The sequence below is a fragment of the Tinamus guttatus genome, unplaced genomic scaffold (genome assembly GCF_059628265.1).
Source record: "Tinamus guttatus ecotype Peru unplaced genomic scaffold, ASM5962826v1 Tinamus_guttatus_pri_ptg000078l, whole genome shotgun sequence".
In the NCBI taxonomy this organism is placed as follows: domain Eukaryota; kingdom Metazoa; phylum Chordata; class Aves; order Tinamiformes; family Tinamidae; genus Tinamus; species Tinamus guttatus.
In genome coordinates this window covers 379,414-590,977 of record NW_028288612.1, presented here as the reverse complement: position 1 = coordinate 590,977, position 211,564 = coordinate 379,414, and the positions used below count along the sequence as shown (strand labels likewise).

The following is a 211,564-nucleotide window of genomic DNA, read 5'->3' as shown; positions in this document are numbered from 1 at the left end:
AGGGCTGCACTTTGCTCTCACAGATGCTACTGGGCTGCCACGGGAGCTGGCTGCTCCATACCAAGGGAGAAGCGTTCCCCCAGCACACCTGAATTCCACACAAAGGTCCTCAGCACAGGCACAAGCACTGCTGTTTGCCCCCCAGGGCAAGGCCAACAACACAGACATTGCTCCTGCATAAGAAATGTTTGCTTGGAAGGACACAGCCACCACACATCCCTCTATGCCCTCTGATGGGCAGACAAGGGCAAATATTTGAGAGGGCCTATGCCCATTATGTGCCACTATGCATGGCATGTCACATGTCCAGACTGTATGAGGGGCAGCCTTCCAGGCAGGGCAGAAGCTGTTCTCTGGTAGATATAAACAGAGACCAGGTTTTATTCCAAATACCCTTGGTTACAAACTGTAAACACCTTCAGGAAGGCAGAATCCCAACAAATGTCCAGGGCCACAGAGCTGCTTGGATAAGGTCTGAGTTTGCAGATTTGGGCTAGAGCAATTTGGTATCCTGCAACTAGCACTGTGATCAATGAAGAATGTGCTCCTGGTCCCATGAAGTGCCCTAACCTCCCTCTCTTGTTTTTCCTAGTTTGACATAGATAATATAGGTAAACAGAGTGCTCCAAAATAGGTCCATGAGACAGGGCTGACATGGACTAGCAGACACGGACATGGTGGCAGGATTGGGGGCTGAATAGGAGGAGGATAACATGGACAGGTGGGAGATGGGGAAGGGAGACACCTGGGTTGGTGCAGGCTGCACTGGCAGGAACTGAACCCTGGCACAGGGACACAGTTGAGCCTCATCCCTTAGTAGAGAACATCTTCAAAGCCGAGCAGTAGGAACTGGTGCAAGGCACTCGGCAGGTGCAGCTGTGACAGGACCTGAAGCAACCGGCCCTCCAGGAGGGTCCTGAGTTTGCAGCGAGCCAGATGCTGCAAGGAGCGAGGACTTTGCTCTAGGGCGAAGAGTGACTGGTAGAAATCTGGATATTTCTACAGGAAGAGGAGAGAGAGAGGAACAGAGCTAGATAAAACTATAGACATCCTGGAAGCAGAGAGGGAGAGCCAGAGCTAGAGCACCTAAATTACTGCAGGGAATCCACTCCTGCTCTCCAGCTGCTCCTCTCCCTATCCCCCCACCACAGCCCAGGGCCCCCCCAGTGCCCTGCCCAGGGAGCCCAGGCTGCCCTGCATCCTCTCACCTCCACCACCTCCGCTGGAACGGCCTCCACCCAGTCCTCAGTCACACGCACGTGCTCATAACTGTTCATCAGGGCCTCGATGACACGTGGGCACTTGTGGCAGTACCGCAGCACCTGGAGCAGGGAAAGGGCAATGAACACAGCACATGGTCCAGGTCCTTCAAGCTCCACCACCTTCACATGCTACAAAAGCTGCACATATTCAGAAATGACCACAGACTATCTGCCCATCCCTGGTGCTGTCCTAGGAAATCACTCCACTGATGCCAGGCAGACTCTGATCACTGTCTCTGCTCTCAGGGCACCCCGCAAAGATGGGACTGAGCCAACACCCAGCACATGCTGCATGGCTGCATTCAGCACAGCCAGATCCCCTCTGCCTTGGTGTGAGGTCTCATGTATGAAGCTAGGACAGAGACCCCCTTCTCTGTCTCACCACCACCCAGGGCTTGTGAACTCTGCTTTGTGTCAGGCTCCTTTCCACACAGCTGTCTGGTTAGAACATGAGCGGCTTTGGGGCAAGAACTGGCAGATGATTTGTGTGCAGAGACACTAAAACATGCAGCACTAATGCCAAATGCCACACAGAAACATCAGGGATGCAGTGTGCCTGTACCAAGGGAGGTTGCAGAGACACCCTGTATCTGCGCTGGGTGCAATGTAGGGCCTATGAGACACCATGCCCTTGTTAGCTGCTACACAGAGGCTGCAGGAGATACTTCACCCATTCAGTGGTAGCCAGGCATGTCTGGCGGGTACCACGCCTGTGCTCACCACACACAGGTGCCTGTGCATCCAAGGCCTCCAGCGTGGCCTTCAGAGCAGAGCCCACCTACACAGAGCTGCACCCAGGTGGAGCCCCCAGCTCCCAGCTCACACTCCCCCCTCCTCAGGCCAGCAGTAGCTGTCAGAGCCTATTCCGGCTGTACCAGTGATCCTCATTATCTGGCGTTAATAGGAGATTAATTAGTGTTAATTGTTGATTTTCCTGTATTTTCCCAAAGGGGAGAGCAATCTGCTGATCTCCGGGCTGGGTAATTATTGCAGTACTCGGGAATTAAGACAAGCAATTAACCCTTTGTTTTCTGGTGTCTTGTAGAGCCAGTATGAGTTGGAGGGCAGGTCCCAGAGAGGAAACACGCCACCCAAGGGGAAAGGGGTGAGTATGTTCAGGGCCAAACAACTGGGGCTATGGGTAGAGACTGTTCACACAGCTTAGCAGACAGTGTTAACAGAAGCAGGAGAGTCCCACAGGAGAACATGGCCTAGGAGAAAGCTTCAGAGAATCCCCCAGCAACTCCCCTCTCCCAGATACTGGGAGGAGATAGGCAGGACAGAGAGCTGGCAAGGTGCAGAACAAACCCTGCTGCAGCACTGACATTCTTGCTCTCACAGGGGCCTTAGCATCCACTGCCTTCCTGCCCTGCTCCCAGGAAAGCGCTGGGTCCTGCACCTTGAGGAGGGAGCCAGGCCAGATGCGGATGGCACCGTAGTTGAGCAGGGCTCGGACCACAAGCTCTGGATGGTGCTCCAGCTTGTAGGCAGTCATTTGCAAGATATTGTGCAGTGCTGTGTTGCCACTGTAGTTCATGATGTTGACATGTGCACCCCGGGCCAGTAGTAATTCTACTACTTGAGCATTGGCGTTCTTGCAGGCCAAATGAAGCGGGTGCTGGCGGTCCCTGTCTGCAGCATTGACGTTAGCACCACTCTCCACCAGAAGCTGGCAGACCCTGTAGTAGCGTTCCATGTCCTGAGGCTGATGGGGCTGAGCACAGGCAGCATTCAGTGGCGTCTGTCCCTCTTCATTCTTTGCTTCCAGCTCTGCCCCATGGCACAGAAGCAGTCCGACGTGGTCTGCCAGGCCATGTCGTGCTGCCACATGCAGTGCTGTGTCGTCTTCCTCCTCTGTCCGGCTGTTCACACTGGCACCGTGCTGCAACAGCTGCTGGACACACCTGTGCAGCCCAAGATGACTTAGTGATAGACTCTCCTAACTCCTGTTTTACCTGTCCCTCTACCTTTTCCCAGCTGTGCAAACCCATGGCTTTCACTTTTCTAAACAATCCCAAAGCCCCACTCCCCATGCCCTGGAGCAGTGGCTTTAAGCCAGGAGGACTGATGAGCAGACATACTGTCACCCTGATTGCAGCCAGCTCCTCAGAGCCTTAGCGAGTGTCACCAAAGTGCCAGTCTGTGCCCACACACCTGGAGGTGTGTGTACCATGCACGGCTTGAGCGTTGCAGTGTGACCATAGGCCTGCACTGCTGACAGAGGGCTCACTGGCTCTGAGGACAGATCTTGCAGGCAGCTGTTGTGCTTCAGAAGTGGCAGCTGCTCCAGGAACACACCAGAAGGCCATTTCCTATTCCATATAAGGCCACCCTATTCCGCAGCCACAGCTGCAAGCACTACTCCACCTGTAGCTATGAGCAGCACCCCCTTCTGCATAGGGAAGACTTGTGGGGGAGGAGGTTCACCACAGCCCTCAGGCGCAACTCACTGGATAGAATCCGGACTCTTGCAGAAATGCAGAGGCTTGTAGCCATCCTCAGAGACAGCCTCGGGGTCAGCTCCGAAGCTGAGCAGCAGGCGCACGCAGTCCGTACTGGCTGCTGCACAAGCCTCATGCAGGGCAGTCTTGCCCCCTGGCGCGAAGTTAACGGAAGCGCCCCTGAGGAGCAGAAACTGCAGACAGTCGGCGTAGCCTCGGCCAGCCGTGATGTGCAGTGGCGTGGTGAGGTCCTGCTCATAGGTCAGAGACCACAGTCCTGCAGGGAAAGAGAGGTCAGGGATCCATGTCCAGACAGAGCGCACAAAAGCCTGGGGCCCAGACCTGCCCTTTCCCTCCTGCTCCTTGCCATACCTTCCCTCTTGAGTAGCAGGCTTCCCCTCAAGAGGCTGTTTCTTGCTGCCAGCCTCTGCCCCACAGGGCCCCTGGCCTGTGAAAGGATGACACTCTGTTGGAGGGCATCTCTCTAAGCTGCATGGTCACACTGCCAAGGAAGCCTCGGGGCAGAAACTGTTCTAGGAGTTGACTTTTCCCCTGCAGCTCAGTCATGCAGTACTGGGTTTCTTTTGGCAGAAACAGAGTAAATGAGGGACCCAAGCGGGCTGGGAAGCAGCATGGTGGTTGGGAAGAGCACCATGCATGCAGCACCACAAATACAAAGAACCAGGTAGTAAAACAAGGACACATAGGAGCAGGCTGCCAGGGCACGAACACAGGAGATTCAAGCCCTAAGCATAACATGGATAAGCAAGTTGGGGCAAGAGGCATCTGGGGCTTAAGAAGGAGCAGAGAGCTGAAACCCATCAATTCTCAAAGACTGACCCAGCTGAAACCATTGCTGCTGTGGTCTGCTGATAAACAACCTGCAGCTGTCACAGCCCAAATCATACTGACAGTCCCTCTATGGTGCTTCCCGCAGCTCCTCCTGGCTGGGCTGGAGGACTGTGTCTCTGACTGCACTCCACGCTGCACACCTCTCGCCTCTTCCTCTCAGCAGCTGTGTTTGGAAGGGCCAGATTCAAATGGAGATATCCCAAGGACCCCACAGAGCTTGACAATCCCTTGCCCAGTACTACTCACAACGAGAATCAGCAGTCCTGCAACCAGCACAGGATGCAGAGTCAGGCTACAGGAATGGTCACGGGAGCAGTATAACATGCAGCTTCAACCTCCTTTACCTGGCTGGGGAGCCTGGGCAGCTTCCCTGGCCAGAAGAGCAACATGTCCCAAGACACACCTTGCACTACAAGACTCGGTACAGCCTCCCACAAGCAGCACAGGCAGAGCTGGCCGTTCCCTAGCGCTCTTGCTCCTACTCCCACGGCTCACAAGTGCCCGCACACCCTGTCCAGCAGCAGGGACGCCCTGCGGCACAAACGACAGGTTCTGAGCCCCGGCCCGATGGACACGCTGCCAGCCCACTGCCCCCTGCATACTCAGCCGGCGAAGGTTGAACCGGTAATCTTTCCACTCTTCCAGGTTGCTGGTGTCAAACACGGAGCTGGGGCTCAGGCCATTCTGGGAGTCGCTGAGGATCTCTGCCATTGCCCCCTGGTCCCCTCTCAGCACGGCCTGCCAGTAGGCCTGGGCAGGGCCTTTCATCTTCTGTGTGCAAATGGGCTCCTCATTCTCATCCCCTGTGCCCATGATGCTGCCCATGATGCAGCAGCCAGAGCCCCAGCAGGAGCCAGGCTTGGGCCTGCAGTGGCCTCCTGGCCAGGCTTGGTTCTGAGGGGGCAGCCCCACCAGCGCCCTGTGCTCTGCACTCAAAGGCCACCCGTGCGCACTCTGCCTGGGACAGGGACGTGCCACTCCACCACTTGGCTGGCTACAGCTTAGGTCTCAGCCGATCTATTCTGGGGGACCTTGTGACCAAACGTGTGGCCAAGAGGCAGAAAAGGACACCTCTCAGGCCACATCTCTGCAGCAACTGACTGTGAAGGGAAAGGCCCCATACAAAGCAAGGCAGAAGAGAACAGGGCAACACAAAGAGGTCTCACATCCAACCACTCTATTGCTGTATGCATCTTGAATTTTGGCCCCTCATTTAACTCCTAGACTATCTTCACCCACCCAGGCAACAAGAGAATGACCCAGCTGCCTCCATATACCAGTGTGCACTGGTCAACCCTTGCCTCCTTTTTTATCTCCAGCTCTGCAACCCCCATCTGCTGGTTCAACCCAAGCCCATGGCACTAGACAGGTTTCTAAACAAATCAGAGGAAAGTTCTTTTTAATCAGGACTTAAAGTCACAGGACAGATAGAAATGAGTGCAAGGATAGGAAATGGTCCAATACAGGTAGTGTAAAAACATATAAGATAATTAAACTTTGGAACCCCTCCTATTACTCCTTGAAATTTAGACTTGCAGACTGCTCCTGAGCAGTTTTAATATTGCCCTTTCCCATCCTCTGACAATCCCCTCCATTAGAGTTCCTCACTGCAATTCCTTCACCATTAGATTGTGGGGGAACTATTTACACCATGGAGCTATAAGCCAAGGTAATTGACTCCAATAGACCACCAAACAATGATTATCTGGGGGAATCAATGAAGAGGATAAGAAATTCTACTCTCCGCAGGAGGGGAAACAAGTGACCAAGCTGTATATTTGCTCACAATCTCCAGTATCCTCTGTTTGTGCAGATTTTACCACCAACTAGTCCAGCTATAGTAAAGTGCATAAAAGGGTAGAGAGAGGGAAGCCTCTGCAGAGTACCTCACCTGCTGTGATTCTCAGTTTCCCCAAAGCTATAAATAGGTACCCAGCCAGAGCCAGAGTTCCCAGCTCACAAGAGCATTGCCAGAGAGACAAAGGGCTACACACTAGATAGTGTCAGTAACACGGTTCAACTTAGACCTCCTCTGGGCTCCTTCAAATATCAGTTGGGAAATTCAAATATCAGTTCCTGGTCTTAGGAAAGGTTGTCACTGGAATCTACCTTTATGGTTGATCACTGGGTAGATTTTGGGAAAGAGTCCCTACTGGTCAAGGACCAAAGCCTTAGGTATTAGGTAGGCTTGCGTTTGGTTTTGTGTTTTGTTGTTGTTTTCTTCTGTATCCTTACTTACAGGTCTTGCACCTGGGGAAGAATAATCGCAGACACCAGTACAGGCTGGGGATTGACCTTCAGGAGAGCAGCTCTGCAGAGAAGGACCTGGGCGTCCTGGTGGGTGACAAGTTGACCGTGAGGCAGCAGTTGCCCTTGCGGCCAAGAAGGCCAATGGCATCCTGGGGTGCGTTAAGAAGAGCGTCTCCAGCAGGTCGAGGGAGGTGATCCTGCCCCTCTACTCAGCCCTGGTGAGGCCACATCTGGAGTACTGTGTCCAGTTCTGGGACCCCCAGTACAAGAGGGATGTAGATCTAGTGGAGAGAGTCCAGTGGGGGGCTAAGAGGATGATCAGGGGCTTGGAACATCTGCCCTATGAGGAAAGACTGAGGGAGCTGGGCCTGTTCAGCCTGAAGAAGAGAAGGCTGAGAGGGGGCCTGGATCAGTGTATATAAGTACCTCAAGGGAGGGAGTGAAGAGGCTGGGGATGGCCCCTTTTCAGTGGTGGCCACTGACAGGACTAGAGGTAATGACCACAAACTGAAACACCAAAAGCTCCACAGGAACTTAAGGAAAAATTTCTTAACAGTGAGGGTGCCAGAGCACTGGAACAGGCTGCCCAGAGAGGTTGTGGAGTCTCCCTCTCTGGAGGTCTTCAAACCCGCTTGGACGCAGTCCTGTGCCACGTGCTCTAGGTGACGCTGCGTGTGCAGGGGGGTTGGACTAGATGACCTCTAGAGATCCCTTCCAACCTTAACGATTCTAGATTCTACTTCATAAAATTTGCAGTACATTCATGGTCTGTGATTGATGGATGCTTTTTTTTTTTTTTTTTTCCTCCTCTTTCACATCCTGTTACTTTAGTGATAAGAGCAACTCCCAGCTGAAGTTGTTTTACATAAGTTGTTCTGCTTTCTCTGGGGTTGGAATTTAAAGAGTATGTCAGCCCAGCACAAGACAGGAACACTTCAAATTTAAAGTACAATTAATATTTTTCTCACAAGTGATCTTTAGTTATACAAAAAGAGTCTTTTTTTTGTTTGTTTGTTTTCTTCCTAAAAAGTCCATAAAAATGAAAACCGTGGGTATACAGATCTTGGCACTCAGTAAACAACCTTTAGCATGCAAAAGCATGAGCCCTTGCATCTCCTAGCCTACTCTGTTTGTCACTTGCTATCAATATCCTTCATATCCTCATGCTGGGACACTACAAGGAACCTACAGCTCTGGGAGAGCAGTCTTCATCAACAGCTCTGCTACTCTGACATAGTGAGGCTTTTCACTACCCACATCATCTATGGAAAAAAAAGAGTAGGGCAAACGCTCACAGTAACTCCCCTTTCACACTTGATGCTCCTTGTCTTAATTCTGGCTGTCTGCAGCACACTACTAGCAGATGTGCAGCAATGTTCTTACACGGCCTTCCATATTCCTAAGCACATCTCTTCCCTTGACACCGCCTACATCAGGTCATCTTCTGCAAGGCTGAAAGTTCACAGATGACATTGGGAAGAACTTAATCGAAGGGATCAAAGGGCAGGGAGGCATGTGTAGTGCATGAGACATACCTAGGAGGGAGGCACAGGGAGGTGTAAGGATGGGAAGAAGCACCAAGGGTGATTAGCTTCTCTTTCCTATCATTCAGGACACACTTACTTCTATCTCGTGTCTTCTAGCATCTTCTATCCTGCTCCCCACCTCCCCAAGCTTGTCTCATGGAATAAAACAGCTTGCAGGCTACAAATCCCATTTGTGAAGGAAAGCAAAAGGAGGCAGGTGTGAAAGCTTCTGCTCTGGAGGACAGGCCTCTCAAGTAGTCACTGCTAATGCACCCACATCAACTCATCACACATATCCATCCCAGGACAGTCCTGATCCTCTTCCTTCCTGTGCCCCCTCCCAAACACCCTGTTCTCATCCCTTTCCAGTAGACCTGCTCCTGCTCACTTTCAACAACCTGGTACAGTTTGTTCTGCAGCTCTGTTCTCCAGCTCCTTCCTTATCCAAAAGCCTCTTTCCCGTCCTCCATCATCCTATCTCCATGACCAGGGCTTCCTCCAAACACTTTTTCCAGATGCTTCTGCTCTTTCTCTCATCCTCAACCCGGTGACTTTCCAGCCACAGATGTCTCATCCCACTCACCAAATTTCCTGCTAGTCCAGCGCAGCTCATCACCCTTGGCCTCAATGATGAGATTGATAGCTGCACCCTTGGTGAAGTACTTCTGAATCATCTTCAGGTCCCCTGTGAAGAGTGCATTCTGGACCAACAGGTCCCGACACTCCAGTGGCTCTGTGTGGCTGTTCTGGCATCCTTGGACCCCTGGGAATAGATGGTTCTCACTGTGTCTTGGCCTTGCACGCTGAAAATGCTTCCACTGATCCAGCTTCTCCTCGTCCAGCTGCAGTGAGCACACTGTGGCAGAACTGAAGGAAAAGGTACGGTCCGTCATTAGGAATACATGGGAAAAGCTTGAACCTTACAGTAAAAGAGTTGCTGCAGCCCAGAGCTTCTTGTTCAAGGCTGTGTCCTTTGTGGACTGCTTCTGGGCCCCAGCACTCCAGTATCTGGCTGGATTCAACACCAGCCTGACTCACATAGTATAAATAGTCCCACTTGGCAGCTCTCCTCCAGCACCTCCCCCCCCCCGCAACAGTTTACCATCAGCTGCCCAAGCTGATCTCCAGGGCAGGCTGGGCATGGGCAGGGGGAACAGGCAGCCCTGAAACCTGCCCCGCATGCTTGCTAGCTTGCTCAGCAAAGCCTCTGCTCTGCAGCACTGCAGTCTCCACTTAAGGAAGAAACAGAACAACACTGGGGGCTGGGGGGAGGGAGGTATACCTTGGTAGTGGCCTGTAGCAGGAGCAGCAGTGAAAGTCATAAGGGACTATATACATATAAAATATATATGCCTTCCCTCAGGATGACTCCAACTCTTGGAACCTAGCATTTCTGCTAGGTCACTGAGGTTGGCTCCCTACACGTAGTCCACCAGAGTAAGAGACATGCCAGCACATCCTGGGAAAAGTAACCTGAATTAAATGAAACAAGTTTCGCAGGGACAGAGAAGACACTCCTGCGAAAATACCAGGACACCAAGAGCTTGGCAAGTATCTTCAAATTCTGAGTAGGGGAGCATAACAACTTCTGTTATGCCACCTCCCACTCATAGCTGTATTAGGTCACATTAGAAGAGGTGAGAGATCCTGCTCAAGTCTCCTGTCCTGCCTCAGTCGTTATAACTGGGCTCTTTGGGATGTGGGATGGATCTCAATAAAAAGGATGTTGTGGCAATTGGACATAGGGCTGGAAGCGGTTAAGCTTTCTTTACCTTCAAATCACTCCCCTGTAACTAAGCCTTTAATTGTTGTGTCACTGCCAAGATGCAGGTGAACATTCCAGGTGGGCAGGCTGTGGGGACCAGCAGTCCAGCACCCCATCATCGAGTACCACAGGAATCTGAGCTTGTTAGAATCAGGTATTCCCTGCCCAGTCCCACAACTGATGGTGCTGGGGGTCACCGGGGAAACTTAACAGAGACCCCATGAGAGGCCGCAGGATTGCCTGAGAGCTAATGGTAGGGACCCCATGGCATTCCACCCAGACTTGCACCACACAGCTGGATCTGCCTTTCTCCTGAACCATGCTATCTTCTCTGTTCAACAGGGAGGTCATAATAGAAACCATTCCATTGACTTGCTTGGCATCTCTCCTGGGCTGCACCAACTATCTCATGGAACAGAGAAGTTGGGTTACTCATTGACATTATTATCCTGCAATTAAAAGCAGGTGAAACTTTCTACTTCCTTCCTTTTTTGTGCCTTGATCAGATCATACTGCTGCTTCAAAGTTCTGGATTCATTTTGACTTCCCCAAAGAGTTGCAAAGATGGAGGAGCTAGACTTGAGCATGTGGACCCCTCCAACTCCTTTTTGCACTCACTCATAACAGGCATCAGGACTTTAACCCAAAGTCTTTCCTATATCCACACCACATCCTTCAAAAGAGCATCTCAGCACATCTCTTATCACCTCATTCATCATGTCAAGCCCTTCCCCCTTGTGTTTCAGCCCACTGCCATCATCAGGGATGAACTGCTGCCTTTTCAGCAGCAGAACCCATCCTGTTCCCTACAGCACGTCCGAGCTATCTTCCAGCAGGATGGCTGCACAGGCAGCTCGTACAAACATGGGACAGCCTGGCTTGGATCAGCTGAACCAAGAGGCACATGAGGAATGAAGCTTGGCATACAGAGCAGACATGTGCTCTCTCCTGCCTTCCTGTCCTCCCCCAAGAGACATTAGACAACACTCAGGGTCTCAGTAAGGGAAGCCAAGCATCCAGCACATGTGCTAGTCTAAACACCTTTGTGTTTAGACTAGTTTGGCATTTGGGATTTCCCCTCATCCACACTGGAACATGCTGGTGAGCAAGGAGCTGGCAGCCCAAGAAGGGTTTACATGCTTTGCACCACAGCTGTAACTGGTCAGTGAGACAGGAAGCACCAAATGGAGAGTCACTGCCCAAAGCACGGTGTACTGAAAACAGTTTGATGCCCTGAAGAATAACCCACCACAGACAACTCTAGTCTCTGAAAGCAAGGCTAAGGTTTCAGCTGGAGCCTCCCTACTTGCATGCAGAGGGAGGCAACAGTCAGGGGGATATACCACATTAAACTGTCTGCAAACATACGCACATAAACCCTGCAAACCACCAACCATTAAGCATGACTTTCTGGCTTCTTAATCTGTGTTGCATTTAGCAGAACCAGTCTCTTCCCAAGCACAGTATGTAGTCCCCATTACTTGGGTGCTTTGTGAAAGCTTTACTGATTGCTGGCAGGATCTTTGATGAAGTCAGGATCAAACCTTCATCATCTTCCTGGGAAAAGACCCCAAACCCAGTGAGTAACTCTCATGAAATAAGACTGAGTAGGGCACGGCTCCAAAACACACAGGAAATGGGAGGTCCTACAGCCCATTTCTGCTTGCTACCTTCCCCTAGTTGCACCACCCTGCCTTCTTTCCTAGTCTTCTCCCTCATGCTCTTCTCAAGCCGTGGCCTTAACCTTGTCTGTCTGTATCTCTTACAATCCCTTTTCTGGTCTTCTTGGCAGCCAAGATCTCGCAATTTCATGCCCTGTTCTTTTTTTCCCTGCTATCTCACCTTTCCCCTTCTCTTTATTCTTTTTCTTCTTTTCTTCTTCTTATCTTCTAGCTGATTTACTTCATCTCTGACCTGCAAAAGCAGAAGGCTACTTCCCATACAATCCTAGCTGCTGTACACAACAGGGAGCAACCAGGAAAAAGAGCCCTAACACTCAAGTCTAGTAGGCCTGGTCCTGCCAGGCCCAGCATCATATTGAGGCTCTGTACAAAGCACCGCGTTGCCTCATTCCTTCAGACCTAGTGTTCTTTCAGCATGAGAATGAGACATTCTATCTGTCCAGCCTGAGACCATTCCACAATACATGTGTTTCCAGCACCCTAGAAATTCAAAATAAGCAGCCTCTGTGGGGGAAAGCTCATCTTGCCTCCTGAGACCATTTGTCATCTCAATGCCAAAAGGTCACATATTTGATAACCTGCCCTTCCTCTTCTATGATAACAGCCTCTGTCCCTGCTGCGGCTTTGCTTCTGCCCTTGTACCTGTTCAGAGGTTTCTTCTGGGAAGAAAATGCTACAGACACTTATTTCCTCATCAGGAAAGTCAAAGAAGAAGCCAGTGAGGTCATTGTGCAGAAGACATGGACATCAAAACACAGATTGTTCCTGGGTACAGCAGCAGGGCCCTAAACATAGATATGATCAGGAGGGAGAAGACATTGGGAGAAGAGTGAACATAGCTCATGCCTCCAGGACCCCAACAGTACAAGGCCAAGGTGATACTGGGAGACCTGTAGTACAGTGCAGGACTTTGATGTCTTACAGGATGTGTCCATGCAGCAATCAGAGAGGAATGGGGATGTTTGAATAGCAGCAGGGCCTCTCCATTCAGCTACTCAGCAACCCTCAGTGAGCCACTGCTGAAGCTGCTACTCCATCTGCTCCCGTATGCCTAGCCCCTCTAGCTCCTGCAGCTTCTCATGGACATTCACCAGAGCCTGCTGGTACGAAGCTTCATAGTTATCCTGGGTACAGATGCTGCAACTCTTTCCCCATCTGTGGGCAGAGCCCAGCAGCTGAGAGCCCCAGGGCTGTGGGGTCTGGAGTCTGCAAAAACGGAAGTGCAAGGGCTTGTCGGAAAGTAGCTACTGCTCTGCACTGACTGTGGAGCACAGGTGAAGGACAGGACACAAGAGGGCCCCATCAGAAAACATGGCCCCTAAGCATCCATTTCCAAGGCCAGCACCCTTCTGCCCATGGCAGGTTCCTTGCTTCCTTTGCTGCAGATAACACCAGTACTGCCTTATCAAGTAAGTTTCTCTCTCGTGTCAAACACAAGCAGCCATGGCAGGGAAGAGACGTTAGAACCATCAGAAAGAGGTTGTGTGGGAAGCGAGCAGCGTGCGTGTAAACGAGTCTGTAACGAGTTTGTAATATGCATGTGCGGCGCGCCCTGCGCAGCGTCATCACAATGGCACAGGCACTTTCCCGCCTCATTGCCTCCCAAATGGATTTTAAATATCATTCCGAGGACACAATTATTTAAAACGCTGAACTAAACACTCGCTAATGGGAAAACGGCGTGTGGCCTGCAGCAGCCATTCCTCTTGGGGCTACTCTGCCCATGTCATCCCCTTCTCCAACCCCACATCCTGCATGGAAGCATCCCCTCAGTCAGAGCCCCCAGAGGGTACCACCAGCATCTCTCCCGCACCCATCCCAGGACACGCTGCTTACGTAAGATGACCCTTTTTGCTCTCCCTCAGCCCAGAGAAGCACTTTGCCCTGTCCCCAGCTTCACAGCCTCAGGGGCGCAGAGGTGCAGGCTCATGGCAAGTTACTGAGGCTCTGCCCCTGTCTTTGGCAACAGGTATTGAGCAGGGAGAGGTCATCGGAGAAAGATGTTTCTGACACCCATGCTTATCTGGCAGTGGATATTACAGATATCAAGTAAGACTCATTTCTTTCACATGATTATTGATGAGTAGTGCTCCCCATCCTCATTTCACATCACCAAGCAGGAGGGAGGAGAGACACAGCATCATCACTGGCTGTACTGAAGGCTCCAGAGTGAACAGAGCCTGAAGAGAAAGAACAAACATGAAAAACTACTTGTGATGATCCTTGCTGGGTACAACATAGATGGAGAACAGCTCCAAGGACATCACAGACCCTCTCTCTCATCACAGTGCTAACAGGATCAAGGATACCAAATGCTCAGACAGGAAGGTGTTTGGTCATGAGGGAGCATGTGAGACTTCTGAGCATCATTCTAATGATCTCCAGACAGGGATTCCAGGCCACCACCAGTTAGGGAGCCACCAATATTTAAGAAGAGCAGCCTTCTCAGCCCAAACTGGAAAAGGGAAAAGACAAAGAGCAACATTGTCCCCTCACTCTGCCTCCAGCACCTGAGCACAGGGAGGATGGAAACATTCTCCCTCTTGCTACAGGCACTGGAACGCTGGCTGCACTTCATCAGAGGTTCATATTTTAATGACTTTGGCATCACCAGAGCTATCCATCACCAGCTCATTTTCCTCCGAGTGCTGAACCACTCCTGCCGGTGCTATTTGGAACAGTGGCTAATGATGCACCAGAGCAGCCACCTGGCAGCACTGCTATAAAGAGACCCAGCAACGTGGGGAGAGGGATGCACGCAGGTCTGCACACTGGTGCAAGCCTCTGTTGCCCCCAAAAGCTTCCTCTCTCCAAACCTGTACCATTCATCATAGTACAGAGATAATCTGTCCCATGATCCCCCACCTCAGGAGACAAAAAGAGCAGAGACATTTAAGTCATTGCTGACTTGCAGGGAAAAAAAAAAGTGGGGAATAGAGATATTGCTGGCATTTTCATGAACACTTCACTTAGTTTCTCACACCATAGTGTTCTTTCTGTGGGTTTGAAGAATGGACTAATGCAAAAGGGGTTGCTGCTGATCCATGAACATGTGTAGAGATTCATAAGAACAACACAGGTGGACACAGATGTGGAAGCCAAGCTGGGGAAGTGTCCTTGTAGAAAGTACCCATCAGGGCTAAACATGCAAAGTGGTCCCTCAGGAGATAGGGACAGCCTGTGGCAAGCAGGGCAGGTTGTCAGGATGGCTCCATGCAGATGGGAGAAACAAGTGTCATGATCCCCATGTAACGATGGGTGGCCCTGCCAACACAGAAAATGCAGAAAAGAACAACCTGGGCAGAAATCTGCACAAAATATCATCCCAGGAAAAACCATCTCCTCCTGCCTCTTCTGCTCAGTGCATCTCCAGGGCAGGCTGCCCTTTTCTGCAAGGGCACAGAAGGATGCATGGGGAGTATGGAGCCAACTCAATACTTCTCAGCCTTGGGGGAAGGCACGTAAAGTAGGAGTGGAATCCTCAGATGCCAGTATTGGACAATCTGTATCTGTACCACTAAAGCCTAACACCTTTTGGGTTCATCCAGGATGCAATGCTCTACAGCTGCTCCCCTCTCACAGCATGTCAGCATCTTACCTACACGAGGGGGCAGTTGCAACTGATCAGGGAGCCAGAGCACCACAGAACGAAGTTATGTGGTCCCCAAACAGCCTGCTCGGCACTGGGCAGCGCCGGGCTCTCAGTCATGCTGCACACTATAAGGGTGTATGTTTGACATCAGGTAGTCAGAGAGAACCATCTCCAGGGCAGCAGCAGAACTGCAGCTCCCAGCTATTTGCAAGCACTCGTCTTACACACGCCTAAGCCTGGGCCCGGGGAAGCGGGTGTGCCTGGCTGGGGTACAGGGATGCACCGCTCTGACCTAGGGAGCGGCACAGCAGCTTGGGCAGGCACATGAATGGCCAACCTGGCTGCAAAGCGCAGCCTGCTCACAGTGCAGCTCCTTGGCCCCGTTCTCTCAGGCTTGCTTTTGATGCTACGTTACACCCGATCTCCCCCATGAACTTGGCTTACAGGGAGCTCTGACACATCTGCTCCCCCACCTGCACAGCCTCTTCCTCAGCATAACTGGCCTCAGGGGCTATAGGGGAAGGAGAAAAGGAGAGCAGCCCTGTCAGATGTGATGCTGCTCTGACACCTGTACTCAGGACAAATTCTAGGTTGCGGACAGCACTCTAGGAAGAAAAGAGTATTCTTCAATGCTCTCCTAGTCAAAAGGAAACAGAGCACCCTGCACAGCCTCTTACCTCTCATCTTGCCCATCTCCTGCAGCCAGCCCCACAGCGCAACAGCAGGGCTGGAAGGAAGCATCACAGGCCCCATCTCACCTTTGCTGCCTTCTGAACCCCTTCTGGGAGCCGCACGTGCCTCGCCAGGCATCTCATCAGCACCACTGAGCCACATCAGTGAGGACAGGTGCCCAGCAGAGTTGCATAGCTCATGAGACCCATGACCACCTTGCAAGCCCTGAAAGGTCCAGTTTTCTCACATAGACTGTCACCTGGGCTCTAACACAAGAGATTTTGCTTTTTTAATTGATCAGACAAAATATCAACTCCTGCAGGACTCCATTTAAAAAAAAAAAAAAAACCCTCCACTGATGATCTCAACTTACTGAGAAGTAGGTAAGTCAGAGGCATCAACCTACTATAGGGTGCCCTTAGAGAAGCTATATTTTTTTTTTCTCCTGTCTTTTGTTAGTTCAAAGTGCATCTTTTTAATTTTTAAAAAGAACAAATCTGACATTGCCAAAAACCTCATTTTTGATCAAATAAGATCTACTCTCCAGAAACGATAATTATGTTCCAATCCTTTAATTTCTTATCAAAGTCTCAGAACAGTTTTTACATTATTTTCCTGGGATTAATAGCAGACTAACTGATCCACATCTGCCTATGGTATTCTCCTTTCCCAGGCTGGGAAACTGTTCACTCAGCCAGCCCGCACTTTCTCAATGTGCCTATGAGGATGTTATGGGAGACAATGTCAGAAGTCTTGCTGAAGTCAAGGGAAACATCCGCTGATCTCCCTTCATCTCCCCAGGCAGTCACTTCCTCAGAGAAGTCTCTCAGGTCAGTTAAGCACAGTGAATCCATGCTGACTACTCCTGATCAGATTCTCACCCACTACATGCTTAGAGACAGCATTTAGGATGACTTGCTCCATCACCTTTCCAGGAGGGGAGGGGAGGTTGACTGGCTTGTAGTAGACACAAGTCCTCCTTCCCACTCTTTTTGAATACTGAAGTGACAGTGGGTATTTTCCAGTTCTCAGGCATCCCTCTTGATCTCCAAGACCTTTCAAAGATGATGGAGTGTGGCCTAGCAACAAGATCAACATCACCCATCTCCCTTAGCACTCGTAAGGGCATCTTATGGGGGCCCATGGACTGGTGAATGTCAGGTTTGCCTCAGTGAGCTGTAACCCAACCCTCCTCAACCAAGGGTAAGTCTTCCTTTCTCCAGGCTTCTTCTCTTGTCTCCAGGGTCTGGGATCCCAGAGGGCTGGCCTTATTAAAGACTGAAGGAACCATAGACTGAAAGACTGAAGGAAGTTCCATAGGAACTTAAGGAAAAATTTCTTAACAGTGAGGGTGACAGAGCACTGGAACAGGCTGCCCAGAGAGGTTGTAGAGTCTCCTTCTCTGGAGATCTTCAAAACCCGCTTGGATGCAGTCCTGTGCCACGTGCTCTAGGTGACCCTGCGTGTGCAGGGGGGTTGGACTAGATGATCTCTAGAGGTCCCTTCCAACCCTAAGCATTCTATGATTCTATGAAGCAAAGAAGGCAGTAACTTGGCCTTCTCTGTATCGTTTGTCACCAGGGCACCCATCCCATTCAGCAGCAGGCCCATATTTTCCCTAGTCTTCCTTTTGCTACTGATATATTTGAAGTCTTTCTTGTTCTTGACAGATTTAATTCCAAACATGCCCTAATCTTCCTCACTACATCCCTGCATATCCTGAAAACATTCTTATGCTCCTCAGGGGGCCTGCTCTCTTTTCCACATTCTGTATACTTCCTTCTTCTGTTTGGAGTTTTGCAGGAGCTGCCTAGTCATCCACACAAGTCTGCCACCTCTTTTGCTTGATTCCTTGCTCCTGGCCATAAGTCCCATGGTCAATGAAAACTGTTTCAGGAGCCTGAAGAGCCACCAACTTCAAGTCAAGTGACTAGTTCATTCTTACCTTCTCTAAGAGAAAAATACAGATGACTGAGCTGGAAAAGGTTATGCTGTAGAACACTGCAGCGTATTTAGGCCCCACACCAACACTGTATTTGAATTAAGCTTCCAACCTGCACCCCCCAACCCAAGATGCCCCTGCAGCTTCCAGGCCATAGAGAGCAGCATGCAGAAGGTGATGTTTGTGCTTAATCCTCCTTTCAGATTTAGTGGCCAAAACAAATCCAACATACGCTTGGGTGTGCTAGGCTATAAGAGTGCTAGCAGCATTCCAAAGGGTGAGCAAGCTTTTTCTTCCTGAACACATTCATCCTTCTTGTGAGGGTCAGGACCAGCGATTTTCATGCTTACCCCCCTAAGAAAGCCAGTAGGTTCCTGAAGAAGCAGCACACTAAATTTACTCTCACTGCTGAGAGCCCACAGTTCCTCTTGCTCCTTATCCAGGCTCATGTATGGGGGGGGATGTACCACCAACAAAGAAGAAATAAGAAAAAAAGAAGTTTTCCTGCTCCTCTTGCTGGGCAGGCAGCAGCAGTTGCAGCAGGGCTCCACTCCAGCCAGGACAGCCTCTCCTGCCAGACCCGTGCAGGCAGCGCTGCCCTCAGCCCAACAGGTCACAGCAGGGAAAGGAGCCAGGCTCTGTGACGAGGCTGCTCCTGGGGCTCCCCAAGAGCCCCCTGCCCCTCCCAGGGCTCCAGACCTGACCTGTTGCCAGAAGGAAGCACCTGCCTGCAACCTTCTACCCTGGGGGGCAGCCCAAGGGGCCCACAGTCCAGCCACAGTTTGAGGAGGAGCCCCAGGCCAGGCCCTGCTCCCACAGAGCCACCCCGGCACCCAGCAATGCCCTACCCTGGCGGCGCCATGACAGAATGCAGCAGCAGGAGCAGCGCAGCTTTATTGCACCCCTTTCACTTGGCGCTCGTGTACTTGGTGACAGCCTTGGTGCCCTCCGAGACCGCATGCTTGGCCAGCTCCCCCGGCAGCAGGAGCCGCACCGCCGTCTGCACCTCACGGCTGGTGATGGTGGAGCGGTGGTTGTAGTGGGCCAGGCGGGAGGCCTCTGCTGCCAGGCGCTCAAAGATGTCATTGACAAAGGAGTTCATGATGCTCATGGCCTTGGAGGAGATGCCAGTGTCAGGATGCACCTGCCAACAGGAGCCAGAACTGCGTCAGCCCCTCCCCAGGTAGGGAGGCCTCTGGCCTCCACAGGACACAGCCCCCACTGCTATCACAGGGCAGCAGCACCTCCAAGGACCCACAGCCACCAGGGGCTCGAGCCACACACCCCTGCTTGGGCTAGCGAGCCCCACTGCCACCCTCCTCAGAGCTGCAAGGCCCTAGGGGAACCCCACTGCCAAGGGAGAAGTACCCCCTGCTCCAAGGCCCATACAGATGGCTGAGGCCTGGAGGACTCACAGCTGCCTCCATGAGCTCCTTTCTTATCTCCCCAGCACCACCCTGGGTGCTCATAACCTGCAGGTTGGGGAAGGTTTGTAACACTCAACTAATCAGGTCAAGAGCATCTGCTCCTGCCCCACAGATATCCCCCAGCTCTTTCCTGAGGACCATGCTGCTCTAGACATCCTTGGAGCCATCTCCTCCAGGGGCTGCTCTCTCCTGCTCCTCTCACCTCCCTTCTACCCAGTCACTCACTTTTCAAGTTAGTGAAAAGCAGGTGCTTCTCCCCTCTCATTGTAGCAAGAGCAAGTAAAAGCAATTCTACTGTTTCTTCTTGAAAGAAGAAACAGCCATAGGGAAGTGCAGCTATAGGGAAGTATTTCCTCACCTGCTTCAGTACTTTGTAGATGTAGACTGAATAGGTTTCCTTTCTCTTTGGCTTCCTTTTAGGCTTCTCGTCCCCAGAGACAGGAGCATGGCCATGCTTCTTTCCAGCCTCAGCACTCATCCCAGCTTCTCCTGGAGCCAGCTCTAGCAAGGCACCCCCTGCCTGGGGCCGAGGTGGTTATATAGCACAGGCGGCAGATCCCTCCCTGCCACAGGTGCAGCCTCTGAGCAGTGGGAGGGAAGGACATCTCTCCTTGGACCTGGTGACCCGATGCAGGGGGAGGTCAGAGCTGACAGACAGGCCAGGGTAGCAGGGCAAAGATGCAGGCTAGGGCAACAATGCCCTGTTCACATGGGTCAGGAGTGTCAGAGAAGAGCTGTTCTGAGGGCAAGCCCATCCAGGGCTTTAGGAGGAGCAGAGTTCTACTTTGGTGGAGCTGGAAACCAGAGCAGTGGGGGAGTTGTGCCCAGAATGAGATGGTAGGACCTCTTCTGTACTGTGGAGCAGGTAGCAAAGTCAGTGGCTGTTCAGCAGTGAGTGGGACCTTTAGGGATGGAGCAAGAGCAGTATGAATATCCTGCAGGGAGTTTCCCTCCCTGCCAACTGCTATTTGGCTGTCCTGGGCTCGAGAGTCCCACTCGTTCCATGCACAAGGGCTCTCTTGGAGGAAGATAGGAGCAAGGCAGTGGGGGAGAGAGCCTGGTGCCTTGAGTCGTGTTGGACATGTCTTGGAGAGTAGTGACCACGCTAGTGATGGTAACTACTATGCAGAAATTTACCTAAGCTGGGGGTGGGGGAGAGTGAGGGAATGGAGCAGAAAAGTGAACAGAGCAGAGAAGTGAACAAAACAGCAGCATTTTCTATTCCTTAGATGCAAGAGCACAGGAAGCCTTTATTTCAGCAAGCTCTACTGCTTTTCTTGTGAAGGGTTATATGCAATACCTGGCGGATGGGACACCGGCAGCATGTGCTGCTGTGCTCTGCCCCTGCTTGGGCCACACCTCATGCTGCTCGCACAGCCCATCCTCAGCAGGTCGCATCTTCCAAAGGACTCAGGTGAAAGACCTACTATGTGGGTTACGCTGCCAGCGCTCCTGCAGCCAGTACCATTCCCACAAATTCACCTTCATTCCAGGCTTGTCCTCATGGAGAGGCATATGAGTGCTTGCTGCAAGTGCAAATGAACATGACAGTGAAAAGCTGGGTCCAGGTGTTGTGGTGAGGCTGCTTCTTCCACCCAAGAACTCAACTATCAGTGACCATGCAGAGCAGGCTGGAACAGTTACGTTGGCTTGTTTAGGGGTCATTAGGGATGAATGTGCTTGGTCACAGAAGCTGGGCAGTAAGGACTGTTCTAGGAAAGGGAGCAGCTTATTAAGCAATGTCTATCAGCGTCAGGAGTTTTTGGGATTGATTCAAGCTGTGAGGAAGGAACCAACATTGTCCTCACTTCCGCTTTTTAAGGGACTGCACTGGTCAGGTATGGTGTGGGCTTCCCCTGGGGAGCTGGTTTACAGGGCTGTGATAGCCAAGATCGCTATGGTCTGGGGGGCTGCTCACTAACCCAGGAGGGAACGATCGATGCCTGGAAGTGTTCTGCCTTTTCCACTAGTCATCACACACAGAGGTGCTTGAGTGGTGAAGGAGCCGTTGGGTCTTACAAACAGTGTTTCTCCTTAGCTGCAGCAGTGACTGGCACTGCAGTTATAAACACAAGGCCTCTGTCTTTTCCTAACACTGTTCACTTTAGGAGGTACTAACAATGTGTCTAGTTACAAGGAAGCGCTGAGCAGTGATCGGGTAACCAGCACTAAATGCAGGTGGTCATCATACAGCAAGGAGAAAGGTTCATCCACTGAGCAGCATAGTCAAACCTCGTCCCAGATTTGGAGAATTACCACTCTGTTCATACTTTTACACACAGCTGTTTTAATGGATTGCAGGAACTGGAGGCTGTCCATTCTGGAAGCTGGATGCTTGGCTTAACTTGTTGCTCTTTTCACAGTATATGGGTGAACTCTCAACACAACAAAGGCTGAGAGTCCCACAGCCCTGTGCAGACAACAGCATACGTCACTTTTGGCTGTAGCTCACTTCTGGACTATGAAGAACAGTAGCAGAGTAGAGGCTCTAACCTCTAATCTCTTTCACAGAGCTCACCCTCCGAGGAGCTAAGGAACACTTTTCATCACCATTTGTCTAGCTCTAAGTCTGTTTTTGTGTACAACTAGATAAGTCCTAGCTGAGACAGTGTAAGATGCAGCTGCTCTGGCTGATGGTTGCCTTTTCCACAGCAATCAGTAATGCAGGACACACATCTGCCATAGCTGCTTCAGTGCAGTCTAACAAACTGTCACCACAGATCAAGTTTAAATCAAGGCTGAAACTCTCCCTGCTTAAGCATGCAGGCATGTGCATTACCATGTACTGACCTGCCCTCCTAACCACTCTCTCTGGTGTAGGGAACTAACACCTTAAGCAGTAACAGCCATGTTTAATTTGAAGGGGAACAGAAAACTCCTACTGTGGTATCTGTCAAAGCAGTCCACAACTTGAATGGTTCCTTTGGAAAAAAAAAAACAAGGAAGTATTCTGCTGAAAGTCAGAGCCACAAATAATTGGCACTCAAGTACTCCAAGAAAGTACAGCTGCATTTTGTCCTGTGCTTCTATAAATGCTTTGCGCTTTGTCTTGCTTTTCTATATACATGTACTGTTGGAACATGGCAGCGGCTTATATGAACTTTTCAGGTGACCAGTGTAACCATTCTCATATGCTAAAAGTAATTAAAATGAAAAACTGTGATCATAAGTATTTTGGTCTTGCTACTTTTTTTTTGAAGTAACTTTCATTTAAAAATACAGGAAAAATGTATTTTATTCAAGAAATTACTTAAGTTTCAAGCTTCTGTGGCACAAGGTGAGGTTTAAGCACCAACTTTTATAAAAATTTGGTATTAAGAGCAAAAATAAATATTAAAATAACTTTGTTTAGTTTTGCTCAAACGTGCAAGGATCAATTAACTAATTTATAGTCCAAACATCCAAACACCATATTAGACCCATATAAACAGAAGTGAAGAGTATATACCTCAGCTGCCCTGTTGCAGAGAACATACCCTTTCACTCCCTATTTCTACTTTTGAATCCTCAGAACCATTTAGAGATGTATCTGATAAATAAATAAGAGTGGCTTGGTCCCTTTTTTCACCAGTTGGAAAAAAAACACCCTAAGGGAGCGCCCTACCTCCTTACACACACACACACACACACACACACACACACACACACACACACACACACTCAACACTCGCTAATTTGCCCCACCATGCCCCGAAAACTAGTACAGCTCACAAAACAAGAGGAGACTGTTCTTCCCTCTTTATTGACTGGATTCTCAGGCAGATCTGTTAATTACACTGTTAAATAATAGTTAAAAACAAACCAAGGCCAGAGAAGTTTGAAGTGAAGTATCTAAACGGAAGCAGAAATTGGGAAGGAGAAGGTGAGAAAAGCTGGGCTGGGGTCTCCACTACAGCATCACTGCAATCCAGACAGCCAATGGCCACTGCAAAGACCCCAGGCCATTAGATTCCAAGGCCTGGCTCTAGATGGGACATCATCTAAATATGGAAGTGTTGCCCAAATGTAGCCAGATTAGGAGAGGAGATCCGTCCAGATGTACAGCGCAAGGCAAGTCAGGGGGAAGCAGTATTGCAGCAATCCTAGAACATAGCCACAGAGATAGCAGCAGAGTCCCATTCCAGTCGGCAGGTGGGAGGTCACATTGGCCACTGTCAGTCTCCACAGAGAACACCTCGCCGACTGCTCTAGAGCTCACACATTGTGGGTCTTTTTGGTGAGCTGCGGATCCTCATCCACCAGCTTTGACTTGAGATGTTCCTTGTAGGCGAGAATGTCTCCTTGCCACTTTGTGATTGTCTGCTTCTCACAGACCCAGATCTCCTGTGCAACCTGAAAACACACAAGGAGAGGAGGGAGGAGAGGTCTATAGTACAGTATTTCATAACATTATCAAAGTGATAAAATTAATCAACATCTACCCTCTACCAGCTGGTAATGAAGTAGTTTAACAATTTTCACGCATTAAACTGTCAAATAGAAGTATCTTACACAGTGTTTTCTAAACAATTTACACTTCAAGATTTTAGAACCAACAATCTTTGACCCCTCAACATTTCCTTTTCATTCATGAACTAAGAGAAAAAACAATCCTTTCTTTCCAGATTGGGAATTGAAAAGGTAGTTCTTGAGCTGAACTGCTTGCACAGAAAAATAAAATTCTCTCTGAATTTGCAGAAAAAAACACAGTTGGAAAACCAGTATCTGACATTTCCATGTATGTGGAACCAAGAACAAATTTCCTTACCTCGGCAGACTCAGTCACAGAAAATTCTGGTAGAACTAATCCAGCACCATTTAAAAAAATCTAATTAAAAGCTCCACAGTGTGTCACGATTTGTACTAAACTTATTCTTAGCTTTTTAGTTTATATTAAAGTGATTTTTTTCTAGACTACATAACCACTCAGCACGAACACAGCAGAGAAACCATATCCAACGATTTTTGCTTCACACACTGTTTGGGAGTCAGTTAGAGCAAATCAGTTGAAAACAGCTCATTTCAGTGTCTCTGTTCAGAAGGGGCTAGAAGTGTTTTGCCAAAATTCACTACCCTCCTTACCTGCTGGATGAGCCTGAAGTCATGGCTGACAAGCATCATTCCTCCTTCAAATTCATTGATAGCATCTGCCAGAGCATCTATTGTTTCTATGTCCAAATGGTTGGTGGGTTCATCCAGGAAAAGCATGTGAGGATTCTGCCAGGCCAGCCATGCAAAGCACACACGACACTTCTGCCCATCTGAGAGGTTCCGAATGGGGCTCACCTGGGAAGCACAGACACTGTTCACAGCCCTGCAGGTATCCGTATAGTACCAGTCCCTACATTACAGCACTGACCACAAAATACTCAAGATTTCCACCTGTTTGCAGCAGCTACAAGACACAAGGGACCAATTCTGAAGGTACCAATGGAGAAGAACAGTACAAAAATCAAGGTTGAATCGCAGAATGTATATGTGTATGTGTGATGCATGGGAGCATGTCACATCTTGACATACAGCATCACTGGAGAACCTGTCCTCTTGTCTGAGCCAGGTAGTCCCCTCTCCTAGTTAAAAATCTATTCTGGCAATTCTGCCTGGCATTTATCACAGAAAGAGAGACAAGCAAAAGTTGAAGTTTCTGGAAGTCACTCATTCCAACACACACATTGGCGCAACACAAGAAAAGGTCCTACAAACAATGTTTTATACCCAATTTTAAATGAGGAGATGAAGAAAGCGTTTAGAAGCTGCACTGTGCAGTGCACTGTGCAGTGCCACATGTTGTGTCACATTGTCAGACATCAGTAGAGCAATAGAAAACGTGGCAGCTTCCCGAATGAGCAAAAAGCTAACTCCAATAGGTCATGCTCACCTGCTGCTTCCCTGTTAGACCGTATCTGCCAATGATTTTTCTCATCTCCTCTTTTTCCTTGATCTCTGGGTAGCATTTCATCATGTACTCCAAGGGTGAGAGGTCCAAGTCCAACTGCTCTTGCAAGTGCTGACAGAGAAGAAAAGCAAGCTTCAGGCTATGCAGGCCACCTGCCCCATGACTGAGAGCACCTCCCTACTTACATCTCTGATACCAGCTGAACAGCCAAAAAGAAGAGATGGCAATTCCACCCCCAGTAAATCCACTGTGCTGAGCTATGAGGTAAGGAGTCTCCATTTCAGGGTGCTGCTTCACAATAGCAAGCTCATTCAGCACTAATCACAGGGTACTCTCTCCCACAAAAGGCAAGAGGCTAAACAGAAAGGACATAGCAAACCTCTTTTCAAGGGAGGGGCTTTGGCCAGACAGAGAACAGTTGTTTCTCTTGACTCTGGGAACAGCGACAGCAGTGAGAGAAGCTTAAGCGGAAATGGAAGGGCAGGGTTCCTCTTGGCAGCTTTTTGCTCAGTATTTCATGTGCCTAGTGTCAACTGCATAGAGTACCTGGTGGTATCTGCCGATCTTCACATGTGAGTGCTTGCGAATCATCCCATCTGTGGGCAGCAGCTAGAAGGGGGAAGATAAAAGCATTTCACCATGAAACTGCTCCTTCTGTGGTACACAAGAACAAACTGACACCAGCCATTCTTCCCCAGCACAGAAGTAGTAATCTGAAAAGCTGATGTGAGAGAAAAGTCCTGTACTGCAGTGAGACCTTAGATTTCCAAGGCCTGATTGGGGTGCTTTGGCAAATTAGCACAGCCTCCCTGGAGGCTGCCCCAACACTAAAAGCACAGAACAGTTAGAAAGCGCAAGGAGCATACTTCTCCTGTGAGCAGTTTGAGCAGTGTTGACTTTCCAGCTCCATTGGGTCCAACGAGAGCTACACGGGTGTCCAAGTCGATCCCAAACTCCAGGTTATTATAAATCCACGCCTGCAAAATACAAAGATTATGACACATATTATGTCTTTCCACTATGACCCAGAATATCCATGCTGTACCTGAAAAGCTCTGTCCCAGCTGACTCAGTATGAACACTATCAAAAAGTTTAATTTACTAGTAATATGCTGCAACCTGATCAAATTGCTTAGTCAAAAGCATCTGAAAACAAGACAGAGACAGAAGTAATCTCCATACAGTCCATGCAAGAGTGAGGCATTGCTGCACATGCCACGTACTCACCCCATCCTTGGTGTATTTAAAGCTGACATTCTGCACCATAATGACAGGAGGGGGGATTTTCCCACATGGCGGGAAATAGAATGACAAAGTCTGTAACACAGAATATCCACTTGTTAGACAACCTGTGGTACAAAACAGCCCTGTTACACCAGGATAACTGTGCTGCACTACAGTCATCTGTAGACCAAAGCTCCAGCCTGACAATTTAAGAGGCCCTCCAGCAACTCATTCAGATTTACTCTGAGTAGTTGTTTGCAAACCTGTTTACTGCCTAATGATCCCATATTTCTCTCCCCTTGATGCATATGCAGATTTATCCTCTTCAAACAAGGAGTGGTTCTTCTCTGAGCATCTTCCCCATATTCTCCCATTTTTAAACGTTCACTTCCGTGTCTGCAAAATGCCCCTATTTGTGTGACAAATCTCCTTCTCTTCCTTGGAAGATTAAGACTCTTCTTTCTATTCTTCAACCTTTCGCTATCCTCACTGCAGTCACCCTTCTAGCATTACGAAGGGCATCCCATTCTTGCTTCTGCATCTATCAATCATTCTTGCTGTCAGCTAAAGCTTATGTTACTCATTCAGCCCATGTTTACAATTCTGATCTCCAAACACAATATCATGTCTCATCTTACCTTATCATTGACCACTCTCTCCGTTAGGCCAGAAGCCATCATTTTTTGAAGGGTTTTCTCTTTGCTCTGGGCTTGCCGGGCCAGTTTGGCACTGCCGTGACCAAATCGTGCAATGTAGTTCTGCAACAAAACACGAGTTAGCCTGAAAGTCACAGTGACAAGGTTGAGGAGGTACAGGGTCGCTCACATGTATGGTCAGAAAGATGTTCAGGCAGCTACGCAGATACCTTCATGTGGGCAATCTGATCTTGCTCCCAGTGGAAACGCTTCATTTGATTTTCCTCTAGCTCCAAGCGGGTCTTTACATACTGATCATAATTTCCCTAGAGAAAGAGACCATAGAAACATCAGATATGTCTGAGAGTTCACCTCCTCTGTTTTTGCTGGTTGTCCGTGTGCCATTCACTCACTGTGTAGTACTTCAGTTTGCGGTTGTGCATATGGATGATGTTGGTACAGACACCATTCAAGAAATCCTGGGAGTGGGATATCAGCACAAGGATCCGCTTGAACCTGTGGCACCATATAAGCTGTTAGAGACAAAGCCAGGTAAAGGCTTCTTGCTTGGCCTCCCTGACAGTGGCAAAGGATTGACATTTACAAGAATTGTCTTGTCTACAGCCAGATTAGGAACAAAGATAACAGTCTTGGAGATACTGTGGGAAGTCTGGAGTAAAGAAGCTATACACAGCTGCAGAGGACAATCATGATTTGGCCATGACAGTCTTCACCATATAGGGGTCCCAGTCTTCATAAACACTCAAGACCTGGCTATCTGTGCAATGGTTTACAACTGCTGTTGACACAGGACTCACGCTGATGTCACACTCATTAGAAGTTCCAACCTCTGCTGCTTACCTTCACCTCACTAGACCCTATTGGTCTCTTAGGCACAATATGCATAGCCCTACTCCAAATCTGTAAAATGACTGTTTAATGTCTCACCAGAAGAGAGAGGTTCAAATTACTTTCCCAAAACACCTGACCGAGAAAACAAGCATGCAAAAGTTTAAGCTGATGCAGCTAGTGGAATAGGCTTTTCATTTGCAGAGGTTTTCTCAAATGCTTGCATCCAGCCCTTTTAACCGCCAACCCAGAAAACCTAAACTTCATAACAATTCCTGAACCTTTGGCCCAAAGTATTACTACTTTAACATTATTTACTAAAATGCTTTTCTGACATAGTAGAAACAGATGAAGCTAACAGACTCACATACTCCAGTTCTGCAAAAATTGAGGAACAATATGCAGAAAAGTGAGCAGGCAGTCTGGTCTTCTGTAAAGTTCACACTGCTGGTACAGCATGCAGGGCTGCTACTGGGGCTGCTGGGTCCCCTCCAGCTTTCAGAAGGAGTTTCTCCAGTGAATACAGACCAGTATTTCTCCTTTCTTCACTAAAAGAGTGTCAGGAGCTTATTTTCTATTTGATACCCTTGCATCAAAAACCCTTCTGTAGAAACATGTAGTGGTCAGCACAGGAAGACATCACTGGCACAGCAACATAGTCATGCAGCCACCAGCACAACAGACAGTTATTCCCATGGTGCTTGCTTGCTGACGAGCTCCTCCTGCAGGGACGCACAACCCGCGGAACCCATGAACTCCTTCATGCTTACGTTTTCAGCTCTTCCTCCAACCACACACAGGCATCCAAGTCAAGGTGGTTTGTGGGCTCATCTAGCAGCAGCATGAATGGCCGAATGAACAGGGCTCTGTGAGGCGAGAAGAGATGACAGGGTACAGTAAATGCAGGCACTCAGAGTCTCCCTGCTCTTCTCCAAGTTCCTGGAAAGAGTCAGGAGCAGACAGGCATTCTCCCAGGAGGAAGTCGGCAGTACACTACTCACCTAGCAAGTGCCACCCTCATTCGCCAGCCACCACTAAAGTCCTTCAGCTTCTTCCTCTGCATGGCTGGAGTGAACCCCAAGCCATGCAGGATACGGGAGGCCCGTGCTTCTGCCTTGTCAGCATCCAATTCCTCCAGACGTTCATACAACTCCATGAGCTTTTCACACTCCGCTGAAAGATAGCCTGCCTGTCAGTACTTCTACCAATAAAGGGCTCTCAACTGCAGGCCCCAGCTGGGAAAACTCATGGTCTGTCTGCTTCACTACTCAGCCTCCTCTACTCCCAGGTCTAAGAGACTCCCTAAGTTGTTGCATGGGATAATTTCACCTAAAGAGGAGATGGAATCCTACAGGACTCTTCAACTAGTACAGGGCAGCTGGGAGAAAGAGGTACTGTGACATGCAAAACCTCTGCCAGGGAACCCAAATGAGGCTTTTTCTTGACTGAGATGGGAAAGTAGAGGAAATGTCCCTTGCCCACAGGGAATCTCAGGAGCTTTACCGTCTTCATGAGCCAGACGCTCTGCTTCTCGTTCTAACATGGCCCTCTCCGTATCCACCTCCATCACACATTGTAGAGGGGTCTTGTCACTGGGCGGCATCTCTCGGGTCAGGTGGTAGATGTCAATGTGCTCTGGGATGGGGACTTCTCGTTTCCCAATAGCTGACAAGAGCATGGATTTCCCTGTGTGCAGACAGATGCTCCAAAATTATTCACTGGGTTCAAGAAGATTCAAGGTAACAAAGCAACGCATGAATACAGACAGGTCTCACAGATTCACTCCCTCACCAAAGAAAACCTTGGAAGGTTCTTGGAAGCCAGAAGAACTAGAACCTACTGCCTCATTGCAATAGGCTGCCCTCCCAGCTCAAGATCACCAAGGACAGGACTGAGACATGAAGAAGCTCCTGAAAAGCAGTGAATTTCAGTTCCTACTCAGCTTTGGGGAGTTTTATCTCTGTTGTACATTTCCTACTGCCTAATACCTCCTACAGGAAGATATAATGTCAGGCTCTAAAAACTCCTCCTAATGCAAGAGGAAGCAATGTGTTCACCACTAGAGAACTTAAGTATTTGTCTTAAAGTTAAGTTAGCTGATCCGTCTTACTAGCTCCTCTTCAAATACACCCATATTCTGCAACTCTCCAGGTACAACAGTGTCGCCTTCTCCAAGGATTGGGATCGATGAAGTTGTTTTCCCATTCAGGCAAAACTACGTATTCCATATTTCTCTGCAAGCTTTTTTTTTTTTTTTTTTCTTCCCCCAACCGGTAGCATTTGCATTAGTGACACTGCTAAAAAAAAAAAAAAAAAAAAAAAAAAGTAAAAAAATAATAAAAACCCTGCAAACAGGTATCAGATGCCAGGCCTTTTTTCCTGCTCTCCACAGGAACAAATCAAAAATATTTAGAGCTACAAAGATGATCAGGGAACTGGAATGTATTTCCTATGAGGAGAAGCTGAGAGAGCTGGGCCTGTTCAGCCTAAAGAAGAGAAGGCTGAGAGGGGATCTTATCAGTGTGTATAAATATTGTGAAGGTGTCAAAAGGATGGGGCCAGGCTCTCCTCAGCAGTGCCTAGCGACAGGAGACAAGAGGCAACGGCACAAACTGAAGCACAAGAAGCTCCGCCTGAATTTTGAGGAAAGGCCTAGTTCAAAGCCAGACTGCAATATCATACTCCTCATAGCAACCCCTCTTTCTGTGTGGGGAGGCAGGCAGGGCAGTCATCATGCCCCAGGCCTGTCTATCAACCTTTTCTCTGTTTTCTAGCATTTACCATCTCCACCTACCCAGCTTTTCAGCACCACCGAGGCTTCTCTGAGCTCCAAAACACCCATTCCACCAGGCCCTGCAGCTCACCAATGCCGTTGAGGCCGATGAGGCCGTAGCGCCTCCCTGAGTTCAGCTCCAGCTTTGTATCGCTCAGCAGCTCCTGGCCGTGGAAGGTCAGCGAGAGATTAATGATGTGCACATCAGTGCTGTTGGGATGGGAGGCCAGAACTCCTGTCACCGCACGGGCAGCAGCTTTCTTCAACTCAAAGTCCTCCAGTTCCTTTGTAAGAGCATCCACCTCTGCATGCAGGGACAAACCAAAATGTTACTAATTTACAGTCACAAGCGAAGCCAGAGCCCCTATCTTGATATTCTGACAGGCCCAGGACCCCTGGAAACAAACTCTACTTTCCCACTTCTACAGAAACATTAAGGAAGCCCAAAAGTTTTTAGGATGCTTTTCCTTCTTTTTTCTTCAGCTCAGCAGATGGTTATATATGGTCTAAGAGCAGTTTTCACCTAATCTATAAATAAAGGCTGACCATTAGAAGCAGCTGCCAGAAGAGTTTGCCTGTTGCCAGAGCACAAGAGGACTACCACTCTCCGCAGGAAGGCCTGGCATGGGGGAGCTAAGCAGTGCTGCTTCTTAAGGAAAAGCACTGGCATAAGGTGAATTTAGCTAGGAAACAAGTGACAGGAAAGAACAGAGAAGCGGCACTCGGAAAACCCTTGTCAATTATCAAGAAGCAACTGGCTCCCTCTTCATCTCCTCCTACAGCTTGAGCAGACATTTCCTGCCCTGCTGATCTTCTTCTGTCCTGAAACTCTGAGTTATAATCTGACTTTCATTCTTTGGGGAGATCCTGCCATTTAAAGAGAGAAATGCCCTTGGGCATCTTAGCCAGCTCCAGCTTCTCAGAGCAGAGACTTGTTCACATCTTGGGGTTCAGATCAGTGGGTGATACCAGCCTGGCTGTAAAAACCTAATTCCTAACAAAACCAGCCAAACAGTAAAGTTACTATCACCTTGTGGGAAGGCAAGGAGGAGCTGCAGACCATGCTGACACGGGCCCCCTTTAACAGATCTTGCAATGTACACAGAGCACTTGCATAAACAAGAAACCAGATGAGCGACAAGAGAGGCACGGAAGTTTTCTGTGATGTCCAGCTATTTCTCAAGGAGCTGCCAGGGCAGAGTATGCATTTAGTGACCCACTTACCCTGCCGTCCAATTCCCACAGCGGTGTAGCAGCCTCATCGAGCATGCCCAACGACCCTGCAGCCAGGCCAAGGCCAAGCAGTGGCCCTGGGCCCAGCGCCTGCTGCGGCAACCTGAGCCACCTGCACCTGCTCTATTGCGTTAGCCCATAGCAATGCGCCCGCCGCTGCAGAGAGCGCTGCCGGCCTCGCCAGGCTGGGCCAGACTGGGAGCAGGACCTCGGCGGGCCGGGCCGGGCCGGGCTCGGCGGCCCCAGCCCCGACCCCACGTGGCGACCGCGGCGCACCGGGCCCGGCCCAGCCCCAACCCCGCCCACCCGGGCTGCGTCTTCCAGGCTCTACCAATAAGAGGACAGCATGCAAAATGGCGGGGAGAGCGCGCGGCGATTGGCTGCGACGCGCGGAGGCGCCGGGCCGGAGCGGGAGGCCCTGGGGCCGGCGGGCAGCCCGGCCTAGCTGAGTCCCGCTCGGCCCGGCCGAGTCCCGCTCAGCCCCGCCACACGGCAGAACTGCGCTCAATCCCGCCGCAGCCGGGAGTCCCCAGAGCGCAGAGGCTGCAGAGGTCGGGGAGCTCCGGTGGGAGGACCCGGCACTTCCCATCCCGAGCACTCACGGCCTCTTAGAGACAAATAACACAACGAGGAGAGACCTGGGGTCTTTGCTGCTGGGAAATGAACTCCTGGGCAAGCAGCTCAGGAGCAATAGGGACTAAAAATGAACTCTCTCCCCTGAACCTTTCCCTTGCCGGTTTCTTTTGGGACGACCAAAATCTGTTGACAAAGTTTCTCTCATTAAGCTTTCCAGGCTCCGAGGCTTGGCAAGCCAGAGCTGCCACAGAAAAGCAGCTGCACAGGGATCCACAGTGGTATCAGGCTGACAACGAGAGCGGAGCGCTGAGGCACTGTGGTGGCTCCTGCAGCAGAGTCGTGGCAGGGCATCAAGCGCCAGTAAGTCAGGGCAGTATCTGCAAGGGGAATGGCTCCACTGGCACTGCCTACTCTTATTCCACAGGCTTCAGGGAGGACAGCGGGCACCTTGATCACCAGCTAGTGAACACCATCTCGCAGGGCACAGGGTCCTGCCAGCTGCCAGGAGGTAGCACCCTAATGGGAGAGGCAGCAGCTGGACCAGCCCAGCACGGCCCTGTGCCCACCTGTAACTTTATCCAAGGAGCAATGAACGTCCTAGTCTTCTAACCAGGCACCCCCGAGGCTGCCCAGCCAAGCCAGACAAGGACGCGCTGCCACATGGCTTCCGAGGGGAGCGAGCGCTGCCACCGCCGGCGCCCGGCCCAGCGCGGCAGTCCTGGCCCGGCGCCGCGGGCCACGCTCACCTGGCGCCGTCGTTCCGTTGGCCTCCGGGGACCGCACGTCCTGCGGCTCCGGGCCCGCATCGCCGTTCTCCTCCGCGGCTCGACGGGGCCGCTGTCGGGCCTTGGCCGCCTCCTTCTTCTTGGCCGCCTTTTTCTTGGCCAGGTCCGAGGGCATGGCGGGACGGCGGCTGCGGGACGAGAAGGGCCGTTAGGCCGCGCCGCCCGCCGCTCCCCGCCCCGGCAGCGCTGCGCTGAGCGGCCCAGAGCACGCGGCGCCCCGGACCCGGACGCAGTCCCGGCTGAGACCGACACCCGACACCTTCCCCCCTCCCGGCCCGGCGCGCACGGCCCCTCACCGGCGGCTCCGCGCCTTCCTTCTGTCGCAACAGGACAGCTGCTACCGCGTGCGCACGCTCCACCCCCTCCGCAGCGGTGGCCAATAGCGGCGCGGAACGTCACCCACGCCGGGGCCCTGACGTCATTCTGGGAAACAGAGTCCCGGCTCACTCCCTGCTCTCAGCGGGCAGCGAGCGCGTGCGGCCAGGGCACTGCAAGTCCCGGCGTGCACCGCGTCGCGCGCGGGGGGCGCGGCCTACTTGCGTCACGGGCGAGCGCGCGCAGGGTTGGGGGGGGAGGGGGCCCTTGCACCATAGAGGTGATGGGCGCCAGGGGGTAGAGCGGCGGTACCATCGAGCCGCAGGGGAAGCGGAAGCGCGCGCGGGCGGCGATGAGGCGCCTGATGTGGCAGCGGCGGCAGCGCGGCCGGGCGGGAGGCGCAGTCCCCTCCCGCGGCGCCGGCACGGAGCCTGCGTCCGCCGCCCGCGTCCGCCGCTCGCTGCCCGCCCCACCGCGGCGGCCCTGAGGCGCCGCTGCCTCGCACCGGCCATGCACCCCTGGCACCGGCTGCCCGCGCCTCGCCGCGGTGCTGCGGGCAGTCCCCGGCCGTAGCGGGCCTGGCCCAGCTCCGCCATGCGGCTGGCCGCGCTGCTGGCCGCACTGCGGCCCGCGTTGCCTCTGCTGCTGGGCCTGTCGCTGGGCTGCAGCCTGAGCCTGCTGCGCGCTGCCTGGGGCCGGGCCGACGGCCAGGGCGGCTGCCCCGGCGCGGGCCGCGAGGGGCTGCCCGGCGGCGGAGCGCGGCCCGAGGTGCAGCGTGAGGCACCAGGCCCGGAGCGCGAGGAGTTCAGGCCGCGGATCGTGCCCTATGCCCGGGACCCCAGCAAACCGCACAGGAAGGTACTCAGGTGAGAACGCGTTCCTGCCCTAGGGCCCCGGCAGGCAGGGGATGGGCAGGGAATGACCGTTTGGAGCATCCCTGGCTGCCCTGAAGGAAATCCTGGAAGCAGGATATGCCGAAGAGGATGTGGTAAACACTGTACATGGGCATGACAGAAGTTATCACAACCAATCCCTTACAGGCAAGGAAACTTACTCCTTCTTTTATTGCCTGTGTGCAACAAGCTTTGAAGAAGGATTTGATATGTTCCAATTAATCTATTGATTAGCGAAATTCTGAATGGTTAATAAAAATGTGTATAACTTAATAGTGGTTTGCTCCAAATTATTATTTTAAGGCTTACACTTGCACAGATTTCTATCTTGGATGGATTATGTGAATATTCTTGAAGGTAGCAAGTAATTTTATCAAATGGAATTTTTACAAATGAGGCTCATTCTAAGGCTCTAGACTTAGGTTTAACTGTTTTAACCATTGGCGAACTTAGGAGGAGTTTTTGTTTGCTGGAGTCACCATGAGCCTGGAAAGCAATCCTGGTTTTTGTCATCCAGCTGTTTACGATGTAGGCCTATCCTTCCATTACAGAACTCGCTACATCCAGACAGAACTGGGATTTCATGAGAGACTCTTTGTGGCCGTGCTGACCTCCAAAGCCACCCTGAACACCTTGGCAGTGGCCGTGAACAAGACGGTGGCCCATCACTTCCCCCGCCTGCTCTACTTCACGGGGCTGCGCAGTGCCAAGGTGCCCCATGGGATGGTGCTCGTGGCCCATGGGGACGAGCGTCCTATCTGGCTGATGTATGAGACCATGCATTACATCCACCAACATTTCGGTTCTGACTATGACTGGTTCTACATCATGCAGGATGACACTTACACGCAGGCAGAACAGGTCAAGGCTCTGGTGATGCACCTGAGTATTAACCAAGACGTCTACCTGGGCCGAGCAGAGGAGTTCATTGGTGGAGATGAGCAGGCCCGCTACTGCCATGGTGGCTTTGGCTACCTGCTTTCCCGTAGCCTGCTGCTTAAGCTCCATCAGCACTTGGACAGTTGCCGCAATGAGATCCTCAGTGTGCGCCCAGATGAGTGGCTGGGACGTTGCATTATTGATTTCCTTGGCATCACTTGTATTTCTCAGCTCCAGGTACTAACCCCCTTTCCAGGGTTTTGTGTTTGCTACGTGTGACAAAGCATATGTCCTTATAGTCCCTGCTGCTCCATAGATGGGCTTTCTGTGAACCTCTACTGTGATGCACAGGGTGGGGAGTGGCCACATGGGGTGACAGTGTGGTGCAGGACTGTAACCTAAGTGGAGAGGTTGGTGTCCATTTCTCTTGCAGCCTACTGGCAAATGATCATCCTGGGTGTTAGGAGACAGTTGGCATAAAGAGCATGTTGGTACCAAGATGCAGAAAAACCATGTAGCGGTTGCACATGCAGTGGGTGGGCAGCCCACTGTATGTTAGACCCTGGATGTTGCAGCCGGCAGAGAGGGGTGGATGCATGCCTGACATGAAGAAAGGCTTCACTGTGAAATCTACAGTTCCAGGCCAGTTTTGTGACTCTTGTCCACTGCAGGGCCAGCACTATCACACCTATGAATTGGCCCAAAATGCCAAGCCAGAAAAGGAGGATGAAGAGGAGTTCCAAGCAGCTCTTGCTGTGCACCCTGTTTCCGACGTGACTCTCATGTATCGGCTGCACAAGCACTTCAGCAGGATCCAGCTGGACAGAGCCTACCAGGAGATTCAGGAGCTCCAGGTATGTGGGTGAGGGATATCAATGGATGCTCTTGGGCCAGACAGGATTTCCTTATGTTCAGCTTTGTGAGAGGGCATTGCTGCTTCTGTTGCATGTGTTACTGTGAGCCAGGGAGAAGCAGCATGTCTGACACAACTGTATCCAAAGCTGCTGATGTGCTGCTCTTGGGACACAGTTCTAGGTGGTGAGGCAGGTCTGTGTCAGACATGGACTAGGCCTCTGGAGAAAGTGGCAGTGATCTGTACGGGTTCTCTCTTGGTGCAGATGCAGATCAGGAACCTGACATCACTGACCCCTGCAGGCGAGGCAGGCCTGACGTGGCCTGTGGGTATTAATGCCCCATTTCTTCCCACGTCCCGTTTTGAGGTAATCAGCTGGGACTACTTCACTGAGCAGCACCTCTTCTCCTGTCCTGACGGTTCCCCAAAGTGTGAGCTCTCTGGAGCAAGCAAAGCAGACGTCAGTGACATCATTGAGTCAGCCCTCGAGCAGCTCAACAGCCGCTACCAGCCTCTGCTCCGCTTCAGCAAGCGGCAGTTGCTGAATGGCTATCGGCGCTTTGACCCCACGCGGGGCATGGAGTATACACTGGATCTCCTGCTGGAGGCAGCAACCCAAAAGGGTCACACTCATGTCCTGGTCAAACGAGTGAGCTTGGTGCGTCCCCTAAGTAAGGTTGAAATCATTCCCATGCCGTATGTAACAGAGGCCACACGGGTGCAGCTGGTGCTTCCCTTGACCGTGCAGGACCTGGATTTTGTGGCAAACTTCCTGGATATGTTTGCTATGAACACTCTGGACACCCACGATAATGCCTTGCTGACCTTGCTTTTTATCTATCATCCCTATGATGCCCAGCGAGTCAGCCAGGTAGATGTTTTTGCTGGAGTCAAAGCTATGGTGGGAGAGCTGGAGAAACGCTATGCAGAAGTTAAAATTCCCTGGATTAGTGTTAAAACTGAGGTGCCATCTCAAGTGAAACTCATGGATATAGTGTCAAAGAAGCACCCTGTGGACACCCTGTTCTTCTTAGCCAGTGTCTGGACAGAAATCAACATGGAGTTCTTGAACCGTTGCCGCATGAATACTATCAGCAACTGGCAAGTCTTTTTTCCAGTGCACTTCCAAGAGTTCAACCCTACACTGGTGTACCGTGGTGAGCAAGCTGCTTCCTCTAGCACCGACTTCCTGAGGGATGGTCATTTTGATAGACATTCCTTTGCCGAGGCCTGCTTCTATAACTCCGACTATATGACAGCACGTACCAAGCTAGCAGCTGACATCCTAGACCAGGATGAGGTGCTGGAGAGCATGGAGGTATTCGATGTCTTCCTCCACTATTCTGGTCTGCACCTATTTCGGGCTGTGGAACCAGGGCTAGTGCAGAAATACGCACTGAGGAGCTGCAATCCACGACTGAGTGAGGAGCTGTACCATCGCTGTATGCTCAGCAACCTGGAGGGACTTGCATCCCGCTCACATTTAGCCATGGCCCTCTTTGAGCAGGAACAGGCCAACAGTACTTGAGAGAAACATCATGAGCATTTTAGCACCTTAACACTTGGCACTTTCCACCCTCTTCCCAGCCTGGCTGTGGAAGAAGGGCATGATGGGTCAAGGGAAGACTTCCACAGCCTTGCTCTGAGGCACAGAATGAGCCGCGGAGAGAGGCTGCTTGTTTTTTAAAAAATAAATAAATGATTCTTTCCAAGCAGACTAATGTGATTATTTGCAAGTTGTATAGATGTTGTACTTACAGGGCTTCAGTCTGGGATGAAGGATGTAAAGCAAATGCAGAGTCCAACTGACTTTAAAACACCCAATACTGCTGGGCAGTGCAGAGAGGCAGTGAATTAGATGCTTTTTTTACTGGAACAAGACCAGCTTGGCTGTGCTACAGTCAGCACTGTCCTTGTATCCTCTTGTGTACTTGTGTCTCTGTGCACTCCTAAAACTGTGGCTGGTGTGGTTTGCTGCTGGACAGAACTGTTCCCTGCACTTTCCCTTTGCTATGTTTGACTTCTCTGCAACGGCAGAACATCCCTTCTGTGTAATGCAGGAAGGGAAAGGAAGCGCAAGTTCCCTTTGGTGTGTATCAAACTTTCTTCAGTTAGCTTAACAGCACAGTATTGTAATACCTTGTATGCCCTAGAGAGGAACTAGGTGTTCTCTGAAGGTCCACCAAAACTAGTCTTAGATTCTGCACCTGGAGCAAAGTTTTATACTTGCAAAGGAAAAATGTGTCACTTCATCTTCCAGTTAGTTAAATCTGCTAGTCATGCTATCTGCTTAACAGTTCGGTTTCAACTTGATTACCTGATTTTCTTGATTACCTGTTGAGTCTCTCTACACTTACTGAACTTTAAAGCTGTGAGCTTGTGCAAACATTTCAAAGGATGCAAAATTCTTTAGTTATCCCATGCGTTTCAGCTGTGCTCCTGATTCTGCCTAACTTCAATGTATGGGGTTTTAGGACCAACAGGTATATCCATGGGCTTGCTGCATGCCTGTCAGTGGAAGTAGGCAGCCGTTGGTTTATCTTCAGCAGCTGTCAGTCCCACTTGACTTGAGTTTTCATGTAGTCTATGTTAAATAGGTGAAAACCTAATGTTAGACTGTAAGCAACTGAAATTGGAAATGCTAACTTATAATTTACTGTAACTGGCATTACTGTCTAACTAATAATAGTCAAGGTTGCTGTTCAGCAAATAGGAATTGGCAGAATTTCATTTCAGTCTTTAAATTGCACATTGCTTTAAGGACGATCATAGGGCCATTGTAGACTTGAAAATCATTTGATTTAGGGGCAATGCTCTAACTTTCAGAAAGCTTTATAACTTCAAATCTCTCAAGTGAGGATGGGTTGGCATATCAAGAAGTGCCATTTGTTTGATATAAGCACTTCCAATTAGATCCTTGGGAGGATGGTTCTCCACCCAGTGTTGTTCTACACTTCAATTTATGATCTGAAAGCACGTGCAAGATTTCTACTGATAAAATCTTCAAGGCATACGAATGATTGAAGCAGAAAACAGCAATCAAGATGAGATAACCCCAGAGAGCCCTCTGTAGCAGGGTAGGCCAAATGCTTTTTCTTTCAAAACAGCCAAGTGCAAGCTTTCATACCCGGAGAAAGTGAAGACATGCTGCTCTGCCAAAGAGGACTACATTATAAATAAAAGTCTGAATAGAACTTGACCATGTTAATGTGAAAATAGCTTAATCTGACCTGCACCAGAGCTACAAGTCCCAGAAGCTTACACTTAAGGTTAAGGCATGAGATAATCTATACAGGTAGACACACTGTTGATCGGAGAGACCAATAAGGCTCCTGGTAGCCTAGCTCTTGTTGAAGGCTTAAAACAAGTAAACAGAAATGACAAAAGGTTAACATTTTGTTTTCTGATGGTTGGAAAAATATTTTGCAATGTGAGATGCAGAACTCTACTTAGAAAGAAGGTTCTGAGGTGATCCTTGCTGGTTGAGGAGCATTGGGTTAGGAATTATTTAGGCAAACATAAATCTATGGGCCCAGATGGGATGCAGCCATGACTGCTGAGAGAACTGGCGGGGGTTATTGCTCAGACGCTCTCCATCATCTTCGAGAGGTCGTGGAGAGCAGGGGAGGTGCCTGAGGACTGAAAGAAACCAATGTCACACCAGTCTTCAAAAAGGGCAAGAGGGAGGACCTGGGAAATTACAGGCCGGTCAGCCTCGCCTCCATCCCTGGAAAGGTGATAGAGCAGCTCGTCCTAGAGACCATCTCCAGGCATGTGAAGGAAAAGAAGGTGATTGGGAGTAGTCAGCATGGATTCACCAAGGGGAATTCGTGTTTGACGAACCTGAGAGCCTTCTATGATGGGGATGACTGGCTGGATGGATGATGGGAGAGCCATAGATGTTGTATACCTTGACTTCAGCAAGAGTTTTGACACCGTCTCCCATAACCTACTCATAGGAAAGCTCTGGAAGTGTGGACTGGATGAGTGGACAGGGAGGTGCATTGAAAGCTGGTTGGATTGCAGAGCCCAGAGGGTGGTGATAAACAGGGCCAGATCTAGCTGGAGTCCTGTGGCCAGTGGTGTCCCACAGGAGTCAGTACTGGGCCCAGCACTGTTCAGCTTGCTCATCAGTGAATTGGACGAGGGCACAGAGAGCACCATGAAGAGGGATTTGGGAGTCCTGGTTGACAACAAGTTAACCATGAGTCAGCAATGTGCCCTCGTGGCCAAGAAGGCCAAGGGGATCCTGGCTGCATCAGGAGGAGAGTTGCCAGCAGGTCAAGGGAGGGGATCCTGCCCCTTTGCTCAGCTCTGGTGAGGCTGCACCTGGAGTACTGGGTGCAGTTCTGGGCTCCCCAGTACAAAAGGGACATGAAACTTCTGGAGAGGGTCCAGCATAGAGCAACGAAAATGATGAAGGGACTGGAGCATCTATTGTATGAGGAAGGACTAAGCGAGTGGGGCCTGTTCAGCCTGGACAAGATTGAGAGGAGATCTGATCAACATGTACAAGTACTTTAGGAGTGAATGTAGGGAGGATGGGGCCAAACTCTTCTCATTGGTGGCCAGTGATAGGACAAGGGGTTATGGGTACAAGTTCAAACACAGTTAGGTCCATCTCCATATCAGGAAGACATGTGAGGGTGCCAGAGCCCTGGAACAGGCTGCCCAGAGAGGTTGTGGAGTCTCCTTCTCTGGGGATCTTCAAAACCCACCCAGATGCGACCCTGTGCCATGTGTTCTAGGCATCCCTGCTTGAGCAGGGGGGCCAGATTAGATGATCTCTAGAGGTTCCTTCCAACCTTAACCCCATTCTGTGATTCTGTGATTTGATTACAGTGTATAAGTACAATCATCAAAGATACTGGATTCCACAGAGCTTTTTAATCAGGTGGATAAAAGGCATAAGAACAATAACACCAAAATTAACCACTTTAAACTGCAACAGGTATTTCCCAATGAAAACAAACACGTTTAAGTGATTAGCCACTGAAATTACAGAGCAGTAGAAGTCATAATTTATTTAGTTTGTGTTACCGAAGGTGCATGTGAAATGACTTGTCATACAGAGGTAGGCAAACTGGATGGTCCCTTGAGGCCTTAAATTTCATTACTGTGAATACATAGTGAATCAAAGTTGCAAAAAGAGAAACCTGAAAAAGGCTATTAAATGCAAAGTCAAAGCCACTGCTTCCATCACTGGAGGTTGCTGAATCACAAACACCATGAGCCAGGAGGACATTCAGGGAAGTATCATTATATGTCTGCTTTATTTTCATTATCTGTTTCTAGGCGTTCAGTGTTGGCACAGTCAAAAAGTGAGTCAGATGGGCTTATGATTTGACCTTGAACCACCATTTTTATGTCACCAACACAAAAGGATCTTTTTCAAATACATGCTCCAGTTCAGCGAGAACTGGTGGACTTGGTACGAGGATCATGATACAGAATCCTTGGTCTGTACAAATAGCCCAGGAAGACAAATCGCCTTGTCATCTTTGGCCTTATAAAGCTGAAAGGACACAATGCCTTTTTAGTAGTTTACTGTCTTCAGCTGTGATTACTCTGTTGTGTTCCAGGTTTGCTTATTCCTGTGTGTACTTAACTTTCTTCAGGCTCCATGTATTCTTGGATATATTTCTTTCTCTTCCATAAATTGGGTGTGGTGCTTGGTCCTCTGAATGTCCTGGACAGCTTGCTTACCCTACTGGAATAGTGTTTGCTGATCAGAGAGAAATGCGAGATTGCAAACTCAAAGTGTATGATCAGTTTTCTCCCCAGCTCTGGGATGCAGATGGTGTGTGTCTTCAAAGTGAGGGGGATGTGCAGCTGCTTTCATTTGGACAACTCCCCTTCTCCTCCTGTCGCCATGCTCGGCGGGTGAGCTGTGTGTGCACAGTCCACTGGACAGCTGTGCATATCGCTGCCACAGCTGCTGGGAGCTGGATTTGGTCACTCCAAAGTGGTGCACAGCAAACTGCTGGCACTCAAGAAAGAGAAGGGAGAGCAGGCTCCTGAGAGCAACGGTGACCCTCTTGTCCACAGGGAAAAGGCATGACAGGCTGCCCACAGACTAACCCACAGGTGCGCATTTCTCAAGGAAAATGAAGCATCTTTCTCAGTAGATTCCTCCATTCTTCACTACAGAATGTAGACTTGCTTTCAGGAGAATTTGCTGGCTGCTATCTGCCTTGAGCAATACTTACACACCTATCATAAGTCATGTCGTATGTACTCCTCTGCTGCTTTTCCTCACTCCTTCCCTTAACTCTTCCTTCTAAGTCACCATTTTATCCTTCACTCTTTCCAATGCTTCCTCAACCTCCTCCAGATCATTCTTTGAAAATGGACTTCATAAATGTCTTCCACTGGATATTCACTAAATCATTTTCCTTTCCTTTTTCTGTTACTAACTAGGGCCCTATGAGGCACTGTATGGGGCCCACTACTTCACCAGCTCCCGATCCCATGTCCCAACCAGACCCCATATCCTCACCAGCTCTCCCAGAACGGACTGGGTTCCTGCGAGAGGGCCACCCATGACAGACCTAGAACAGAAGTTCTAGGCACAGACCCGTTTAGTCGGGAATAGGGCTCCTCCCGAGCTCTGCTCCGCTCCAGAATGCTGGTGGTTCTGGATCCCACCACACAGCGAGGCCGGAGGCAGCGCAGGTGGTCCCTGCCGGGGCGCTGTAGGCCCCGCCTGCCCCCGCTTCGTCCCTTCGTCCCCGGCAGCCCCGCGGGTGCCCGAGCAGGCGGGCCGGGGTCTTACGGAGGGCTCGGGCCAGCCCAGATGACAGCGAGGCGGGCGGGGGCGATGAGGGAGCTGAGGCGGCAGCGGACGCTGGGCGGGGGGCGCTGCCGGGGAACGTGGGGGGAAGGTGCTGAGGCGGCGGGGGGCGCCGAGGGCGGGGAAGGCGCCGAGGAGGCGCGGGCGCCGAGGGCGGGAAGGCGCTGAGGTGATGGGGAAGGCGCTGGGGCCGCGGCCTCGGCTGGGTGGATGAGCGGAGCGGGGGGAAGGCGCGAGGCACTGGGGGCGCTGAAGCGGAGGGGGGCGCTGCGGGGATGGGCGGCGGGGGGAATGTGCCCGAGCTGGGGGCGCTGAGGCGGCCGCGCCGCCCCGCAGCCCGGCGGCGGGCGCAGGGACCGCGCAGCCGGCACCCCGCGGACTCGCCGTGCCGGGACTCCCCCGAGCCCTGCCCTCACCCTCACGCTCCGCGGCGCGGCGGGCGGCCCGGCGCGGCCCCCGCGCGGCGCGCACCTCGCAGACGCCCCTGCGCCGCTCTCCGCAGCGCCGCGCAGGCGCCCCGCGCCCGGCGCTGGGACGACGGCGGCGGCGCGAGCGGGAGAGCGGCGCGGCGGGGAGGAGCGCGGACGGGACGGTGAGCCTGCCCCGGGCCGCGGAGCCGGCCCTGCCCGCGGCCGCAGCCCCGCCCCGCGGGCCGCGGCGCCCCGCGCTGCCCCCCGCCCCTCGCCGCGCGGCGCTGGGCTCGGCCCGCGGGGGCGGCCGGGAGGGGGCGCCGCTCGCGCCCCGGCCGCCGCGGGGTCCCGGCCCAGGTGCCCCGCAGAGCGGGTCCCAGCGAGCGGGTCCCGCCTCCGGCACCGTGTCCGGGCTGGCAGCGGCCCCCGCAGCGCGGCGTCCTACGGGCTCCCGGAGCCGCCCGGCTGCGGCGTCTCTGCGAGGCGCGGTCCATCTGTCCTGGCACCTGTGAGCTGCCCCATGCGGATGAACGCAGGGCCAGACGCGCAGTCCCGGGGCTCCCCATGTGCCAGAGGGGCTGATCCACATCTGTGGGAGACTAGTGCTCCCCATGGCGCTGAGACAGTCTCCTCACGCTCCTGCCTGCACAGAGCCACCCCTGGCTCTACTTAGGCTGCCGGCGGCTGCTCCTCCATCCCCCAGGGTCTCCGGCATGCTCTCCATCCATGATGCACAGAGAGAGCCTGTGTCAGGCTGCTGCTGCGGAAGACTCCAGTGGAAATGGGCCATCAGGCTGAGGAGGGAGCACTGCTAGCACCGACTGGGGCACTTGTGCACTGTACTGGTGTCCTCTCAGTAGTCACCTCTGACCCCTGGAGTTAGTTCATTGCCTGCTGATAATTCTAGAGCCTTCCTGGGTGAGACCAGCCTCTCTGCCGTAGTTAGGAAAAGCCTCAGCAGAGGCCAAGATTCCCAGCACTGCCCTGGGATGCCGGGTGACTTTGAGCATCTCTCACCTTAAACAAATGGACAACTCACCACTATGTGTTCCCAGAACTTCCTTGCAGAAGAGACCAACTTCACCCCTGCAATGGACAAGCTGCCTTGCTGCCTCCCTTGTGGGAGGCTGTTGTCCTGCTTGGGAATGTTCTTTCCTATACCTTGTGTTCTGCTGTACCTTGCTCTCCTGGCCCAACGCTTCTCACCTATGCTGCCCACATTGCTGTGCTCTGCATCAGCGACTGCTTTCCTGGGCACTCCTTCCTTGACTTCATCTCTCTTTTAGCACAGTTCATTGTGCTCTTCTTCCTGCCCTTTGTTTTTGCCTTGTTTTGATCCTGTTGGACTCAGGGCCTGTTACTGTCTGGTAGAGTTGTCTCTTTTATGTGGACCAGTACTGCCTAGGCTGGCACTGTAATGCTTGTATTGCCCTTTCTTACCTATCTGTTCTTTGAACATCTGCCTCTGACCTTCTGACTGGCGTGAGCTTACACCTGTGAATGCTGTGAACACTGGTGCTCACATATGTTCTGCTGTGGCGCTTCATTCCTTCATCAACTACAGCAGAGCGCTGTCAAAGAAGCAGAGCTCTGTAGACACAGGTGCTGCTGGCTCAACTGTGCCAAGGAGCACCTGCCTTTTCCTTCTTACCCTGTCTAAACTTCCCTGGGACTTGTCATGAATATGCAGCTGCATAAGCTACATAACTGCACACAGGATCTGTGTGATCTCCCAGTCTACAATGTTCCCACCAGACTTTCAGGGCAGCCAACAGTGCTGCTAAAATGTGGAGGTATGGTGATACCCTTTAAAGATTTCTTTTTTGAAGAATGAAAGCAAGCAGACTTGGTTAAATTCCTGAACTAGCCTGCTTTTGCAAGGGTCATAGGAGAGGTCGAACAGTAGAAATATAACTGAGAAATAAAACCAAAATATATCTTCTGTGTGATAACATATCTTGCTTCTCAGTTAGACTAGAGGGTCTCCAGAAGTCCCTTCCAACTTTAACTATTTTGTGAATATATAAGTTTTATTAGAGTGTGTTTCCATTTACAGAAATAAACAGGCATTGTATTTTCTTCATGTTTTATAAGCTCCTGCATATACAAGCTGGTTCCAGTCTAAAAGTTGAGTACCGTGTCTTGGCAACATGGATGTGCATCCATCTGCAATTTTTTTTTTATGTAGAGAAGTCTTTAATCATTGTGTCATGTGCAACTTTTCTTTCTTGCTCATTCTCGCTCTCCTCTTTTTTTTTTTTCTTTTTTTTTCTCCTTTTCAATTGTGCAACTTGCGAAGTGTCACATGGGTTGGTACTATATTGGCAAGTTTTACTGATATTGAGTATTGCTTCTTTCATACTCAGTATGTACTTTCTTATTTCAGAGCTGGATCCAGATGCATCCTGAGACTGCTGTGTTAGAGCTGTTCCTGCTTCAGTTCAATTAGAATATCTCCTGCTAACTCATCATGACATAATATCTGGTCTCCCGCTCCATCCTGCTGGATAAGTTTCCTGTTTTCTCTTGGTCCATATACATGTGACTCCAGGCGTTCATCATCTGCCTAGTGTGGTGCAGGTAGGTTTAGCCCTTTGAGAAGTGACTTCTTCTAGGTGGGAGGAAGGTGTTGGTCACTTTTATTGGGATTGGATAATGTTTAGCTTTGGATGTCTGGGAAATATTGGCATTGTGAGACCTGGCTGCTTCCTGGCTGTAACTGATCTTGTCGTGTCCTTTTTCTTTCACTAGGCCTGCTACTTCTGTGTGCCAGAAGTGTGTGCAGTCAGGGAGAGAGCCCACTCAGGCAAGCAGGCTAGCTCAGGGAGAGCAAGGGGAGGGAATGCAGTAGCTCAGAGTAAGCCTGATAAAGGAAAGAATGAAATTTTGCAGAAATTCACGTTCCACTGGCTAAGAGTGTGATTAGTTCTTACTGAGCACTATTCATTTGTGAGTTACCATGCTTCTTACAGCAGGTTTAAGTTAACAGAGTTAGCTCTTTCCAGCTCCAATGCCTGCTGACGTTTGATGGGTCTTGGTCATTTCTGTGATGAAAACACTCAAATCTGCTATTCTCTATTTCTTACTATTAGTTCCTCTGTCCCTGTTGCTTTCCCTGCTGAATACACAGCTGCATCCACCTATCTTTTCTCAGTCAATACACAGTATGTCTGTAAGGGATATCTTTCCCACAGTTGAAGTGGTGCATTTTTGCTGTTTAGAACCTGCACAGGTCATTTCACTGGTTAAGTAAATGGTCTGGTAGAAGAATGCAGTCCATTTTGGATTGGAAATAGTATAGGTTATAACCTTTCTGATTTTAAGAAATGTTAGCCCTGCATTTGCTGTCTGGTGTGGCTTGTTACAAACATGTTGCTTAGTGCACTGCAGCATAGTTAAGAACTTTGCCTAGTGCCTGCTATATGTGGCTTTTCACTTCAGGCTGAGCTAAGTAAAGTATGTCACAGATAGATTGCAGTACCAACTTACTAATTATGACTTATATGAACATAAGGACTCTTGTTATACTGAATCAGACCAAAGTATCTGGTTTTGAACTAGTGGCTAAAAGAAACTTTTAGACCATCTATCTGACACCTATATTTTTAAGGCACTAATTGCCTTACCGTTGTGAGCCCAATAACTTAGATCTTTCAGAAAGACAATATGCAATTTGCCTCAGCAGTTTGGCAAGGTACGGTAAACTAAAAATAGGATTACTGCCGGTAGAGTCCTCATCACTGGAGATTTTAGGAACTTAGAGAAACATCTGTGAAGAATGATTTAGGCAGGTCCAAACTGTCTTGGGACAAGGAAGGATAGGAGGATTTTCTAATGACCACGCTCGCCTCTCTCTTTGGTGTTGTAGGCATCTTGTTTGTGACAGCCAGGCTGTCCTAAATGCACAGGACGAAGGCTCTCCTAGAAGTGCCTTCCAAGAGTGCAGGTTTTCTTCTGTGCTCTTAACTGGCACATTACATGGTAACGCTTTGTACTGCTGTTTCTCTGGAGCAAGCTTTTGTCCACTCTGTCTCATGTTCTGTTTTTTTCTAATTTAATTAAAAAGCTTTTTTGTTGTTGTTTTGCTTGTACTTAGTATTTTTTGAGTATGTTGTACATACATGGAATATACTTAAACATCATAATCGTGTCAACACCAGACATTAGGTTTTGTTCATTAAACATGTTCACATATTCACATGATTTTTTCACAACTTTAATGGACAGTATTTTTCAGACATCTGAATTGCTTTCTTGGCTCTTTTGTAAATTGTACATGGCAGAACTTCATTCAGTATTCAAACGTGGATTTCAGTAGTGCATATAAAATATATATAAACCATATAAAGACAATCATCCTGCTATTCCTATTTGCTTATCTGTCCAAGAGCTGCTTTGGCTTCTGGAGCCTTAGTGTGGCACAGGTAAATCAGATGGAGCTGTTTTCCCTATTTCAATTGGGAATTGGGAGCTGTGGTCCCTATTTCAATTTCAGAATTTCTGCTTTTCAAGATATGATCTCTTGCTTTATGGGGATGTTCTCTGTGCTTTGTTGCCATATTGATCTTTGCATTTAAAAACACACTTTGTTTAAATGTATCCATCTTAATATGATGCCTTCATGTATTGATATGACAGTTCTGCCATGCACTCCATTTTATGAGAGGTGACTTTGAATTCATTTCTAGGCTCTGAATGATGCTGTTGAAGGTTGTTGGACTAATTACCATCCTTGTAAATGCACCTTCATTTTTAACAGTTTCTCCATTGGCATCTGCTGTTTGACTCATGCCACCAAACTGGGTGCTTTATTTATATGTCATAACACTTATTTATAATCAGAAGACAATAGTCCAATCTCCAGCCACCTCCCAGAACAGTCTTTCAAATCCCTCATGATTAATGCAAGACAATAAGCTGCCCTCACAAAAGGTTCCTGGTAGTTCCCAGTGTTTGCATCTGTTCGGTGGTCTTTGTTCTTTCCAGGCAATTTGTTCTTGTTAAATTTAATATTACAGTTCTGTATATTATTGTACTAAAGTAAATGTCTAGGCCGAGGTTTGTAAGTAACATTGGTGCCATCTTTGTACCTGGGAGTCCAGGTCTAGCTTCAGAAAAGCAAGCTGGTGGCCCTTCCAGGAATGCTGTCACGGGGTCTGCCTGGGGTCTAGGAGCGTGCGTAGACCAGCTTGAGCCCGAGGCAGTGAGGAAGAACCTGTGAGATACCTACTTTCATAACAGTTCCGTGGGCTGCCTGGTACCCCACTCCCTGCTGCTGAAGCACGTGGCATGTCCCACATGTAAAGATCTTACTGTGTGGCTCATGTTGAGGAAAACCAAGGGCTCCTAGCTGAGGTGGTTCTTCTCTGCATCTTCCAAGTCTCATGTCAAAGCCTATGCCTTGGTAGTGCCTCAGATTAACTATACTGAATGACAAAGCTTTTCTTGCTTTCAAATTTGTTGCCTTGTGTTTTTCTTGGTGGACCCCCTAGCTCTTCTATTACAAGATATGTGCTCCTAATTTTGTCTCAAGGCTAGTCTTATTGTATATTTTCCCTCTTCTTTGTAATGTAAACAAGCCCTTTTTCAGTTCCTCTTTGTAAGAGAATTATTTGATTCCTAATTTTTCCATTTCTGTATCTCTGTCAATTCTGCTGTATACATATTTAAGATGTGACCAGCATTGGCTGCAGTGTGATAAAAGGGTGAGAAAACTGCTGACCAATATCATGTTCTGTAATATCTTCTGTCAGACTTTTTACGCTTCTTTCATATTTTATTTTCTGAGTGAATGCTTCTGTCAAGAGCTACAGTTTTTCTTCCTGTGTTTGTATTTAACATTGTAAGTTATACACAAAGATGGAATTAGTGATGTTGCTTTTTCTGGTGTGTGGATTCGAAGGGTTGTTATCTGTTTTGTGCTGCACACATGCCGTTGTGGAGAAGGAGGCAGCATGTCTTGCGAAGAGCCAAGCGATGCTCCACAGATGTAGCATGCCCGTGCTCTGTTATCTATTGGGCCCTTTTGCTATTAGGGTCAGGTTCTTTGAAGGATTCTGTGAACAAGAGTGGGTCTGTCGGTGCATTGTACTTGCATGTTTTTAAAATATTCTCATCAAGATTTCTAAAAAATATAAAGGCTAGTAAAGGAAGTATGTAGTCAGTAAGGAAATTCCTCAAAGATAGCAGGGAAAGGTAGGAAGCAGAAGCAGGAATAATGTTTAGTTTTCATAATGGAAAGAATGGCAGTTTGGTCCCTCATTGGTATTCAATGTGTTGATAAATGATTTGGAAAGAAGTAAATGATGAGGCAACAAAATTCGCTGATGATGTGATGTTCGGTTAAGGAACCTAAACCTGTCTCTCAATAATTGTGGATGGATTTCACAGAACTGGATGGTAGTATGTCAGTCTAAACTGAATGAATGTTGATGAATTAGCAGGTGGGTGACCTGCTCAGCCTGGTGGTAGAGCTGAAGGAGGAGGTAGAAAGGCTGAGGGCCATCAGGGAATGTGAAAGAGAAATAGACTGGTGGAGCTGCGTGCTGCAGTCTTCCCAGGAAAACCACCCAGAGAACCCCCCAGTTCAGTCTGTAAACCCAGTACCCTCTTGCCATAGGGCAGAGGGGGCAGAATTAACAGTATCGAGGGACGATCAACAATGGAAACAGGTCCCTACTCGAGGTGGCAGGAGAACCCTTCCACGGCCCGCCTCACCTCCACCAGTGACCACGTCCAACAGGTGCGAGGCCCTGGAACTTGGGGATCAGATAGACGAGGTCATGAACCAAGGCCCATCTAGGGGGCTGTCTGCAGAGAGGCAGTCAGGTCCATGCCCTGAGGCTGCTCCCCCTAAGGAGAAAAGGAGCACTCGGAAGAAGTGGCGGGTGATCGTTGTGGGTGACTCCACGCGGCAAGGCACGGAGGCGCCAATGTGTAGACCAGACCCCTCATCCAGAGAGATCTGCTGCTTGCCAGGGGCTCGAATAAAGGATGTTACAGAGAGGCTCCCAAGGCTTGTCCAGGAGTCTGACTATTACCCCCGGTACTGTTTCACGGGGGCACTAATGATGCCATGGGGAAATTGAGGGATATCAAGCGAGATTTCAGAGCCCTAGGGATGGCCATGAAAGGTATGGGATCCCAGGTAGTGTTCTCCTCTATCCTACCAACGAGGGGAATGGATACAAGGAGGAGAAGGCGGATATCGCCAATTAACAACTGGCTGTGCCGCTGGGCTTGGCAAACGGCTATTGGCTTCTGTGACCATGGGACTCTGTTTGATGACCACCAGCTGGTGGGGCATGATGGGAACCACCTCAGCAAGAGGGGCACATGTCTCTGTCAAAAGGCTGGCCAACCTGGTTAGGAGGGCTTTAGACTAGGCGAGAAGGGGGAAGGGGTGTGTCACACAGACAGAGTGATTAGTACCACACAGCCAAGGTCAGACGGCTTCCAGCGGGAGTATGGGAGTGGGGAAGTGAGAATGGGATATGATTATAGAGGGTCCTCATTCACCCCTCCTAGGAAACCTGCAGGCTCAGTTACTTTCCTGAAAAGCCTGCACACCAATATGCGAAGCATGGGGAATAAGCAGGACGAACTGGAGATCTGTGTGCGGTCCCAGCGTCATGATCTCAATGGAATCACAGAGATGTGGTGGGATAGCTCACACGACTGGAGCGCTGCCATGGAAGGCTATGTGCTCTTTAGGAAGGACAGGCTGGGAAGGCAAGGTGGTGGAGCTGCTCTTTATGTGAAAGAGCACCTGGAATGCATGGAGCTCAACCTGGGGGTGGAGGACGAGCGAGTTGAGAGCTTGTGGGTAAGGGTTAAAGGGCAGGCTAATGTGGGAGACACTGTGGTGGGTGTCTGCTACAGGCCACCTGACCAGGACGAGGAGGTTGATGAGGCCTTCTGTAGTCAGCTGGATATTGCCCCACGGTCACAGGCCCTGGTTCTCATGGTGGGCTTCAACTACCCCGACATCAACTGGAAGGACAACACGGCCAGGCACAAACAGTCCTGGAGGTTCCTGCAGAGCGTCGACAATAACTTTTTGACGCAGGTTGTGGAGGAGCCGACGAGGAGACGTGGGCTACTGGACCTCGTGCTATCAAATAGGGAGGGACTTGTAGGAGATGTGAAGGTGGGGGGTAGCCTCGGCTGCAGTGACCATGAGTTGGTGGAGTTCAGGATCCAACGAGGAGGAGGCAGGGCTGTAAGCAGCCTTGCAACCATGGACTTCAGGAGGGCCAACTTTAGCCTCTTCAGAGACCTCCTTGGCAGAATCCCATGGGCTAGAGCTCTAGAAGGTAGGGGGGCCCAAGGGTTAGTTTTCAAGCGGCGCTTCCTCCACGCCCAGCAGCAGTGCATCCCTGTGTGTAAGAAGGCAGGCAGAGGGGGCAGGAGACCTGTGTGGATGAGCAGGGAGCTTGTGGCAATGCTCAAGCAGAAGGCGGCGGTATACAGACTGTGGAAAAAAGGTCAGGCCCCCTGGGAGAAATACAGGAACATTGTCAGGGAATGCAGAGATGCGACAAGGAAGGCTAAGGCGCATTTGGAACGCAATCTGGCAAGGGATGTTGAAAATAAGAAGAAAAACTTCTTCAAATATATTAACAGTAAAAGGAAGATCAGGGAAAACGTGGGCCCGCTGGTGAACGGGATGGGCACCCTGGTTACAAATAACACAGAAAAAACAGAGTTGCTGAATGCCTTCTTTGCTTTGGTGTTTACCAAGGGCAGCCCTTTAGAGTCCCAGGCCCCAAGGACAAGAGAAGAAGCTGGTGGAGAGGGGAAGACTTGCCCTGGGTAGAGGAAGATTGGGTCAGAGAGCACTTAAGGAAACTCGATACCCACAAATCCATGGGCCCTGATGGGATGCACCCCAGAGTGCTGCGTGAGCTGACGGATGTCATGGCTAAGCCGCTCTCCATGATCTTTGAAAGATCCTGGAGAACGGGGGAGGTGCTAGAGGACTGGAAGAAAGCCAGTGTCACGCCAGTCTTCAAAAAAGGCAAGAAGGAGGACCCAGGCAACTACAGACCAGTCGGCCTCACCTCCATTCGCAGAAAAGTGATGGAATGGCTCATACTGGCCCTTGTCTCCAGGCACATGGAGGACAAGAAGGTGCTCAAGAGTAGTCAGCAGGGAACAGCAGGGAAAGTCCCCATTCACCGAGGGGAAATCTTGCTTGACTAACCTGATAGCCTTCCATGATGGAATGACCAGCTGGATAGATGAGGGGAGAGCGGTGGATGTCGTCTATCTCGACTTCACCAAGGCTTTCGACACCGTCCCTCACAACATCCTCCAGGGCAAGCTCCAGACATGTGGGATAGATGAGTGCACAGTGAGGTGGATTAGGAACTGGCTGGATGGCAGAGTCAGAGGGGGGGTGATCAGTGGTGCCGAGTCTAGTTGGAGGCCTGTAGCTAGCGGGGTCCCCCAGGGGTCAGTCCTTGGTCCAGTCCTGTTCAGTTTATTCATCAATGACCTGGATGAAGGCACAGAGTGCTCCCTCAGCAAGTTTGCTGATGATACGAAACTGGGAGGAGTAGCTGATACCCCACAGGGCTGCGCTGCCATCCAGAGGGACCTGGACAGACTGGACAACTGGGTGGTGAAAAACCTCATGAAGTTCAACAAGGCCAAGTGCAAGGTTCTGCACCTGGGGAGGAATAACCCAGACACCAGGACAGGCTGGGGACTGACCTTCTGGAGAGCAGCTCTGCAGAGAGAGACCTGGGTGTCGTGGTGGACAACAAGTTGACCATGAGGCAGCAGTGTGCCCTCGTGGCCAAGAAGGCCAATGGGATCCTGGGGTGCATTAAGAAGAGCGTCTCCAGCAGGTCCGGGGAGGGGATCCTGCCCCTCTACTCAGCGCTGGTGAGGCCTCATCTGGAGTATTGTGTCCAGTTCTGGGCCCACAGTACAAGAAGGATGTGGAGCTGCTGGAGAGAGTCCAGCACAGGGCTACAAGGATGATCAGGGGCCTGGAACATCTGCCCTATGAGGAGAGGCTGAGGGAGCTGGGCCTGTTCAGCTGGAGAAGAGAAGGCTGAGAGGGGACCTGAGCAGTGTCTAGAAGTATCTCAAGGGAGGCAATGAGGAGGATGGGGCTGGCCTGTTTTCAGTGGTGGCCACCGAAAGACCTAAAGGAAATGGCCAGAAACTGAAGCACCAAAAGTTCCACAGGAACTTAAGGAAAAATTTCTTAACAATGAGGGTGCCAGAGCCCTGGAACAGGCTGCCCAGAGAGGTTGAGGAGTCTCCTTCTCTGGAGATCTTCAAAACCCACTTGGACGCAGTCCTGTGCCCCGTGCTCTAGGTGACCCTGCGTGTGCAGGGGGGTTGGACTAGATGACCTCTAGAGGTCCCTTCCAACCTTAAGCATTTTGTGATTCTATAAATTATGAAGCTATGCATGTGGGTAAAATAAGCAAACTAGTGTAGAAGTATTGTTGTTGAAATGACCTCTTTTGGCTCAGGAAAGTTACCTAAACATTTTTATAGGTAGTTGTTTGCAAATATTAATAGCTTAACACTCAGCAGCAATTAAAATGTGAAATTTGATGTTAGGTATTATGGGAAAAGTGCAAAACCCAAGTTATTACTGTCTAATTGTATAAATTCATGGTTCACCCATATCCTGAAAAGTTCATGCTGTTCTATATCCTTTGAGATGTAGGGACTACTAAAACTGAAAGTATTATAGAAAAGGTAATGAGGATAGTGAGTCATGGAGAGCGGGCCCATGAAATTTTTTAGGAAAAAAATAGACAAAGAAGACTATGTTAGAGATTATCCTGCAGAGAAGGCAAAGTACAATTTATATAACACTTGGATGTGTGATTTGCAGAATGTACGGGCATGTGATGAAGTTATCAGGCAGCACATTTAAAACAAACACCAAACTTATAGTGCCAAATCATATTGTAGAGTTCATTATTAGGGGAGGTCTTAACCATCTGTAATATAAATAGGTTCAAAGATATTAGACAAATCCAATAGTGGCTATTAAACACGGTAGTCCAGTTTAAGTCTCTGGCTCAGGATGCTAGTACACCATAATTGCTGGGACAGAAAGGCCATACAAGGGGAATATGCACACCTTGCTTCTTACAGAAATAGTATGTTGTAGCTATGGTTCTCTACACATATATGAAAAAGGCAAATGTTTTAATGTTTAGGAATATTTTTAGTAGAACATCCGATATAATTCTAAATAATAGACAGGATTTGGTGGCCATAAGCCCTTCTTCAGATTTTTTTTATTTTTTTCTGTATAGTCTTTCTTCAAACACCTATTACTGAATGCTGATGAAGAGATAATTGGGGGCTAAGCGAACCTTTCATCTGAGATCTGATGATGTCAGACGTGATTTTTTTCACACTCTTATTAAATATAAGGGTAATAAATGATAAAGACTACTTTTATTCCAGATGTCAGTCACAGTTGACTTTAAACAGCTTTTAAGAAAGAGAAAAAATAGACCTTTAAATAGTCTAATTGAAACTCCCTTCCCTGTCTTTGACTTCATTATTTCTGTAGCATAGTAGCCCCTCTGTACTAGATACATTTGAACCAGATAAATTTTTACTAGATAAACTAAAAAATTGTAGCACATAGTCCAGGGAAGAGTCAAAAGGCAGAGGAGTAGCGGTGAGCTAGGAAGCAGCGCCTGGAATGACAGAGGAAAAGGGTAAGAGATTTTGCAGTGCAGCTTAGGGAACACATAGGGAGCTCTGGTGGGTGAGCCAAGTTCTGGAGGCAGGCGTGGCCTTGCTGTGAGGTGAAATGCGGATTAGGACAGAAGCCAACCACAGAGTATAGAAGTGGTGGGGGAAGGAGCAGTAAGCATGGCCAGCTTTCTTCATCCAGGACAACTTAACTTCCTGTATGTGCCTGCTATCTGTTTTGCTCCTGTTGGAAAAAAGTTGGAAAGGAAATGGTGTGGATTGGCTTTAGGTGGCTTAGGGACGCATTCTCAGCTGCAGGAACTGAGCTATATGGGATCGCTGATGGGAGGAAGCAGACTTGACCCGAGCATTTGGCTTTTGGAGAGTCTCACTTTTTTATTGTTGTGGTAGCAGAACTTGCAACTGTGGAGAGAAATACTGTTATGTATATTATAATACATATTAATATTAAACAATGTCTTTCTGAAAGACATTTAATTTTACAACAACACTGTCACACCTTAAGATGGGTCACAGCAGTTAGGGTGACATAAGTGCCTACTGACTATTTTCTCTTCAAGTGTTTCTTATTTACAGACTTTCATGCTACTTCCTTTGAACATCTGTAGGTTATTACCAGATTTTCTCAGCTCTTCAGGTATGAATAGAATGATTGGCAAGTGTCCAGCAACAACCCCCTGGACACGTGCTGAGGAAGACAGGCCTTGAACAGCACTTTTGTGGCTTTGCTGCATACGAAGGATCTATGCCTGTATTTCCATCTCTCACTTCTTTATCTTGATCGGTGACATTTCCTCCTTTTCTGAATCCTGAATGCTGAGCCTGTACGGACAAGACCAGTGTGGACGCGCCATCCTTGGGTACCCGTTGCTGACAGAGTTTCTTCACGGCAGGCTATAGAGCAGGGCCATAGCTCTGGCGAGCTCTTTGAGTAGTTCTTGGCAGAGGCACAGAAGAGTCTGACTCTACCCCACCATATAGCATTGATATCATCTGATACAACTTGTCTATTACTTCTCTGTCCTGCAACTGTTTTTCCTTCCTCTTAGTCGCAGACTGAACTTTCACAGATTTTCTTTCTTGTCTGTCTTTCCATATGCACTTATCTGTGCTTCCTCTTGACTTCTTTCTTGTCTCAGTAATTTATTTACATTCACTTTCTGGTCTCTTACATCACTCTCTAGCTAATGCTTTCTATACATCCTTAACTCCTTCCTCGACCCCTTCTCCTTATCTGGTCCTACCATGTCTTTAGCCTCCTCTTCATGTTTTTGTAGTAAGTGTGGGGTTTTTTTTCCTAGCGTTTCTATTGCCACTTTCTTTTTTTTTTCTTTTTTTTTCTATTTCCCCTTCACACCTGTGCTTTGCCTTTGTCCCTCCTGGCTCACACCAGGATGACCCTTGTGTTACCGAAGTCCACACTAGCTGCTTGTACCAGGGTGGTCCTGGTTCACATTCCCAGATTTTTATCAGCTCTTTGACCCTTGCTTTGCATGTGCATTGTGTGTCTGTTGTTTCTTCCATATTTGGGAAGACTCTTGCACGTTTATTGCTTCCCAAGAAATCTTATTTCAGGCCCTCTGAATTTATTTTTATATATATATTTTCTTCCGAGTTCACCGTAGCACTTGGATAACAGTATGAGTGACTTCTCCTCTTGTGTCTTATGCAAACGGAATAAGGATTCATTTCCATCTCATATTTCTCCTGTATTATTCGTAAATATAATAAATGACATTAACCAAATAACAAGTCTTCTCTACCACCAATTCTTCATTTAACTGTTAAATGTTTAAAATGTTTAAAAGTTTAAACTTTTACTCTGCTCTGGCTGCCTATTCTTGCTTCTTGTGGTAGTTTGTTTCTAACCTTCACTGCTTTGCCACAATAAATTCTGGGACCTGTAAATGAGATGAACGGTGATTCTCAGCCTGGATGGCACTCCTCTGTCATCTGACTTCTAAAGAAATTCCTGAAAAATAAAAAAAAAACAAGGGCTCTGTGGCCTAGCTTAAGATAGTGAGACGAAGTGTTCTTCAGCTAATGCCAGTCTTAGCATAGTCGCTCTTCCCTGGAGTTTGCTCTGCGATTTGTTATCACAGCAACTAATTGCAGAATAGCAGTTTACGCATACCAACACTTCGAAGCTATACACAGAGCACTCATTAAGTGGTTAGGTTATTTAAAATGCTTTTGTTACACTATGCTGTGGTTTCTCTGGTTAGATTCTAGAGCCATGCATTACAAGTGGATAAAAAAGACGTGGTTTATTTGATTAACTGCACTTGTCTGTATCTGAACTAGTCATCACAGATTCTCTTTGCACAGAATACAGGGTTTGACTCACCACACTATAATATAAAGGCCAAACATAGATCATTCTATAATGTCCTGAAACTTCACTAAAGTGGCTGCTCCTCCACATTGCTCGAGGGTGGTCAGCTCGTCAGTAGGTGCATGTGTTGCAGACATCTGCATCGAGCTGAGGTGAAATCTACTGCCAGATTACACTCTCTGCACTGACCTCAACTGCATTCACAGTGTAACTGTACCCACACAACTGGTGCTTTATGGAAAGCTGTAAGGACAATGTGGCTATATTTTTCCTTCCCCCTTCCTCCCCACAAGTAGCCTTATGAAAATTTATCAGGTTAGTCTGACAAGATATGTTTTCCATAAAATTTGATCTGTGTTAATTATAAAAATATTCTTCAGTAGCACCGATATTTACTGAGTAGTATATCAACAATGCTGTTAGACTGACAGATTTACTGGCCTATAATTAATCAAGTCATCCAGTTAACAGTTTTTAATTATCTGGTGCAATATTATCTTTCTTCTATTCTTCTCCAGTGTTTCAAGATTTCTTAAGAATTCATAATGATGGTGTGAGGAGCACATAAGTCATATCTTGTAAAGCAGTTGAATGGTAGTATCTAGCACATAATTTTAAACTATCTGCCCTTAGCACCTTTGTATAGGAACAGCTGGAGGAGTAAGCATTTTGACTTCAATATAAAGAGTGAACATATCCTCTGACCCCTTTTTAAATACTTAATAGAAATGTTTAGTGTCAAGAATCACATGACTGCTTGATGTTTCATCAACTGCGAATCATTTCTAAGCATTTTTTTCATTCTAAGCATACTGGAACTTTTAAAAACATCTTTTCATATTGTTTGTGACTGTCTAGTACATTAAGTCCTGTAATTGAACATTAGATATTGCAATTACTGTAATGTAAAGGTTATGAATACTGGCCTCATTGTTGCCTTCTTATTTTTGTTGCCTTTTTATTTTTGATTCTCTTGTTACTTTCCTCTTTTAAAGGAGTGTATCTTTTTATTTCTGTTGTTGTTTATGATTATGTTCTTTTGAGTATCTAATAAAATGCTCTTAAACAAAGAGCTTCCTAATATTACTCATATTTTTCTCCTTAAAATCTCTCCATCATTTTTGTTCAATATTCACTATTTAGTATTTTGGCTTGGTTAATATTTACTATTTCAACTTGGTATAATCTGCTTCTACATTTAGGATGTATGTGTGCATGAAAGAGTGTTACTTCATGTCAGTGAAATAATGTACACACAAGTACTGCAGTCCGTGTTCATGGTGAGTGTGTAGATAAGAAGACTGCTTTTTCTCTTTTGGCTCGACTCTGTTCCTGCAGAAACAAAGCGGTGCTTCTGAGCAGATAGCCTATGGGTTATGTTTCTTCTTGTTTATGTCATTAAGCAGTGCAAGGACTTGCCTTGCTACTAATTTTATCTTTTCCTTAAGGCTTTTCCCTGCCAATATCTCCCAACATTCGCCCTTTGCCAAAAGTTCCTTCACTTTTAACTTTATAGGAAGGGTGGATTAATAATTAAGACACCTATACACAATATGGGTCATGTAACAGAGAAATAGTATGAATTAAGACACCCATGGGATTGTGGATTCATGTTGATAAATGTAATTCCGTTGGTCAGAAACACGGAATTCTTTCCCTTCAGCTTTACCTTTACTTTGCAGTGGAGGTAAGTAATACTATCTTCACTTCGAGAGCAGAGATGTTTGGGTGCCCAGGAATGGAATGATCCTTAATGGTCTTATGTTCTATGGTTTGTGACTGTAGAAGCATCATCTGGAGGCGCCACAGGTCTGGCATTTGCTTGTGTCTTCTTAACAGATTACTTGGGTTCACAGGTCCGCATCAGATGATGCTTTAAGTTACCTTGCCACCCATTTCTGTATTTTCTACCTTTCCATGTAGAATGAGTGGCAGTAGTAAGATTTCTCCTGGATATCATAGGCTCAAATACTTCTCCATCTGGGGCTCAAAGGCCTCTTTTGAGAAAACTGCTGTTATGTACAGTCGCCAAAGACCCCAAGAAGACCAATTCAAGCTCTTTTGATGAGCTGCATTAGTTGAGCGGCAGTGGAGCTGGGCTGGAACTGAGATTATGGAGCAGTCTGAATGCTTGGATGCGGAAGGAGAAGAGTCAGTGAGGAGAGGGTGCTAAGGTTAATGTTGCTGGGTGCTGATGAGGCACTGTCACTGTCCACCTATAAATCATTCCCTCTCTCCCAGATCCCTCTGGTTTCTTTGGTATGCATCCTTTGGCTCTTGAGTAGTTGAAGACTTTTATATGCATTGCAGGGTTAGGAACTTTACCAAAACCAGCTGTACCTGTCCTTCTTGACAAGTGTTAGTCTAAAAACTTTCATTGATCTTTACATGGTGATGTTCTACCATCTCTCTGCCAAACCTGGACCTCCTCTGGTACTATTTAAAACCAACTATTTAAAGCCTGCTTGAGCAGAATTTTCAATATTTCCATATAAGTTATAAAGACAGGCTGCTCAGAGAGGTTGTGGAGTCTGCTTCTCTGGAGATCTTCCAAACCCATCTGGATGCGACCGGGTGCCACGTCCTCCAGGTGCCCCTGCTTGAGCAGGGGGTTGGACTAGATGACCTCTAGAGGTCCCTTCCAACCTCAACCATTCTGGCATTCTGTATTTTCTGTTTCTGAAGTGCAGAACCAAAGACTAGAGAGTGTCTCAGATGAAGCTGTACTATTCCACCTGTCTTGCAGGCTCTAAATCCTGGAAGAGTATTTGTTTTTTTGATTTTTTTCCAGACAATCGTTGTTGATTTATGATCTTGTGCTCAATGATGGTGTCAGAATGGTAATGGTAAGAATTAGCATCATTAGGTCTTTCTCAAAGAAGAATGCTCCTTAAAAACAGACAGTGCTGGACTTTCCTGATCTTTTTAGGAAGTTTGTTCTTTCTATGTTGGTTCCTGTTTGCAGAGAATATTCTGTCCCACGATCTCATGATCAATGTATTAACTGCCATTGTCCCAGCAGAGTAAGGCCCTCGTAATATTTCAAATATCAGGGTGGGATTCAATGCTCACATTAAAACACCTACATTTAGGTATAGCTATATAGGTGTCTACATATGAATAAGTGTCTAAGCTCCCAATAAATGGAAATCTTCTCTGAAGAGCCACTTTGAAAAATATTTCTCTTTTCTGAATAGCCTTATATTTTCATGACTTGAAATGTTAAGCAAACAAGTATTTGAGGGGCAAAAATAAAACTCCATAAAGATTTGGAAAGAGATATCAGATGATAGAATTAGTGCAGTGATGAATAATTGTGTGGGGGGGGGCAATTTAAATATACATCAACAAATGTTTACTGTTCATATATTTTATTTAGGTGTCATTTTCTTTTTAACACACATCATTTTTAGTAGATATACATGGATCATATATAGAAAAACAAACATAGATTGATCTGTGTAGAGGGAGTGGTTGTAGATGAGTTTTGGAATCATAGTAAAAGAAAAAATGTCCTAGAATGATGCTGTTCAAGGAACATTTCTATCTATTACTCTAGTACTCGTTCCCTTTCAATTATCTGCAATTCAAAAAGGCTAATGGAGTATGAAAATATGTTCAGCAGAGACCTCCAAAATCTTCTGTAGTGTGAAAAAAAAAGTTTTATGATGAGTGACCACAAGAACTTAGCATATTTAGTTACCCAGGAAAATATTGTCAGAGGGAGATGGTGCTGATCTGAAAGATCCTATATGGGAAGCCTGGTCTGTTAACAAGGCCACTTTACCTGGAAAGGAGGAATTCCTGATCCAATACGCATAGCAGAGCTGAACATTGCCTCTCGCTGTACATGAATTTAGGAATTATTGCTGCTACTACCCTTAGTTATGATGTGTAGCCGTTTCAGCCCAGGACTTGTCAAGGCTCTCCCCTGCCACTGCCCCATACTGGTGCACAAAGGTATTTCTCCCCAGGTAGAGGACTGCATTTCCCCTTGCTGAACTTGACCAGGTTAACTCTTGGGCTGTTTGCGTCCTGCTGTGTTGCCCTTCCAGCTGATTGAGACGTTTAAGTCTCCTGTAAGAACCAGGGTCCACGATGCGGATACTTTCTGCACTTGCTTGAAGATTTCATCCAACTTCTCACCCTTTTGGGGCAGTTTGTAAGATGCTGGTGCTGCACATAAAGAGCATCCCCCATGCTTGTCTTTCCTGAGGAACCCATAGTCATCTGTCATAGCACTCCAGTCGTGCCAGGTATCTCTCATTTCAGTCATTCCAACAATGTCATTGCTCTGCATCTGCATGTGGAGCTACGGCTCCCTCTTCGTGTTTCCCAGTGTGCATTCGTGTGTAGGCATGTTAAGGTGGGCCTGTTCTGACCTTTTTTTTATCCTTCTTGAGGGCTCTCTTGCTCTCATCACCCTGCCCCATCCCTGTTTCCTCACTCACCTGCAAGCTGTTGTCCTCATCTCCTAACATATGGGTTGTTACCACAGTCCTTCCTCACTAGGCTGGCAAGCCTTTAGGAAAAGATGCCTATACCACTTTGTCATATTAATCCTGCTTCTTGCTAGTAGCCCTCATTCTTTAAAGGATCCATGGTCACAAAAGCCAAAGCTCTGTTTTTCTGTAGTGTCAGCCACACAGGTAGTTGGTGACCTGCAGGATGCCTCTACTCTGACCTGAGCCCTTCCCTTGCACCTGTTAGTTCAGGGATTGCCTGGGCTCCCATGTTCTGCCTCTTTGTCCCCAGAGCTCTGTAGTTCTCTCAACTTGCTCCAGGACTCCCTAGGCCCATGTGGGCCTAGCAGACCCCAAAGCAGGGTCCTCAGCCCAGGAAAGCATGTCTGGTGAGCAGACGAATGCCTCCACCCCCTGCAGAAGAGTCTCCCCCCCCAGCCATGTGCCTTTCTCTGGGTCTTAATGCACATTTCAATCCCAGATGGCTCTAAAGTCTCTTGCAGTGAAAGGAACTTACTCCCCTTGACTGTTAGAGCACTGATAGAAGAGAAGAAATTACCAGCCTCCAGGTTCTTCCAGTGTGGGAGTCCATCCATCAGTCTTTGAGCATAGTCTCTCACTGCCTGTCCTTGCCCACACATAGATAAACACAAGGCTCCCTCCTCAGTTGTCACTCCCTCCCCAAACTGTTGATCCTCAACTTCCAAGCCTTCATTGTGAGTTTATGCTCCCCTTGTGCTGGAAAGGATGAGGGAAATATTGGTGAGAGGGAGGGGAGAACATGAGGAGATAATCCCTGGCATCAATGAAATGTTTTGCCAAGCTTGTAGTGCTGCTCTCCACTGCTGCCCTGCAGGTCTCCTCTGCTGCAATCCTGCTCTGCTCCAATGCTCGTCAGTTAACAGGCAGAGGCTGCCACACAGGGGCAGCAGGAACCTGCGCGGGGCACAGTCTCCCTGGCGCCCACAGCCTCACAGAGCTCTCCAATACCTGACAGCAAAGTTCAGAAACATTGCAGGAATCCTCCTCCTTCTCCTCTGTGCCTGCTCTGCCAGCCAGCACTACTGCCATCCTGAGGCTTCAAGTGCATACAGAGCCCTTGGCTTTTGCAAACACATTCTATTTAAAAACGGGGGAAGCAGGGGAAGATGGAGTAGGGAGTGACGCTAGCCTTGCCAGCCAGCTTTAGTACAGATCAAGACCAAAGGAACCCACTGAGAGGAAGGAATTAGTTTAACTACAGGCTTGGTCAGTGAGAGTGACTCAAAATTGCTGCCCGAACAATAGCGGGAAAGATGTTGTTTTAAATTTGGGTAACAAAACCAGCTATTGGGAATAATCTGACATATAAAAGTGCCCAAAATAGGTCCTGCAGAACAGGAATGGGGAGAGTGGTTGATCAGTTTATCTGGGGGAGGAAGCGCCTACAGTTGTGTAAACCTCCTTATGATCTTAAAGACACTGAAATGCTTCAGAGACAACGAAAGCAGCGCCTGTCTCCTCGGCAACGGGAAAGGCAGGAATCTGTTCCCATGGAAATAAACCGTGAAGCGCGGCAGAGGGAGGACTCGGTGCAGAGCTTTGCAGTGCCGGCCGCGCAGGCTCTGTGCTCTCCGTGTCTGTGCCAGAGCAGAGGCCGCCCGCGCACCCAGGCGCTCCGCTGCGGCAGCCCGGGGAGCGGCGAGCCTCGAACCAGGCGCTGCTGCTCGTGCTGCTCTGCTGGCTCCCTGCACGACAGAGTGACGCTACACACTCATGTTCCTGTCTAAACAATTCCTTCTTCTGTCACTAACTGCCTGCATTGGTGCAGTTCTTCATAAGGAAAGCAGGATTCTTGCTAGCCAGGAGGCATTAGAGCGTCTGATAATAATTCTTGTAAAAGAAAAGACAGAACAATTTTTTCAAAAGTGTATATAGAGGATCTCTGAATCTCAGCAAACATATCTGTGTATCCAGTTTGTTTGAATGTTTCCTAAATGGATTCTTTTCCAGCAAGGATAGGTCTTTCTAGCTCCAGACTGTCTCATCATCTTAGCGGCCTGGGTTTGCTAAGATCAGTCTTACGAGTAGACTGAAGTGAAAAAGCCATTGAGCACCTCCGCCTTTTCTGTGCCCTTCTTCACCAGCTCCCCTTCCCCATTCAGCAGTGGGCCCTGATGTACTTGTAGCAGCCTTTCTTGTTGTCCTTCATATCCTTTACCAGATTCAACTGCAGACAGGCTTTGGCTTTCCTAACTCCCTCCCTGCATGCTCTGTGTCTGTATATTCCACCTCAGTCACCTCTCCCTGCGTCCACTTCTTGTATTCTTACTTCTTTATGGTCAGGAACTCCTTGTTCATCTACGCAAGCCTCCTGTCACCGTTGCTTGATTTTCTTGTTGTAAGGGTGGATCAGTCTTGAATTTGGAGGCAGAGATCTTTGAAAAGCAACAAGCCCCTCTTTTCTCTAGGGCCATATCCCACAGGGTTCTTCCCAGCATATTCCAAACAGACCAAAGTCTATTCTAAAGAGTTGTGATCCTGTTTTCTTCTTTGTCCCCCTATTTCATGATCCTGAAAATATGGAAAAGAAATGATAAGTGTAATGGAAAGGCTGTTATGAGGGGGAGGGTCATAGAGCTGAAACTGGTTCTTCATTAAGCTATTTCTAATGAGGAACTGTGATGGTTGACAAAATTTCTTGAAGGCCTGAGGCATGAGAAACGCCACAGTGAAGCGGTGGCAGGATGGGTTAAAGCCAGCAAACAGAGAAGATGGGTACATTGGCAGGCACTTCCTTACACCTTTATTCAGCGTCTGAGAGGGTTTCAGAGCAAATTTTTGTCAGCAACATTCCAAGTGGAGACAACAAGTATTTGCAAAGTTGAGAAAAGACAGAATTACAGTGCTGAGATACGCAGTGAGAACAGTTCAACTGCAGGAAGGAAGGATTGGCTGTAAAGGCAGAAGATGGAGAAATAGAAAAAAAAAAAGCTGTTTGGAAGTTAATGATGGAAAAAATGCAAAAGGTAGCGGTGCTGGTTTCAGGTAAGTGGGAGGGCTGTTATTGATCAGATGAAGTATTAAAGGCATCAGTTATATTATAGACAAATTTTTCTAAAGAATGGAAATTTCACAGGCTTTTTTATATTTGTAGCCTTTTTGATTTCAGTGTTTTGCTCCTCACATTCCTTATGGCTGGAATATTAGACATTTAACTTCAGTTACATAAAATTTTCACCATTTTTATTTTTTTATGTTTGTTTGTACAGTGTTGTTTAGTGATTGTTTAATGTTTGTTAATATCCTACTGCAGACTTACTATCTGGAATATTGCCTGCCTAGATTTAGTGACATATTTTTCTGATTTTCTTGTCACCCTTGGGTTGATAACTAATAATCTACAAAGCCTTTCTCTCTATAAACTTAGCAGAGACTTATGCTTTATTATTTGCCATCATATTTATAGGCAGCAGCCACATTGCTCTGTCACACGTGCACGTACTGGCTTGGGTGCAATATCTGAGTGTCTCGGGGAAAGGAAGCGTGCTGGTTCCCCATGGGAGAACAGGGTAGTAACATCCCCCACAAGTACATTGTTCCTGTGGTTTCAGGTTGCAGCCTGGGTATAAATTGGTCAGAAAACAGGTGCTGAGGGTGGGATGCAGGGAGTAGGAATTTCGTGGCTATTCAAAACTAGCGTAGCTAAACAGCTGGTGCCCCAAGCCTGCTGCCTGTCACCATGGATAGTGCTGTCTCTGTCTTCCATTTCCATTTCCATGTGTTAACTTCAGACTGGAAAGGACAGGGACCATATGGTTTGTATCCATACCATTTTCTGCTGTTGGGCCCTAGACCCAACTGAGCACCGAGACTGCAAAAATAGTGAAATATCACCGATAATGTGACCTAAGGCACAGCACATGCTCTTTTCCCTCTTGCAGTCCACATACACATCCACTTACCTCAAGCCCTTTGAGTTTTTCTAGTGGATCCTTGTAAATTCTATTTATTTTGCAAAGCACCAAATGCCATAATGATTCAGCTTAGTTTTTTTCTACCCCCTACATATGCCTTGAGGTCCATTTATGTTTAAGAGGTAATCTGTGCGACTATTTATGTCTCTTGTCATTTAGACCCATTTCTTTTGGGAAGATATGCAGTATGGTACTGTGCTCGCTTTGTGCCTTCGCGACGCATTGCCAGGCTCAGTTTGTTGCCTGAGCTGTGATCTGCATCATGCTGCGCCTGTGCTGTGGTGAGGGATGAGGAGAGAAGCGACTGTACTGTGCTGCATTCTGCTTCAACAATGCTCTCATGCTCAGAAAAGATCCTGAGCTGAAAGTCTGTTGTCCCACTTAAGCTTGAGCACTGTAATCACATCTCTGTGACATGAGCTGCTGTGGCCAACATTTCCATATTTCTTTGACTTCAGATATGGATTTATGCAGTATGAGAATGGAAAGCTGAAAAGATTTGAATACTGTCTAGTCTGCTTCTACGGACACATTACAATGTAGACATTCCTTCATTTCAGGATTTATCTTCCAATGTCTGCTTGCATTTTTCCAGCCTAAGTCTTGTGTCTAACATTAGGCTCATTTGAATTTTAATCTGTGTCCTCACTGGCTATGAAACTTCCCCAAAATCTTGTCATATGAGAACTTAATCACATGCCTTTTATTCCCTTCTTGAGATCTTTAAGGAAGATGGTAAAAAAAAAAATCTGGATATAACACTTATCTTTGGAGTCCTTAATAGCCACTTCCTTTCTACTTCATTTTATTATTTATACTCCCTTTTGTTTATAGTCTTTCAGCTAATATTTATTTTGCCTGGCATTACATACAAATTATATGCATGTTAAGAATTTAAAACATATAATAACATTTTTCTAAGTTGCATTTAAATTACATCTGTCATTTTCCCATTGGCTGCCATTTTCCTAAAATTCACTGATGTTTGCTCTAATTATGTATTGTTTGAGAGTAACATTTACTTTTGGGGGGAGCAATTTCTTTTCAATTGTTTTAATTATTCTGCAAAGTAAGAACTTTTAAAAAGACACCTGGGCAACACAGTTTTTTTATGATGACCAGTATTACTTACTGGTCTTATTTCCATTGGTCCTAAGTCTGCTGCGGTTTTATTCACCTAAGTAATTGTTCTAGTAGCTTAGCTGATGGGAGGTGGCTGAAATGCCAGGATTGCTCTGCTTTCCTTCTTTGGTTATGTGGTTTCTCCTCTCCTAGTGCCTTCTGCTAGTGCTTTCTCACTTCTTCCTTAGCTACATATATTCATACTTCTTTCATATTTTGTACTTTATTATTGATTTGCTCAAATTAAAGATCTGATGGCCACCGACAGAACTAGAGGTAATGGCCACAAACTGAAGCACCCAAAGTTCCAAAAGGAACTTAAGGAAATTTTTTTTTAACAGTGAGGGTGCCAGAGCACTGGAACAGGCTGCCCAGAGAGGTTGTGGAGTCTCCTTCTCTGGAGATCTTCAAACCCGCTTGGACGCAGCCCTGTGCCACGTGCTCTAGGTGACCCTGCGTGTGCAGGGGTTGGACTGGGTGACCTCGAGAGGTCCCTGCCAACCTTAGCATTCTGTGATTCTGTGATTCTATGAAATGCAGGAAGGATGGGAAAGCCGCAGAGAAAGAGAAGAGTCTGGAGTATCGCTGCTGTCACCAAGGGGAAGAGAGCAGTGGGGCAGCATTCACTGCTAATGCTCCTGTGGTTTGTCTGCTTATTTTGTGGGGTGTAATATTGCTGATTCACATTCAGCTCATCCTCTCTTATTTTTTTTTTTCCAAAAACTACTCTTTAGACAGTTGTTCTCAATCCTATATTTAAGAGGTGACTATTCCCACCTTGATGTGAAACATTACAGTGTTTCACATTGAACTATGCCTGGCTTTTCATACTACTTCTCCAGCTTCTCAGGGTTTTAATTTTAATCTTCTCTCCTGGTATACTTATAATGCTCCCCCCCAACTTTATGCTGCTAGCAAATTTAATAAGCATGCTCTCTTGTTCATTATTGAGACTGCAATGAGAATACTGAATAATTCTGAACTGAGGACCTAGTTGCTATCTCCTTCCCCAAGCCTTTTCTTTTTCTTGAGAAAACATTATTATAATAAGCAAAGTTACTACCTTGGGACATTTTTCTGCCTGATTTTCAGTACTGATTCCTATGCTATATTACATCAGCTCTAAAACTGTAGAGAATATTTTAAGTTATTTAAAGGTTATTTTAATATTTCAGTGGACAGAACCCTGTTGAGTTGGGTGAAAATTGGATGAGAGATACCATGCCTCTTTAGGACAAACAGCAGTTTTATCTACTTCTCTAACTACCTGTAGGTCAGAAAAATTGAGGTAGCTACAAACATATCCTCAAAAAACACCACCTTATCTTTCCCAGCTTTTACAGCCTGACGGCTATAGTTTAAAAATATCAAAAGCTGAAAAATAACAGAATTATAAAACAAAAAGAATAATCCAACTGGTTGGACAGAGGTGGCCCCCAGAGCTGTGAGAGGCGAGAAGGGAGAATTTCAGGCTTTCCTTAAATAAACTGAGTTGGAGGGTATCACAAAGGGAGTTTGAAGGGAGCAAGGAGGGACAGAGCCTCCCTCTCCCTGAATATGAGAGGGCAGAAGCGCCACGGAGCCGGTCCTGGCTGCTGCGTGTCCTGGGCCAGACACATCTCGGGGCTGGCAGCAGCTGGGGAAGGGAAAAGTGTTTGTGGGGAATCTGGCAGTTTTTAAGCATACTGATTTTCTAAATGTTACGAGAAAATGTGAGGGAAATAGGGAAAAAGGGTCCGTTTTAAAATACAATAGTTTTCAATGCCAAGTGGTTATAATCAGGGGGCATTGCCCTTGCCCTTCTGCGCACGTTTCCTTTGCAGTACTGGGCTGAGCTTGAGGTCTCAGCTCGGTGAGGCCGGGCACATCCCTTCAGCTCATCTAGGCCTTAGTTTCCACTGCCCAAAATATGCTAGTTTATATTGCCTTCTTTGCTGGAGTGCTCGGAGAACTATCCTAAAGCTGAGCGCCAAGTTTTATTATTGCGTGAACGGTTTTTGTATCCCTCAGAATTTGCTTGTCCTGCCTGTGGCAGCAGTGGATGCTCCGTGCCCGACTCCCAGGCGACTGGCCCAGTTATGATGCCGTTTTAGGGCCGCGTCCTAGACGCTCCCGTGGGGAGCGGCCAGCAGGGTGCAGCCTCTGGCTCGGCCGCGCTCCATGGGAGCCTCCTGCCCCACGGCCCCGCCAGCGGCTGCGGCCGCTGCCAGGCGTGGGCCGGAGCGCGAGGACCCCACGGCCCGGCCTGCCGCACCCGCCGCGCGGGGCAGCCTCGGGGGCGGCGGCGCCAACCCAGCCGCTATCCCCGAGCCGCGCCCTGTTCCCGGGAGCGCCGCGGCCGCTGCGGCTGGGCCGGGCTGGGCCGGGCTGGGCCGAGCAGCCGCCTCCCTGACCCGCCCTGCCCGCCCGCGCTCGGCCCCGGCGCGGAAGGAGTTAAGTCGGCGCTGCGCGCTCCCGCTAGGCCGCGGGCTGACCTTCACGGGCCCGCGCCGGGCATGCGCGCCGCCGCGTCAGGGCCCGCGGGAGCGCGTGCTGTCGCCCTCCCCGACCCGACCCGACTCGGCCCAACCCGGTTCCGTTCCGTTTGGCTCGGTTTGGCCGGGCCCGGCTGAGCCTGGCCTACCCGCGGCGCGCCGGGGCCGCGGCTGCCGCACGCCCTGCCCGTGCCGGGCGCGTCGTTGCCATTCGGTGCCGCTGGTGCTGGCGGAGCAGCGCGGGGGGACGCGAGGGGGGACTGCGCGCCCCGCCGCTGCCGCCGCCGCCGCTGCCGCGCCCGCTCGGCGGGGGCTGGGCCGGCACGGCCTCCTCCCGCCGCCGCCTGCCCCGTGCGCGGCCCGGGCCGCTCGGGGCGCTGTTCGGGCTGGCGCCGGCCTTGCTGTTGCCCAAAGCCCGCTCGGGGCTCGCGTGCCTTGGGCAGTTTCTCTGCACCTCGCAGGATGAGGCCTATCGCCCCGCTCGCAGAGCACCAGCCCAGAGCCCTGCAGTAACTCGGCTGCAGCACAGCTGCTGTGGTCGCTACAGGAAGCACAGCACCGTTGTGCTGGGAGCTGGGCAAAGCGCTTTGTCCTCTGGGATTGAACGAAACTGCCGAGGCCCAGGCCCACTGCCGCCCTGCCAGGTGTGCTGGCATCACGCTGATGACACAGCACTGTGCGTTTGGTTCAAGCAGCTGGGCGGTTTGCAGAGAACAAAGCCCTGCTGCCTTCCTGGCAGCATGGATAAGACTAGGTTGAGGGAGGGGGGCGGCAGCATTACCGCCTTCTGCAAAGCTCTGCCGCTCCCGTGGGTCTCCGTAGCTGTGCTGGGTCAGGTCAGCCCTGAAGGTCAGCAGAGGTTTTGTCCCCATCCCTATGTGCTGTGGGATGCTTGCAGCTCACTGCTCCCAGCCAACTGATTCAGTACCTTCTCTGTGCTTCTCCCTAGCATTTATTTACTTGTTTCAGATTGATTCTCTGCAGCTCGTGGTTTTGCTAGAAAATTCGCAGCCTGTAGATAAGGATTTCAAGCTGAGGAGCAAGCCACCTGGCAGCATCTCCCCCATGGTGTGGAGGGCAGATGGATCCAGGAGCACTTGCTGTCGTGCACGTGGAGGAGCAGGCCCTTCGCCACCATCCTGCCGCTGCGTGGAGCCCACACCGCGGTGCGGAATGGCTGCCGAGCCAGGGCCGCGTGGGCCCTGCTTTGCCCCCGCTGCGGCGCCAGCAGGCTTGCAATGCCAGCCCGCGTGGGGAGCAGGGCCTTGCCACGTGCGGGACTTTGTGCAAGAGGCAGCCTCCGCCCAGCCTGTGATGGCAGCCGTGGCGTTAACCATTTGTGTCCATTGGGCAGCAGGGTTTCCCACAGCCCGGGGAGACGGCGAGCAGCTGCAGGGTGGCCGTGGGGAGGCCGCGGGCCTTGGAGGTGATGCTGGTGCTGCGGCTGCCACGGTGCCATGCTGTCCTCCCCGCCCCCCCGTGCCTTCTGCCCCTCGCTCTCCGCCCTGCTTCCCTGTTCCCTGCTTTCTGTCTCCTGCTGATTCTCTCCTGTCCAGAGGGGCTAGTGCTCAGTCTCGTGTGCTGGAAAGACTGCCAGCGAATGTTTCTGTGTGCTGCCTGCCAGGTCCCGAGGGAAAAGGCCTGGAAAAGCAGTGCGGGAGGAGCGGTGGGAGCGAGGGAAAGTCATTGTTTCTCACTGCCTGCCTCTGCATTTTCCAATGGGAAAAGTCTCTCTGAGGCACCGAGTTTATGTCAGTGCTGAGGCGGCCCCCTCCCCCCACTGCCGGCTCTCTGGTCCCTGCGCCGTGGAGGAGAGGTGGCAGTGCTGCCGCTAAGAATGGAGACGTGTTTTCAATTTGCCTCCTGCTTATCTCTGGTGTTTGGACAGAGAGGTTTAAAACGCTGGATTTTCTGTCCCTGCAGAGTAAACACAGAGCACCCGGCAGCACAAACTATTTCTGGCTTATCAGTGGAGGAATGCAGCAGCTGAGGCTGTGTGCGAGTGGGCCGTCAGCAAGGCCCTGAAGGGGCCCCCTCCCCACTCCGCGCTATTAGAAGTGTGAGAGCCCAGCAGGACTCAGAGGGGAGAGTTGGAGAAAAAGGCAGAAAAGGGAAAGAAAGAGGAAGAGAGAGAGTGAGAGAGGCTGAGCAGACCCTGATGGCTACAGACGAAGTTACAGGAGGGGCTCGCAAAGCTACGAAAAGCAAACTTTTTGAGTTTCTGGTCCATGGGGTGGTGAGTCGGGAAAGTTAGTGAGCTGCTGGCTCCGAATAGAGGGATGAGTGGAGAGCGGAGGCTCTGCCTGGGCTCTGTGGCGCCCGGCGCGCGCTCCTGGGTGCCGTCGCGCCTTGCCAGGAGAGCGCCGGGGTGCACAGAGCCCCACGATCTGTTCAGCGTCGTGGATGATGCAGGCTGGTCTCTGGGGGGGGTGTGTGCTGTGATTTTGCTTTGATTCTCCGTGAATGGTGAATAGCTGCCTTCTGAGCCTGCTCAGTGCAGAATCTGCACCGGATCTGACCCAGATGGGCTTGTAGGACACTTTGTTCTGTAATCAAACTTGTGTTTTGGAAAACAATTCTGATGAAAGCCTGTGGAAGCCCTGTGGTGCTGCCTCTGGTTCTTGTGTCCAGACTGGGCTCTTATGTATCCTCTGGCTACTTAACAGGTGACTTTCAGTGGCTTGGAGAGATTAGCTCTGCAGACTGTAGCAATCTATAGGCACTCGCCCAAGGGGAATTTTGGGGTGCTATGGCCAATTAAAGGAATCCTTCAAGTCTTCAAAAATCATCTAGCTTTTGTTTAAGAGTTGGGTCTTCAATCTCCTTTTAAGGGGAATTGCTAACCTCTGTTTTTCTGTCGTTGGATACTATGTTTTTAGATGATTTGCTAATAGTTGAATGCATTCACCATTTATAACATTTGGATTTCTTGTCTAGGTAGATATTAGAAAAAAATTACTAGGAGCCCGAAAGAATCCAGATATTGTTTCATTACCAGTAGTCCTGGGTGTTTCCTCTCCTGAGGATTCTGGTGCCTCTGTGACACTTTTTTGAAGACATCAGGTGGGGGTTCTTGTGCAGCGATAGCAGAAATCTGAGGAGCTCAATGCATGCTGCAAAATTGCCTCCATAATTCAGGCTTACTCTAGATAATATAGAAAGTAACTGGTGACCTGCAGGTCCTGGATATGGTGGGGCCTGCAAGGCTTCGGCCCTCCAGGTGACATTTGGTTTGCATGAAAACAGTGAGCTGTTGACATGGTGCCAATGTGCAGTCTGTTGCTAGATTGGCAGGTGTGCAGAGATGACCAAGTGGCTGATGTGCAGCTTGTGTCAGTGGTTTTGCTGTGGACACGTGGGATCATGAAGATCCTGGGCTAGGTTCTGGCCCAGGTGACTATAGCTAGGCTGAAGCATAAGCAAAGTGGGAGGTGTTGGCATATGGAATGCTTTTTCCTTTTCCAAGGTTTCTGTTGGCATTTGCACACCAGTGAACTTCCTTCAGTATTAAGAAGAGTGGCTAAAATTGTTACATGAATGTGTTTCTTCTGCATCTAGCTGAACTTCATGTGTAAGCTGAACTTCATGTGAGCATGCCGTCCTCTTAAGTACTGGAATTTTTAGTTTATAGCAAAATGAATACAGCAGACCTGGTTTCCATTAGCTATTTGAATGCTAAAAAAGTCTGACTTCACTGTGAATTCAGCCGCTAGTGGCATCTTAGTTGAATATCTGCATTTGCATCTGTATGTCGTCTTCTTGCGAGCTGTGGCCGGGGTTTCTTGTCTGTTCTCTTGCTTGAAGGACCCTACCCTCACCTACCCTAGCCTCTGTGTTGATCTTCCTCATTGGCTTTTGCTGCCTTATTCGTTCCATAAGTTTCAGCTTTATGTCAGGTATTTTTTTGATCAAAGCACAAGAAGTCAGTCTTCCTTTACTTAAAAAAGAGAAAGCAAACTAACAAGAAAACCCCCCCACATACTTCACCTTACCTCTTCAGGTCCTGTGTTCTACCAAGTATATGAATGTGCCATCACGGCTGTTGCTTTGGATTCACATCTTGAGTATTTGGGTTTATTACCACATACACTGTGATAGTATTAGAATTAAGTCCTTGAAAAATTTAATTCCTTGGAGCCAGAGTCTGTTCTCGTTTCAGGAAAAAAATACTCTTTGAGTTATTATTATTATTTTTTAAATCTTTGTGCTTATTTGATTTTTTTGGCATTATTTTTTTGGCAAAGATATGGGGGATGTAAATAGAGGTAGAATATTGTGAGAAAAAATGCTATATGAACAGTTTATTGAAAAGGAAAATTTTGCAGCATTTCCTGAGGGCAGTCAGAATTTGGATTCACTTGATCTTTCTGGAAACATATTCTCCTTTGCTGAGGTCACTTTGCCCTTTGCTCTTGTATACTTCATCTTGCCTTTGTTCTTTTACATAATGCCAGCTTAGGAGGAGTCTTCTTCCCTCTTTGTCCCATTCAAATGGGACACCCCTATAATGTGAAGTATCTTAATGGTTAAAAAAATCTCAAGGGCAATATTTCGTCCCCATCCTGCAGGAATTCTTGATAGTTTGTTTTATCTCTGGCTAGCTGTTTGTTGTTTAAACAAGGTTATATATATGTTTTTGTTTTATTTTATGATTTTCCTGCATCATCAGGGTCTTATCCACTGTTTCTGAGAAAGGTTGCGTTTTTTTTTTTTTTCTAAGGCTTCATCCTTCACTTTGTCCTTTTTTGGTCTCTGCTCTATTTCTAACTTTTTTTTTTATGGATAAACGTGGCTTTAATGACCGTCTTTATGCTGATTTATCTCTTTATTGATGTGTTTTCTACTATCCAGTAGTACATTTCAGGCCATCTTTATGACATCTCCCTCTGGGTGTCCAGCTGTTGCCTTAAATTTTGTTGATCCAAAGCGAGCTGTTAGTCTTCCTGCAGGCCACTCATCTTCCACTTTTTTTTCCTATCCAGTAGACCCCATCATAGGCTTTCCAGTTGGTTGGACCCTTTGCCTGAATGTCATCTTTGTCTCTCTTTTTTTCTTTTTTCTTACTCAAACAGTTGATTTTCCATATAGCCTTGAGAAGATCAACGATGCGGTTCTTGTCAAAGCTCTTCTCCAGACATCTATCCCCTTGTGACTCAGTTGCAATAATCTTTTCCTCTTTGGTACTTCAGACCATTGCCCTTAAATGTGTCATCTTCACACAGGAAGCTGCTGAGAGGTTCATTTTCTTCTCCCGTTGTTTTGACTTCTTTCATCTGCTTCTGTGTCCTTTTTCTGTTCCCCTTTATCTTCCTTCCAAAACCAATCATCTTGCCTTTTATGGAAAAATCTATGTATAAAAGTATATGTCGCTTTCTTAACTATCAGGTTGTATCTGTGTTTACAGCATACCTGCTGTCAGGTCAGATCACCTTTTTTTTCCCCATAGTGATATTGTTCTTTGTTCCCTGTGCTGTGCTTAGGGAGCTCTTCCTGTTAAAATAAGTCTTGATTCATATTCATTTTCGCTTATATATATATGTAATATATTTTTCATAGTTCCTGCTAATCTCTGCTATTTAATATCAGTTTCATATCAAGACTGCTAATTTATTCAAACTTATGCATCCCTATATGATACCTTTACTGATTCTGTTGTCTATTTGTCTGCTTATCTATCTCTCAAATCTTGTCATAGATGCTTCTCGTAAGTCCAGAAATTATATTATATGAAACAGCATTTATTATAGTGAAATAAAGGCTTCAAAGCATACCATGGTACAACCAAATGTATGATATAATGATAAAATAACTCATTGCCAATGTGAAAACAGACTAAAAGATGGATACAGTGCCCTGAAGATGTGTATGGAGCACCCGGTAGATATATCAGTGATCTGAAGAAGAGGATGAGCAATGGGTTTCATGAACAAATGTTGCAGCATGTCTCCTTCTACATTTCTGAGTTTTAAATGAACTGTAATCATTCAAGAAGAAGTCCGGAATATCGTTGTGGGTGCCTAGTGTGTAGCAGCAACCACTGCCACTGAGAAGGCAAGTAAAATTTTGGCCTGATTAAGAGTAGGGGCAGGGAGTAGTACAGAGGACATTGCAAATCAATAGGATACGCATACAGGAATACTGTTTTGGTCATCTGCGTGACTAATAAGCGAAAAGTAACTCAGAGGGCAATGATAGTGGGAGGCCTGTGAAGACTGCATCACTAAGAAAATGGAAGAGTGATGGTGGTTAGATTTGGAAAAAAATGATTGCTTTTTTATAATACCTAAGGTTAGAGATTGATTGGGAAAGTTGTAAAATCAGTGGAGGTTAAAAAAGGGAACTGGTTAAAGAAGTGAACATGTCAAAGATGATGCAGATACCAGCGACCCTTCTTTGAGACAAGCAGAAGGGCTGGATGGTTTGCTAAGGGCAAGTTTCCTCATACTTCAATGTATTAAAAAATTCTGTTTGTTTTACTATAACAGGAAGAACATGGCAGTGCTCAAGAAACATGTACATAAAGCACTTAGGGACATGGTTTAGCAGGGTGGTGGTGATGGGTTCGTGGTTGGACTCAATGATCTAGAAGGTCTTTTCCAACCATAATGATTCTCCAAATTGAATGGTGATCTACTTTAAATGGATAAAAGTGATCTTTTAGTAGTAATCTCTACAGATAGGTGACTTGCCGAAAAAAACTATGTCACTGAGGCACAGAGAATATTAGGTAGGAAAAAATGTAATTTTACTAATGAAAAATATCCTACTAATTTTATATTTTCATGCATATGAATACTACCTTGTCAGAGCATAAATCAGCTAACACTGATGGGCATAAAGGAGCCTCATGAGCAGTCATTTTTGGACATTTTTTTCTACTTCCCTAATACAGGACTGTGTGCCTGCCTATGCTTGAACTTAATCAGAGGAAGGGTTCAGGAATAGTGTCACTGGTTTAATTAATATCTGTTTCCTGCTTTGCCATACTAAAGAAGGAGATGTTTGGAGCGAGCATAGAGCAAGCAGGAGAAATAAAGTTATCTGGCCTCCATAAGCTGATTTGATTGGGAAGATACTTGCAGAAGACTGGTGGAGTAAGAACATCGGTCAGTGCTCAAAAGGGTGAGCAAGGTGACAAGGGATTTGTTCTGCCTGAACCCTGGACTAACTGCAAGTCAGCAAATGCAGAAAAGAAACACATAATTAAGAAAGAAAAAAATAATAATTCTATCTAAGGTCTTTATAGAATTCAGTGTATTTTTTTTTTCAAATGGTCTTGTTAAACAAATACAAATGGCTTTTCTGTGTCTTTAAAAAACAAGTTTTGTAGGAATATGAAAACAGTCACAATGGATTGTCTAGCCCAGCATCCCCAATTACAGGCAGCAGCAGCAGACTACGTTAAAGCATAGGAGCGAGACAAAAACATCGTGACACTTTCTGAAAATACTGTGCCTGTATTCAGTAGCTAGGAATTCACAGAACTGGAGGTATCCTCTGTTTAGTACCTCTGAGTGGGTTTGCTTTTTGTAGGTTAGTCTGGTTACTGTTTCTTTGAAACTATATGAACTTTAGCAATCACAGTGTTCAGTATTAAGAATTTTTGCAGGTTGTATTATATAAAAATATATTGGATTCTGCTACCTTCTAGCTTTTGGCTAGTTCTTTTACTAGAAGAAACAGTGGGCAGTTGATCAGTCTCCAGTCTCTCCATTCAATTCACAACACTGGAGATTTCTGTTCTCGCTCCCGTCCCATTTAGGGTGAAGAGACCCAGTCTTATTAGTTGATATTCACACAAAATCCGTTCCATGCAGTACATCACAGTAGCATATATGACCAGGCCTTTGAAAACCAGCAAAGTCATGGAACTTAAAAATGGTATATAAAGTTTGTAAGTACAATTTTAATGACATATATATATATATAGGTAGGTTGAGATCAAGGTTGGATGTCTAATTGTTCTGCGCTTGTATGGACGTGCATGAAATAGAAAGGTCATCACTGACTTGAGCTTTGTCTTAAGTTGCAGTTTGCAGTTATGTAGACGTAGTGTTTTCTAAATTCCATTTTAAAATGACACAGTAGGATATCTGCTGTTGGGAGATCATTTGTGCAGTTGGGTACCTGTTGCCATCAGGGAATAGCAGTTTAGCCTGAATTTCTTAACTACTCCAGTTGCCTGTACTTCCTGCTACCCCCCCTCATGTCCACATAGCATCTTTCTGCTTATTTTACACTTTAGTGGCTACAGTGATGCCTTTGTATTTTGTCTAGCCAAGGTAGTTTCTTTTTCAGTTTCTGTTATAAATACACCTTTAGCATGTTTGGTCCTTTTTGTTGCTTTCTGAAAACCTGTTGGTTTCTGTGTTAACCGGGAGTCTCGGGCTGCACACAGTCCTCCTTCATCAGCCCTCCAGCGTGGCGCTGAGGTGGACGGTGTTGTCATTGTTGGTCGTTGTTGCCGGGAATGGCTGTATGTGCAGCCCAGTGCTGTATTACAACTGCAGTGGATCCCAGCCATCTGCTTAGTCCCTTTCTTGAGGTTTATATAGATATTTTGCTTTTCGTGAGATTTTCTGTTACCTGTGAGTTCTCCGGGTTATTGTCCTTGGTATGTTCAGTAAGGAGCCCTGTATTTTCTGCTGCAGCATCTTGTCTGCTGTGGTGCTGATGTCCTTTGAGAAATGACTCTGCAATAGAAATACACAGAAAAGGACCAGTCCAGTGTATCTCATTTCTGCCATCAGATGGAAGTCCACTTAAAGAATGGCAAAGAGGAGGAGGAAAGAGGCATCATCTCATGTGATAGGAGGTTTGCTCAGGAAGGGAAGAAAATAGAAGAGCCAAATTGGTGGCGTGAGAAAGCGACCAGTAGACGGTAGCAATACCAGCTTGGCAGCAGCTGTGGAGGAGCCTGCGGCACTGGCAGTGCGTTCAGCTTCGGGAGGACTAGCCAGGGCTGCGATGAAGCGCTGCTGACACAGAAGTGGCAGGGAGGTGCAGGCTTTTTGGGGCTGGTACCGCGAGCAGTACAGTTGCCTTGGTACTGTTAGCTGTGCCTTCCCCGTGTGTGGTTCTGCTTGACCTCCTAGGTGTTCCGCGTGCAGCAGCTCGTTGCTTCATCTTCTCAGCGCTGGGAGAGTGTTTCCCCTTTGATCCATGGGCTGTAGCCTCAGCTGAAGGCATCCGGTGTTCCTCTTCGTCACCTTGCAGTGTTCTTGCCCTTTGTCCAGTGAAACTCTTGGAGTCTTGCAGAGTAATGCATGTATATGAGATCACAACGGGAAAAGAGGATAGGTCTGTGGGTGAGAACAGAGTTACGTTAGATAGACAGGTCTGGGGTGCAGGACTTCCTAGGAAGGAGGATGTATCAGTGCTGTTTTGCATTGCAGCCTTCACCATGGATGATATTTACTCAGGAGAGATCCCATTTCTCCATTAAGATAACATAAGAAAAAGAGGAAGAGGCAGATTGTAACCCATATCCCCTGGTACCTCACAGATCTCATCCTTCAAAAGATATACTGGCATTGTGGTACATTTCCAGTATTGTGATATTTTCTTTAGATCAGCGTTGGGAAAGATAGTGTGAAGTTGTCTGTCACATCTTCTCTTGCATATGTGTTGAGAAGAGAAAGAATCTTTTGCGAAGGTGCTGCTCATGTTCCATTAGATATGTTTAGGAAGACAAAGCATTTATGTCTTTATCTGCTGGAAGTCTGGTGGGCTCACAACAGGGCGATGGCACTTGCCTTGGAGTGGTATTTTAGCTACAGACAGTACAGGAGATAGGAGTATCAGAAGAGAAGAAACGAGATAAGCCAAAGGTTAGGATTGAATATATTGCCTACAATATCACTTTGTTTGCTTGAGCAGTCTCATTTTCCTCTGTTTCATCCTTTCCTGCATTTCTCTATTTTAATGGCTAACAAAGGGAAATGAAGAAAGTTCAAAGATGTCAAACCTAGGTCAAGAGTTGGTTTGGCTTGCTAGCCTTGTTTGCCATCCTTGCTGTGTTCTTTGTAGAATCAGAAAAGCGGGCCTGCAGTTCGAGCCTTGTGGCCAGTCTCCAGGAGGGATGAACAGGAGGTGACTGTACCCGGGATCCTGTCTCTTCTGAATGGCTGTCAAATAACCCAGGATGATTGGCAGGCAACAACAGGTTGTCCCTCTGCTGGAGGACGGCCACAGTTTGTGGATTGGCAGGCAACAGAAAGAGCTTAAACATAAGCTTGAGTGTGAAGTATTTTCTTGGCTATTTGTTTCTGCTGACTCTGCCTGGGTTAGAGGGAGAGGGTGAGTGATGGGAAAGGAGAGAGCTGCTTGGTCTCAGCGGTTTTCATGGCTCCATATATATGGGAGAAAATGTTTTCAACCCTGCACAAAGCGTGTTTTGCCTTTTTGCTGCCTCCTGCTTTGCTCTGCTCAGTGGCCATACTTAAGACCGTCATTACTACATGTAAGAAGTTTTTTACACCAATACTTGTTATCCCTACCCACTTGTCTTCCTGTGCTGGTCTCATCTGCCTCAGCCTTCCTTCTCTATCCATGGCAGCCATCACCATTGATTCTTTACTGATCATTTCATTTCTTTTATTGCCCCACTTCCTTTGTGCATCCAAGCCCAAGGACTGTCCAATACTTGCGATCAGCAGGGTGAGCTGATGATCATCAGGGCTTGCTTTGGGGACCGTGGAGGATTTGGGTGGTTAATTTGGAGATACAGCACTTAGCTGAAGCTTAATGTTTGCAGCCAGAACAGGTAGTCCATTATGAAATGTAGCAGTCGAGACATCATGCAGGAGCAGCACTACTGGGTCAGATGTAGGGTGCCTCTGGGCCTACAGTGCTGTTTCTGCAGTCATAACAGATGGCTGCAGCAGACAACAAATAGACCCAGCATTTGTATTGAGTACTTCTGCCAGGTGCCTTCACAGACTCTGGTTTCCATGTATGTAGGAACACTCCATTCACCTCTTCCAACTGCTTGTCCAGCCTTCCCTTGAGCCCATGTGGACTCTTAGCTTCTGCAGCATCCTTTGGAAGGGGGTTCTAAGATCCACTATCACTATGTGATGACCACCTCCTTTTGGTGTCTATGAGCCTAGTTCCTCCTGGTTTTCTCTGTTGGCCCTAGCTTATGTATGGGAAGGGGCAGTGAACAGTTGGTCCCCATCTGCCCTCTCCAGGATACTTGCGGTTTTGCAGAGCTCTTGTAAATGGCCCCGTAGTTTACCTTGGACCATTTGTGCCTAGATTGAAGAGCCTTGCTGTACTTAATTTTATTTATGTGGGTACTGCTCCATATCTTAGTCGCCTTTATATATATATATATATATATATATATGACAGTTGCATTACTTTTTTCCCCATGTAAATCACTTTATACATAATGATACTCAATTTCATCTACCAATTAATTGCACAGGCAATCTTATAAAGTCCTTCTGCAGTTCTTTGAAGCTGGCCTTCATCCTTGATACTTTGAATAACAGCATCATCAACAAATTTTCTCACTTCCTTGCTTTCTCCAGACTGGTTATGGATATGTCGAACAGCTCAGGACCCAGCAGAACTCCACATATGCCTTTCTTCTATTGTCAGTACCATTTGCTTTTACCTGATTTCGTGTCTTTTAGCCAATTATCTGTCCATAATGGATGCTAGTGGCTCCATGATTTACTGAAAAGTCTTTGGAGAGGGACTTTCAGAAGACTTCTGTGTATGAATATTCTTACTTACGTATTGGTTCAAATGAAAATAGCTTGTCTGTGGATGTGTGTGTATTTTCATAAGTATATAGGCATATGCAATAAATATGTTGATAATTCTTAGATTGGAGCTAAGCTTTTCTGTCTGTTTCGAGTTATATTTTATAGATGGGAATTTTTTTACTGTGTTTTTCCTTGTCAATTATAAAATTTTCGGGCTTAGAGTTGAGTTTATTGTGTGTATTACACAGGATTAAGCTTGTGGTCTGATACCTAATGTCTGTTGCAGAGCACACTGGAATCAACATAAATGCCAGATCTTTAGAATGTCTAAAGGGAGAGGCCTGATCAAAGAGATGAGCTTTGCTTGAAGGATTTCTGTGACTTTATAAACTTACACTGCTCTCCAGTGTAAGTGGAAGAGAGGCCTCAGTGCAAAGTGCTTTGCCACAGTTTCATGATTCACCTCTGCTTGTTGCAATGTGCCTTTTGATCAAAGCAGCCCGCTGGTGCCGAGGCTGGAGCGCTGGAGATGTGCTCTTGCTTGCAGCTTTGGTTAGCAGGTGGACCACACCATTTCTGTCTGCATGTAGCCACGAGGGAACTTTTTGTTCAGTCTTAAAGTACAACTTTCTCCTGTCAGCTGTCCTGGGTATGTTACTGACCATGAAGTGTTTTCCCAAGCCTTGTATTTTTCATTCATGCTTCCTGCCCACTCTGTCCCTGAGTTCCTCTTTCTGTTGGCTAGGAAATACCAGGCCAAAGCTCTTTGGCCAAGTGTTGCTACTTAGTGCTTATCAGGTGGCCTAAGTTGAGAACTTGCCTGAGCTAGTGTCGTTACAAATATCTTTTCTGCTGAGGAAGCAGTGACCAAACTGGCACTTTTTTCTGTGTTGCTTCTTCCCTAGCGTCCTGGGATGCCATCAGGAGCTCGAATGCCCCATCAGGGGACTCCCATGGGTCCTCCAGGCCCCCCATATGTCGGAAGTCCCTCAGTGCGACCAGGGATGCCCCAGACTGTGATGGAAACAACGAGAAAGCGCACTGCACCCCAGCAGGTCCAGCAGCAGCAGGTGCAGCAGCAAGTGCAGCAGCAGCAGCAAGCCACTCAGAACCGAACCAGGAGGTGAGTGTTCCAGAAAGGAAACATGGGAGGACAATTTGAGGAAGAAAAGCTGATCTCTTTATCAATAGGTAAGGCTTTTTAGTTCGAGCAAGGCAAACAGAAAGGTTTATAGATTGTCAGTTTCCTAAAGGAGGAAAAAAAAATTCATGAATTTTACTCTTTACCAATGGTCTCTGAACAAACTGACCTTTACTAATGTTTGGTTTTGTAGTTATAATGCATGTGTGTCAGGCTATCTATCTGGCCATTGTATTCAGCCTATAAAGTACTTGCCAGTGATCACCTCTCTTCAAATGCAGTACAAATACTATACTAATTATCTATTCTTCATAATTTCTGTTTCCTAACTAACAAAATGGTTTGTAAACAAAACACAGTTGATAAAGATTTTTAGTTTGTCATGTGAATACTTATTCTGTGGTTACTATGGGATAATGCCAGCAGAAGGGTCATAAAAGTTAGTTTTCAAGGGCTATGTATAAAATGACTAGAGAAATTAATAGGAAATAATTTCCCAGAACTAGGAGATTTTTTTAAAATAACTTTCTTTTAAAACTATTCTAACTTTGTACACTTTTGAATGCACTACTCTTCAGTAACAGTTCTTTACTTTCTTTTTGCAAATGATGAGACCTCAACAGATTGAATTCCTAAGTGTGAGCCAGTTGTTGAAAACTGCCATGTAGGTGGTCTGCCTTTTGCAAAATCATTATAGATGTGTATAGACAGTGTTCAGGCAGTGCTTTGGTGGTGTCATCCCATCTAATTGTAAGTAAAACAGGTCTCTCTCAGCTCAGTGCTTCAGGAACTCTGCTCTGTCCAGGTTCTATGCCTTGAAACAGCAAGCCAGACATAGGAACGCTTATATCTGAGATGCATCTGGAAAGGACCCCAATCCTATGAGCATTAATATAAAACTGAATACAGAAGGAATGTGTGTGGGTGCAGCATGTGAGTACAAGAGATGTATGTGCGTCATGGAGGCTGTGCCCGGCACTATCCGAAATGCACATTCCACAGCACTTCCCAGGAGATTTTCAGGAAACTGCACAAAATATTGCCTAGCCTTCAAGTATGCTGGGCAGATATAAAGGGACAGACTGCTACTGTTGGATAATTAGGGTAATCTTTAGGCATTTAGCAGTTTTTTGGATCATCAAATAAGAATAACTTCCTCTCTAAAGTTTAATGGCATAAATCAGAGGAGGAAGCATTTTTTTCCCCAGCTGCCTTAACTTCACAGAATCGCAGGATGATTAAGGTTGGAAGGGACCTGTAGAGATCATCTAGTCCAACCCCCCTGCCCAAGCAGGGAAACTTCACTACATTTATTTAGGAAGTGAACAGTAATCTCTATTGTGGTGAATCCAGATTATGCTAGTGCTTCCTAAATACTCAGACAAATTTCTCTGTTTCTTCTGCCTTGCCTGTCCTCCTGACAATGTGTTGAATCCTTCCCCTTATTCATTTCTGCCTCCCTGTTTTCTCCCATTGAACCTAGTCTAGTTTTTCAGGCAAAGCTTTTCAACACCTCAGCTCCAGTTCTGGGTTTTGTCAAGTGCTATTGTTTTACTGCACAAAAGGGCCAAGAAGGTGTAATCTGCCTTTCTTGGCGGGTTTGATAGAGACAGAAAGCAGATTAATTCTCCTTTCTTTAATAGACTCTTGGAGAACTGGTTGAAATGAAATTCGTTTTGTTTTGTTCTAACTGCAAGTCTTTGGGGGGTGCTGCAGGTGCATATTGTTTCCCTTGAAGAAAATGTAGCTTGCTCAGACATTGCTTTCTGCATTTTTTTGCTGTGGATTCTGTGAAATGTTTGAGTGTAGATTTGATTTTGTTAGCTGTGGAGTGTCTCAGAGGCTCACACTGTGGAATTCTCCAGAACCGTTTATTCATGTACCTTTAAAAAGGGACACTGTTCACCTAAGAAATGGGGTGTGATTGCTTGGATGCATTTTCTGTCCCTAAGGAGGGAGTTCTAGATGTAGTTTGTACTTCCAGCCACAGAGAGTGCCTCAGGCTTGGCTTCTGTGGGTAGGGGAAAGAATCTGGTATTTCAGGCTAGGCTTATCACTAGCAAGTGTAGAAAAGGAGTAAACCACGTGTGTTTCCAAACAGCTTCTACATGAGCATGGCTGATAAGGGACTTCCTCTGTAGAAATAGTAAGGCATCCTTCTGCCCCAACGGCAGCAGCAGGTGCCTGTTTCTCCTGTTTGTCTGTCACAGATGGAGTGATTCATCTCCTGATTAAGATAAAGGTCTCACAAAATGCGGAGATATGAGAGTAAGGCCGGAATTCCCTCTTGGCCCTGTTAGAGAAAGCTAGGTGACAGTTTGATGGGCAGAAATGATTTCTTAGAATCTGAAGATTTCAAAAGGGGGGATATTTGGAGATCTTACTGACAGTACCATTTCTTAAGCATATATACATTTGTGTTTATGTATATGAGCACAGACATGTTTCAAAAAGAATACATTTATATGTGTGCTGACCTGCCGTGCATATGCACTGCAGGCACAGAGATATCTTTCCACATATGTATTTGTAAAGATGAACATGTATAAAGGTATAGACCCCCTTACCTTTGTAAAATTACATACACAAATGCGTTTCAATGAAACAAATCTATGTACATAGAGAGTTTTATGTATATATGTGTTTGCATACACAAATGAACATTGGCACTCAATTTTAAGTATGAATAAATGCATACCCTGACCTCTTTGAACAAGTTCATATTCAGTCCTCAGGCATTCACCTCTTAAGTGTGGATATGCATAGGTATGTTTTACACTTTCAGCCATGCATGCTGTCCTCCTACATGCTCCTTCTGTATCCATAGATGGCATATACACATGTACGTGCATACATTGCTGCCCTGCACCATAGACAATCCTGAGATCAAAGAACTTGCACACTTCTTTCCAAGATGCATAACAGACAGCCCTGATTTGTTCCTAGCTAACCATCTCCCCAGGCTGCTGAGAGATGGGGTCCTAGGTCTGGGCATGGGTGAAACCCTTTTGCTGATGCATGCACAGCTGTGCACCAGCATGTGGAGATGTCAGGATAATTTAGCAGGTGGCCTCGTTACTCCTAGATCTGTCACCATGGTAACGTGTTTTTTTCTTTAAAAAATGTACAGTGCCAAGAGGAGGAAGATGGCTGACAAAATTCTCCCTCAGAGGGTGAGTCGCTTTCATTTCCTATTCCCTTCACAATCAGTTCAGCATTTTAGTGTAATTAGGGGGATTTTAGCAAATACTTTCACTTTTTGTTTAAAAATCTAATTAAAAAGTAAGTAGGCAGTGGGTGAAAGTCTAGAGAGCATAGCTGGGGCTGGGGCTGGGGGCTGGGAGTGTGGAGTGCAGCCCGGCCTGTGTCGTCCTCTTGCATTGGGTTAGCTGTGCCAGCACTGCCACTTGCTGGATGGACGGTGGTGCTGGGCTGTGAAGTACATGACTTGATGCTGGGTCCCCCTGGGTTGTAAAGATGTTTCAGTTCAATATTTGAGGCTGGTCAAAAACTGGTTGAGAGTTCAGCTGTGCCTGTAGAAGATGGATTCCTCCTTAGGTCTCTCTGGCTGCCGGATACTAATTTTTGCAGTTGTGTCCTAGTAGGACCAAAGTGAATCAATCTAAGCATACAACAGAGTTCAAGGGGCCTGGATTGTCCGGAAAGTTATTAATTCTTCTGTCCCCTGGAGATATGTCTAGTTTTTCGTGTCTCCCTGTTCTTGATCTGAACAGCTTCCTTCTCAGTGCTTAAATCTTTCACTTCCTCTGCAAACATTGGATTTACTCTCCATTCTCCTTCTCTTTTATTATCCCCAGACCTTTCCTTTCCTGTGCCCTCTTAAATACAGTTCTCCCATAACAGGTTTGATCCCAAAAGACAGGTTTCCTTAATCATCATAACATATTCCCCATCACACCCCTGATCCAGTTTCTCTGGCCTCTGTGTTTTTTTCCTGGGCTCAGGATTCCTTTGACAGACATGGAGAGCTCTACTTCCTTTTCAAGGATACCTTCCCACTGCTGGTGTAAACTCAAGCTTCCTGGAAGTCTCCCAATTCTCATCTATGACCTTCCATAGGTTCCTAGGGCCATCAAGTGCAGAAGAGACTGCTGCTCCTGTCACCCTCTAAAAGCACTGCCCCTCACAGTTGAGCCATTAGTTTCCTCATGCTGCTGCCTTGAGAGGACGAAGTTGCCGTTAAATCCAACGCCTTTGAGCTGCTTGCAGCTTTCATGCTGTTTGTGTTAAAGCCTTGTTTCTGCTACATTTGCAGCCTGTACTGAAGGAAGTTACATTTCTCATGCTTTCAGTTCTGTCTTGCACAAATTTATGAATCTTGCCTTCTCTTCAGAGATAACTATACATCATGTGTAATGAGATTGTAGCTTTAAACACATGTTCATTTGAAGGCTTTTTTTTTGTCCAGTGCTTTCATATGATAAAAGGTCTCAGATGGACCAGGCGTAACCAAACTTCTCCGGCAGTAGAAGACCTATACCTCTGTTTATCAAATCCATAATAATTCTCAAATAGGTATCACCTTATTCAGCTACATCAAAGTGCAGTACAGATGCTAGCACCCTTCAGAGCTGTGCCATCACCAAGTCTTCTTGCTTTTCAGTCTTTGTTGCAGAGCCAGCCAAGTTATTGTAGCTGTTACAGTGATAAGGCCCCACGAACTGGAGTTGTGTCTCACTGGAGTTTCTCAGCATAGCTCAAGAGGTGGTATTAATGATATGACTTCCTGATTAAAGGATGCCATTAGACTGCAATCTATATTAGAACCTCCTTGCTGTCACCATTCATGCAATGGGAAAATGCCTTGTACATCGGTGTCTTGTCAAGTGAAACATTCGCATTGGTAGTAGGGAGTGCTTGCAAAATCTAGAGATTTCCAGAGCAACTTCAAGAGCACTTTGCAGCCAGTCAGCATCAAAGGCTTTCGTAGATTGTGCATGTGTTTTCTACAAACCGTGAAGTGGTATGGGGAGGATATTTAAATAAATTTTAGTCTTGAAAACTTTCTTATAGAATAATGGAAAAGGAAGTGGGTTCCAGGTGTTATTTACTGACAGAAAGTCAGGCAATTGGTCAGATAATCTACCAGTAGACCTCCAGGCTTTCTGTTCAAGTCTGTACTGTGGTGCTGCTTGTATATATGCTGACCTGTATAAGGTCACTCTGGTTTAGTTTAGCTTTTTGAGCAGAGTGCAATTTTGCCCAGATTTAATTGTACAAGAACAGTTCAGCTAACTATTACATGTAGGAAGATAGAATTGTGAACATTGTGGTACATCTAGTCCAGGTCCCACTATCACAAAGACCCTGTCACACAGTTACTGCCTCAAAACTAGTTAGGTTCCTTAATCCTGGGGTATTTTAGATCTGACAGCTTGGTGGTTGTCGCTTTCACTAATCAAGTGCTTTTAGTTTACCAAGAGAGGCTCCCCGCGCTTCTAATCCTCCACGGTGCTTCATTATACCTATCCCAGGTTAAATTCATGTCTTTTGAACCTCTTTAAATTCACCTCTCAGGAGGTCAGAACTATACACAGTATTCGACATCGTAAGTCTCACGAGTGCTTGAATAGCATTAATGCATTTTTATCTGTACTGGAAATAGCTTAAGTGATGCACAATGTGTGTGTCTTTTTTTTTTTTTAATTTACATCCACATTGATATGGCATATAGTAAGTCTGTGACTGACTAAAATTCCTAGGTATTTCTGATTTCTGTTGTTTGCAACTGGTGAATTCCCATGGCAAAATTGTTGGTATAGACACTGAGGCATGTGACCTCGTGCTTTGTAATGTTAAATTTCATCTCATTTCTACTGTACAATTCTCGGCTTCTTTGCATTCTCTGTACTTGTATTGACAATGTCACCCAAATATGTCATTATTAAGTTTTGTTAATATACTTCCCTTTTTTGCGCTTGAGCCATTAATGAAAATGGCATCAGTTTCAAGACCAATCTACATTCCTGCTTAATAACTCCTTTTCTGTGCAATCTATTGTAATTCCTCTTTATCCAGTTCTTTAAAACAGTGTTATTTTTCTAATCTGCATTTCTCAGTCTTGTTTCCCTTTATGACGATGGCAAATGCTTTACTTAAATGCAAATAAATTAGATCTATTGCATACCTTTTGTCTAAAATCCAATTTAATTAAAGAAAGAGACTTGGCTAAGCACAGAATTACATACTGTAACTTAACAAGGCTTGGAGTTTGTTCAACATTGATTCCAGTTCTGTGCCACATGCTGTGCTGTTTTTCTTATTTTGGGTCATTTTCTTCTAATCCACCACTGTTTCCCTGTCTTTGCATCTTCACTGCTCACTGAAACGCTCATTCAATCTCCGAAAAGTTCATTAGCATCTTCATTCACACCTGGAGACCCAGATCTCCTGAACTTAAATGACCTTTGCAGCTCAAGGCTAGCAGTTTTACATCTGTTTTGACCTCCTGCCACAAACTGTGCTTAAAGTAACATGACCAGACATCAAGCTCTTTTCTCTTAGTTCTGAGTTATAAGTTTCTTCCTGGGTACCATTACTGTCATCTGCCCTGCAAAGTCTCATGAGGACTTCTTGCCCATCTGTACTGTTTTTGCACAGCTCTCCTGTCCTTTTCATCCTTTCTTCTTCATTCTCCTATATAGACATAGTCAACCAACTACCAGTCAACTCCTATTGCTGTGCACTGACCACCACATGGGATTTCTCTGTGTTGCTCCATATCCTGATACCTACCCTGTTCTTGTTTGATCATTGGGTGGCCGTCCTCAAGCTTGTTCTCCTGAGTCACTCAGAAGTGAGCCAGAGTTGGTTCTGCTCTTCGCTAACAAGAAAGAAGTGATTGGTGATGTGTTAATAAACAGTGGCAGCCTTGGCCGTAGCAACCATGAAATAGTGGAGTTCAAGAGTAGCAGAGTGCACACCCTGGACGATGAACAAATGGTGCATGACCAACCTGATTGTCTTCTATAATAAGATGACCGAGTTTCAGGAAGAGAGAGCAGCAGATCCCATGTGGCTTTAGCAATGTTTTCAACGCTGGTCCGCATAATATCTTTGTATCCAAATTGGGACATTATAGTCTTGGAGAGGGTGAACAAGCAATTGTATAAAAAGCTGGTTGGATGATTGGACTTAGGACCCATTAGTGGCTAATGGGTCGTGCTCTACCTGAAGTCCAGTGACAAGTGGAGTGTCACAGGGATCTGCCCTGGTACCTGTTTTGTTTAGCACCTTTATCCATAACCTGGAAGAGGCAACAGAGTGCTTGTTCATAAAATGTGCAGATGACACCTATCAGGAGGGACCAGTCAATATGGTCCAGGGAGCAGCTCTTGTATGCACTGAGGAGCAGCTCTGCTACAAAGGAATTGGGGCCCTGGTGGACAGCGAGCTGAGCATGAGCCAGCAGCGTGTCCTGGAAGCCTAGGTGACTACGAGTGTTCTGGGCTGTGGAGCACAGCCAGGAGCCTGAAGACAGCAGTTATCCTTCCTCACACAGTCTTCATTAGCTCACATCTACAACACTGTGTCCAGTTTTGGGGCTGCAGGTACAAGGAAGACATTGACTGAAGCTGGTTCAGCAGAGGTCCTCAAGATGGTCAGAGGGCTGGAGTGGCACCAGCACTATGAGGAGAAGCTGAGTGAGCCAAGCTTGTTCATCCTGGAGAAAGGAAAGCTTTGAAGAGACCTAGTAACAGCCTGCTTGTTGTCAAGGAGCTAAGGCCAGGCTCTTTGCAGTGATGCATGGCAGGAGAATGGGAGGCATTGGCATAAATTGAAACACAGAAGGAGCTGACTGGATATAAGGAGAAGTACAGTTAAGTGTTGGAACCTGGAGAAGCTTTGGGACCCCCCCTCCTTGGATGTTTTCAGGAGCTAGCTAGATAAACACCTGAGCAACTGACCTCATCGTTGACCCTGCTTTGAGCAGCAGGTTGGACTTGAGCCTCCAAAGGTTCCTTCCAGTCTACATTATCCTGTGACCCAACTTCTGTGCTGTAGAGCATGTGTAGCAAAACTCTCTGGAGTATGTTGCTTTTGTATACTATGTGGCACCCTGCTCTTGAACTGCGTGCGTGCTTCAGAAGGCTGGCTCGGCTCAGAGGTTCCTGCCAGGGAACATGCAGGAACTACTGAACTGTGTTTACTGGAGCTCTAAGAGTAACTCCTAAGAACCTATACATCACAGTCCTGATCCACAGATGTGACCTAAAACTTTTTTTTTTCTCCATATAATTAAGCACTTAAATGCAAACATTATAGAGTTTAGCAAATTATATGTATTGCTTATGTATATATCTGATTTAGACTGAATTGCTTGTTGCTGACTGGTGCCTTATCTGACTGGTGAAACATTTGCTTAAATGCAGCTTGTAGTATTGCAGAAGGTTTAGTATTTTGAATGGTATCAACATGTGGCCATGACATTCAGAAAGATGGACCATTCAGTTTTTGCCATGTTATTGGACAAATTTGCGTGGGAGGCCTCTGTGCCAGGATTAGAAATCCTTCTCTGAAACGTTGCCTCTCAGAGATACAGACTCACTAGGTAGCGTAGAGTCAAACTTTTAAGGAATGACAACCCTCAGATATTCTTTGACCTCCAGTGTAGTAACATTTTTGTCAGCAAGCTTTAGGCTCAAGTTTATAAGCAAGAAAGTTGTTTTTCAGTACAGTTGCTGATGAGCTAGGCTTCAGTCCCTGTTGTTTGCGGTGTATAACTGCTGGCTTCTGAACACTGTTTTTGAAATGTCCAGGTTATGTTCACCTGCTGCAATTTGGAGAGCAAGGGGAACTGGCTTGTGTTGCTTCTTCTGAAGATAGTAATAATAGACTAGCCTAATTCTAAGGAAGCTGTCAGTTTGCTACTGCCTCATAATAAGTTTTTTTTTTTTTTTTCAAATTTCTGAGAATGCTTTATATGTCCTGCTTAAGTAGAAAATGACAAATGCAGTTCCAGTTGTTATTTCCTGCATGAAATGGATCAAATTCTAAGAAAATTCTGGACCCAGGAAAGCCAAAATTCAGTCAAAGGAGTTGAACCTAGCAGGGGCTGTGCTGGGCACTAAGGTTTATATACGTAAATCAACAGCAGAAGTTGGAAGATCTGGGCCTGCTGCTCAGCGGGGCAGGAGATCCGGGGCAAAAGGCACAGAAAAAGCCAAGGTTCTCAGCACAGTCTTGGCCTCTTCTTTTTCCTGATGAGGTCTGTCCTCAGGCCTTCGAGGTTCTAGAGTCCACGGTCAGAGTCTGTGGAAGCCAAGACACTTAGAGGGACCTTGACAGTTTGGAGAAATGGGCTGGCAGTTCTGCTCCTGGGATGGAGTAACTCCATGCTCTGGTAGAGGTGGACATAAACTGACTAGAAGGAAGCTTTTCAGGAAAGGCCTCAGATGCTCTTGGACAAGGCAGAGAATATGCCCATGGGGTACCCTGCTATGAAGAAGGCCAACGGCAAAATGGGATGTATTAGCACAAGCGTTGCCATAAAGTGGAAGAAAGTGTCTGTTCCCTGCTACGCCACACCTGTGACACTGCCTCTGGACTTTGCATTGAGCATGCAGCTATGTGGGACCAGAAAGACAGCGACATACAGGAGTAAGGTCAGCAGAGAACCACCAAAATGACTGAGGACTGATGTATCAGGAGAGATACCACCAAGATGACGATGTACCAGAAGAGACTGCAAGAGCTGGGTTTGTTCAGCCAGGAGAAAAGAAGATGACGGGCAAGGTCTGGGCTTTCCAGTACAAGAGGGATGTGGAAGTTCTAGAGAGGGCCCAGCAGAGAGTGACAAAGATGGTTAAGGGCCTGGAGCATCTATCTTAGGAGGAAGGACTAAGCGAGCTGGGCCTGTTTAGCCTGGTGAAGAGAAGATTGAGAGGGGGTCTTCATCAACAGGTACAAATACCTGAGAGGAGGATGTAAAGAGAATGGGGCCAAACTCTTCTCGGTGGTGGCCAGCAACAGAACAAGGGGTAATGGGTACAAGTTGAAACACAGTTGGGTCCATCTCCATGTGAGGAAGAGCTTTACTGTGAGGGTGACAGAGCCCTGGAACAGGCTGCCCGGAGAGGTTGTGGAGTCTCCTTCTCTGGAGATCTTCCAAACCCACATGTACGCCACCCTGTGCCCCGTGCTCTAGGTGACCCTGCTTGAGCAGAGGGGTTGGACTCTAGAGTTTCCTTCCAACCTCAAGCATTCTGGGATTCTGTGACATCTCTTTATGTCTGAGGACTGTGCATCAGCATAACCCAGGAAGTTCAACTTGGTAGGTAGTTTTGCTTTAAGAATTCTAAAATGACTGTTCTCAGAACATTGGTGACTAACATTGGTCTGTTGTTGGAAGCAACTGTGGCCAGTGCTTCTGGTATGAGTTGACTAGTAATTAAGAGCATGTATTTAACATCACTAGTGATGAAAAGTTCCCTGCAGCAGAGGGATTTTTTTTCAGTAGTTGGCTACACTCACTGTTAAACATTTGCACCTTATTTCTCCTCTGAGCTTAACAAGTTCAAGTTCTCTTTCCATTGCATTGTGCTGTCGCTTTAATAGACAGGTCAACTTTTTTTTTTTTCTTCTCATGCAGTTATGTATATAGTCATCAACAAAGACAAATGATCAGACGTCCTGGAGCCTTGTATTTTACAGCATGGTATCCTGTTTACAATCATCTCGAGATGATTGTTAATCATCTCAAGAGCTTCTCTCAGAATTTTCTCAATTTTGTCAGTAGATTTCTTGCACCATGATTGTGGTATTCCTGTAGTGCATATGCTGTTGACAAACATGGCAGTAATTGTACGGTCTGCAGTCCTGCGACAGTATTTCTCTGCTCATGATTTCAGGACCTGCTGTAGCCTGTTAGGCTACCGTGATGTTGCTGGGTTATTGCTTCCTCCCCTAATCCTCCCCACCACCTCCCAAATCCTGTAAAGAATCCTCTGAGAAGCAGTGAGAATCCCCATGCTGTAAATATGACTTCCGTTCTTTCTGCTTGTAGAAATACCTTCAATAGTTCCCATTGTTTACTTGTTCCTTTTACCATGGTATAGTTCTATATTGCCCTATCCTCTTCTGTATTTCCTATTTCCTTATTCTATGCCACTTGCAGGTTATAGTTTTTATGATTTAGTATTTTGAGATTAATTTATTTAAGCCCAAGGACTTGCATATAACTCTTCTTTATATCTTGCATCTTATTTGTGTTCTTGTTGCTCCCCATCGTGAGAATTGCTTTCATTAACCTACCGACAGTCTATTTTGGTCACTTGCATCAGAAGCCATGTTCCTGCTAGTACCCAGCAGTATAGAAAACTGCTTGGTTATTGTGCATTTTATAGTATTTGTTTGGTATTGCAATTCATCTACTACCATGCAGCCCGTCAGCAAACTTTACTGTGATTTTCTGAAGTGTTTTATAGTTATATAAATGATATAGAACTATAACTATATAGTTACATAAAACTAAAATATAGTTTTGCATATTTTATACATTTAATATATTTGTGTCTCTTTCTCATGCTTTCTGGAATTATTTTTCTAAATTGATAACACATCCCAAGTTTTTGTTAGCAGCATATTGCTTTAGCTGAATGAGGTCTGTTTTTGGTTTGGAGAGTAGTTACTGAGACAGTTTTGAAATTACGGAATGAGATTGGCCCATATGATCAGATTCCTGTACTACTTGCAGGTTAGTGCTTTGCTGCCAGCTCAGTCACACATCTTGGTGTCTTTAGTTGGTTTCTTACAATTCTTGTCCTAAACTTGCTGATCTCATCTACCACAATTTCACACACAGTGCTTTATCAAGTGCCTTACTCAGTTACAGATAATGTAATTGAAAGTCATCTTCTGTCATCTCTGAGTAATTATGTTGGCTCCTTCCTGTATCTTCCACAGTATGTCTGAAGCCTCAGTAAAATATTCATTCTGGTAATGTCCATATTATTCCTGTATAGATTTTGGAGGGTCTTAAGGCCACCAAACCTTTATTTATGATTACTTCCCACTTCTTATTACACTCATGCACTTTGGGTATTTTTCATCCACCAGGACTTCTCAGTCTTATGAGAACTTTTGCTTTCAAAAGATTGCTCTCTGTTCTGGTGCCCTGTAGTATTTCTTTCTAGCTAATACTTAGGACTGGAAAGATCTCTCATTCATGGAATCCAGAGTGCTGTTACTGTAATGAATAACATCATATACATCTTTTTTTTTTGTAATTTATCATCTTAATATACTTAAAAATACTGTGGGCAAGAAACTGTTGGAAGGCTGTTCCAAGAACCTTCCTCAGATTTCTAGACTAAACTATTCATGACAAATCTGCTAATCCAAGAAGAAATGATCAGATTGGCTTCACAACTCTTCTCCATAAATAATTTTATCTTACAGATACATAACCACATTTGGCTCTTTCAAAAAACCGTGTGCCCAGTGAATAGCCCAACTTGATAGATGGGTTCCCTATTGCATTGTATGGCTACTCTCTTCTAATTTTTTACCTTTGTGTTCATTGGTGTTAATGGCCTCCACAGTGCTTGGTTCAGAGGTATCCTTAAATTTACTTAAAGGGTATTGTATAAAATGGCTTTCCTGTTGACTTATTCAGAGCCCCTCTTGAGAAAATACAAATATTCACCTGTGTTACATAATTTATACACATTTCTTGTACATTTTACTTGTAATATATCTATTCCCAGTTGTATACTATTAAAAAAACCTGTGTAATTTAGTCTGTTATATGTATGCAATAATAGAAAAACATAGATTGAAAGGACACTATGGATGTCTTTCAACTCCTGCTCAAAGCAGGTTTAAATTACACACTAGAATGCTCAGCACGTTGTCCAGTTGGGCTTTGGATGTCTCCTAGGATGGACATCCCAGCGCATCCTTTGGGAATCCGTTCCAATTTTGACTGTCAAACAAAAGCAGCAGCAACAACAGCCTTGCATACACTGAGCTGACTGCCCCAGTTGCAGCTCCTTTCTGTTGCCTCTCATCCTATCACTGTACCCCTCCAGGAAGAGACTACCTCCATCTTTTCTTCACTGTCCCATTAGGTGTCTGCTCGCAGCAAAAGATATTGCCCTTCTCACGACTGAACAAACCCAGCTCTTGCAGCCTCTCCTAATACATGATGTGCTCCAGTCTCCAGTCATCTTGGTGGTCCTCTACTGGCCTCACTTCTGTCATGTCACTGTCTTTCTGGTCCCGGGGAAGCCCCAGACTCAACCCATAGTCCAGATGGACAGTTCCAATTATCCATATAATTTGATAATTGAAACAGAAAATAGATTTATTAAAATACAAGTCGATCCTTGTCATGGTCTTTGCTAAACATTGAAGTAAGGCTTTACATACATATTTCAGAACCTCAGGTGTTCAGATGCTGCTGCTAGATGCTTTCTGTAGGTTATTGAAGATGGCTAAAGGTCACAAAGGAGAAGTCACGTCTTGAAATACTTGGTCAGTGCTTGGTGTGCATATGCTCACAACTTTTTTAGAAAAATAGATAAGACTTACATGGAGCTATGAATATTTAAGATAAGGCAAACCATGCAGCAAGAAGGAATTATGTAGGCTGACCAGATCCTTATCACATAAACACCAAGATAGCTGATGTTCATTTAGCTATGAAGAAAACTGAAAAATAAGCTTATCTTTTTGAGATAAGACATACCATACAAAAAAAGTCCTTCATCATGATACTTCTTAAGCATCTCTTATACTTAAGGGGAGATTGGGAAACAGTATGAGATTTGATACATGGCCATAACACAAACCTAGAAAAGAATCCAGACATAGGGAAGTATATGCAGTACTTCTCCCAGGTACTCTCCTCTCCTAACCAGGAGCCCTTTGCAGTTCAGGGAGTTACATGCAGTTTTGTCTTTGTTAGTTAATTTTAAAGTAATTATGCTTTCTTAAATGCAATTTAACATCCAATTTGTTTATAATTGCAATAAGAAAAGCCCTGTCATTCATGTGATAGGAGAGAGCTTACTTGTTGTTAAGTTCAGAATAGAAATATTTATTCAAGATTACTGCTATTTTTATGTTCTTACTAGAACTGAAATCCTGGAACCAGTTGAATCCCAGCTGCCAACTTCCTTTTGTGCCTAGGAGCTCATGAGCTGACTGAATGTGATGTGACACAGATGTAAATGACAGAAGTGATGCTCTGGGTTGAGAATTTTTAAGTGAGAGCAGTACAACCTGATTGATTCATTCTGTTGAACGAACGGAAGAATCTTCTGTGTTCTGTGGGACAGGATAGGAGCAGTGTAGTACTCTGTTGGGTCCAAAGACTTGTACTCACTACGCGGTGGAAGAATTCCCTAGCGCTCTCTATTCTGCGACTGTCTGGCAACATCTTGGGGTTCCCAGGGCAATGCTTGGTCTTTGTGCTTTACTCTAAAATGTTAATGTTCTTTTATTATTCTGCTAGAACCAAGACTTTGATGAAGAATGCAAGTAGCTAAAAATAATAGTTTAGCAAAAGCAGCACATTTTCATGAGACAAAATCAAAGCATTTCTTTGGCTTCCTGACTTCTCTTTCTCTAGTGTCAATCCTACTGCAAATAGTACAAGTATTCTAGCATCTCAAAACAAATGAAGAAGGTTTAACTAGATACGAATTTGATATTAATATTTGATATTAGATATTAGTTTGATATTCTTGATCAGTCTAAATACAGAAGTGACTGATTATTCTTTTTCAGCCTTAGGAAAAAGAAAAAAAAAGAAATAGATGAGAGAAAACTGTAGATATGAGCTGTACAGAGAAGGTACATAGGGAGTGACTCTCTCCAGCTCTACAAGTAGGAGATATAAACTGATGACAGATTCAAAACAAAAGGAGTTACCTGTTGTAATGTGTGAAGACACATTACCTGTTGAGATCCTGGAATACCATGCCAAGTGCAGAGGTACAGTACTAGGATAGATGTATTGTTAAATTACCTTCTACAGTAGTTCTTATGTTTTTGTAGTACACAGCAGGTAGATGGGCAGGATATAATCGCAAAGCAAGATGATTTTACTAGGGTGCCGTTGAGCTCCCTGCCAATTTATCTACGGAAAAATGGGCTAGATGAACAGATGTGGTCAGCTGTGGTCAGTGTAGTGAGTAGCCTCCTGTACTGCAAGATCAGGTGTCAGGTGGCCATGAGTCAGTAACAAGAATCAAATAGCATTAGTGGCTCTTTCTACAACAAACACTGACGAATCTTGATCTACAACTGACTAGTTTTTGAGAAGGCTGGAGCTTCTGTGAAGTAAAAGAGATTCATACAAAATGTATACACAGTGCTAAAACTGTACTCACACCAGAGAAACTATCTTCTCTTGGCCTCTTCCTCTTTGCCCAGTTGCTCACACGTGTTGTTTGTGTGTTTGTGTCTTATGAATTCAAACTGTAGACTTCTAAGGCAAAATTGCAGTGCCAACCAGCTTTGAATTGTTACAGAGGAGATATCTTCTAGCAGTTAAGTGTTTGAGTCATATAGTTGAAAGCTAGAGCGAATATCTTAAAAATAGCAGATGAGTAGACGACTGGTAGATTGTTTATAATTATTTATAATTCCTTTTATGGTTTGCCTGCATGATTTATTCCCAGTTACAAACTGACATTTCTACATAAGGGATTATTGCCCTTCACTCAGCTCAGATTTTTGGGTCTTCTTTACTTCTGTCTCTCTCTTTCTCCTAATGTATCTCCTATCACCTCTTCTGCAAGCTTCTTCGGCACAGAAGAAATAAGAAAGGGATTTGTTAATAAAGATAGATTAGCTAATATTTTAAAATACCAATAATCAACCAAAATACAAATCGTAAGTTGACAGTTCTTAGTTGGTTGTGTTGAAACTTACTTATGAAGGTAAGGAGTTTACCTTAGCCAAGAAGATGTATTAACAGAGGCTGCCGCCTTAAACTGCAGTTTTGACTTATGGTAGGTAGCACTTGTTTAAAAAAACAAAAACAAGAACACTCAGTCTTTATTCCTAGCCTAGAAAGACACAGTCTTTTTTGGATTAAATAGGACAACTGTAAAATATTTCACATTGCCATAAACAGTAGCTCCCAGGCTGCTAAACCTCCATTGAAAAGATCAGCAGTGATCCAGGGTTTGTGAATCCATCTGGCATCTCCCAGAGTTCATTAGTTTGAATTCTGTGCTCCAGCTTTTCAGTCATATGGTTGTACTGTGTTAGTGAGACCTGCCCCACTAGTTGGGAATGCAAGTCTTTAGGGGTAGCTCTTCTGTGTAAGGTCTGGGCAGGTGTGCAGGTGTCAGGACTATTGCTTCAGAACATGGTTGATTCTTTGCTTCCAGTGCTTGGATATTCCTTGCTTCCTTCTCAGATCCGGGAGCTGGTTCCTGAGTCCCAGGCCTACATGGATCTGTTGGCTTTTGAACGCAAGCTAGACCAGACCATTATGCGGAAGCGTGTGGATATTCAGGAAGCACTGAAGAGGCCAATGAAGGTATGTCATGAAAAAGCATAGATTGAATTGGAAGAAATAGACAAGCAAACAAAAGCATAAACACTCTCTGGGGAACCCGGGGAAGTCCTGTTGACATACATTTTGAAGCAGCCAGACAAAACTCCTACAACGAAGCAGCTGGGAAACAGCATGTTTGGAAGGGTGGTGGAAAACTTTAGTGGATATTAATAGCTCTTGCTTCAGAAAGCCTTTAATAAAAGGGAAAATAGCTTCTAGATTTGTAAATACTGTTCTTGAATTGTTGTATTAGAATGATTAGAAAAACAAGAAAGTAGAGGGATTTAGTGAAGATATGCTAAATTTCCTATTAGCATTCGGTTAAAGGCTAACCTTCTGAGATAATAAAACATACAATGGGAAGAATTACGTAGAGAAAAATTGTTAAAGAGCCTGTGAAAATACACACATTTACACAGTCTATAAAAGGACAATTCACGTAATAAAAAGATGAGTGATATTTTCTGTGATATCTGTTATATTGTGTACCGCATTTCCCTGTTCATTATATCCTGTTGAAATGACCTTTTCTTCAGTTTTCCAAGTCCACTTCATTGAAACATGGAAACGTTTAAGTTGGAAGAGTTGGAAGTTATCTATGTCAGCCTCCTGCTCAGAACACAGTTGTTCAAGGCCTTGCTGAGCTTTGAAAATTGTTAAGGATGGAGGTTACACAGACTCTCTAGGTAACCTCTTCCAATGTTTGGCCACTCTCATTGTTAAGAATATTTTTATTACATTCTGCTTAACAGTCCTTGTGACTATATTGAATGGTCATACCCATTCATATAGCAAATCTTGTAGTATGAAAAGTTTTGCAGTAATATGTATACTGTGAAGTAAAGCTGTCATTCTTGTTTGTACCATAGCAGTAGGTACCGGCCCTACTAAGGTCAGGATTCCTTTATGTTTGTCAATGTATAGCGAGTCCTACCAGGTGGGTTTTTTGTTTTGTTTTGTTTTTTGCTCCTAGTGTTTTTTCCAGTTGAAATAGATGAAGCAGAAGAAAAAAAGATTTCTGTATGATACCTGTTTGACAGATAGAAAACTGAAGTATAAATGGTTTCAATGACAAGTTAATAGTCCAGCATTGCCAGATTGGCCTCTCAACAGGTATAATTTGTCTTAGCTTCTGAATTTGGGTAGAACACCATTATTTTATAGCAGCTTGGTATAAAATACCAAGGAACTTACAGGAACTTGGCCATGTTTAAAACTAACTGAAAATGTAGACTTGCATTCATAAATCTGCAGGAAGATGAATGTTCTCTAAGAAACTATTCAACCATGGAATTGAGCAGTGTATGAGCTCCCAGCTGTTAGCTGTACAATGGAGATGGTTAGGGTCTTTAAGGGGGAAAATAATATGAGACAGAACATTCTACAAAAAAAATAACCAGATAATTCTGGCTATTTGCATTTAGGCGTCAACAAACACATTTTAAATATCAATTACTCAACTACTTAACATTTAAACCTGTTTCTAAAAATGATCAACACATGTTTGTCATATTCATGTCTAGAAATCAGATGCAGCAGTTGTGAAATTCACAAGGTACCACAATAGAGCTCCACCTTGATAAATGTGCTTGTTCTGATATTATATACTTTCGTCTTACTTTAGTTGGAGTACTGGTAACAGCAGTAAAATTTAGCTCTGCATTTCCATCTTAAAACTCCTACCAAAGCTCATGTTACTTTGAAATAATTTTTCTTTTCTTCAGCTTGTCGTCCTGGTGGATGACAAGGTGACCATGAGGCAGCAGTGTGCCCTCGTAGCCAAGAAAGCCAGTGGGATCCTGCGGTGCATTAAGAAGAGCGTCTCCAGCAGGTCGAGGGAAGTGATCTTGCCCCTCTACTCAGTCCTGGTGAGGCCACATCTGGAGTATTGTGTCCAGTTCTGGGCTCCACAGGACAAGAGGGATGTGGAGCTGCTGGAGAGAGTCCAGCGCAGGGCCACAAGGATGATCAGGGGCCTGGAACATCTGCCCTATGAGGAGAGGCTGAGGGAGCTGGGCCTGTTCAGCCTGGAGAAGAGAAGGCTGAGAGGGGACCTGAGCAGTGTCCAGAAGTACCTCAAGGGAGGCAGTGAGGAGGATGGGGCTGGCCTCTTTTCACTGGTGGCCACCGACAGAACTAGAGGAAACGGCTGGAAACCGAAACACCAAAAGTTCCACAGGAACTTAAGGAAAAATTTCTTCCCAGTGAGGGTGCCAGAGCACTGGAACAGGCTGCCCAGAGAGGTTGTGGAGTCTCCTTCTCTGGAGATCTTCCAAACCCGCTTGGACGCAGTCCTGTGCCACGTGCTCTAGGTGACCCTGCGTGTGCAGGGGTTGGACTGGATGATCCCTAGAGGTCCCTTCCAACCTTAAGCATTCTATGATTCTATGATTCTTTCAGCAGTGATTCACAAACTGGGATTGCAATTCTGGGAAAGATTTAAACTTGTCTGAGGTGTATGATAATATGTAGGTCTGCTTGGAATTACCAGTTTCAATTGCAGTCATCATATTGCAGTAGCCAAGGAGAGTCTTCAGGAACCACAGGCTTAGGGTCTGGTATTGCTGAGCCCTTTTTTTTTTCTGTCTGAAGGATTAATTATTCTTGAGAAATTTTAGGAGAGATTGCTTTAACTGTTTTTTTGATTAAGGACAATGCATAAAATACACTGGGCCTATTGATATTGCTTTGGTCTTCTATAAACAGCTGTGTTGTTGAAACAGATGACAGCTGCAGGATTGCTCAGAAAGCAAGGAAGAGACCTTGGATTTTTGGAGGTTGGTGGGCTTGGGGAGCAGACAGCTTTCACCACCTGCCAGCTCATTTTAGCACTGTCAGCAGCTCTTGTCAGCTGCCAAGTTTTCCAGCACAGACCATGCCTTGTCTTTTTTTCTGTCTCTTAGGTACTAGTGTGTTCTCTCCTTTTCCTGTAGCCTACAATCTTAGACTACATCCTTCAAATGATTCTTAGAATTTCTCATCTGCAGACCAGCATTAACTGTATACAATTTGTAAGAAATCCTACACGTTTTTATAAAAGAATCACCTATTCTTGTCCATGGATACCAGAAAGGACTTTTTAAAGAGGCAATCAGGCAGGCAGGGCTGTTTGAGCTTTGAACTGCAGTGGGCATGGATATACAGATAAACCAAGTTCTGTGGCCTGAAGCAAACCAAAAAGCATATGGCTCAACTCCAGACCAGGGACTGTCATTAAAGGAGACTGAGTTAATGAAAATCCAAACAGCAAGGGCCAAGGTGGAACTTGAGGGTGGAATTTAGTTGGCTAAGAACAGACACATCCATTGTAGATATTTTTATTTAAACTACTTTAAACACAGTAGTAGTGAGTAAAACATTTTATTCATTCCTCATGAAATATTATAGAGAAAGAGGAGATGGGGATTACTAAAGGAATTTTAAGATAGTTGAGAGCAGTGGCAGGTCAAATACAGCTATTGGGGATTCCTCTCTGCACCTTCATATCTATGGAGCAGAGCAGTGTACTTCCTCTTATGTGGTTGTGATGTTGGACTTGGTGCTGATGTGTCTACCACTGATGATGCTTAATGTAGAGGCTATTTCAAGAAGACTTTGCCAGGTTGACCCTTCATAAAGTTCTGGTGAACCGTTATCTCCTGGGGGTAGAGCTGTCCTTGGGTAAGTAACTGACTGAAGGAGAGAATGTTGGAAAACAGAGTTTTAGGTGGAGCAGGTAATTATTTGACTTCATCAGAAAAAATATTTTTTAAATCTTGGGGCTAAATTTGCAGTATTTTCATTAAAGACTTTGATGTCGGAATTTAGGAGGCTAATTCTAAAATGTGATGGTGAAATTTGCTGATGACCCCCAAATTGGGAGGCCTTGTCAGTGCTTAAGAAGATTTGGCTGTCCTACAGAAAGAATGTTATGATTTTAAGGAGATGGGATACTGATTAGTATTAAGTGCATGTTAGTAGAATGATTTTTTGATACAAAATAGAAGCCGAATGATTGGAAACAACATTAAAAAGGTGAGGTTTATTAAAACCTAAATATATTTTTAGAATGTCACTGCTCCAAGTGAATTTCTTGAGATGAGCTGTTTTCAGATAACATTGTATGGAGAGCCTGGTAACACACGTATAAGGAAGAGATCACAGAATCACAAAATCATTAAGGTTGGAAGGGACCTTTAGAGATGATTTATTCCAACCCCTCTGCATACACAGGGTCACGTAGAGCATGTTACACAGGATTGCGTCCAAGACCGTTTTGAAGACCTCCAGAGAAAGAGATTCCACTACCTCTTTTGGCAACCTATTCCAGTGCTCTGGCACCCTCACTATCAAGAAATTTTTCCTTAAGTTCCTGTGGAACTTAGGGTGCTTCAGTTTGTGGCCATTTTCTCTTGTCCTATTGCTGGCCACCACTGAAAAGAGCCTGGCCCATCCTCCACCCTCCCTCCCTTCCTAAGGTATTTATAGACACCGATCAGGTTCCCTCTCAGCCTTCTCTTTTTTTCAGGATGAACGGGCCAAGCTCCTCTCTCAGCCTTTACTCATAGGACAGATACTCCAGGCCCCTGATCATCCTCCTAGCCCTGTCCCGAACTCTCTCCAGTAGTTCCAGGTCTCTCTTGTACTAGGGAGCCCAGGACAAGATACTGGACAATTTACTCCAGATGTGGCCTCACCAGGGCTGAGGAGAGGGGGAAGATCACCTGCCTCGACCTGCTGGAGATGCTCTTGATGCACTGCAGGATCCCATTGGCCTTCTTGGCCACGAGGGTATGCTGCTGCCTCATGGTCAACTTATGGGACACAGTGGTGTCCCGCAAAGTGTGCACAGGGGTCAGTGCTGGGCCCAGTGCTGTTCAACTTGTTCGTCAATGACTTGGACGAGGGCACAGAGTGCATCCTCAGCAACTTTACAGGTGATACCAAACTGGGAGGAGTGGCTGACACCTCCGAGGGCTGTGCTGCCATTCAGAGAGACCTAGACAGGATGGAGAGGTTAAGAGAGAGGATGCCAACATCAGAGAAGCAGAGAGGAAACAGGATGGCAGAGAGGAACCTCCTGAGGTTTGACAAGAAGGGCAGGGTCCTGCACCTGGAGAGGAATAATCCCAGGCACCAGTACAGACCAGGGGATGACCTGCTGGAAAGCAGCTCTGCAGAGAGCGATTTGGGAGTCTTGGTTGAAAACAAGTTAACCATGAGTCAGCAATGTGCCCACGTGGCCAAGAAGGCCAATGAGATCCTGGCTGCACCAGGAGGAGTATTGCCAGCAGGTCGAGGGAGGGGATCCTCCCCCTCTACTCATCTCTGGTGCGACTGCACCTGGAGAATTGTGTGCAGTTCTGGGCTCCCTAGTACAAGAAGAACATTGAGCTTCTAGAGAGGGTCCAGCATAGAGCCACAAAGATAATTAAGGGACTGGGGCATCTATCTTATGAGGAAAGACTAAGCAAGCTGTTTAGTCTGGAGAAAAGAAGGCTGAGAGGATACTTGATCAACGTGCTCAAGTACCTGAGGGGTGATTGTAGGGAGAATGGGGCCAGGCTCTTCTCTCTGGTGGCTGGTGACAGGACAAGGAGTAACGGGTGTTAGTTGAAATATAGGAAATTTGATCTCCATGTAAGGAGGAACTTTTTACTGTGAGGGTGACGGAGCACTGGAAGAGGCTGCCCAAAGAGGTCGTGGAGTCTCCTTCTCTGGAGATCTTCCAAACCCGCCTGGACACCACCCTGTGCCATGTGCTCTAAGTGCTTGAGCAGGGGGGTTGGGCTAGATAATCTCTAGAGGTCCCTTCCAACCTCAACCATTCTGTGATTTTGTGATTCTGTGAACTTGTCATTCACCATGACACCCAGGTCTTTCTCCGCAGAGCTGCTCTCCAGAAGGTCAGTCCCCAGCCTGTACTGGTATCTGCGGTTATTCCTCCCCAGGCGCAGGACCTTGCACTTAGCCTTGTTGAATTTCATAAGGTTTCTCACCGCCCAGTTGTCCAGTCTGTCCAGGTCCCTCTGGATGGCAGCGCAGCCCTGTGGGGTATCAGCTACTCCTCCCAGTTTGGTATCATCAGCAAACTTGCTGAGGGAGCACTCTGTGCCTTCATCCAGGTCATTGATGAATAAATTGAACAGGACTGGACCGAGAATAAAAGAAGGCTATCAGAAATAGAAAGGTATCGAATAGAAGGCTATCAGGTTAGTTAGGCATGATTTCCCCTCGGTGAGTCTATGCTGACTACTCCTGAGCACCTTCTTGTCCTCCACATGTTTGGAGACAACAGCCAGGATGAGCCATTCCATTACTTTTCCAGGAATGGAAGTGAGGCTCACTGGTCTGTAGTTGCCTGGGTCCTCCTTCTTGCCTTTTTTGAAGACTGGCGTGACTTTGGCTTTCTTCTAGTCCTCTGGCACCTCCCCTGTTCTCCAGGACCTTTTGAAAACGATGGAGAGTGGCTTAGCAATAACATCCGCCAGCTCACGCAGTGCTCTTGGGTGCATCCCATCAGGGCCCATGGATTTTTGGGTATCAAGTTTACCTAAGCATTCTCTAATCCAATCTTCCTCTATCCAGGGCAAGTTTTCCTCTCTCCAGGCTTCTTCTCTTGTCTCTGGGGTCTGGGGTTCCAGAGGCCTGCCCTTGGTAAACACCGAAGCAAAGGCAGCATTTAGTAATTCTGCTTTTTCTGTGTCTTTCGTAACCAGGGCACCCACCCCTTTCAATAACGGATGCACGTTTTCCCTGAACTTCCTTTTGCCACTAATATACTTGAAGAAGCTGTTATTGTTATCTTTAACATCCCTTGCCAGATTTAATTCCAAATGCACCTTAGCTTTCCTTGTCGCATCGCAGCATTTCCTGACAACATTCCTATATTCCTCCTAAGGGGCCTACCCTTTTTTCCACATTCTGTATACTGCCTTCTGTTTGAGTTTTGCCAGGAGCTCCTTGCTCATCCGTGAAGGCCTCCTGCCCCCCCGCCAGATTTCTTACTCATCGGGATGCACCAATCTTGAGCTTGGAGGAAGTGCTGCTTGAATACTAACTAGCTGTCTTGAGCCTCGCTTCCTTCTAGCGCCCTAGTCCATGGGATTCTTCCAAGTAGGTCTCTGAAGAGGCTACAGTTGGCTCTCCTGAAGTCCATGGTTGCAAGGCTACTTGAGCCCTACCTCCTCCTCGTTGAATCCTGAACTCCACCAACTCATGGTCACTGCAGCCAAGGCTACCCCCCCACCTTCACATCTTCAGCAAGTCTCTCTCTGTTTGTTAGTACAAGGTCCAGTAGCCCAGCTCTCCTTGTTAGCTCCTCCACATCCGGTGTTAAAATGTTACCATCAACGCACTGCAGGAACCTCCAGAGCTGTTTGTACTGAGCTGTGTTGTCTAGAAGTAGAGGGTATATAGCTTCATGCCCTGCAATCCCTGTCTTTCTACACTTACAGCAAAATGCTTGTATCCCTAGAGGTTTTGAAAGGGAGTTTTCACTCTTCAGTGCATTTTCTTATACATATACAAATATTGAGTTGCAGTATGACCTGGTCCAACTATACTAAACCTGCAGGTTCTCTATTAAACATCCGAAGTACCTAAATATCACCTTTACTGTGGGTGCTTAAGGACCTGGGCTTGCACCTGATTTACAATTTTCTTTTTTTTCTATTTAACAGCAAAAGCGAAAACTGAGACTTTACATCTCTAACACTTTTAATCCTGCAAAATCTGATGCCGATGACTCTGATGGCAGCATTGCATCGTGGGAGCTGCGAGTGGAGGGGAAGCTCCTGGATGATGTATGATTTACCTGTGCTTCACTGGGGCTGGCAAGGATCTAGAGACTGTCTGGTTGCATGGTGCTTTACTGAGGGCACTAACTCAGTAAAGGACATCTCTGAATGGCAGCATTAGCTTGCTGCTGCTTTTGGGAAGACACTAGATCTAGCAGAAGGAATGAGGGTAAGGCTGTAATGGGAATGGTGGGGGACAGCTAGGGAAGGCAGCAGGGTTAGGGTTAAGGCGGCCTCTAGACAGAAGCAGGTTGGAGAGGATAGTGCTGAGACTGTTAGTTCCTTTAAAGATAGGACAGGGTTACAGCTATGCAAGGTGTGATACATTGGGCATGTGACAGGCTTTCTTCCTATGAGGAACAGGGTAACAAAGATGAGAGGGTAGTTCTGTTTCCAAGGGAGTGCAAGAGGATGTAGAGAAGGTCAGAACAAGAATGGAATAAAAGTTTTATCATTCTGAAGTGCTCAGAAGTCTCTCTGGGAAAGCTGGAATCTGGAAATAAATACGTCGTTTACTTACAGACTTTTCTGAAGATAAGCATGTAATAAGATAGATAGATGGCAAATATATATGTATTGAGAGGAAAGGCTTTCAGGACACGTCTGTCTGTCTGGAGATACCTGCGCTTGTGTCAAAATGATAGTTGTGCCAGAAAATGGAAGGGTAACAAAGTGCAGCATCTAGAAGTTGAAGATAGTCAAATTCAAATTAGAAATTAAAACATACGCTTTAACAAAGGAAGTACTTGTTGGAACAGCTTGCCAAAATTTAGGGTGGCTTCTGAGTCACTAGCAAATTTTAAATTGAAGGAGGATGTATTTCCAAAAGAGCTTTGCATTAAAGAGGAAGAAATTCACTGAAATCCTGTATTCTGCAGAAAGTCAGATTACGTGGTCATAGAAATAACAGTTTTTAATTTAGAAAATATAATCTGTGTAGCAAATAGCAAATGCCGATAATTAAATGGAAATGCAAAATGTATAAAAAAATACTTAGTGTATGATTAATCTGTAAAATTTACTGCCACCTTATAGTTCTGACAAAAAAAAGTAAGAAAATCCTCACCCTTAAATTAAAAGGCATACAGTGTCCTTGTTTAAACTACAAGTTAGTCTTTTCTGATGAGATTATGAGAGTCGGGGAAAATTTTCCTTAAGTGCATACTGTTCCATAATTGCCAAGATTCTTGCATCTTTCTCTGCTTTTGGCAACTGCCAAAGGGTAAACTCAATTAGATTGATCACAGATGTGATTGTTTGGGGGAATTAACACTTCAGAGAAGGAGAAAGTCTGAGAAGGAAGCACAGAACATGGGCTAATATGTGTAATCTTTAACATTTATTTCATCTGTTTATACAGCTCAGCAAACAGAAGCGTAAGTTTTCGTCCTTTTTTAAAAGTTTGGTCATTGAACTGGACAAAGACCTTTATGGACCTGATAACCATCTTGTGGAGGTAAGATGTTAGATGCACCATTTGCATACAAACCCAATATTATCACAAATAAACAGTTAAGTACTCATTGTCTCTCCTGTTTAAATTATTTTGCATTTATTATCTTGTTTAAGGTACAGTCAGAGTATTCAAAAATTGCAAAATTCTCGCCTTTTTAGGAATGTTTAGTAACAGAGTCTATACAGTATTAAAACGTGTAGTAGAAAATAGTACAAGTTACTAACAGAATGTATGAAGTGATGTGTGTGAAAAATGTGTGTGCATTTTCTTGAGAAGTAGTGTCTGCTGATATCAGAACAAACAATTGTGCACTAAAATAGATTTGTAAGGGGAGGGAAAGTTTCTGTTTGCTTTTCAGTTGCAAGATCTTCAGAAGACTTTGTTACTGGTCTTACTTGTGTGGTGTACTGTGCAGATAAGCACTGATGGATATACAGTGACTTCCATATCAGAAAAACAAAACCAGGAGTAACCATCTTACTGTGTTTTCCTTTGGCAGTGGCACAGAACTCCGACAACCCAGGAGACTGATGGCTTCCAGGTGAAGAGACCTGGGGATGTCAGTGTGCGATGCACATTACTCCTCATGTTGGATTACCAGGTAGGTACCCTGCTCTTGGCTCGGAGAATTAGGATACATTTCTTCACTCCCCAGTACAAGAGATGTGTGGAAGTTCTAGAGAGGGTCCAGCATAGAGTGACGAAGATGATTAAGGGAGTATAGCATCTATCTTATGAGGAAGGGCTAAGCAAGGGGGTCTTATCAACAGGTACAAATACCTGAGAGGAAGATAGAATGGGGCAAAATTCTTCTTGGTGGTGGCCAGCAACAGAACAAGGGGTAATGGGTACAAGCTGAAACACAGTTAGGTCCATCTCCATGTGCGGAAGAACTTCTTTACTGTGAGGGTGACAGAGCCCTGGAACAGGCTGCCCAGAGAGGTTGTGGAGTCTCTTTCTCTGGAGATCTTCCAAGCCCACCCAGATCTGACCCTGTGCCATGTGCTCTAGGTGTCCCTGCTGGAGCAGGGGGGTTGGGCTAGATGATCTCTAGAGGTCCCTTCCAACTCAACTATTCTGGGATTCTGTAATAGAGCAAATCAGCCTGTCACATACACCAGAAAAAAACATGGCTCCAAATATCACATTTTCCAAAGAGGTTAGAATGATACCAAGTTAACTGACAGATTATTTAAAATATAAAGAAAACAAGTAGATTTTTGATATAGTCCAACAAAGATTTTTTTCTTGGCACTATGATAATTAATATTTTCATACTTGCAAGACATATATACTCTTTATTAGTAAAAAAAATAAATTCAGTAAAATAATAATAATAAATTCCTAAATAAATAAATTGAAAGTTTAGATGTGATAAAGACTGAAAAGATTATTTATAGAAAATGATCTCTTACTGTTTTGTGAAATGAATATTAGCAAGAATAATTGCTTTATTGTGAGCACTGTAAAGCCTTGCTGCTAATGGTTAACGATTGAGGTTGCACATGCAGGTTAAGGAACTGCATCTTAAATTGCAGTGAGTATGACATCAAAACTCAAAATCTTGCACTTAGAGAACATTTAAGTAAGATACACAAGTTCTGTGTGAGGTGCTGCATAGTACAGTTGAAAAGGGGGCCACTTTGGCTAGTGGTGTAGAGCTGTGGGAGCTGTTTTTCATGGTGGGTGGCACAGCTTTTGGGCTACGCTGTCACTCAAACCTTGCATAAGGCCACATTGGCCCCGCAAAGGATTGACTTGTCATTACTCTTACTCCTTGCTAGGCATTCCTGCTTCCTCTCTTTTGCTTGGACAAGCTTTTATTCTACTAGTAGTATTTGTGGGTTGAACATGCATGCAAATCATAGAACTGATCAATTTCAAAGCTAATAAAACTTTCTCCTAATGAATCAGTTCCCTATTCGCAGTCACAGCAAACAAACAAACAAACAAAGTCCAGTTAGCAAAATTAGGACATTCTGCCTTGGGATAGAAGAGGAAAGGGCACAATTTCAGACCCTCCTTTCCTCCTTACTACCTAAAGTCAATGTGTGTGTTGAGAGGAAATAGGAAAAATCTCCCGACTGTGCATGAAACTTGTTATTATCTGAGGCATGTGACTGATGCTTTGCCTATATAGCACATATACAGTCTCCCTTTGTCCTTTCAAACCCAAAGTAGCTTCATTACCCCTAGGAAACCCTGTTCAATCTTGCCATTTTTCCATAACTTATTGAGCTTCATCCTAATTCCTGCTATGCTGTTTAAAACTTTGTTTCGGGAGATCATTCCTGATTGCAAAATCAAACTTTATTATGCTGATTAAAAATCTCAAAGTGACTGCTTCTAGCAATCTCGAAAGTGAGGAAACATTAAGGAAATTAATTTATTTTATTCTTGTCTTTGAATAAAAGTTGAATTACAAGCACAGTGATTTCCAGAAGTGCTGAACTGGGACAAGGCCCTCTGGGAGCTGGTAGGGCGCAGATCTATCTTCTTCTCACTAATCTTTCAATAACCTCCCCTCCAAACACGGGTTGTTTGATCTCTCTAGCAGATGCACTGTGCTGGCATCTGTAATGCAAGGAGTTAGGCAGGGCCCAGCTCCCTGCATTGAATGAGACTCCATGATCAACTACCAATAGAGTAATTGGGGTGTAGGTGCTGTTGAACGAGTGGTACAAGGAGCAGCAGGCCAGCTTCACACTTAGAGAAGAAACATGCAAAGACCTTCTTTGTAGATAGTCTCAGCAGGCAGTAGTGGTAGGGGTACCCCCAAGGTCTTGCAGCTGGCAGGTCTGGGTGTCTAAGCTCTTACTATATGGCTGCAGAGAGGACTCAGTTTTCAAGGTTCAACAGAGCTTAGGGAGCCAGCAATTTAAAACCTGTGCAACGTGGAGGCACTTCTACTAGGCAGCAGTAGTATCCTTCTGTTAGCCATGCCTTAGGCTAAAACCTGCTAATATCTTCACTAATCCATGCCAAAATCTTGTCTTTACTAGAAACTGTTCCAGTTTAGTTAAAGCTTTGTGCATAGATTCATAACCTGATGATCAAGACTTGGACTGTAGTGTTCTCTGTGAAGCAGTGTTATAAAGTGGCTTCATCATTGGGTCTGGGATTCAGGAATCCTGGAGTTAATCCTGCCATACAGATATACATGTGTTTTACCTTTCATTAGGCATAGGCACTTTGGACCCAATACTGTCTCACTGTTCAGTGCTTTGAACACAGATGTCCGATTTCTCACAGTGGGTTGCAGGTGCTAGCTAAATGAAAATAAACTATGAGAAAGTGAGTGCTAGCTCCAGCAATTTACTGAATTCCAGTAAAAGTGGATTGCCGGGAGCAGTCATGTAAGATAGATGGCAAGAAGCAGCATGAAGCATGATCTAAGAGCAGCTGATTCTCAAGCTGTAACTATGGCTTTGAAACACCTTTTTTTTTTTTTGATTTTCACAGTTTTATCTACAGGTTTTCATCTGTAATTTATTGACTAGATTGGCACATTGGTAGGCTCATTTTACAAAGGGTTACTAAACTTGTTTTCATTAATGAATTTCACCAATCTTAGGACTAAAGGCAAGAAGATTGATTGTGGGCCCATAAAGGAAAAAGGTTTCCTTTATGTCACTGAGCAGAGTACAAATAGCATTAGCGATGTTTAGAGTGATTCCCATTGATGCCTGCTGAACTTCACTGTTCCATGTACCAAGTACCATGACTTTTGTCATGTGGACAGAAAGATTGAACTGACACTCCTTAGAAATATGTCAAACAAGTCATGGTATTCCTTTGATAGCAGTATGCCTGGAATTGAATGAGCCACAGAGGTTCAGCTTTCCTTCATCCCAAGACATAGTTCTTCTGGAGTATGGTGAAGGAACACATCTCAGCAACTTGTATTTCTGTAAACTCTGCCATTGAATTGGATATTTCTTCTGAGGGGCAAAGTCCCCAGAAAATTAAAACCAAAGCTCTATACCTTTGCATGTCTGCGTTTCTCTCCATCTCCTTCTCTTTCTGCCACAGCCTCCACAGTTTAAGTTGGATCCACGATTAGCCCGTTTGCTGGGGATACACACACAGACCCGATCAGCCATCATCCAGGCTCTCTGGCAGTACATCAAAACAAATAAGCTGCAAGATTCCCATGATAAGGAATACATTAACTGCGACAAATACTTCCAGCAGGTAACCTCTTTTTCAATACAGTACCTCTTCAGAGACAGAATGTAGTATCTTTTCACAAATTCTGGAATGGCAGATGTACTGAATTGTATTTTTTCCTAATAATCTGCAGTTTCTTCAATACAGAATAGCTTTCAGGAGACACTATTACTAATATAACAAGCACCCTTGTTGTGTGCCAGCATTGTCAAAAACGTATTTAGTTGTTCAACGCTCCCACACCAGTTATGGCTTTTCCAGGAAGAAGGATGTTGCCACTGTCTTGAGTACTCCATCTTTTTTTCAAATATACTATTTCATATAATATAAATAATCTGCTTATTCTGAATGGCAAATCATACAGAGATATCCTTCCATTTTTCTTCCCTTCTCTTCCCAACATCTATGCAGAAAACTTTGCAAATATAATGAGAAAGTCAAATTTTCCTAAATCTATTTCAAATTATAAGTTACTCTCATTCAAATTATAAGTTCTTCTAATATTTTGAAAGAGACACGTTTAGTGGGCATGGGACGTGCGTGCGGTAATCAGTGTGTTCTGGTTTTCTTTTAAAACATTCGTGTTCAGTTATTCATTTCACCCTCCCTCCCCAACTCACCACCACATTTGAAAGTTGAATAACGCTTGAAATTGCTGGAATTTTGCATATTTGAATAAAATAATCCTGAGATTTTGAGTATTTTTAGGAATATAGAACCAAGTGATCTTATGGATTGTATGGGTCCCCCCGCTTTCCTTGAGAACTACAGTGTGTAATATTCATCTTAAAACCATATATATATATATAGTCAGAATCACTAGACTGTTGCCTCTGATGCTTAGTTCATTTGATTTTCCTTCTCAATCTGTAGGCAGCCTAGTTTTATTTGTGTCACCCTGAGGAATATGTGATTGGAGGGAGATGAAAAAAAATCAAAAATCATGAGCAGAACAGAAAAGGTAAACAGGGAGTGATTGTTTATTGCTTCCTTTAATTAAAAAAAAAATAGAGGTCATTATCTGCAACTGGCTTCAAATAATGCAACCTAGCTTCAGGTTGCAAATTAAAAAACAATAAAGCATAGTTAAAAATTTAACTGCTTAGGATAGGACATCGCAGATGATAAAAATGTATACAGGTTTAAAAAGTGATAATATGCATTAATGGAAAACAAATTAATGTGCTATTATAAATACAAGGTAATTGCAAGTCTTTGGAGGTTGGAAGAAATTTTTGGGAAGGACCAGTATGTTTCCCTCGTTCTTACATTTCCCTCAAGCACTGTGTTTTAGATGAATCTTTTGTCTGAGCCAGTACTGCAGGCCATGTTTGTATAGATTTAAAGCATGAATAGGATTGATTTGTGTTGCCTTTCTCCTTACATCTCTGCCATGTTTTGTTTTGTTTTCACACAGATACTCTAAGACTGATAGGGAAGGGAACTGGAGTTCTAGTCTGATGCTGTTTCTAGTTTCATGATGTTTCTGCAGTGTACAGATATTCTGTGTCTGTATACATAACTCCCAGAAAAAAAATGACAACGATAGCTGGAAATACTTAGATTCCTACAAGAAGCAGAAGATAGCACATTGCTACTCTTACCATTTTTAAATCCTGTATCCTATGCTGATGTGCTTGCAGTTTTGTCTGATGATACAGTGCAGTACAGTGTAAAAACTTACCTCTGAATGACTTATATCGCACACCAACATTACTATAGCCATGTTGGCTTTAAGAGGCACTGGATGAAAGTTCAGATGATTAATTTCACCTGAGTAGGTAGAGACAGGCACATGAGAAACGTTAGGAAAATTCCATGCAGTCTTTGTTTCCCCCCAATTCCATCTCTTATGTGTCTGTCCTTGCTCTCTTGCCTCTCCCTACAGTTCTAGTCTCTGTTAGGAGTCTAATATGAGCATTGTGCCTGTGCAAGAGCATATTGGAGTTTGGTATGCAAAGGTTTTGAAAAGCAAGGCAACAGTTTTTACTATCAATTGTCAGAAATCACATTTGTAGTAGTGAGTTGCAGGCTCAGAAGATACCTATACTTCCTTGATGTTTAGAAACTAACTGGATGAATTCTTGGGTGGAGACAAGGCCAAAAAGTGGCCAAAATAAGTGGATTTTAGAGTTGACTAAGAAGGATCCTTTACTGTTTAGAAACACTGTTTATGTCTGTGGGCAGATTTGAAATTCACTCTCTTACAAGAAAAAGCAAGAAAAAAGGTCCAAATGTATTTAAGAAGCTAGACCTGTCTTTCCAGTATTTCTCCTACCCAATTCCCTCACTCTTCAAAATTATGAAGAATTTCAGAAGATACTGTGTCTAAGGAACCTTGGCTCCATAACAGAACAGATCTGATTTTTACATTGGTTCTACCACTGAATAGTCCATACTTTTCAATGCTGCCTGCATCCTTTACCTCTAGAGCTGCAAAGCACAATTCTGCTTACTGATACACTACTGCAAGTAGCATCCTTTCAGTTGACTAAAATTATTTTCCCTAGGTCATATTTTCATTTTCTTCCGCAGAGACCTTAACATTTTTACAAATTGCCCCTATGCAACATAAAATGATAATGGCAAAATATGCCTTCAGTATATTTTAAGACAAATGTTATATCAGGAAGTTTATTTTTTTTATTTTAAATGGAATACCTTTAGAGAAGAGACCATTCACCGGTTCAGGATTCTAACACTCCCAATAAGAATAAATACGTTAATAATATTTCAGACAACTTCAGATGTAAAGAGTTGTTCTGGGTTCATGGCAAGTCATTAGAATTATTCACAAAAAAAAAATGCATTCTTTGATCCATTTCAAAAGATAATCTTTTTTTTTTTTTTTTTCTCTGAGTCCAATTTAACTTTTAGAATGTGATAAAGATAGGGAAATCAATGAGGTGGTGACAAGTGGAGGAGTGGATTGCGTCCAAAATGTTACTTAGGTTTTGGCTAAAAATAAGTAAAACTGTTGAAATTCTAGGCTTTGTTGTTGTTGTTTTCTCTTTTTTTCTTTCTTTAACATAAAATATTTTATGAAACAGGCCCAGAGGTTGGAGGCAGGGCGGGGAAACATACTTTTATGTTTTCTCTGGAGGGGAAAAAAAAAAAAAAAAAAAAGTTCTCTGCCACAGACCCAAGTGAGAGAGCAGCTGGTCACTTCCCCCTCATCTCTGATGCAGTTGATGCTGATGATCTATTGCGGTGAGCTGTGCCCCGCAGCACCTGACGTACAGGGAGGCACCTAGAAGTGTCATCACCTGAAGCAGTTGTCAGCTGCCCAGATAAGTGTGGTGGCAATTTACAGGGGAAGAAGTATCTGTACTGTGTATAGAGCCAGAATTAAGGAAGGCTTACAAAATCACTTTACTTCTGAACCTTTGATTTCTTTCTTTCTTGTTTAATTGCAAGTTAGGTTTTGGACAGGGGTAACATGCTTTATTGTGTTTCAGATCTTTGACTGTCCACGGCTAAAGTTTTCTGAAATTCCTCAGAGACTCACCAACCTGTTGCTGCCACCAGACCCTATTGTGATAAACCACATTATCAGGTAAGCTGTGCAAACAGCTCAGAGCTGTCCTGTGCAAAACACTCACAGTAAAAAGTACAGTAGTAGGTGTAGTAGTAAGGACCAGAATACAGATTTTCTCTTGACAGATGAATGCCCTGCACTTTGTTATAGGTTCCATCTCTCACTTGTTCTGGCCTATAAAACTGAATTGTTTTCACTAAAGTGGCACTGTTTCCAAAAGAGAAGGCAAAATTTCTTCTTTTCCTTCTTATTACTGCTAGAATAGCATCAGAAGATTGGTGAGGTTTCTTTCCTAAGGGGAGAGAAATGAGAGTTTTAATCCAATTAGGGTTTGAAGGTTGAAGTATCTTTGCTTCCCCTGGGCTCCAAAATGTGGGAAACCTGACGACAGGCCTTAGCTGGGAAAAAAGAGGCCAAAACTGTGCTGAGAACCTTGGTCTTTTCTGTACCTTTTGCCCTTGGATCCCTTGCCCCACTGAGCAACAGCCCCAGGTTTTCCTTAGCCTGCTTTAGTCTGTTAAATCTAACACCCCCAACCCCAAGTTAAATATAAATTCAGTGTAGGGCAAGCCAAAGAAAAACACTGACATTTACTTTATCAAAGGTGAAAAACAATAGAGTAATTGGTTTAAATGAATTAGAAGTACTGGTTATTATCGAGAGTGACAAATTACTAAGATTTTAATGAACTATTCTTGGAAGATAATCAAATATTTCAAGTCGTGTAAGGAAATCAAAATTCATTATTTTGATCAGTCTTAACTTTAGAAATTAGAGAAGGTCCCATATATAGTTTTTTTTATTTTTGGAGGGGGGAGAGCGGGGAGGGAGGAGACAACGGGAGAATGTTTGAAAAACTTTATCAGACTGAAATATCAAATAGAATCAAATTTTACACAGTGAGGTATTGCAAGTGTTTTTTTCATGCAGAATTCAGACACAGAATTGCTTAACTAGCAACTATAATGCATTACCTATTAAAAATCTCCTCCTGTGACAATGAGTTGCTAAATAGCTAACGTGATACCTCAAATGATGCTGGATACTGGAGGTGGAGTGGATACTGGAGCAGAGAATTGAATTAATAGACATGTCCTATGGAAGAAATCTCTCCCACAAGTCATGGAAGATTTGTTATCACTTATGTGGCAGGAAGACATGCCTTGCTACATTCTTTGAAGAATTAAACAAGCATGTGGATAAAGATTATTTGCTGTATATTGTGTACTTATATTAAAAAAAAGCTTTCCCCAAAATTCTTCACAGAAGCCCCTACAAATCTTAAATTGGCTTCAATTAGTAATTTTTTAGAAGTGGAGGAGGAAAGAAGATAATGTTGAACAGCTGATACATTTTAGAGTAAAATGGAAAAATCCATTCTTTCACAGGCAAAGTCATGCATGTAGGAAAAAATGATCTTAACATTACATATAAAGTAGTGGTCTCTAAGTTCACCAGTTCCTCTTAGGGATCTGGGAGTCATTTTACAGTGCTACATACCTGCAAAAGTATAGAAATCATTAGAGGAGGAACTGGGAAGTAAATACAATGTCATGACATGCCCTCATCTGTCGTGGTGGTATATAGCTCTGGTTATCCGATCTCAAAAAAAAAAAGATACAGTAAAACAGAGAACATACAAGAATGGTTATTTATCAGTGGGGATTGCCATGGAGACTGGAATTATAACTGGTCTAAGGAAGATATTGGACAACTTAATAAAGACTATGTCCATTAGTAGTGATTAACACTGAGAGTGCAGATAAAAACTGTGCCTCAGAAGTCTCTGAATTCTGACTGATGATAGATGAGAGATTATACTAGGATATAGCTATATGCAAAGAAGTCCTGTTCTTAAACTCTGCTCACAGCATCTGCAATAGATATTATCAAAGAGTGTGTACTGAGCTGGATGGATATTTATTATAATTGATTATGGCCATTCTTATGATCTGTTATCCTCTCTATAGTGTTGATCCCAACGATCAGAAGAAGACAGCTTGTTATGACATAGATGTAGAAGTTGAAGACCCATTAAAGGGACAGATGAGTAGTTTCCTTCTTTCAACAGCTAATCAACAGGAGATTACAGCATTGGACAACAAGGTACTAACCCAAGAGAAAAGAAGTTGAAGTATCAAATGGAATATTTATACATATGCACATACTCAATGTGGATTTATGTGTGGGTGTCAAAGGAAGTAATATTGTGACATACATATATTCCTGTTGAACATGCTTCAAGGGGTCAGTCAGTCACATGTGACTCAGTGCAGTGGGGTGAGCGGAATGCCACCTCGGGACATGATCTAGAGCCTCATACAATTGCAAAGGTGGAAGGCGGCAGAAGCAGAGTTTCCTCACAAGTAAGGAGTAAGGAGTTCCCTGGCAGGTGAGAGAATGTGTTTCACAATTAGAGTGATACAGGGTTTTAGACACTTCTAAACTAGGAAAGTAGCATCATCCTCAGGTAGAATCTAAAATATATCAAGGGAATGACAATATGAAAGTGCTTCAGTGTTTCATGACACTGACTCTTGAAAAAAAATCTAACCTGCTTCTTGTACATCAAGTTAATCCTGCCTCAACAGTAGCCATGAGAGATAAGTGTGAAATTAAAACAATGGTTCAAGAGGGCTTCATAAGATAGTGGAGCAAGAAGTGGGATGGTGCTAAGAGGAGATGCAGTAAGATGACAGGAAAGTGCGGCAACACAAGCACGTGGAAGAAAAATTAATACCGTAATTCAGGTGAGATAAAAGAAGTCTTGACATACAGAAAATGAGGTTTAACTAATGATGTTTGTAAATTGGGAAATAGAAATAATTTGGTTTCAATTTATACTAAGCCAATAGGAAGAGGCAAAGACAGAGCTTTCAGGAAGTTGCATCTGAGCATGAGGAAAAACTTTTTGACTGTGAGGGTGACAGAGCCCTGGAACAGGCTGCCCAGAGTGGAGTCTCCTTCTCTGGAGATCCTCCAAACCCACCTGGGTGCAACCGGGTACCACATGCTGTAGGTGTTCCTGCTGGAGCAGGGCGGGATGGACTAGAGCAGAGTGGTTGGGGCCTGCCAACCTCAACCATTCTGTGATTATGTGAGAACATGTGGTCAAGTTGAAAGGCAGCAGCCTTCTGGGTATGAGGAGAGAGCCAAGTAGACCAAAGAGACTGGAAACAGCTGGGATAAGAACTCTGGCACAACTTCCTAGTAGGATAGCCAGGATGTTGACCTCCTTAAAGAAGAAAGAAGCTGAACTACTAGGAGAATCTGAGCAAGTAGGTACTGTAGGAACATTTCATTTAGTCCTAGAATATTTTTGTATCTCCTTTTTCCACCATGTTCCATGTTCCAAATTCCTGTTAGTGCATGGACAAAAACTGTAATTTTCTACTTAAGATTGTTGCTAAATTTTAAGTATATAAATATTATACTAGATGGAAATGTAATTAGTACAGTTAAAGTAGAATAGTGTGTGACACAGCTGAACAGATAGTAAATATCTGCTTTAGGCTGAGATAAACTGCAGTGTGATCTCCACAATGACTATATTGTCATGATCTATTTCGACAGTAATGGGAGCTTAGAAACATAATTACATGCCAAAACATTTAGGTGGCTAAATTTAGTTATAGTTATCTCAAAATGAGTTTTGTCCTAGGTAACTTTTGAAGATGAGTCTCTCCCATGGCATTTGCAGAGGTAAATTAATGCAGAACTCCTGCTTGCTATTTCCCTTTTAAATGCTTTCAAGGACCACATGAATTGTTTTATTGCAATTTTTTATTCAGCAGCCATGCTATCTGGCTAAATTGCTATGAGGAAGAGCTAAGGGAACCTCATATTTTGGATATCTGTTGTGCATGCACTGCCACAGAACAGCTCACTGCAGTAGATGCAACTGCAAAAACTGAATAGCACGAAAAGCAGTTTGAACAATTTGGCAGAATTGTTTCCTGTAGTCACCAATGAGGATCATGTATGCTTAAACTAATCATATGTCTTACCACAGTGATAAGCCCTGTAGAGAGAGTGTATTAGAGAGTCTGTCAGAGGGGCTGTCAGACAGCTGTGGGTAAACAAATATGGTTTCTCAGAGACAAGGAAAAGAGGGGTGACATAATATGCCTGAGTTGATTTTGTGACACAGAGTCGGCAAAGCTCTTGTTCGTTTACTCCTAACACAAATACACATATATATAAAGCTGCAATCTTTGTACTATTTTAAAAGGGATTTGAACACCTACATTGCTAAGGATTCCGGTAGTGTTTGTGGAATCTGTTGTTTTATGGCTTTAAGAAATGTTCTTCTCAACAGCATTACTGCTCACCCTGTTGGTTCCCAGGCTATATAGGCTTGCATGCAGCACACGTAGGCTTATTCTGCACCCAGTGCAGTGATATTTTCCTCTTCCCCATGTCTTTATCACCTTTGTTGAAGCATTTGCTACTGCAAAGTTTAAGCTGTGATTAATGAAGTTACTGAAGTCATTTCTGGGCTCACAGGCATTGACTACTCCACTGCTGTCTGTACCATTTGCGGTTATGCTGTCAGGGTCCTCTATTGGAAATTCAGTGCATGCCAACAAAGAAAGTTTTCTGCAGCATCCCTGCATCATTTTCCCAAATAAGCAATGATTTTAAGTTGACAGAAGCTGTCTTCTGCTAAAATACCAGATTTGTAGTGTAAGCCAGTTGTACCTACACTAAGGACTTTGTTGGCATAGCCAGATCAGGAGAAGATGACTTTTCACCCCATACTTGGCCGCATATACAGAAAATTAAACAGGATGTTTTTATAATCATAAACTATAACTTTAGAGGGACAGAATATCAAAAGTTTGCTTTTGTGTGTGTGTAAATATGCTGCAATAGCTTGTTGACTGTCCTTCCACTGATACACTTGGTTCTGTTATCCAGGATGATTGTAGCACCTCGACTCGTCTTTGGAGTCTTCATTCTCTTCCACTGGTTAATGTAAAATTCTTTTATAATATTTCTGAAGGAATTACTGATTTTCTATAAACCTTCTATACCTCTGATTGCTCGTTGTTCCCAGGCATCTTCTTTTATCAATCATGATGATTTTAATAGGCTTTCTTGCAAGAAAGAGTCTAGAAGTTTGTTGCTATTATGTAAATTTATTTGATATGGACTTATCAGGCAATCACAAGAACAAATTTTAAGCATCATGACAGGGTAACCAAAGTTATGATGTAGACTAACCAGGGTAAAAACTGCTTTCTTACGCTGGAGCTTGTTTAAAGACACATTTACACAGCAACTTTCCATGAAAATCCCAGAGCTGGCAAAAAAGACTGAGCGTGCACAGCAAAACCTTACATCATCCAGTGACACGAGTTAGCTCTTCAGTGTTGTTTTTAGCATGCCATCCAGCAGTACAATGCAGTAAAGTAGAATCCTGTGTATACTTTGTTGCAGAAATATATATGAAACAAAAATGTGACTGCAACGTTGGAGCTAACTCCTTCCTTCAGAGGAAAGATGTCTCAGGATCCTTCAAAAGTCTGTGGTATCCAGTTGTCACCTTTGTATGAAACTCGAAGAAGCTAATAGAACTCACATCAGGGTCACTGGAGCATGGGATGAATTAAGTAACGTGTTTTTTTTTTTTTTCTTTCAGATTCATGAGACAATTGAATCAATAAATCAGTTAAAAATACAACGTGATTTCATGCTGAGTTTCTCCAAAGATCCCAAAGGATACATTCAGGACCTTCTCCGATCCCAAAGTAGGGATCTTAAGGTGAGCTAAGGTTTGAAGAACTGTAGATGGTGGAATCAGAATGTTAGAGTTAAATGTTTGGAATATATAGCTAAAACATCCATGATGGAAAATGAATAGAGGAAAGACAGTGAATGTAACCCTACAGTCCCAGAGCAGAAAGCATTCAGGAACGACAGATCTGGCTGTATTCCACTTCCAGGGGAACAGCAGTGCTTGATGGGTTGGTAGGTGAATCTATGGTTAGACAGTATGACTGGCGCACAGGGCAGTGTTGGTTTAGCAGGACTTTAAAATTCAAGCTCTGTGAAACTCAGCAAGAGAAACTCAGCAACACAGTCTGGGACTTCTGACAGTTCACAATTTAATCCTTTTCAAGAAACAGGCAGATGAAATATCAGCTGGTTTTGATTTTAGTGCTGAGATACCTAAGGACTGGAATGTAGGTAAGTTCAGTTTTTTGTCAGCAAAAATGAAGATCTGGTTCTCACAAAGTTTCACACTTTTTGTCTTTAATTCAGATATCTCAAAAATCGTTGTATTCATGATGCCATAATATTATTTAATTATTGTGTCATTCAAATATAAACATTTAGCTTGAGCTACTCATTAGTCTCTCAAAATTTTGCTGTTGAAATTATGATAGTTAATAATTATTTATATTCAAAAGGAGGAGAGCCATCTGAAAGAATGTTTAAATAAAGCGGCTTTCAGGTTGAAGAGGTTACAGACTAAGATGTTCTGGAGCTTCTCTGACTGCATATTTTCTATTGTTTTGTGATCTCCCTGACTGACACCCTGTTCCCCAAATCCTCTCCTATGTTGTGTTGTCCTGCCGAATCAGACATGGTTGCAACACCCTACCCTGAGGAAGATGCTGTTAATTTGTGTTTCCCCTTGATCCTTTGGTGCTGGAGAGAGTTGGTAGATTTTTTTTTCTTTTTATTGGTTATTCAAATCTTGCTCTCTTGGCACTTGTTTAAAGTAGCGTGGATATATTTTGACTCTAGGTAAATTTGAATGTTTTTCTACAGTGTTAGAAGAGTTATAGTGAAAAAGATACTTTTATCTTTGTTGCAGGTGATGACTGATGTAGTTGGAAACCCAGAAGAAGAACGCAGAGCTGAATTTTATCATGAGCCATGGTCCCAAGAGGCTGTGAGCAGATATTTCTATTGCAAGGTAAAAAGGAATGAGCCACACTGCTGGCTTATAAATGAACCTTTCTGCCACTGAGCAAATGAATCTGCAGAACTGTACAGTTTCTCATTTTCTTTCAGATCCAGCAGCGCCGCCAGGAACTGGAACAGTCTCTGGGAGTGCGTAACACATAAACACTGCTCTTGAGATCCCATTGGCATCTTGACCACAGAACTAGTGGACTTAATGAGTGTTACTTAGCTCACTGTTACACATGGACCTACTTCCTGACTGAATAAGCCCGTGCCGTCAGCACAGCAGTCAGGACAGCAGCTTTAGTGTGACCCTTGAAAATCCGGCCCATGGGGGTGTGTCTCAAACCATTCCAGGCCAGAGACAGCAGAAGATTTCTGTGCTCCATGCAGGTGTCAATGTCAAAGAAGATTAAAGGTTCATTCATTACTTATCATCATTAATTTTTAGTGGAAAGTTTAGACACTACACAGCTTTTGGCCATATCGGGCTTTGCCATAGAGTCAGGGTGGTACTGGTCAGGAGGGAGGTTGAGATGGGTGTTACAGGACACTACAGATGTTGAAAAATAAAGGCTGTTCTCATCCTATGTTTAGTTATTACCTGAGAGTGTCAAACAGTAACTTCACTGGAGTTAGACAAGATAGGCCTTCTGATAGCTGTGGAATGCTTAAATTCCCAAACAAGAGTTTCTATTCCAGATGGAGCAGTGGAAGAGGCCATCTCGCCTTGCGAAAGAGCAACATAGGAGGATTTTCATTCCTGAAATGAAGAGCCTCTCTGAAAGACAGAATTGTAGTCAAGACGTTTCTTTTGCAAATGCCTAACACTCCATCTTTCCCCTGCCCCTGCAGTGAAAGATGAACTGAAATACATATCAGCAGACAGTCTGGATGTTCATGAGTATGATCAGTGTGCCATATCGAGAGGAAGAGGTTTGTCCCCAGAGTAAGAGCCTCTTAGGCATCCTCAATTTCCCCAGGGTTAGCAGGGCTGAGGTTGAAGCAACAATGAGACATGCTGAAAACTGAAAGTAACTTAATGGTGCTTTGTTGATATCTGCCTTGACCACAGCAAATATTTACAATAGGTATATAAATAAAATAGGAGATTTCTTAAATTTTACTCTCTGTGCTTACCATTAGGGATCAGCACTGAAAAGAATTGCCCTAATTGTAAGTTGATGCAGAGTCTAAGTGGTACAACTTCATATAACTTCATACAATGATGTTCTCTTTCCTTCAGGGCATTAGGAGACTCCCTAGATTGATCTCGCATTCTGATCGTAGGTGAACTGCCTCTTCCTATGAATTAATTAGTTCCCCATACTTGATATTTACTGATTTTGTAGGATGCAGTTGAGTTATAAAGCACTATCAGCATTCAATAGCATAGATGAAGCACCCCTTGGAAACAGTCTTTGTAAATGTACAGCAAATTCAGACTATGGAAATTACCCTGTATTTACTTGGAAGCAGTGACATCTGCACCCACCTCCCCAAGTTTTTTAATTCATTGATTAGCTTGTAATTGATGACCCTGTGTGATTTTTAGTTCAAAAAGCAGCTGCCAAAGTATTCTGTCTTTGTGTTCTGGCAATGCAACCTAGAAAAGGATTTTGATGCTACACGTTTCACGTCATGGAAACATGTTACATGTTACACATCACTTTCATGGAAAAAGAATCAAGTTTGCATGGGGTGAAGGGAGGCAGCTCTTCTGAATAATATACTTTGCTGTAATGTTGTACTTTTCTCCTCTAGTGTGTTTGCCAGTTTCATAGTTGAACGTAAAGAGTTCTTCTGTCCAGTCACAAAGTTTTTCCTCTTTATTTAATGCCTCTACTTCCATATTGGCAGTGCCATAGCTTTCTCTCTGTTCACTGTGTCTTGAAAATTTTACACTTTATGGTAGTACCATCATGCACATCCATTGGTGTAAGAAAAAAGTGCAGCTGTACTCTTGCCCCTGAGCATTAAGGCCTTTTACTAGGAATGGTTTTGTTTTGTTTTGTTTTGTTTTTAATGCTAAAACCCTTTCTTATGTTTAAACATGAAATCTTTCAGTCTTAAAACTGAGTCTAGTGAGGGACTGTGAGATTGCCAGACAGTAGATGTCCTTCAGACCTTCTTTTCTGTAAGAGTCCATGAATTGGACTATGAACAAGCATCACGAAGGAAACCAGTGGGGGTCATCTGCTGCTGTGCTTCCGTATTTATTACACTGCTGTGTCGGTTGTGTGCATGCTGTCCAGTGTATAAAGCTCTTTCGGTTTGTGACAAGCAGAGCAGCTACAGTCGGGGAATGAATTCAGTCTCCAGGAATAAGAAATGCAGAATAAGATATGTAGGGATGTGAGATGGACAGGGACTGGGATGGATGTCTGCTGGGAGAATTTATTTTTTAAGGACTTTCCCATTCAAGTAGCAAACACTTGTAGGGAGAAATCTCAATCACGTGCCACAGCTGGCAAGACTATGGAGCCCAATCTGCTTTAAGAACCTATCTGTAAAATTGATTGGATGGGTCTGTTTACTAAATCGAGAGACTCGTGTAGTGTAGCTGCCCATTGGATGCATAACAGCGTCACTGGCAGACAAACCTCTGTCAAGCACCAGTGTCACTGCAATGTGTGTGTGTGGGGGGGTGCCAGTCAGCCAGTATAGGTGGTGCCAAATATGCAAAGCCAACATCTAAATTATTATCCCACTTTGTGCCTGCATATGTGTATGTGAGACTGCATATTGCATAAGTGCACGCTTGTGTGTGTGCGCCAATAGGTGTGCATGTGCGCATGCACGTGCCCTTCAGCCAGTGGAGATGGTGCCAGATAGGCCAAGCCAAAATCTAAATTTTATCCCACTACTCCTACTGTAAATAAAAAGGCCATTTCCCAGTGATCAGTCTTAGAAATAGCTGCCAGGTATCTTTCCTTTGGTGAGACTGGCTTTGATACTTTGATTCATTTTTTTTTCCTGTGTTCAGAAGCAGTTCAGGTCTTTTACTGAAAAGGCAGAGAGAGATTTCGTCCTGCTCTCCAGGATGCAACTAGGAGCTTGTCAGTTTGCAAAAAAAAAAAATATATATATATATATGTAAAGCAAAACAGTGCAGCAATATTGAGAATTGGACCAAAAACTGCTTAGACATGCAAAAATTACTGAATGAGCATGTAATAGTGGCAGATTTGGAATGCTAAATTCATGTTAAGATGGTTGTGGATTTGTGTGTGTGTGTGTGCGCGCACGTGTGTGTGTAAAAGAAGCCAGAAAAATTGTTAAGGTCTTCAGTTCCTGCCAAACTATAGCTGCAACAAAGCATTCTGTGCATAAAAGTAGTTAACGATGTATAAAAAGCATAATAATATAGATCGTTGGAAAGTACAGCATAAAACCAGGAGAGAGTTAAGGCAAAAATCCTGGAGCACCAGTAGAAGGGAGATGCATCTTGGAGCTGATGTGTTGACGTGGCAGGTGTGAAGCAGTTCTTAATTTTTAGTGCTGCTGGCCATAAGTCAGGATTCAGACCAGCTGCTTTCTAGAAATTAAAAGGAAAACAAATGTTTTATTATGGAAGGACAATGCCAGTCTAGAGGGAAAAATACAGCAGTGGGGGAAAAAAAAGAGAGCAGAGTCACTGAATTGCCGTTAAGCTGTAGCACGGGATAATGCACTGTGCTGCTGGAAAAAGCACAGGCCACAGGATGCAGTATAGCATGTGTGTGTGCATGTGTGTGTGTGTGTGTGCACACACATGTGAACATACAGAGGGCAGGCGTGCGTAGGCCCTGCTTGGATGGCGGGCAGAGAGATGAGGAATTTGGCCCGCAGGCGGAGCCAGGTGCTCTGCAGGTGACTGTGCAGGTGACATCGCCAAACATCTTCCTGTGCTGCGGGCAGAGAGTTGGCTGCTCTGGCGGTTCTGGGGCAGAGGATGTTACAGCTGGCAGCTCACTTGGCACCTCCTTCTTAGAGCTCGTCCGTCTGAAGCCGAGAGAAAATACTGATGTTCAGATCAACGCTTGTCCACATACTAAGGCTCCTACTTTTGACAAGATGGTCATCAGGTGCTGGAGGCATCAGGTTGCCTGTTTTTTGTGTTGCAAATTCTTCACGGGTAGGACAAAGAGATAAGGGCGGAAATGAAAGATTATTTTCTTCTCCTGAAGAGAGAATGCTCCTTTCTGTACTTGCTCTGTTTTTTAATAGGATGTGCCTGTTCTGCCAGATCCTGTACAATAAACCCCTTTTTCAATCTCATTTAAGAGAGGAACTCCATTAAAAAAAAAAAAAGCAAAACAGAACTTTGAGTTTTTGAGCGTGAGAGAACAAACGTACAAGTGCAAGTGAGAGGGAGATCCCTCCACTCTGTAGCCACTGTATCTTTGTTGTACAATGCTGAAGGTTCGTAGCGAAGCTTTTAACAATAAATACTTTGTTTCTTTGTATCTTTTTTGCTTACCTTACATCTAGCTCCACACAGAAAATTCTAACACTTCCTGCAGATAAAAGCACTTCTGTAGGAGTTCTTTTTTTTTTTTCCCCATACATTTCTGCTACAGGAATTCATATCTAAGAGCTAAAAAAAGCTTGTTTTCTATATAAAACTGCTTAGAGAGTTGAGGATTACAGGTCAAGCTAGGGCTAGTTCTTAGGAAACAATTAGATCAGTCAATGGTAAGAAACTGATAAAAGAGATTAGAATCCTGAAACTCAGATACTATTATCAGAATTAATCTGGAACAGCTGTTTTCTTTCTGCTTCTGACAACAACTCTAATGTTCTCCAGATTTCAGATGTCAGCTCACCTATGTGTTACACACATCCATCCTGTGATGGGACTTGACACAGGTGAGAACTGTTGCCCTACATGTCTATCTTATCTGTGTTCATGTCTTCACTGGACTCATAGAATCACAGAATGCTTAAGGTTGGAAGATCACCTAGTCCAACCTCCCTGCACACGCAGGGTCACCTAGAGCACGTGGCACAGGACTGCGTCCAAGCGGGTTTGGAAGATCTCCAGAGAAGGAGACTCCACAACCTCTCTGGGCAGCCTGTTCCAGTGCTCTGGCACCCTCACTGTCGAGAAATTTTTCCTTAAGTTCCTGTGGAACTTTTGGTGTTTCAGTTTGTGGCCATAACCTCTAGTTGTGTCGGTGGCCACCAGTGAAAAGAGGCCAGCCCCATCCTCCTCACTGCCTCCCTTGAGGTACTTCTGGACACTGCTCAGGTCCCCTCTCAGCCTTCTCTTCTCCAGCTGAACAGGCCCAGCTCCCTCAGCCTCTCCTCATAGGGCAGATGTTCCAGGCCCCTGATCATCCTTGTACCCCTGCAGCTACAAAAAGACAGAGTGTGGTCCTTTTCAAACATATTCCATAGGAAGCAAGTTTAAGTGTTGAAGATAGGAAATCCCTTCAAGTTTGGAAAGGTCTAGTTCCCACGCTTGGTAATTTGGTTTCCATTTATTTCTATCACTGTTTTTATATACAGTCAATTAAAAAAAAAAAACATGCGGGGGCAGCGGGGGGGGGGGGCGCTGCCATCCCCCCGATAATTCTAGTAACCAGTGATGTAAATACAATGATCTAAGACCCTCCCCTGGCCGTTGCAGTAACGATGATCGGACAAACGATGGCAGCAGCGAGCCCTCCTGACGCTCTGCGCATGCCACGTTTCTCCCTCCGTGTTGCAGTACTGATGTTCGGACACGCGATGGCAGCAGTGAGCCCTCCCGAGGGCTCTGCGCATGCGCGCCCTCCCTCACCGTTGCAGTACCAACTTTCTGACAGGCGATGGCAGCAGCGAGCGCTCCCGAGCGCTGTGCGCATGCCCGCCCCATGCGCAGAGCGTCGGGAGGGCTCACTGCTGCCATCGCGTGTCCGAGCATCGGTACTGCAACGGGGAGGGCGAGGCTGCGCATGCGCAGAGCGTCGGGAGGGCTCACGGCTGCCATCGCGTGTTTGAACATCGGTACTGCAACGGCTATGGGCGAGCGCGCATGCGCAGAGCGTCGGGAGTGCTCACTGCTGCCATCGCGTGTCCGAACACCGGTACTGCACTAGGGAGGGGGAGCCTGCGCATGCGCAGAGCGTCTTGATCGCACACTGCTGCCATCTCGTGTCCGAATATCGGTACTACAAGGGCCAGGGGAGGAGCGCGCATGCGCAGAGCGTCGGGAGCGCTCACTGCTGCCATCGCGTGTCCGAACACCTGTACTGCAACGGGAGGGAGGAGGCTGCGCATGAGCAGAGCGGCGGCAGCGCTCACTGCTGCCATCGCGTGTCCGAAAATCGGTACTGCAACGGGGGGGGGGGGGGAGGCGGCGCATGCGCAGAGTGTCGGAAGCGCTCACTGCTGGCATCGTGTGTCCGAATATCTGTACTGCAACGGCCAGGGGAGGGTCTTAGTTAGATCATTGTCCAGCAATCAGGAGCCTTTGTATTTATATCACTGGTTACTAGAATTATCGTCCGAACAGTGTCCGAACATCGGTACTGCAACGGGGAAAGGGAGGCTGCGCATGCGCAGAGCGTCGGCAGCGCTCACTGCTGCCATCGCGTGTCCGAAGATCGGTACTGCAACGGGGAGGGGGAGGCTGCGCATGCGCAGAGCGTCGGGAGGGCTCACTGCTGGCATCGCGTGTCAGAACATCGGTACTGCAAAGGCCAGGGGAGGGTCTCAGTTAGATCATTGTCCAGCAATCAGGAGCCTTTGTATTTATATCACTGGTTACTAGAATTATCGTCCGAACAGTGTCCGAACATCCGTACTGCAACGGGGAGGGGGAGGCTGCGCATGACCCTCCCCTGGCCGTTGCAGTATCGATGTTCGGACACGCGATGGCAGCAGTGAGCCCTCCCGAAGCTCTGCGCATGCGCGCCCCTCCGCTAGCCGTTGCAGTACCGATTTTCGGACACGCGATGGCAGCAGTGAGGGCTTCCGACACCCAGCGCATGCACCGCCTCTCCCTCCCCGTTGCAGTACCGTTTTTCGGACACGCGATGGCAGCAGTGAGCGCTGCCGACGCTCAGCGCATGCGTGTCCCTCCCTTGGCCGTTGCAGTACCGATTTTCTGACACGCGATGGCAGCAGTGAGGGCTCCCGAGCGCTCTGCGCATGCGCCCCTCTTCAGGCCGTTGCAGTACCGATTCTCGGACACGCGACGGCAGCAGCGAGCGGTCATGAGCTGGGGGGGGGCCTCGCTGCTGCCATCGCATGTCCGAAAATCGGTACTGCAATGGCTATGGGCAGGGTGCCTGCGCAGAGCGCTCGGGAGCGCTCGCTGCTGCCATCGCGTGTTCGAGGATCGTTACTGCACCTGGGGAACCCTCAATGACGTCACCGGTGACAGCGTCGACTGCGCAGGAGCCCCGCGGTTACCCCGTGACCCCCCAATGTCCTCTCAGTGACCCCCCCTGCGACGGTGGCAACGCGCCGCCATTGGCGGAGCCGTCACTAGGGGCAATGCGCGCGATTGGCGGAGCCGTCGCCGGGGTCAACGCGCGGCGGAAGGGGCGGGTCGCCGGAAGCTGAGGGCGCAGGCAGCGGCAGCGATGGCGGCGGCTCCCGGTCACGGGGGAGCTGGTGTCACCCACGAGGGACATTAGGGTAACGGAGAGGGGTTGGTGTCACCCACAGGGGAACATTGGGGTAACGAGGGGGCTGGTGACACCCCAAGGGGGACATTGGGGTAACGGGGGGGGCTGGTGACACCCCCAGGGGGACATTGGGACCCCCCCGTGCCCCAGCGCAGACCATGGAGCTGGGGCTGGAGCTACCGGGTAGGAAACCGGGATGCGGGGGGGGTTAGTGAGGGGGCGGGGGATAATGGGTGGGGGTTAATGAGGGGGCTCGTTAACGAGGGAGGGTTAATGGGGGGGTTAATGAGGGGGGCCCGCTGACGAGGGAGAGTTAATGAGGGGGTTAATGAAGGGGCTCGTTAATGGGGGGGGTTAATGGGGAGTTAATGAAGGGGCTCATTAATGGGGGGGGGGTTAATGAGGGAGTTAACGAAGGGACTCGTTACGGCCCCCCCCGTTAACCCCCCCCCCCGTAGGCGGTGCCCTGAAGCCTTTGCAGGAGCAGCCGGGGCTGCAGCGGGTCCTGGGGGGCTTCAGCGGTGCCCTGGGCAGCGATGGGATTAGTCGGGGCCTGCGGAACCACCTGGAGCATGTGGGGACAAGGGGGGTGACACGGGGGGAGACAGGGACACAGGGGGGCCTTGGGGACATGGGTGGACATGGGGACATGGGGGTCGGGGATCCAGGGGGGAATAGGGGTAACGTGGCGTAACGTGGGGGCTTTGGGGGGCCGCACAGGGACACAGGGCCGTTGCGTCCCTGGGGCCGCGCTGGCCCATCCCTGCCGCAGGCCGCCGCGGGGCTGCGCTGGCACCCGGCATCCTGGCTGTGCTGCGAGAGCCTCTGGGGCTGCTGCACGAGGCGGTGCGGGAGCCGCTGGCGCCCGGGGACGCCAGGAGTGGCACCGCATGTCCCCGGGTGTCCCCTGTGTCACATGCATGTCCCTCCGTGTGTCCCCGTGTGTCCCCTGTGTGTGTCCTTGTGTCCCTTATGTGTCCCCTGTGTGTACCCTGCATGTCATCTGTGTCCCCGTGTGTCCCCTGCGTGTCCCCGTGTGTCCCCTGCGTGTTCCTGTGTGTCCCGTGCGTGTCCCTTTGTGTGTCTCTGTGTCCCTCTGTGTCCTTCCATGTCTCCCCCAGTATCCCCCATGTGTCCCCTGTGTGTCCCTGAGTGTCCCCTCTGTGTCCTTCAGTGTGTCCCCGTGTGTCCTTCCATGTCCCCTGTGTCCCTCCATGTCCCCCCGTGTTCCTCCATGTCCCACCGTGTCCCTCCGTATCCCCTGTGTCCCCCAGTGTTCCCTCCATGTGTCCCTCCATGTGTCCCCATGTCCCTCCATGTCCTCCCATGTCCCTCGAGTCCCACCATGTTCCCCCATGTCCCCACTGTCCCCCCATGTCTCCCATGTCCCTCATATCCCTCTGTGTCCCCCTGTAGGAGGTCGGCCGGAGTCAGGACGCCCACTCAATGGGAGTTAAAGGATCCTGCTCGTTTATTAGCTCGCATGCAGCACATTTATATGATTGTGGCAGTTAGTGATGTCACTGCGCAGGCTCTGGATTGGTAGACAATGATGTAACTGACACCCTTACAGCCCCCTCGCGACTTGTTTAGCTTCTCCTTTTAGTTCAACAGCTATTTTATTCCCTCTGACCTTGGTCTGCTTCCTTATCCCCTAGTCAGCGTTCCCGTTGTGCTTCACTGAGACTTGAAAGCCCGGATTGCGCAGCCCTGCTGGGCAGCCCTGGCCACGGCTCTCTGGCCATTCTTCTCTAATTCCCTCTTTTTCCTTTTGCACCAGCCAGGCCTGATTGGTAGCAGAGAATCCCTCACACCGGACGCCGCTTCCCGGCTCCTCGATCCTCCATCAAGCCGCAGCGACCCAGGATCTCCCACCCGTCACAGCAACTTTCCTGCCGTTTGGTCCCCTGCCGTCGGGTCCCAACGTTCCTGCCGTCGGGTCCCTGTTCGGGCGCCGGCTGTTGGCCCAGCGCAGGATAACTGCACGGCCTTTCCGGGAGCCGAGCCGGATTACAAGACACGGACTCAATACGAGGTTAGGTCTCGCTCCGTTTATTACCGAAGTGCATGGATGTTGATCCCTACAAGCAGGTGAGGGGTTTCCAGGCTCATTCTGATTGGTTGCCAGGAGCTTTGCTAGGTCCCGACCGCACAGGCTCTTCTCAGCTCTGCAGATCCTCAGCACAGCATTTCCCTACAGCACCCCATATCAGAGGCCGGGAGCCTCAGAGACCCCCACAGCAGAGGCTGGGAGGCTCCCAGCCCCCCATACGAGAGGCTCTAGGTCCCCATATCGGAGGCCAGGAGACTCAGAGACCCCCATATCAGAGTCCAGGAGGACTGCCCCCCGCTTAGCGGACTCCAGGAGGCTCCAGGCCCCCCATAGGAGAGGCTCAGAGACCCCCATAGAGGAGGCTGGGAGACTCCCAGACCCCAATGGTGGAGGCCAGGAGGCTCGGAGGCTCCTGTATGAGAGGCCTGGAGGCTCCCAGCCCCCCATATCCGAGTCCAGGAGGCTCAGACCCACATAGAGAAGGCTTGGACACTCAGAGGCCACTATATGAGAGGCCAGGAGGCTGAGAGATGCCTGTAGTGGAGTCCACGAGGCTCAGAGACCCCCATAGAGGAGGCTGAGAGGCTCCCAGACTCCCATAGGAGAGGCTCAGAGGATGCCATAGAGGAGTCCAGGAGGCTCAGAGACCCCCATAGAGGAGGCCGGGAGACTCCCCGTCCCCCATATCGGAGTCCAGGACACTCAGAGGCCCCCATAGAGGAGGCCGGGAGGCTACCCGACCCGCATAGGAGAGGCTCAGAGACCCCCATATCAGAGACCGGGAGGCACCAGGGCCCCCCATATCGAAGGCCGTGAGATTCAGAGGACCCCATGGAGGAGGCCGGGAGGCTCCCAGCTCCACATATCCGAGTCCAGGAGACTCAGAGACACCCATATCAGAGGCCAGGAGGCTCCAGGGCCCCCTATATCGGAGGCAGGGAGGCTCAGAGGCTCCTGTATGAGAGGCCAGGAGGCTCCCCGACCCCAATAGTGGAGTCTAGGAGGCTCAGTCCCCCATATCAGAGGCTGGGAGGCTTAGAGGGCCCCCATAGGAGAGGCTCAGAGGTCCCTATAGAGGAGGCCGGGAGGCTCCCAGCTCCCCATAGCGGAGTCCAGCAGGCTCAGAGGCCCCCATATGAGAAGCCAGGAGGCTCCCAGTTCCCCATAGTGGAGGGCAGGAAGCTCCAGGGCCCCCAGTATCGGAGGCCGGGAGGCTCCCAGTCCCCCATATTGGAGTCCAGGAGGCTCAGAGATCCCCATAGAGGAGGCCGGGAGGCTCAGAGACCCCATAGAGGAGGCCGTGAGGCTCCCCGTCCCCCATAGAGGAGGCCGGGAGGCTCAGAGGCCCCCGTAGAGGAGGCTGGGAGGCTCAGAGGCCCCATAGAGGAGGCCGGGAGGCTCCCCGTCCCCCATAGAGGAGGCTGGGAGGCTTAGAGGCCCCCTTGGAGGAGGCCGGGAGGCTCCCAGACCCGCATAGGAGAGGCTCTAGGTCCCCATATCAGAGGCTGGGAGGCCCCAGGGCCCCCATAGCGGAGGCCAGGATGCTCCAGGCCCCCCATAGGAGAGGCGCAGAGGCCCCCATAGAGGAGGTGAGGAGGCTCGCAACCCCCCATATCGGAGGCCAGGAGGCTCAGAAGCCCCCACAGAGGAGATCGAGAGGCTCTAGGTCCCCATATCGGAGGCCAGGAGGCTCCCAGCTCCCCATGTTGGAGGCCAGGAGGCTCAGAAGCCCCCACAGAGGAGTTCAAGAGGCTCTAGGTCCCCATAATGGAGGCTCCCAGACCCCCATAGTGGAGGCCAGGAGGCTCAGAGGCTCCTGTATGAGAGGCCAGGAGGCTCCCAGTCCCCCATATGAGAAGCCAGGAGGCTCAGAGGCCCCCATATGAGAAGCCAGGAGGCTCCCAGTTCCCCATAGTGGAGGGCAGGAAGCTCCAGGGCCCCCAGTATCGGAGGCCGGGAGGCTCCCAGTCCCCCATATGAGAAGCCAGGAGGCTCAGAGGCCCCCATATGAGAGGCCAGGAGGCTCCCAGTTTCCCGCAGTGGAGGCCAGGAGGCTCCAGGGCCCCCCATATCGGACGCCAGGAGGCTCCCAGTTGTGCACAGAAGAGGCCGGGAGGCTCAGAGGCCCTTGTAGACGAGGCTGGGAAGCTCCCAGACCCCCATAGCGAAGGGTGGGAGGCTCAGGGGCCCCCATAGAGGAGATAAGGAGGCTCCCAGCTCCCCATATCTGAGTCCAGGAGGCTCAGAGACACCCATATCAAAGGCCAGAAGGCTCCAGGGCCCCCCATATCGGAGGCCGGGAGGCTCACGTCCCCGTAAAGAAGACTGAGACAGCCAGGAGGCTGAAAGACGTCCATAGTGGAGTCCAGGAGGCTCAGAGGCCCCCACAGAGGAGGCCGGGCGGCTCCCTACCCCCATAGGAGAGGCTTAGAGCCCGCCATGTCAGAGGCCGGGAGGCTCAGAGACCCCCGTAGAGGAGGCCAGGAGGCTACCAGCTCCCCATATCTGAGTCCAGGAGGCTCAGAGACCCCCATATTGGAGGCCAGAAGGCTCCAGGGCCCCCCATATTGGAGGCCGGGAGGCTCATAGGCCCCCATAGAGGAGGCCTGGAGGCTCCCAGCTCCCCCTATCCGAGTCCAGGAGGCTCAGGTCCCCATAAAGAAGACTGGGACAGTCATAGGCCCCTATATGAGAGACCAGGAGGATGAAAGACATCCATAGTGGAGGGCAGGAGGCTCATAGGCCCACACAGAGGAGGCCGGGAGGCTCCCAGTCCCCCATATCCGAGTCCAGGAGACTCAGAGACCCCCCATAGCAGAGGCTGGGAGGCTCCCAGCCCCCCGTAGGAGAGACTCAGAGGCCCCCATAGCGGAGGCCGGGAGGCTCAGAGACCCCCATAGCAGAGGCTGGGAGGCTCCCAGCCCCCCATAGGAGAGGCTCAGAGGTCCCCATAGCGGAGGCCAGGAGGCCCCAGGGCCCCCATAGCGGAGGCCAGGAGGCTCCCAGCTCCCCATATCGGAGGCCAGGAACCTCAGAGGACCCCACAGAGGAGACCGGGAGGCCTCGATATGCCTTTGCTTTTGGTATGCCTTTGCTTGCCTTGGGGGCATTCTCCGAGTGCTTCCTTTTGTGCTCCGGCTCCATTTCGGTGTAGAACTGCTTATGCCAACCTGCACGTAGGCTCACAAAATTGTAACTTTTGAAGGTTCTCGTACAAATGTTTTTGACCTTCTAGGGAACCTTCCCATCCAAAGCCGGAGCCCTGGCCTGGTCCTGGTCCTGGATGATAAGGAAAGTAGGACAATACCAGATATTACCGCTCACAAAGGAAAAGGCAAGTTTTGCCAATTTGATCCTATAAAAGCTGGGCCCTCTTGCTGTGATGTTGGAGACCTCGCTTACAGGTGGATGCACCGCGTAAGACCTCCCAGTTGCCGGGAAGGTTCTCCAAATCCTCGCTGCAACAGGGGCTCCCCAGCCGCCGTGGATCTGGATGATGCTAACGTGCGTGTGCACGTTGCTCCTTTTCGGGGCAGAGGCTGCTGCTGGTCACCTCTCACTGATTGGCTTTTCCTCTGCTTTTCAGGTGACGAGCGGGCCTTTGCCTGTTGTGGATGAGGGTTTGAGGAAAGGGCGACTCATTGCGTATAGTGGTGTGTCAGGACTTCTAGGACTAGTCATCCCTGTGTAGCACAATAGTCACTTGGTAATTTGATTTGTTCTAGCTGTTACGGCTGTCATGGCATCTCCAGTACCAGAGCGAGGATCCAGCACGATGCATGTGTCCCTTGTTCTCAGTTGCGCCCAGGCCCAGATATAGGTGCAGAGCATTGATGCAAGTACATTGAGACACGGAGACAACGGGGTCCTCCCCACCGAGGTCCGAAAGAATCCCGCGGAATGTGGCCATGGAGAAAGAGCGACAGCTCCAAGTGTGATGGAGACCTGCGAGCAGCACCCACGGCCAGGTCCTCCGCACAGTCATCACCCACGTACTGACCGTGGCGGATGTCACTATCCAGAAGGTCTCTGTGCTCCACCCGCCCCTGCCCCCGAAGATGATGCCCTTAAGGCGTGCAGTGTTTCCTTTGATACCAAAGAGGGCGGATGCCATTTTGGGATCAATCCGCAGAGTAAGAATAAAACAGCATTAGCTCGTGTAGGGACAGGATGTGTGCGTTCCAGAACAACGTGTAAACACGTGCCAAGTAATGAGAGTTATAACCAGACTGTGTTTAATGATTCTAAGACGTGTGCTAAGTAATGTAGTAGTTATTAGAGGCTGTGATTTTTGGGTATGTTACCCATGTTTAATGCAAATCTGTGCATGTGTTGCCATAAGAGCGGCTTGCTATTACAGCGGTGGTCGTCACCACCTTGACGACCAGCGGAAAGTCTAAGCGCCTCCTACCAAAGTCAAGGGCAAGACTGAGTTGGCTTCTCTGTTTGCCTCCAGGAAGGGGATGGTGATTGGACTCCATCCAGACGATGAATGTGGGGTGGGCCATGGCTACAGAAACTCTTATCAACGCTATTATTTCTGTTTGCAATATTACTATATGCTGTCCTGGGTCGTGCTCACCCTACGTGCCCGGATGCACCGGTCATAGGAAGGACAGTGTGGAGAGAGCGGGGGGCAAGGAGGAACTCCTGAGGCCGCCTGTGCTGTCCCGGGGGAGCCGGCCAGCAACTCTCTGCTCTGCCAGCTCGAGAGGATGTTCGGGTCCTGCATCCCGCCAGCAGGTATCACCTCGTGCATTCCCACTCGTCCTCCCGTGCATCCCCACGTGTCTCCAGACGTCCCCATGTGTCCCTGCATGTCCCCATGTTGTCCTCACCTGTCCCTGCAATGTCCTCACGTGTCCCCACATGTCCCTCTCTGTCTGTGGCCAGACATCTTTGTGACCATCACTGTGGCCTCATCGGCCGCCACTGCGTGCTCTTCTTGGGCCTTCCTGGCCCATTTCACCGTTTTACTTCCTGTATTGTCACTCCCTCAGACCTTTCTGGCTGCTTCTGCATTCCTGTTCTGGGCTTCCCTGGCCCCTTTCTGCCGCAGTCAGTGGCATCTGCTTTTTTCCAGAACAAAAATGCTGCATGGTCGTGTTTTTGTAGGGTTTACTGGCTGGGGAGAGCGCACGTGTGTGCACGTGTCTTGTGTGGGGCAGGTTGTGTGTAGTCCAGTTAGCAGGCAGAATAGAATAATTTAGCCCTGAAACATTTTTGGGGGGGATTCACTAATTAAAACAAAGTTTCTTTATATACTGTTTTTGTCTTTCCTTTTTTTTTAAATGCAGCCTGTGAGTAATTTTAGTCTGCATTTCTGCACTGTTCAGGTGGTAGCTTGGTTCCTGAAGCCTTCAGAAGCAGCTGCCTGCTTCCAACCAGGTATGTTGCAGATGTGAGCACATCTATATGAGAAAGGCCCAACCATTAGGATTTGTTTTTACACTGTGATAGAGGTGATGGGGGTTGAGTAAAATAATATTAAGGGTATTCTGGAAACTAGAGCAGTCTGTTTCCTGAACAAAGCCGTCCTCATGGTGCCCGCGCCAACGTGCGTACATCGAATGAAGACCGCTCTGCACGTGCGGTCAGTGGGCTGACTCGGCGCCTGCGTGCCAGGAGCTCCGCGGCTCGCCCTGTGCTTTACGACCCGCGCGTGCGGGGAGGTTGTGCAGCGTCAGCACAGTGGGTGCGTGCGCGGTTTGCCCCAGAGCACCCACTGCAATTGTCCCGTGGCTGCGAGAAGTGCTGCTGTGGTAAAGCAAGCATGCACGCGGACTGCCTTCCCTTGCCCTCCGTGCTGCCCTCACGTGCTGAATAAATGCTACCGCAGACGAATGACACGGGTGAGGCCTACGTTCCCTCCCTGCACTGCTGCATTCGCATGTGCGAGCGAAGCATTCTGACGGCTACCAAGACTGGGGACATCATAATAAGATTCTAGAAGGTGAAAGCACGGCCTGGACAGGAATCCTTTTCTTGCAGCCCCCTTTGAAGAAGCTGCTTCAGTCCAGGTAAGAAGGCAGGATACACATGTACCTGTATATAATTGGGGGTTTCTATTCCTTAAAGCATGAATAACTGTTTGACTACAGTTACTGTTGGGGAGGGGAAAAATAACAAAAAAATCAAGTCCTGCCATTCTGGAAAGCGAGTGAGCCCCTTGAATGTGTCAGTGCAGCAGAACTGCTGTTGAAAGGGCAGTGCGTATGTGCCGTGTGTTGTGCAGCACTCCCTCCCGTACCTAAAAATGAGTTCCATGACAGCAAAGTGTGGCGCATGCACGTGCAAATTGCTGTGCTCACTGCTGCCCTCGGCCATCCAAGTAGCCGTGCCAGAAAGGTAAGGGGAGGCACGAGTGCTGAGCGCTCCCCTGTGCTCGCTGTTTTGCTTGACAATTGGAGAAGCAGAAGTGTGGCCGTGAGTCCCGGCTCCCCCCAGTCCTCCAGCAACTCAACAGTGTCAACATGTCGCTGTCAACTGCTACACCTTGATATCTGGGTAATCTTGAAGAGACCTTCAAGGCCATCGAGTCCAACCGTAAGCCCTTCAACACCACACTTGTTAAACCATCTAAATGCTTCATCTACACGGTTCCGGAACGCTGTCAGGGGCGGTGGGTGCATCACTGTGCTGGGCAGCCTATTGCTGCCCAGGACAGTAGTAGTATTGACTACTCTTTTCTTCTGGCAATTTTACCTAATATCTAATGTGAATCTCCCCTGGCACAACTTGAGGCCCCTGCCGGTGTCACCTGCTTTCTCACCCCCCTCCCCTGCCCTTTGCTCGGTCCCCTCTTGGTGACGCCTCCATGGTGGCTGTGGTCTTGTCTTGTGCAGCACCTCTGTGCAGCGTGTTGATGGGTTAGCATCCAGGGGACACGTGGGTGTTTGTTTCTCTTTTCTTCCGAGATGCTTCTCGGATCCCTCCGTATGTGCATGATGCAGGCTTCTGGGATAATCCTGCTGTACGTGGTGCTTACGGACTGCGCAAATGTAAAACTAAAGGACAAAGGGGCTGATGGCGCTGCCTCCACCTGACTGTCCCCTTTGTCCCTGTGCTCGGGCCAGGGCTCTGCCTGGCACTTTGGTGAGCTGCAGGTGGGGGCTCTGCTGCCCGGGCTGCCCCAGCTGTCCCTGATGGGGCTCGTGGCCCTTCTCCTGTCCTGCTCGGTGACGGGCAGCAGCTGCGGGCCCTTGGGCCAGAATGAGTCACAGGTGGGACCGGGGGTTGATAAAGGGTGGCGGTGGGCGGGGCATCCTGTGTATGGGCCGGCAGTTGAAGGAAGGTGGTGCTGGAGCCGCTCCACAACGTGGACGCTGCTGCTGAGAAGCTGGTGCCAGAGGAGGTGAGCGGGGCCGGGGGTGCGCGCTCGGGGCTGGGGGTCCTGCTGTGCCGGGGGCCCTGGGCCACTCATCCCGCTCGGGGCGCACCGGGACGGACGGAGCAGCTCCGCGGAACCGGGCAGGGCAGGACTCGAACCCGCGGTGGGCGAGAGCGGCAGCCCAGGCCATGGAGCGTGGGGAGAAGGGGCGCGCGCCGGGGTTGGAGCGGTGGCGGGGAGGGAGCGTCTTAGTCAGATCATTGTCTACCAATTAGGACCCTTTGTATTTACATCACTGGTTACTAGAATTATCGTCCGAACGGTGTCCGAACATCGGTACGGCTACGAGGAGAGGGAGGCGCGCATGCGCAGAGCGTCGGGAGCGCTCACTGCTGCCATCGCGTGTCCGAATGTCGGTACTGCAACGGCCAGGGAAGGGTCTCAGTTACATCATTGTCTATCAATTAGAAGCCTTTGTATTTGCATCACTGGTCAGTAGAATTATCGTCCGAACGGTGTCCGAAGATCGGTACTGCGACGGGGAGGGGGAGGTGCGCATGCGCAGAGCGTCGGAAGGGCTCACTGCTGCCATCGCGTGTCCGTAAATCGGTACTGCAACGGCCAAAAAAGGGGCTGCGCATGCGCAGAGCGTCGGTAGCGCTCACTGCTGCCATCGCGTGTCCGAACACCCGTAGGGTCTTAGTCAGATCATTGTCTAACAATTAGGAGCGTTTGTATTTACATCACTGGTTAGTAGAATTATTGTCCGAACGGTGTCCGAAGATCGGTACTGCAACGGGGAGGGGGAGGAGGCGCATGCGCAAACGAGAGGGGGGCAACGCGCCGCCATTGGCGGAGCCGTCGCTGGGGGCAACGCGCCGCCATTGGCGGAGCCGTCGCTGGGGGCAACGCGCCGCCATTGGCGGAGCCGTCGCTGGGGGCAACGCGCCGCCATTGGCGGAGCCGTCGCTGGGGGCAACGCGCCGCCATTGGCGGAGCCGTCGCTGGGGGCAACGCGCCGCCATTGGCGGAGCCGTCGCTGGGGGCAACGCGCCGCCATTGGCGGAGCCGTCGCTGGGGGCAACGCGCCGCCATTGGCGGAGCCGTCGCTGGGGGCAACGCGCCGCCATTGGCGGAGCCGTCGCTGGGGGCAACGCGCCGCCATTGGCGGAGCCGTCGCTGGGGGCAACGCGCCGCCATTGGCGGAGCCGTCGCTGGGGGCAACGCGCCGCCATTGGCGGAGCCGTCGCTGGGGGCAACGCGCCGCCATTGGCGGAGCCGTCGCTGGGGGCAACGCGCCGCCATTGGCGGAGCCGTCGCTGGGGGCAACGCGCCGCCATTGGCGGAGCCGTCGCTGGGGGCAACGCGCCGCCATTGGCGGAGCCGTCGCTGGGGGCAACGCGCCGCCATTGGCGGAGCCGTCGCTGGGGGCAACGCGCCGCCATTGGACACGTGCGCGCGCAGACGCGGCGGAAGGAGCGGGTCTCCGGAGGCGGAAGGGGAAGGGCTCAGACGGCGGCGCCGGCTTCCGCTCCCCCTCCCGCTCCCGGGGTCGGTCGTGTTACCCGCAGGGGGTCACTGGGGTAACGGGGGGCTGGTGTCGCCCACAGGGGGACATTGGGATCCTGCCTCTTCCAGTGTGAATGTGTCGCTCGGGGCAACGCGCCGCCATTGGCGGAGCCGTCGTTGGAGTCAGCGCGCCGCCATTGGCGGAGCCGTCGCTAGGGGCTGTTTGCAATATTTCTGTTTGCAATATTTCTGTTTGCAATATTTCTGTTTGCAATATTTCTGTTTGCAATATTTCTGTTTGCAATATTACTATGTGCTGTCCTGGGTCGTGCTCACCCTACGTGCCTGGATGCACCGGTCATAGGAAGGACAGTGTGGAGAGAGCGGGGGACAAGGAGGAACTCCTGAGGCCGCCTGTGCTGTCCCGGGGGAGCCGGCCAGCAACTCTCTGCTCTGCTGGCTCGAGAGGATGTTCGGGTCCTGCATCCCGCCAGCAGGTATCACCTCGTGCATTCCCACTCGTCCTCCCGTGCATCCCCACGTGTCTCCAGACGTCCCCACGTGTCCCTGCATGTCCCCATGTTGTCCTCACCTGTCCCTGCAGTGTCCTCACGTGTCCCCACATGTCCCTCTCTGTCTGTGGCCAGACATCTTTGTGACCATCACTGTGGCCTCATTGGCTGCCACTGTGTGCTCTTCTTGGGCCTTCCTGCCCCATTTCACCGTTTTACTTCCTGTATTGTCACTTCCTCAGACCTTTCTGGCTGCTTCTGCATTCCTGTTCTGGGCTTCCCTGGCCCTCTTCTACCACAGTCAGTGGCACCTGCTTTTTTCTAGAGCAAAGATGCTGCATGGTCGTGTTTTTGTAGGGTTTACTGGCTGGGGAGAGCGCGCGTGTGTGCACGTGTCTTGTGTGGGGCAGGTTGTGTGTAGTCCAGTTAGCAGGCAGAATAGAATAATTTAGCCCTGAAACATTTTGGGGGGATTCACTAATTCAAACTTAGTTTTCTTCACACTGTGGCTTTTTTTTCTTTCTTTTTTTTTAATGCAGCCTGTGAGTAATTTTAGTCTGCATTTCTGCACTGTTCAAGTGATAGCTTGGTTCCTGAAGCCTTCAGAAGCAGCTGCCTGCTTCCAACCAGGTATGTTGCAGATGTGAGCACATCTATATGAGAAAGATAGTCCCAACCATTACGATTTGTTTTTACACTGTAATAGAGGTGATGGGGGTTGAGTAAAATAATAATAATTAAAGGTATTCTGGAAACTAGAGCAGTCTCTTTCCTGAACAAAGCCGTCCTCATGGTGCCCGCGCCAACGTGCGTACATCGAATGAAGACCGCTCTGCACGTGCGGTCAGTGGGCTGACTCGGCGCCTGCGTGCCAGGAGCTCCGTGGCTCGCCCTGTGCTTTACGACCCGCGCGTGCGGGGAGGTTGTGCAGCGTCAGCACAGTGGGTGCGTGCGCAGTTTGCCCCAGACCGCCCACTGCAAATGTCCCGTGGCTGCGAGAAGTGCTGCTGTGGTAAAGCAAGCATGCACGCGGACTGCCTTCCCTTGCCCTCCGTGCTGCCCTCATGTGCCGAATAAACGCTACCGCAGACGAATGACGCAGGTGAGCCCTACACCCCGCACTGTTGCATTCACACGTGCGAGCAAAGCATTCTGATGGCTACCAAGACTGGGGACGTCATATTAAGATTCTAGAAAGTGCAAGCACGGACTGGACGGGAATGCTTTTCTTGCAGCCCCCTTCGAAGAAGCTGCTTGCTTCAGTCCAGGTAAGGAGGGAGGATACACGTGTACATGTATATAATTGGGGTTTCGATTCCGTAAAGCATGAATAACTGTTTGACTACAGTCAGTGTTGGGGTGGAGAAAATAACAAAAAAATCAAGTCCTGCCATTCTGGAAAGCAATTGAGCCCCTTGAATGTGAAAGGGCAGCACCTGTGTGCCGTGTGTTGTGCAGCACTCTCTCCCATACCTAAAAAGGGTTCCATGACAGCAAAGTGGCGTATGCACGTGCAAACAGCTCTGCTCACTGCTGCCCTCGGCAATCCAAGTAGCCGTGCTGGAAAGGTAAGGGGAGGCACGAGTGCTGAGCGCTCCCCTGTGCTCGCTGTTTTGCTTGACGATTGGAGAAGAAGTGTGGCCGTGAGTCCCCATGAGTCAACAGTATCGACATATCACTGTCAACTGCTACACCTTGACGTTTTGGGTAATCTTCAAGGCCATCGAGTCTAACCGTAAGCCCTTCAACAGCACACTTGTTAAACCAAGTAAGTGTTTTGTCTACACGGTTCCTGAACACTGTCAGGGGCGATGGCTCCATCGCTGTCCTGGGCAGCCTCTTCCAATGCTTGACTACTCTTTTCATCTGGCAATTTTACCTAATATCTAATGTGAATCTCCCCTGGCACAACTTGAGGCCCCTGCCGGTGTCACCTGCTTTCTCGCCCCCCTCCCCTGCCCTTTGCTCGGTCCCCTCTTGGTGATGCCTCCATGGTGGCTGTGGTCTTGTCTTGTGCGGCAGCTCTGTACAGCATGTTGGTGGGTTAGCATCCAGGGGACACGTGGGTGTTTGTTTCTCTTTTCTTCCGAGATGGTTCTTGGATCCCTTGGAGCCCTTCTCCCGTCCTGCTCGGTGATGGGCGGCAGCTGCGGGCCCTTGGGCCAGAATGAGTCACAGGAGGGACCGGGGGTTGATAAAGGGTGGCGGTGGGTGGGGCCATCCTGTGTATGGGCCAGCAGTTGAAGGAAGGTGGTGCTGGGGCCGCTCCGCAACCTGGACGCTGCCGCTGAGAAGCCGCCGCTGGGGCCGGCACCGGAGGAGGTGAGCGGGGCCGGGGGTGCGCGCTCGGGGCTGGGGGTTCCCCCACCCCGTGCCGGGGGCTCTGGGCCGCTCATCCCGCTCGGGGCGCACCGGGACGGACGGAGCAGCTCCCTGGGGCCGGGCAGGGCAGGACTCGAACCCGCGGTGGGCGAGAGCGGCGGCCCGGACCGTGGAGCGTGGGGAGAACGGGCGCGCGCCGGGGTTGGAGCGGTGGCGGGGAGGGAGGGCAGAGCAGGGCACCCGCCGGGGCCGGGCCGCTCCTCGTGCCGGGCGGAACCCGGTCACTGCTCTCGGGTTTCTTTTAGCTGCTCTTCAGTCTCCAGAAGGTGCGTTTAATCTGCTCTAGGTTCCCGTGAAGAGCCTTGTGCTGCTGAGTTCTCTCGCTCCTGCAGAGCCACAGGTATGCCTTTGTTTGCCTCGGGAGCATCCTTCGAGTGCTTGCTTTTGTGCTCCGGCTCCGTTTGGGTCCTCCAGTCTCTCCAGAAGCCCCTCCCGATGGCTTAGCTCTGCTCTGGAGCGCTGTGTTGCTTCTGCAGCCCTGGCAGCACCTCTCTCGTCCCCTCCTGCACATCCTCTGCTGGGAAGTACAGAGCTAGTGCTCCCCTGGGGAGCTGCCAATTCTGTTCTGCCCCGCTAAGTGCCTTTCCTCCCGCTCCCCCAACTTGTTCTAGGTGCTGTGCAGCTCTGCGTTCCCTCCTGGGAAGAGCTTGTGTCACAGAAGCAGCCCTGTTTTGGGAGTTGGAGTTGATATATCCTGGTATGTCCTGGAAGCAGTGCCATCCCGCTAGAGCGGCCGAAGCACGCGCGGGCTCAAACCCGTCATGGCGCCTTGGGATAACGTTCCCTTCCTAGTGATGTCTCTGCACCCTGAACGTTGTGAACCCGAATGCCAGGGTGGCAGGAGGAATGTAAATGGACTATTCAAGTAAGTAGTGAGCAGCCTTGAAATGGGAGTTATCTGTTACAAACTGGAGCTACAAAAGAAGGGACTATCTGCTCTTCAGCAAAACCTGCAAGAACCGCCCTGTAAGCAGGTGTTCTTGGGAGAAGTTCCTTGCAGGGGTAAGGAGCATTGCAATCGGAGAGGCAGCACGACCGCCAACTCGGGCACCGGTGACTCAGGAGTCCCTCCACTTCAAAAGAAAGAGCAGCAGCGCCCGTGTGGCTCTCTAAGAGGTACGTGAGAAAAGCTAAGGGATGCTGTAGTAGTTGCGTTGCAAAACGCCCCAGAGAGGCGGAACGTGGCCACGGCCTGCGTCGTGAGTCGACTGAGCTGTTTGGGGTGCTAGCTTTGTGGAATTGTCTTTAGCTTAAATGCTGCTTTTGCAAATTTTTTGGTGGGGAAGGATTGGCAAGGAGGAGGAATTCATTTTTCCACGGTTGTGCTGTGGCCGTAGATAACGTCAAGTCCACAACTGCTACTAATCTGAAGTAAGATATGCACGGTGATGTAATTTTAGAAAGGCAGAGGTATCATTGGAAATCTTCTTTGGCCGATGATTACATAACAATACCACGAGTCTGGCTGGGTGACTCCGAGTGATTGGGTATAGCAGGGATCGAGTAAATGGGAGCACGTGAGCCAGGAGGGCACGAATTTCCAGCATAGGAAATATGGAGGTTACTATGCTAAGTGTTAAAGTATCAGTCTATGAAGAATTTGTTATCTTCCACTTTGTCATCGAACTGTTGGGTACTGCGGGTTTCAGTGTGTCAGCGTACAATTCCTGTAAAACCAGGTAGGTGGTCTGCAGCAAAGATCTTTGGGTGTGCTAGATGGTGCCTATTTTTTGGCCTGTAGGGTCTTTCTATAATCTAAATACTGCTGCCACAGCTGTCGCTGACTAGAGGAGTGACTGTAGGGGTGGGACAGCCCTGTGGAATGAGGCTTCTCTTGCCGTTTCGGTTCCCTTTCTCTCTCGTTGGAGTGCTCACCTGCACAAATAACATATGCCCTTTGCTTTCAGTGCCTCGGTTTGTGGCTCGGAACACAGACGGTGGGGTCTACGGCTGTAGCTGGCCCACGGAGACAGGGCTGACAGAGGCGTTTGTGGAGGTGAGCGACCATCAGCAGGACTTGCATGGCTTCGCTGCGTGCGAGGACGTATTCACGCCTCTTTCCCCGCCTTTGGTCGTCTTGTGTTTGGTCCAGACAGTGAGACTGAGTGAGCCCTACTACCGCTTGCTTTCCAGGTCATGCAGAATTCCGGTGTTTTGTCACAAAGTTGGGACGGTTAGGCACCGCACATCCCTTTGGGTTCCAGCTCCCTGAGGAGATGATCCAGGGAGGTAAAGATTTGTGTCAAAGATCAGTTGTGAGTACAATAGGAAGATATACATAGTCATACTGCTTCACTTAATGGCTGCCCAGCCCTTTTTTAAAGTCCTTGCTGTTGGGTCTCGCTCTGACTTGGCAGGCTAAGTTAATCTGAGTTAACTGATGTTCCTCTGCTCTGATGTAGAGTACCCATTGACATTAGGAAGAAACGCTGTGTGAGGGTAGCAATGGAAATGGCCATGACGTGATTTTTCTAAGCTTGCTCCAACCTCGTTTTTCAGGTACGGAATATAACCCTGAGTAGGGCTGGGGCAGCGTTTTGACAGGGCCCCGCGAGCGTTGTTCTTGCCACGCAAGATAAATACGGCTTTCCACACGGATCTCGCATTGGAGTCACACCTGAGAAACTTGACTGTGGTGAAACTCCGCTTCTGTCCTGGCTTTCCTGTGCAGCAAACGGCTGACTGTGACCACTTCCTGCTGCCAAGACTGGAAAACGTTGTTTCTACTGTGTGCTGTTTTAGTCCTCCTTACAGTGTAGTGTCAAACGTTTCGTTTGCGGCAGGAACTTGGCTTGGGAAATCTCTCTGGGCTCACAGATGAATGTGTCTTTGCCTTTGTAGAAGTATATGGAACTTGCCTGTAGAACTGCTTATGCTATCCTGCACGTAGGCTTGTAGAATTGTGACTTTTGCAGGTTCTCATGCGTGCGTTTCTGGCCTCGAAGGAAACTTTCCCATCCGAAGCCGGGGCCCTGGCCAGGTCCCGGTCCCGGATGATAAGGAAAGTAGGACAATACCAGATGTTACCGCTCACAAAGGAAAGGGCAAGTTTTGCCAATTTGATCCTATAAGAGCTGGGCCCTCTTGCTGCGACTTTGGAGACCTCGCTTACGGGTGGACGCACCGCGTAAGACCTCCCAGTTGCCGGGAAGGTTCTCCAAATCCTCACTGCAATAGGGGTTCCCTAGCTGTTGTGGATCTGGATGATGCTAATGCTTTTAGGTAATTGGTCACTTATTTTTTTTCTTAATTGCTATCCTCTTGCTCATATAGTAAGGGTTGAATGGTTCACCTTGCTCGTTTAGTCTGTTTTTGAAACCTGGTGCATAGTAAGGTCATTGTTTTGTTAGATGTATCGCTTTATTTCTGTCTTATTTGATGTTAATAGTGAACATGACCATTCCTCTTGGTGTCCAGTTCTTTCCGCGCCCCTCCCCCCGCCCCCATATCGATTCAAACAGATGTGAGTGTAGGAAAGTGAGGGTATGCGAAAACGGACAGCTCCAGCCTGTCTGAGGTTTGCGTCGTAGCTTTGCTCCATCTTGCTCGAGTCCTGCTGTTGCCCTCGCTGCCTGGGCTACTGGAGCGAGTCCCATACTGTGCGGTGCTAGCGTTGGGAGGCATCCGTTGTCTTGTGCTGGCTTCGCTCGCCAGCATCGTACAGGCAGATGGCAGCTGGTTTTGTGCGGCCGGACAAAAGGGGCAGGCTGTTGTCTGTGGGCAGATATCTTTCTGCCTGACCATGTGTGTCTGTGTGTGTACGTGTCTTGTTCTTTTTGTGTGGTGGTATGTTGCCAGGCTCCCTCTTAGTGATTTGCTTTTCCTTTGCTCTTTCAGGTACTGATTGGGCCTTTTCCAGTCACAGCTGAGGATCTGAGTTGAGGTAAAATGACTGGGTATAATAGCATGTCAGTAGTTCTTAGGACTCATCATCCCTGCCTAACAGAAATATCACACAGTAATTTTGTTTGCTCTGGGTGCTGCGGGTGCCCATATGACCCCAATACCGCAGTGTGTGTATGGCAAGGTGCAGGCGAGTGGAGCGACAACCGTACCATAGGGAGGATATTTTTGCAGTTGAGGTGGGTCCCGTTCATCACGGGGATGATTACTCCAGCTCTGGTTCAGCAAGTGATGAGGACAAAAGCGATGTCCCAAACAAGCTCGAAGCGGGTGCATCTGCCAACTAAGAGTGACTGCTGAAGCCCCGTCATGACCTTGTATACTGCCATAGCTAAGAGGAGGCATAGCAGATGTTGGGGTGTCTTGAATGTGCGTGCGTGTGTGTGTGTGCATGTGAGTTGGTTGCCAGACCATTTAGTGTCAATGCCCCTTGTGGAGGACTGGTGAGTGATGCTGGTGTTTGGGTGTTTTAGAGGAGAAAGGGTGGGTTTGCCAGGGCAGGTAGCTCCTGTTAACCTCTAGCCCCTGTCTCTACGGTGTTTGTTGTAGCTGTGTGCTGTTTTGCTCAGGTCTTGAGGTAGCTCTTGTTCTTTGGGTTCCAGAATGTATCTGGCACAGTACAGCAGTTGTTCTGTAGTCATCTTTTGTCTTTCAGCCTGGCCTGAGTCATCATTGTTGTGCCAGCAGATACCATCTTGTCTTGTGAAGGTGTCGGGGGTGTTTTGTCCCTACAGCTCGGTCTCTCGGCTCTTTGTGGCCACTCATCTTCATGACAGTCTTTGAGGCCTTATCGGCCGCGTTTTTCTTTGTCAGCCAGTCTGATTCCGTGCCTCTGCGGCACCCTTTTGGGGCTGTCTTGCCTGCATTATTGCAGCATCCAGTACTTCTTGAAGGCCTTTTCCCCATTGATGTCTCTGGTTTCGCTGGCTCCTTTCTGACATGGGCACTGGAGGGAGTTTGATTTTTGATTCGTGCTTGTGCCGAGCATCCAGGTCATACAGTTGTGATGATGTAGGATTTTTCTAGTCCTCAGTATCTTATGTGTGGTAGTAGTTCTCTTGTATAGGACTTTCCTCTGTACCAACAGAGGTGTCCCCTGTTTGTGTGCATGGCTGGCTATGTGGGGCTGGAGCCGCTTTGCCCATGGGAGTTGGTTGTAATAGCAGGTGGAGATTGGCGCCGATGGCCTGGAGTGGTGGTTGGTCAGCCTGTGTGTAATCCACTTGATTAATTGATTTTTGGGGGAATAGGTGTCGGTGTGACTGGCAGGTAGGCTTTGGTCTGCTTTTGAGTTGCGGAGCAGTGTTTCCAGGGTTTCCAAAAGAGGTGGAATAGGAAAGGGTGCTATCCTAAAAAGATGATGAGCTACAGGGTTGTTGGAAGGACGGTGTGGTCTGTGGGCTTTCCTGGCAACTTTCTTTTGTGTCCATAGATGTTGAGTAACATGGAGAATGGATTACTTACATCGCAGAGGATAATGGCAAGGTGAGTGTTAGCCCGTGAGAGAAAGCAGAGCCTAGCATATGGGTGTTGTCCTCCCAGTCCTGTCCTCCTTGCCCACTCATGTTCTGTTTTGCAGGTGCTGTGGCAGGCATACTGGCTGCAGAGTGTAGGCTGGTGTTCCGGGTGGCCTAGCAGAAGAGGTAAAGGTGTTGTAGTGGAGGTGGTGTTGCGGATAGGGTGTGTTTTTGTTGTCCCCTCAAGGTGTGCTCTTCACTTGTTGTTTGCTGACTGTGCTGGGGGTCACTGAGAGAAGGAGCTGCATGGGCAGAAGGAGCCTGAGCGGGTGAGAAGGACCTCTGTGTCTGTAGGTATTTTTGCGTGGTAGAGCATTGCCAGGCTCCCTCCTAGTGATTTGTTTTTGCTCTGCTTTTTCAAGTGCTGTGGGGGCCTTTTACCTTCACGGCTGCAGTTTTGAGGTGAGGCACATTGACTGGATAGAATTGTGTGTTGCTAGATCTAGGAGTAGTCAACCCTGTCCAATGGATGAGTCACTTGACTTGTGTTTGTTTTAGGTGTCATCTCTGCCCTGATATTGGAGTGAGGATCTGACACTGTGCAGGTGAGCGGAATGACAGCAATGTTTTGGGGTACAGTGGTTTTTTGGATGAGGCGGGAGCTGACTGTTTACAAGACTGACTACTTGTGCTGCGGTTTGGCAGGCGACAGAGGTGAACGGAGTGTCTGAAATAAGAAGATTGAAGAAGATGCGTCTGCCAGTTGAGGAGAGCTCATGAAGTCCTGTGGTGACCCAGAGCCCTGTGAAAGGTAAGTGAAGGGGTAGAAAGTGCTGGGCTGCCTCAGGGGTGTGTGTTTGTCATCCCCTCAAGATGTGCTTTTCTCTTGCTGTGGGCAGATTTTGTCGGGCCCTGCTGAGAGAAGGTGTATGGGCTGACGGAGCCCAAGCAGGTGAGAGGGGAAGCCTGCATTCGCGTTGCTCCTTTTTGGGGCAGAGGCTGTTCGCCTCTCACTGATTGGCTTTTCCTCTGCTTTTTCAGGTGACAAGTGGGCCTTTGCCTGTTGTGGATGAGGGTTCGAGGTTAGGGCGGCTCATAGAGTGTAATGGTGTGTCAGGGCTTCTAGGACTAGTCATCCCTGTGTAGCACAATAGTCACTTGGTAATTTGGTTTGTTCTAGCTGTTAGGGGTGTCATGGCATCTCCAGTACCAGGGCGAGGATCCAGCACGATGCACGTGTCTCTTGTTCTCAGTTGCACCCAGGCCCAGATATGGGTGCAGAGCATCGTTGCAAGTACACTGAGACACGGAGACAAGGGGGGAGTCCTCACCGAGATCCGAAAGAATCTTGTGGAATGTGGCCATGGAGAAAGAGCGACAGCTCCAAGCGTGATGGAGACCTGCGAGCAGCACCCATGGCCAGGTCCTCCGCACAGTCATCACCCACGTACTGACCGTGGCGGATGTCACCATCCAGAAGGTCTCTGTGCTCCACCCGCCCCTGCCCCCGAAGATGATGCCCTTAAGGCGAGCAGTGTTTCCTTTGATACCAAAGAGGGCGGATACCATTTTGGGATCAATCCGCAGAGCAAGAATAAAACAGCATTAGCTCGTGTAGGGACAGGATGTGTGCGTTCCAGAACGTGTAAACACGTGCCAAGTAATGAGAGTTATAACCAGACTGTGTTTAATGATTCTAAGACGTGTGCTAAGTAAGGTAGTAGTTATTAGAAGCTGTGATTTTTGGGTATGTTACCCATGTTTAATGCAAATCTGTGCATGTGTTGCCATAATAGCGGCTTGCTATTACAGCGGTGGTCGTCACCATCTTGATGACCAGCTGGAAAGTCTAAGGGCCTCCTACCAAAATCAAGGGCAAGACTGAGTTGGCTTCTCTGTTTGCCTCCAGGAAGGGGATGGTGATTGGACTCCATCCAGACGATGGACGTGGGATTGGCCATGGCTACAGAAACTCTTATCAATGCTATTATTTCTGTTTGCAATATTACTATATGCTGTCCTGGGTCGTGCTCGCCCTACGTGCCTGGATGCACCGGTCATAGGAAGGACAGTGTGGAGAGAGCGGGGGACAAGGAGGAACTCCTGAGGCCGCCTGTGCTGTCCTGGGGGAGCCGGCCAGCAACTCTCTGCTCTGCCAGCTCGAGAGGATGTTTGGGTCCAGCATCCTGCCGGCAGGTATCACCTTGTGCGTTCCCACTCGTCCTCCTGTGCATCCCCACGTGTCTCCAGACGTCCCCACGTGTCCCTGCATGTCCCCATGTTGTCCTCACCTGTCCCTGCAATGTCCTCACGTGTCCCCACATGTCCCTCTCTGTCTGTGGCCAGACATCTTTGTGACCATCACTGTGGCCTCATCGGCCACCGCTGTGTGCTCTTCTTGGGCCTTCCTGGCCCATTTCACCGTTTTACTTCCTGTATTGTCACTTCCTCAGACCTTTCTGGCTGTTTCTGCATTCCTGTTCTGGGCTTCCCTGGCCCTCTTCTACCACAGTCAGTGGCACCTGCTTTTTTCCAGAGCAAAAATGCTGCATGCTGCATGGTTGTGTGTTTGTAGGGTTTACTGGCTGGGGAGAGCACGCGTGTGTGCACGTGTCTTGTGTGGGGCAGGTTGTGTGTAGTCCAGTTAGCAGGCAGAATAGAATAATTTAGCCCTGAAATATTTTGGGGGGATTCACTAATTCAAACTTAGTTTTCTTCATACTGTGGCTTTTTTTTTCTTTTTTTTTAATGCAGCCTGTGAGTAATTTTAGTCTGCATTTCTGCACTGTTCAAGTGATAGCTTGGTTCCTGAAGCCTTCAGAAGCAGCTGCCTGCTTCCAACCAGGCATGTTGCAGATGTGAGCACATCTATATGAGAAAGATAGGCCCAACCATTACGATTTGTTTTTACACTGTAATAGAGGTGATGGGGGTTGAGTAAAATAATAATAATTAAAGGTATTCTGGAAACTAGAGCAGTCTCTTTCCTGAACAAAGCCGTCCTCATGGTGCCCGCGCCAACGTGCGTACATCGAATGAAGACCGCTCTGCACGTGCGGTCAGTGGGCTGACTCGGCGCCTGCGTGCCAGGAGCTCCGTGGCTCGCCCTGTGCTTTACGACCCGCGCGTGCGGGGAGGTTGTGCAGCGTCAGCACAGTGGGTGTGTGCGCAGTTTGCCCCAGACCGCCCACTGCAAATGTCCCGTGGATGCGAGAAGTGCTGCCATGGTAAAGCAGGCGTGCACGCGGACTGCCTTCCCTTGCCCTCCGTGCTACCCTCACGTGCCGAATAAACGGTACCGCAGACCAATGACACGGGTGAGGCCTACGTTTCCACCCTGCACCGCTGCATTCGCATGTGCAAGCGAAGCATTCTGACGGCTACCAAGACTGGGGACGTCATAATAAGATTCTAGAAGGTGAAAGCACGGCCTGGACAGGAACGCTTTTCTTGCAGCCCCCTTTGAAGAAGCTGCTTGCTTCAGTCCAGGTAAGGAGGGAGGACACACATGTACCTGTATATAATTGGGCGTTTCTATTCCGTAAAGCATGAGTAACTGTTTGACTACAGTTACTGTTGGGGGGGAAAAAATAACCAGAAAATCAAGTCCTGCCATTCTGGAAAGCGAGTGAGCCCCTTGAATGTGTCAGTACAGCAGAACTGCTGTTGAAAGGGCAGCACCTGTGCCGTGCGTTGTGCAGCACTCCCTCCTGTACCTAAAAGTGAGTTCCATGACAGCAAAGTGGCGTATGCACGTGCAAATTGCTCTGCTCACTGCTGCCCTCGGCCATCCGAGTAGCCGTGCCGGAAAGATAAGGGGAGGCACGAGTGCTGAGCGCTCCCCTGTGCTCGCTGTTTTGCTTGACAATTGGAGAAGCAGAAGTGTGGCCGTGAGTCCCGGCTCCCCCCAGTCCTCCAGCAACTCAACAGTGTCAACACATCGCTGTCAACTGCTACACCTTGATATTTGGGTAATCTTGAAGAGACCTTCAAGGCCATCGAGTCCAACCGTAAGCTCTTCAACACCACACTTGTTAAACCATCTAAATGCTTCATCTACATGGTTCCTGAACACTGTCAGGGGCAGTGGCTCCATCGCAGTCCTGGGCAGCCTATTCCAATGCTTGACTACTCTTTTCATCTGGCAATTTTACCTAATATCTAATGTGAATCTCCCCTGGCACAACTTGAGGCCCCTGCCGGTGTCACCTGCTTTCTCGCCCCCCTCCCCTGCCCTTTGCTCGGTCCCCTCTTGGTGACGTCTCCATGGTGGCTGTGGTCTTGTCTTGTGCGGCAGCTCTGTACAGCATGTTGGTGGGTTAGCATCCAGGGGACACGTGGGTGTTTGTTTCTCTTTTCTTCCGAGATGGTTCTTGGATCCCTCCGTATGTGCATGATGCAGGCTTCTTTCTGGGATAATCCTGCCGTACGCGGTGCTTACGGAGTGCGCAAATGTAAAACTGAAGGGTAAGGACCAACTTTTTGGCCAGGGTTTCCTCTCCGGCACGACAAAGGGGCTGATGGCGCTGCCTCCACCTGACTGTCCCCTTTGTCCCTGTGCTCGGGCCAGGGCTCTGCCTGGCACTTCAGTGAGCTGCAGGTGGGGGTTCTGCTGCCCGGGCTGCCCCAGCTGTCCTTGATGGGGCTCGTGGCCCTTCTCCTGTCCTGCTCGGTGATGGGTGGCAGCTGCGGGCCCTTGGGCCAGAATGAGTCACAGGTGGGACCGGGGGTTGATAAAGGGTGGCGGTGGGCGGGGGCATCCTGTGTATGGGCCGGCAGTTGAAGGAAGGTGGTGCTGGAGCCGCTCTGCAACCTGGACGCTGCTGCTGAGAAGCTGGCGCCGGAGGAGGTGAGCGAGGTCAGGGGTGCACGCTCGGGGCTGGGGGTTCCCCCACCCCGTGCCGGGGGCCCTGGGCCGCTCATCCTGCTCGGGACGCACCGGGACGGACGGAGCAGCTCCCCGGGGCCGGGCAGGGCAGGACTCGAACCCGCGGTGGGCGAGAGCGGCGGCCCGGACCGTGGAGCGTGGGGAGAACGGGCGCGCGCCGGGGTTGGAGCGGTGGCGGGGAGGGAGGGCAGAGCAGGGCACCCGCCGGGGCCGGGCCGCTCCTCGTGCCGGGCGGAACCCGGTCACTGCTCTCGGGTTTCTTTTAGTCACTCTCTGCTCTCTAGAAGGTGCGTTTAATCTGCTCTAGGTTCCCCTGAAGTGGCTTCTGCTGCTGAGTCCTCTCGCTCCTGCAGAGCCACGGGTGTGCCTTTGTTTGCCTTGGGAGCGTCCTTTGAGTGCTTGCTTTTGTGTTCCAGCTCCATTTGGGTGCTTTAGTCTCTCCAGAAGCCCTTCCTGATGCCTTAGCTCTGCTTTGGAGCCCTGTGTTGCTTCTGCAGCCCTGGCAGCACCTCTCTCGTCCCCTCCTGCACATCCTCTGCTGGGAAGTACAGAGCTAGTGCTCCCCTCGGGAGCTGCCAATTCTGTTCTGCCCCGCTAAGTGCCTTTCCTCCCGCTCCTCCAACTTGTTCTAGGTGCTGTGCAGCTCTCTGCATTCCCTCCTGGGAAGAGCTTGTGTCACAGAAGCAGCCCTGTTTTGGGAGTTGGAGTTGATATATCCTGGTATGTCCTGGAAGCAGTGCCATCCCGCTAGAGCGGCCGAAGCACGCGCGGGCTCAAACCCGTCACGGCACCTTGGAATAATGTTCCCTTCCTAGCGATGTCTCCGCACCCTGAACGTTGTGAACCCGAATGCCAGGGTGGCAGGAGGAATTTCCGGCATAGGAAACATGGACGTTACTATGCTAAGTGTTAAAGTATCAGTCTATGAAGAATTTGTTATCTTCCACTTTGTCATCGAACTGTTGGCTACTGCGGATTTCAGTGTGTCAGTGTACAATTCCTGTAAAACCAGGTAGGTGGTCTGCAGCAAAGATCTTTGGGTGTGCTAGAGGGTGCCTCTTTTTTGGCCCGTAGAGTCTTTCTGTAATCTAAATACTGCTGCCACAGCTGTCACTGACTAGAGGAATGACTGTGGGGGTGGGACAGCCCTGTGGAATGAGGCTTCTTTTGCCGATTCTGTTCCCTTTCTCTCTCGTGGGAGCGCTCGCCTGCACAAATAACATATGTCCTTTGCTTTCAGTGCCTCGGTTTGTGGCTCGGAGCGCAAATGTTGGGGTCTACGGCTGTAGCTGGCGCACGGAGACAGAGCTGACGACGGCGTTTGTGGAGGTGAGGGACCATCAGCAGGACTTGTACGGCTTTGCTGTGTGCAAGGACATATTCACGCCTCTTGTCTTTCCCCGCCTTTGGTCGTCTTGTGTTTGGTCCAGACAGTGAGACTGAGTTAGCCCTACTACTGCTTGCTTTCCAGGTTGTGCAGAACTCCGGTGCTTTGTCACAAAGTCGGGACGGTTAGGCACCGCACATCCCTTTGGGTTCCAGCTTTCTGAGGAGATGATCCAGGAAGGTAAAGATTTGTATCAAAAATCAGCTGTGAGTACGATAGGAAGATAAACGCAGTCATACTGCTTCACCTAATGGCTGCCCAGCCCTTTTTTAAAATCCTTGCTATTGGGTCTGGCTCTGACTTAGCAGGCTAAATTAATCTAGAATTAGCTGATGTTCCTCTGCTCTGATGTAGAGTACCCATTGACATTAGGAAGAAACGCTGTGTGAGGGAAGCAAAGGAAATGGCAATGACATGATTTTTCTAAGCTTGCTCCAACCTCGTTTTTCAGGTACGGAATATAACCCTGAGTAGGGCTGGGGCAGCGTTTTGACAGGGCCCCGCGAGCGTTGTTCTTGCCATGCAAGATCAAGTCGGTTTTCCACACGGATCTCGCATTGGAGTCGCACCTGAGAAACTTGTCTGTGGCGGAACTCCGCTTCTGTCCTGGCTTTCCTGTGCAGCAAATGGCTGACTGTGACTACTTCCTGCTGTCAAGGCTGGAAAACGTTGTTTCTACTGTGTGCTCTTTTAGTCCTCCTTACAGTGTAGTGTCAAACGTCTCATTTGCGGCGGGAACTTTGCTCGGGAAATCTATACCTCTCTGGGCTTACAGATGAATACGGCTTTGCCTCTGTAGAAGTATACGGAACTTGCCTGTAGAACTGCTTAGCCCAACCTGCACGTAGGCTTGTAGAATTGTGACTTTTGCAGGTTCTCATGCATGCGTTTCTGACCTCGAAGGAAACTTTCCCACCCGAAGCCGGGGCCTGGCCAGGTCCCAGTCACGGATGATAAGCAAAGTTGGACAATACCAGATGTTACCGCTCACAAAGGAAAAGGCAAGTTTTGTCCATTTGGTTCTATAAAAGCTGGGCCCTCTTGCTGCGACTTTGGAGACCTCGCTTACGGGTGGACGCACCGCGTAAGACCTCCCAGTTGCCGGGAAGGTTCTCCAAATCCTCGCTGCAACAGGGGCTCCCCAGCCGCTGCGGATCTGGATGATGCTTTTCGGCAATTGGGGATGTATCTTTTCCTTAATCACTGATCTTTCTCGTAGAGTAATTTTTAAGTGCATAGCAGAATCATTCTGGTTGGAAAAGACCTTTAAGATCTTCAGGTCCAACTGCAAACCCATCCCCACAAAGTCATAGAATCATAGAATGCTTAGGGTTGGAAGGGACCTCTAGAGATCATCTAGTCCAACCCCCCTGCATACGCAGGGACACCTAGAGCACGTGGCACAGGACTGCATCCAAGCGGGTTTTGAAGATCTCCAGAGAAGGAGACTCTACAACCTCTCTGGGCAGCCTGTTCCAGTGCTCTGTCACCCTCACTGTTAAGAAATTTTTCCTTAAGTTCCTATGGAATTTTTGATGTTTCAGTTTCCGGCCATTTCCTCTAGTCCTATCAGTGGCCACCACTGAAAAGAGACCATACCCGTCCTCTGCACTCCCTCCCTTGAGGTATTTATATACACTGATTAGATCCCCTCTCAGCCTTCTCTTCTCCAGGCTGAACAGGCCCAGCTCCTTCAGCCTCTCCTCATAGGGCAGATGTTTCAGGCCCCTGATCATCCTTGTAGCCCTGCGCTGGACTCTCTCCAGCAGCTCCACATCCCTCTTGTACTGTGGAGCCCAGAACTGGACACAGTACTCCAGATGCGGCCTCACCAGGGCTGAGTAGAGGGGCAGGATCACCTCCCTCGACCTGCTGGAGATGCTGCTCTTAATGCAGCCCAGGATTCCATTGGCCTTCTTGGCCACGAGGGCACACTGCTGCCTCATGGTCAACTTATCATCCACCATGACACCCAGGTCTTTCTCTGCAGAGCTGCTCTCCAGAAGGTCGGTCCCCAGCCTGTACTGGTGTCTGGGGTTATTCCTCCCCAGGTGCAGGACCTTGCACTTGGCCTTGTTGAATTGCATGAGGTTTTTCACCGCCCAGTTGTCCAGTCTGTCCAGGTCCCTCTGGATGGCAGTGCAGCCCTCTGGGGTATCAGCTACTCCTCCCAGTTTTGTGTCATCAGCAAACTTGCTGAGGGAGCACTCTGTGCCTTCATCCAGGTCATTGATGAATAAATTGAACAGGACTGGACCAAGGACTGACCCCTGGGGGACCCCACTAGCCACAGGCCTCCAACTAGACTCTGCACCGCTGATCACCACTCTCTGGGCCCTGCCATCCAGCCAGTTCCTAATCCATCTCACTGTCCACTCATCTATCCCACGCTTCCGGAGCTTGCCCAGGAGGATGTTGTGAGGGACGGTGTCAAAAGCCTTGGTGAAGTCGAGATAGACGACATCCACCGCTCTCCCCTCGTCTATCCAGCCGGTCATTTCATCATAGAAGGCTATCAGGTTAGTCAGGCAAGATTTCCCCTTGGTGAATCCATGCTGACTACTCTTGAGCACCTTCTTGTCCTCCATGTGCCTGGAGACAACGGCCAGTATGAGCCGTTCCATCACTTTTCCGGGGACGGAGGTGAGGCTGACTGGCCTGTAGTTGCCTGGGTCCTCCTTGCCTTTTTTGAAGACTGGCGTGACATTGGCCTTCTTCTAGTCATCCGGCACCTCCCCTGTTCTCCAGGATCTTTCAAAGATGATGGAGAGCGGCTTAGCTATGGCATCTGCCAGCTCCCGCAGCACTCTGGGGTGCATCCCATCAGGGCCCAAACCATATCTCTGAGTGCCTCACCTGGAGGGGTAGAGGCACCTGTGAGTGCCCAGTGACAATTTTATTTTCTTTTGATGTTGTTGTTTGACTTAGGTGTTTGTTGCATACCTGCAGCAGCCCCGAAGATGCAAACATTAACACATCAATCTTTAATAGCAATCCCTACTTATCCCTCCCTGCTAAATCACCTTGCTTGTTCTGCTTGTTAAAATCCAGGGCATAGTAAGCTTATTGTTTTGTTAGATGTATTGTTTTATATGTGTATTATTTGATACCAATAGAAACACTGCTGTTCTTTGCCTTGGTGTCTGGTTCTTTCCACCACCCCCCGTTGATTTTCAAAACAAGTACCGGTATGAAAGTACCTTGCTGCTTTTGCCTGCCTCCTTTCTGCAGTGCTCAAATTGTGTCTAAGATGGCTTCATTTTCCCTGCTCTTGCTTCAGATATTAAAAATAAAAGTCTGTTGTTGCATAGTCTTCAGTTTGCGTCGCAGCTCAGCTCTCGCTCGCCCGGCTGTGGGTGGTGTTCTTGTTGGTTGCGCTTCTGGAGCGCCACTGGTGCGGGAGGCCTCGGTTGTGGCCGGACAGCTCTTGCGCTGCCGTGGTGCCCTTCCATGGTTTTGTTTCCTGTGTTGTCATGGCCTTGGGCCTTTCTGACTGGCCGTTGTGTTTTTGTGTGGCCGGACCCGTCGTCGTCCTCGCGCCAGTGGATCTTGTTTTGGTTTGCGCGTGGGGCTCCGAAGGGGTGCCCGGGTCTATTTCGATTGGCCACCGAGGCGTTGTCAACCACTCTGTCACAGTCATGGTGGCTAAAAATACAAACAACAGGGGTAGATGCAATGCAAACTATGCTTTATTGCTTTCCAAATATGTTATTTATACCAAGATTTCCTCGTCGTGGCTGCTGCTTATTGGTGAGGAATACAAAGGACAGTAGCTAAGAACAGAGTTATGATTGGACTATTCCTGGCTTGGCCACTTTCTGCTCTGTGGCCAAAACCTCCTTAAACTTGTCAATGACTTTCTGCTCTGCCTGTGTGAATTCCCTCTCTCATAGATACACGCTAATCTTTTCAAGGTTAACGTCCTCCACCAAAGGAGCCAGGGATTCTATGGACCTGCTGTAATCCCCGACACGGCTCCTTCCTCTTCTGAGGCCGGTCTCGTCTAGTGTCTTCCTGGCGCCTTGTTGAGGTTCGCTTCCCCACGGTCTCAGGTCCTTCTTGCCAGCCCCTTCCGCTGTGGGTGACGGCTTTTGATTCTCTTTTGTCTTGAACGCCAGAGTCGGCGCTTGTGCCTTCCTCGGGCTTTCTGGCGCTCAGTGTTTGATATGTGGTGGTGGTTCTTCGTGCAGAGTCTTCCTTTATGTTTGCACCTGCTGTGTGTGTGTCCCCGTCTGGGGCTGGAGCTGTCTTGCTGGTGCGTGTTCACAGTGCGTGTAAAGTGTGGTGGTGAGAGACTGGAGTGATCATTGATGGGCCGCTCTGGGGGCTGCTTGCAGTTGGTCTTGACGTGGTCTTGCTTTGTTCCAGGTGCAGCAGGGTGTTCCCAGGAGGCCCTAGGGAGACAGAAGAAGAAAGGGTCATGCCCGAGTAAGAAGCCGAGCTGCAGGGTTGCTGCTGCCGCAGGAGCCTTGTGTTTAGCGGGTCCTCTGATAGCCTTTTGCTTTGCGCGTGCAGGTGTGGAGGAACGCCGCGAGCGGCTCGCCCGTGTCCCGAGCAAGTGCGGAGAGGCGACCGTCGCTCCGCGAGAGGAGGCAGAGGTCAGCGGAGGGAGGTGGCCTCGCTGGCGCCATGCCTGTTGTCCCCTGCTGTTCTGCTTCTACAGGTGCTGCGGCAGCTTCCCCAGGGCAAGGCCGAGCCCAGGGCTCAGTGGGAGCGAGCGGAGCAGGTAAAGGTGTGGGATAGAACGCTCCCTGGCCTTGCCAGTTTTGCTGCAGCACGTGATTTTCCTGTCTTTGCAGAATTGTTCAGCGAGTTGAGGAGGGGAGGAGTGGAGCACTGACAACAGCCTCAGCGGGTGAGAGAAGCGGGCTGCTTGTTGTATCTGAAAGTTCTTGTGACCCAGGTGCTGTTGAGCAGCTTCAGTGATGTCTCTTGTGCTTTTCAGGTCACGCTTGGGTTCTTCCTGTTGACATCTGAGCCTTTCAGGGGAGCAGGTTCAGGTATTGCCCCTTGTGGGCTTGGCGAGCGTGGCCTGGCCAGCGGCAGGGTGCTGGTGAGCAGAGCGTGCTTTGGAGGTTTTGGCAGCTGAGGCTGCCTGGCACATAGGTGACTGCTTGCCCTTTGTTTTGGCAGGTGACAGTCCGCTGAGAGCTCAGGGAGGCCGCGGCCCCTGTTGAGGATGCATTGTGGAGAGCGATGGTGACGCCGAGTACTGTGAAAGCTCTGCTGAGGGGCACAGCACGTCGGGGCATCCGGACTGAGCGTGTGCTGCTACCGAGGGTGAGGGCAGACCGGAGGCGGCCGCTTCTGGACGAGCGCGTGGTGGGTGAGGCAGAGACAGCGTGGTGCGCGTGTTGGTAAGGGAGGGCATGCGAGAGCGGGCAGCTCTGAGGCAGGGCCAGGGTTGCTGGGCCTGAATGAGAAGGTGAGCTAGGGAGGAGTTACTGGATGCAGGGTGTCGTGGCTGATGCCTTTTTTTCTCTGTTCGTGTAGGTGTGGAGCAAGGCAGGGAGCCTGTTGCTCGTGTCCTGGAGGAGGAAGCGGCGCCTAGAGCAGAGGGGCTGTCGCGCTGCTCTGTCCCCATTGCCCGCTGTTCTGCTTTGACAGGTGCTGGGAGGGCCCGGGGCTTGGGGCACGTAGCCTGGCATTTGGGATGGGCGAGTGAAGCGGGTAAAGGTGTTGGGGGGACAAGGGGAGGGCAGTGCATTGCTGTGGAGAGCGTGTGCTTTTTGGCATCCCCTCAAGGAGTGATCCTGTCTATGCGTTTGCAGGTTTTTCTGGGAAGTTGTGGAGAGGAGCAGCCAAGTGCCCCTCTAGGTGCACTCTAGGCAGGTGAGGGAGGGGGTTTGTCAGGTCTGAGATATATTATGCTGTGCCTGGTGGTGTCTTGCCTCTTGGTGATGGCTTTTGCTCTGCTTTTTTGGGTGCTGTTCCGGCCTTTTCTGGGAGGGCACGTGACGGAGCATTTTGGTGGAGGGCATTCTTACTGCATGCAGCAGGTTTGTGGTGTGTGGCCTGTTGACAGTCGCGTTTTGTGTTCTCCAGGTACTGAGGATGTTGCCCTAGCCACGACGCAGACATTTGGAATCTGTGTGCCGCAGGTGAGCAGCAGAGGGGACCCCTTGCGCTCTGGTGGAGGTGACTCTTGCTACCAAGGCTGTCAGTGACAGGCAGTGGAGAGACCGCTTTGCTTTGGCACGGCATGAAGGTGAACGAGTCACCCTGAGAAAGACAAAAGAGGATGCGCATCGTCTGCCATTGAGGACGTCCGTCAAGGCCCGTCGGTGACCTAGCGTGCCTGCACAGCTAAGTAGAGAGGCAAAGGGTGTTGGGGTGTCATGCGCGTGTGGCTGTGCGCGTGTGTGTGAGAGGGTCCAGCCACCGTTGAGGACTCATTGTAAAGAGTGATGGTGACTCAGAGCACTGCACATGCTCAGCTGACTTGCAAAGGGTGTTGGGGCGTCCGGACGGAGGGTGCTGCCACTGAGGGCAGATCGGAGGCCTCTCGCTCACGAGCGCGGTGTGCAAGGCAGAGGCAGGGGGTGTTGTGGTGCTAGGGCCTGAACCGCAGGCCCAAGTCAGAGCTGACTTACAGCTGAAGACAGCTCTGCCTTTGTGAAAGTATGAAGAACTTGCCTGTAGAACCACGTGTGACGACTCGTGCGTGTTCCCAACAGATTGCTTATGCTACCCTGCATGTAGGCTTGTAGGACTGAAACTTTTGTAGGTTCTCATGCACGTGTTTCTGGCCTCGAAGGAAACTTTCCCATCCGAAGCCGGGGCCCTGGCCAGGTCCCGGTCCCGGATGATAAGGAAAGTAGGACAATACCAGATGTTACCGCTCACAAAGGAAAGGGCAAGTTTTGCCCATTTGATCCTATAAAAGCTGGGGCCCTCTTGCTGCGACTTTGGAGACCTCGCTTACGGGTGGACGCACCGCGTAAGACCTCCCAGTTGCCGGGAAGGTTCTCCAAATCCTCGCTGCAACAGGGGCTCCCCAGCCGCTGCGGATCTGGATGATGCTAATGCTTTTAAGCAATTGGTCACTTATCTTTTTCTTAATTGCTATCCTCTTGCTCATATAGTAAGAGTTGAATGCTTCACCTTGCTCGTTTAGTCTGTTTTTAAAACCTGGTGTATAGTAAGTTTATTGTTTTGTTAGATGTATTGCTTTATTTCTGTCTTATTTGATGTTAATAGCAAACGCAACCCTTTCTCTTGGTGTCCGGTTCTTTGTGCCCCCCCCACCCCCATCGATTCACAGAACAGATGTGAGTGTTGGAAAGTGAGGGTATGCGAAAACGGACAGCTCCAGCCTGTCTGAGGTTTGCGTCGTAGCTTTGCTCCGTCTTGCTCGAGTCCTGCTGTTGCCCTCGCTGCCTGGGCTACTGGAGCGAGTCCCATCCTGTGCGGTGCTAGCGTTGGGAGGCATCCATTGTCTTGTGCTGGCTTCGCTCGCCAGCATCGTACAGGCAGATGGCAGCTGGTTTTGTGCGGCTGGACAAAAGGGGCAGGCTGTTGTCTGTGGGCAGATATCTTTCTGCCTGACTGCATGTGTGTCTGTGTGTGTACATGTCTTGTCCTTTTTGTGTGGTGGGGTGTTGCCAGGCTCCCTCTTGGTGACTTGTTTTTCCTCTGCTTTTTCAGGTGCTGTGGGGGCCTTTTATCTTCACGGCTGCAGGTTTGAGGTAAGGCACAGTGACTGGATAGAATCGTGTGTCACTAGATCTAGGAGTAGTCAACCCTGTCCAAGGGATGAGTCACTTGACTTGTGTTTGTTCTAGGTGTCATCGCTGCCCTGATATTGGAGTGAGGATCTGATGCAGTGCAGGTGAGCAGAATGATAGCAATGGTTTGGGGCACACTGTTTTTGTGGATGAGGCGGGAGCTGACTGTTTACAAGACTGACTACTTGTGCTGCTGTTAGGCAGGTGACAGAGGTGAACGGAGTGTCTGAAATAAGAAGATTGAAGAAGATGCGTCTGCCAGTTGAGTAGAGCTCCCAAAGTCCTGTGGTGACCCGGAGCCCTCTGAAAGGTAAGTGAAGGGGTAGAAGGTGCTGGGCTGCCTCGGGGGTGTGTGTTTGTCATCCCCTCAAGATGTGCTTTTCTCTTGTTGTGGGCAGATTTTGTCAGGCCTTGCTGAGAGAAGGTGCATGGGCTGATGGAGCCCGAGCAGGTGAGAGGGGAAACCTGTGTGCGTGTTGCTCCTTTTTGGGGCAGAGGCTGTTGCCGGTTGCCTCTCACTGATTGGCTTTTCCTCTGCTTTTTGAGGTGATGAGCTGACCTTTGCCTGTTGTGGATGAGGGTTTGAGGTAACGGCGACTCATTGCGTATAGTGGTGTGTCAGGACTTCTAGGACTAGTCATCCCTGTGTAGCACAATAGTCACTTAGTAATTTTGTTTGTTCTAGCTGTTACGGGTGTCACGGCATCTCGGGCACCAGAGCGAGGATCCAGCACGACACAGGTGCGTACAGTGATGCTTTGGAGGAGGGTGCGTTTGTAGCTGATACCGGAGGTGATTGTCATGGGGGTGACCACCTGTACTCTGTTTTGACAGATTGCGAAGATGAAATGGGCACCTGAAGTAAGATCGAAGGGGATGCATCTGCCATCTGAGGATGCCTTGTCAAGACCTGCATTTTCCCAGAAACTTGGAAAAGCTAAGTGAATGGTTAGAAGGTGTTGGCTTATCTGGAGTGTGTGCCTGGAGTGTGTGCTGTCAGGCCATCTAGTATGGTTGACGGTCTGCTCTTTTGGATGACTGGTCAGCGAAGGTGTGATGCTTTGGGTGTTGCACAGAAGAGCGTGGGTTTGCTGGGACAGGCATTTTCAGTGTTTTTCTCTGTGGTGGGTGTTGCAGCTCTGTGCTGTTTTGCTCAGGTCTTGAGGTTGCTCTTGTTCTTTGGGTTTTGGCATGTTTCTAGCACTAAGGCAAAGAGGAAGAGTGGTTGGAAAGAGAATGTTGCTATCTCAGGGCTTTCTTGGTGCCTTGCCGCCTTGCGCCGCCCCCTTTGCCGCCTTGCGCCGCCCCCTTTGCCGCCTTGCGCCGCCCCCTTTGCCGCCTTGCGCCGCCCCCTTTGCCGCCTTGCGCCGCCCCCTTTGCCGCCTTGCGCCGCCCCCTTTGCCGCCTTGCGCCGCCCCCTTTGCCGCCTTGCGCCGCCCCCTTTGCCGCCTTGCGCCGCCCCCTTTGCCGCCTTGCGCCGCCCCCTTTGCCGCCTTGCGCCGCCCCCTTTGCCGCCTTGCGCCGCCCCCTTTGCCGCCTTGCGCCGCCCCCTTTGCCGCCTTGCGCCGCCCCCTTTGCCGCCTTGCGCCGCCCCCTTTGCCGCCTTGCGCCGCCCCCTTTGCCGCCTTGCGCCGCCCCCTTTGCCGCCTTGCGCCGCCCCCTTTGCCGCCTTGCGCCGCCCCCTTTGCCGCCTTGCGCCGCCCCCTTTGCCGCCTTGCGCCGCCCCCTTTGCCGCCTTGCGCCGCCCCCTTTGCCGCCTTGCGCCGCCCCCTTTGCCGCCTTGCGCCGCCCCCTTTGCCGCCTTGCGCCGCCCCCTTTGCCGCCTTGCGCCGCCCCCTTTGCCGCCTTGCGCCGCCCCCTTTGCCGCCTTGCGCCGCCCCCTTTGCCGCCTTGCGCCGCCCCCTTTGCCGCCTTGCGCCGCCCCCTTTGCCGCCTTGCGCCGCCCCCTTTGCCGCCTTGCGCCGCCCCCTTTGCCGCCTTGCGCCGCCCCCTTTGCCGCCTTGCGCCGCCCCCTTTGCCGCCTTGCGCCGCCCCCTTTGCCGCCTTGCGCCGCCCCCTTTGCCGCCTTGCGCCGCCCCCTTTGCCGCCTTGCGCCGCCCCCTTTGCCGCCTTGCGCCGCCCCCTTTGCCGCCTTGCGCCGCCCCCTTTGCCGCCTTGCGCCGCCCCCTTTGCCGCCTTGCGCCGCCCCCTTTGCCGCCTTGCGCCGCCCCCTTTGCCGCCTTGCGCCGCCCCCTTTGCCGCCTTGCGCTTTTTTTGGTTGTTTGCTTTTTTTGACATCCTCCTCCTTAACTGGTTTTGGGTCAAAGCCCTAGCTCCTTATTGCTTGCATCTTTGGGCTCAGTCTTTTGTCCTTCACTGGCCTCTTTTTGCTCTGGGTATTTGAATGTATTTGCTCTGGTATTTGAATGTCTTAAGGGTTTCCTACAGCATTTGTGTGCTTGTGTTGTGGTAGATTAGAGCTTTCTGCATGAGTGTGTGTGTGTCTTAGGGGGGTTTCTGTGTCGGGTGTGCGGGTCGGGGTGTCTGTGTTCCTGTGTGTGTGTAGCTGGGTCGGAGTGTGAGGCTGGATCTGTGTATGTGTTTCTTTGCTGGACTGCATGTCTGTGTGTGGCTGTATGTGTCTGCATGTGTCTGTCTGCAGGTGTCTGGGGGCTGGGTGTGCATCCATGTCTGTCTGTGGGTCAGTGGGTGTCTGTGTGGGTGTGTCTCAGTGTCTTTGTGTCTGTGCGTGTGTGTGTCTGCGCGTGTGTGTGTCTGCATCCCTGTGTGCCTGTGGGAGGGATCGTGTGTCTATCAGAGTGTCTTTGGGTGTGGGTGTCTCTGCATTGGTGTGTGGGGGGTGGGTGGGTGTGTCTGGGTGTGTTCATGTGTGTCAAGGTGTGTGTGTGTCTGCTTGTGGCTGTCTGAGTGTCTGTGGGTGTGTGTGGATGTCTGAGTGTCTGTGTGGGGGGTGTTGGTATGGGTGTCAATGTGCGTGTACGTCTGTGTGGGTGGGTGTGTATTTGGGTGTGGCTGTGGGGGTGTATGTGTGGGTATCTCTGGGTGGGTCTCTGTTAGGACAGCTGCGTATCTGGCAGTGTGTCTGGGGTGTGTGTGTTGGGATGGGTGTAGGTGTCTGATGTATGTGCATATGTGGGTGTGTCTATCAGGGTGGGGGTGTGTCTGGGTGTGTGTGGGTGTCTGGGGGAGGCTGTGTGCATGTGTCTGGGGGTGGCTCTTGGTGGGTTTTGTCTGTGGGTGTGTGTGTGTGCATGTGTGGGTATCAGGATGGGTGGCTGTTGGGGTGGGTGTGTGTCTGGGTGTCTGTGCATGTGTGGGTGTCTGTGGGTGTCTGTGTCAGTGTGCGTGTGGGTGTCGGTGCGTGTGTAGGGGCGTGGGGCTGTCGGTGTTAGCGTCAGCGCTTGTGTGTATGAGTGGCTGAGGGGGTGTGTGCGTGGCTGTGTGTATATGTGTGCTGTATCAGTGTGCCGGTGTGTCTGCGTGTGGGTGTCTGGGTGTGTTTGTCGGTGTGCATCTGGGTGGGGATGTCTGTGTGTGGGGATGTGGGGGTCGGGGGTGTCTGTGGGTGTCGGTGCGTCTGTGTCTGCGCGCGTGTGTCTGTGTGTCTGTGTGCGGGGGTCTGTGCGCGTCTGTGTGCGCGCCTGTCCGTGTCTGTGCGCGTCTGTGTGCGCGCCCGTCCGTGTCTGTGTGTGTGCGCGCCTGTCCGTGTGTGTGCGCGCCTGTGTGGGTCTGTCTGTCTGCGTGTGTGTGTGTGTGTCTGCGTGTATCTGTCTGTGTGTGTGTCTGCGCCTGTCTGTGTGTGGGGGTGTGGGTGTGTGTGGGGGTGTGCCTGTGTGGGTGTGTGTCTGTCTGCGGGTGTCTGTGGGGGGGTGTGTCTGTGTGTCTATGTGTGGGTGTGGGGGTGTGCGTGTGTCTGCGCATGTGTCTGTGAGTGTGTCTGTGTGGGTGTCTGTGGGGGGCGTGTGGGTGTCTGTGGGGGTGTCTGTGCCTGTGTGTCTGTCTGTGTGTGCGTGTGTCTGTGTGTGCGTCTGTGTGCGACTGTGCGTCTGGGGGGATGTGCGTATGTGCCTGTGGGGGGTGCCTGCCTGTGGGTGTGTCTACGTGTGCGCATCTCCGTGTGTGTGCCTGTGTGTGTGGGTGTGCTTGTCTGGGGGGGGTCTGTCTGTGCACGTGCAGCTGTGTCTCTGTGCGTGCGGCTGTGCGCATGTGTCTGTGCGCTTGTCTGTGTGTGTGCGTGCCTGCGTGTGTCTGTCTGTCTGTGGGGGGTGCCTGTGTGTCTGTGTGTGTGCGCCTGTGTGTCTGAGTGTGTGCCTGCGCCGGTCTGCATGGGGAAGTGTGGGTCTGTATGTGGCGGTGTGTGTGTCTGGGGGGGTGCGTCTGTGGGGGTGCGTCTGTGGGGGTGCCTGTGCATGTGTGGGTGTCTGCGTGTGTGTGGGTGTCTATGTCTGTGGGGGTGTCTGTGCGTGTGTGTCTGCGTGTGCGTGTGCGTCTGCACGTGCATGTCGGGGTGTGTGGGGGTGTCGGGGTGTGTGTGTGTGTCTGTCTCTGTGTCTGTCTCTGTGTCTGTCTCTGTGTCTGTCTCTGTGTGTCTGTCTGTGCGCGTCTGTGCGCGTCTGTGTCTGTGGGTGTATGCGCCTGTGGGTGTCTGTCTTTCTGTGTCTGTGTGTGTGCGCCTGTGTGTGTGTGCGCCTGTCTGTGTGTGGGTCTGTGGGTGTGTGTGTCTGTGCGTGGGGGTGTGGGTGTGTGTCTGCACGCGCGTGTGGGTGTCTGTGTGTGTCTGTGGGGGTGTCGGTGTCTGTGTCTGCGCGTGCATCTGCGTGTGTGTCTGCGCGTGTGTGAGCGTGTCTGTGGGTGTCGGTGTGTGCGTCGGTGTCGGTGTCTGTCTGTGCGTCGGTGTCTGTGTGTCTGTCTGTGCGCGCGTCTGCGCACGTCTGGCTGTGCGCATCTGGCTGTGTGTGTGTCTGTGGGTGTGAGTGTGTGCGTCTGTGGGTGTCTGGGTGTCTGTGTGCACGGGTGTCTGTGTGCGTCCATGTGGGTGTCTGCGCGTGTGGGTGTCTGTGTGGGTGTGTGTGTGTGTGTCTGTGTACGTGTGCGTCTGCATCTGCGCGTTTGTGTGTGTGTCTGCGCGTGTGTGTCTGAGTATGTCTATGTGTGTCGGGGTGTGTGTGGGGGTGTCTGTGTCTGTGTGTGTGTCTGTGCGGGTCTGTGCGCGCGTCTGTGTGTGCGGGTGTCTGTCTGTCTGGGTGTCTCTGTATGTGCCCCTGTGGGTCCGTCTGTCTGTGTGGGTGTGTGTGGGGGGGGTGAGTCTGCGCGGGTGTGTGAGTCTGCGCGGGTGTGAGTCTGTGTGTCTGTGGGGGTGTCGGTGTCTGTGCGTGTGTGTCTGTGCGTGTGTGTCTGTGCGTGTGTGTCTGTGCGTGTGTGTCTGTGCGTGTGTGTCTGCACGTGTGTGTCTGAGTGTGTCTGTGTGTGTCGGTGTGTGCGTCGGTGTCAGTGCGTGTGAGGGTGTCTGTGTGGGTCTGTGTGTCGGTCTGTGCGCGCGTCTGCGCGTCTGTGTGTGTGTCTGCGTCTGTGGGTGTGGGTGCGTCTGTCGGTGCGTGTGTGCGTGTTTCTGTGTGTGTGTGTCTGTGTGCGTCTGTCTGTGTGGGCGTCTGCGCGTGTGTGTCTGTGGGGGTGTCTGTGTGTCTGTGTGTGTGTGGGTGTGTGTGTCTGTCCGTGTGGGTGGGTGTCTGCGCGGGTGCCTGTGGGGGAGGGTGTCTGTGGGGGGGGGGTGTCTGTCTCTGTGTCTCTGTGTGTTTCTGTCTCTGTGTGTGTCTGTGCATATCTGCGCGCGTCTGTGTGTGTCTCTGTCTCTGTGTGTGCATCTGTGTGTCTGTCTCTGTGTGTGTGTCTGTGTGTGTGTCTGCGTTTGCGCGTGCGTCTGCGTGTGTGTGTCTGAGTGTCTGTGAGCGTGTGGGGGTGTCGGTGTCTGTGTGTGTCTGCGTGTGCGCGTCTGCGCGTGTCTGTGTGGGTCTGTGTGTCTGTGCGCCTGTGTGTGTGTGGGTCTGTGTGTCTGTGCGGGTGTGTCTGTGTGTGTGCGCGTCTGTGCGCGTGTCTGTGTGTGGGTCTGTGTGTCTGTGCGCCTGTGTGTGTGTGTGGGTCTGTGTGTGTCAGTGTGGGTGTCTGTGGGGGTGTCGGTGTCTGTGGGTGTCTGTGTGTCTCTCTGTGTCTGTCTGCGTGTGTGTCTGCACGTGTGTGTCCGAGTGTGTCGGGGTGTGTCGGGGTGCGCGTCGGTGTCAGTGCGTGTGGGGGTGTCTGTGTGTCTGTCTCTGTGCGGGTCTGTGCGCGCGTCTGTGCGCATCTGTGTGTGTGTGTCTGCGTCTGTGGGTGCGTCTGTCGGTGTCTGTCTGCGTGTGTCTGTGCGTGTTTCTGTGCGTGTGTGTCTGTGTGCATCTGCATGTGTGTGTCTGGGGGGGTGTGTCTGTGTGTCTGTCTGTGTGGGTGGGTGTGTGTCTGGGTGTGGGGTGTGTCTGGGTGGGTGGGTGGCTGTGTGGGTGTGTCTGTGTGGGTGTGGGGGGTGTCTGTGTGTCTGTGGGGGTGTGTGTGTGTGTGTGTCTGTCCGTGTGGGTGGGTGTGTGTCTGTGTGGGTGTGTGTCTGTGTGGGTGTGGAGGGGTGTGTGGGGGGGTGTGTGTGCGTCGGTGTCTGTGTGTGTGGGGGTGTCTGTCTCTGTGTCTCTGTGTGTCTCTGTGCGTGTCTACACGCATCTGTGCGTGTCTCTGTGTGTGTCTGTGTCTGTGCGTGTTTGCGTTTGTGCGTGCATCTGCGTGTGTGAGTGTGTGGGGGTGTCGGTGTCTGTGTGTCTCTGTGTGTGTCTGTGCGGGTGTGTCTGCGTGTGCGCGTCTGTGCGCGTGTCTGTGTGGGTCTGTGGGTCTGTGTGTGTCTGTGTGTGGGGGGGTGTCTGTGGGGGTGTGTGTGTCTGTGTGTGTCGGTGTGGGTGTCTGGGGGTGTCAGTGTCTGTGGGGATGTCTGTGCCTGTGTGTGTCTGTCTGTGTGTGTGTCTGTCTGCGTGCGACTGTGTGCGTCTGTGGGAGTGTGGGGGGTGCCTGCCTGTGGGCGTGTCTGTGGTTGTGTCTGTGGGTGTGCCTGTCTGGGGGTGTCTGTGTGTGCGGGTGCGGCTGTGCGCGTGTGTCTGTGTGCCTGTCTGTGGCTGTGTGTGTGCGTGCCTGTGTGTGTCTGTTTGTCTGTGGGGGGTGTCTGTGTGTGTGGCCTGTGGGTCTGTCTGTGTGTGGGGGTGTGTCTGCAGAGGTGTGGGTGTATGTGTGGGTGTCTGTGGGGGTGTCTGTGTGTGTTGGTGTGTGCGTCGGTGTGTGTGGGGGTGTCGGTATCTGTGTGTGTCTGTCTCTGTCTCTGTGTGTGTCTCTGTGTGTGTCTATGTCTGTCGGTGTGGGTGCATCTGTGGGTGTCTGTGTGTGTCTGTGTGTGCGCCTGTCTGTGTGGGTCTGTGTGTGTGTGTCTGTGTGGGAGTGTGGGGGTGGGGGTGTGTCTGTGCGTGTGTGTGTGTCTGGGGGTGTCTGTATGGGGGTGTCTGTGTGTGGGTGTGTGCGTGTGTGTCTGAGTATGTCTATGTGTGTCGGTGTGTGTGGGGGTGTCTGTGTCTGTGTCTATGCGGGTCTGTGCGCACGTCTGCGCGCGTCTGTGTGTCTGTGTGCCTGCATCTGCGTGTGCGGGTGTCTGCGTGTGCGGGTGTGTGCGTCTGTGGGTGTCTGTCTTTCTGTGTGTGTCTCTGTGTGTGCCCCTGTGGGTCCGTCTGTCTGTGTGTGGGGGTGTGGGTGTGTGTGGGGGGGTGTGTCTGCGCGGGTGTGTGAGTCTGTGCGGGTGTGTGTCTGTGGGTGTCTGTGGGGGTGTCGGTGTCTGTGTGTCTGTGCGTGTGTGTCTGCATGTGTGTCTGAGTGTGTCTGTGTGTCGGTGTGTGCGTCGGTGTCAGTGCGTGTGGGGGTGTCTGTGTGTGCGTGTCTGTGTCTGTGCGGGTCTGTGCGCGCGTCTGTGCGTGTGTGTCTGCGTCTGTGGGTGTGGGTGCATCTGTCGGTGTCTGTCTGTCGGTGCGTGTGTCTGTGCGTGTGTGTCTGTGGGCGTCTGTGGGGGTGTGTCTGTGGGGGTGGGTGTCTGGGTGGGTGGGTGTCTGGGTGTGGGGGGGTGTCTGCGCAGGTGTGTGTGTCTGCGCGGGTGTCTGTGTGTGTGGGGGTGTCTGTCTCCGTGTCTCTGTGCGTCTCTGTGCGCGTCTACACGTGTCTGTGTGTGTCTCTGTGTGTGCGTATGTGTGTCTGTCTCTGTGTGTGTGTGTCTGTGCGTGTGTCTGTGTTTGCGCGTGCGTCTGCGCCTGTCTGTGCGCCTGTCTGTGTGTGGGTGTGTGTGTGGGTCTGTGTGTGTCTGTGGGTGTTGGTGTCTGTGTGGGGGGGTGTCTGTGGGGGGGGGTGTGTGTCTGAGTGTGTCTGTGTGTGTCAGTGTGGGTGTCTGTGGGGGTGTCTGTGCCTGTGTGTGTCTGTCTGTGTGCGACTGTGTGCGTCTGTGGGGGTGTGCATCTGTGGGAGTGTGGGGGGTGCCTGCCTGTGGGCGTGTCTGTGGTTGTGTCTGTCGGTGTGTCTGTGTGTGCGTGTGCGTGCCTGTGTGTGTGTGGGTGTGCCTGTCTGGGGGTGTCTGTCTGTGCAGGTGCGGCTGTGGCTGTGTGCGTGCGGCTGTGCGCCTGTGTCTGTGCGCCTGTCTGTGGCTGTGTGTGTGTGTGCCTGTGTGTGTCTGTCTGTGGGGGGTGTCTGTGTCTGTGTGTGGGCGTGTCTGTGTGTGTGCGCCTGTGGGTCTGTGGGTCTGTGTGTGGGGGTGTGCCTGCGGGGGTGTGGGTGTCTGCATGTGTGTGTGGGTGTCTGTGGGGGTGTCTGTGTCTGCGTGTGTCTGTGGGGGTGTCTGTGAATGGGGGTGTCTGTGTGTGTCTGTGCGCATGTCTGGCTGTGTGTGTGGGTGTCTGTGTGTGGGTGTCTGTGCACGCGTGCGTCTGTGTGGGTGTCTGTACGTGTGTGTCTGTGTATGCGTGCGTCTGTGTGTGCGTGCGTTGTGTGGGTGTCTGCGCATGTGTGGGTGTCTGTCCGTGTGTGTCTGTGTGCATGGGCCTCTGCATCTGCGCGTGTGTGTGTGTGTGTGTCTGCACGTGTGTGTCTGAGTATGTCTATGTGTGTCGGTGTGTGTGGGGGTGTCTGTGTGTGTGTCTGTGTGGGTCTGTGCGCACATCTACGCGCGTCTGTGGGTGTCTGCGTCTGCGGGTGTCTGTCTGTGTGTGCCCCTGTGGGTCCATCTGTCTGTGTGTGGGGGGGTGTGTCTGCGGGGGTGTGTGAGTCTGCGCGGGTGTGTGTCTGTGGGGGTGTCGGTGTCTGTGTGTCTCTCTGTGTCTGTCTGTGCGTGTGTGTCTGCGTCTGCACGTGTGTGTCTGAGTGTGTCGGTGTGTGTGTCGGTGTCAGTGTGTGTGGGGGTGTCTGTCTGTGTGTCTGTCTCTGTGCGGGTCTGTTTGTGCACGTCTGTGTGTGTGTGTGTCTGCGTCTGTGGGTGCGTCTGTGGGTGTCTGTCTGTCGGTGCGCGTGTCTGTGCGTGTTTCTGTGTGGGTGTGTCTGTGTGCGTCTGCGCGTGTGTGGGGGTGTCTGTGTGTCTGTGGGGGTGGGTGGGTGGGTGTCTGTGTGTGTCGGTGTGGGTGTCTGTGGGTGTGTCTGTGCCTGTGCGTGTCTGTCTGTGTGTCTGTGTGCGACTGTGTGCGTCTGTGGGAGTGTGGGGGGTGCCTGCCTGTGGGCGTGTCTGTGGTTGTGTCTGTCGGTGTGTCTGTGTGTGCGTGCCTGTGTGTGTCTGTTTGTCTGTGGGGGGTGTCTGTGTCTGTGTGTGGGCGTGTCTGTGTGTGTGCGCCTGTGGGTCTGTCTGTGTGTGGGGGTGTGTCTGCAGGGGTGTGGGTGTCTGCGTCTGTGAGGGTGTCTGTGGGGGTGTCTGTGTGTGTCTGAGTGTGTCTGTGTGTGGGGGTGTCGGTGTGTGTGTGTGTCTGTCTCTGTCTGTGTGTGTGTCTGTCTGTGTCTGGGTGTGCCTCTCTGTGTCGGTGTGGGTGCATCTGTGGGTGTCTGGGTGTGCCTGTCTGTGTGGGTCTGTGAGTCTGTGTGTGTGTGTGTGTGTCGGTGTGGGGGTGTGTGTGGGGGTGTGTCTGTGCGTGTGTGTGTGTGTGTGTGTGTCTGTGGGGGTGTCTGTGTATGGGGGTGTCTGTGTGTGTGCGTGCGTGTCTGTGTGTGTCAGTGTGTGCGTCGGTGTCAGTGTGTGTGGGGGTGTCTGTGTGTGGGTGTCTCTGTCTCTGTGGGTCTGTCTGTGCGCGCGTCTGTGTGCGTGTCTGCGCGTGTGTCTGTGGGGGTGTCGGTGTCTGTGGGGGTGTTTGTGTGTGTGTGTCTGTCTGTGTGTCTGCGTCTGTAGGTGTGGGTGTGTGCCTCTGTGTGTGTGCGTGTGTCTGTGAGTCTGTGTGTGTGAGTGCGCGCATGTGTGTCTGTGGGGGTGTCCGTGTGTGTCTGTGGGGGGTGTCCGTGTCTGTGTCTGTGTGTGTGCACGTGCGTCTGTGCGTGTCGGTGTGTGTGTATCTGTGCGCGTCCGTGCCTCTGCGCACGTCTGTGTCTGTGTGTCTGCATCTGTGGGTGTGGGTGCATCTGTGGGTGTCTCTGCGCGTGTGGGGGTGTCTGCGTGTCTGTTGGGGTGTCTGTGTGGGGGTGTGTGTGTGTGTGCGTATGTGTCTGCGTCTGCGCGTGCGTCTGCGAGTGTCTGTGAGTGTGTGGGGGTGTCGGTGTCTGTATCTGTCTGTGTGTCTCTGTGTGTGTCTGTCTCTGTGCGGGTGTCTCTGTGTGCATGTGTGTCTGTGCGCGTCTGTGTCTGTCTCTGTGTCTGTGTGTGCGCACCTGTGTGTGTGTGTGCCTGTCTTTGTGTGTGCGCCTGTCTGTGTGTGGGGGTCTGGGTGTGTGTCTGCGCGTGCGTGTGTGTCTGGGTGTCTGTGTGGGGGGGTGTCTGTGTGTCTGTGGGGGTGTGCGTGCATCTGCGCGTGTGCGCGTGCGTCTGCGCATGCGTGTCTGTGAGTGTGTGTGTGTCAGTGTGGGTGTCTGTGTTGGTGTAGGTGTCTGTGGGGGTGTCAGTGTGTGTATCTGTGCCTGTGTCTGTGTGTGTGTGTGGGTGTGCATCTGTGGGGGTGTGCCTGCCTGTGGGCATGTCTGTCCGTGCGTCTGCGTGTGCGCGCGCATGCGGCGGTGTCTGTGTGTATGTCTGTCTGTGGGGGGTGTCTGTCTGTGGGTGGGTGTCTGTGTGCGGGTGTCTGTCCAGGTGGGTGGGTGTGTCTGTGTCGGGAGGGGGGGTGGGTGTCTCTGGGTGCATGTGTGGGTGTCCGGGTGTGCGTTTGTGGGTGTGTGTCCATGCATCTGTGTGCGTGTGAGGGTGTCTGTCTGTGGGGCGGGTGTCTGTGTGCATGTTTGTGTGTGGGCAGGTGTCCATGTGTGGGTGCGGGGGTGTGCCGGGGTGGGTGTGTTGTCTGTATGCATGGGTGTCTGTGTGTCTCTGCACGTGTCTTTGTGTGCGTCTGCATGTCTGTGTGCGTGCATCTGTGTGTGCGTGAGTGGCTGTGTCTGGGTGTTTGTGTCCATGGGTGTCTGTGGGTGGGTGGGTGTGCGTGCATGGGTGTCTGTCTGGGGGTGTCTGCGGGGGGGTCTGTGTCTGTGGGTGTCAGTCTCTGGGTGGGGGTGTCAGTGTGGGTTTATCTGTGTGTCTGCATTTGTGTGTGTGTGGGTGTGTCTGTGCATGGGTGGGTGTTCATCTGTGTCCATGTGTGTGAGTTGATCTGCATTTGTGTGTCTGTACTTGTGTGTGTGGCTCTGTCTGTGTCCACATGTGTGTGTGGGCATGCATGTGTGTCCATGTGTTTCTATGCGTGTTTGTGTCTGTCCATGTTTGTCTAAGTGGGTGTGTCTGTATCCATATGCATGTCTGTGTGGGTTTCTGCTCGTGTCTGTGGGTAGCCACATCAGTCTGTGTGGTTCGGGGGTGGATGTGGGTCTGTGCGCGTGTGCGTGCGCGCAAGCGTGCCTCTGTGTGTTTATCAGTGTGTGCCCGTGTCTGTCCCTCTGTGGGTGTCAGTGGGTTTCTGTGTGCATGTCTGTGTGTGTCTGTCATATTCTGTGTCTTTCCATGTATGTCCATGTCTGTCTGCACAGAGTTTGGTCCAGGGGCTGGGTATTTCCAAGCAGGGCTGCTTGGGGGAGATACACAGTAATTGGAGCTCCCTGCTCCTCCTTCCCTCTTTGTCTTCTTGGTTACCTGCTAGTAAATCTTACCTCTTCCCCTAGTAATTTTATTCCTATTCTTTCAAGAATTCTCTTTCACTCCAGGTAATAATTCTCTTTTTGTTCACCTAATAATGCTCTTTCTCTCTGGCTTATACTTCTCTTCTTCTGCTGGCAATAATTTTCTTTCAATTTCCATCATAATTCTCCTGGTCTCCCGCAAATAATTCTCATCCTATCCAGCTAATACTGTTATTGGTAATCTCTCCAAAATTCTCTTTCACTCCAAGTAATAGTTCTCCTCTTATTCTCCTAATAAATCTCCTCCTACTCATAATTCTCCGTGTCTCCCGCTTATTATATTATTCCTATTTACCCAGTAATTCTCTTGCATGCCGAGTTAGAAGTCTCCTCTTATTCCTGTAAGAAAACTCTTCTTCTCCAGCTAATACTTTTATTCCTCTCTTGGTAATAATTATCTTCCTATTTCCCTCATACTTCTCTCGCTCCCCCGCTAATAAATATCTTTGTCTCCTGCTAATAATTTTATTCCTATTCTCCTGATAATTCCCTCCCACTCCAGGTAATAATTCTCTTTGGATTCCCATAATAAATCTCTTCTTCTCCTGCTCATAATTTTTTTTAAACTCTTCTGCTTTTAATTTTATTCGTATTCTCCCAATAATTCTCTTTCAATGCAAGTAATAAATCTCTTCTTATTCTGCTAATAATTTATTCTTTTCACACTAATAAATCTCTTCCTCTCCCCCTAATAATTTTATTCCTATTCTCCCAATAATTCTTTTCCAGTGCAAGTGATCAATTTCTTTTTATTCCCCTAATAGCACTCTTCCTTTCCAGCTAATATTTCTCTTCTTCTCCTGGTAAGAATTATCTCATTTCCCTCATAATTCTCTTGGTTTCCCACTAATAAATCTCTTCCACTCCCGCTAGTATTTTTATTTGCATTCTCTCAGTAATTCTCTTTTTCTTCCCCCTATAATTCTCTTGCTCCCAGTCTGATATATTTTTTTTCTCATTCTCCCAGTAAATCTCCTTGACTGCAGGCAATAATTCTCTTTTTATCCCCCTAATGCTTGTTATTCTCTCCTAATCATGAATTCTCATCCTCTCCCGTTAATAATTTTATTTTTATTTTCCCATTAATTTTCTCCCAATCCAGGCAATAATTCTCTTTTTCTTCTACTAATAATTGTGGTCTTCCCACGCTAATAAATCTATTCCTCTCCCGCTAATAAATTTATTCCTATTCTATCAATAAATCACTTACACGACCAATAATAATTCTCTTCCTACCCTCCCTTATAAATTCTCTTCCTTTCATGCTTATAATGCCTGTCCTCTCCTAATAATATTAATCCTCTCCCACTAATACAGTATATTTCTATTATCCCTATAACTCACTTTAATTCCATGTAATAATTTTCTTTTGCCTCCCCTAATCATTCCCTTCCACTCCCACTCAAATCTCTCCCACTAATTATTTTATTCTTATTTTCACAATATTTCTCTTTCACTCCAGGTAATAACTGTGTTTTCATACCCCTAATACTTCTCCTCTTCTCCTGATAATGCTTCTCTACCTCTCCCACTATAACTCTCCTCTTCTTCTGTTCACCATTCTCTTCCTCTCCCATTAATATTTTTATTCCTAATCTCCCTAGAATTCTCTTCCGCTGCAGGTAATAAATCTCTTTTTATTCCCCTAATAAATCTCTTCCTGTGCTGCTCATAAATCTTGTCCTCTCCCGCTATTAATGTTATTCCTATTCTCTCAATAATTCTCTTGGACTGCAGGTAATAATCCTCTTTTTATTCTCCTAATCATTCTCTTCCTCACCTGCTCATAATTCTCTTCCTCTCCCAGTAATAATTTCATTCCTCTTTGCCCAATAACTCTTTTCCATGCCAGATAATATATTCTCTCTTTATTCCCCTAATAACGCTTGTCCTCTCCAGGTAATATTTCCCCTCTTTTCCTGGTAATAATTATCTTCCCATCTCCCTCATAATTCTCTTGGTCTCCTGCTAATACATCTCATTTTCTCTCTCTAATTATTTTATTCTTATTCTCCCAATAATTCTCTTCCACTGCAGGTAGGAATTCTCTCTTTTTATCCCCCTAATTATTTCCTTCTGCTCACTCTAATAATTATATCCCAATAACTCACTTTCACACCAGGTAATAATTTTCTTTTTATTTCCCTAGTCATTCCCTTTGGCTCTCAGCTCATAAATTTCTTCCTCTCCCGCTAATAATGTTTTTCCTACTCCTCTAATACATACCTTTTACTCCAGTTAAATATTCTCTTTATCTTCCCCTAATAATTCTCTTCAACTTTGTCTAATTTTTTCTCTTCTTCTCCCACTAATGTTTCTCTTCTAGTTAATAATTCTCTGCATTTCCCCACTGTCATTGTCTTGCTCTGCTGTAAAGTCTGTTCCTCTCCCACTGATACATTTATTCCTACTCTGATATTCATTTTCTTCCTATTTTGCTCATCATTTTCTTCCTATCGCCCTAATCATTATCTTCCTCTTCTGCTAATTGTTTTCCTATTCCTCTAAAAATTCTTTCCTCCTGCTAACAATTCCCCTCTTATTCCACTAATTATTTTCTTCCTATTTTCCTGAATAATTCTCTTATATTGATAACCTCACTCCTATTCCTCTCATAATGCTCTATTCTGCTAGGAATTCTCTTCCTCTCCCGCTAATAATTCTCTACTTTTCCCACTTTAATTCTCTTCCTCCTCTTTTAAGAATTCTCTTCCTCTCCCACTCATCATTATCTTCCTCTTTGCCTAAGAATTCTTTTCTATTTCTCTGATCGCTTTCCTCACATTCTGCTAATAATTCTCTTTCTCTTCCCACTAATAAATCTCCTCCTTTTCTCCTGATCACTGTCTTCCTATTCTGCTAATAATTTTCTTCCTCGCTGGCTAACGCTTCTCCTCTTCTCTCACTAATAATTTTCTACTTTTCCCAGTATCATTCTCTTCCTCTTCTGTTAAGAATTCTCTCTGCTACTAATAGTTCTGTTCCCCTCCCACTAATAATTTCATTCTTCTCCTTATTTTCTTTCTCTCGAGCTACAAACTCTCTTCTTATAGCCCTAAAATTTTTCATAAACACTAAAAACTCCCTTTCTATCCCCCAAAATAGTCTTTTACTATCACACTGTAAAATGGTGCACTCGAAAAGCCATAGCGGCAGCGGGGGAAGGAGATATCAAATACCGCGTTAGCTATACGCCCGACTCCGGCGGTATCCGATTCACAGACGGTCGGCAGAACGTAGGCCCGATCGCCTTCCTAGGCGCTAATCGAGTTCCCAAATAGCACGATAGGCTCTCAACTCGTATCTGACAGTATCGGATTCACGAACGGTCTGTCAACGGTAGGTCCGATCACGCCCCCCAAACAAGTGGAGTTCACAAACAGCACGATTTATTGAAATGCAACATTTTCAAAGCAGGTTTCGGGTGTCAGTACAGGAAATTCTGTACTACAGCGTGGGGATTTTAGCTAGCTCTGAACGTGCTCCGTACAAACGTGCAATCGTCGCTCACCCCACAAGATGGGAGAGGGCCGTCAGCCTCGAGTCTCCTCAGGCGGCGTCCCGACCCCGGGGGAAGAAAGGGGCTCAGCCCATCGACTGACCCAGGAGTTACGACGATTTCCTCCCCGCTGCTTTTTCCTCCTGAGTTCACCTTTTATACTTTTCTTTATATTCAGGTGGAGCTTGAGTGACTAGAGTCATACTTAATATTGTTATTGATTGGTTTAAAAAAAAAAAAAAAAGTTTCTCGCCTTCATTTAAACGTACAGTCAATTGACAATCTATAGCGTGTGCTCAGTGAGGAGCAGTCTTATCCTGGAGGTAGGTAACTTTTGGGATGAAGGTGCATTTGGACATTATAATAAGCAAAGTTCAAGCAAAGTTCATCCAAATGGAGCGATTTCCCACCTTTGCTGGCTCAGCACCCGACGTTATCGTGTATCTCCCATCGGACAGCTACCGTGCAGCTCATCAGCGGCCCAGCACAGGGAGCGCCACAGAGTTTGGCCACGGTATCTTCGCTCCGCTCCAGCCTCCGTTACTCCCCTTTGCCGCCGCGAGGAGGGCAGATTGTGACGCCCAGGGAACCGTGGAGAAGCAGAGTTCCCCGCGTACCAACCGTTCTGGAAGCGTCAACTATGTATCACCCCCAGGCAAGCTTTTGTAATGCCAAAACTTCTGTTAGGCCCTAGTTTCTCTCAGTTCCCGCTTTCAAACAGTTCTTCTACACATGCCAAATATTTTTATCATCGTGCTCCTAATACCGCATTCCCCAAATTTCCCACAAATAAATCTCTTCCTCTCCAGCTAATATTTTTATTCTTACTCTCCCTCTTTTTCTCCACTTAATTCTCTTCTTATTCCATTAATTTTTTTTTCCTATTCCTGTGATATTTTTCTTCCTGTTCCTCCAATAATTCTCTTCCTATTCTACTATTAATTCTCTTGCTCTCTGGCTAATACTGCTCCTCTTTTTCCACTGTATTTGTTTTCCTCTCTTGTTAGGAATTATGTTCCTCTCCTGGTAATACTTTTCTTCCTATTTCTATAGGATTTTTTTTTTTAATATTCTGATAATAATTATCTGCCTATTCCCCAATAATATTCTTCCTGTTCCCTAATACTTCTCTTCCTCTCCTGCTAATAATGCTCCTCCTATTATACTCATTATTCTCTTCCCGTTTTCCTGTTAATTCTCTTCCTTTTCCATTACTAATTCTATTCCAATTACTATGATAATTTTCAACTTAATCCTCTAATGATTCTTTTTATTCCGCTATTAATTCTCCTCTTCTCCAGCTAATGCTTCTCTTCTTTGCCCACTGTAGTTCTCTTCCTTTTCTGTTAAGGATTATCCTTCTCTCCCGCTCATGCTTTTCTTCCTATTTTGATAACCAATTTCTTACTATTCCAATACCTATTCCTCTAAGAATTCCCTTTCTAATCCTCTAATAATTCTCCTAGTCACGCTAATACTTCTCTTCCCGTTCCCCTAACAATTCCCTTTATATTCCTCTAATAATTTTCTTGCACTCCCGCTAATAATTCTTTGTATTCCGCTAATTATACCCTTCCTCTTCCCCTAATAATTCTCTTATTTTCCCGCTAATACATCTCTTCTATTTCCAAGAGGAAAATTCTCCTAATCCCCTGATCATTTTGTTCCTATTCTGCTAAGAATTGTCTTCCTATTCTCCTAATAATTCTCTTCCTCCGCCACTAATAATTTTATTCCTCATCTCCCAGTACTTATCATTTAGTCCCATTAAAATTCTTTTTATTCCCCTAGTGCTTTCCTTCCTTTCTGGCTAATTCTTGTCCTCTTCTCCCACCAAATACTTTTCCTATTCTCCCGCTAATAATTCTCCTCTTGTTCCCCTCACGATTCTCTTCCTCTTCCCTATTAATACTCCTACTATTACACTAATTATTCTTTCTATTTTCCTGATAATTCTCTTTCTCCTCCGCCAATAATTTTCCACAGATTTCCAATAATATTCCACAGATAATTCTCTTCCTATTCCTCTAAAAGTTCTCTTCCTATTCTGCTACTAATTCCCTTCCTCTACAGCTGATACTTCTTTCTCCCGCTAATAATTCTGTACTTTTCACACTATAATTATCTTCCACTTGTTAAGAACCCTCTCAATCTCCCACTAATCATTTTCTTTCTTTTCCGATAGCAATTCTCTTCCTATTCCCCTAATGATTCCCTTCTAATCTTCCTAATGGTTCTCCTCCTCTCTCGCTAATAAATCTCTTCCTATTCCCCCTTATAATTGTCTTGCTATTCTCCTAATAAGTCTCTTCATATTCCCCTGATGATTTTCTTCCTGTTCCCCTAAGGATTCCCTTCCTATTCCTTTGATACTCCTCTTTCTCTCCAGATAGTAATTTTCTACCCTATCCACTATCATTCTCTTCCTCTTCTGTTAAGAATTCTCTTTTCTCGCTAATACTGTTCTTTCCTTCCGGTAACAATTTTATTCTTATTCTCCTCCTCTTTTTGTTTCTCTTGAGGTAATAATTCTCTTCATAGCCCTAAAACTTCTCTTCCTCTGCCCCTAAAAACTCCCTCTATTTCCCTAAAAATTCTTTTCCCCTCCCGCTAAGAATTTCACTACCCTAGAATCATAGAATGCTTAAGGTTGGAAGGGACCTCTAGAGGTCATCTAGTCCAACCCCCCTGCACACGCAGGGTCACCTAGAGCACGCGGCACAGGACCGCATCCACGCGGGTTTGGAAGATGTCCGGAGAAGGAGACTCCGCAACCTCTCTGGGCGGCCCGTTCCGGTGCTCCGTCACCCTCGCCACTGAGGAATTTTTCCTTAAATTTCTGGAACTTTTGATGCTTCTGTTTTTACTACCACGCCCCTAATAAATCCTTCTCTCCTGCTAATAATTCTATTCCCCCAATTCTCCCAATATTTACATTATACTTCTGTTAAAAATTCTCTTTTTATTCCCCTGATGATTCTCCTCCTCTCTGGTTAATTCTTCTCATCTCCCACTAATACTTCCATTCCAGCTAATAGTTCTCTCCTTTTCCTATTATCATTCTCTCGCTCTTCTTCTCGGAATTCTTTTCCGCTCCCGCTAACGCTCGTCTTCCTACTCTGATGATTTTTTCCTACTCCCCTAGAAATTCTGTCTGTATCCCTCTCAAATTTCCCTTTCTATTCCCTTAACAATTCTCTTCCTCTCCCACCAAAAATACTCTGACTACTCCCCTGACTATATACTATTCCTCTAATAATTCTCTTCCTATCGCCCTGAACATTGGCTTCCTCTCACACTAACAATTCTCTACCTCACCCACAATAATTCTCCTCCTCTTCCCTTAAGCGTGCTCTTCCTCTCCCGTTAATATTTGTTTCCCTCCCGCTAATAATTTTATCCTTATAGACACCATTTTCCTTCTCTTGAGCTCATAATTGTTTCTATAGCCCCCGAAGTTCTTTCTCGCTAAAAACTCCCTTTCTATTCCCCTGCGTCTTTTCCTCTCCCGCTCCAAATATTATTACCATTTCCCTAATACCTGTCTTCCTCTCCCTCTAATAAATCTTTCTCTCCCGCTAATAATTTTATTCCTATTCTCCCACTACTAAGCTTTTACTCCAGTTGAAAAAAATCTCTTTTTATTCCCCCTAATACTTCTCTTCCTCTCTGGCTACATCTTCTCCTCTTTGCCCAGCAAAACTTCTCCTGCTAATAAATCTGTTTCCCACAACAATTCTCTTCCTCTCCTGTTCAGAATTATCTTCTTCTCCCACTACCACTTCTCTTTCCCTCCTGCTAATAATTTTATTTTTCTCATAATTTCACTTGTCTTGAGCTAATACTTCTCTTTTTGTAGCCCTAAAAGATTTCTTTCTCTACTGCTAAACTCCCTTTCTATTCCCCCAAATATTCTTTTCCTGTTCCTCTAATAATTTTATTACCCCTCCCCTAATACTTTTTTTTCCTCTCCTGCTAATAAATCTCTTCCTCTCCAACTAATAATTTTCTTCTAATTTCCCAATAACTATAATTTACTCCAGTTAATTATTCTTATTGATCCCCTAATAATTCCATTCCTCTCTGGCTAATTCTTCTCTTCTTCTACTTCTAATACTTCTCTTATTTGCCCACTAATCCTTCTCTCCTTCTCCCCCAGTACTTCTCTACCTTTCCCCCTATCTTTCTCTTCAAGAATTCTCTTCCTCTCCCCCAATACTTTTTTCCCCTTCCCCTAATAATTTTAGGCTTATTCTCTATTTTCTTTCTCTTCAGGTAATAATTCTTTTTTGATAGCCCTAAAAAAAAAAAAATAATAATCTATTTCTCCCGCTAAAACATCTTTCTCTACCGATAAAAATTTCTATTCCTAAGAACAGAAATTTCTGCTAAGAATTCCCTTCCTATTTCTTAGTGCTTCTGTCTCTGCTGCTAATTTTCTTCCCATTCCCCTAATAATTCTTTCTCTCAAGCAATTAATTCTGTTCCCCTTGTTCTTCTCTTTCTCTACAACTAGTACTTTTATTCCTATTCCCCTAAAAATTCTTTTCCTCTCCTGCTCCTTATTGTCTTTCTCTCTGATAATAATTTCATTCCTATTCCCCTAATAATTCTGTTTCCCTCCTGTGAATAACTATTTTTCTCTCCCCCAATACCTTTCTTTCCCTCATGTTAATAACTCTCTATCTATTCCCCTAAAATTAGTCTTCCTCTAACACTAGTATTTCTCTTCCTCTCTCGCTAAGTTCCCTTTCCCTTTCTGACATTTCTTCTCCTATTCCCCTAATACTCGGCCTTATCTCATACTAATCATTCACATCGTCTCTCGCTAATAATTCCCTTTCTATTTCCCGAAAAATTCTTTTCAGCTCATACCTCTCTCCTGCTAATAATTCTCTTCCTATGCCCGTAATACTTCTACTCCTACTCCCCTAATCTATAGCTATTAATGCTCTTTCTCTCCAGCCAATAATTCCCTCGCTCTCTGCCAGTTATTCCCTTTCTTGCCCCGTTATTTCTTTTTCTCTGTTTCCATTAACTGTCTTCTCTACAGCTAATAAATCCCTTTCTCTCCCACTAATAATTCCATTTCCATTCTCCTAATAATTCTTTTTCTCTTCCTAACAATTCCCTTCCCCTTGCACAAATAATTCTCTTCCTATTGCACTAATAAATGTCTTCCTATTTGCTACTAATTTTCTTTCTCACTAACAATTCTCTTTCTATTCCTCCAAAAATCTTTCTCTCTTCCTCTCCCCCTCAGAATTACATTCCTATTCCCTTAATAATTTTGTTCCTCTTGTGTTGGGGCCTTAGTAAGAATATATAGGAAAGTGGAGTTTGTGGGGAACTGGACCGACGCCTAGCAACCAAGCACCTGGAGGAGAACCAATCAGCTGGGAGCCTGTAGCCAATGAGTGCTGCTCCTCAGCGCATGCCCACCTGCACCCGTATAAAGCCCTGCTACAGACAACAGCAGGGCGGAGTTGACTTCACTTCCCATAGAGGTGTTGTTCACTCCGGCTTGTGGAGAAGGCTTTGGCACTCGCCACAAGTTAAACCACCTTCATATTAAAGTGCTGCTCACTCTGATTTGTGGAGTGAGCCTCAACATTTGAGTGACCCTCGACATCTGGTGACCCCGACGTGATCGTGCGAGAACGCGAGGGATCTTACTGGAGAAAAGCGGATTGTGACCACGACCTGGTGAGTCAGAATGGGAATTGGCGCATCTAGAGTGAAAGTTGCTGCAACAGCAATGGAACATGATACTGTTGAACGCTTCGTAAGGCTTGCTCAAAAAACTAAGATTGAGGTCTCGAAAACCGAGTTAACTGATTTATTGCTATTTTGTAAGAAGAGAAAAATCATAGAAGAAGCTTCCCAAGCATATAAATTTGAATCATGGGAGCGAGTAGGAAAAGAACTATGGGACGGTGTACAATTAGACTCGGAGGAAGCGTGGCGCCTCACCAAGACATTTCGTCTAATATGGCCTATGTTTGAGCGGTTAGTCGCTATTGCGTTCTGGGAAGCGCTCCATGGAAAAGAAGAGGAAAACGGGTCTGAAAGTTCTGAATGTACTAACAATACTGAGCCAAATCAGTGTAAGAAAATAGATAATAAGAGAAAGGTAACCTCACCTAAACAGGCATGTCCGGTAACTTTGGCCGAACGAGAAGTATGGGGGGGAGTGGATGAATATCTCCCCCCATGGGAGGGGGAGGAGCGACCATCCCCCACAGCACCCAAATGAGAAAAGCGACCACCTCCCACAGCGCCCGAATGGGAGGGGGAAAAGCAGCCAACCCTCACAGCGCCCGAAATGGAAGTGGACCCAGTTAAAGTACCGATCCCAGATGGATCGGACGATGATAATGCCGTGGTTCAAAAAATGCGACAAGAACTTCGGGGACAGGCAGAGAGAATGACAGAATTATTAGAACAAATGCGGCGACTAGATGGTGGGTCCAAGGCCAGAGATGTGAAGGCAGCCTATAAGGCTGCCCATAGGGCTATAGTCGAAGGGTTGGAAAATGTAGACAAACAATTAGAGCAGTGGGAGGCACGAAAAGATGCTCCTAAGATTCAAAAGAAAGCAGCTGGAGGAAGTGACCCAGCTGAAGAAGGATTGTTGCCAGAGCTCCCAGCCACTTCCACTGCAGGTGGAAGTAATGATGAGGAAATGCCACCTGTTAATCCAACATTTAATGCGGGAGCACGGTATAAAGGGCTCATAGAGAATGCTCAGTTACAAGGAGAATTTGTATTAACACCACTAGCAGCTCCTGTAGTAACGGGAGCCCAGGGCCCCAGGTGGGAACCTCTCGATTGGAAATTTGTTCAAGGCATACAAAAAACAGTAATGCAGTATGGGCACGACAATAAGTTGGTGAGAAATCAGGTCTCCGCTCTGTTTAAATATTCCCATATGGTACCTGCGGATAGCAGAGCGATAATGGAGCTCCTGCTTTCCTCTACCGCTTACATGCTTTGGTTAGCAAAATGGCAGGAAAGATTAGAGGAAAAACAGTTGGAGAATCTAAATCGCAGTATGGATGATCCATTAAGGGTTGCCACCCTTGATCAACTAATGGGGAATGGGCGTTACCGGGCAACCAAGGCCCAGGCAGCGCTCCACCCCAGGATACTACAGCAATCAAAAAATGCAGCGCTAGCCACTTTTCTTGCACTACCACAAATAGGAACGCCACAGTTGCCATACACCAAAATAACACAAAAGCCGAATGAGTCTTTTTTCAACTTTGTTGATCGACTGAAGGAAGCCCTGGATATGGCACCTAATGTGCCTGCGGAAATGAAAGCAATATTGGCAAAGGATCTAGCAGTTCAAAACGCAAACCAAACTTGCAAGCAACTGTTAGCTACTTTGCCACCAGGAGCTTCAATTGTCCAAATGATAGAGACCTGTGCCCGAGCGCCATTGATGGAGGAAGAACAAAAAGCAAAAATACATGGTGCGGCTTTGGCCGCAGCAATTAAAGGAGAAAGAATGTCTAGAAAGGAAGACAAGAGATTTCATGGGACATGTTTCCTATGTGGTCGATTAGGACACATGAGGAGGAAGTGTCCTAACAGATTCAGGATGGAAGGTATAGCCCCGAGAGGATTTAATGGGACCTGTACGAGATGTCAAAGGTTCGGGCATAAGGCAGCGGAGTGCCGATCACGGTTCCGCAAGAACGGCATGTCGATACAGGGAAACGGGAGCCGCCGTGTTGTGAGGGACGCGGCAAACAAGTATCCCCAGACAATGGCTGCCTCCACGAACTCTCCGCCGCAACCCGAGGAAGCACAGGAGTCAACCTCTCTGTGGCAAAATCCACAGTGATTAGAGACTGACGTGCACATATTAGAAGAGCCAGCGACCCCCCCCCCCCAACCGCCACCCTCTTCTTCTCCCGCCCCCCAAGCTGCAGTGTCGCCGGGAGCAGGCCAGGGCGGGCGGACGAACCGGACAGAGTAATGAGCAGCGGACGGAAGAGCAGATTTGTGGTCCTCTCAGAGGTGGCAGTGAAGTGCAACTTTAGCACGGGAAAATGAGTGAGCTTGACCAGTTATGCCAGGAGGCCGAGCAACTGAAAAATGAAATCAGGGATGCTAGGAAAGCATGTGACAACGCCATCTTGGCTCAGATCACAGCCAACATTGACCCCGTGGGGAGAATTCAAATGTGTACTAGAAGAACACTCCGGGGACACTTGGCAAAAATTTAAGCAATGCACTGGGGGACTGATTCCAGGCTTCTAGTCAGTGCCTCCCAGGATGGCAAGCTTATAATCTGGGACAGCTACGTCTCCTCCTAGCTGGTTATGACGACTTCAATTGCAATGTCTGGGATACACTGAAAACTGATAGAGCAGGTGTCCTTGCCGATCATGATAACCGTGTCAGTTGCTTAGGTGTGACTGATGATGGAATGGCAGTGGCAACAGGATTGTGAGACAGCTTTCTCAAGATCTGGAACTGAAAAGAGCGGTGAACTCCGTGACTGGAAGAACTTTCCAGCAGTTGAAAACTAAAAATGATAGCATATCCAGTCTCACCATACTAACTTGGACCCCCATCCTCCCCAGCTCCAAAGGGAAAATTTTTTTTTCTTCTCCTGTTGCTGAAATGAAGAGCACAATTACCTTTCCAAGAAGAATTTCTGTGGTTGTAAGCAAAATGAAATTGTGTATTCCTTTAGGACCATTTTCTTTTGTCTTGGGAATTTAAAAATGAAACATTATCATAAAAGTGTGACCAGAATGATCATACTTGTGTTTGCAACTATGTTGCTTTGTTTTTGTTTATAATATTTTGATGCATGATATTGCCAATTTTTGTTTTTTGTAAAAAGAGGGGAAAATGCTGAGGTTTACAGCTATGTTATGTTTTTTGTAAATGCTGCAATGTTTATTGCTAATTTTTTTTTTTTGGAAAAAAGAGGGGGAGATGTTGGGGCCTTAGTAAGAATATATAGGAAAGTGGAGTTTGTGGGGAACTGGACCGACGCCTAGCAACCGAACACCTGGAGGAGAACCAATCAGCTGGGAGCCTGTAGCCAATGAGTGCTGCTCCTCAGCGCATGCCCACCTGCACTGGTATAAAGCCCTGCTACAGACAACAGCAGGGCGGAGTTGACTTCACTTCCCAGAGAGGTGTTGTTCACTCCAGCTTGTGGAGAAGGCTTTGGCACTCGCCACAAGTTAAACCACCTTCATATTAAAGTGCTGCTCACTCTGATTTGTGGAGTGTGCCTCAACATTTGAGTGACCCTCGACAGGTATGTAAGTACTGTGTTCATGTGTGCATATGCATCTACTGTGAATACACGCTCAGCCTTGCTACAGACTGGACCTGGGGATATGGAGCTGCAGCAGTCTTTCTTCTTTTGGACTACCAAATCTGACTGCTTCTAATAAACACCACAGACACAAATATGTATTCACTAAGTATTATTATGCATCACTCTAACTGAACTAAAATGTGTTAACGCTTATTTTGCTGTAGGTGTGGTGCAATATATAGTGATACAAGAAATACAAAGATTGCAGACTAGCTGATGCAGTTAGAAAGATGGACAAGCTTCCGGACATGAAGTTCTGTCATTATATATTCTTGTAAGTCTTCAAACAACAATATTATCTGCATAAAGAAGCTGCTTCTGCAAGCAATACATATCATAAACATGTATAAGCTTTCAATGTGACACTGAAACTAATCAAGCTCTGAGGGCAGTATTAGAGCTGAAGACAATGACAATAGCAGAGATGCTTAGAAAGGCAAAGCACAGCAAATAGATTTGCTGTGAGAATGCCAAAAAAAATAAGCATCTGTGTGGTCTGGAGGGATGTTACAGAATGACAGTATATCCCCATTAACAATTCTAAATCTAAATAAGGTTCCATGTCCTGGGATTAATCTACACTGCCAAGGTCTCTCCAATGTGAATATACTTCCTTTTCTCTCAGTTAGCCCCATAAAAGAGAATTTGGGTTTCCAATATGTTCACTTTACTTTTATATGACCAGCAGTCATAGGCATATCACAGTGGATAAGTGAGACTATGTTAGTGCTGAAAAAGCGCCTGCAGCTCTATCTATATTCCATTTAATGTTATGCCATAGAATCTCCTGCTTGACCGAAGTGAATAAAAAGATAATTTCATACCAATAAGTAAAACAGCCAACTAAAGGATCTTTCTGTGGAAGTGATGAGCCTGACAGTTCTGGAATCAATTCATTTCTCTGCTCCACCTGGCCTCCCTGAGGGCATTCGCTTAATTTCTCAGGCTGCTAGCCGTCTTCTTCCTCAGGGCAGCATCCTACCAACTGCTCCCCCACACTGAGGTTTTATCTGCAACTTCCTGATCGCTTTAGCGCAGCTGAATGGAGATCAGCCCTTCTCTTAAGGGAAGCAACGAGGTCACTTACTGACCAGCCTGCTCTGGAAAAGCAACGCACCATTTATTCCGAATGTGAAGATTTGGTTGGAGGGGAAAGCGGAAAATGTGTCTGGAAGCAGCGAAGTTTACATGTCTGCTTAGTTTATCAAGATAGCAACCCATCTTCCACAAACAACCCTCATACAGCAAAAGAATTCCGGATTCCTCAGGGCTGTTGAGGTCTTTGAATGAATAAAGTCCAGGCAGTTTATGTGAAATTTGTTACCTAATTGTCTCATTATCCCTCTTGGCTTTACTTTCTCCATAATGTACTCTGTATTTTATCCACTAAAAAGTGTAACTCATTATAAATAGTGAAATAGTGATCTTCTAGGTCTCCAAAGTATATCAGAAGGACAACAAGCCTCTTTCTTCCTGTTCTATATTAGTGAATTTACATTGCCTTCAGTGAAGTTCAGCATTTAATACTGGTCGAGAAAAGGATACAGTGGTTAAAATCCATTACAGTATTAAATAGGGCACAGTTGCTGACAAGATTAAAACACTCATCACTGGCCCTTAAACTAAGATGGACCTCACTTCCATCTTCTAAACCCTACTGCAAGTGTGGTATTTGCACTGAAAAAAAAAAAGATTTTGTTTTTAATCTGCACTTCACAGACATTAATTAAATGATCCTTACATCACTGCTATAAGCTTTATGTAAGCCCATGCTAAGCTAATCTATAGCTCAGCCTTAAATAGACAGTAATGATGAAACATTTTCCCCAGGAAATAATTGTGATATGGTCTCAAAACTTGCCTCCTGCCATAAGGGAAAAAATGTACTTCTGCCTTTGAAAGGAACATTTTCCCTCCTTGTCCAAAAAGTGATTTGAAAAGAAAACAGAAGAGACAGTTGGAGTTAGAAGAGAGAAAAATTCTTTGGAATGCCACTAAAGGTGTTCTCAACCCTTGCCATTTGATTTAAAAAAGACAACAAAAATCATATTCAATGCAATGTTTCTCCTCAAAACGCTGCCTCCTAGAAACATGTGATAATATGATAATCAAATATTCATCTCCAAAAAAAGTTTTACAGATCACGCCTTAGTAAATGTAGGAAAATCCACATATATGAAATAAGGGCAGAAGAAAAGAGGTTTCATAGATTTCAGTATGTCCTAAACTACAGCCTGAAAGAAAGCAAGTAACTCATTCTCACAATTGCACTGAAATGCACAGAGAAACACAAACTCTCAAGGCTCATAAAACCTGATATAAACCCCCAAATGATTTCTTTGTGGAATCTTACAATCCCAGCTTGACAAATAATTGTTTTTAATGCTCTAGCTTGTTTCAATTTCTTGAATCAGTTATACGTTGCCTCGTACAGTTGTGTAACTGAGAGTAAAATCTGGCCTAAAGGCTACGAATGCTTTCCTTGGTAGGACATTAATAGAGCTACTGAAATGAATTCCTCAGTATGTTGTCAGCTTTACAAAAATCTGTAACCATATTATCTGGTAGAGCTTTTTTTGTGATAACAGTTCCTAATTCGTCTCTGATTTTGCAGGATACTGAGTGAAAAATTTTACAATACAAGTAAAAATTGGTGAAAATTGGTTTTTTTTAAGGCTTTCATGATACTGCTGAAAGTAAGAAGGTTGGTGAGTGAGCATATCTACACAAAGGCATCTCCATCATCTATTTTTCTGTTGAAAATCAGAAGCAAAAAAGATGTAGAAAATGTAGAGAAGGCATTCTGGCATTAGTTTTTTTTGTATGTAACTTCCATATAGCTTCCATCAAATAAGAGTCATGAAACTCATTTTTAAAAATCATAATTTTGGGGAATTGCAGAACACATACAAATGAATGCAATGTGCTGTTTCAAAGACAGAGAAGGAATAGAACAGAGCAACCTTATCATTTCACAGAAAATGCAAAGTTTTCTTTAAATACTGTAAATTAAATATTGTGATACAAAATGCTCACCTTAAAGTTTCCTTACAGGCAGTCTTTATACACCTCAATAAATGTACAGGGTGCAGATCAACTCCAGTGTATGATGTACCCAAGCTAGTGAATTCACACAATGCAAAGATATGTCATGCAAACATATAAGCTTACATCTCGAAGGAACATACCTTTGTCTGATGTTGTATCAGTGGGAATACATACATATAAGATTCAAGTAGGCCTATAAGCTTAGCCCCATACAAATGGGGTGGTTTTGCTTCCAGGCATGAGCCAATATACATAAACCCAACTCCAATGCCTCTGTATCACTCTTCTCAGCATATGTAGTTATAACATAACTGTGCAGTTTGATGGTCTTGCAACCAGGATAGCTTAGATCAGCATGAACATAATTGTTAGTCATGAAGTAATAGCAAGGACATCCATACATAAGTGTGTATACATGAATTCTCGTCACGCAGAAATGACAAACCTCTCCATTCAGCTGCTAAAGGACCCTGAACCTGGGAAGCACCATCACACCATCATTTTTTGGATGGCACTTAGGTGATAGTGATAGAGAGGCAGCAGTAGAATAACCCTGTAAGTCTCATTTGGAAGTTTGCACTAGGAACCTGAAAAAGAATGGTACCTCGAAGAGTAATTAAAGGAGTGGCTAAAGCTGCTTGCTTGCATTGTGTATGGAGGAGAAAACTGGCCCTCTGTGATCGCACATCTGCTTCCAGCTCCTATATCACTGAAAATATTCCAAAATAGGCAATTCCAAAAAGGCTGAGGGAGCTTGTGCTTCCTAAGTCCTTATGTCACTGTAATTCCCTGTTCTTTCTGAGTCTTAAAGTGTGCCAGAGATTCTTGGCCTCTGCTATGGGTAAAGATTTTTCACTGAGAACATGCTGTACATAAGCATGAAAAGCTAATGTGTAAAAAATGTAAATGGCAAGAGTGCTGGGGAAGCTGAAGCCTGGTTCTACTTTGAGACTAGACTGAAATACAAACTACTGAGACAGCTTGCTGACTTGCACCGAAGCAGAACTATGTCCAATGATCCCACAGAAGTCTTTCCAGAAGAGCGCAAGGCACAGACATCCTTGCAGTGTGCCAGAAACAAGTGCATCTCAGTAGCTCAGGACAAGAATGAAACTATTCAGTTTAAGAGTTGTTGGCAGGTTTCATAATTTGGTTTTTTTTTTTTTTTGCTTTTTGTGCAAAATCTACAGCTCATGCAAATTCTGATCATCTTTTCTCTGTAGTGCTAGTTACGAGCACTGCTTTGTTAGACCTAATTGACAGCATTTTCTGATACTCCTGGAAAAGGGCTGTGGCGTCATGTTTCTATTCTGAGGCTCCCTTGCACTTGCGACTTGCACAAATTGCTGTCTTTGTGATTGTCCTACTTGTAAGGAATTTCTGTGTTATTGTGCATATGCAGAAAGAAACTCAGAATCACCTTATCCCAGTGCTGAAGTCATGAATGCAAAAGATAAATAAATGAGAGAGTGATTCTGAAACCCTGAAAACAATGGAGTAAGCCAAATGAGACTGATGTCCAGAAAATGCCCATCTACCATATCTAACCATTACATTAGGTCAGAAAAAAAAAGATATCAGAAAGTGCCATGATAGATTTTTTTTCTCCCTGAACATAATGTTTTTAAGGATTAGAGGAAAGGAATACATAATTGCAATGGTACACAACTAACCAAGCACATCCAAGTAGCTCAAAGAATCTCCCCCATCCTTTCCTGTTCTGGAGTGAACATTAAGTGAACAGCTTTTTATGGTATTTACCCGTTTGTGCTGTTGGGCATGAGAACTGGTAGGCATTGCTATAAAATGCATGAGAGAGATGATCTGGCTTAAAAAAAATGATAAAAAGTCTATTTTGGTTTTGAGCTTGGATCTTTTCACTGATCTGCTTTACAGAGTGACCTGGCAAACACTCACACTGGTACAACTGAAGGGGTAAAGGCAGGTAAAAGAGGCCAGGACAGTCAAGGTCTGATGCTCTGTGAGTTTATAAACTGCAACTACAGTTTTGCTAAAAACCTCAATTCTACCTACTCGGTTCAATAGGTGATAATATTCAGTACTAAAACTGGAATTGCAGTTGATTTAGGAAGATAAGACTTCACTGTTGAACTTGTCTAATCAGAGTGCTCAAGCTTAATGCCTTCTACTCAGAACCAGCCACAGCAGATAAAAATGAAATATGTCTTTTTTTTTCTCCTACATGGCTTCCAATATTCACTGTTTATTTTCCATTACAGTAAGCAACCTGACCTCCTTACTTGAAAGTGTAAATAGGCCTCCTAACTCTTGTTAAAAGAATATTAATATTTATTTGTACCCTCAGTAATGAAGAACCATTAAGTCAGATTGGTACAGGACACTCCTTGTGCTCTGATGGCATAATTCTCTGCCATAATGTACATTACTGACAATTATATTTTCTTCTGGTGCCATTTAGTTACTCAAAGAAGATTAGGAAAGTTGGCCACTATAGATTTAAACTGTAACAAATGTCTCTCCGAGCTTACTCTGAAAAGCTTCCTAACAGCTGTTTATCTTTAGATTTCAAGTGGAAAACAAACTATTCAAGTGGAAAACAAACTATGCTGAATTAGTCTTTTTCCCATGCCTTTTCCCCAAATTGACACATTTCAGTGTATGGCATCTAAAATGTAAAGCAGGTGACGTTGCTGGAAGGAAGATGGGGAGGAAGAAAAAGAGATTACCAAATCAAATAAGCAGACATTCATTATGAGCTTAATTCCCCTTCCTTTGACATTTCTTCCTCAATTTAATTAGTCTCTCCTGAGGCCCACAGCCTTAGCAGTCTTTCTATGCAAAAGAAAACTTGCTTGCCAAGGAAAATATATTCGAAACTCTCCCAGCTCTGCATCAGTGAGACTGAATTCTATAAATAACCTCAGCAAAATCTATCACATTCACAGTCTGCAAAGTCAAATTATTAAACCTGACATCTCCATTATATCCAACTGTGCCACAATTCCTTTTTTATATCTGAGATCTGCTACTCTACCTTGCGCACAACAGAAGCAGTACAGCTATGCATGGTCAGAGATTCCTTAAAGGAAAACCATAAACATAGATTTAATAAATCTAACGGATTGTACAAGCATATCCTGGATTTTACTAACCCTAGATTTTCAAGTGTCCAATAGGTCTTGTTTTAAAAAAGAGATATAATTTTTTTACTTAAATGTTTAAATTTGATTATATGATTAGTAGTACTAACATAATTAACAATTTTTGCTTGTTTGGCAAATTACTACTCTTCTATAGTTAGTGATCTTTTTCAAAAAAAGAAAACAAGCAAAGTTTATCAAGCTGATTAGGGGGCTGATCCTGCAGACATTCTTCTTATCGGCTTCTGCATTTCCAGAAGTCATCTGTTTAGGAGGTCTAAAGTCTAAAAAGTTTAACAATTTAATTTTAACCTGACAAAAGTTCAGGTTAAAAGTCTAAAGGTTATCACTCCTTTAAGCCTCATATCCTAAAGTCATGCTCCAGAAGTATACTTCTTTTACATACATTTTTATTAGGTTTATGCAAACTTTGAAAAATATTAGTATCAGAGGCTTAAAATCCAAAGGCAAGTATTTTTTCTAAAGGGAAATTTCAGGAGTATATTAAAGGGGGTATAACTCATGAATTTGGAACTCTTGGCAATAATTCTATATGTTCATTCATGCCCTCCTATTAGTTTTCAAGGGATACCTCCACAGGGCATAGAAGGATTTATAAACCCAGCCCCTCATGATTGACATCAAAGTAAGAAAGAGTAAAATACCAATCAGTTATTATTGCCTTGAAGCTTCTCAGTTTTAGGCAAGGTAAGCAGCAGAGTTTTGGTGCTGCTTCTAAAATCAGGATGCTGCTTTGCTAACTATATATCCAGCTGTCCTGTCTGCTTCAGCATCTGTTGATTTGCAATTGTTCTCAATGCATTTTTACTTCTGTTCACCAGTTTGTAAATGTAGCTATGTTACTGAACATTTTTGCCTGATAATCTTTGTTGCTACACACTTTTAAATGTAGTATTGGTTGCTTTATTGCCCACTTCCCACCATGAAGAATGTATAACAGTACTTAGCAGAAGCAACAAACATGGAAACCTGTTATTTTTTCCCTCTTAATGTCTACCTTAAACAAAAGAAAAATGCTGTTTGTCTGCTTATGTCTAAAAACGATAGAACATGGCATCCCACACAGATCCAGAAAGGTAGAGCCTGCATCAATAAATTATCTTTTCACTTTATTTCTCCAAAAGGCTATGTCCTGAGCATCAGAAAGTTTACAAATATTTTATACCAAACACTCCACTGAACTCAGTTTGTTAATTTTGTAAGATGGCAAAAACTGAGCTTGTGTTGCCTTATTCCATTCTTTCCAAAGTACACAAGATACCTGCAGTTAGAATTATACAGCCCTCTTTTAATGCATTTGCCTGCATTTGCCTTCTAAAGCTTTTGGTCTTAAGGTCATTTACCAGGATAACAGCCTATCACCTTAAGCACCTTCCCTAGAAGTCCGTTATGTCATGACCTAATTATCTATTCCTCCATGGATCTTTTCCTAAATTGCTCACAGAACTTTTCATTTTGCCTTATCTTCACCCTCGCTCATTAGGCTCATTCATCTCTCTCTGGGAAAAATCTACACACTCAAATAGTAGTAATGTAGAAGTTCTTACATTTCATGCCAAACCATATCACAATTAGGAGTCTCCAAATCTCAATCTGGTCTGGATTATTTGGCTCCATGGCAGATGCTGACAGGTATGCTGTCCACAGCACCCTACTTCTCCAACCTCAAGGCAGAAGACACTTAGTGGTAGGAGAGAAAACTTTTATTCTCAGCAAGTTTATTCCCTCTCTCTACCCAAAGCACTATAATCATTCAAGAAATCTGTGCATAAATTCATGTTTCTTCACTGCTATTATGCTACCTAGCCATAAGCAGAAGTAGAAAGCGTCTATTGTGCCACTTGCCTCTGTTAATGTCTGTTGTGCCATTTTTGCATTTCAAGACCAGAATTTAATGCTAACAGCTCTCCATAGCATCGTTCTTATTGATTTGCATTCTACAACTGTCAGCAGAAAGCACAAAGCACAGATATAGAAATCTATCTCCTTCATGGCATCATTATTAAGGGAGCTGAGGTGGTCCCACATACTTGCAAACAAAAGCTTTCTCTTTATTCTCAAGTGATTTAAAGCATAGTTTATTTAACTTAGCATTTCAGGCTCCTAACTGATTTTAGAAGGATTTTCTTTTCTGTCAGTATTTCCATATTTTCCTGTATGTACAGAAAAAAAACAAAAGTTGTAAATACATAACTCAGCAGTTCAGTACCTTACATTCTAAAATGACCTTGACAACTGTCCTTCTTTCTGTGAACAACGTGGAGAAAAAATTATGCTTATGTAATTATCCTAACATTACATAGTCAGAATCAACTGTTTGTCCTATTCTATACTTTAAAAAACAAACTTCAGACTTCTTAAATAGATTCTCTTGCACTGAACAGATGTTTTGGAGTGAAATTAAAGTTTAAAACTTTCACCTTCCATTTTATTCTCTTTGTCACTCACTTTATCCATGAAACTTTGTCAGGCCTAGATCCCAAGACTATAAAAGTTTTAATATAATGTATAGATCAACACACAGGTTAGCCAGACATAAAACCACACTTTTGGCCCCTGTGTCAGCAAAAAGGACTTTTTTCAGTCTTATCAACTACCTTTCTTCTATTCTTCGCTGTTGCACAGACATGGGGCTAAAATGATAATCTTGGCTTCTTTTTAGGTCTTATCTTCTTTTCTGCTTTGTGTTTGATCCCTTCCTACAGAAGTTGGCTACAGCATCTTGTAGAGCAGCAGAGAGCAGCACAGTCAGGCCACATATGCTTTAGGTCAGAAAATGTACCACTGAGTTGTCTGAATTCATGTTTTTTGAGGAGAATTTCAGCAATGTTTATGATGCTGCTCAGTGCTCATTTGTGGTAGACTGTATCTTCTTTTTATTACTTAATTTGTAGTCTGAAAACTCACAGGGTCATAGAGAGTCTTCCTCATTATTTGTCAACCAGTAGCATATTTCTTGGACTGGAATGGCTATTTGCTACTATCATGACAAAAAGTCATCAATAGCAGTAGTACTACTGAAAATGTTTTTGATAATGCAAGTTCACTTTAAAGCTTGAATGGTTAACAAAGCTCAGATCCCTGAAAAATTATCTTGTTTTCCTCACCTGCCCCACCTTGTTTTTAATAAACATTTTATACCTTCCAGCTTGGCACAGATTTATTTCACCTATACTTCTCCATTTCAATCAGTGACGGCCTCATATAGCTAATCACTCCATTTCATGCTAGTACTAGGTTTCTTTCAAGGTTATCCAAACTAACTTGCTGTATGATTAAGAATCCTCTGCATATTTTAAGTATTTTATAGAATTTTTAGAATTTTAGAATTTTATATATGTCTTACTTCTAACATGTCTTTTTATTATGATTTTGCAAGTGAAAATAGTGTGGTTCACTGAGAAGGAAAAAAGTGCTGATGAAATTTCAGGTCTTAAAATATTTGTATTTGAAAGTTAAAAGTTAGTACATTAATAAACTTGTTTATTTGTGGCAGAGTGAAGAGAGCACACAAGAAATAAGAACTGAATAGTCAGACAAATTAAACAAGACGCAGTTTTCCAAAAACAAAGCTTAGTCAAAATATATTCCTTCAGGATGGGTCTAAGCTTTACATTTTCATCACTATAGCCACAGAATTTTCTAATAGATTGTAATTCTCTATTGAATTACATTCCGATCAACAATTAAGATAATGTAAAAGGCTGTTGTAGAAGAGTTTTTATAATCAAAACAGTGAGTAATATGATTCTTACTAAACTATTCAAGTAAAAAAAGTTACCCCAGTGATTCTTGATCTCTACAAATTCTCTTTAAAGGTTATTAATCCCATACCAATTATATTTTCCTGAAAATGATTCTTGGGCAATTATCATCCTGCAAATAACCAACCCAGTATCCAATCACCAAACATCTACTGTGCTCAAAACAAATTCTAGATAAGACAATGGTAAAGCTTGAGAGATTTGAACACTAACTTAAAACTTGATTTAAATTGAGTAGTTGGGTCAAAAAACTCTCCTATCTCCAGTTGTTTTTATGTCAGTGTTCAGACAATCTAAAATAAGTTTTTGAACATGACTGACAGGGATTATTCTACTTTCTTCAGCACATGCATAGTTGCTAACTTTTACACAATTTAGAGTTGAGTAAGTCAACCATGAATGCCAAGAAACTCCTCCACACCACTCCACTCCAGTCCTCTTCCAGTGCAAAGTAGGAGAAAACTAGTTTCCACACTCTTTTTTTTTTTTTCCTAAAATGAAGTGCAGTATGTCTCCTTCAGTTTTCAGCATTTTAGAGAAGAATAGCTAATGACTAGAAATGATTCATGCAGGAATAAAATGGATAGACAGGGTACTAGCCTTTCTGAGCTGAATGGTATCTTAGTATCTTTTGTATCCTGACTCGTTATTTTGAGCTTCAGAGGAAAGTAACACTATAAATTCACCTTAATCTTAGTTGAGGAAGTTAACAATTTTACAATTTGTAAATTTATGTTGTCAAATGGTGCTTGTTTCACTCAAATTTTCAATCTTGGATTATATTCTGATCTCACTGAAATCATTAGCAAATCACTAGCAACATCTGTGGAACTGTGATTTTATCATGCAGTTTCTTAGTGCTACACTAGTATGTTTGCTGGCATATTAAGCTCCATTAAATCCACTAGGAAACATATGTTTCATTTGTAGAAGAGTTTAGGAAAATATCACATCTTCAGCACTGAGCTGCTGCTCTTATTCACACTATACAAATAAAAAGATGAACACAATCCAAATGCATATTCAAACTCTACATGTGTTAGTCTGACAGGATTAGGGCCTTAAATCTTGAATTTGCAACTATGAAACATATCTTCTCCTGCCAAAATTTCCCTGATTTTCTAAACATTTTATTAACAAATCTTGGTGACAACTCTCACAAATCCAAATAAAATACTTGGCAATGGGAAGGAGGAGTGTGATCTTATTTTTGCAAAAAGCCATTAATAGAATTGCTAGACTATTGTGTTGTCATCAAGCTACCATGTTATCCAAACACAGTCTATTCAAGATGCTTCAATAAATATTGCTTAAAATAAATATGTGTATATTAGCTGAGAAATGATTTTCAGTTAATGTTTAGTAATAAAAAGCTTTAAATGATATAGATGCATGCTTAACAAGAAGATTTATGTTGAAATTGTTTATAGGAATGTGACACAGTAATTAACAGTAGGTCATTTTATAGCTTTGGAGGCTATCCTGGGGCAATAGCGTCCCAGCAGAAGAGAGGTTTGAATCATGGCTTTATCAAAGCCAATGGCAGCAAAACCGCGGGCTCTAGTGGGACCAGACTTTCACCAAAGCAATGCAAATTTGAACCTGAAGTGAGAAATGTAAAAAGGGCATTCAAGGCAGCATTTTTCAATTCAGATGATTGTTCTCATGTTAAAAAAAATGAATATACCAAATGATTGAATTTTATGTAAATATTTATATTCTATCAACACAGATTAAGAAATTTTCAAAAATTAATTCTCCAATATGAAGTCTTTATAAATTTGAGATTTTTAAAATAGAGTGAGTTTCAGATTAACAGCTGTTACTAGAACATGTTATGTTATTCTTTGTTTGTGCGTGTTTGTGTGTATTCGTATATTTACAACCACAGGGCAAAAAGATCTCAAATCTACAAAAATCACTGCAATTTACACAAAGAATAAAATTACACAAAGATTTTAAATGTAAGAAAAATTAGCATCTTCTAATTAAATTATGGTGATATGCTTTGCATGTGCTATTAACAGCTCACAAGATTAAGTAAAAATCTAAAAACAAAGCAAAGTTTTTTGATTTTTTGATGTCTTGTAAAAATCAGTATAATGCACAAGACAGTCACAATTAATGTGCATCAAAATTAATATCAAAATACTGGAAAGTACTATGGAGCAAAAGTCAGTGCATTCAAATTAAGATGTACATTATTTAATCTGGGTCAAGGAATATAAGAAAAAAATAAAGGGTGATCTGGTATCAAATAAGCACAGAACAGGTGGCAGGTCTAGTTTAAGCTGGTATTCATCTGTCTTGATAAAAACTACAACAGGGAAAGTTATGGATTTGTGGAAAATATGGGATCTTTAAAACCGCTTTCATAAACATCTTGGGTTTTTTTCCACTTTGCAGAGGAAACTGTTAAAATACCTTTTAAAATGCAGCCCTGTGTAATTATTCTGCCAATAAACTTTTTTTTTCTTTTTTTTTATCCCAGACAATGATCAAAGAGCAGCTCGGCTTGTCTGTTGGAGTCAATACTAAAAGTGCAAGGGAAGGAAACAGCATACCAAAAAAGGCAGCTGAAAATCAAGCAACAACAGAGCTCCTAGTGCAGACAGAGTTACTGTCTCAAGTAAGATAGGATACACAATACTAAAACTTTCTTCCTTCAGAGATGATGCTATCCCAAAACACTTGCTGATCATGCGACTGATTTCACCATCAAAATATCTGTGCTAGTCGTGGAATCACATTTTCCAAATACATTTCAGATCAGCCTAACTGTAAGCTGGGGATGTGTTGCATTTTTGTCCATCAGCATTACTGTGCAAAGCTATACAAATTTCATCAAAGTTTAAATCACTCTAATTTCTAATTTAGGCTACATTGTATGTTCTAATATGCCAATTAACTTTCCTAGAGATTTTTAAGTACCATCACTATTGTACTACTGCTTTTCCACTGACATTCTTTAATGATCTTTCATTTTTGCTACTTAGACTGCTTGCTAAAATATCTGCAATTACTTCTTCCAAATTTTCATCATTGGGATTGAAAGAGTTATAAAGCAATTCCCAAACCCCTTTACCTCCTAGTAAAAAGAAGCAAAGAAACAAACAAAAAGGAACATTTTGATTTTAAAAATACTTTTTAAAAAAGAAACATTCCTGGAAAAAGTTGAATTAGAATTTTTTTTTCTGGGAATATTTCCTCCTCAAACTGCCTCTTTATTCTACTGGTAGAACTAAGTCTTATGCGTATCTGTACAATACTATAACTATGCAAATATTTTAACGCTTGTAATACTGAACAAGCTCTGTGTTTTAGAAGCGAGAGACCAGTGGAAACCACTATCTATTTCTGAGAAGTGTGATTTCTGTTCTGGGCTCATCACATGGTTGCTTCTGTCCACTCGTGCTTTCACTCTTTCAGATGCAGTGATTGGCAGCTCAGTGGCACACAGGATAACTGTCTCTTTTGCAGAAGCAGTATGTAACAGCAAATGCATTAACATATCATACCAAATAGAGAGGAGTTATGAGCTAATGCAAGTTTATCTCAATTCTATTGCAATTAGATGAATGGTGCAGATAAAATAATAATAATAATAATAATCTTATCCTAGAATAGTTTCTTCTCATTTTGAAATGGTTTTGCATGAGACAACGAGAAGGAAAAAATAATACCCTTCTATATTAAATATAAAATACATTTGTTACAGAATACAAAATACGTTTATTGATTTCCATTTTAAGCATTGTTATAATCTAGATAGAAAATCTGACCTAAAATGAAACAGCTCTCATAAATTTCAAAATAGTCAGGCAAGAGAGAAATGAATCCATCCAACATACATACCCTCTTCTGTGCCATGCACATGCATATGCATATGCATACTGTGTCCAAGTACCACAAAAATGACATTAGAGGAAAGCATAAGCTTTTTTTCTCCCCATTGGAAATATGAATATATCAAAACAAATAAACAATTTTTCAAAATTTGGAACTGATGGGGCCAAGCCTGTCAGCCCTGGGCATGTACTGCCTTCTCAAAAATCAAAGGAGGGGTTTTGTTGATGGTGGTGGTGTGTTTTTTTCTTTTTTTTAAGGACTGTAGCAGGTCAATTTTGGCAGAAGTGGAAAAAGTTTCCCAGTGTCATAGGTTATTTTGCAGTTTCAGCACTTGTAACTTCCTCGAAGGGAAGGGCTCTGGAGCGGACGCTCGTCCCGGAGCTCCTTGTCTAGAGGCGAACAACAGAGCGAGAGGCAGCCCCAGGGCCAACCCCCGTCCGGGCAGTGCTGAGCTCCCGGCCAGAGGCGGCTCTGACTCAGCGGGGGCGGAGTCAGCAGGGCAGGCGGGAATTCAAAAGCTGCCCCCAGGGAGCGCGAGCGGACAGGAGCATGTGGTGCGCTAGTTAGCGTAGGCAGGAGGTGCGGGTAGGGGTCAGGGAGTCTTCCCCCCAGGTGTGGAAAAGAATCTTTTCCCCGGACTCTTCTAGCTGTGGGAGATCAGGTAAAGCCATGGTCTCCACTCGGCAGAGAGCTTCCACCAGGAAGACTGTGGCGACCCGGATTGAACCGCCACAGAAACATGCAGCGGTCCAGGTTTCTGGGTGTGGGGAATGTCTGAGCCTCTCCATGTTACCGGGGAGTGGCGAAAACACAGCCTGCCTTAGGTGTGAGCAGGTGGATGACCTGCTCAGCCTGGTGGCGGAGCTAAAGGAGGAGGTAAAAGGACTGAGGGCCATCAGGGAATGTGAAAGAGAAATAGACTGGTGGAGCTGCATCCTGCAGTCTTCCCAGGAAAGCCACCCTGAGAACCCCCCGATTGAGTCAGAAAATCCAGTGCCCTCTTGCCCTAGGGCAGAGGGGGCAGAATTAACAGTATCCAGGGACAATCAACAATGGAAACGGGTCCCCACTCGAGGTGGCAGAAGATCCCCTCCACAGCCCACCTCACCTCCACCTGTAACCACATTCAACAGGTATGAGGCCCTGGAACTTGCGGATCAGATAGAGGAGGCCTTGAACCAAGGCCCATCTAGGGGGCTCTCTCCAGAGAGGCAGTCTGGTCCATGCTGCAAGGCTGCTCCCCCTAAGGAGAAAAGGAGCACCCAGAAGAAGCGGTGGGTGATCGTCGTGGGTGACTCCACGCTACAGGGCACGGAGACACCAATATGTAGACCGGACCCCTCATCCAGAGCGGTCTGCTGCTTGCCAGGCGCCAAAATAAAGGATGTTACAGAAAGGCTCCCAAGAATTGTTCAAGAGTCTGACTATTATCCTCTACTATTGTTTGATGTGGGCGCTAATGATGCCATGGGGAAAATGAGGGATATCAAGCAAGACTTCAGAGCCCTAGGGATGGCCATCCAAGGTACGGGAGCCCAGGTAGTGTTCTCCTCTATTCTGTCAACGAGGGGAATGGATTCAAGGAGGAGAAGGTGGATATGGCAGATGAACAACTGGCTGCACCACTGGGCTTGGCAACAGGGTTTTGGTTTCTATGACCATGGGACTCATTTTTATGACCACCAGCTAGTGGGGAATGATGGGACCCATCTCAGCAAGAGGGGCACACGTCTCTTTGCCAAAAGGCTGGCCAACCTGGTTAGGAGGACTTTAAACTAGGCAAGAAGGGGGAAGGGGAGTGTCACATAGACACGGCAAGCAGTACCGCACAGCCTAGGTCAGATGGCGTCCAGTGGGAGTATGCTAGTGGGGAAGCGAGGATAGGAAATGATCACAGAGGGTCCTCTTTCACCCCTCCTGGGAAACCTGTGGCCTCTGTTGCTTCCCTGAAATGCCTGTACACCAATGCGCGAAGCATGGGGAATAAGCAGGATGAACTGGAGATCTGTGTGCGGTCCCAGCGTCATGATCTTATTGGTATCACAGAGACGTGGTGGGATAGCTCGCACGACTGGAGCGCTGCCATGGAAGGCTATGTGCTCTTTAGGAAGGACAGGCTGGGAAGGCGAGGTGGGGGAGTTGCTCTTTATGTGAGAGAGCAACTGGAATGCATGGAGGTCAACCTGGGAGTGGAGGATGAGGAAGTTGAGAGCCTGTGGGTAAGGATTAGAGGGCAGGCTAATGTGGGAGACACTGCGGTGGGTGTCTCCTACAGGCCACCTGACCAAGACAAGGAGGTTGATGAGGCCTTCTATAGGCAGCTGGATATTGCCTCACAGTCACAGGCCCTGGTTCTCATGGGGGACTTCAACTACCCCGACATCAACTGGGAGGACAACACAGCCAGGCACAAGCAGTCCTGGAGGTTCCTGCAGAGCGTCGACGATAACTTTTTGACGCAGGTTGTGGAGGAGCCGATGAGGAGAGGTGGGCTACTGGAACTCGTGCTATCAAATAGGGAGGGCCTAGTAGGAGATGTTAAGGTGGGGGGTAGCCTCGCCTGCAGTGACCATGAGTTGGTGGAGTTCAGGATCCAACGAGGAGGAGGCAGGGCTGTAAGTAGCCTTGCAATCATGGACTTCAGGAGGGCCAACTTTAGCCTCTTCAGAGACCTCCTCGGTAGAATCCCATGGGCTAGAGCTCTAGAAGGCAGGGGGGCCCAAGAGAGCTGGTTAGTTTTCAAGCGGCACTTCCTCCACGCCCAGCAACAGTGCATCCCTGTGTGTAGGAAGTCAGGCAGAGGGGGCAGGAGACCTGCGTGGATGAGCAGGGAGCTTGTGGCAATGCTCAAACAGAAGGCAGGGGTATACAGAATGTGGAAAAAAGGACAGGCCCCCTGGGAGAAATACAGGAACGTAGTCAGGGAATGCAGAGATTCAACAAGGAAAGCTAAGGCACGGTTGGAACGCAATCTGGTAAGGGACGTTAAAAATAACAAGAAAAAATTCTTCAAATACATTAACAGCAAAAGGAAAATCAGGGAAAACGTGGGTCCGCTGGCGGATGGGATGGGCACCCTGGTTACAAATAACACAGAAAAAGCAGAGTTGCTCAATGCCTTCTTTGCTTCGGTGTTTACCAAGGGCAGCCCTTTAGAGCCCCAGGCCCTAGGGACAAGAGAAGAAGCTGGTGGAGAGGAAGACCTGCCCTGGGTAGAGGAAGATTGGGTCAGAGAGCACCTAAGGAACCTTGATACCCACAAATCCATGGGCCCTGATGGGATGCACCCCAGAGTGCTGCGTGAGCTGGCAGAGGTCATAGCTAAGCCGCTCTCCATCATCTTTGAAAGATCCTGGAGAACGGGGGAGGTGCCAGAGGACTGGAAGAAGGCCAATGTCACGCCAGTCTTCAAAAAAGGCAAGAAGGAGGACCCAGGCAACTACAGGCCAGTCAGCCTCACCTCCGTCCCCAGAAAAGTGATGGAACGGCTCATACTGGCCGTTGTCTCCAACGGAGGACAAGAAGGTGCTCAAGAGTAATCAGCATGGATTCACCAAGGGGAAATCTTGCTTGACTAACCTGATAGCCTTCTATGATGAAATGACCGGCTGGATAGACGAGGAGAGAGCGGTGGATGTCATCTATCTCGACTTCCCCAAGGCTTTTGACACTGTCCCTCACAATATCCTCCTGAGCAAGCTCTAGAAGTGTGGGATAGATGAGTGCACAGTGAGGTGGATTAGGAACTGGCTGGATGGCAGGGCCCAGAGAGTGGTGATCAGCGGTGCCGAGTCTAGTTGGAGGCCTGTAGCTAGCGGGGTCCCCCAGGGGTCAGTCCTTGGTCGAGTCCTGTTCAATTTATTCATCAATGACCTGGATGAAGGCACAGAGTGCTCCCTCAGCAAGTTCGCTGATGACACAAAACTGGGAGGAGTAGCCGATACCCCAGAGGGCTGCGCTGCCATCCAGAGGGACCTGGACAGACTGGACAACCGGGCAGTGAAAAACCTCATGCAGTTCAACAAGGCCAAGTGCAAGGTTCTGCACCTGGGGAGGAATAACCGCAGACACCAGTACAGGCTGGGGACTGACCTTCTGGAGAGCAGCTCTGCAGAGAAAGACCTGGGCGTCATGGTGGATGATAAGTTGACCATGAGGCAGCAGTGTGCCCTCGTGGCCAAGAAGGCCAATGGGATCCTGGGGTGCATTAAGAAGAGTGTCTCCAGCAGATCGAGGGAGGTGATCCTGCCCCTCTACTCAGCCCTGGTGAGGCTGCATCTGGAGTATTGTGTCCAGTTCTGGGCCCCACAGTATGAGAGGGATGTGGAGCTGCTGGAGAGAGTCTAGCGCAGGGCCACAAGGATGATCAGGGGCCTGGAACATCTGTCCTATGAGGAGAGGCTGAGGGAGCTGGGCCTGTTCAGCCTGGAGAAGAGAAGGCTGAGAGGGGATCTAATCAGTGTATATAAATACCTCAAGGGAGGGAGTGAGGAGGACGGTGCTGGTCTCTTTTCAGTGGTGGCCACTGATAGGACTAGAGGAAATGGCCGGAAACTGAAGCACCAAAAGTTCCACAGGAACTTAAGGAAAAATTTCTTAACAGTGAGGGTGACAGAGCACTGGAACAGGCTGCCCAGAGAGGTTGTGGAGTCTCCTTCTCTGGAGATCTTCAAAACCCGCTTGGATGCAGTCCTGTGCCACGTGCTTTAGGTGTCCCTGCGTGTGCAGGGGGGTTGGACTAGATGATCTCTAGAGGTCCCTTCCAACCTTAAGCATTCTATGATTCTATGAAATAGGCACTCTAGATGGCTCAAAAAAATTGAAGCCATAGCTACAGCATTAGAACTATTTAAAAAAAGGCTCTGCTAGTGGAAGAAAATAGCGTTCATGATATGAAGACCAGGCAGCCAAGCAGAGGGCACGAGCGTATGGCTGCAATGCATTAGGAGCACAGCAGTCCTGTCCCAGAGGTGTCCAATAAGGAAGGATCACTTCCCTCAGCCTCCTATTGCCCAGGACACCGTTTGTCTTCATTGCTGCAAGAGGTCCCAGATGTCTTTTGTGCAGCCTTCCAGGACCCCAGGGCATTTCTGCAGAGCTGCTTCCCAGGCAGCCTCTGCCCAGCCTGGACTCTCCTATGCACAGCCAATACAGTTCACAACCATACTGGGGAAAAAGCAGATATTATTGGGGTAACCTACGTCTTTTAATCAGCAGGATTAAAATACAGTTGAGGGAAAAGCTTAAGTACATCTTGCAAAGCATAAACATTCTCACCACACTCCAAAGAATTAACAGACACTGCAGTTGAAAGATCAGAATTGTATCAACATTGGCAACTGTGAGAACGGAACCTTATGTTTCTGCAAAACCCTTACACTCGGAAGATTTCGAGAAAAGACACTCCTTCCCCGTCCACGAAGACGACCAATCCGAAGAGAACCCATAGTGATCAGACCTTAAAAGGAAATATCTAGTTTTTGTGTAACCGCCCACCCCCTTGCTGGTATATAAACCCTGTGTGCGGCACCAGCGGGGTCCTTATGCAAGATTCCCCCTTTGAGGGTGAGCCGGGGACCCCAGCTAGCTGGTAATAAAGTTGGATCCTGCATCTATCGGCCTCTCTGCTTCTGTCAGGCTTGCGGGCTGGGGAACCGGACTTAACATTTTGGGGGCTCATCTGGGAGCCCACCCTGCCGGCAGGTGAAGCCTAAGAGACGCCCAGGACAGCTTAAGGTAAGCAGGATAAGTGGGCCCGAGGGGAGACTGGCGAGTGCCTAGGTGGACGCACCACAGGGTGGCCAGACGGGTAGTGTGGGAGACGTCCCCACTACCCCGTGGTTATTAAGAAAACGGGGGTGAAAAGTAAACCCTGTGGTAAAAGGGAAAACGGGGGTGAAAGGTAAACCTCGTGGTGAAAGGTAAAAGGATGCACACAAACGGAAAAGTAACATGAAATTTTGGGTGTTGTGTGCATGGAATTGTTGTCTGTCGCTTTATGTGCTTTTGGCTCTCGCTTTATGTGCTTTGTGTTTGTGTTTTTTCCTCAATTGAATATCACTTGAAATGGGGCAAAGACAAACTACCCCTCTTTCTTTGTTCATTGATCATTTTCCCGAATTTAGGAGACGGGGACATGACTTGTCGGTGGAAGTAAGAAAGAACAAACTTGTTAATTTTTGTTCAAATGAATGGCCGACTTTCGAGGTAGGGTGGCCACATACAGGCAGTCTTAACCTACAATTGGTCCGAAGAGTAAAGAGGAAAATCATGGACCCAGGGCCGCACGGTCACCCAGACCAAATGCCGTACATTTTTGTATGGGAAGATATGATTGAAAGGCCCCTGGAACAGCTTAAGCCGTTCATTGGCCACTATCCTGAGGCTCAGGTAGCCGGGGAGACTCAGGTACTGATAGCTAGGCCAGAAAAGGAGGGAAAGGATGTGAGACTGGACAAGAAAGCCCCGGTACTCCAGAACTCGCAATCGTATCCAAATTTAATCGATTTAGAGATTGAAAATCCTCCTCCATATGCACCGGCACCACCCCAGGCCCCAGCTCCGCCGGGGTCAGCCTCACTCCCTGTGGTATCCTCCAGTGGAGGACGGGCGGACGTACGGAGGGAAGGTATCCACCAGGGGCTGGCCTACGGAACCAGATTGCAGACCCATAGGGAAGAAGTGGAGATGCCAAGCTCTACTGTACAGGCATACCCGTTCCGGGCTATAGGGGCAGTAGGGCCGAATGGGGAAAGAACTTACCAATATTGGCCATTCTCATCTAGCGATTTATATAATTGGAAAAGTCAAAATCCACCATTTTCTGAGAAACCCTCAGCACTAATTGATCTCTTAGAATCCATATTGTTTACTCATAACCCAACATGGGATGATTGTAATCAGTTGTTAAAGGTTCTATTCACAACACAGGAACGGGAGCAGATCCTTTCGGAAGCACGGAAATTTGTCCCAGGGGTGGATGGGAGACCTACCACCCAACAGAACCTGATAGACGAAGGATTCCCGTTAACGCGACCCCCATGGGATTTCGACCAGGCAGAAGGTAGGGAGCGTCTCTGAGTATACCGCCAGACTCTGATGGCCGGCCTCCGGGCGGCGGCACACAAACCCACTAACTTAGCTAAAGTTAATGCGGTAAGGCAGGAGCCGACTGAGACTCCATTGGCATTTCTGGAGCGAATATTAGAGGCCTTTAGACACTATACTCCGTTGGACCCCTTGGCAGAAGAAAACAGGGCAGCCATCATACTGGCATTTGTAAATCAGGCAGCCTCCGATATTAGGAGAAAACTGCAAAAGGTAGATCGACTGGGGGAACAGACTATACAGGACCTATTGAAAGTAGCAGAAAAGGTTTACAATAATCGAGAGACGCCCGAGGAAAGGCAGGAGAGACTGTGAAAGGAAGATAGGGAATTCCAAGCGAGGGAAAACCGGCGTAATCAGAGGGAATTAGCGAGAATTTTCTACGCCGGCAAAGGAAAAAAAGAGGCAGAGAGAGAAGTGCGGGAAGGAGGGGGAGGAGAGAGAAGGAGACTGGAAAGAGACCAGCGTGCCATATGTAAGGGAAGGGGCCACTGGAAGAATGAGTGCCCCAAGAGAAGAAGAGGAGGGACCAGTGGGAAGTCAGGGCCGTCCAACTATAGACCCCAACTGCGGGTATTGCTGGCGGGGGAGGGGGAAAGCGACTGAAGGTGTCGGGACTCGGCCCCCTTCCCTGAGTCTTGGGTAACGTTGGAAGTGGAAGGGAAACCAGTAGGATTTATGGTGGACACGGGGGCGGACCACTCGGTATTGAATGAGGATAGGGGGAAGCTAACAAAGAAAACCAGTTGGGTGCAGGGGGTGAATGGGGTTAAATCTTATCAATGGACCACAAACCGCCAGGTGGATCTAGGTACTAAGCAGGTTGCTCACTCTTTTATCTATATACCGGAATGCCCAGCACCCCTGTTGGGAAGGGACCTATTGACCAAGCTGCGGGCTAGAATATACTTTGAGGAAGGAGGGATGAAGGTTAGCGATGGGGAAGGAAACCCGCTACATGTACTGACTATGCGATTAGAGGACGAGTACCAGATATATCAGCAAAAGGGGACGGGGGAAATACCGGAAGAAATGGAAAGGTGGGTGCGGGAGATTCCAGAAGCATGGGCAGAAACGGCAGGAGTAGGAGTGGCTAGTCACAGAGCCCCGATAGTTGTGGAACTGAAACCAGGAGCGGAACCGAGTCCGAGTCTGGCAATATCCTATGACAAAAGAAGCGAGGATGGGTATAACCCCTCATATCAACCGGTTAATTGGGCTGGGGATTTTGAGATGTTGTCGGTCCTCGTGGAATACCCCTCTCCTACCCGTCAAGAAGCCGGGGGGACAGGATTACCAACCCGTTCAGGATTTAAGGGAAGTCAACTCAAGGGTAGAAGACATTCACCCCACAGTCCCCAACCCGTACATACTGCTGAGCAGTCTACCCCCGACTATGGTTTGGTACACCGTCCTAGACCTTAAAGATGCATTTTTCAGCCTGCCCTTGGCTGTAAAGAGTCAAGATATTTTCGCTTTTGAATGGGAGGACCTGCAGCAAGGGATAGCGGGACAACTCACATGGACTAGGCTACCGCAAGGGTTTAAAAACTCGCCAACCCTATTTAATGAGGCTCTGAGCAAGGATCTGCAGCTGTACCGTAGCACCCTCCAGGAACTAACGCTGCTGCAGTATGTAGATGATATACTTCTGGCAGGAGCAACTGAAGAAGAATGTGCAAAGGGCACTGAAGATTTGGTTAGGGAGCTGGCACGGCTAGGATATAGAGCCAGTGCAAAGAAGGCTCAAATCTATAAAACTGAGGTTGTCTATCTGGGATACAAGTTGCGCCAGGGTAAACGTTGGCTGACCACGCCCATGAAGGAAACGGTGTTGCGAATTCCCGAACCGCGAAC

General features: G+C 47.6%; 5 protein-coding genes across 9 annotated transcripts; 2 read left to right on the top strand and 3 right to left on the bottom strand.

Annotated features, from left to right (window-relative positions):
• Nucleotides 1-732: 732 nt before the first annotated feature.
• On the bottom strand, nt 733-9,224 carry ASB10 (ankyrin repeat and SOCS box containing 10). The gene is made up of 5 exons (XM_088519961.1): nt 8,915-9,224; nt 3,713-3,980; nt 2,662-3,166; nt 1,209-1,322; nt 733-999 (listed from the first exon to the last, which is right to left on the bottom strand). Exons 1-5 carry the CDS (start codon nt 9,222-9,224, stop codon nt 814-816), a joined length of 1,383 nt encoding a protein of 460 aa, XP_088376087.1. The 3' UTR covers nt 733-813.
• A 9,667-nt stretch (nt 9,225-18,891) lies between these two features.
• Nucleotides 18,892-19,889, bottom strand: H2BK1 (H2B.K variant histone 1). The gene is made up of 2 exons (XM_010216270.2): nt 19,770-19,889; nt 18,892-19,128 (listed from the first exon to the last, which is right to left on the bottom strand). The coding sequence occupies exons 1-2, from the start codon at nt 19,887-19,889 to the stop codon at nt 18,892-18,894; spliced, it is 357 nt and encodes a 118-aa protein (XP_010214572.2).
• Nucleotides 19,890-23,134: 3,245 nt separating this feature from the next.
• On the bottom strand, nt 23,135-33,731 carry ABCF2 (ATP binding cassette subfamily F member 2). Of its 2 annotated transcripts, XM_088519955.1 has the most exons (15): nt 33,658-33,731; nt 33,323-33,489; nt 30,859-31,071; nt 29,498-29,680; nt 28,996-29,167; nt 28,765-28,860; nt 27,559-27,661; nt 27,376-27,471; nt 27,149-27,268; nt 26,514-26,603; nt 26,153-26,263; nt 25,833-25,895; nt 25,269-25,397; nt 24,473-24,676; nt 23,135-23,743 (listed from the first exon to the last, which is right to left on the bottom strand). In XM_088519955.1, the coding sequence occupies exons 2-15, from the start codon at nt 33,474-33,476 to the stop codon at nt 23,606-23,608; spliced, it is 1,872 nt and encodes a 623-aa protein (XP_088376081.1). In that variant the 5' UTR covers nt 33,477-33,489; nt 33,658-33,731; the 3' UTR covers nt 23,135-23,605. The 2 variants fall into 2 exon arrangements, with proteins under 2 accessions (XP_088376081.1, XP_088376082.1); XM_088519956.1 differs by lacking the exon at nt 33,658-33,731 and having other exon boundaries at nt 33,323-33,576.
• A 503-nt stretch (nt 33,732-34,234) lies between these two features.
• CHPF2 (chondroitin polymerizing factor 2) lies at nt 34,235-37,954 on the top strand. The gene is made up of 4 exons (XM_088519954.1): nt 34,235-34,542; nt 35,121-35,685; nt 36,120-36,302; nt 36,567-37,954. Exons 1-4 carry the CDS (start codon nt 34,271-34,273, stop codon nt 37,827-37,829), a joined length of 2,283 nt encoding a protein of 760 aa, XP_088376080.1. The 5' UTR covers nt 34,235-34,270; the 3' UTR covers nt 37,830-37,954.
• A 5,697-nt stretch (nt 37,955-43,651) lies between these two features.
• On the top strand, nt 43,652-124,391 carry SMARCD3 (SWI/SNF related BAF chromatin remodeling complex subunit D3). 4 transcript variants are annotated; one of them, XM_088519960.1, is made up of 14 exons: nt 43,652-43,686; nt 45,891-46,084; nt 82,183-82,400; nt 85,549-85,591; nt 98,815-98,937; nt 106,617-106,739; nt 108,094-108,189; nt 108,689-108,790; nt 112,222-112,383; nt 115,818-115,915; nt 117,868-118,003; nt 121,542-121,664; nt 122,724-122,825; nt 122,924-124,391. In XM_088519960.1, exons 3-14 carry the CDS (start codon nt 82,192-82,194, stop codon nt 122,975-122,977), a joined length of 1,371 nt encoding a protein of 456 aa, XP_088376086.1. In that variant the 5' UTR covers nt 43,652-43,686; nt 45,891-46,084; nt 82,183-82,191; the 3' UTR covers nt 122,978-124,391. The 4 variants fall into 4 exon arrangements, with proteins under 4 accessions (XP_088376086.1, XP_088376085.1, XP_010226202.1 ...); XM_088519959.1 differs by lacking the exon at nt 43,652-43,686 and having other exon boundaries at nt 45,760-46,084; XM_010227900.2 differs by lacking the exons at nt 43,652-43,686; nt 45,891-46,084 and adding an exon at nt 71,632-71,796.
• Nucleotides 124,392-211,564: the final 87,173 nt, after the last annotated feature.

Coding starts and splice junctions, on each gene's coding strand:
- H2BK1 (XM_010216270.2), bottom strand. CDS start 19,889: ATGAGTGCTGAGGCTGGAAAGAAGCATGGCCATGCTCCTGTCTCTGGG. Junction 19,129..19,769: donor TCTACAAAGTACTGAAGCAG/GTGAGGAAATAC, acceptor TCCTGTTGGCAG/GTGCATCCTGACACTGGCAT.
- ASB10 (XM_088519961.1), bottom strand. CDS start 9,224: ATGACGGACCGTACCTTTTCCTTCAGTTCTGCCACAGTGTGCTCACTG. Junction 3,167..3,712: donor AAGAGTCCGGATTCTATCCA/GTGAGTTGCGCC, acceptor TGGGCTGCACAG/GTGTGTCCAGCAGCTGTTGC. Junction 1,323..2,661: donor GGCCTGGCTCCCTCCTCAAG/GTGCAGGACCCA, acceptor TCCCTGCTCCAG/GTGCTGCGGTACTGCCACAA.
- SMARCD3 (XM_088519958.1), top strand. CDS start 71,719: ATGGCTACAGACGAAGTTACAGGAGGGGCTCGCAAAGCTACGAAAAGC. Junction 115,916..117,867: donor GTGATAAACCACATTATCAG/GTAAGCTGTGCA, acceptor TCCTCTCTATAG/TGTTGATCCCAACGATCAGA. Junction 118,004..121,541: donor TTACAGCATTGGACAACAAG/GTACTAACCCAA, acceptor TTTTTCTTTCAG/ATTCATGAGACAATTGAATC.
- ABCF2 (XM_088519955.1), bottom strand. CDS start 33,476: ATGCCCTCGGACCTGGCCAAGAAAAAGGCGGCCAAGAAGAAGGAGGCG. Junction 31,072..33,322: donor CAACGGAACGACGGCGCCAG/GTGAGCGTGGCC, acceptor CCCTGCATGCAG/AGGTGGATGCTCTTACAAAG. Junction 29,681..30,858: donor CATCGGCCTCAACGGCATTG/GTGAGCTGCAGG, acceptor GTCTGCACACAG/GGAAATCCATGCTCTTGTCA.
- CHPF2 (XM_088519954.1), top strand. CDS start 34,271: ATGCGGCTGGCCGCGCTGCTGGCCGCACTGCGGCCCGCGTTGCCTCTG. Junction 35,686..36,119: donor CTTGTATTTCTCAGCTCCAG/GTACTAACCCCC, acceptor TGTCCACTGCAG/GGCCAGCACTATCACACCTA. Junction 36,303..36,566: donor AGGAGATTCAGGAGCTCCAG/GTATGTGGGTGA, acceptor CTCTTGGTGCAG/ATGCAGATCAGGAACCTGAC.